The sequence below is a fragment of the Pagrus major genome, chromosome 13 (genome assembly GCF_040436345.1).
Source record: "Pagrus major chromosome 13, Pma_NU_1.0".
Classification (NCBI taxonomy): Eukaryota; Metazoa; Chordata; class Actinopteri; order Spariformes; family Sparidae; genus Pagrus; species Pagrus major.
Window position 1 is genome coordinate 1451812 of NC_133227.1, and position 288358 is coordinate 1740169.

At 40.2% G+C, this 288358-nt stretch overlaps 15 protein-coding genes across 22 annotated transcripts; 7 read left to right on the forward strand and 8 right to left on the reverse strand.

Annotated features, from left to right (window-relative positions):
* The first annotated feature begins 560 nt into the window (after window positions 1–560).
* rom1a (retinal outer segment membrane protein 1a) lies at window positions 561–4855 on the forward strand. The gene is made up of 4 exons (XM_073479590.1): window positions 561–710; window positions 2932–3362; window positions 3451–3697; window positions 4649–4855. Exons 1-4 carry the CDS (start codon window positions 561–563, stop codon window positions 4853–4855), a joined length of 1035 nt encoding a protein of 344 aa, XP_073335691.1.
* A 3000-nt stretch (window positions 4856–7855) lies between these two features.
* On the forward strand, window positions 7856–20233 carry frmd8 (FERM domain containing 8). Its single transcript, XM_073479621.1, has 11 exons — window positions 7856–8034; window positions 9304–9401; window positions 9608–9775; window positions 10135–10236; window positions 12576–12634; window positions 12857–13023; window positions 14940–15155; window positions 15288–15411; window positions 15581–15730; window positions 16654–16882; window positions 16967–20233. Exons 2-11 carry the CDS (start codon window positions 9311–9313, stop codon window positions 17077–17079), a joined length of 1419 nt encoding a protein of 472 aa, XP_073335722.1. The 5' UTR covers window positions 7856–8034; window positions 9304–9310; the 3' UTR covers window positions 17080–20233.
* An 898-nt stretch (window positions 20234–21131) lies between these two features.
* Window positions 21132–27299, forward strand: vps51 (VPS51 subunit of GARP complex). The gene is made up of 11 exons (XM_073479934.1): window positions 21132–21549; window positions 22402–22531; window positions 22614–22760; window positions 22847–23066; window positions 23183–24098; window positions 24293–24508; window positions 24622–24705; window positions 24805–24939; window positions 25044–25165; window positions 26078–26165; window positions 26254–27299. Exons 1-11 carry the CDS (start codon window positions 21373–21375, stop codon window positions 26512–26514), a joined length of 2496 nt encoding a protein of 831 aa, XP_073336035.1. The 5' UTR covers window positions 21132–21372; the 3' UTR covers window positions 26515–27299.
* A 285-nt stretch (window positions 27300–27584) lies between these two features.
* tm7sf2 (transmembrane 7 superfamily member 2) lies at window positions 27585–39575 on the forward strand. The gene is made up of 11 exons (XM_073479366.1): window positions 27585–27638; window positions 29550–29632; window positions 30742–30938; window positions 31919–31973; window positions 32474–32668; window positions 33804–33907; window positions 35114–35233; window positions 35399–35567; window positions 35659–35739; window positions 35956–36078; window positions 38564–39575. Exons 2-11 carry the CDS (start codon window positions 29560–29562, stop codon window positions 38722–38724), a joined length of 1278 nt encoding a protein of 425 aa, XP_073335467.1. The 5' UTR covers window positions 27585–27638; window positions 29550–29559; the 3' UTR covers window positions 38725–39575.
* An 8563-nt stretch (window positions 39576–48138) lies between these two features.
* On the reverse strand, window positions 48139–57364 carry cnih2 (cornichon family AMPA receptor auxiliary protein 2). The gene is made up of 6 exons (XM_073479980.1): window positions 57284–57364; window positions 54244–54312; window positions 50280–50327; window positions 48562–48674; window positions 48336–48479; window positions 48139–48166 (listed from the first exon to the last, which is right to left on the reverse strand). Exons 1-6 carry the CDS (start codon window positions 57362–57364, stop codon window positions 48139–48141), a joined length of 483 nt encoding a protein of 160 aa, XP_073336081.1.
* A 19035-nt stretch (window positions 57365–76399) lies between these two features.
* Window positions 76400–94201, forward strand: LOC141007221 (sodium/calcium exchanger 1-like). 6 transcript variants are annotated; one of them, XM_073479572.1, is made up of 8 exons: window positions 76520–77300; window positions 77334–77695; window positions 77858–78375; window positions 86723–86829; window positions 87658–87776; window positions 89519–89618; window positions 90641–90913; window positions 93822–94201. In XM_073479572.1, the coding sequence occupies exons 1-8, from the start codon at window positions 76541–76543 to the stop codon at window positions 94199–94201; spliced, it is 2619 nt and encodes an 872-aa protein (XP_073335673.1). In that variant the 5' UTR covers window positions 76520–76540. The 6 variants fall into 6 exon arrangements, with proteins under 6 accessions (XP_073335669.1, XP_073335673.1, XP_073335674.1 ...); XM_073479573.1 differs by having other exon boundaries at window positions 87661–87776; XM_073479571.1 differs by adding an exon at window positions 87094–87124 and having other exon boundaries at window positions 76523–77695; window positions 86723–86813; window positions 87661–87776.
* Window positions 94202–118326: 24125 nt separating this feature from the next.
* LOC141007243 (uncharacterized) lies at window positions 118327–139960 on the forward strand. The gene is made up of 5 exons (XM_073479593.1): window positions 118327–120421; window positions 121005–121307; window positions 122544–122805; window positions 137364–137463; window positions 139832–139960. Exons 1-5 carry the CDS (start codon window positions 118327–118329, stop codon window positions 139958–139960), a joined length of 2889 nt encoding a protein of 962 aa, XP_073335694.1.
* A 1511-nt stretch (window positions 139961–141471) lies between these two features.
* Window positions 141472–146538, reverse strand: banf1 (barrier to autointegration nuclear assembly factor 1). The gene is made up of 3 exons (XM_073480068.1): window positions 146449–146538; window positions 145049–145213; window positions 141472–143764 (listed from the first exon to the last, which is right to left on the reverse strand). Exons 2-3 carry the CDS (start codon window positions 145172–145174, stop codon window positions 143618–143620), a joined length of 273 nt encoding a protein of 90 aa, XP_073336169.1. The 5' UTR covers window positions 145175–145213; window positions 146449–146538; the 3' UTR covers window positions 141472–143617.
* Window positions 146539–147533: 995 nt separating this feature from the next.
* Window positions 147534–150665, reverse strand: prdx5 (peroxiredoxin 5). Its single transcript, XM_073479304.1, has 6 exons — window positions 150474–150665; window positions 149150–149284; window positions 148925–149056; window positions 148590–148628; window positions 148445–148509; window positions 147534–147883 (listed from the first exon to the last, which is right to left on the reverse strand). The coding sequence occupies exons 1-6, from the start codon at window positions 150567–150569 to the stop codon at window positions 147778–147780; spliced, it is 573 nt and encodes a 190-aa protein (XP_073335405.1). The 5' UTR covers window positions 150570–150665; the 3' UTR covers window positions 147534–147777.
* Window positions 150666–152041: 1376 nt separating this feature from the next.
* esrra (estrogen-related receptor alpha) lies at window positions 152042–167384 on the reverse strand. 2 transcript variants are annotated; one of them, XM_073479311.1, is made up of 8 exons: window positions 167119–167384; window positions 165317–165412; window positions 159567–159950; window positions 158960–159076; window positions 158712–158825; window positions 157697–157864; window positions 156996–157265; window positions 152042–155305 (listed from the first exon to the last, which is right to left on the reverse strand). In XM_073479311.1, the coding sequence occupies exons 3-8, from the start codon at window positions 159943–159945 to the stop codon at window positions 155052–155054; spliced, it is 1302 nt and encodes a 433-aa protein (XP_073335412.1). In that variant the 5' UTR covers window positions 159946–159950; window positions 165317–165412; window positions 167119–167384; the 3' UTR covers window positions 152042–155051. The 2 variants fall into 2 exon arrangements, with proteins under 2 accessions (XP_073335412.1, XP_073335413.1); XM_073479312.1 differs by lacking the exons at window positions 165317–165412; window positions 167119–167384 and adding an exon at window positions 163903–163992.
* Window positions 167385–172929: 5545 nt separating this feature from the next.
* kcnk4b (potassium channel, subfamily K, member 4b) lies at window positions 172930–181505 on the reverse strand. The gene is made up of 6 exons (XM_073479955.1): window positions 181317–181505; window positions 176001–176115; window positions 175711–175871; window positions 175430–175616; window positions 173616–173758; window positions 172930–173526 (listed from the first exon to the last, which is right to left on the reverse strand). Exons 1-6 carry the CDS (start codon window positions 181503–181505, stop codon window positions 172930–172932), a joined length of 1392 nt encoding a protein of 463 aa, XP_073336056.1.
* A 10632-nt stretch (window positions 181506–192137) lies between these two features.
* Window positions 192138–200868, reverse strand: adssl (adenylosuccinate synthase, like). The gene is made up of 13 exons (XM_073479648.1): window positions 200585–200868; window positions 199920–200022; window positions 198941–199009; window positions 197177–197227; window positions 197034–197100; window positions 196790–196897; window positions 196284–196365; window positions 195707–195833; window positions 195467–195621; window positions 194491–194615; window positions 194254–194351; window positions 193147–193296; window positions 192138–193041 (listed from the first exon to the last, which is right to left on the reverse strand). The coding sequence occupies exons 1-13, from the start codon at window positions 200816–200818 to the stop codon at window positions 192989–192991; spliced, it is 1422 nt and encodes a 473-aa protein (XP_073335749.1). The 5' UTR covers window positions 200819–200868; the 3' UTR covers window positions 192138–192988.
* Window positions 200869–211972: 11104 nt separating this feature from the next.
* On the reverse strand, window positions 211973–231413 carry kif4 (kinesin family member 4). 2 transcript variants are annotated; one of them, XM_073479900.1, is made up of 31 exons: window positions 231185–231365; window positions 229356–229496; window positions 229084–229198; window positions 228754–228944; window positions 228536–228625; window positions 228194–228360; window positions 227512–227606; window positions 227217–227336; window positions 226622–226797; window positions 226363–226424; window positions 226112–226244; window positions 225797–225855; window positions 225495–225600; window positions 225150–225254; window positions 223861–224043; window positions 223666–223769; window positions 223384–223528; window positions 222791–222901; window positions 222558–222641; window positions 222304–222417; window positions 221828–221983; window positions 221607–221704; window positions 221028–221157; window positions 220734–220904; window positions 220510–220629; window positions 220309–220377; window positions 215216–215317; window positions 214760–214927; window positions 214555–214680; window positions 213809–213925; window positions 211973–212582 (listed from the first exon to the last, which is right to left on the reverse strand). In XM_073479900.1, the coding sequence occupies exons 2-31, from the start codon at window positions 229476–229478 to the stop codon at window positions 212379–212381; spliced, it is 3744 nt and encodes a 1247-aa protein (XP_073336001.1). In that variant the 5' UTR covers window positions 229479–229496; window positions 231185–231365; the 3' UTR covers window positions 211973–212378. The 2 variants fall into 2 exon arrangements, with proteins under 2 accessions (XP_073336001.1, XP_073336002.1); XM_073479901.1 differs by having other exon boundaries at window positions 212285–212582; window positions 231343–231413.
* A 6809-nt stretch (window positions 231414–238222) lies between these two features.
* ammecr1 (AMMECR nuclear protein 1) lies at window positions 238223–253747 on the forward strand. Its single transcript, XM_073479288.1, has 6 exons — window positions 238223–239791; window positions 244806–244916; window positions 246226–246340; window positions 246530–246620; window positions 246749–246845; window positions 248568–253747. Exons 1-6 carry the CDS (start codon window positions 239316–239318, stop codon window positions 248680–248682), a joined length of 1005 nt encoding a protein of 334 aa, XP_073335389.1. The 5' UTR covers window positions 238223–239315; the 3' UTR covers window positions 248683–253747.
* A 4464-nt stretch (window positions 253748–258211) lies between these two features.
* LOC141007765 (transmembrane protein 164) lies at window positions 258212–279143 on the reverse strand. The gene is made up of 6 exons (XM_073480169.1): window positions 278275–279143; window positions 267658–267707; window positions 264431–264497; window positions 263352–263430; window positions 262020–262120; window positions 258212–259738 (listed from the first exon to the last, which is right to left on the reverse strand). The coding sequence occupies exons 1-6, from the start codon at window positions 278710–278712 to the stop codon at window positions 259532–259534; spliced, it is 942 nt and encodes a 313-aa protein (XP_073336270.1). The 5' UTR covers window positions 278713–279143; the 3' UTR covers window positions 258212–259531.
* Between the last annotated feature and the right edge of the window lie 9215 nt (window positions 279144–288358).

Consider the following 288358-nt stretch of genomic DNA (forward strand, 5'->3'; position numbering starts at 1 on the left):
TTGTTTTGTCATCCGTGTCCCTCTGCATGAGTGATGGGTGCTGAGCAGACAATGGCCTGGATTCACAGACCAGTTTAATAGGATAGGTAGGCATTAGAGGTAAATCGCTCCCAGCATCCAGGTTTGCCAAATCCAGTGTGCCAAATCCACTGTGGCACAGTGGATGGTACATAGTGGTCGGTGGAGATATCTGGACTTTTTTTCACCACTTTTTGGGGCAACACATAAGGTGAATTTTGACACACTACTTGAGTGAGACGCTCTAAAACTTTATTCTCAAGGGATTTTGCACCAACCTCTCTGACTACGGCCATTGCTGGATTAACATTTGTTCTCACAAAGCTATTATCAGTGTGTTTTTAATGGTGCTTGCTTTGTTGCTACTGATTTTCAGATTCTGTGTTGAATTTAATTTTTTTCCTCTTCTTCTCTGAGTCTTCAGAGTCATGCCTCTCACCTCTCCTTCTTCCTCGCAGACAGAGCCCAGCATCACCCCTCGTTGCCTCGTGGTTCTCCTTCCCCTATTCCCCCGGTAAGGCTCCGATTCCCTTGCTGCAACCATGGTGGTGATGAAGATGAAGTTCCCCTTCGAGAAAAGGGTGAAGCTAGCCCAGGGACTGTGGCTCCTCTCCTGGAGTGCCACAGTGGCTGGAGCTATGACCTTCAGCCTGGGGTGCATCCTAAAGACAGAGCTCCGCAGGAGGGCAGAGGTACCTCTCCAGTTTTATATGTTAGGACTTTGAAGCTTCATAATTCCCTGACTTTGCTGGTTTTGACTATTTTTTACATGCAAGTTACCAACAAATTACAACAACTCAAGGCATATTTGCTTACAGTTTGATTGCAAAAGCGAGTAACGTGTAATGATTTTGTTTCAAGGTGCAACTACACATTGTTTAACTATACTTACATACAGTTGGAAGAAAATCGATACGCCTAGTTGCATTGATTATACTTACATACATAGACACAGTAAATATCTACTCTCAGGGACAGCCTCTGTGGTAGTTGTAAGGTGATACAGTTGATTACACCCTAATGCACTGATTTACACCTGACAGGTGCCATCTGTACCTGACTTACTATTTAAATACTGGCGCAATCTTTTTGGATAAAACGTGAAAATGGAACAAAGTGTCTTGAAATGTGTCTTGATACCATCAAAGAAATGTCCTCATTAACTGGAGACCAATAAGTCGTTGATACACCTGTGACCCGCTTTGGACCCTGACTCATCATTTAATAACCAGGCTCTGTCAATCGTAATTAGCCTAATCCCTTTGAATCCTCAAAGCTTAAAAAATGTTAGTATATGAGTATATTACCTTATAGTTTACACCACTGTATTTCATCCCATCATTTTGCATTGAAGGAAAATCAATGAAATCATTGTAGGACATCTATTAATGTCCACCAGATTCTGTACAATGTTTTGGTTGTTATCCTGACACTAAAAAGAGTTTTTCCACAAATACCTAACATTTCAAGCCTACTGTCATATAAAAACTGGTCTTTTACATTTCCATTTTGCTAAAAATCAACCGCAAATCTCTGTATAGCTAGAAATTCTCCTGGCAAAATCTGGACTGAGTAAGTGAATGATGTGTTCTACCAACCCAACTGACGGAATAGATGTTGGCATTGAATGTTTTGGCAAACCATGGATATGTTGAATCTCTTGGTTTAGATTTTATGTTGTAGCAATGCTGTGATTAAGGTCTGGTTAGGTTTAGGCACAAAAAGCACTTGGTTAGGGCAAAGTTCCCAATGTCTCGTTAAAAATACCCGCTTTTGTCGCCAGAAAAACATCTGCAGTGTCCCAACATCTTGCCAAACAACCCAGTCTCTTCATTCAGCATACAAGCAACATGACCAAGTCCAGTTTTGCTTGCAGACGACTTGTCAGTCCTTGACATTACCTGCTGGGAGCAGATCCATAGTCAGGTGACGTTTGTCGTCATGGTAACAAAAATACATACTACGTAACATTGCAGTATGGTTAGGTTTATGCAACTAAACCACTTTGTTAGGTTAAGGAGAAAAATGGTACATGAAGTAAGTTAAATACATCATTACGTTTCGGAAGTCAGTTAAAACAAGTCAGTGTTGACTTTTGGTTACACACCAGACATGAACACCGGTCTGAAAGCCCTGTGACTTTCTCTCTCTTTATACTTTGTCACCTGACATCTTCTGCGCATGGTTTTGGACAAATCTATTTTCCTCAGAGCTTATTAGAAAGATTGGCTTTGGCGTACGTACTGTTCATAGTTTTGAAAGTCTAACGTCATGTTGTTTGTACAGAGGTTGAAGGCGACTGGGGTGCACTAAAAACATACCTGCTTTTATTGGTAGTGTGCAGTTGTCTCTTTGCAGTCATCTGGGCATCCTATAGCCACCTCTAACCCCTTCATGCTCCATTAGAAAAGCAGCTCATATAGACTGCATCTGAAGTACATCACCCAACCTGTATTGTAGAAATATTGATCTAATACTAATGAAACATTAAATGTATCCATGATTTGCAGAAACATACAACGCCAACATTTAATTATGGCTACTGGGCTGGTTGCAACCCTCCTTAGCAACTGCAATCACTGTACAGAAGGTGTCCTTGAGCAAGACAGCTGAGCCTCAACGGCTTGAAATGAGCCGCTCATTATGCTCTGATTAAACTGAGTTGCTCTTAATTCTGAATTATTATGTAAGTAACTGTAATGCTGCTGATGAAAATCATTACATGTGCATTTTGGAGACCTCAAGTTTATAAATAAATGTTTTATCTAAATCTTTTAAACCTTTGAGGGTTCATCAACACGTCATGAGAATAACTTTAGATTCAGGTATATTCTGATGTATGTTTGCCTTGTGTCCTTGCAGCGAACAAACAGAATTTATATTGACTTCCGATATTGTGTGACTTATTTGCAGGTGATGGATAACTCAGACATACACATTGTGCCCAACACCCTCATGATTGTTGGTCTGGCCTCCTTGGGTATCAACTACTTTGCTTCAAAGATCTGTCAGGATGCTCTGGATGCCGGGCGATTTCCTCGCTGGAAGAACTTCTTGAAGCCCTATTTTGCCGTCTCTTGTTTCTTCACTGTCCTCATGCTGCTAGCTGTCATCATGAGCTATGCAATGAAGGGCACTCTGGAGTCTTCTCTGAAGGCTGGCCTGAGGAACGGCATCCGCTTCTACAAGGACACAGACACCCCGGGGCGCTGCTTCCAGAAACAGAACATCGATCGGATGCAGATGGAGTTCCAGTGCTGTGGAAACACCGACTTCAGGGACTGGTTTGAGGTCCAGTGGATCAGCAACCGCTACCTTGATTTCAGCTCGAAGGAAGTGAAAGAGTAAGTTGTCATCTGACTACAACACAGATAAACAGTCATAAAGTAACATGTTGGAAATCTAAAACTTATATTCCACTTGTTTCCTTAGCCGCATCAAGAGCAACGTGGATGGCCGTTACTTGGTAGATGGAGTCCCATTCAGTTGCTGCAACCCCAGCTCTCCACGCCCATGCATCCAGTATCAGCTCACCAACAACTCTGCACACTATAACTACGACTACCAGACCGAGGAGCTCAACATCTATCTCCGAGGCTGCCGAGAGGCCCTGGTCCACTACTACATGGGCCTGATGAACACCATTGGGGCTGGAGTCCTGTCAGTCTTCCTCTTACAGGTAAACTATTAGAAGGATTGTAGTGATTTCAGGCAGTTGGTGGTGCTGGGGGAGTTTTAAATATAGAGGACGGTCCAGGGGTAACATGCTGGCAAGATGTTATGAAAAGACACTAAATTTACAATAGACCATATTCACACGGCAGCCACTTTCTTCTGGAACCACGCTCAGGGTGGGAAGCCCGAATGTTGTACTGCTTTCTTCCAGGCTGCAAGTCAAATTATCATCAGGAATCTGGCAAATTGTTATCATTTCACCTCTACCTGATTGATCAGCAGCTGAAAGGACAATAGAAAGTGAAAATCCAAAGGGACATTGGGCCATATTTCAAGGTAAAAAGACATATTTGATAACCCATTAGCTTCCGTTAGCAGCTAACGTTAGGACTCAACCACTTCCTACCTGTTACTGTTTGATAGTGTTACCAGATTAGGAAGTGGTTAAATGGGTTAGCAATTATGTTGTTTTACCTTGAAATACGGCCCGATGCCCCTCCAGGTTTTTACTATCCATCATGTTTCCAGTTGCTGATCAATCAGTTAAGTGGTGAAATGATAACAATTAGTCAGATTCCCAACATTTATAGGACCTGCAACCTGGAACACAGAAGAATATCACAATCCCAGAATTTGAGCTTCCCACCCTGAGCGTGATGACAGAGGAAAATGGCCACTGTAAGAATCTCATCTATTTTGCCAAACATGAAATGAGATTCCTCAATGCAATGGTAAAAAATGCAATTCTTGCAGTTTTGTAGCTCAAAGATTTCATCAGTGAGAATTCTGGCTAGATTGGGAGTGAACATCAATCAATTCCTCATTCATTTATTGCGTCTCATGGGCACAATTTTTACGAAATCCATCGATCGCCACTTCTGTTTGCTCGTCTGTGTTGATCCTCGATGATGGAATCTTCTGTACATCTAAACTTCTCCACCTTCCTCCTCCCCAGGGCTCTGTGCTGGTGAGCCTGCGCTTCCTGCAGACCTCCATGGAAGCAGTGGAAGGGAAGGAAAACGCAGAGGTTGAGACCGAAGGGTACCTGCTGGAGAAAGGGGTGAAAGAGACCATCATGGAGTACCTGGACCCTGTGCTCAAGTTCTTCCTGCTTAATAACCAGGTGGAAGAGGGAGCAGCTCCAGCTCCTGCAACCACCTAAACCACCAATGATGTACACACATGTAAATAATTTTTACACCGCGAGGGCAACTAATAAATGATTTGATTTTTAAAACAGAATATTAATCAGAAATTTCTATGAATTTCACAGATTTAGGGTTCATATTTTTTATTGTCAGATGCAAAAGTAACGTACATGTATACTGCATTACTGTTCTTTCCCTTTCAAATTCACTATGCTGAACTGATTTCACCATGTATTGTATAACATGAGAAAATGTGTTAGTCTAAGTCACGTTGTGTGATCCTCAGGTCACATGCAATACACCCTAAAAGGAGACAGCCTGTCTGTAAGAGTCTGAAGCCAAGTACGTCATATCTGTTGGCCTTGGTTGCCCTGGTGACAGCGGTAACATTATCAGGACAGCTGTCCCCGTCATCTCGTGACTGTGACATTTTACCTTAAGCGTAAAGAAGGAAAATTCCTTCACAGGTGCCCCCAGAAGTTATAAATCCATCGATACTCCTTAAAATAAAAATGCTCAAAATCACTGAGCAGACTGAGCTTTATTTTTTATTGCTACTCAGTCTTATTTTCCCTGTTATTTACACGTAGTATAACCCTTTTGCTATATTTGTTTCTACAAAAAATACGCAACCACTACTTACATTCTCACAAGCCTTTGTCAAAAGCAATACAACAATCACCAATTGATCGGTGGGTAAAAGTAATTCATGAGGCAGTGTATACAATTTTTTTTTTTTTTTTTGGTCTTACAAAAACATGAATGTAAAGCTGACTATAGAGAGACATGAGACACAATGCTCTGCTGCACAACAGCACTATGACATAATATAACATTTGACTTATTAAAGTTTGAATTTACTAATTGGAGTGGAGTGACTTATTGCTTCTTCTTACATGCAGACATTAAATACTGTACTTAGCATGTCAGGTGTCACCCTCCATAACAGGCACCCCAAGTGGCTAACTTCCCCCAACCTCTCTTCTGCCTGTCAGTGAAAGGAATAGGATTATGAAGATTGATTAATCTATGTCAGTAATGCCGTGAAAGCCATCAAGTGTGTCCTTTGTTCTGACACCTTTGTGAAAGCTTTTAATCCAATTTGTTAATACTCAACTTGCTGCCCTTGCAGTTAGACACCTGCGTCAGGTGGATATAAGATGCAGAGATACTATGCTGAGGCTTTGTCTGCTTATAAAACTGTAAATACTGAAATACTAAACACAAAGTGATGAATTTATATTCTTCACCCCTGTCCCCAAATAAAAAAGACATTTATTTTACACCAGAAACAAAAGATTGGTTCATCTTTGAAATCCATTTGTAATGTCAACCCATGTGAATAGTTTTATTAAAGGTCCTTTTAAAAACACAACTGTGTCTTGACTTTTTCTGACTAAAAAAACAGAAGCACTCCATTGTAGACCTAGAACTGAACATAAAGAGAACCAAAGTTACGACAGTTTGCTCCATGGGACCTTATTTCAGAAAATCTTTGTTTGGTAGTGAATGGAGAAAGACAAATAATGTTTTGATTCAATCGTATTGTGACATGAATTACACATATGATGTTTGTCAATTTAAAAGATAATTTTTGATCTTGGGAAACTTGCAGTTTGTCGTAAAACTAAAGAAATATAAGACTGTGAAAATACGTTATTATAAATTAATTAGTGATGTCGTCTCATTGAACGGTCACCAAAACCTGTAACAAACATTGTAGAGCTGCTCTTGTATATAATCTTGCTCGCAGAACTAACAAACTCTCCTTTCACATAACTGCAGTTGTCAATATAGCCGGATTTATTGTGATTTTCACCTTTTCTAGTACCTTTTCTGTGCAAAATGTCTGAAATAAGGTCCCATGGGGTCCACTTCTCCGCTCTCTATATGGTTCTAGATTCAGTAAAAATCTCAGGGGCTTCCAATGTATTATTACATAAGCTCCAATTTGTACATGTCAATAATGAAATTGTAACAATCAGTATTTGTTATTATTTGATTCCCTAGTTTATAACAGCTGTTATTCATGCTGTATCCTTTTATTTTGAAGGTGTACTGTTTAATCTCACCACTAGATGTCCAATATTTCCATCTTTTCAGTTGGGTATACTGTGTGGGTCATTCAGACTGTAGGTTTAAACTATGACTATATACATATATGAAACTATATAACACACTTGACCATTATATATTTCGATATGGTGGCAGGGTACAAACCCTTAAATTGTTATATAGAATAATTGAATAATACAAATTGAGCAATGTCAGCCCCACTGTAGGTCACAACCATGCAATGACTTTTACTTTTTTGAAGGTTGGTGTATAGTTTTTGTTGAGTGTGAGGTCACTTATGAGGCTGTAGCTGACAACAACCTTTGCATGTTGCTTTAATTGAGTGTATTAGACTTAATGGGTATTTCCGTTCACCCGGAGAGCGTTATAATAATAACAAGGACATAATTATGGCACAACAACACCTAATCCACTGGCTTTGAGCACTGCCACATTCTCAACTGACTAAATTGTAGTGTATTAACTTTTGTTATTCAACTGTGAGGCAGACAGGGAGTCCCTTTATCTACAATTTGACATTGAAATTCTAATAATAAAAAAAAGTGGTTTAAATTTAGCTGCAAACTATCAACAACAGCCTCCAGAGAAGATAAATAAAATGAATCTGCTGTCTGAGCACTTACAGATGCGATGACGTATTGGTCACGTGGCGCGAAGGCGACGCGCTCTCACATATTCGAATCATTCTTGGACTCGTTCTCCGGATCCGACCATTTTGAACCCGTCCCGTAAAGGGGCGTTCAAAACGTACAAAGCCTGTCAGTCATCGTAATTTCAAACGATCTCGCGACGAACACTTTGGATGATTTGCTCATAGCTGTTAAAATTGCCACCTTATTCATAAATGCCTCGTTTAAAAGTGGTGTTTCAAATCTTCCCGAGTGGCTGTCACGCCCAGTAAAGAGTCGTTCAAAGTGAGCGCATCATCCTCGGGTCACACACTCTAACTGTTGCAGCTGCCCGGAAAGCTAGTTTTAGACAACTGGCTAGCCGTAGCCAGGGAAATAACAACGAAACATTGACTAGCTGATGTATTTAGCGACAGTATTTACAGAATTAACAGGATCACATCCAGAGAATTGGCTGCAAGTGGAGGGAAATCTACCACATCTGGCAGGTAGGTGGACACCAGACACATTTTGTTCCCTCACTTGTTATGAACAGTTAGGCTGTTGGGCAAACACCAAAAGGTTAATTAAGTTAGCTAACAAACCACTTGAGCGACAAACTCGTTGTCAGTCGATGTCTGGAAATGTATTATTGTGTCTTAAAGTTTCGTAATGACGTTTAGTGACACTCTGTAGCTACGCGACCGTAGCTAGCATGGTCGCTTGTCTTGCCCTTTAGCTAAACATATGCAATTAAGTGGCGTTGAATAGTTCCCTGGCATGTTAGCTACACCCGTTGTTTGCGTTTGTTTGGGCATGTATAGGACAACTTGGGTAGCTAGCTAGTTAGCCCTTGTCCCACGGGCCTCGCCTTATTTCCCTTATGTCTCTGTATTTACCTCCTCTAAAATGTTAGTCTATCATTATTTAAACCCTTTTTAATATATAAACTTGGCTGAATAACAGTGACATGATGGGGCCAAGCGACAGCTCTAGTTCAGCAGGGTGAGGTCAACAGGAGTCGACTGGGATGTTCTGGTTGCACAGGGTCTTTTCCAGTCTGATGCCACATAGTGGCGCTGGTGCATATGGAGACAGGGGCTAAATTAGCCTGATTACCTGTTTATAGAAGCATGACTAAAGGATGTGGATGAGGTTGCATATGCCAGTGAGGATACTAATATTGGTAGTAACTGTCTAGTCATCTCTGAAGCAGTTATTGACTCTTTATTTCAAGGTATATTAGGCTAATGTTATCATGAGCACCACACATACACATGCACCCTGTCATAGGCCACTCTGGTTAGCCAGTTGTACATACTGTAGATGATTGGATTATAGGATATCATGAGGTTCTTAGTTGAAGAAATAGCACAATACTGTAGGTGTCCCATCCCATCACACATGTTGATCCAAGGAGTCTCTTCAGCATATAGGATACATTCTGCATGGCTCAATAAGAAGGGAGCTGTTTATAGTTAAAAGGATGAGTTCACCCCCATACTGAGCTGGAGCTTTAAAGCAAAACGGCGTTGCAGCGTTCTCCTAAACAGTAGATGGGGACTTACACCTTACATATTCGGAGTTCCCATGTGAAATATCTGTTAACTTCTTGATGTTTTTCACCCATCGTACATATTAATACTGCTCTGGTCTACTTTTCCAGTCCAGATGCACAGACTTTTTCTGGCTGTTAAAATATGTTGTAATATACAGTACAGTATGTGTTATGTTATTGTGTATTGCAGCTGATTTTGTGTTTGTTCACTGTGTTTCAGATTAGAGATGGAAGGAGATGACTGCAGTTTCCAGCCAGATTCATCAGATGACCACTCACAAAGAGGAAGTGTTGCTTCCTCTGCGACACTTTCCCGTGGTACGGTGCAGCAAATGATAACAAGTGCACAACATGGAGGACAAAATAACTCCTCAGTGTTTCCTAATGTGCATTACTTGTTTTTGTAGCAAACTAACTTTAAAGGAAGTGTTCGATTTTGAAGTGGTGTTGTTTCTCTTGGCTTACTCGTCTTTGTAATATTTTTGATAATTTTTTTCATTTTGTTTATTTGTGTGTTCTCATAGCTCAAGATGTGCTTATATACCTGTTTGGTGAGAGCGCAGTACACCTAACAGTTGAAGGACTTGGCAGTGTCAATGTGCAGGAGTTGAGCCGCAGTGTTCGTGAGGCTCTTAATATTCCTGAGTCTGCACAGGATGCCTTCACCCTCTGGCTTTGTTCTCCACTGCTCGGTAAGAACTTTTCCCCAGTGTTTTTACACAAGTACTGTAAATGCTGCAACCCTTTATCTCGGCAGGCTATCTGTCCAGTTGTCTGAACAAGCTTAAGTGATATAGCCTTTATACATAACTGTACTATCTAAATTAGGAATAAAAAGATACAAACAGATTCTGTACACTATGTTTCATGTATGTATTCAACTGTTACAGCAGGAATAATTTAGTTTAAAAATCAGGTCAGTTACAGAAAATAAATTGCTTTAACTTTGTGGTTTTCCCTTGGAGTGGCAGTATTACCTCGACTGTACTTCGATGTAAGCAGAATAAAACAAACACATCTCACTCACATTCGCCTTCTTGTTATACCTCAGATTTGCAGTTAAAGGCAAGGCATCAACCATACAAACTGTGCCGGCAGTGGCAAGATCTGCTGTATCGCTTCACTGAGGCCTCAGAGGAAGACATATCACAAGGTGAGAGTTTAGTATGCGTGTCCATGTTTTTACAAGAAATCTACAATTTTGTTGTTTTTGCAATGAGCACATTTATTTAGAAGTCTGCTGAACAAGAAATGTGGTGGCAACACTTAATAATAACCATCTTTAATATGTGGTACATTTACAGTTAATAGTTGTAAACAAAGAACAAAATGTTTTATAAACCATTTATTTAACAATTGTTTCTTTTGAAGTTGCAACGGATGTTTATCAGCCTTTTACAACTGCTTAATAAATGGTTTATACAGCATTTAATTAGTTGTCAACAGTAAAATAACTATTAATAAAAGATTAATTAACTATAAATTTATCATTTATTAATGATGGTTAACAATCTGGTTTATTTTCATCGAGGTGAGGATTAGAGGCCTTGTTTTATACAACAAGATTTCTACTGGAGGAACAAATTCTTGACCATGTATCCACTTACAGATTTCTTACAAGAGACACGTGGGCGGCAATAGCAGTGCAAAACAATGAAAAGAGAGATTGTTTGTTGTGTGTCAACTGAAAAAAACAAATCTGTATACTGTAGCTCAAATCACAGCTGAACAGTAGATTATTTGTAAAAATTATTATACAGTTAAATCAAGTAAGGCTCTATGACTGTCCCTTCTCGTCGCCCTCAAATGAAAAACTCCAACAAAAAACAATAAAACAAAGTCTTCATCCTCTTCAGTCTGTGCCATGATAAACTTTATCCACTTAAATTTGTAAACTACTAAATGCCAGCTTTGGTTAAAATATACAGTGTTGTGTAAGAGAGAAACATGATTACTTCCAAGCTGTGTGTAAATGTCAGTTTATCATAGTGTGAACACATTAAATGCATTCTCTGATTCCCTCCCCCTCTCAGTAACCTGGTTTCTCAACAGCATGTGTGTCTATAGCCAAGCACAAGCAGTTCTCTGCAGCTGTTCCCTGTGGATTTACAGCTTTCATATAAATTGCTGGTGCTTAGTAGCTTACTCGGGGTAAATAAAGGTTAAAGTGCTGTCAGGTTTGTGAGGAATAAATAAAAGTTAAAGAGGGAGTTTGCATTGTAAGCAATAAACTCCCATGACAGAACAAGTAAAGTAAAGGCTGAAACACCTCGAAAATCAAATAACACGAAGAGAAACCACTTACAGAGAGTAAGTTTCAAGTCTGTCTTAAAACAAAACTCACATGCCTTTGTGTGCAATCAAACTATTTTTACTATTATGTTGTAATTGTTCCTCCTGTTCACACTGACTGTGAAAAGCCTCCCTCCTAATGTGAACTGAAAGGTGACAAAATCCACAGTCCTCATTCTGTATTAAAATGTATCATCAAGTTCATCTGAAGCTAATACAGGCCTTTCAAAGATAATATTTGTCTCTTTGTGATACTATCCCTCCACCACAGCTCACAAAAAACAGAATTTGTATGAAGAAGACTATGGAAAATTATGAACCTATCCTCATTGTGCTGCAATTTACATGGATCTCCTATCTGTTAAGTGTTACAGATATGTAATCTATTCAAATGCATGCATAATGCATTAATAGGGATGCTATAAACACTCATAATGTTACAGTGTCATATGACAGCAGTTGTAAAGCTCTCCCAGTATGATCATAAACATCAATGCTCACATTTTATGATTATGAGGAATAACGATTCATATTTTCAACTCCTTAGGGTGTTGTTATCGAGGATTACAGCAACTCTCATGATGCAATGATTTACAGTGGGTTATACAGTACACTATATAGTACAGTACTGATGAAGGAATACTGGATGTGTCTGATGAATGTGGGGAAATATTCAACTTTCTGTTAATTGGGAGAAGACAAAACTGAGATAACACAAAAGTATGTGAAAGCCAAAGCCGTAAAGGACTTCTGGTGAAATGTAACACAATTTTGATAAGTTGTAAATGAGGTGTCAGGCACTGACTCAAAGTCTGGTGTTATTTGTCATCACTTACAGTGAAAGTAAAACAGCCCACACTTGATTGTTTGTGGTGCGTCAGGTCCTGGCATTACTGCTGCCAAGTGCATTGCCAAAAAAAAAAAAAACAGAACAGTGACAGCTTAACATAAAAAAAAAAAAAAGGTATCACCGTTTGTCATCAGTATTGCATAATCCCTTGAATGTCGTTATGTTTTGTGAGTAGGTGGAGCTTCCACTTGCAGTACAGGATGATGAGTTGCAACAGAGTGGGTTGGAGGGGGCTACCACAGCTTTCTCATCCAGTGATGACTGGACAAACTGAAAATACAGTACAGTATATAATACAATATAGTGCCTGACCCTAACGCGTCATTTTCCTCTCTCTGCTTTTCCCTCAGATGAACCATATCTACAGTTCCGTCGGAACGTGTTTTATCCTAAATCTAAAGAGCTGCAGGTACAATTAACCCTAATTCTCTGCAAGAATATTCATCAGTGTTAGATATAAGTGAATTATTGGGTACTTAGAGTTTAGTCAACCTGGTGGTGCACACTAAACTCAGATTGGGCTTTATTATTAGGTTAATTATTGAAACTTCTGTTCCTTTAAAGCTTTTTTTGAGTACATTTTCCCCAATGACTGTTGGATAATTGTTGTCATTGTCTCTCTCCTGAGCAGATAGAGGATGAGGCTGTGCTGAGGCTTCTGTACGAGGAGGCCAGAAGCAACATTCTCACAGGCCGGTACCCCTGCGACCCCGAACACTGGACGGGTCTCGGAGCCTTGTCTCTAGCTCTTGATGAGGGAACTAATCTTGACAGCCAACAATTTACTACTACTATAAGGTGAGTTAGAAAGGTTTGTTTAAAAAAAAAATCAAGTCTGCATGTTGGTTTTATTTGCATTTCTAATTTCTGATTTCTAATTTTGAAGGATACAGGTGAATCTGAAGTTCTCTTTAATGAATCGTTCAGTATTTTAGGTACACTTATTCACGTTCTCACCGTGAGAGGATTGATTCCACTTAATGTACTCTGGACCTTTGGAAAAATAAGTAAATTACAGTTGATGTCTGAAGTTGGCATTCAAACCTATCATTGAAATACAAACTGAAGGAAAAAAAATGTTCTTTTAATATATAATTATGTTATATCTATATCCACATTCACTTGTTCTTGTTCTTGTTCATTCACACAGTTGTGTGCCATTATTCTGGTTGATCGTGAACACTTCATCTCACTTTTTTTGTCAACACATGATCCTACTTGACTTTCTGTTTTTTGGCACCAGTACCTGCTCAGAAAGTTTTTTGTGAAGTTCACAGTTGTCTTGGTTTTAGTTCGCCTCTTTAGAAAATAAAGAAGTATGTAATGACCCCTGCTATTATTTTGTCAAATGGTGAGAGGACGCCTCGCTTCAACTTAATGTCCAAAAAAAACAAACTGCATGACCAAACTCACAACCCTCAACCCACATATTCTAAAGGGCAGCTGGTAGATTGAGGAGCTTCGAGTACTGCGGCACAATCAGCGACAACAGGTTGTAATTTGATGAAAATCTAGAGGCATTGTGAAAAAGGTCAACAGTGCTCCTTTTGTTCGATGGGGCTTTGATTTTATTTTAAATGTAATGAGAACACTTATTGTGCCACAGCAATGTTTTACAATTGCTTGTTAGTTTGTGAGTGGTATGTGGAAGAATGCAGAAAATACCATTTTTGATTGGAGTGAGATGATGTTGTCAGCGTGTCTCTTTTTTCAAAGAGACTTGAAAAAGACTTGATTGTAATTAAAGGGCTGAGAATTATGGATACTTCACAGGACCTACATATGACTGCACAAAGGAGGGTAGTCACTCTTCTTATTTAGGTTACTCTTGACACACATTGCAGGTTGCTACAGTTAATAGAAACATACTTCTAAATAGATATTTATATATTTAGGAGGAAGTCTTTGTTTGCTGACAGTGTTGTAATAATGTCTTAGTTTGTGTCCTTTGTGTCCACTTCCCTTTAACTGCTGTACATCATTCTGAAAATAAAAGGTCTTCCTTGACTTGGTGTTAAATAATTGTTAAACCAAAATAGACTATTCAAGGTCTGCGCTTCATCAAAACAAACAGAATTAGGACTTCATCCCTAAGTACACAAGTAGTCACAGTTTGTCCTCCACACATAAATGACATGATGATTGACATGTCCTGAATACAGTCGAATCACATCCTCAGGATATGACATGGTTGGACCATTGAGGAGGAGAAAAACACAGTTAAACACTTGATAATCTTGGTATCTACTGATGGAATCCTGCTTTTTATTATCATTACTGGCTGCAAATTATCAGATCTCTAGGTAATCATCAGTTGACGTCATTTATGACAGAAGCTGTCCCACTTAAGGAGATCTTTTTATAGTGTGACGTGAGGGGTTGTAATTGAGGAGAGGATTATGAAAAGAAAAAAATCTTTCAATTAAGTGATTGCAGAAAGAAAATAATCTGTATTATTGAGTTTTTGCAAAACCTGCAAGATTGAAGAAAACAGATGACTTAAGGAGAAATGTATAGAATACAGCAGCACACACAAGCAGATTGCACTTATGCGGTAGATTGTGCCTCTTAATCATACAGCCAGAGCAAACAAAGCAAAGGATTAAACAGTAAATGTTAACAAAAAAATATGTATTGAATATAACCGAGCTAGATTTGCAGATATAAGATGCTCTAAAGCCATAACATAAACTGATTTCATCTACTCTCCACAGAGAAAAGAAGTTGTCCTCTTTTCTGCCTGCTCATGTTGTAATGGGGAGCGGAGGTTTTTTCTCCACTCTGAGAGGGAAGTCGAGCCGTCAGGCAGGGCTGGAGCAGAGCCTCTTGGAGGCGTACAAAAAGATCAGCACATCTGCTGGAGACTCTCCTGAGCCCACACAGCTCCTACACCAGTACCTCAACACATGTCACACTCTGCCTTATTATGGGTAAGGACTTGAATAATGAGTCATTTATACTTTATATGTTTCCATCAAAGTTAGGTTTGCCTCAATTAATTTACATACCTTACATCACTTTATGTTTTATGAGGTTTTATTTTACCTGAACTACACATTCAGGTGCGCTTTCTTCCTTGGGGAGATTGACAAACCAGCACAAGGGATTCTTCAAAGGGGAAAACGCAAAGCTGTGAATGTTGGCATCTGCCTGGAAGGAGTTTATGTGATGGATGCCAAAGAGAAGGTGAGCAGCTGTGTTAGCAGCTCTCTAAATCAACAACACTAAGTTTCTCACTTTGTGCGTGTGTATACTTGTATAATCATCGTGCACTCTGCAGAAATGTTAGACGCAGTTGTCATTTCTCTTCATGAAATCTATCCTGATTTCTCTTGTCGAACACGTTTCCTTGCAGCACGTATTGCTCGGCCTGCGTTTCAGTGAGCTTTCCTGGGACCACAGCTACCCGGAGGAGGAGGGGGACTCACACATTCTGTGGCTGGAGTTTGACGGAGAGGAAGATGGCACTCCTGTGAACAAGTTGCTAAAGATCTACTCAAAACAAGTAAGTAAATGTCTGTGCTTCGGATAAAAATCACAGATGGGCTGCCTTGCCTGGAGAAGTGGGAGTGGGATCAATTTTCGATCGATTTTTAGCGGGTTGACCCGTGTCAACCTGTGTAGACCCCCTAATTTTGGTGGAAAGCGGTTTTAAAGTGTGTTTACAGGTCTTGGGGAGTACTACTACATAAGTGAAAAAGTAGTATAAAGCCTTTGTGGCTCCAGAAGAAGCTGCATGTAATCTGATAAATTGCCTTCAGTGATGTCGATCTGAGTTGCATTGTGGGTAATTTACACGCCAGGGTTTGAAAAGGAAGATAGGTACCCTTTAACACCATACATTTACATCTGTATGGTGGAGTGTCATCAACCAGCATACCATGGCCTTAAATCGCCTCAGACCTTTTGAGTAGATTGTGTTGATTGGCTGTTTATGAGTATACCTGTCACTGTAGTTTGAACATCAATTTAAGAACGTCTTGCTGCTGGAGAGTTTGGTGCCAGATGTGGTCCTGTTATGTGTGTCTTGCTTCAAATAAGGATACGCAGCTATTTCTAGAGAGCACACTGCACCTGGCGTTTGTGAGAGCTTCAGGATCAGGTGCAGCTGCTGCGCCCATTTGTCCTCAGAGGAGCATAAAACTTGATATTTAGGGTTGAAATTGAATATTTTTTTGAGCTCACATGTTTATCATCCTGGCTCAGTGATTGTTGGGTTGAAAAGGACGGTATGAGCCAACAGATGGTGAAGAGATGTTATTATGTAACATAGAGACAGTCATAGATAATCGCACCAGGCCCTAATCCAAGCCTGATGGACCATCAAAAAGTAAAGTCCAGTGAACTGAACTGAACTGAACAGTTTTTCATTATGTATACCTCTAAGGATCAGACTTAATAATTGTTTTTTTTTCTCCTCTCGACCAGGCCGAGCTAATGAGTGGGTTCATCGAGTTCTGTGTGGAGCTGAAGTCTGCGTCAGAGGGTGGAGCTGCAGCTGAAATGGACGGTGAGGTGAGTCAGTCTCAGCAGCCTGCGGGACAAGATGGCAGCAAAAAGAACGGGCGTGGAGGACGCCGCGGGATGCTGAGCAGGCAGAACAGTGTCGTGTGCAATCGGTTCCATTCACTCAACACTATCAGCTATGTGGACAATGGTGAGTTTAATGGTCACATTAACACTTACATTATAATATCTCTAGAGTACGATTGTGGAGTAATTTTAAAATATTTGTCTCCAGGAAAAGAAATCAAACGCTTGAAGCCGAAAAGAGCTGCGTCCTTCTTCACCCGACAGGCGTCTGCACCCTCGTACTCTGCTGTGCAAGTGACAGAGAGTCTGGAGCAGGGTTAAACTCTCCACTCAGCTCGGCCCCACGCCTCTCAAAGACCAAACCTGAACATTTTACACTGAGATTTAAAGACTCCAGACATTTAACTGATAATATATGAACAAGAAAAGGACCAAGCGAGGGATCTAAGTGTGAGTGACAATATTTATCTTTTGAAGTTGTGTATATTAAGAAGAGTACAGTAATGTGAAAAACAAACTATTAACAGCGATGCTTCCAAGGTTGAACTGAAGTGGCTATTCGTTAGGTGATTTGTAAGTCTTAGTCAAGCCTTAGAGAAATCCTCAGACGGTGACTCCATTATTGACTGTATAATATATCATGACCTTATTGACCCTCCTTCAGCTCTCTGGAGCTGTGTACCCTGCAATTACTCAAAAATGTTAAACCTCATTTGACTATAACCACTGCATTACCTCTTTTTTACTTTACTTTTCTGGGAGGTTTAACATCAAGAACACCTCGATATATCCCCATATAACATTAGACGTTCTGTAACTTCTCCTCAACACAGTAAGAGTTACCACAAACTCTTTACAGTTAGCATGACAAACAGTTTTAGGGGACGATCTAAGGGCGTGTTCCCACTATTCTGCTTTCTCAACTACCAGTGCCTTGTTCTCATGAAAGGGTAAAGACACTTTAGAAAAGTAGAGGTAGAATAGTTTAGCATTTGGTGTTACAGATCATCAAGGAGTTCATATGGGAGCACACTGTCTGGGATGTGGAAGTTTCTTGTAAGTACATGCTTTTAAGATGTTGACATGACTAATATATGCAGCTGGTTGTCGTGGAAAGAAAGTGCAGATGGCACGGCTCGCTTTCTTATTTGCAAAAGCGAAATGGTGTTAATATAGTCTAAACGTGTACAACAATAGGACATTTTGGTTACACATTCTCAGTATGAAGTCGTCATTGGGGAGCATGAATTGATTTGCACCGATACAATTCTCAAATTTGAGGCAAAAAAACAGCCAAACCATACACAAAGTTATAGAAGAATTAATCTAATAAAAGCTCTCTTCCAAAGCAATTAATGTACCATATCATACCAGGTAGCATGTCAAATTCAATGTTTAACTTTTTCAAATCGGATATCCGTGTACAGGTCTTGACATGACTTATCATTTGCTCGGTCAGACCGGAATTTCAAAATTTAACTGATGCAATACTGCACTTGTGCAACTTTTGACATAAACAAGACAAAAATGATCCTGTTATTGGTACTACTTTAACCTCCTGAATCAACAACTCTAATAAATTTAAACTGCAGCCTACATGTCTGCATTTTCATGTGAAATGATTGTTTTGATCGCAAATACAATCACTCATTATTATTATCATTTTAAAGAAGATGTGTAACACTATATTGCCAGCTGTTTTCAGCTTTGTGACAACTCATTTTTAAATACTCCTGTGGGAGTTTTAAAGGGGCACTATGTAGTTTTTGGTGAAGAAATTCAAACACTTTTAATATTTATGTTTTCTTTAACTGAATAAACCAGCTGTTCTCAGAGGAAAATAAGGTCCCCAGAACACTGTTGAAACTAGAAAGGTGGCAGGGTCTGCCAAATATAAACAAAGTAAAAGTTTGTTTTATTGAGTTTATTCAGTCATGAAAACAAAGAGAGTTTGTTTATTTCCAAGTTTAGTTTTTTTAGGCATTAAAAAAAATCAGTCAATGAAGATAAAAAAAATTAAATTAGTTTCCACAAAACTACAAAGTGCACCTTTTTAATGGGTTATTAATTTCAAAAGGAGGACGATTTTCTCAACAAATAAAGGAACATTAAAGGTCCAGTGTGAAGGATTTGTTGGCAAAAATGGAAGTAATATACACAATTATGTTTTCACTTGTGTGTAATCACCTGAAGTCAAGAATTGTTGTGTTTTTGTTACATTAGAATGAGACTTTTATATCTTTTAGAGGGATGTTGCACCGCTTTGTTTCTACAGTAGCCCAGAACGGACAAATCAAAAGCTGGCTCTAGAAAGGGTCTGCCAGGCTTAGTGTGTTTTTAGTGGGGGAGGGTGAGGAGAGGGGTGTTTAGCTAGTTACGTCTGCAACCTTACCACTAAATGCCACTAAAACCTACACACTGGATTTTTCAATGCTTCAGTTCATCTGCATAATCAAAAATCACCAAATTCTGAGATAAATGGTTTTCACTGGTTAGCGACAATGTGCTCTGTGTATATGCTAAAGCCGAACTAATCGAGAACTGCTGTTTGAATCTCAGTCTGTACACCAAAGCAATCCTGTCTATCATGCTGCAGCACAGTATGCTACCTTAACAACCGAGACAGACGTCAGTGTCCACAACATGACGTCTCTCTGAACTTCACCTTAATGCTGATACAGGCAGTCTTCTGTCTTTGCTGTACATTTAACAAACAAGCTCACCTCACTAATAGCCATGAAAGAAGGTATACATCTTTCTAAAACTGCCTTCCACTTGAACGTACGTCCTGACCTGAGATGTGGTGGCATTATGTATATTCTTCCTGACTCTCCTGAGCATGCAGAATGTTTTTACCTTTCTATGCTTCGACTTGTTATACGTCAGCTACAGTCTGTAACCTAACCACAGCAGCAGTCCAATATATTGTTGCTAACTTACACTATGCATGTCACATTGTAGAATAGCCATTCCGACAGACTACACATCATGTGATACTGCACTATTAATATTAAGACACTGTTTATAAATCTTGTACATCTGCAGATGTTTTTGTATTGTTTGTTAGCTTTTACGAGAGAATATTTTTACTTTCATTTTCATATACTCGTCAGTGTTTGTACACAATGAAGTGAAGAAATAGGTCATTTTAAGCATTATCTGATCAAGCAATCACTTTATAGAAGCATTAAGTGCCTTTTTGTTTGTACTGAGTTGGCATCTGAATGACTGTTTTATGAACCAGGAATGGACATTTTCTGTTATCGCTATGGTTTAAAAATACTGAATTGTGTTTTGTAATATATTTCCCACATTTTTAAGTAGACCATGCATTTCACCTTTCCTAGCTGATGTGAGTGTATTGATATACTGGATAACTGGATACACTGGGCTGCTGTTGAACAGTGTATTGTGGTTCCTTCTGCCTTCATTAAGATATGTCTGATGCTTTTTTTTAATAAACAGATGCAAAGTGTGCCCATTTCTCTGGACATATGTTACAAAGTGTGTTTACTACTTCACAACCTACATTACATTTTTACCTGTAACACTCATACTTTAGCCAGGCTTTTTCCTGCAAACCTTTCTTTGCTATGTGTGCTACTCATAAACTGTAGATTTATATTACAACCCTGATTTTAATAAAGTCAATTGAATATACAGTACATCAAAAAGGATCAAACATTATCAGATTGTGTTTAATTTATGTTTTACACAATATCCCTACTTTTCTTTGGATGTTGGCCTCACTTCTTCATCCTCCTGTAACATTTTACCTAGATGCATGTACTAAAAGTTGAAAAAGCAAAAGCTAGTATCAATGTAATGAGTGACCTTACACTGTAAATGTATACTTAAACAGTGGCTTTGTGATTACATCTATGGAAATTGTTTTAAATGCACTTATAAACTATTTTGTATACTATGAACACACATAAATTACACTCAAAATGAGTGTAGGGAGGTGGAAAGAGAGTCTGTAACCATAACTGTACAAAAGGGAACAATAACACTTAATGAATTGTGAAAAGGCTACCAGATGGAAGTGAAAAAGAAAAGATCCACAAGGCCTAACACCTGCACTGGATTATCTCTACGATATTATCGTGTGTATTGTCAACATGATATCAATATCTCATTTCAGTTTGTTTATTTAGTTTGTTTAGCCATAAAATAAATGCCAATGAAGATCTTTCTCGTGCACCTTTGATAAGTGCTCAGTTAATCGCTGTATAGCACAATGACATGCGCAGTGGCACACTTCCGGGCTATCTGTAAGACCTACAGCATTCCTCACATGTGTGAGTAGTCATTTATCTTGACTACACACACTCTTTGGCGAGGTAGCACCAATAGGCTGCAAACCCGGAAATAGTAACGTTGTCAAGCTAGCTGCCTGTGTTATTGGGAAGAAAAGAGCATTTTCCCCTTAACTATCTTGAAAAGCCTTCTTATTAAAAGTACACGGCTAAGCCATTTGAATACCAGTGACTTTGGAGCAAGAAGTTAACATTTCCAGGCAGCAGTTGTCGGTTTTCTCCTGCTAGTTGGACGCTCGTCATCCTTGTTTATCGTCATTGTATCAGTTCATTTCTCAGCTGGCCGGTGTGCAGTATGGACGATGAGGCTGGCGGCTCGGTGTCGGCGGACGGCAGGAGGCGGAGGGTGCACGGCATGCTGAAGCTCTACTACGGCCTGAACGAGGAAGGAAAGGCCGAGGAGCAGCCGGAGTCCCTGGATCCCTGCGACATCAACGGGCCGCATTTCGACCCCGAGCTGTTCCTCAACAAGGTGAGAGACCACTGCTGACATGTTGTCTGTATTACCTGTGTCCACAGTGACACAGCTCACATGACGGCCTCTGTACTGTGAGATATGCTATTAACGCTGCTGTCAATATCAGTGATACCTGAGCTGCTAAACCACAGGCCCAGTATGTTGTTAGGATAGAAATTACACCTACATTAGTGCCTTTGGCTGTAATGTGGTAGAGGAAAAATAAGATAATATTTGAATTGAAGTACATTTCAGTTTCTGGGATGCATGTGAAGATCACTTTGGAATAAAGACTTAAAAAAACACAAAACTTAGTGGGAATATAATTCAGTTTTATTACTACACAGGGCATACATTAACCACTACTGCTTCAACTAGGGAAAGGGAATTTTATCCACAATAAATCACCGGTAAACACTCAATAACTTGGTATTGACTGAATGTACACATTTTTACTGGCAGTAGATAATAATTTAACACTGCTTGAATCAAATTAAATCAATTTTATGTATATGATCACAATCACGTTGCCTCAGTAGGCTTTGCAGTAGGTACAGTGAATGACAACCTCTGTCCACAAACCCTCAATTCGACCAAATTCGGGAAATACTTCCCAAATAAAAAAAACAAAAACTTTTAACAGGGGAAAAAAAGATGGAGGAAACCTCGTGAAGAGCCACAGATTAGGGATCCCTCCCCCAGGATGGACAGACATGCAATAGATGTTGTGAACAGAGCGACAACATTTTAGTTTAAAGATTTCATTGACAGAATATCTAATTAGAAGAAAGCTGCTTTATGAAAAGTTATACTCAACAGTGTGTCATTTGACCTGGTGACAGTTGTGTTTTTTGTGTCCAATTGCAGCTCAGAAGGGAGTGCTCTCTTGCGGAGCTGATGGACCAGGAGACCTGCATGGTCAAGCAGATCCGCTCTTTGGACAGTGACATGCAGACCCTGGTGTATGAGAACTACAACAAGTTCATATCTGCTACAGGTGAGGGAGCGTCTCACTCAATGCTGTTTGGTGGAATTATGCTGATTTGGATAGTTCACCCATCTTTCCATGTTTTTTCCAGACACAATAAGAAAGATGAAGAACGACTTCAAAAAGATGGAGGATGAGATGGACTGCCTGTCTGCCAACATGGCAGCAATCACTGAGTTCAGCGCTAGCATCAGTGGTACTCTTCAAGACCAGCACGCACAGATTACAAAACTCTCAGGTGAGACTTAAACAGGCAGTTTGTTGTGTGGGACTTCATGGCGGTTATTGTTTTTGACATTTTTGTCTCTGCATGTTTAATTTCAGGCGTTCACACTCTGTTAAGGAAGCTGCAGTTTCTGTTTGAACTGCCTGCTAGATTAAACAAGTGTTTGGAGCTGCAGGCCTACGCTCAGGCAGTGAGATCGCACCGCCGTGCCCGCTGTGTGCTGCAGCAGTACAGCCACCTGCCCTCCTTCAAGGGGATTCAGGATGACTGTCATGCCATCATGGACAAGCTGGCACAGGAGCTTCGACAGAAGTTCAGGTGGGAATCGCTCAACCTAAAATCAGATTGGAGACACTGTGAGAGATTTATTTGTGTCTGATTTTTACATTTCCTCTAGCTCATCTATTCCTACCTGTTTTCTTGTTGTCTGACAGGGATGGTGGCTCAAGTGCCAAAGATTTATCCGAGTGTGTGGAGCTGCTGCTACAGCTGGATGAGCCGGCGGAAGAGCTCTGTGATAAATTCCTGAGCCATGCGCGGTCTCGACTGGAGTCGGACCTCCAGGGTCTGGAAGCAGAGATAAGACCGTACCCGTCTACCTTGGCCGCAAAAGATGCTTTGGTACGCAGCTCGTCATCTGCTGCAGCCCCTGGATCTCCAACTGCTGCCTCCCCTAAAACGAGCGCTGTACCGTCTCCCTCCTCAAACACTGACATCCTGGAATTCATTGATAGAGGCTGCAACGAATTTGTCAGCAGCTTATGTTTAGTCATCACATCCTATCAGGAACTTTTTATCAATCATGCTCAGAAAGGCGAGCTAGCATCCAAAAATATTCCTCAGATGGCAAATGGGAAGTTGCACGCCTTTGTGGACGATCTTGCTGCTCGGTATTTCTCGCTCGTGGAGCGGAGGATACAAGAGGAGAAAGGGGTCGCAGATAACTCCCTCCTGGTCCGCGCACTCGACCGCTTCCACCGCAGACTTCAGGCTGTGGCCAAGCTGCTGCCAGGCTCCGCTGTGCCGAACCAGGGGACGGGGATTGTGATCCGGGCGGCAACAGAGCGAGTCAAGCAGTACCTCTCCGCCCTGCAGAGCTTCTACATGGACAGCTTGACAGATGTGAGGCAAGCCCTGGCCACACCTCGGCTCTCTGTGGCCAGCGCCTCAGTGGCTGGAGGTGGAGGTCTTCTAGGGGGGACAGCCTCTGGTAGAGATGCTCCAACCAGCCTGCCTGAGCTGCTCTCCTCCCTGTCCGCCTCTATTCTCAATCAGATTAAGTCGGTGCTCGCATCTGTGCATCTTTTCACAGCTAAGGACATTACTTTCTCCAACAAGCCGTACTTCAAGGTGAATAGATTTTGTTTATTTGGCAGTAAATTAACAGTTTTCCCCCCAAAGTCAGGAAGTGATTAAATCATGTATAGCGTTCATAATGGTATGAACGATTCCTTTAATTTGTGACATCCTGTGCATTTGTCATCTTCTAGTTTGTTTCTGCACAGTGAGAGTGATAGCTGTTTCTGTCTGTCTTCTCCTTGTAGGGTGAATTCTGCAGTCAGGGTGTGCGTGAGAGTCTGGTGGTGAGCTTCATAAAGTTTGTGTGCCAGTCCTCTCGCCAGTTCTGTGAGAGCGCTGGAGACAAGGGAGGCTCGACTCCTCCGGCCCTTCTGCTGCTGCTCTCTCGCCTCTGTTTGGACTATGAAACTTCAACTATCTCCTACATACTCACTCTCACAGATGAGCAGTTCCTTGCGCAGGTAAATGGCACGTCACCTTGTGAATGCAGCAGAAAGCACGGAAGATCATTGTAAAAATACAGTATTTAATACATTTCACTGCTGAACATATCCAACTTTTTGTATTTTCTCAGCATCACAGTCCAGTAACACCCGTCACAACTTTATGTGCTGAAGCCAGAGAGGCAGCACAGAAACTACTGAACCATTATGTAAAGGTACGTTTTCACCTTCAACAGACACTGAGTTACTTTTCTTACTGAGGGAAAACAGAGACATCAATGCAGGAAAAATCTTCTACTTGTGTGTTTTTGCAGGTTCAGGGTCTGATTATCTCCCAAATGTTGAGAAAGAGCGTGGAAACACGAGACTGGGTGAACACCATCGAGCCACGAAACGTCCGTGCTGTGATGAAGAGAGTGGTAGAGGACACCACCTCCATCGATGTGCAGGTGACAGTTTGCATTATCTGCATTTTGTCCTCATGTTCACTCATTATGCTTTCATCAGCATGTATGAGTAGGCTGCCTTATGAACTCTCTTTGCTCCCCCGCAGGTTGGTCTTCTGTATGAAGAAGGTGTGAGGAAAGCACACAGCAGTGACTCCAGCAAAAGGACTTTTTCTGTTTACAGCAGCTCGAGGCAGCAAGCCCGCTATGCTGCCAGCTACACTCCAAGGTACAGATACAAATAGACCAGAGAGGTGATAAAACAAAGTGCCGCTCTATCGGTATTGGGTTTGTTTGGTTTAATGACGGCATTCTATTATATAATTACATCACATCAGACTGTGTCAAGGATAGAAGGAACAAGTCTTGGACTGAATTTGAGAGATTTTAGTTGTATGAGTTTGGTTTCAAATCGTTATTTGTTTAACAGAATACATGTTGTCTGGCTGATGGTGAAATATAGTAAATAAGAGACGAAATACATTCTTATAAACTGCATACGATATAAAATAGTTGTCTATTGTATACAAACATTGGACTGATTTATTATTGAAGTATTAAGCATCACAAAAACTTCTGACTGATCAATCATTAAAGCTTTTGTCTTGTATTTCTTTTCTCCATGTTTGACTATTAATGTTTTTAATTTATTTATCAGCAGATTTATATACAGCAGCAAACTACTATGAAGCTGATTTACATAAGAATTTATGTAAAATGGATGTTGATCCATGAATAGAAACAGATTGCCTGTATATCATTTTCTACAGTGTCATAATTAAAACAGTTGGAGACTGCGTACGAACTAAAATATGGTCTGATAACATTTGAATACATTGAAAACAGATCTACCAGGACCTGAGTGTGTCTGTGACTTCCTCTACAGACAGAAGTCTGCTGGAAAACAGTCTTTTCGTCTCACTAACCCCACTGCTGCTTGTCTGCTTTCCAGTCGAGGCGCAGTTCATCTCGAACAAGCCTGCTGTGTGTGACAGGCATACAACCAGACACATGCAGCTAATCTGTATTACCTCATTCGCTTCCACTGCAGGAGAGGCAGTTGTTGACTTTAATTATAAGAATAAGGTCATTGTTTTAATTGCGGATTCACTTGAGTGATTTCTCTTCTGTGTGCCTGCAGTGCTCCCATGGATACTAATCTACTGAGCAACATACACAAGCTGTTTTCTGAGAGGATTGACATCTTCAGTTCAGTGGAGTTCAACAAGGTGAGTGCAGGTTTTTGTCTGTCTTCAGTGAAAGTCATCTGTTACATACAGTACACTCACTCACTCACGCACGTCTCTGCTGTCCCAGGTCTCTGTGATGACAGGAATCATCAAAATCAGTTTAAAGACATTCCTGGAGTGCGTCCGCCTGCGCACCTTCGGCCGTTACGGGCTGCAGCAGATCCAGGTGGACTGCCACTACCTGCAGATGTACCTGTGGCGCTTTGTCTCCGATGAGAACCTTGTGCACTTCCTGCTGGATGAGATAGTGGGGAGCTCCGCCCACCGCTGCCTGGATCCTTCCCCAATGGAGCAGAGTGTGATCGAGGTCATCTGTGAGCGAGGCTAAAGCTCAAAGTGCAGCACCGTCAGCTAGTGTGCTCCAAACACCATATCACAAATACAAATACACTGGAGTCATGCATCCAAATTAAAACACTCTTTCTATCACATAATTACTGTTAAATGTTAAATTTATTGGTCTAGATTCAAATCATACTGTAAAATGCTTATAAATATTTGTGGCTGTCTCAATACAATGATTTCAGTCCCCAATGACAAAATGATGAAACTCTCTGCATTAAGTAATTTTTCTTGTGTTGGGGCATAGGAAGAGCACTTATGTTACTGTAAAAACATGAATAAATCGTACAACTTGAACGTGAGACCTCTTTACATTCCAGGCACTTGCAAAACAAAGTACACATGAGCCTCCGGTACTTGGGTTTAATATTAAAATATGAGAAGAGAAACACCCTCTCATCTCCTTTATCTTATTAAAGATAGATACAAATTGAATTATCCACGATTCAAGCTAAACTTTTTTAGCACATGTCCCCCTTGAAGGAAACGTTTTTAATGTGAATACAGAATCTGAGTGAGAAAAGTCGTGTCCTGTGGAAATCTCATGTATTAATAAATCCTTTGATGGGTCTTTTGCTGAATAATTTGCAATCTGAATGTAACCTGATTATGTAATCCATAACACTAAAGTAACTACAGCAGATTTATGCTCTCTTTTGCCTTCTAGTTTGCTGATTGTCTGTTTCCTGTGCATGTCTGCCACAGATAAACAGTACGTTTAGGAATGGTTTAAACGTCTACAATAAAAGTGTATGAATGTGAGATTCAAAATGTGTGTTCTTCTTTCACAAAACCAGTCTAATTTAAAAGCATATAGCACGAATACAGTTGTAATTACATTTAACTAAACAATTCAGGTGTATTTCACAACATCTGCCAGCCAGTCCTCCTTGTAGCATGCATGCGACTGTCGCCACCTGATGAGCTCGTCTGATTGGCTAAGCCCTCTTCTCTCCACCCTCTTCTGATGACCGCGGTGGAATCTGATTGGCTGAGAGACCGTTACGTGCCGGGAAACGTCCTTTCGGGGGGCGTGTCCACGAGCAGGCTGCTGGATGGATGCACCGCAGTCTCTGAGCAGTCCCGTCAACACCTGCATGCTTTACACCGGTAAGACACTGTATTTACTGTGTTACAAGACAAACCGTGTATTGTTCTTGACATACGTTGTATTTATCTACAAAGCGTTTTATTTCTGTTTTATTTCAGCCTGTGTTCAGGTTTTTTCGGTAACGAGACTACCTTTTGTCTCACGTTTCATAACAGAGATGTCACAGCCACGGTAGCTAACAGCAGCTTTACCTGAACTTTGCCTCGGTTATCTGTGACAGCAGTGTTAATAATACAAAATAACAGCCAATTTGAATGATTACACGAAAGGTTTAAACATATTTTTCATCATTTCTGTTGACAGTGAAACATCACATCGCCAATTCTTTGAAAAATGTTTACATTCACAGTTATATTTGTCATTTTTTGGCCTGTGACAGAATAATTGTCTCTTCTGATCACTGGTGAAAGACTTAATACAAAGTAGAAATACTATTATGTACTGTAAAAATTCTCTGTTCCGACTAATATCCCTACATTCAAAGTTCTACTGAAGTAAAAGTAAGTAAGTAGGCTACCTAAAGTATCAAAAGTGGCAGATTGGTGCCTCTCAAAACGTTACATATACTAAGTGAATGGATTATTACTACTGATTTGTAAAAAGCCAGGCAGCATTATACTGTAACTGCTCCTCCTGAACTATTTACTAACCTGTTCAGTTGGACCAATCAGCCATAATCATTAAAAGACACCTGTGTGGAGGTGCAGGGCCTCTAATCTATAATATTGCATCATATTACACTCTAAAAGCTGATCATATGACATGTTTGTACAAACAGAGTCACTGGTGGAAACTACAGCTGTTCAATAAATGTAGTGGAGTAAAAAGCACATTATAACTTATATATATTACAACTATTTTTGTTGGACGACATATTGTCCGAAAAATTAGTGCAATAAAAGAAACTATTATCATTTTAATACCCTTTGATGCAAGCGTTATAATGACGATAGAACAATAATGTAAGATATAAGAGCAATTAAATTTTAATTCTTAATATTCAGACGTGGAAAATATTCTAAATGAATAAAAAAATCAATTAAATAAAACCACACTATCAAAACAATAAATAAAACGTGAAAGCAAAAATGCTTAGGTGTGATGTAATTATCAAGACAGGCCTAGTTGTACTTAAATTCTTATATTCTTTGTTTTGTATGTTCCACTTTGTTAAGCATCCTTGGGTACCCTGAAAGGCGCTATATAAATTAAATGTAATATTATTATTATTATTATTATTAAAGCGACATTATGTAGAAACTGGCGCTCGCCACAGTTTCTGAGTGCGACACATACAACACGTATAAATCCCAGGTCTATAACAATTTGTCAGACGTAATGTAGGTGCTAACTACAAACATGTATGTAACGCTGTGATCCTACCCTCTCACTGAAGTTACATGTGATGGGGGGGCGGAGTGGCTGAGACAGAGACACCATTCACCCTGTTACAAGACACTGTACCATCAAAATGATTTAGACACTGTTATTTTAAGGTGAAAAAATTATATAATGTTGCTTTAAGTACATAACTCGAGTAAATGTAAATGTAGTTACTTTGCACCACTTCTGTTAACAATGATTTATGTTAATTTGTAATGAGGCTTACACTGTGCTGAGGTAAAAGGTTACAATTAAACCTGGCCTGTTTAAAAGGGGACTCCTGGTGTTAATATATAAGATTCAGGGGTTAATTGCGGTAAGTTTTACTGCAGATTATCACAAGGATTATTGTAATTGTTGGATAAGATTAATTCTAGGAAAATGTTCATAGCTTTTGTTACAAATAAAAGTTTGTCATCATCGTAAGACTCATTGGCATCACCCCATGCCATGTACTTACTGCTAAATGTTTGTTCCTCAAATGTGTGTATTTTGACTGAAATTTATCTACATGTATACTTTAACAGGAGAGCAACAATGAGGCCCAACAGTCAAGGACTCAAACACAAATCCTCACATGACACAGAGAGGGAGTTTGGAGGAACCCTAGGTGAGTTGCAGCAGAGCCAGACCAGCCTTACTTTACATCACTATGCATCCACTGTCGTTTTATTTAAGACGTTTTGCCCTTTATGCAACCATGAACTACACATTGAATAGCAGAAGGTGCTACTACATTTCCAAGCAGAAAATAAACAAGACCTTTTCCTAATTTCTTCATGTACTCCTCTCAGTTGATACTTGTTCACACCTCTTCTGTTGAATAAATTGTGAATACTGAATTACATTTTCATCACACTAGCCATCAACCTGCTTGTCTGCACAAACAACTGAACATTGAAGGTGAACCTCAAGTGAAACATGTTAAAGAGCTGCATTTATTTCTTCTTGAAGATAAGCAGATGTTATAAAGGAAAGAAATAAATAGAAGGCAGTGACATTAACATGAAAAAGAGCAGTAATACTTATTTACTGACTGATAGACACTGTCATGTTATTGTTGTTACATTAATTTGGTATAATCAGGTATTTCTTTTAATGGCCGCTTTGGTATCATTAAACGTCTGCCACAATAGAAGAGTAATACGATGGCAAAACCTGCCGCAGTAAAGATCACTCATTTCCCAGCACAGGACTGCTCATTACAGCTCTAATTGAGAATCATCCCAACTTCCCAACTAACATTTGTCATTGTAGACATGACGTAAAATGAGAGGACAAATACTTCACAGCTTCTTCTGACAGTGTGTGCGTGCATGTGTGTGTGTGTGTGTGTGTGTGTGTGTGTGTGTGTGTGTGTGTGTGTGTGTGTGTGTGTGTGTGTGTGTGTGTGTGAGCATCTCCTGCGTTGTTCCTTAAATTGAGCATCACATCCAATTTGTTCCCCACTTGTTTTTAAAGTAAAACCATGTTTTGAACATGACAGCTGAACTCTCAGCGGCTACAGATGTGACAATCCTGAAGTGAACCACCAGTTTTGTTGCTTCCATACTGACAGTTAACATAATCGATCCGCTGCTACACAGTTTATTATTTCACGTGCTTAATTTTCCCAGTTAACGTACATTTGCTATGCTCTGGCTGCTTCTGAGTGATGTCAGCCATGTTGTCTAAACACACCCAGTCTTTTGTTCACTGCTATCTGTAATCGTCTCTCAGGTGCCATATGCATCCCCGTCTTTCTTCCGTTGACGGTGCTGTTCCTGATATCTGTGAGTCGATCCCCTGAGGCCGGTGTGCTCCAGTGGCCCCCTTCCCTCCCTTCCACTGACCATCTGTGGGACCCTCTGGCCCTCGTGGTTCTGCTGGGCTGGGTCTCTCTGCATGCCCTCCTCTATTTGATGCCATTAGGAAAGGTAAGACACGTTCATCAGGCTGGTAAACGTTAAACTTACATTAAATCCAGCTGTGGTGACGACCACACCAAAGAGATGCTGCTGTTTTAGAGCACATTTTGAACACACTGAAATGACCAACCATACAATCATCTGTTTTGCATAAAAGTAAATGATAATAAATGATAATTACACTGAAAAATGAAAAAATAATAATTATCGTCTATCAGCTTTCTGTGGAATCGTGATGTGATGATCAGACTGTGTAAACACTCATTGTTTAAACGAATGACTGCGAGCATATTCTAATTAAAAACCAACAAAATAAGTTGTTAAAGCACATTTTTTGCTGAACAGCATCCACTGTGTCCAATAAGATAATGACACTTCAAATTTGCCTTAATTTCCTGATGCTGTCTTGAGTCAGCTGCTTTAAAGGAATAGTTCGACGTTTTGGAAATGTGCCTGTTAGCTTTTTTCGCTGAGTGTTGGATGAGAAGATTGATAGCGCTCTTACAGGTGCCTGACTACAGCCAGTTAGCTTAGCTTGTCATCGTGACTGGAAAGGGAAACAGTTAGCCTAGCTGCACAAATGTTGCACAGTCCCCCAAGCAACATCTCTAAAGCTATATGAATTATTTAACATTACATCTCGTTTCTTTAATTAGTACAAAACCTTAAGTGTTTTGCCGTTTTGCCAGGTGTGCTGTGCCAAACTTAAAACAGATCCCAGGTAACCAGCAACCGGAGACTACAGCAAGTTACTGCTTCTGTTCAAGTAATAGTCATCAGTCTTTTGTAGCATTACACCAAAAGATGTAATGTGATAATTAGTGAACATTAGATGGATTTATTACCTTAGGACAAAGCCAGACTAGCTGTTTCTCCCTGTTGTGAGAGTTGTGTCGATCATCTCAATGCTCTGCAAGAAAGCAAATAAGTGTATTTCCCAAAATGCTATGTTCTGTGTTCAGATTCAGAATGTGTTTATGCACCTGCAGGTGTCTGAAGGATTAGTGCTGAGGGATGGAACACGTCTCAAGTATCCCATAAATGGTATCGTTGGCTTCTGTTTTTATCATTATTCATTTTTAGGATTTAATATGAATATGTTGAAGGCCGTTTTAATTTATTTTGTCAGATGTGTTGTGATTTTGAAACATGTTGCTGAACAACTTGCTTAGTTTGTACTGTGAGTAATGGAGGATAATTGTGCTTATTGACATTACTGTTTATAATACTGTAGTACTATAGAGTAATATTATGGCAGCTGTAATATTAACACAGCTATTCTCGAGTACTACACTCTGCTCTCTACTACGTTTTGAGTGCAAACGCTTTTTTCACATTTGCTCACTATTGTAAAATTCAGCGCTGTGACTTTTTATTTTTAGTTTAACCTCTACACCTTCTGCCTGATCTAAAGTTTACTTAAGTTACACAATCAAAGTTCCACCTCTTCTAACTTTTACCTCTTTTTATACCAGCCTGTGTCTGCCTGCTTATCTCTGTACCCCAGGCAACAGCATTTACCTTTGTTTGTTTGTCTCCCTCAGGTTTTCACAGCCTGTGCATCAGTGGTGTGTTGCTGATGTTGTTAGTGGGGCTCGGGGCTCCTCTGGGGTATCTGTTTGAGCTGCTGGTGCCTCTGGCAGTGTGTGCAATAGCGGTGTCATTCCTGTTCTCCGTCTACCTCTACATCCGCTCCTTCTTGGCTCCGTCTCATGCACTCGCTTTGGGGGGCAACACAGGTGAGAACGGAGGTTCATCATTAAAGGAAGATTCCACCCTGAAACATAGTTAAACAGTTTTCAGCACAGTTAGTGGTGGTGTACTGTCCATTTGTAGGCCTGTTTTACTGTTCAGTTTAGGATTTTGGTATTCCTGTGGGTAATTATCTAACAGCAGAGCTCTTCAGGAGCCTGCAGGCATCAGGAACACTCTTTCAAGTAAGCTGACCCTGCTCAGATGCTTCACTGCGCTCGGCTGCATCGAAAGACAGAAACCTGAGAGCACCCAGTATTATGATTCAGCTCCTGCTCGCTGATGAATATGTTCGTTCTAGTTTGTGAAAAGAAAAAAGAAGCACGCTACAACAGCATGTTGTTTGCAGTGCCTCGCTCTTAAATCAAACAGCAAAAAAGTTAAATTCATTACATGTAAGACAGGCACACACATGTATAATTTATAACTGAGGCCTATCGTATGTGATTATGTGAGTACCAGACAGTGTATTTAATTAAGCTAACAGACATAAACAGCTTTGGACTACGAATAGATTTCATCTAATTGCTGATTAATTGATAGATACTAAAGGATTAACACAATAACTGATAAAGTCAATGATATGACAGACTAATATCAACTGTAAACATAATCTTAATTCACTTTCACTTTTAGTTATGGTATACTGAATACCTGTAGACACTGAAAGCAGAGTTACAGTTATGGAGATCGACCAATATGTCTTTTTTCCAGCAGATATGCCACTTATTAGTAACCAAGGAGACGGATATTAGGAGATGATATACATTTGCAGTAAAAATGAAAATCTCTGTGTCAAAATTTTTTTTTGATCGAATGTAACTAAGTACAGTTCACCCAAACACTGTACTTAAGAACAATTTTAAGGTACTTGACTTGAGTATTTCCATTTTCCAGATTCAGATTTTCAATGTTGATAGGCTATTGCTTGTGACGTGGAACCAATCAGATGGTGTTGTGGGTGGGACATTAAATGAGACCACAGAGTGTTGAATACAGACAGAATATCGGCCCGATAATCGGCCAGGTTGATAATCAGTCTTTCTCTGTAATGTATTTGTGTATATGCCAGATCTTCCTGTGGAGTGTTTTTTAATGCATTCATCTCTCTGTCCTGTCCAGGAAATCCACTCTATGACTTCTTCATTGGACGGGAGCTAAACCCACGGATTGGAAACTTTGACCTTAAATATTTCTGTGAGCTCAGACCGGGTCTGATTGGCTGGGTGAGTTAACCTGCAGGCGCGACCCACCAGTTCACTCTCCAAGCCACACACTTTTTAAAGTTTAAAATCAATACACTGGTGAAATATTTATTTTAGAATGTGCATACATGCATTTTAGCCTTGTCATTTTCTCATATAAAGAAGAAATAATGCAGTTAAAGAAAATAGTTTAATTTGAAAGCAAAAGGAATAAAGATGTAACATCATTAATGTGTATTAAAACTTAAAGCTGATATATCGAAATCTGTTGTTACATGTGGAGTACTGCTTAAAAAAATACCCTTTTAATCTTTATTTTGTAACACTGAATAATTCAGTATACTTGTAAACATTAATCAACACTGATGGTGATCTTTGTCGGAGATCGCAACAAGACCAACAGGTGGCGATGTTGCTCTCCCCTGATCTTCCATAATAATATGCTGTCTTACTTTGACACACTGAGAGTCAGAAACTTTTCTCCCTCCTGATCTGACCCAGTGAGACATCTGTTGGAGGACAGGGGTGTTTTCATTATCTGTGTCTGAGGCAGCAGAGCCAGTAAGACAAAATATAGATTTTCCAGTAATAATTACAAGTGAGGTTCCCAAAATTACACGAGGTTGTTTATGTCTTCACAGAGACAGAAAAAGGATAGAGTCATAGTGGAAAATGTTGATGTAATGAGCTCTTTATTTATTTTTTGCAGGTGTATGTATGTTTTTTTTCTTTTTATTTACAGTAAAACCTTTGCACATCTGAATGCTTTAAAGAGAGGTGCGTGGGAGAGGCCAGAAAAAGCTCCCACCAACTGGCTACAGACAGTGTGTGGGAGATTTTTGCTTCCTGTTGAATGTTCAAACTATTTTCTTTTACTGTCAACATCTTACAGTTGCTGCTAATGTCCCAGATAATGAACATTTTAAGGGTTAATACAGTGAGGTAAACAGGATGTTTCTTTTATTTACTCATTGAACAATCCATCTTTACTGATCGTGACCTCTAAACTGACCCTCAAGTAATTAATATATTAGGTTATTTACATAAAGACACCAAATACAATGTATATAGAATTTTTTTTAATTTTTTTTTATGGTTCGGTGTTTGTTGGCTTTTTGTCCAGTAAATCATAAACTGAATTTATCTACCAATAGCTTGGAAGTGCAGGTAAAACATGCTGCCTAACTCGTGATGTGAGTCACTTCACTCCACCTGTTTTCCTCTCAGGTGGTCATAAACCTCGGCATGCTGATGAAGGAGGTGGAGCTTCGTGGTTCCCCCTCACTCGCCATGATACTGGTCAACTGTTTCCAGCTGCTGTATGTGGCAGATGCTCTGTGGAATGAGGTGAGGGGGCAACAGAGTCACAGTTAAATTTAAATTATGCTGTAATTATTATGCTGTAAAATCTAGTACTGTAGATTCAAATGTCAGTCCCCTAGAATTAATTATATTAACTCTTATTATTTGTTTGTTTTTGACTTAATCTCATGCACTGCTGTGTTATAACAGGAGGCTGTACTGACAACTATGGACATTGTGCATGATGGTTTTGGCTTCATGCTGGTCTTTGGGGATCTGGCCTGGGTCCCCTTCACATACAGCCTGCAGGCTGCCTTCCTGGTTGTGCACCCACAGGCACTTAGTTCCCTCGGAGCAGCAGTTATAATTGCACTCAATGGTAATTATGAGGCAGCTCTTTCCCATTAGGCTATAATATGTGTCTTATGGTTAAAAATGGTGATGTTAATATTTTTCCCTTTTGCCGTCAGGTATTGGATATTATATTTTCAGAAAATCCAACTCACAGAAGAACCAGTTCAGACGAGACCCTTCACATCCAAGTGTTGCAAGTCAGTCATGTTTTAACTTTATACTCTAAATCAAGACAACTATTCTGTCTCATACTCTTTCACATCTGACTTCTAGAGATGTATCTCAACTCATGCTGTATATATGAAGAGGAGGAAAATGCATTTCCTCTTTCTGTCAGAATGAAGTGGGAGACGGGGAGTTGATCTGAAGTGACTTGCAAATTTTTACTCAGAAATATCAATGACTACTTGCAGGACTTGAGACCATTGCCACAGCAACGGGGAAGAGGCTGCTGGTGTCTGGCTGGTGGGGTCTCGTTCGTCATCCCAATTACCTTGGTGACCTCCTCATGGCCCTGGCGTGGTCCCTGCCATGTGGTAAGACAGCTTGAAAGCCACGGGAAGGCCTGTTGTGCATGAAGGTCACAGATAGTCTTCATTTAAAATGTGGATGAAGTCATAGATATGAAGTATTAATCACACTCAGGCATATTTATCATTAGAATTAATGGATGCGTTGGTGATTTTAATGATACGAGTCACAAATCAAAAGCAGTGCTGTACATGAATATTTCATGTTATATTGACATGTACCTACAGTCCAACTGAAGTATAACACAATTTAAAACATGTACTTTCACCTCTGTGAGAATCTTACTCTCACCAACTCCATCAGTACAGTGGGTAGACAAAATAATAGAAACATCTTACAGTACAATCCTAGCCTGAGCCCTGCAGTAAATACCAGCAAAATTTGGTAAAACTGATCATGTTAACGAGATAGTCAGATGTGTTGATTAATCCAAAGGCAGGTTCAAGGTTAAAATGTAGTAACACTTTAATCAAAGGGGCGTGCATAAAACTGACATGACACTGTAATAACTATGACGTGACTCCCATCATGAGCATGAAGAAGTCTATATGGATGTTTTTAATTGTTGTCATTAAGTGTCACTCAGTAAGCTACACTTACTGTAGCAGCAGTTAGCAGTTAGCTTACTTTAACAACAAGTAAAAATCCCCAAATCACCTTTGTACTCATCACAACCAATGTAGAAACCAACCACGTATGACAGTTTAAGGTAATGTTAACACAGAAAGCTAAATCATCTTCAAGTTTGATAATTGGGCCTGCTTTAACATGTTTCTCACAGGTTATGTTATCTTGGTTAATGTGAAGTTGTCAGAATAAAGACATCTCAACCAATGTTAACTTTGTATTAAAGGTGACATAGTTGTTCTAATGACATGAACATTCATGAAGAAGTTAAAAAGTTTTCAGTTTGTAGCGTTGTGAAATACATTTCCTGTCAAAGGTCTTTTAATACGTTATGGTATCTTTTAACTAATACAGCAGAGTTTTTGGATCAGTACCAAAACTATACTTAAACAAAAGGAGCTCAAGTTCTCAAATGTTACATGTCGTCTAAACAAGCTCAGCAGTTCAATCATTTAATGATAATAATAATAATAATACTACATCAAATATTCTTAAACTCGTTTTGAAATCTGTTGTTTTTTACCTTGATATAGCAAGGTTGTAACAATTGCTAATTTTCACTTTCAGTAGATAAGAAACAACAGTGTTTGTGGCCACCTGATGAATTTAAGTGAAATGTTCACTCTCCTTGTAGCTCTGATTTTGGTCTCCACCAACTCCTGTGGTGAATATCTGTCTCAGTAGCTGCTAAATGCTTCACTACTTTCATCAACTAACTCTGTCTGCCTGCTGTTTGGTTCTGAGAAGGTAGTGAAGGGTTTTTAGAGCTTTTCGAGGAAAACAGCTGCCTGACGCAAAAACTGCATCACCGGAGCAGTGAGACGAAATCAAAACATAAAGCCGCAGGCTGGAAAGCCAAAACAATGAGTTAAACTAAACAGCTCTGGAGAGCTGAGGGGAACTGCAGAGTCATGTCATAATTATCTGTGAGTTCACTAAGAACGGCAATTTTCATGTACATGTAATCATATGATCCATTGTTGCCACAAAAAAATATTGATTTTATATTCATATAAATCATAACTGACCAAATTATAAATGTGACTGGGCATTCATTTAATCTGAATTTACAATAACTGACATTTACCCAAACTCTGTGCTAACGAAACATTTTTGTTGCTACCAAAAGTATTGAGATTTGATGTATTGTGATTCTTCGTGGTTTTCATTCCTGTCCGCATTAGATAATTATACAGTGTTTGTGACTGATGCCGAAGCAATAAAGGCAGCAACAGTCTGTCGTCTTTGTTCCTCTGTAAGCTGCCTTATGTTCCTCTGAAAACTCACTTCCTAAAATGGTGACTGTCAGACTTTTGTTACAGATGACACATTCTGCTCATTGCTATTCAAACTTTATGTGACTCAGCTTGTGTCGCTGCCTTTGTAATTGAGATGTACTGTAGTTTCTGCTATAATTGCTGCTGCAAAAGTCACAAACCGCTAAATTATGCATTCAGAAAAAGTCATGATGGCATACTGGAGACGGATGAGACATGCACTGAAAAAGAGGAACAGTGGGCACATCCAGACCTTTACTGAAGTCACGCTGACTGAAAGACAAAAAGCTGTTTGTTCAAAACCACTACAGAGTGCGGTCTCAAAAAATTACCACTGAGATGAATCAACAGCGGGAACATTAGCAGCTCAATCTAACTGGTATTCACTGCAGGGCTTTTGTTTAATATATAAGAAAAGAAAATGTACGGCTATTAGCAGAGGAGGATGGATAATGATTATAGCTCGTTTCATGTCATCCACATTGTGGATATTTACGTCAATAGGAAAAGAAGGTATTATATTTATCGTTTATACTTATAATGTCTACTACAACTTACAGTCTATGTCTGCGTCCCTTCTCTTTAGGATTCTCACATCTTCTGCCTTACTTCTATGTCATATATTTCACCATCTTGTTGATTCACCGAGAGGACCGTGATGAGAGACAGTGTCGGGCCAAATACGGATTAGCGTGGGACACCTACTGCCGACGTGTCCCCTACAGGATCTTCCCTTACATATACTGAAGGCGTAAACAGACGGTTTTATACGGGACCAAGACTGTCACACAATATCCTCCTGACTCTCCTGAGTCCACACATACGCAGCAATAACTTTAAAATGTAAATCCTTTTTCAGTCACACAGAGCACAAGTAATAACTGGTGCTGATTTGCAGGAAGCTCACGATTAAATCAGTCTTCACTATTTCCAGATATGTAAGGAATCTGATACAGGTGAAGTCAACCTGCATTACATGTGTCTTTTGTTTCCTTGTTTCCAAAGCTGAAGCATTCCAGTACAAGAGGCTAAATCTGTAGTAAAAACAGTGTTTGTTTTTGGATTCTCATCAAAAAAAACATCTCATTTTAATGGGAAGATACTTGATTAGTTCTATGATTAGTGGTTTAATTGATTCGCTGCTTGAAAGGAAATTAGTTGCCAACTATTTTGATAGTAACTTAATTGTTTCAGTCATTTAAAAAATAAAGTCAAACATTTGCTGGTTCCAGTTTCTTAAATGTAAGAATGATCTGCTTTTATTTGTCATTGATGACAGTAAATGATGAGTCTTTGGGTTTTGGACAACAAAAGCAATTTGAACCTCTCACTCTTGGTTCTAGGAAATTGTGATTAGCATCGTCACAATTTTTTCACAACTTTTTATAGGCTATACAATTAATCTTGAAGATAATTGTCGGATTGATCAATAATGAAAGTAAACTTCAATTGCAGCTCTATTACACACCAGTGCCTTTTTTCATTAAATGACTGACTCAGAGCATTTTTACCATGTTTGTTTTTTTTACAATGTCTCCTGTTTTTTAAATGTATCGTTATCTGTGAATTACATTTGAAATAAACAAATACAAAACAGACACTCGGTCGTGAATCTTGATTGCATTTATCGGACAAACAGTTATTTGAATCTTTGCGGGCACCGTGAGAGAAAACAAATAACATTCCATTAAAATGTGAGCTACAGAAAAATGAATTATTCCTTTGTATGAAGATTTGAATCTACACTTTGCAAGTATGATGGAGACAGCCAATAGCTATTAGCTGCCATCTTCTCAAGCCTGTGACGATGGCAGCTAATAGCTGTGTCAGTTTTTAATAACCTTTTCCAGCCTGTTATCATCGTGTTGAGATTGATTTGTCTCCACCGTTCAGACCTTAACAGCAGACCAATCCCGTGGGCTTCTTTAAAGTCTGTCAGGCTTCAAGCTTTGAATACACTCTGCTCCAAATTACTCTGAAGGAACAAACGGTATACGGGTGAACGCAGTCAGAGGCTCCTGAAAAATGGCCTCAATCAGCATGAAAGCAGTGTTCCTTCTTAGAGCATTATTCAGAGGAAGTTGATTCACTGTGGAGGTCACAGGTGGTTGTTTTGTTACCAAATTGTTTTTTGCCACTTTTTGAAGAAGATTAATCTCCTCTGTTAACAGCTAATGTGGTTTGTCTAGAAATCCTGTGCATCAAAGTTGTCCTTTTCAATTATAAATCACCCTGCCACAAACACCATTTCTCTCATGTTCAGTGAGGTGTGCAGATGACAGCACTCTGCCGATGCACACCTTCATTTTTCACCTTTTGAGCCCATTTACAGTACAGTTTGCATCAGGTCTCGCCTACACAGCACTCAAGCTACTTTGTGTTGTTTTTCATATGCAAATTAGGAAAGTGCTTGTATAATGGCATGTCGTGTATATAGTGGCTGCATTTATGCTGAATTAATAAAAGCTTCTTGGGTTTATGTATTTGTACTGTACGCACGTATGATTTATTCTGTGGATTGTATTGCTCTCGTACAACTTCCATACTTTTTTAAGAAAAGGGCAGGATAAAGTGTAATACTGTTATTCTCATGTGAGATTAGTCATTTGAATATTGACGTGCTTTCTACTAAACTTTACTTCCAGTGTTATCCCATATATTATTTGACAGCATGGCAGCTGGCAAATAATGACAAGTCACTCCAATATTTCATTTTTATACCATCCAACCTGTGGTGGAAAAAAACTAAATACATTTAATATTCAAAACTATGCTTATTTACTTATAATGCTACAAGTACTATAATAATGATACCAGTACATTAGGTAACACTTTGTAATAACCATAATTAATATATGGTATATTTTTGGTTAATTAATGGCTATTTCACTGCTAGTGAACCATTAATTTACTAACACTTTGTAAAGGGTTAATAAATACTGTGTAGTTCATCTATAAACATTATATGGATGGACATTATAAAGTTGTAACTGATGTTTGTAAAACTTTATGACTGCTTAATGGTTTATAAAGCATTTCATAGTTTGTTAACAGTAAAATAACTATTAACTAAAGTTTAATGAACTCTAAATGTAAAGTGTTACCCATTTGTAAAGATTAAATCAGTCATTTTTAACCTTTTTCACTTATGATAAATGACAGAACAAGTGAGCTGGGGCCTCTCGCAGCAGAGCTCTGTGAATTAGCAGTTGGACTAAATTTCATAACAACATCAAATATGAGGATTGGGAACCACTGGACTACACTACCCAACAAAGAGGTTAAAATGAGCTCCACCTCAACCAGCTACAACAATAAAAATGGTGATAACATATTAATGCATTAGTATTATTTATCTAAGAATGTTATATTTAATAAAACTTCAGGGGACAATTTTTGCTGCTCCATATACTTTGGCATTGAAACCTTTTCTTTAATGCTTTTACTTAATATCTTGAATACACTGTACTTTCACTTGGCTATTTTGCTATTTTTAATTAAGTAAAGATCTAAGAAATTTGGACAAAAGTAACTGAAATGATCCGAATCAGTTGAATGTGTCTCAGTTTGATAGTGACGTGGCATTCAGACAGTTTGTGTTTTTACTGAGAAAAGCTGCTGCTACCTTTCCTCCTCATTGAAAGTTATAAAGATATTTTAAGTATTTAACCTCCGTTGTAATCAATATTTCAGTGGTCTGTCATCAGGGGTAAAATTAAACACCTCCATGATCATTACAAAGAGCAAAAGGAGCACTGCAGAAACTTCAGATATAAAAGCCTCAGGGCCTCATTCATAAAACATAGACTGTGATCTGATCTGAAAGTTTAATCTGAAAGTTAGTGGTGAGCTGACCTGTCCCATTCAAAAGAGCTTTACAATTGTGCTTAAGTTAGCCTGAAAAGTGTCTCAGGAAATATGACCATATATCAATAACCTCGACCAAAAACAGCAGCATGGCTACAGACACACGGGACTTTTTATTCCACCACACATTCATGGTTTATTAATAACAGCACTCATTTGGTTTTCATTTTTAGCAAAAGCACATTTTGAAGGTCACTCCTAATTTGTTTTTCAGAGCACTTCGCACACAACTGACAAACAAAATGTCACGATTTGTTTTAAGTAGAGGCGATTAATTGAAAATGAACTCAGTACTTAGTTTACAGATGAAAGCGGCGGATATTTTTGTAAGAGAGACAGCAGCTGACAGAGTGAGTCACGCTCAAGTCTCTGTCTGGACAGACGATCCGCGGCCCAAATAAAAACACAAGTGTGAACAGGTTTGACACATTCCTGGACACGGACAGCCACCGGTAAGACGGCACATCTGCTCCTGCTTCAGGAGGAAAGAAAGCAAACACGACGTCTTCATTTTGTAATGAGAAAACGGAGATGATGCAATTATATATATATAAAAAAAAGAATTTAATGAGCAGAGTTAAGTTGTGAGAGAGGCGGTTTTTCATTGCTAAAAGAAAGTCTGTTTACAGGATGATTAAAGAAATCTCCTACAGGCCACACAACAACTACCTACTTCTCCTTTTTAATTAAATCTTTTAATTAAACTATTAACGCCTGAGTTAAGCTCTCACTCCTCGGTCTCTTCAGCCTTCTTGTACTGTCACTGTCAAGGCTTTTCAGCCAATCACGCGAGGCCTCGGTTACATGTTCAGTGCATGATCCCAACACACTGTGCGTCCTTATGGTTTCCATGCATTCACGTCTTCACAGCCATAATAATATGCAACATCCCAGACTGCCTTGCATAATAATGAATGAGCGAAGTGTGTGCGCGCGCGTGCACCTCCGCCTGTGTGCGTGCGCGCGCGCTCTTGCCAATTGTGTATGCCACTCGTGACGTTTGGGGCCCATCAGTTGTAGCCAGTTTCCATGGTAACCCCTCTGTGAGAGAGAGCACGGAGCGAGGGGAGAGGAGCTGAGACAATTATGGTGGTGGAGGGTGCTGGAAAAGGAAGAGCCCGGGATGATGAGTGTGAACAGTGTGAGCCGTGGGATGAGACAGAGCGAGAAGCAGATGCATGTGTTGTGTGTGTGTGTGTGTGTGTGTGTGTGTGTTGCTGTGTGCCTGAGATAAGCAGGTGTCGCACTCAGAAACACTGGGGTCGAGGCTGCCATGACTACATGAGTAACTGTTAGAAAATATGCTGGATGTAATGCAGATTTTTAAAGGATGCGTCGGCGCCTCAGGCATGTGAAGCAACTCAAATCGGATCTTTGTGTGTTTTGAGTGAGAGCCTCAGAGTGAGTCAACAGGAATCACTAATACAATTTAGTTTCCATGGTGACAGCGGGGAACGATATGTCCTTTTCAAACAGAGGGAAGACGCCAGCTTGAAAGCCTCATTGTTGCTCTGCTTTCCGTCTGAATCATTATTTAGACAAGTGATAACCTGGCAAACCTTACAGAACCTACCAATGAGTCCCCGAGCCTCCTCAGAGACACACTCAGCAATTTCTGCTCTGCTTCTTTGTTTTTTTTACCTCTTGAATACACAAGAACGACTGTATCCGAACATCAAAACGTCAGAAAACGTTGAATGTGTTACAGCTGCGGCGACATTTTCATCTTCAACTTTTGTTTTTTCCATCCCTCGCTCTATAATTTGATATGCTGGTGTTGGGGAGGTGCAGACATTAATGAAAGGTTACCACCCTCACTTTGCTGCCTCTCCAGTAGAAGCTCTTTTCACATTTGTGAGGCATTTTCAGGGAATTAGGTTATTTCTGTGCTTTTAAAGAGCCTGTGTGAATGTCTCTGAAGCCACTTCTAAATGCAGCTGTTTATTCCACAGCTTTCCGTGTGGCACTTCGTCTCCTAATGCACCACTCAGTAGCCCCGCTTATAAATTCCTCTCATCGCCCTCAGAGTTGTATTTTTCTCCTCTGGGCACGTCTGCACGACACCTCACAGATGGGCAAAGAAGTGACAGGAAACAAGAAACTGAGAGCTGATCTTTTTGGCATTACTGTTTTATTAGAATATGGCATGAGAATCGCTGTTTATTAACTGTACATCATAGTGTAACCTAATAAATATAAAGTAATCCACCAAATTTACTGTAGCGTACATTGATGATAAATGTATAAAAGACAGATACAAATAGATATACTTAAATACAGTTTTCTAAAATGCTTTGTTTAGAGCGACTACATAATGACATTCAACCGAGCTGTGTTTCTCCTCATCCCCTCGTGTTCCTGTGCTTTAATAGTGATTGTCCCGACTCAACACGCTCACATTGTTGGCAGCTTTTTGAGGTCTCAGTGTCCTGTGATTATTGTACTGGGAACATAATTTGGCACAACATGTACTGTCTACTGCGTGTCTTCAGGAACACCGACAGACTATTAAAGTTGCCTCAGTCAAAGTAAATGTGGCAGTTTGGTTGAGATTCAGATCACGCAAGCGGTTCGAGCTGCTCCCTCTGAACCTCTCATTAGTATCAAAGTGACATGAAAAAGGACTGTGATTGACGTAAGTGTGTATGTCTGTGTGTGTGTGTGTGTGTGTGTGTGTGTGTGTGTGTGTGTGTGTGTGTGTAGAATGACAAGTGCAGCAGTGAGGACAAAATGTTTTTTAAACTTCTGCAGTGAAGCTGTTATTTGACATTTTAGATGAATAACCTTTTGACCTTGCGTGTGCCTGCCTGATATCTTTGACTAACTCTTTGACTTTTTTTCAACATTAGTGTGTATGCAACTTAGTTAAATATGTTGTATTTTGTTTGTTTTAACTGTGTCGATATTTCCGATGTTGTTGAGTTTTACATCCCGAGTGTTTTCATTTTGAAAATTTACAGGATGCTCTATGTCTGGTTGTCAGACTTCCTGCCTGGTTCTGTGCAAATTGACGCGTTCGCTTTCGTCAAAAATAGACTTGGCGCGTATTTGTGACGGTGCAGAGTGGGTTTCTTCTGAAACATGCCATTGCACACCTGGTGGAAGAAGGCCCCCTGGAAGAGCGCCAGGCTGTGAGGCCAACTTTCATAACTGCGTAGTTACATCGTCACGTGATGCATTGGGGCCAAAAAAGACTTTTTCCATGAGCTTACTTTGTGAAAGAAGCTGCCGTAAAACGGTGGAGACATTTTTTGTGCGTCACAACCCAGAGCAGCAGGATTTAATGATTTTTATCTCTATTCAAGTTAGCCGGGCGCTAAACCAGAAGTTAGCCGGCATAAGTCTCTAGTGCGCACGCTTTATGGGCCACACAACATGCAAGATCCGGATAATTTTATAGCTGGGAGGTCAGACTTTTTTGGCTTCATGTGCCACTGAGCAGCTTTAATAGGATGAAAAAGGCTCCGCCTCCAACACTGTATCCAGGTTTTAATGTAACGTGCTTGGGTGGAACCACAAGCATTTTCTAGAACGTCCGCCATCAATCAGTCACTGCAGATTAATTTTTGAAAGCGATGTATGAATCATTTAAACAGTTTTGGAGTTGGAATTAAACCGTTATTCAAAGGATGAGACGGATGATATTCTATATTTTTCTTACTGTCAACAAACCTATGAAAAAACCAGAACCAACAAAGCCTGTGTGACAAAAGCTCAGCCTCCTCTGTGCCATAGAGCTATTTCACCAAATCAAACATAAATGAACCCCGCTGTTACACTGGGTGACATTTTCCTTCACTGTGATCGACATGATCACTGTAGTTTATGTTGAATCCCCCCCATGCTGTCCTGCTGATGTAAATACTAGTGTAGCAAACGTGTATTTGTCCGCTGCTGAAAATAGTCCATAAGAAATGCACCATTTTCTCCTGTTTGTATGGAATTAGCTAAAAACTACAGTGCCCAGCTGTTTAAGGAAATCATTTCGCCTTTTGCGAAACTCCATCAATATATTTGTGATTAGTTTTTAAATACTTATATCTCTGATAGAAACAGGTGCCAGTATGGGTCATTGTTAGTTATAGTCTCTTTATGGAATCAGTTGACAATAACTAAAGTACAGAATTAGGCCAGTCTTATCCTATGGAAATCATATTTAATTCACATTGGTAATAGTTATATTTATGTATGTATATATATTGTGTGTTCTTTATTTAAATGTCCAAGTGTTATTTTCCTGTTTAATGGTGCAATATGTAAGAATTTCATTTATCTTAATCATATTTTATTTAACATTCAAAAATGATTTAAAAGTATTAACAGAATGTAAAGAAATAACAGTTTGGATGTTATGATGTATATGTATTGTGTTGCAGAGAAATCTAATGAAGTTAGCATGCTAACAGCTAGGCTGTAACCATCCTGGTCCAACCTTTCCGTGAAAAATCTACAAACAGCACTCCTGTGGTGCTCCCAGCTCCCATCTGGACCACTAGACACACAGCTAACCGAGCTAACTAGCTAATGGCAGCTACAGTTAGTGGTTAGTGATATACTGCCCCGTTTGTTTTGAGTATGAGTTTGCCAGGTGGCCAATTCTTACTTATTGCACCTTTAAAAGTAAAAGTAAATCGATCCTGATCATCAGTTTATTTGTAGTTGTAGTGTGAATTTAGTTGTATTTATTTTTGACACATTAGAAACTACTTCAATAGGCTGCAGTATTCGAGACATTTTTCCCTAATCGAGTCCCACAGTTGATATACCAAACATGTCATCACCACCACTTACTACACTTGGAGCCGACGTACGTAGCTCCAGAGTTTGTTTTTCTACCGATGTTAAAATCACACATTTGAACCATCACTTATCTACAAATAGATCAAACTAATGAACACACGATAGCAAAGGCAGCACCATCTCAGGAAAGGCTTTGCTGTTCACACATCTTGGTCATCGGCAACACGAATCTGTCCCCTGTGAAACTGTATGATTGTACTGAGATGACTTCACACTCGGGAATAACTTAAACATTGTCATAAATCATTATCGCCTCGTCTGCCACTCGTGTCCCACTCACTGTTATTACATACACTGAATAACACTGCGTCGTTATGACTCATGAATCATATTACATTGCTAGTTTGCTGTTTTTAATTGCTTTTTGTACATGATATTTCTATATTCTACCTCGGATCAGAGAAAAGTTGCTGTGCTAAAACGACTATAGTATAGATGCAGATGAGTAAGAGTAAACTTCACTGGAAATAAGGCGCTCCCTGCACACTAAAAATACAACAGAACTAACTATCTTCTCAAGGAAAAAACATTGTGCCAAAATCGAATGTGTGTAAAGAAAGGCCTTAAAAACTTTGAGATGAAGAAACTGGCAAGCACTTTTCTTTTCTACTTCTTAATTTGGCACAATGTTTTTCAGATATAAACTTTTGGCTTTATATGTATGTTTGAGCATGAAGCTCTTTGGAAAGCATGAACCTAGCATGTAGCACAAAATACGTCCTTACAGCTATGGACATACTTATTCTGAATGCACACTACAAGCACTGACCCTCGAAGTCAAACTTCTATGATTAATTCCTTGTTGTTTTTGTTATGGTGTGAAATTTGACTTTCTGCAGAGGCTGGCGTGAAGTCCTTCGTCCTATTTTGTTATTTCCCTGCCCGGCCCTCTGCATTTCTTACAGTACGGTAAAGTTCTCCTCTACATTTTAGCCTGTGTCTAACAGTTTCATGTACCTGTAACACAATCAAAGCAGTGGTTTGCTATTAGAGGTGACTATCATCTTAAATACATGGAATGATATCAGAACAATCCTGCTTTTCAGAGTCAAAGAATACAGACGTATTGTTTTGTTTTCCAGCCCCTAAGTGTTTGGAGATTCACAGTGAGTTGAGCGACTGGATCGGTTAAGAGCAGCATGGGAAAACTCCAGCCCTTCAGAAATATATTGTTATTTCGTACAATGGGTCAAAGGCAACACAAACACCTGCTGCGTCCTCCTCCTTTTTCACTTTCATTTCAATCCTTCCGAAAAATGTGTCCAGCCGTCCGACAGCGGTATCTGGGATAAAGCGATATAATGGAGCGGAGGCTTTACATTCACATTATCACTCAGATTGGTCTTCTGGTATTTGTCCAAAGTTAGATTGTTGAAGACCCAAGCCAGTGATAGGAAGGATACATGGAGAAAGGAAGAGTTGATGTCTCCATTTATTCCTCTGAGTCTTTCTTATAGTTTCTTCCTTTTATTCCTCCAGGTCTCCTGTCTCCTGTTAGAAGCTCACCAAGGCGTAGACCATACTTCAGCAGGAAATAGGCCATGGCAACAGATGGGAAAATAGGGAGAAAACACTGATTTTGCTGCTTTTCTGTATCTTTTACAAGTTCTTTCAACATCACAAGTCTAAATGGCATCGCTGAAACCTAACCAAGCAACAGTACAATGATAAGATTGTGAATTTACACTTACCTGTAGAGATAATAGAAGAAAGAGAGCAGATAAAAGCCCAGTTTACACCAGGACTCCTTCTGGCAATAATTGAGAATGTCCGCGTTCATCACACTGACAGGATCGTACATGACCTCTGACCCATCAGCCGGCCGATGAAAAAACCTGAAAAAAGAAGAGATCTTTGGCTCACGCTCACACTGGCCCAACGGAAGCTGCTTACCAGACATCTGTTATGGGACTGTACCTCCACAGATGGTAGAAGAGCAGCGGGATATTTAGGCCAAGTGTGACCCACTCTCCGGCACACATGAACATCAGGCAGAAGAGCCCGTGGATGGAGTACTCCGGTACCACCAGCTAAACAGGGGAGACAGAGAGTCGGCTTATAAGTCTGCATGTTCCTTAGACACTGAGCAGATTTTATTCGCACTGCAACAACTCCTGGGAAACACTTGTGAGTTGCATGTTGTGCTATAACTACTTTCACAGAGAAGGTGTTAATGGTACTCATGACTCTCTACTGCTACAAATATAGTTTCAAACACATGCAGACAGGATTTTAGACGAAAAAGGCCAGCCTGCTGTGATTGGTCAGCTCTCACAGGCCTGAGCATGCACCGCCCACTGGGTTTCCACATCAGCTCTGACTCTGGCTGTCCTGAGTGCAGACAGTCACTGCATAGTTGTGACATTACAACCTTAAGGAAGTCCTGACTGCTTGTTTGAGGGCAAAGTCTCTGAGTATAGCCTGTGTGCATTTCTGTGTGGATTGAGCTTTTTGAAACTTCCACATAATCTTCATAGCATCTAGACCTGCTTTATAATAAAAAAGACAGGATAAATCACTTTCTACAATATGGGACAGTCATGGGGTGATTCTCTGTATGTTCATAGTTATCAATTCCTAATGTGAAAATGTGCATTATAGCAACTTTAAAGAAAGTACCACATCCAAAAAAATGTCTTTTTTTACCTGGACACGGCAACATTTATCTGCTCCAAGCAACCTTTACAACTATTCTGTCGACTGACAATACTGTTGACAGAGCAGATGCATCACCACTTATTGGTTGGGGACATATAACCCTCTGGGCAGAGTTGCAGTAAACAAAATGTCAAACTGAATAATGAACTGAAACAAAATGGCAATTTAGTCTGGTTACAGGGCTAGATTGATCACCTTTCTATTTAAAACATTGATCAGGAGACAGTTTGTTTTTCTCTCTCTACTGCATCCTGCTCTGCATTTGTGGGCGTTCTTGTTTGAGCTAAATAAATCCACGTTGAAGATGAAATGTGTACTTCTCTGCATGTTATCTCCCTCTGCAACAATTAAAAGTAATTGAAACTATATTTGCACTATGGCAATGATATTAAACAAATATGTGTCATCTAATCAGATGTTCAGCATTTTTCAGATAACTGGAATCAGTGTTTTTTTTTCCATACCCAATTACCAATTAAAAAAAGGGTATTAAAAAAATGCACTACTTTGGCTCTGATACATCATTCTCATTGTAATCTGAAGTAACTAGTAACCACAGTTATCAAACGTAGTGGAGTAGAAGTATGAAGTAGCAAAAAATGGGAATACTCAAGTTAAGTACAAGCACCTCAAAGTGGTACGTAAGTACAGTACTTGAGTAAATGTACTGTAGTTACATTCACTCACTGTTTCCAACACGCACATGTTAAAAATGGCCTCCATAAATGTCACATTTCAAGGACAGTCTGTTTCTTTCTTTCTGAAATCCTTAAAATACACGACACACACATAAACCCGCTTCAGTGATCTCCATCGCTACATGACTGCAGAGCTGTGATGGTGGGCTACATGTGAAATGAATCAGTGTGCGTCATGGTCCTCACAATGCTTAGAAAGACGAATGGTCATTTTTGTCTGAAGCACCTCTGTTTTAGTCATCCACCAGCAGCAGCAGGTACAGAACAACTATTACTCACCCTGCGAAGCAGGTTGCAGATTCTCTCAATGTTGAGGATCCTTTCCCTCTGTGGAGTGCAAATAAAGAAAACGTCTGAATAACAGTCTGCATATTTCTTCATTCTTTCCACTAATTGTGTCAAGCAACTGTGTGGCAATATATGATTATTAAATACATACATCACTAAATATATGGAGATATAGGTTTATAATATTTATGAAATACCCATAGAAAAATGTATATACAGTATGTACATTTATGAAGAATGTCTACATGTTGACTTTTTATATGGTATTATATGCTGTGGCCATACAAGTTAAGAATATAAATGTAATTCAGATATTTTAACATATATGAAATACCTATAGTAAAATTTGTATATTACACATTTATACAAGTATATATTTATATGTATACATAATTACATATGTGATATACAGTATATGCCAACATATGTAATTTACATACATAAACATACATATTTGTATGGGCTGGACATATATGTCCATTTATGAAATTCCATATATCTTTATTTGTGTATGGGTATGCAACATATCACACACCTCTACCTCAACAACTGAAAAAGTAACAGTATAATTAATGAATAATAAATGTCTGTTTAACCAATTTCATTTCCTATCTCAAACTCTTAAGTCGTCTTTCATGTTATAGTTAAATATATTTCAGTCACGCATCCAAACATGTAAAAAATAATTGTGAGTTGTAGAGAAAGCCACAGCTGCCACATTTAAAGCAATGAGGACATCGATGTTTGCACTTTGCCTCGTAAACTGGGCTGTTTTGAGTCTTCAGTGCGCTATGAGCCTCAATGAACAGTTTTAGAAATAAAAGACATCCATCTTCCTCTGTATCTCCTTGCTAGCAGCTAGTGGCCTCTATGGTGATGTTTTATTTAAGTGCCCATTGATTAGCCCGCAAGACAAATGAGATGTTTTGCTTTAGTTCACTCACACATTCACATATTAATCAGTTTAGAGAGCTGATAAATAAAAGTACCAGTAGCCAGGTAATTAACTGACAGATTTTGAATTTGTTTTGCTTCATTTATTTTGTAAACATACAATATATTAAGTGGATAAGCAGTATATGCTATATCTTGCCTATATTCACATGTACTGTTAAAGCCATACTGGTGTTTGTTTCCTCTCTATATAATGAAGCCTCAACACTACTTGTGTGACACATCGAGGCATCTGTCTTAGTTACAGTATGGAGGAGCTTGTGATGTCCGCTCCCTTTAGCTGGGAGCCACAGGCTGCACCTTTTATGAATCTGCGCACATAAATTCAAACTCCCCCGGTGACCTGAAAGTGGATTTTGCCCTGAATCTACAACATCCAGCCTCAAAACCCAGACACAGGTGCTCCAGCCTCACTGGTTTTGGTCATTCTCTTTGTTTTGCTTGCTTTGTGCACCCTAAATGTAAAGAAACAGTGCTGGACCCTTCAGCTAAACTAATATACGCCGTATGGTTTGTAATTGCACTCGTAAATTCTTGTCCTGCAGTAGGTCTGCTTGGATTTTATAGTCTGGAGCCTCTCTAAAGTGCCCTAATTAGTGTAAGGTCGTCCCGTTTCACGCTGAATATTTAATTGTCACAACTAAGGAAACGCGACTGCAGACATGAATTAAAGGCAGTGGAGACATTTCACAAAATTTAGAGCAAATGAAAGAAGCAGGGCAGTTAGAAATCTTACTATTGTCAAATGAAGTGGGAGGTAAGAATGGAAAAAAAGGCCATATATTTTTCAGTAGCCCCTAATCAGCCACAATGTTTCATTCAAAAGTAACATTTTAACCCTTTTAGACTGTAACTGTGATTAATGCTTGCTTTGTTCAGTCTCTTCCACTATGTTCTTTTCTGATTTCTCTCTCACTGACAAATATTTACTGCTTGTGTCTTTTTGTAGCCAGCAGCAGGTGAGCATACACGCGTTGCTCTCTGAAATAATTGCTGTTTATTTTCAAAAGGCTGTCACCATGTTGTTTGTTCTCCTGTGTTTGTGCAGTTTATTGATTTTGGGAGAGACTGGCAGCATCACACCCTGGCTGATCATGTTCTCTCTGAACGTATCTGACAAGCTGACATCATTTAAGATGATGCTCGTTATCGATTGAAAAAACACCTGTACAACGTAATCCACCAGAGTAGCCTTAATACAAATCCTGCTGTCACAAAGCTCGTCGTGTTAGGCACAGTATGTGTTGTCGGAGAAACAAGCCCCCCATCTTCATCTGAAGAGGGAAAATAACACGTCCACTTTGAACTGAACGCTCACGACAATATTTATTTGCAGAGCAACTGGATTGCATTATATTTTACAGGTGTTGCCGTTATTGTGTCCACCCCCTGTAGCTGGCGTGCCTCCACACTCCCACAGTTGGCTTTCACAGTTTCCTCTCCCACTCCTCATCACTTTGCAGTTCAGATCCAGGGTCACATGATTGCTAGAACATTAGCTAACTTGTGAAAAAGACATTCACAGCTGCTGTTAACTTGCTAACTGAATAATGCCATTTATGCATTATTGACACATGATTTTGAAAGAAATATGCACATAGTACATAAGTGTTGGACAAAATCTTATTAAAGGTGCAATATGTAAGAATTTTAGTTTAAAGGGACACTATATAGTTTTGGAGAAGAGATTCAAACTCAGAATTTTAAAATGTACAATATTAATGAGGTAATAATACAAACTCAGACATATTTATTTTTTTCCATAACTGAACAGACAAGCTGTTCTCAGGGTCCACCACATATAAACAAAGTAAAACAGTAGGTTTGTTTATCAGTCATGAAAACAAAGAGTTTGTTCATTAAGTTTATTTAGGCACAAAAAATGAGTCAATAAAGATCTTTCGCTTCTAATTTAAATTAAAAAATGTTTTACTTATTTACAGAATGCGAAGAAACAAGAGTTTTTACGTTATCTCTAAGATGTCTATAGTGTGTTGCAGAGATATCTACTGACACTAGCATGCTAATCAGTCAGCCATGGCCTATCCATGCTCAAATTACCACTACAAGCTCAAAGTCTGGACCACTAACTGCACAACTAACTGAGCTAACTAGCTAATGGCAGCTACACTTAACAGCACTTGGCACTTACTCTGGTGATATGCCAATCCCTTGTGTTTGTTTGGAGTATGAATTCAAGAGGTGGCCAACTCTTACATATTGCACCTTTAAAGTACATGTAAACTGCTACTTCATGTTTTTAGAGCTCTCTCTTTTTGTTTATTTACAGGCCTGTAAATAAAGTTGCATAGCACACCTTCAAATAATTAATTACTTTGGGTCTTTTTTGCCAGAATATTTTTCCACTTTAGAGAACTTGTTGAACTCAAATCTGACTCAAGTGAATAAGTTTGCACTCGTCACACTGAGGTGAAACCTTGTGTCTGCACTTTTACTGTGGCGACAGCTCAGTATCTCTTTGTATAAACAGCGGCTTCATTTGCATCAATCTCTTTAATTGATTAAGCCAACGAGCCGCCGTCTTTGTGGAAGGTTGATTGCTTCAATCTGCATACAAATGAGCGTTCAAGGCAAATGCTGCCCTGGATGCTGCTGTTGGATTAGCAGGTATTGTTTTTCAAAGTAGTACAAATATTTGATGTTGATTAATTAATGGAGGGGCTAAATGTGGCTGAATAAAACATTTGTGAGATTTCATTCCAAAATCACACAAACCTCCATTTACATGAAATCATGCCTGCCATTACAGCCATTAAATGACACTGTGCCGTTTATTTATGAGCTCTTTATGAGGCGCTTATAAACTCAGCTTTGGGAATTTGTGCCAATGACTGATATGTAGGGTCATGTGCAACATTTTTGGAGGGGAACCCTCAGTTTGTTGTGAGTCTTTATGTGTAGATCACTGAAAAGAGGAGATTTCTGTGGACACACGAGGGTTTGATCACTGTTGAAAGAAGGGAAACAGCAGGGTTCTTACCGCTCTGGTGGGATTGCTCTGATCAATGGGGTTTTTGAAGTCTGTGCGAAGCTCATCAAACGCAATGATCTGAAAAATAACAGACACGTGAGTTTGTTTTCAATTAGTTACCTTCAGAACACCAGTGAATGCACAGAACTGTAATGTAAATACAGTATATCAAATAAACATGAGATGTTGTTGGTATCTTTTCAACACAAAGCCTGTTGTATAATACTGTTGTACTGGGATGGTAACTTGGAACAGTTTACTGCACACTGGCTACATCTTGTACAGCTGCAGCTCGAGCACACATGGTGATTAAATGTTGAATGAGAACATGTATAATTACTGACAGCCTTGCTCTTTCTCCTCACACTGTATATGAGCTCTGATTGTGCTTATACCATGAGTCATTATGAAGCTTTTTTATCGAAGGAGCTAAAATCCTGGATGTTGTCGTACAGTGTTAGTTTTCACCTTTCTTACCTCCGCCAAGGAGGAGAATAGACATCATTAAATTTTGGTATGGTTCGGATAAAGGTACAGGAATTGTTTTTCTTTTAACATTACGAGAGGGTGTTTTTTAGATATTTCATTTGTCATTTCAATAATTTTTATTCATGGGCTAATGCTCTGCAGGGGAGCACTTGCAAAGGTGGCAGGGCACTCCCAAGGGGGTGCCAGTGGGGTGGCCAACAGAGCCGTGGCCCCCTTGGCTGCCACTGATGCATGGGTCGTGATTAAATAAATCAGGCATATTTAGGTGGCTGGTATCTATGAGTGAGTACAATTTGATGCCGAACCAAATAAAAACCTGGATCTAGGAGATTTAAATAAATAAAACAATTAAATATCTTTTATTTCATATTGCATGAGGCTTGATTGAATTAAAGGGGACTGTTGGGCCTTGGTAGAGGTACGCGCCATTTCTAGTTTTCTGTTTTCCATCTCCTTTAAAATTTATACCAGTCTCTTAATGAAGTTCACATCTGAAGCGACAGAAGGACCTTGCAGGCATAGACAGCTGTCAAGGTAACTCGATTTGAATAATATCTATAATTTGAAGGCTTAATTTTGGAAAACAGATATCTCTGTTTTGATTAATTTTACTAAATCATGTCTTTTCTCCTTTTTTTTCTTTTTTTGGTGGGCTCTGAGGAATATCAATCAGACTGATGTCGGTTTGTTTTGGTAAGATATCTCATTTCTTTTCATGTTTTAAATTAAAAAACTCAATCAAGCTGGTGTTGGTTTATTCATTTCAAGAATGTTGTTTATCTGTTGCTGCAAATGAACTCTTTATTTACTTAATCATAATCAGGCAGGATTAAAACAAGCAGTGCACACTGAAAATGTACGTTTGCCTTAAGTTTGTCATAACTTACAAAATGTATGACTTATATGCATTGTTAAGTTTATACTGTACGTAAAAACAATACTGTATCCTGTACATTCTTGCACATTTTTATTTCTAGGGCTGTTTCAGTGAAACATCAGAAGATACTGAATTGAGCACACTACAGAGAAAACAATGCCATTGTCACTTCGCTGATAGCTCTCTAACTGCTCCCTGTGAGGCGAAGATGAGTGATTGTTTTTCTCACCAGCTCCCTGATTAATAGCTCCATAAAAACACTAATAATTGTCAGTGTAAATGCCACCTGCTGTGCTTATCATCACTTCGGCTTCTAAACAGCTCCGCTTCACTTTGACGGCTCATTGAAAAGCAATAAAAAAAAAAACAGACGTTATTTGCAGATAAGTGAGCATCTGACTGATAATATGAAAACAGAACACTTCAATCCGTTTGAGATATTTCCGAGTCTATACGGCTCTCCCTGGTCCTCCTTCACACGTTGTAAACAGATGCAGTTTCCATGGCGACATGGTGAGCCCCTCAGCGGGCTCCATGGTTACTATAGCAGTGAACAAACGTCCTGATTGGTTGAGAGCCACATAGAATTGGGGTGCTGTGCCCGTGGGTGGAGGCAGACTGGGGGAAGGGGTGAGCAGAATCGGTTTGATATGCGTTTCAATCACACGGGTGAGTGCTGAGCCAGACGCACGCTTCTCCCCGTCTCTCTCACACACAGACACACTGACTGACTCATATGTAGTCTCACCCACTTAGTCAATTGGTACGTTAGTCATTTCAAGTCTTATATTCATAATGATACGTTATGTATTTCACATTATTCCTGCCTCCGGGGATCGAATGTTAAAGGGGAGAGATCAAGGCAAAGTGTTTGTTGACTCGCCACTTGTGTAACCAGCGAACCGAGTGCAACGGTGTCCAGTGATATCTGTGCAAATTCCACCCAGAAAGCCTCAGGCGGACGGCTTCTGAAACAGTCTGGCAGTGAAATTTATGATCACTGTGTTTTGCTGCCTCCCTGTACTCATTTAGCGCTGTTTGCGGAAACATGAACCTGAAACAAGGTGTTTGAGGAAGTGTTTGTTGTCAGCTCTCTAAGGATCTCAGGTCGCTTTAATGTGGAGGAGCCGAGCCGGCTGGAAATCTGTCGTTAAAGGGTGTTTAAGGGTCAGAACAGCTCCAGTCAGTGAGAAACCAGCGTGTTAAGCAGGTCGCTTAAAGTCTCTGTATGGAAACAGATGAAAAACAACACTGTGCTTTCTAGGCTCAAGCATCTCCTGCTCCTCTGCGGTGTAATGTGGTCAAAAATTCCTCTATATCCAGCCAATTATGGCTTCACTGGCTGTTTTAAATGAAAAGGAACAAAGTGTCACTCGGTGGCTTTTAAGAGCCAATTCAACATGTCAGTCACACAGAAGTACAATAACACTGAGGGTTTCTTTGAGATCCCACAGACATATTTATGCATGTCATTACCTCTAGAGGACCTGAGCGAGATGTGTGTGTGTGTGTGTGTGTGTGTGTGTGTGTGCTGCGCTCCTGTCAGTGTTGTACAACTGTGAGTAGGTGGATGTATTTGTCTGCCTGTGTGGGATGAAGTGTGGACGTTCACAGGCCCTACATTTTAGTTTCTGAGTGTGTGTATGTGCGCAGTGGTTTTTCAGCGTGCACATTGCTACTCACCTGCCATATGACAAAGAAGATGAGGGCAGCGCACAGCACCAAGGTGAGCATGTAGCAGAAGGCCGCAAAGGTGAACGCCATGGCCGTGCCAGCCAGCCTGACGACGGGATGGGTCGAGAGAGAGGAAGGGAACTTTCGCCCCTGCTCTCTGCCTCTCTATTGGCTAAATGCCCCTTCTCCCTCCTCTTTTAGTGGAGGTTATCGTCTGTTTTCGCCCCCCGACGCGAGCTGAGTCTGTGTCGTCCAGGTAGGTAAAGCACAGTTTTAGTAACAATCAATAATCAGCGTGAGCAGTGGCTCCACTGCTTCCTCTCATTGTCTCTCGTTGTTTAGCTCACAGCAGGACGACCCCTCTCTGGATTTGATTTAGGAAGCACTTATATTGTCTGTTCACAGCCACATTTGTCTGTTGTTGGCCTGATGCTCCTCTCTTCAGTCTCTGACAGGCAAAATGTCTGTCTCCTCCTCCTCCTCCTCCATGTAGTTTCTCTTTAGACAAAGCCTACACATTTTTTTTTTCTTCTTTCTCCTCACAGTAATGCAAACCACAAAGTGTCTGACAGAGACACGCCGACAACAGAAGCACAGGATTCTTGTCGATGCTAAGAGCACGGCACTGCGTTTTAGAAACAGTGAGGATTATTGTCTAAGATGGTTATGGCTTGTGACAGTTGAGTAGTTTGTCGTATGGCTTTCAGTTCATCTGTTGCTCTGGATCAAGAACACCATTAATGACGCATATTTCTACATCACATTTAACACGTGTAAACAACCATAGTTTGCAGATTAGATGTTATTATTTACACAGACAGTCTCTTGGTATATGACTTATTTTATCACTCAGTTTTTGAGAGATGATTTATCTGCACATCAGTCTGATCATGTGCTGAAGATACAAGGTATTGCTTTGCATTTTAGACATTATTTATATTCTGGCAAAGCAAATGACTCGATGCTGTTTTCAGAATAAAATAACACAAATACAGCAAATCAGATTTGAAATAAAACAACTATTTACACATCTAAGAGGACTTCCAAATACCAGAGTACAATACTGATGACAGTTTGAGTTAGCACGGATCAATATCTCGACTGATCTTAATATCGAGTAGAGAATACCTGTGTCTGGCTGGAGACGTGTCTGCCACTGAACAGTCCACTCTGTCCTCGTCTCTGTCAATTTGGGTCGGCACCATGTCAGAATTCTCTGCTCTGCATCTTTCCCTCAGACGCATCCCTCAGATGTCTCCGAAAAACATCTTGATTTGACATGCGGGGTAAATTATTTCATTCTGGGAGAGGAAAAAAAAAAAAAAAAAAGGGGGGGGGGGGGATTTTAACCAGAAACCTGCAGGACATCTACATGTTGAGTCGCACTTATTCTGATTTTGAAATCACTCCAGTTAAGCAAAAATCTCCACAGCCCTCAGAAGTCATAAGTTAATTAGTCCGCCTTCTCTATTGTCTCCTCTTTCGTTCTTTCCCTTTTCTTTTTATCTCTTCCAGAGATTTTTCCAAACAGACCTGAATGTGTTTCCTGAGTCTACCTATTCTGTCTGTCTCTTCCTCTATTTCTTAGACTGCGAGAGAAATATTTCTATCACGCTTGATGTTATAACGGTCGACCAATAGCATCGCTCTGCCTCCCTCCCTCTCTTATTTGCTCTCTCCCTCCTCCCTTCCCTCTCTCCTCCTCCTTGTCTGTCAGTCTCCCTCTCTCTTGCATTTATACATTTCCATAATCCCTCGTTCCCCAGAGAGTGATGAGGGGGCAGGGCAGGCTGTAAATGTTTTTTCCTTTTGTCTGCATCTCTCTCTTTCTCTCTTTCCACCTCTCTCTCCCTCGCTCCCTCAGTCCCTTTCACCAAAGCCTTCAGTCACCCGTCATCTCATGAAATGTAAGTCTGATTCTTCGAGGGTGTTGCTCTCAATCAACTGTCATTTCTTTCAGTTTTCGTCTCTATGAGCTCTTCACTCAGCATCTATGAAATAGCTCAATTTCACTCTTTGTTCCGTCTCGTTTTTTCATTTTCTGCTTTTATAAACCACTGCTCTGATGCACCTTGCTGCCACATCATCTGTGAAAAGCATCCAATATCAAAATCACTTATGCCCCGTGGTGATCTGTACAGTATATCTTCGACAAAAGTCTGTTGAGGATCAACTGCATCAGAAAAACACCAAATAGCCTACGTGAATACTTCAGCACTGTCTCACACTTCTCTGCTGTAAAATGGAAATGTCAGGACAGGAGGGATGATGTAATGCAGTGGTTCTCAACCTTTCTGTCTGACACAACCACAGTCCTGTAAGATGAGCTCGCCCCTTCAACGCCACCTGTTATTTCTTTCAACCATGTTCTTTTTAATGGATAATGAACCGGTTATTTAACGTTATACAAGAGTGATAGTTTTGACTGAATTGTCGTGAATAGTTTTGTCAAGCTTAGGCTACACTGGGCTATATACAGATACAATAACTGTTCATCCATTATGTTTAGCTAACAAACTGTCCATGCATTAGCCTACTGTTAGCTAACTCAAACATTTCTATGACTTTGTCCATTAGCCCACTTTTTCATTTGTTAATGAGCTTCAGCTAACTATTTCTGTTTGTCCATTATTTAAGCTATCTCCACCATTTATTCATGACTTTCAGATAACTTTTTTAACTGTTTATCAATAAGCCTACTACCTTTAGCTAACTATTTTAACTTCTTATCGATTTAGCTTTCCCAGCTGTTAATTAGGCTACATTTATCTAGCCTAGTTGATACAGCTGTTTATTAGTCTACGTGTAACGACAGCCTTACTAACTTTTTCAACAGTTGAATTCATTAGGCTAACTATTTCCATGTTTTATTCATTACTTTAATGATTTATCCAGTACTTTTAGTTAGCTAACTCCTTAGACGATCTCTAAGTCCTGTCAGCTCCTGCACACCTTCCCTGGTATAATACCAACTTGTTACAATTGTTGGAGAACCTTTGGAGTTTTTATTCATTAATAAACAAACTGACCTTAAAGGACAACACAATTTCATACTGTTTTACTTTGTTTATATGTGGCGGACCCTGCCACCTTTCTAGATTCAAACAGTGTTCTGGGGACCTTTTCCTCTGAGAACAAAACAGTGCTGCTTTAACAAATGAAAAAACAAACACGCTTAGCTAAGTATTTTAACTGTTTATTCATTACATTTAGCTGGTTGTTAACAAAAATGTTACTTTTAGCTCACTATTTCCTTTTTTCTGTTTCTTTGCTAAATAGCTTAACACACAGTCAACGTCATCTGGTGTTAATGTGTGACGATTCAGGATGATTGGCAGCACATATAAAATCATATTCACCCCAATTTGCTAATCCTAATTTCCTTCTTAATGCAAGCATGAGGATGTCTTTAAAAAAAAAAAAATCACCTTTTCTATTTACTTTTCTATTTATCTATAATTGATTTTTCCTTTTACCCCCCAGCAAACACAGGAGAGCCCCCTGGGGTAAAAGTAACCTGGTTGGGAAGAAGCATTTAATCAATGCTTTGTTGGAGACAGCTTGTCAGCTCCTGCACACCTTCCCTGGTATATAATAGCAGATTGTTATCCAACCAGCTGTGGACTCTTTGAGACCCTGTTGAATAAATTTATAAATTATAACAATACATCAGGTTTTTTATTCGGGTGTTCATTTGAGTAGAAACAAAGAAATGAGATTACATCAACTTCCTCAGATTTGCCAATTTTAAATGTTTAGGAAAATAATGTATCTAACCCAAACCCAACTTTAATACTAATCCTAACCCTCTATAGTAAAAACTATACCTGTAGTCATGCCTTCCCTGTCATATTTTGTTGCAGAGGTGGTCTGGACGAGTATTTTCCGCAGCACAGACGCTACCGAGTGATCATTTAAATATTATAGAAATACTACAGGCAGCAGTGTGTCTTATTCTACCATGACAACACGTTGCTACTTCTCACTTTGGCCATGAAGGTGACACTACTCTATAGAGTATATAGTCTACTGTATAGTATAGAACTGAGTATTTGTAGTTTATAGTTGAGAGAATATTAGACTCAAGATGAAGCTGGCAGAAGGGCTGACTGAGAGAAAATGATGTATTTACAAGTCAGTTTGCTACTTCAGCACCACGGACAGCGACATGGATTTATCAGAACGCAGCAGAGTTATACTGCTGATATTTCAGAGCCGCGGTCGGAGCCATAGATTCCCTAATTTGCACAAACCTCAGTCGGATAAAGGATCGATGACTCAGGCTGATAGACCAACATATTCAGATAAACTTAACTCCTCTGCCCCTGCAGTCCTCTAGGGGATGGGGAAGGGAGATGGCATCCCACTCACCCCTCCATCAAATCGCTGACTGGCCTAAGGAGTCAGATTTATCAGATTTATTAGTTTCAGGACTGAAAAGAAAATCTCTACAAACTGACAGAAATGGATGAAAGAAAGATTGTTATGCTACACATTTCTCTCTGGATACATCGCTGATCTGACAACCGCTCTCAGTCTGGTCTGCTGTTACATGACTGTACATACATAGCCTGGATCCAGACCTCTGAATCACCGCCCACGTCTCAAAGTGAAAAGAAAAGCCATTTCCCAAGTGATTATCAGGCTAGTGTATACAGCACAGAGCAGTACATGCGGCTGATGGCTTGTCGTGAAAAACATGGTGCAAAGAATTCAATCTGGGTTACAGCACAAAGCATTGACGGGGGGTTTTCAGCAATCTGGGTTAGTTTGATATAGCCATCAAATAGTTAAGCAGAGGTCCCTGGTCTATTTTAGTTCACTGTGTTGTCAGGGATTCCCTGCAGTCTGGTCAAACTGTGTCAAGATATTATTATTAATGTAAATTTCTTCCTCACTTGTGTTATTCCTGAAGCAGTTTGGGTTGATACACCACAGTTAATGTTCACAGTGACACCTTACGTAGTGTGCTTATCAGTTTTTTAGTTGAGTCATGTAGTTAAATGAACTGCAGTTAGATGCCACAGGAGCTGAAGGCTGCCAGACAGCCCTGAGCTGAGAGCTGAGAGTTTTGGCTCAGATCATCATAAACACCACATGAGTGTGTCTGGACCAAAACCACCAGAAAAAATCCAAGAGGTTAGTCCCATGGCTGTCAGGGTGAACACTTAAATTCCTCAGTTTGCTCTCATTAAAACTTGCTCTTAATTGATGTTCAGCCACACGAGATTAATAACTTCTGCAAACTGAGTTATAAGTGCAGCAGCGTAAGTGTATCCTGCATGTGTTTGCTGCTTTCTTTGGGAAGTTATAATCAAATTTGACCCTGGCTTTGACATGTTTGAAAGGTTTTAGTTCAGTTAAAGTGGCAATATGTAAGAATTGTAGTTGAAGTCACTCAGTTTTGTCACTATGTATTATGCTGCAGAGATATCCACTAAAGTTAGCATGCTAACCAGCTAGCCCTGTCCCATCCCAGTCCAAAGCTCCTGTGCTAGCTGTGTAAACACTAACACTGCCCTGGTCCCTGAGCTCCCAGTCTAAACCGCTGGTTGCACAGCTAACTGAGCTAACTAGCTAAGCGCAGCTACAGTTAGCAGCAGTTAGCGCTTACCCTGGTGATATGCAGCCCCAGGCTATTTGCTTTGGGAATGAATTTGACAGATGGCTAATTCTTACAAATTGCACCTTTAAGGGACGACTGTGTTCAGGTCAAACTTAAAAATTGGTTGAGGTTATACGTAGATATGTAGAGACACTGCATTTTAAAATGAAGATTTAACCTTTTTAACCCATCAGAGATGAAAGATTGAACATGAACATTCTGAAAAGTTGGTTGTAGCATCGTGTGTATATTTTGTGTTTATGGTCGTTTAGAGTTTTACTGTAAGTTTCTGTATCTACTGGGAATGAATGTAGTATTTTGTTAATTAAAAAAAAAGTGTAAAGATGATTGTAATGTTTTTTCAAATACTGTGGTGATCTATTGGTCACATGACAGGATTGATCAATGGACTGTTTATATACCTGAAGTGGAAATAACCACAAACATCACCCTGAAAACACAGATTGATCAACAGAAGGATATTATTTGATTTTAAGGATGAAACACCCACAGTGCACAGCATCATTTACTACATGCACTAACTGCTGGATGTGTTACTCTGAAACGAAGCGTAATCAAACCTCTTGTTGAATCCTGGGAGGATGCTTTATCCCTTGTAACCCACAGTCTGTAGAGATGCTGCTGGTGTCTCATTGCTGGCACAAGGCTTCCCACTAGTGGTAACACTAAGCGACTGCAGCTCCTGATGGACTTGAGCATTCCTGTCCGTCACACTGCAAATTGCATGACATGAAAGACCAAATACTTTAGCCAGATGTCAGAATAATTAACAATACGGCTGAATACACATGTTGCAGTGTGGGTTGATGTTAAAGTATTTCTAGCATGTTTTTTTTTATAGTTCAGTCCAAAAAATATTAAAGCAGAAATAACCATCGTACGGAAGCCCTAAAGGGCCATGCATTCATACATTTTATTTCCTCCGTTTTCCCGTGATAACGAGTTAATTTCATTTGTTTTCTCGAGATCTCGAGTTATTATCTGGAAATAACAACTGCCGTTTTCTCGAGATAACGAGATAACGAAACTTTGTTTTCCCGAGATAACGATATAATTAATTCGAGATCTCCTCATTAACTACATAGCTGGTCAGCTGGTCAGCTATGTAGTTAATGACGACATCAGGCTCACTTAGATTGCGCCGCCGATATAGCTGAAGCCTTGCTAACTGTCTTTTTAGATTATGCACACTAATGTGTATATTATCTGTAATAGCAAGGCATAATGCTATTTCAGCCTGTGTCAGGCCTTAATTGAAAAGATATGTGACGTGGTGATCGATATGCTCCTACTCCTCTGACATTGCTACACTGAATGATATTTCCTGCAGTGATTTAATATACTACACTATCGTTTTGTTTTCTCAAGATCTCGAGAAAATGATCCCGTTATCTCGGGAAAACGGCAGTTGTTATTTCGAGATAATAACTCGAGATCTCGAGAAAACAAATGAAATTAACTCGTTATCACGGGAAAACGGAGGAAATAAAATGTATGAATGCATGGCCCTTTAGGGCTTCCGTACCATCGAAATGTTTCATCCCATTTCATTTTTTTTTTTATTTCAGTGATAGAAAACCCTCTCAAAATGTAAGCAGCTGCTAACTGTAGTTGACAAATACATAAAGAAGAATGAAAACATTTTGAATAATGAATGAGTGAATGCATTAAGTAAAATGCTACTCTCCCTCTTTATGGTAATGTAAATGCAGTGGCTAATCACAGCTTTTCAGCCAGTTAAGCAGATCTCAGAATAATGATAACGGTCTTACATTAGTCTGGCGAGTTGAGTACCGTACCCAGGCAACAGCTGGTTTGACACATGTTAATGTAAAAAAGCTTAACAATAATATTCTATTTAAATAGGTTATGGTGGATTTTTGTGTGTCTTCAAGGACAACAGTCAGATCAGTTGTGTTGACTCCTACAGCTGCTACAACGATGAAAAGACTGATGCTGTAACTCACTCGTCTGGTTCAAATCTGCATCTCAAATTTCCAAGAACATTTTTAATTGGTGCATCAGTGCTAAACGGGGACTGACAGATTTTAAATTGTCCACAAGATGGCAACATATGAGAGGCAGAGGCAGCAACAGATGGTCTGATTAGGTGTCTAACGGCAGCAATGATTTATAAATGATTCACACTGTAAATCCCTCCAATGATTTTACTGTGTTTTGCACGTGTCGGCTTTAAAACACCTGTGTTAACTGATTTGATGCAGAGAAAGCATCCTCATAAGTGAGATGAGGAACTAATGTTAGGCATAAAAAAGAGTAGTTCACTCTGCATGTAGAGGTGGAGATCTACTGTTACGATTGCAAGCTGGACTGATGACTCATTAACCTCAGTCAGAGTGCCTCAGTGGGATTTAAGAGCACGGCACAGCTCGGTGAAGTGAACAGCTGAGGGCAGTGTTTAACGGGATATCACATCTATTACCAGATAACAACATCATCCCAAGGGTACGGAGGGGTGTTTAAGCCATCAGATATGCCACCAATGCACTAAGAAACAAGATGGGGTCGATTGAATGTGTCCTGACCTGCTACCCAGTTGGTGTAAATGAAAGGTTTTTTTTCTGACAGCTTTATCGATCACCTCATCAATGAAAAAACAAAGCAAACTAACAGAGCACCCATAGGGCAGAGTGTGGCATGGAGGCATTAAAACCTAATGCATAAATTTCAGACTACAGCGCCACCACTGACAAGTTTACAATACCAGCTTCTTTTTTTTTATTATTGTGGTGCAGAAGTTGTTGGAAAGTGGGGTTAACTGATCCTGAAAATCAAAAAACCTCCTGGAGTTTCTTGTCTAACAGGAGGCAGTATGTCCTGGTCAGTGCATTTTATCACAGTGATACAGCAGGACTCTGCAGCATCTGCCCCTCATGCTGGACAAACACCTGTTCAATAAACAGCTCACTCATCAGGTATGCAGATGATGCCCTTTTGGTTTGTTGTGTCACGCGAACAAATGCGTTTATCGTGGCCTTATGGCAAGAAGGAGGCTCTACTAATACTACATTTTGTTGACCTTGACGTTTGCGTCTGAATTTCCCCTCTGTGGGATCAATAAGGAATTATCTGAGTAGACTCTCCGGTGGCTGTCATATAATGATGTAAAGCAACGCAGAACATTATCACATTTTTTGATTAATTCATTACAAGCTAAAAATACATTTACAAGTGTCTGCCAAAAGAAAGCTCAGCAGGACCACCACCATAAAGACGTCCTTAACATCCACGGGTACACCAACAGTTACCATAGCAACCAAAACAAATCCAGAAAGGTTGCTTTTCAGCCTCGAACAAGAAATTCAGTGTTGTGCGCCCTTTAAATGCAGGTCAAATAATCCTCGAAGACAGGTTTTTATGGAAGTAACTGGTTGTTTTGCATTAACTCCTCGTTGGCACGAGGTATCACTAGATATTGATTTGAAAAGACGTTAACAAAGACGACTCTAGGGCTGATATTGTTTTATGTGGAACAGCTGTCTCCTATTTAAGAAATGCGTTCATTGGCCGACTTTAATAGAAGCTGAGTGATAGCACAAAACTGCCCCCCCCCCAAAAAAACATATAAAGCATGAGCACACACCTAAGTGTACTATGACCCTAGGAATTGAGATACTGTGTATATTAAAGCAATGTGTATTAATACATTCAAGTACTTGTCTGACTTTGAAAATATGAAATGAATTTGAATTTCTGTTCTGTTTTTTAAGGGCTGTGCTGTTCTGCAGCCACCTGTTGCCATCTTCACATGTAGAGTTATATTTTTGGCTTCTTTCTGAAGATTCTGTAATTCAGGCTTTGAATTAAATCGTTGTTTTGTTGTCTAGGTGGACAAAATCTCACTGAGAGAAGGGTTTGAATCCAGGGAGAGATATTTAAAGTCATTAAAACGTGTATGCAAACACACAAAACACTTAAAAAACAGTGAGTGTTTAATCATCGAACAGGACTTGAGAGGAGATATTCATTCAAAATGAATGATAAAGTAACTTCATAAAACTGAAAGTCACAAACAAAAGCAAACACTTACCAGAAAAATAATAAGTACTGTGAGAAGATGTTGTAGGGATATACTTTTAGAGATATTTTTTGCATGTTTAAGTTTTGCAAAAGACCAATATGGAAATCTCAGTGAGCGACTCAACTATCCTTCGCATTATCATTTCATTATCTTTGATCCGATGTGCCCAACAAATTGCATCAAAGTCCTTGATTCCATGGCCAGAGGGCACAGCTGGAGAGGAAATCTCAGAAGACCAAGTGGCTGTTTTTGAGGACATAACTTACAGAAGGTCTGGCTTCTTGCTGCAAAATGGATTTCTCTAAAATCACATCAGAAAACTGGTACGTACTGTACTTACACAACAGTTTCTGGACACTCACGCTGCCCACAAAACATGGAAAGTCTCGCAGTAGACCAAGGACACTTGTTCTCACTAATAATGGCATGGGAGTTAATTATGAGTGACAAGCTAATTAGTCACATGATGACACCTGAGCTAGTTCAGTTTGCCGATGGAGACCGTGAGATGCAGTTCAAGACTTGGAAAAAGGTAAAAAGTACACCTTGAGTAGGTTTACTTGTTACATAATCTCCGTACAGTTTCACACAGGTCAGGGTTTAGTACAATGGCCTCCAACTTTTTATTGCAGTCACAGACACACACACACACAAACACAAACACACACACATACACACACACATTAGCATTTTAGCATCGAGGTCATGGCTAGTGATAGTGTCGTACTGGACTGCATTACATACAAAGGTGTAGTAACGCTTTATAATGAGATTAAGCATTAGTTAATAGGTAATAAGGGCCTTATAAGGTGCTTATTAATATTATTATATGTCTGTTAGATTATATAAGTGTTGATAACAACATCATAAATATGTTTGTTGTTAGATTTTAAGGGTTTTAGGGTTAGACGGCTCAGAAACATTTGGCGTTAGTAGTACAAATATGGAGGTAAGTACATCAAGGTAAATTGTATATTGCAAAAAATATATTCTGGAAAACTGGTAGAGCGAATGTCCCATGTAACCAATGCTGACAGTGTACTGACAGTGAATGCCTAACTGTTGACAAGTTTCTTATAAGTGCTTACAAATTTCTTTATCTAACGTATTTAACGTATTTACGATACTGTTATAGTCTAATTAACACGTACGACTCGAAACATCAAAAACAGAAGGGCTCTACAGCGGCTGCGGTACCCATCTACAGAGCATCAGTGACATCGGTGAAGTGAGACGTCCGCCCAGAGCATACAAAAAGACGACACCCAGCCGAGCCAAAGCCTGTTCACCCTGCTGCCATCTGGCAAAAGATACAGAAGTATCTGCTGCTGTACCACCAGACTACGGAGCAGCTTCATTCGCCAGGCTGTGAGACTCCTGAACTCATCCTCAATACTCCATTGTCTAAATTAGATGTAGCAGGACTCAGGGACTCAATCATTATTTCCTGATATGATAATGTGAATTAGCATCTTTTAAGGCCTTAAAGGGGCCTTATTACCCATTAACTAATGCTTATTGCAAGGACCTTAACACAAAGCGTTACCTATATAATTGAATTTACACATTTCACCAAACAAACTCTGTAAACATAAATCTTATAGCAGGGCTGTTGTATTGAATAACATTATACTGTGAAGGTATATCTGATAAAGTGACCATTGAGTGTATTTTACATGTGGTTTCAAACAATCTAACTAATGTTACTCATTTTGTCATCTATTATTCAGTGTTGAAGAAGGTCTGAGGTGCTGTCCATGGTGCTGTCTGATGCATAGTGACATTATTCAAGCTGACTGGCCTGTGACTGACATATCTGCTAATTTGAAGACAATGTGACGGTGTACGTGGGGAGGGTCCATCAGTATCATGGCTTACAGTGAGCAGCACCTCCTCTCATGAGCTATAGGAACATACTGTACTGTACATCACCATCTGCACCCATTTACAATTAGTGAATAAGCGAGCTACAGTGGTGGTTTTTAGTATTATATAAGATAGATTTTGCTAAGATTAAAAGGAAGGATAAGCGGTGCTAATAGTCGGTAAGTGTTTTTCACTTGAAAGATCACATTTATGTATTTATTTTCATACTCATATTTAATCTGATGTTTGAGTGCACCTCTTTATGTTTATTCAAAATAATTTAAGCGTTTGGCTGCAACTCACACAACTGAAACTCAAATAAGAGGGTCAGTCACTTGACGTTAGCGAGGGTGAGTTATGTTCAGGGGTTCTTTGAACAGTGTGTGTCAGCGTTGCAGGAAAGATGCGCAGAAAGTGAAGTGGGAAGGCTACTTATGAGTGACTGTATTGTGTGTTGTATAATGATGGTATGAACACAGAGCTGTAAATGACTATTTCATGTGAAGTATCTTCACAGGTAATAGCGCTACAACTCTTCCTCTCATTAAACTGAGTTTCCAATGTGCTGCACCTCCGCATGATGTTGGGGGTGTGTCCCCTCCCCCAGTGCTTTCTCTGCTCCAGATCGCAGTCTAATCTCTTTTATTTCTCTCTAAGGTTTGCGATAATCATCCCTTCAGGTGGGTAATCTACAGCTTCCACTCCTTATTACAGGCAATCATCCACCAATAAAAACTAAATGAATTTTATCCAAATGAAAGCTATATTTTTAGCTTTGCTACCGGTGTGGCTCTAGGGACGGCGATGTTGTACTGTCAGTCAGTTGTTCAACACTTCAGGAGTCAATGATTAGTGCATGCTGATGTACAACAGAGAATGTGACGATACTAATTGTAATACGCTAAATGTCATACGATAAAGGTCAACATGTTTGTAAACATGCCTGTTGACACACTACCTGTAGGCATGTCAGCATTGTAACATCAGGATTCAGCTTAAAGCTTTTTTAGCCTACGGACGGCCTGGATTAATGAAGGTTTAGCCACGTCCACGTATGATAGATACTTCTATTTTTATAGATTAAAATGGTAATCCGGCCTGTCGCTGCTGCACTTGCATAAGCTTGGGGACACACGTGAGACAGATGTTTCTGTTAGAAAGTCAACACATATATCTAAACACTGAATAGTTCGATTGCCAGTGACTCCAAAGACAACATATATCACCGTTCCCAGAACAACATGACCGTTACATTGTACCAGCGACAGGAGAACCGGACCTTACTCGTGCGCTCGGACTTCAGCTGGGCTCAGCTAGTAAAACTACTTGGTTAGGCTTAGGAAAACATGGTGGTTTGGCTTTAAATAACCGCGTTACTTATGTAGCTTCAGTTAAGAATGTGCCCACATCACATATATAATTTCAGTCACGTCATGTGGACGAGGTAACTTCACTGTGTTAGTAAGTTAAAATAATGGACCGCTGGCTTTCGTTCTCACACTGGACAAGAACATCAGTGTCCTGGGTGAAAGTCCTCCTTCCTATGCAGACTTTGTTGCTATTCATGCTACTTCGCCTGACTTCCGTTACAGCTGTAATAACGACGGCCACTAAATGCTGTTGCCTCGAGAAAAGAAGAAGAAGACGAAGAAACTTCGATATGGGTCGTAATAACCTGCCTTCTCCGTTGTTTTTTCCAATGAAGATGGGCTGTAAAAATATGACGACCCACAAGACACTCAAGACAACCGAAACCACTATGACATCATTAGGATTATTTTCTCAGACTTCACCAAGCCCTTTCAGAGCTACAGAAGATATTTTACAGTCATTTTCACTGGCTGAGAAGTATTTCTTAGAAGTAGACTGACCTTTATGTTTAAAATTGGTGGCTTTTACTGTGACTACACCCTAAGGCCAAACTCCTTATCTTGTTTGACCACACCAGTGGTTTAGACTGGGACGGCAAAGATGTCCCTCCATTTTTCACCTGTCCTGGAATCTGCTGGCGAGTGATGAGAATAGAGGACTGCAGGGAGGATGTAATTCTTGTAGGTTCACCGGGAAGTTAGCATTGCCATGGTTCCCTTGACAAAAAGCCAATGGGATTTTTTAAATCGGATTTTGGATTATTGCCATAAATAAGCTCTGTGGCAAACACGATTTCATAATACTTACAAACATTGTTCAGCAGGATAATCTTCACAAATTAATGACACTTTTAGGATTTTTTATGCATCTCCACGTGATTTCAGGCATGAAATGTGGACGATTTGTTTAAAGTTGTTGAATGCTGTTGGACCGTGGACTTCTTTGTGAAGGACTCGGGTTGAATTTACCGCGACAGTCCAAATGGGTGTGACTTTATACACGTTCTCGAGTGCCTCGTCTCAGTGCCTCTAATAGAAAGTGACAGTAGCTGATGTTAGCTTAGAAATCCACTGACATAAACTAACGACCGGCCTCCAACACAACATAAGTTCAACAGAGCACCTTAAACTGAAAACCCATTAGAAAAACCCATTGACTTTGAGACAGGGGAATCAGAAGTGCAAAAATGTGAACTTTTAGGACTCGTTCCTGTCGCATTCTCTCATGAATAGAGTGCCGAAGTCACGCTCCTTCTGGTGGAGCTCATGGGACCTTATGTTGTATGTATGTATGGTAGTGACTATAGAGAGACAAATATTTTTTGTAATCCTGCTTGAATTGTGTCATGAATCGCATATATGATTTCTGTCACTTTAAAAAGATATTCTTTAAAGTCAAGAAAGTCGCAGTTTGTCTTAATTAAAGTAAAATATCATCTAGTTTTGTGTTAAACCGCTCAGTGACCTACATCTTCTCGCTCAACACACATCACCAACACCAATATGGCCGCCAACTCGGCACAGAAAAGCTACCAGAAAAGATGAAAACCCGATAAATCTGGCTATATTGACGACTGCAGTTATGTGAAAGGTTAGTGTGTTGTTTCTGTGAGCTGCTAATATACACGAGCAGCTCTGCAAGGTTTAAGTTACGGTTTTGGTGACCGCCCAATGAGACGACGTCACTGATGCCGACTGTTGGGTGTGTAGTCTTTATAATTACGTATTTTCATTAGTTTTATGACAAACTGCGACTTTCTCGAGTCAAAAAATGATCTTTCTAAATTGGCAAACATCTTGTGGGTAGTTCATGGAGCAATTCAAGCGGGAACAAAAAAATATTTGTCCATTCACTACCACACAAAGTTTTTCCTGAAATAAGGTCCCATGAGGGAAAGGGAAGGGGCGTGACTTCAGCTCTCTATAGACTTTTAGCCTAGTTTGGATTGTTTCGGTTTTCCCCAATGAAAATAATCATTAACCTAAGTTCTCCCAGTTCATGAGTATCATGAATTCACGTATAAAGACGATTTTTTTCCCCAGTGTGTGTGTGTTTTTTCTCCTCCACATCTCTTGTCTATAAGCATCTAGACTACAGCAGAATAAAGGAAAAAAAAAATCCAACCCACAACAGACCTACAGGCATCTCGGATTTCCGAGTCTTAACACCTTTCTTCCTCCAGCTTTCAGCAGGTTATGTGTGCAGGTGGCTGATGACGATAATGAGCAAATTATGATCATTTAGGAGTGAAGCGGTCATTCATCCTGGACTCCTGATGCGCAGTCAGGAGGACCAGCCGTGCGTGTAGCGCTGTTTGTGAACGTCTCCTCCCCTGTTTCTGCAGTGTTACTGCTTTTCGCTCATCGTTTCTTGTGCCAATGCTGCCCACCGCCAGAGTAAGACAAGACTTACATTTGCATAACACCACACTCCTCTTTTTCTTGTGTGCCACCATCCCTCTGCTTGATATCCATCTTGTCCTGATCCGTGTACTGTGTGCTTTGCGTCCTCTTCAATCCTTCACCATTCATTCACGCCTACTCTCATGTGCGGTCCTGTTTTGGTTCTTTGCGTTTTTCCAGCGCAGACAGAAAAAGACAGGGGAATGTTTTTCTCACTCAGTTTATTTTTCAGACAAGAGCAACACTCTTGAAATTGACAGTTTTGAAGAATTTCTGACTGATACGAGCGGGACGAGAGAGGAACAGAGTCAGTAATTTAATTTATTATTTTTACGCATCAACAATCGCACGTAGCCTGGAGAGGATAAAGCTGAAAACGCATTGTGGTTTTGTGGGGAGGGAGAAAGAAAAAAAAAACCCACTTAGCCTTGCGGAAGGTGTCGCCGCGGCGGGAGAAGAGGGATCTAATAAGAGCAACTAATCCCACAGTGTTAAGTTTGCTGAGGTAGGGTACCTGTCAGGGAAAATAGCGGAGGAGCACCGTGGAAAGCTACGCGTCATTTCCAAGACAGCAGCGCAACAAGCCATCACCATTACACCAGCCCGCCGTGTGAATGGCACACACACGGGGTGTCTTCTTCTGTTGAACTGGTGCAGGGAAGCCACGCTGTGACCAGCTGAGATCCAGGGCTTTCTGTGAGTATCTGTAGGACTGCTGTGCGCACCAAATGGACCAGTCTATCCGTCCCTCATGCACAGCCTACTGATGGGATAATCGGCTTTTTTTTTTTTTTCTCCCTGCATCTGTACTGTCCAAAAAATCCAGCTGTCTCAGTTGACATTTTCAATTGTCTCCTGTGTGCAACAGTGGTGTTGTATCTGTGTTTCTACTCTTTTTTGCCGCTGCCCCACATATCTGGATTTTAATGAGCTCCTTAAAACTCTCCACTGCTGAATCTGTTCTGCTAGTTTTCATGGTGATTATGAAACTCTCTTTGCAATTCGATTATTAAAAGATAACCTGTCTTTTCACAGAGCGATATGAAGGATAAGTTCATCTCCTGAGGCCACAACTTCCACACTGAGCTGACTCACTGACAACTGAACCCAGGTGAGTAATGCACTTTGGTGGAATATCAAAAATAGGAAACATGTACCAAAAGATAAAGTATGTTCCTGCTTGAATGTCTTGGTTTTCTTCCATTGTGGTGGGCTCTGGAGCTCATAGCTGCATGCACACTAAAAGCATTTTTTCTTTGATTTCTTCTTTTCAATTGTGTCTTTTGTCAAACACAAGGTCTCAAAGAAGTCATGTCATCAGTCAGCGTCTGTTTACACGTTGTCTCTGCCTCACTTTCCTTCTGTTTGTTATTTTTATGACTTTTCATTCCCAAGACAGCAGAAATGACATTTATGAGGAGCCTCATTACAAATTGAGCCTGCCATCATTTAAAAAAAAAAAAAAAAAAACCCTCCATCTCTCATAAAACGGGTGCTGGCATCAAAGTGTGACTCATTATGTACAAGTGTTTATTTGCCAACCTGAGACCTCTGCTTACCAAACAGGGACGCGTTTGAGGATTAAATCATCATAATTCTATTTGGGTCGGGTTTCTTCAAAGATTTTTGGATGAAGTTTGGAATTGTGAAAGGTTAAATGAAAAACTGAAATGGTAGAGGCATCCTGTTGGGCTCATCAACAAGGTTTTTAATTAAGAAATTCATGTTGAAGATCAGCAGAGAATCGTAATTTTGCACTGGTAGAGTCCCAGCTGGAGGTTTGCGTCCTAAGAATCTATTAAATGTCTTTGATAAGACTCAAGATTTGCATATTATCACAGGAAGGTGAACGGTTCTTGCCTTTGTTTGTTGTGTTGGCTACAAAAAAAAAAAAAAATCCTGTATTCCTCAGGGAAACAGGTACCCTTAAGTTCGGTAGCTTGTTGCCACCTGCTGATTTCAGTGAGGAATGTATGTAACAGCGTATGTGTGGCACCACTAGAACAGAAAATATGCAGTCAGCTCTCGTCTCTATAGTATTGACAAAAAACGTGTTTTATTCCTGTATTCCCACCAGTTGGAGAGCTTGCTTTTACCATAGAAACGTCACCCACTCAAAATTTGTGCAGGGTTGTGTGCCAGATGAAGGCAATATTACATTATATTACATTATATTATATTATATTATGTTATATTATATTGTTACAGTGTGGTGGAATATTTAATCCTCTCTAAATTACATCAAGTACACACTCTTGTACTTGCTTTTAAAAGCTTCAAACAGTGGCGGACCCAGGATATTTGAGGGGCAGGGATGAGAAAAGAAAAAAAGGGCACCAGCTGTGTGCGGTGGAGCACCACTACGCAGCAAAGGGCACCCAAGAGGGCACTTTTGCAGCATTTTCTCGAACACAGGGGCACATTAATTAGCTTGAGTAGTTGTTTTAAGAGAAAAAAAAGGCTAAATTATCTGATTGCAGCTCCTTGAATGTGTTCTGTTGTGTGCAAACAAGACATTTAAGGACATCATCTTGAGTTTTCAACATTTTTCACCATTTTCGCGGCAGGTGTCATGGGGCTGACCTCGCTGATGTTTTTCTCAATCTGATCAGCAGACAGGTTGCATAAAGCTGGTGGTGTAGCACAAATTCAACCTGTCATTTATTTCTAACCAAAAAGGCAACCAAAACATGACAACTTAATTTCTTTATCTGCGCTGCACTGCTTCACCATCAAATGTAGCCTTGATGGGAAAACGTGCACTCCTGTTAAGCAGGTCAGAGGGAAGATTGCGGCTTTTCTCTGCTGCATGTCAATGAGAGCATGTGCTGTACATAAAGCATTGTCAAATCTCTTCTGCTGCAGGTAGGCAACCCAGTTTTGAGATGGAGATGGGTCTTAAAATTTTAATTAGGAAGCACCAGATTACACTCCTTGGCATTTTTTCCCCCCCTCTCTTTCTCCCTCTGTTCACACCAATGCAGATGTTAATCCTCTGGACAGCCTTGATGCTGTACTCTCGAAATTGTTCGCTCAAGCTGTTGATGGCCATGCTGCTGCCAAGAAAACCACTGTGAAATTATTTTAAGTTGTCCCCTGACGTAGTTTAAATAGCTTACGTAAGAGGAAAAAGTGTTTACTACATTTTTTAGCATTAAACAATATCTTAAAGAGTTGCGAGGCATGCTGCACTTCCACGAGAGAGCAGGATTGTTTCTCCTTTGAATAATCTTATAGTATTTATATCAGTAGGTCTGGGCTATCTAAGAACAACTGTTCTCCTTTTGTTATGCTCATTGTCAGGGAAGATTATTTCTGGAATCCCATCTAACCTGACAGTACATGGTGGTGGACTGAGTCACTTTTTCCCTCAATACTACAGGTGCAGAGGGTAACATTTCTACTGCCGCTTCACACAGAATGACCACATTATATGTGTGGGAGTGTGACAGGATAGTTCAATACCAATGACTCAACTATTAGTAGGTGCCAATATTTCTGGCTTTCCAAACTCGGACCAAGCAAACTGTTGGATCCCACATCATTTGCATACAAAAGAGTATGACTGTGAGGACTTTTGTGATGTAAACCTTCACTTGTGGAGGTCATTTCAAGATTCTGAATAATGAACATCTGACGTAGTGAATGTGACGATCTCATCCTCCACACAAATGTATTTTTCTTCTGTCTTTCAGAGGCTTGTATAGACCTCCACATGTGATGTGGATTGAACTCCGGCATCAGAAGACTCCGAGCATCATCCCGCTGCCATGTTTCTGCCCAAGCGCATCTTGAATCTCACGCCATCTTTCACACCATATATGTTCATCTCCATCCTGCTGGTTCTGCTCCCAGGAGTCACCCATTTCTCCCAGGGCAGCGCCAGTCATGACGATATTGACGGCACACCAGGCAACTGCTCCAGCGATGATAACTGCTCTGATGGCGTGGTGCTGCCCATGTGGAACCCCCAGAACCCTGCGGTGGGTGACAAGGTGGCACGCGCCATTGTTTACTTCGCAGCCCTCATCTACATGTTCCTGGGAATGTCCATCATCGCAGACCGCTTCATGTCTTCTATCGAGGTCATCACCTCTCAGGAAAAGGAGATCACCATCAAGAAGCCCAATGGTGAGACGACGACGACGACTGTGCGCATCTGGAATGAGACGGTATCTAACCTGACCCTGATGGCCCTGGGCTCGTCTGCACCAGAGATCCTGCTGTCTGTCATTGAAGTGGTTGGCCATAATTTTGAGGCTGGATCTTTGGGTCCCAGCACCATTGTAGGCAGCGCTGCGTTCAACATGTTTATTATCATCGCGATCTGCGTCTACGTGGTGCCAGAGAATGAAGTCCGCAAGATAAAGCACCTGCGGGTGTTTTTTGTCACTGCTGCCTGGAGCATATTCGCCTACATCTGGCTGTATCTCATCCTGTCTGTGTTCTCCCCGGGAGAGGTGCATGTTTGGGAGGCCGTCCTCACTTTCTTCTTCTTCCCTCTCTGTGTGCTGCAAGCCTGGATTGCGGACCGCCGCCTGCTCTTCTACAAGTACGTCCATAAGCGTTACCGTGCTGACAAGACCCGAGGCATTATCATTGAGTCAGAGGGAGACGCCATGTTCACCAAAATGGACTTGGAGATGGACGGCCAGGGTGTGAACTCCCACACTCATCCCAAAGAGGCTTTGGATGGGATGCTGGAAGGAGTGGAGGAAGGTGGAGGGATGAGTGCAGAGCAAGATCAAGAAGAAGAAGCCAGACGGGAGATGGCTCGCACTCTGAAAGATTTAAAACAGAGGCACCCGGAGAAGGACATGGAGCAGCTGATTGAGATGGCCAACTACCAAGTGCTGGTCCAACAACAGAAGAGTCGAGCTTTCTATCGCATTCAAGCCACACGCATGATGATCGGAGCTGGGAACATCTTGAAGAAGCATGCAGCCGACCAGGCCAGAAAGGTTGTGAGCTGTCATGAAGCCAGTGGTCAAGAGGAGGATCCCAACACCATCTACCTGCAGTTTGAGCACTCTCACTACCAGTGCTTTGAGAACTGTGGGTCGCTGAAGCTGTCAGTGACCAGACATGGAGGAGAAAATGGCTGCACTGTGAAGGTAAGAAGAAGTAATAATAGAAATATGGCAAATGCTCAGGGTCAATTCAAAATCATCTTTTAACAGCTTGAGGTGTTGAGAATATTAATAATTCAGACTTTTATTTTTCACTCCATTCACTAAATATTTTATAAAGCCTCGTTCTTTGCTTGTGGCCCACAGGTAGATTACCGCACAGAGGATGCGACTGCCAATGCCGGATCAGACTACGAGTTTGCTGAGGGTACTTTGGTCTTCAAGCCTGGCGAGACAACAAAAGAGTTCACCGTTGGTGTCATTGATGATGACATTTTTGAGGAGGATGAGCACTTCTACGTTCGCCTAAGTAATCCACGCATTGTGCACCGAGCTGAGGTCTCAGTCTTGGAGCCAAGCTCCATCACCTCCAGCAACAGCACGGTAGGCCTCTCTCCCCATGTTCCTCCAAAGGCAGCCCTGGGGAACGCTCACACCGCCACGGTTACCATCTACGATGACGACCACGCTGGCATTTTTACATTTGAGAGCAACTCCATGAGGGTGAGCGAGAGCATCGGCAACATGCAGGTGAAGGTTCACCGGACGTCCGGGGCGAGGGGGAAGGTGGCGGTGCCCTACCACACTGTTGAGAGCACCGCCAAGGCAGGGGAGGACTACGAGGAGGTGTCCGGCAAGCTAGAGTTCCAGAACGATGAGACCATGTGAGTGACACTTCTTCTTCTTCGATGTTGTGTCTTGTTGTTGCTTCTCATCACTTGATCAAACATCAAAGCCCACACGCTGTTATGTTAAATAGTCCTTCTAGATTACAGTAAGTTATCTATTCTGGTAAAGATAAAAGGACTATTTTCATGAGTCATAGATACGTTCACAGTGAGAAGTTTAGATCTGACGTGGGAGGATTAGAGGATATAATTGTGAGGCAGATAATGAAACATTGTGGCTGATGTAAAAGGAGAAGGAGAAGAAGAAGAAGCAGCTTTCTGTGAATGAATTAACATGAAGCCATTTGGGGATTCTTCGGAGGTTATATGGGAGTTCATTGTCATGCAGAGCAATGAGAACTCCAATACAGAAAACAAAGGAAGTGTATGTTAGCGGGAGAGTGGAGGAAATAAAATAAGACAGGTGACTTGCACAGCAGCGAGGAGGGGATGAGGGCTGAGCAGCGACTGAAACAGGTGCATGTGATGAAGCCTGTGTGATAATTTTCAACAAAAGGATTCATGGATGCACCAGCAGAGAGGCAGATAATAAAGAGCAGGGAAGAAGGGTACAGAGAGAGCGGTGAAAGTGTGATGTGTTTCCAGCCCTTCTCTCGAACGCTGTGTGGAAGGTTTGGTCGGATGACGAGTGCACTTGTAGTGGTTGTTTTATGATCGGATGAGCAAAGGACCCGGCAATTATCAACAGCAGTGTTTTTTTTCTCCTCAGCTTAAAAAAGAAAATGCCCTCAACCGTATCAAGCGCATCACAAAATGATTTACAGCAAGCAAAGGACGAAACAAAAGGAATAAAATGTGTCAGATGAATCCGTCTGTGCGAGGAGGATTTCAGGGCTTGTGTGTAGGCGTATTGTGTAGGTCGGCCGAGTGGGAGGAAAGGCAGGTGAATACATGGTGTCAAAGAGAATGCAGATCTCCCTATTTGTCTTTTTGTGCAATGCAGGTGCGATTTGAATATATTTGTCCATGTTTGTCAGTTCGGTTGAGCACATTTATCTGCACGTTTGCTTGCTTTTAGCACCTTCGTCTGTGTGTATCTTTAAGAGTGTTTCTGTGTATGTCTGTGTGTGCCTAACCCACTTTAAACCCACATCAAACAAAATGTTGCTCCAAAGGGAAACTGAAAAGAGCTTCTTGAGCATCCAAAGTAATTAAAGGGAGTGAAGAGGGGTTAAAGGAGTCCCAAAAGTTCTCAGCATAGCGCCGGCAGCTACAGAAGCTGCAGTTAATGAGACGGTGGTGTACAGTATAACAATGTGAAATGAGAGGCTGGCAGCTTGTATCTGCATTCATACGGAGACTGGGCATTCGATAAAATCCTCACCTACTGAGCCAAGACTCTGCTCATCTGACCGTAACAATCTGAGAGGGACACAAGCATCTGCACACTTTATATTATCTGGAGTCATGCTTCCCTAGACAGTCGCCATGCCGGAGGAAAGGAAAGGACTGTGGAGATACAGCAGAGTGACACAGTTTGCCAGCAGAAAGCCGGAGAAAACCCAAACATAGCGGAAAATGCCAAAGCTGTCTTCAGCTGCTCCTGTGCTCCTTTGAATAACAAGGACTTAACAGTGCAATATGTAGTAGTAGTAGTATGTAGTAGTTTTGGTTTAAAACATTAAAAAATTTACTAAAATTAACAGAATGTGAAAAAATTCTTTCCAGTGACTAAAAGCCTGTTAGAGATTTAGGCCCAATCCTAATACACCCCTTGCCCGTACCATTAAGCCCTACCCATCTCTTTTGCACGTTCATTCCCAGGGTTAGGGTGTCCTGATTCTTGTGAGGGCTACATGGCCCTAAAACAGACAACTCTCTGTTGTTTTAAAACATCATGGTCTTTTTCTTTATGTCAAGCATACTAGCTGGCTAGCTAACGTTACATTGTTATTGCTGATTTGTGCTTGACAACTCCATATTTTTGGGTATTTAATGTTACGTGACGCCCGAAATGTAACTGAAGTCAAGCAGCTGAGTTGCGGCACTTGGCACCGCATGGCTTACTGTGCTAACTAGCTAACAGCAGTAATGACAGTTTGCAGCAGTTAGCGATTAGTTTAGCAACAATTAAACCTATGTGTCCATCAGGAATATCTGTAAATCAGCAGAGCAGCCGCAGCACTTATACTGGTTACACAGTTACACAGGGTAACAGGCGTTTTGGGTACAGAGTGGGAATAAGGCACCATTTTCCCTTACTCACCAGTCTACCATCAATATGAATTTGAAGCTGCAAAATAGTTACATAAGGTTGCTTTAAAGTCAAATGCAGGAGCACTCTGATCTTAAGCAAAGAGATTTGACGTGGATCTTGAGTCGCCAGGTCCAGTTGGGTCAAGTCACAGCAGCTTACTTATCTTTTTAGCCAGCTGAATTTTTAATCTAAGACACCTGCTGCCAGAAGGTCAGAGAAAAAGACATTTTACTGTGGAAAATGGCAGCGTTCATCTCTGTTTGCCTCTCAAAGCTATTTATCAAAGTTTGTGTCGAGCCACCGAGCCAAAGTTCTCCAACTGAAGAAGTCTTTCTAAAAGATGACATTTTGTTCGTGCTTTATGCTACTCAGATGCTCGAGTCAGACTGAATTTTTTATGAGCTTGTTTAATTTGGAGGGCTCAGTCGGTCCCGTTAAAGATGGAGTTGAAACCCCATCAGTGTGTCTTTGAGTTGTCATCTGACAGCATTTCAGCTTTTGTAGGTACGTATCTATGCATGTATTCGTGTTTCTGAGCAGCTGAGCTTGCAAATGCTCTGTGTTAAATGTGTATCTCTGCTCCGTGGTGCTCAGCAGGCTGCCAAAGTTCATCCTTCAAACAGAGCTGGCTTTTCTTACCCGAGTGTTTCCCTGGGCGCTCAGGACAAAGAGCTGACACTCGGCAGAAGGCCTCCGGGCAGCCCTATGTGTGTGTGTTTTGTCATAGTGTCTCTTGCTTTGTGTGTCTTTGTGTCTGTGTGCATCTGCCTATCCCGGTCGATGTTTGAGAATGCAGAGGAGCCAAAGAGGAGGAAGGCAAGTTTGTAAGCTTTTGACATGGAGCCAGGAAGAACGGTTTAAATTCCAGGCGTGCAGTTAAATAATAATTTGCCATCTCAGTTCTGCACTGCAGTAAATAGATTATGATGTACAGACACAAACCTCAGAGCCAAAATAAACTGGCTGACATAGAGAACCATTTTACATTTCAGTGTGCATGGATTAGAGGAAGATCTGCACAGACCCTTTGATGCTTCCTCTTGTATCTGTTTTTGTTTAGCGCCTCAAAATGTGTGGCACTACACACTAGTTGAGGATGAGGTGGATAACGGGGGCAGTTACATAAGCTCAGATAAAAGCGATGTGAGGAGATCACTTCGGAAAAGCGAAATCAATACCTTGATATTCTTTATTTCTCACACTTAATGTAGTCAGGATCAATAACACCCTGAACTTCCTGACAAACATGGATGAAAGCGGAGCAGCAGAGCGAGGCTTGGGTTACGTTAACAGTTAAAAAAATTTCAGGGTAGAAGAAAAGGTCTGCTCCATTTGAGCGGCACAGATATGCTCCCTGTTGTGAAACAACCAATCTCATATTTAACGCTCACAGCAATTCATCACGTCTCATTGTAATTCTTGATATTATTAGGCTGTGCTTTTTAGCCAGTGGTGTGTCTCTAGGGATGGCATCGTCTGTCACTTGGTTGGTCCACCACTTTGGTCCAGACTGAAATAACTCAGCAACTATTGGATAGATTGCCATTTTGTACAGATAAGGACAGATGATGTTCCGACTTTCCCTCGAGCGCCACCAGCAGGTCAAAGGTTTGTATATGTCCAGTGAAATAACTTCAAGTCTCCGAGATTGGATTGGCACATACATTTTACAACTGTCGCTCTGACGTGTGCCGGGTTTAAAAGGGTCTTCGTCTCCACACCACGTGTCCGTCACCTAGCTGTGTGCAGCCTCAGAAGCTTGAAACAGAGTTAGCGAGCTAGCTACACTGAGGAGCTTAAGCTAAGAAAACGTGAATAACAATGGCATGGTTGAGAGAAACACATTAACAGTGGCCTGTAGAGAAGAAACACAGCTGCCAGAAATGTAACCAATCTCTTGGGTTCGCCTAACTGGGCAGGTTTGATAATCAGAACCAGAATCAGATTATTTAAGAAAATAACAAACAGGTAATATAGTATAAAGAAGGACAAAGGCTAAGTATTAGCATGTCATACTGGATTAATGGATCTTTCTCTTATTGACTTTTGTTTTTAGACTTAGTGAAGTTATTGTTTTCACGTATTTAAAGAAATATTTTCAGTCTTCAGCTGCAGTTTGGTTGAGTTTAGGCAACAAAACGACTTGGTTAGGTTTAGGAGAAGATTATAGTTTAGGTGGGGCACTTGCAACGGGATTGCAACGATCACAAAAAACAAAAAAATCCTTTGAAGTTACAAGTGATGAGACACAACACTGATTGACGCAGGACATAATGTGCTGTGAAATACCAAGTACCAGTAAGTAGTCCCTTACTGGCTCGCTAGCCTGGCTGGAGATGTGAGAGCTTCAGAGATAGGTTCAAACCCTGGCTCCTGTCTCGTCATTGCACATTTGGCCAATCACAGCGTGAAATGGAATCGAATGTGATTATCGCTTTCAGAAAATTACTGAAATGGACATTTTCATGTCAGGAAGGTATGGGGTGACGCACAGTCTGAAGTAGCTGGTGGCTTCAGTCTCGTTGTGCTATTTATTGCATTTCTTCTCATCTCACTCGTCTCCCCCAGTGCTCATTAGTTCAAATATCATTAAGCAGCCCTTCGCTGCTAGTTGCCACACAATATCTGCAAGTGCTCAAAGTAGTTATCGAAGATAAGATCATATATCATTATTAGTGTCAAAAACCTTTTGTCCTATATAAATAATAATAACTGAAGTAAACATTACAATCCAGACGATATAATATTCATATTTCATCTGCTGTTGTTATGAGAAACATATTTCTGGGTGGCACGGTGCTGCTGCTTTCTCTTCGATTCAGCTACCATGCAGTCAGTCTGGTAGATTCAATATATATTGCTCAAGGACACTTCAGCAAGGCAAATACATGCTGACACACAGGTTTGAGCTATAGGTCTTTATCTGAAAGGCAGTTCCCCGTTCGGTTGAGGACATCTGACATACTGTCAAGCACGTATGCATTCACTCATTCTCCCAGCTGGCTTCGTTTTTGTCAGGTTCTCAGGAGGGCTGGAGTCTATCCCAGCATGCGGAGTGTAGAAAGCAGAGATACTCTCCCAGGGTGAACATTGAGGCATAAAATCACTCACACTCGTACCTGTAGGCAGTGTGGAGTCTCCATTTCTCATGACTTACTGGACTGTCTTCTGACCGTGGGAGGAAACTGGAGCATCCTTAACAAACCAACGCAGAATGTGGAGGAGAGGGAAACTCCAAATAAAAAGGGTCACAGCTGCCTGGTCCTTTTTTCTTGAGGTGACAGTCTCACCAACACCCCCTGATTTCCCCTGTACTTAGCTTTTATTTAACAGGTTAATCCGAGTTAATGAAACATAGACTTTCTCTGCAGTCATCATGCAGTGAGAAACTGTGAGAAAGGAGAAATCCAAGAGAAAAAAAGCACTAATGCCTTCTCCATTTTTATTTTAACTTAAAAGAGCCAGCCAGACTTTTCTTCAGTGTATTCCACACATGCAGCAGAGATTAGGATTGTTTCAGGTGGAGCAGTGATCACTCTTCACAGCTCAGATAATATAGTCCACACCTTCACATTCGTGTGTGACAGATACAATATCATGGTGTGTCACCTGCTGTGGCTTCTCAGAAACTATCCCAGGAACAGAGCCGGCGGGCAGGCAGCCATGGCTGTACACAGTGAGATGTGATATGCAGTAAGCGAGGACTTTGCTGTCTTGATAGAATCTTGTAATGAGAGTTTACATTGACCTCCAGAGATATGGGGCTTAGGGAGCAGAACCGGGTGGTGCTACTTTACCAGATAACCTGATCCTTACAAAAAGGCCATTTTAAACTCACATGCAGGGGAGCCTCTTGGACAACAAATACAAGCAACCCATGAAATTATCACCATTTGTAGAGGATAGCAAGACAGATAGGCTACCGAGTTGTGGTTTTTACACAGCGTTTAAGAAATAGTTCGAACAGGAACTCCCCATAACACCACAACTCTTCGTTTTCACATTTCTGTTTGTGTAATAAAAACACAAAAGATGTAGGATGCCTTCTTAAATCCTGTCTGACGCTCTAATGAACGGGTCAACTTTCAAAAAATAGATGAACGATAAAAGGATAACATACTTATGGGAGCAGGTCTAAGGTACAAGAGCTTATCAACATAGAAGCTCTGGCTACTAGTTAGCACTTAGCTAACGTTACTCACGCAAACAGCTCGCTCTTGTCTGCTCATGTGTGTCGAAATATTTCCATTAATTTGGCCACAGTCCTCAGTTGTTAAATTTTTTTTTGTAGCAGGTTGTGTTAAAGCCTCAGACGTTATATTAAAATCTGGACACAGCGTTGGAGGCGGAGCCGCATTCATTCCTATGAGAGCTGCTCAAACGGCTCGACTTCCCGGTTAAATAAAATTACCCGGCTCTTCCGTGTTGTGGCGCCCACAGAGCGTACCCTCCCTCCTCCCTCTACATCACCACACTTTCACTCCTTTCTTCTTCCTTTTTCTCTCTTTGCCTCCGTCACTGGGAGCGCCGGATTTGGTAGCTTTCCCTGTTCCGCCTTTGCCGGCGAACAGGAGGATCCTGCGTTCACAAGTAAATGAGTAGGAGGAGGAGGGACAAGGGTTACTGACCAAATATTCTAAATTAAAATAAATGCTCGATGGAGTTTGTTGTTGACTCACACAGCATTTTATTTTGTACTTATCAAATTTCTCAATTTCCAAGGCAGTTGCTCATTAGTAGTGATTCAACCAGGTTACTTGTTATTCATAAAACTAATCTCACTTCAGTCATTTTCCGATCCTCTTTGGAATCTGTAGTCAGTTTTGATTTATTCACTTTTTGTGTTATTATCATTCACCTTTTGTCTGGAATGAGTGCAAATGAGCATCAGACTCAGAGGTTGAGGTTTAAATTGCCACCTAATCAGCCTGATTCAGTATCTGAATCGACTCCCCTGCTGCCCCTTTGACAGCATTTCATTTCTGGCTTGTATTTCAAGTGAGAGGTCTCTGAAATGTAAATGTTTGTATGCAGCTACATCCATCTTGATACACTAAAGCAGGACATTCAGTATCTGCCCAAAGTGTGATGTAATATCAAAGTGGCTGCTGCGTGAATACGGTCCATAGCAACTGAACCATCACACTTTATTTTAAGGCTTTAAAGGAAACTTGCCGTGTTCCCGCACATATCACACTTGAAATACCATCTAGTTTAAAAGATAAACTATTTTGTTTCCATTGTAAAGGACTCTAGGCTATACTGCGATTCCCTTTGCTCCCACTGGCATGACTCTCCCTGACATTAGACAGCCGATGACGTGCCATTCATGTTTAAAATAAACTTCTTCTCTTCTGCAAGCAAAAGCTCTGCCTGCATGTTGTTGAATCCTGAGTGTATAAGTGTAGACAGAAATAGACAGCCACCCACATATCATTAGGGAGATGGAGAGAGAGGCAGAGAAAGACTCACTGTGACAGTGTAGGAGAATGAAGCGGGCTGAGGCAAATATGTCGGTCACAGTTTGACACCGCATCCTCACGTGTTTAGTGACGGCACAGACTTTATGTCTAAATAAGCCTCGAGAGTCTCCCTTTAACCTGCATGCATTCACATATAGGAGATGCTTTAATTTCCATGGAGGACAAGATATTATTCAATTTCCCATGAGTTATAACTTGAAGTGTGTGGGAGGGGTGTGGGCTACTTCACTACATCTCTTGTGCTCTAATGGAATTAATGGTGTAGAAGGAGTCCGCCCTCTTGTGGGGTACTGGGAAATATATATATAATTATTATTTTTTTATTATTATTCTGTACTACATTTGTAAATTTGTTAAAAAATCTCGAGCTTCCATCTCCTTATCTAACAGCCCTGATTCATTGTGTAGGCAGTCTACCTCTTGGCTGTGCTGTTTTTATTCGAAAGCACACAAAAGCACAGAAACTGCTCTCACTGGTCGCCTGGGATCTATTTTGTGATTTAATTTAGGTAACAAACGCATACAGCAGGTTTACTCACATTGAAAGGCTACTGATGGTTCCTACATAGTGCTGACATGAGTTGATTCATCCATCTCTGTTTGGCCCCATCCTCTCCGTGTTCCTTCACCCTTCTGCTTTCAGGAAGCTGCTGAATGTGAAGATCATCGATGACGAGGAGTACGAGAAGAACAAGTGTTTCTTGATCGTGTTGGAGGAGCCCATCCTGCTGGAGGTGGGACAGAGACACGGTGAGCTGAGGACACAGCAGAGCGATTTTTCCTCATTATTTTCTGGCTCAAAATACATATTGCATTGCTTACACTCTCCTTAATATTTTATTTAAATTCTTGGGCAAAAGCAGTTTGCATCCATTGAAACAAATTACTCCGGGGCAACACTACGGTATTAGATCTGATGCTTTTAGTCCCTTCGGTGTATCTCATGGCCGGGTTTTAAGATGCCCTTTAAAATAGCTTGGGATAAAATAATTAAATCAAGATCGGAGCTAAAAGGGAAAGGGCCTAATTGAGCTAATTTATAATTGTTGCATTTATCTACTTTCTTCACACAGTTGCATATTAATCATATTTTCTAAAAGTACTTTGACAACATTACAAAGGAAAATAAAACATAATAGATTTCAGAATTGGTATTTCAATGTTATTTATCATTACCACTATTATTTTTTGTCTCCCTCCCTACGTGTAAAGCATCCTTGGCCTATATAAATGCAATTATTATTATTTATATCAGTATTTATATGAAGGGCGCCTTGAGCATTTTGTAATCAGATTCTGATCACTGATTTTATAACAAGCATGGCTATATCTGCCTGAAGATCTCCAAATAATTAAGTCACAGCGACACGATAATCAAACTCGATTAGGTCATAAGGCACTTTTTGGATGCATACATACAAAAAGCCTGTTAGAAATGATCAAAAATTAAAGTACAATTTATAAAAATGGGTTGCCAGTTTTTGTAAAAATACCTGAAATGAATCTGACAATCTTGGAAAATGAATCCTACTGTCACTCGTGACCTTTAATAGGTTTGATTTTTTTTTTTTGTTGCAGGAGACACCAATGACAACAAGACAAAGATGGAACCGGAGGACGTGTCAAAGATGGGCTGCCCCTGTCTGGGCGAGCACACCAAGCTGGAGGTGGTCATTGAGGAGTCTTATGAATTCAAGGTAAACTATATTACACGCAGTACGGGAGCAAACATCATGACATCGTGAATTATTTTCAATTAATTATCTCCAGTGAGGACATGCGTTGGGCCACCAGTTCCAAATCTTGACTAAAAGTGAAATTATTATATAATCTGACTCAGATTTAAAAGTGTAACTACTACACTTTGTAATAAAACACACAGGGAACTATTAACTATTTAATCATTTAGAGGCATGTAAAGCTCTTTATTATATTTTATCTCCCATAGGGGCATCCACTGTCGAACTTTGCTATTTTAGACCAATATAAGTTATATCACAATATTTTGGGTATGACTGTTAGAGATGAATATTTAAGTAAACAAGGAATGGGTAATAAATTATTAGTGCTGTGCTTGTCAGGAATGGCTCTGCCAGTGGAGTCATTCACTCATAGCAGCATCAAGCTTGAATAGTCTAATAAGTTGACAAAATCGTCTCATTTAACCACACTGCAGCCTTTGAAGGAATACTAGATTTTGCATTTCACGTCCGTAAAATCAAAGGTTTTGGTTTTGGAGGCCTTGTGAGGGACAGATCAAAACAGAAATGCTCAAAATCGATGCAGCAGAGGCCGAGATATCCTGACTTGAAACCCCGCCCCGCCCAAAAGAAATGCTGGATCCATGCTACCCATAACGCAACTCAAGGATGTCTATCAGTACGCTCCCTGCCTCTTAAATATCCATGTATTTTAAAGGCTACAGCCCCTTTAACCCCCATTTTTGCTGGTCTCCGAATGCAGGCTGAGATAACCCTGATAACATCACTGCAACAAGACTCCTGTCAGAGCCACATTAGACATTTTCCAATTTTGTGTGGTAATCTTCTTTCAAACTGAAATGTTGGTCGTGTGCCCCTTTAAGACCAATTCTAAGCTGTAATATGATATTGCACTGATACTCAGGGATCCAGTTTCATGTGCTGATACTTGCAGCTCTACTTTCTGCACTGGTGTAAGGCAGCTTTATGCTGGCTCTGTGTCTTTTTATCCTGAGGGATATTGGGGTTTTGTGCTCCCCTGCATCTGTTTTGGTGACTCATTGTGCACCATGGTGGGAGGAGGAACACATTTAATTGTACCTTAAAGTATCATTATGTAAGAATATATTCTTTGTGCGGTTTGGTGGCCCTACCTGTCTGGATTGCGTACTTGTACAACAGCATGAAGGCCAGTTTGGCATCTCTCTTGCAGCCTTTTATTTTACGAAGATCTTGCCAACAACTAAAAGCCAGACTGAGATTTACCCTTGTCTCTTCCCTTTTGCTCGGCCACTTTTTCGCTTCTTAGCTTCCACCATCAACATCTGGTCCGGGCAGTCAGATAGCTGCATGGCTAACTGAGCTAACAAGCTAACAGCACCCACAGTTGTCATCAGTTAGTGGTTGGAGCAGCAAGTAGAGCATCTGTCCATTGGGAAAGCCTGTAAATTGCAGAGAGTTGAGGTAGAGCAGCTGAAGGACATCCAAGAGAAAACCAGAAAACATTTTCTCCATAAAATATGATCTGATTTCAAAGACTAAGTTGGGCGATGTGTGACTTAGTGCCATAACATCTTGCAGGAAATTGCGCCCAAGTTACATGGCACAAGTGAGTGTAGCATTAAAATGATTTTGTAGCTGTTATTTAAAGGTAAAATAGGTAAAATCATTGCCCCTATGCTCATATGAAAGTGTGACACCAGCTCGTTAGTTTGCTTTTGCTATCTGTGTCCCTGCAGAGCACGGTGGACAAGCTGATCAAGAAGACGAACCTGGCTCTGGTGGTGGGGAGCAGCAGCTGGAGAGAGCAGTTTGTTAGCGCCGTCACTGTCAGTGCAGGTGAGTCGTGGCATCCTGAAATGTCTCATCAGTTCATCCCTCTGTGACCGGACCTGTGGAAGATTGAGCCTGCAGCCAGATCTGGCCCACCAGCTGTGTCTCACCAGCTCAGCTGTCGAGCTGTTTTCTTTGTTTTTTTTAGATACTTTTTAATAAAATCCCAAATGCCTTCGTTTGACATTGACTGAATTTTTAAAAAGCCTAATTTAACCAATAATGAATGAAAGAGCTTGCACAAACACAGCCTGTTATGAAATATTTTGGCAATTCTGCACTCGTTTTGCTGCAGCCTTTTAATCCAGTTTCATAAAAAGTGCATGATGTGGTGAATTCCTCATGTGGCTCACCAGAAAAACGAAACAAGCCAGCTCTGCCTGGTCAATTAATGGGCTCTGAAGAATTTAGGTAGATGTACGAGGTATGGTGAACCCTTTTTATTTTGCCCTTTCAAAAGCCATTCACTTAGCTTTGTGAACCTTTTAGATGTGCACTAGAGCACAAAGCATGTTGGCTAAAAGCTGCCTTAGACACCAGAGATGTGTCGTTTTGCTAATACGCTCATTTCTCTCATTTTCTCTCTCTGTGGTTGACTTCACTCAGATTTTCATGCAGAGAGCGTCCTATATATAAATAGAAAGTATGCTTCCGGCCTGTATGTATGTCTCATATAGTGAGTCATAGCTATATTTACAGATTTAATGTAATGATTTGAAAAGGTTAGCTCCCACACACTCGTCAAGTGGCGTAAATGCGGTCGTCTTGGCTGGATTCTGCTGTCTGAGATGTTATCTAAGTTGGTTAAAAAGTATGTTTTGTTTGTGCACCTTTTTCATGATTATGTGTCATTCAAACAAGCATTTCTGAACTGAGATGATACTAAGCATCTAATTCTCCGAAACAAGGGTCTCATCCGGCTTTCTTTCTTTCTTCAGGATATGGTCTAAGAGAGTCAGTAGAGGAGGCAGGAGCAGCAAAGATGTGCATGTTTGCAGGCCTTCATTCATCTATTCTGTCTGTTCCAGGTGACGACGACGAGGAAGAGAGCGGAGAAGAACGCCTGCCATCCTGCTTTGATTACATCATGCACTTCCTGACAGTTTTCTGGAAAGTCCTCTTCGCTTTTGTCCCACCCACTGAATACTGGAACGGCTGGGCCTGCTTCTTCGTGTCCATCTCCCTCATTGGCGTGCTGACAGCTGTGACCGGAGACCTGGCCTCTCACTTCGGCTGCACCATCGGTCTCAAAGACTCCGTCACCGCTGTGGTGTTCGTGGCCCTCGGCACCTCTGTTCCAGGTGGGCGTCCGTGGTGTCTGTCGGCTCTTAACAGCGGACAAGCCCTAAGTTTCCTCTGGGGTTTGCTTGTGCGGTAGAAGCAGCTGCTTGGGGAGACTTGTGTAACCTCTGCCTCAACCTGTGCTGTCAGTGAATCTCCCCAGAGCTTCTGCCCTGAGCATTAACACGCTGTAAACTAAAGAGAGCACTGTCTCAATTGTTTGTTTCTCTGTGTTGCCTAATTGTATTCCCACTTGACTATGGGCTGAACAATGCCACAGAGATACACAAATGAGAATATGAAAATTAGTTCTTCACAGTTTATAGCCCAGTAAGCCCCATTCACACTCTCCTTTAAGTGTGCGGATTTGTTGTGCTGGAAATTGCCTCACATGAATAAGTTAGAGGTTAATCATCAGTAGTATCCACAGGTAGGGGCCGTATCAGAGGACATACGTTCATTTTGGTGGGCAGAGAGCAAAATGAAGCTTTTTCTACATTTGTTGTGATGTAGTTTCATCTACTAATGTGTGCTTTAGAAAGTGTTAGGACTTGCTTTGCAGAATATGTTGATAGAAAAATGTTGTTCCTTCGTTTAATGCGTTGCTCAAAGACATGGACGTCAGCCATGTTGAACATGCGTCGGCATATTCACTCGGCGCTCTTTCCAAAGTGCTGTGTCTGTGCTTCACTATCAGATCCATTCAACTGTCTTGTCGGGAAAATTCCCAAATCAATTAAATTTCATACCAGGTTTTCACTGCTACTTTGTACCCAAACAGACTGACACATATCCCGTACACACATACACGCGGGCGAACTGCTAACTTCAAGTAATCATTAAAGTGCCGATGCGAGGCAGCTGAGTTAAGGTTGATCACGCACTGTCACCACAAAAAGCCTCGAGCACAGAGAGTATACGAGGTTGGAAGAAGGGAAACATGACAGGAAAGAAGAAAGTGAGATGACAAATGAGACAAAAGAAAAGGGAGAGGAAGAAAGGGATGGAATAAAGAGGTAAAGAAGGAACAAAGGAACTAAACAAAAAACAATGAAGGGTATCAGGGGAGGAGCTCTAGCTGTAAGCTTTTATGCTTTTATTATTATCTCTAAATCTTTTAACTGTGACTGCAGCGCTACCATTACATTGGTTGATACAACTGGGCTTCTGATAACTACGTGAAGTTATTACATTTATTCAATAAAGCACAGCAAAAGCACCCTCTTAAAAAGTTAGTTTGTAATAATTAATTGTTTGTCCAAAAACCTTTGGACTGAAATATGTCTATTCACTTACACAAGAAGATTGATTACACTCATGTCTGTGCAGTAAATATGAAGCCAACAATCAGCCAGTATGACCTGAAAGTGCAAAAATTACAATTTAGCCGTTTTACAGAAGGTTACATCTCAGACTATTTCTTGATTGGGGACACAGTCTCGGCTCCTTACCTGGCACTGGTCAGAGTCAAGCTCTATCAGCTAACGGCACACAAGCTAACAGCAGCCAGCTAACGTGTTACCATGATTGACAGCATGCTGCTCGACCCACCGAACAACAAACCAAACAACCCTCTTCAGCTGCCTTAGCTTAGCAAGCAACAAAGCACATATTTTAGTCTAAAACATCACCAGAGTTTCATTAAAATGTTTGTCTAACTCTACACCAGAAAGCAAATAAGCGTATTTCTCTTTATGTCAGACACATTGACTGTTAAAAAATAGCAGAGGGAGCCAGGGTGATGTCACCCATATGTTTCTGGAGAGCCGTATGTAAATCTCAATGTGGGTGGCTCCAGCCGGTGCCATCTTGGCGGCGCCTGACTCCAGCTAATCCAAAAGTGGGCCAAGAGATGAAGCGTGGGTGGAGCTGAGGTGAGCCGAATGAAGCCTGGTTACTGAAACACGTCCACCTAGCTGGAAGCCAACAAGCTAGCGTGCTAGCTTTGTTCACATGGAAAGAAATGCTAATTTCACCTAGCGTCATTTGTTAGTCTCTGGTAAGTGCTCACTTTAGTCAGAGGCTGACGTGAACACAGAACAGAACAGCAGGCACCAGCTGCTGTTGCTTTCTTACAGCTAACATGAATAGGATTTGACAGCTAAGTTGCAGACTGCAACCAACTGAATACCCCCACGCCTCACCATGGTGGTCGCTAATAACATGAAAAGGCCCTCTCTAAAGCCAGTGTTTCGTTTGTCCATTCTGGGCTACTGTAGAAACATGGCCGTGCAACCCTCTGTAGATATAAAGGGCTCATTCTAAGGTAACAAAAGCAACGATTGTTAGTTTCAGTTCAATATGAACTCATGAAAACATAATCTTGATTCGTTATTAACCATTATTCTGATTGTTATGTTCCCAACAGATCCCACTTTTCAATTCTGTACTCTGGACCTAACCAAGTTGCCAACATTAAAGGAATTACTACCAAATAGAAAAGACACCAGCCAAAGGAAAATTTCACAACCTGGAAATCTAAAACATGTTCTTATAGATGGTCTCTAACTGATATATAAAGTGAATAATTTACTTTGGATCAGGCCAGGAACCTTTGTTGCACATGATTTTATACTACAGCATAGCTATTTAATGAAGGCATAAACACAAAGAATCATAAAACTAAGTAACATTTTTAAAATAAAGTCATTTTTAATACTTACAAACCTGGACCTAAAGGGTGCCTTGTTGTAAATTTATACCAGGATATTTTACAACCAAAAACTTTTTATTACGCTCCATTTCTCTTTGGTTATTGTAACTTGTCTGATTCTCTTTGTGCTCCAGAGTGACATTTGAAAGATGTTTGATTTCATGTTGTATGTAATTAAATACCTTCATATTCATATTTGTTCTATAGACCCTGGTAGCTGTGTTGTTTACTATTTCTTACTTTACGCTTCATTCATTTCTCTCTTTCTTTCACAGACACATTTGCGAGTAAAGTGGCTGCCATCCAGGATCAATATGCCGACGCCTCCATCGGCAACGTGACGGGCAGCAATGCAGTGAATGTCTTCCTGGGCATCGGCGTGGCGTGGACCATCGCGTCCGTTTACTGGCACACCAAAGGCCAGGTGTTCAAGGTGGACCCAGGCTCCCTGGCCTTCTCCGTCACCGTCTTCACCATCATGGCGCTGGTGTGCGTGTTGGTGCTGCTCTACCGCCGGCGTCCCAGCGTGTCAGGCGGAGAGCTCGGGGGCCCACGGACACCCAAGCTCATCACCTTCTTTATGTTCCTCTGCCTCTGGTTCGTCTACATCCTGTTGTCCTCGCTGGAGGCGTACTGCCAGATGCCTAGCTTCTGAGACTGAGGGAAACACACAGACACGGCTCCTCTCCTTGTTTTTACAGTCTACCGAATGTGTTTTCTCTCTGTTTTTGTCTATTTTCACAAAGGTTTATAACTATTTGTATCATTAGTTATTATTGATACCGCACAATATCTGATTGACTTTAAATCTTCAGACTTTGGAACTTTGCTACCACCCCACTATGCTGTGAAGTATAGCTTTAGCCACTGAAATTGAACCTCTTCTCAACTTTTCTTCCTTTTTTTTTTGACATTATGTTCCACGGGACATTTATCTAATCATTGCTATCAGCATCCATACTTCTGTCACTTGACACGTAAAACTTCTGGCATCATGTCCTCTCTCTGTGTGGACAATTATTTGAGTTATTCAGTGTTAAGGAAGCACAAGATTAAAGATGGTGCATGGGACGACATTATACTTGGCATTTACATTGAATGGAAAGGCTGAAGTGACGTACAAAACATATACGTGTGTTGATATTTATTACTCAATCTATACATTAATTATTCATTGTGTATCATGTAAAAGATGAACATCGTGCGTGGGAGTTTTGTGAAAGAGTAGGTGTGTTTAATTTTTGCACGTAATCAGATTAAGAGTTTCTTGGTAATCTTTTTTAAAGTACTGTATGTAATATTTTGACATGGCTGTTGATGTGTTGACGTGTTCCTGTACATGTGAATCACAGCTGTAACATAATCTTTTCACTGCCTGGTCCCCTTTCCCACGACGCTTTCTCAGTCAGTATCATGTTCGACATAGCCAGGGTTAAAAATGCCTTCTTTTTTTTTTTTTTTACATAATGGAGCAGAGTGCCCATTTTAAATTGTACTATGATGTATTAACTCTTTGAGCACATTTATGATTTGTGTGTGTGTGTGTGTGTGTGTGTGTGTGTGTGTGTGTGTGTGTGTGTGGTGAGTGTGTGTGCGCGTGTGATACTCTGCCCTTCAGCACAAATTGGCGAAAGGCACGGCACTTTCTTGTCATCGACTCCACAAGTGTCACAGGTGTTCATGACAAAAAAAAAGTGCAGTCTGAGCGCGGATACAATAACACCAGTTTTCTAATCTGTCATGCTGACACTCTGACATTTTTTCAACAACATCACTTTTAGAAAAAGCACAGCAGAGAGCCAAGGGCCACTTTACGGACGACTGACTGTAGGAAGGGTTATTAGGTCCCAATCATAGCACAATCACCGGCGAACAGGTCCATCATTTTGGATGTGCTAAAAGAGAAGACATGTACAGTATTTCCTGAGTGTCTCCTTGTGTCGCACAGCAGTTGATATGAAGTTTGTTTTTATTTAATCTAGAATCTGTAGAGCCATATTTATTGTAACAGTATTACAGTAGAGGTATTTATATGATCAATTTTAGTTTTATTGATATGCACGTTTAATGTATAAAAAGTGGAAATAAATGTTGCTGATTTATGATGCCGAAAGACGCCTTGTTGTGTTAATTCTGTTCATGTTACCTTATACTGATTTATCATTCAAATAAGGTATTACAAAACTGCTGTACGGTTGCCTGGAAAAGTGAACAAACACCTGAACAAGAATATAAAACAGACAAAACAGGATTTTTAAAAAAAATATATAATGTAAACCAAACTACAGCATTTGAACTCTCAGTGGTGGGAGAAGCACTCAGTTCTCGGTCCTCAGGCTAGTACCAGTGCACCGATGTAAACAATACTCCACTACAAGTTAAAGGATAAGTTCACCCAAAAAATGAAAATTCAGTCGTTATCTACTCACCCTCATGCTGATGGAAAGTCAGGCGAAATTTCATCGTCCACAAAACATTTCTGGAGCTTCACAGTAAATCCGTGTTGCAGTATTTTCCTGAACAACTGAAGTAGATGAGGACTTGAGGACCAGTTTTTTCGGAAACCCAGAGATCCCAAATTGATTCGAAAAGATGTTTGTAGCAGTCCCCTTTTTTTGTTTTGGGCTGAATTTCAAAATCCCTCTGGACTTACTGCAGTGAATTCAGATCACCTGTGTGCAGGATGGGGAGGCTGACTCCTAATAAATGAGTGGAAGCAGCTTGGGGCATTCCCCTTCCAGCCAATCAGGGTGTGACGACCCTTTTGTGAAGGCTTAAGAGAGGTGGGGAATGGCACCCAGGCTGTACTCACTCTCATTCTGAATCTGCAGACCTCATCCTGATTGCTTGCCAGCCCGAAACTCTGGTCTGTTTAAGCCCCTATTTGCTGCCCCATTTCATTCTAGATGAGGGAAATTCTGTTTATTCTTCAGCCCAGTTGAGTGACTGCAAAACTCACCAGTGATCTAGGCTACCTGCATCAGGGCTGTCCTTATCTGTGCAAGTGTTACTTGCCTGACAAATAGCTGGACCGCTGCAGGTTTTCTTTTGTTTGTTTATCTTTATTTTATCTTACTGAACAACTCGAAACCCAAGCCCCTATACAGCTTCAGTTATTTTAACATTTATTTTTATTTCCAACACCCTTTTTAAAGATTCAATCTTCACTGTAGCTTCTAAGCTGACTGCACATAAGGGGTGTAAATAATGTCTTTTCATATTAAAATGGGATCTTGGGGCTTCCAGAGACTTGGATTACATCAGAGGAGGGGTTTTTTTTTTACGCTTCATAATAAGTCCCCATCTACTTCAGTTGTTTAGGAGAACGCTGCAATCCTGTTTTGCTGTGAAGCTCCAGAAATGATTTGTGGACTTCACCTTACCTTCAATCAGCATATAAATTGAACTAGTTGAAAGAAAGCTGGTTTCCAACCGTCTCATGTCCCGGATGTGAGCGAAACACCCCAACCGGGGGAACACAGTTGGACACAATACCGGTGCTCTCCATCAAGTGAATGCCCATCGGTTCACTCTTGTTTTACCATGGTTTCCATCAACCTTCCCACTTCACCGTCTTTGCCTCCTCCATCAGTACAGTAGAGTTTCCACATTTATTCCAGTTGTTCCACTGTTACCTGAGGATAGTGACCGGTGAAAACAACTTAAATGTGCGATGGCAGATGCGCTTCCATTGTGCCATAATGATGCCTTCATTTTCCAGCCCGGTGGCAGACCGTATGGCAAAGTAAAAGCTAGGTTTTCAGGGAATGAATCCACACACAGATGGTGTCGTTTGCCTTCAGCCTTCACACTGTGCAACCAGTATTTTCTTCAGAATGAAAAGTTAAAGTAAAAAAGTTGACTGCTGCAAAAGTAAACGTGCTCATCTAATGTCTGACAGGTGTGGGCTGAGGGGATATCTGAAGCTATTTGATCACCTGACAAGCCGTTCTGACAGAGTGCAGCTTAATTCTGCGGAAAAATGGTAACCGTCAGTGATGTATTATGTATTAGTGTATATTAATATTTTATACAGTTCAGTGGTTTATTCCAGTGCCCTCTCCGAAGGGTCAAACGATAAGTCAGTAAGTTGCGAGATAATTAATGAGGGTTGGAAAGTAAAAAACACAAGGCTTTACTGCACAAATTTATTATTCACTTTATGGACTTTTATCATTTTTTTCGCATTATATTAAATAATGAGGTTACTATCATCAAAGAGCACAGTTAAGGGAAGATGGAGCACCACTAATGAGGTGTGTCTGTGATGAAAAGGACCTCTGAGCTGTAGTGAGGTGCTTTAGGTCTCATCATACTGATGTTTGTTTAGCCTGATGCTCTACAGCAGCAACAGATTACACAAAATCATCTGAGAGAGCGGAAAAAAGAAAGTTTTGACATATGAAAATAATTGTTTCACTTTCCCCACTTTACACAGTGTCTTGGTAATTTCTCCGTCTTTATTGCAGGCGTTAAGATGTACTAATTCCAAACACATTAGCTGAGAAATTAACCTCCACTGTGACAGAATTATCTTTATTTCTTGTACTACTGTCATTTGTGTGAATTCTTTGGACTGTGAGAGTACTTTGTGCTCGGTAACTCAAAACAATTTCTTTTTCTTTTTAACGGATGCTTTAATTGCACACAACTCTCTTGCAGGGTCACTCCTGCTGTATGTGATGACAGTCTGAGGACTAAACGCTGTTCAGAAACAGAACATCTTGTCTTGATTTCCTGTCGTTAGCATCATCAAAAAACGAAGACAAGAACACAAGTCATGACAGCACAGTGCAGTGATGTACAGACATTGTGCCAAACCAGATAATTTCTAACATCCATTTTCATTATAATCATGATTCTTCTGAAACTTAATAAATATGCCAATAGTCTACGGTGAATGAAGTGTTTGTACCAGCCTGGTCATATCTAATAGTGTTTAATAAAGGCTGGCTAGTCTAAATTATTGTTCTGTTTACAAAAATCTCTTTGTACGACTCATTCATTTCATCAAGGCTCACAAATACTGGATTATTATTTGTCATCCATATTTCCCAGCTCTCCCATTTTGCTGTATTGAGCGGGAAATGAGCCATGGACTTAATATGCATGCACATGCTGAGGCTGGATGTGTTTTTTGCTGCCAAGCATGCTGGGAAATGCTCCAGCCCCTCAGAAGGAATAAGCAGGTAAAGACATTGGCTGATGAAGAACTTGTTAAAAAATATATATATAATATATGTGTGTGATGCTTAATTGATCCTGTGTTTTCGTCTCTTTCGGGGTCATTTATGCAGCAGCAGCCTGTGTTTTGGGTTATTTTTGTTAACCCTTTAATTTACAGATGAGAGAAATCAGAACAATGACAAGTTGTAGGAGTAGAATTGTTGGGAATAACTGCAAAGTATTGGGCAAAATTAATGCAGAATAAGAGGTTTAGTGGGTAATTATATGGGCATTAAGCTAACAAGTATTTAGCATTTATACCCCTTATTGCATCATTAAGTCAGGCTAACCCATAATTACCTTTCCTCTTGCTGTAAATTGTAGTGTGCATTGTTTCTTAGAATCCGATGGGTAGTTTCAGCATAAATAAGAGCGTGGTAATAAGAACCTTAGTTTTAATTTATTTCCCTTGGCCAGTGTGGCCTGCCTGGTAACCCAGTCATCCATTTGGATGAAATATGCAAATATTTTACACATACTAAATGAAACCATGAAATGTCAGTGTCGTGTCAAGTGAAACGCTACTCTGCCGCCCTATCACTTGTTCCTGCACTATGTAACTTCAGTGAGAGGGTAGGATCGCAGCGTCACATACTTCAACATACAAGTTTTCAACACATAAAGTTGTTATGGCGTAATGAGTTTTGTTTGTAGTTACGACTACATGTCATTTGTAATTATGATGGTGGTGTTGCACTCAGAATCTGTGGGGGGCGCCAAATCATACAAAATACCAATTCCTACATAATGTTGCTTTTAAGGGTTACCTTATTTTTACAAGACAAGACATATCAAGTCGATTTATGACATTTAGAGGTACCCATAGATAGATTTAGTTACTTTTGGAAAGAGGCAGCTGTTCAAGCTAACTGGCTGCTAGCAGTATTATCAGTATCATCCCGTATACCGGGACCAACAGTGTAATTTTAACCGCCCCTTACTCATTGACTCTACTGCACACATCCTCTTACTTGCACAGATCATGCTTAGAAATCCTCAACAGAGTCTACAGGCTTTGCTTTGCTGCTTCAACAGGCTTAGAGGAGGTGTCACTTACACCTCCTGGGACCGGAGGAATCAACACAACTTTGGCCGCAGATCGTGAGGTAACCTCCTAATCAGACATAAAGAGGAGAGTAGCACATTGAAATTCAACACTGTCCCTCCACGCCTGCCGCTCTGAAATGAAGGAGAACTGTGCACCAGTGTGAACCGCTCATAATGAAACCTCTGCTGTACAAGACACGTTAGGACAAGATAAAATTCTTGGGCGGATGTCAAATCATTTCAGCAACAGAGAATGGGTCATTAAGACGGATTACATAAAGGATACAAGCTCTTTGTGCGATCACAGGTCATTTCTGCTAGATTACAGTCATCACTGCAGTGTTTAATGGTGACACATTAAGAGGTTTACAGATGTTTTTAAAAACTCACTCACATTATCTAATTTACACTGCAGGTGTCGAATGTGATAACTCACATCATCAGATATACACATCATTACATTACCAAGTGTTAGCAGGTGCTAGTAAATCCTCCTTTTATCCGCCGGGATGTGAGCTGTTGTCTGGCCCATGCTGTGTAATTGCAAATCTGAGAGACTTTTCTTTACACATTAGAGTCCCAGCTGTGAGGGGGCCTGAATTGAGCCTGGTGGGTGAAGTGTCTCCAGTGTTGGCAGGACGAGGCAAGTGGACAAATGTGTCAGGAAGTAGTAGCAGCAGCAGGATAAAGAGGATGAGCCGTGATTCTTCTCAGTGCGGAGGTTGTGAGACACTAATGTCAGAGGTTACAGTACAGCTCACATGGAGCTGTAAAAGGGGAGACCGGGTACAATTCCTCTAATCATGCGCAAGCTTTTGTGATCAGAGGGGTCGATGTAGAGGTTTGCATGGGGTGGGCCAGTATGAGAGACCCTCAGCCAGGGCTTTTATCCAAGGCTGCAAGTGGGCACAGGCCATCAAAGTGCCGGCTGGTTAGCATACGGTTTGTGCCAAGTGGCTGTTTGGCAACGGCTGGTGATGTCTCTGTTGATGTAAAGCAGCATCTATGGGAATCTTTTATAAGGCTTTAAAATAGGGGCTCAAAAATGACTCTGTGAAATGTGCTGTTAATAACACAGAGTACAGACTGCAGGTAGAAAGACTGTGGTTGTGGTTCGAAAAGCAGCAGGGGAAAAAAAGGCACAAGAGGTCTTTGCGAAGGCCATTTCAGATAAAAGCATGCTGGAAAACATGGGGAAACAAACACAGGCTAAATGCCTCTGCCTGCTGCCTTTCTCAGCAGCCACATTTCTCTAGCTGCTAAAAAATAGTCTGGAACTGGAGGCTCCGTTCCACCCAATGATTTCACACAATAAACTGATCATTTCTGGTCAGCATGACGTCCGTGTCAGTCATCTCCTCTCCTTGTGAAGAGAGAAAAGCAGATTTTTTTTTCTATGCTAAGACAGCTTTGCCGGAAATAACATACTCATACAGTCAATAATGTAGTGTAGTGTATGTGCATATTTTAGAATACTTTTAATGGAAATCGAATTAAACAGAGCGTGAGTGTGACAAAACTGGTTAAACATGTATGATTTTAAAACTAATGTAATACATGTTTGTGTTTATACAAATGTAATAGGCATATTATAGGTATGTCATCTTTAAGTTGACATGTTTAACAAACATGCATCCGTTAATAAAGAGCAGAGCAAATAAAAATGATATGCACCAATTCAAAAAAACACTATTTACCACAAATGTACACATACCTACAAATATTATCCAATAAAATGTATCATTGTTGCCAATCAATTAAATAGCTGATAGAAGGTTACTGTGCAATTTTTTGGTAAGAGATTGATGTATTTATCTATTTATTCATTATTTACCCTTACATTACTTTGGTCTATAATAAATTGTCACTGACATTTATCACCAGCTATAACAAATTATAAAATTCTGTTTATATCATAATGCATCAGTAATAATATCCCAATAATATCATATGTGTATATATATATATATATATATATATATATATATATATATATATAGAGAGAGAGAGAGAGAGAGAGAGAGAGAGAGAGAGAGAGAGAGAGAGAGAGAGAGAGAGAGAGAATGGCTCATTCTGATACACAATAAGTACTTTCACTATTACATTTTGATGATAGAATTTCTGTACCTATACTTAAATACATTTTTGAAAGCAGAACCTTAACTGGAAAATTATTATTATTATTATTTGAAAATCTGTCACATATTTAATCACGTTTTATTAATTTACACAATACCAGGTACATATCATGATAAACTACAGTGTCAAAAATGTAATGTTTTTATGAGTGGCACATATTTCCGTTATGTTTCTGAGTACTCAGATCCTTTAATCAAGTAATAATAGCAATAATCAAATATAGAAAAACTAGAAATACTGTATTCTTTGGGGGCCCCATACACATACACAACAACATTACTTAACTGCCACATGATTGTTATTATGCTCATTAATTTAGTTAGGTATTTATTTTAGCTTATCTATTTAGATTTCGGTATTCAGACGCAAATGGTTTGTCATAGATTTATAGTAAAAGTATAACACAATATTCCACATTTCATGTTTATGAATTCTACATTTAATGTTACTATGTGTCTTTACTCATTCACATTTAGATATTTAAATAGAAAACGTACATTTACAGATGCTTCCTCCAGACATTCGACGAGGTGACACCACTGAAATCCTTTTGCCTGCAAACTGAAGCTAATAATGTAATGAATCAATTAAATATACAGAATTGAAAGTTTTGGATTGAAGACATTTTTTTTTCAACATATCTTTAAAGATATGTTAAATATTATTTAATGTAGGCAGTTGATGTTCTTTTCCCTTTGTCTGGCCCCCTACTGGCATGGAGGCCTTAAGCATGTATCCAGAATTCCTGTATCTACATCCGGGCCTGGGGATGGGCCTGGTTTAATTCACCTGAGACGACTGAAATCTTGGCTCTTTTGGTCTCAGCGCCATGGCCGATAACTTGCACAAGCCTCAGTCAGATAAAGGATCAACCAGTTTGACAGACTTGACTAACATATTCGTCTAAACAACCCCTCTGCTCCTGCTACTATTGGGTGGAGAGGAGGTTCTGTATGACATGTTAACAAGGGGGATGCATTTTGTTTATTTTGGGGATGGCATTTTCCCTCATCCCCCCTCACATCACCTATCTCTATTAGCCTATTTATTATATAAACATTATTATAAAGTGCATTATTGTGTACGTAGCAAGGGATTACTTTAATGGCTTACGCGTACATGTTTCAGTACTAAACAGTAATCAGGAAAGACAGCCTTTGCCCCATTTTTCTGGATAATTAACAGAGTAGACTGAAACTTGCACTGGCATCAGTGGACCAATTAGAAAACTTTGGCTACAGATTTCAGTGATTTTAGGTGTTTTTATATAACATGGTTGTATTTTCTTTCTTTTTTTTATACCTGCACCAAGGACATTTTAGCATGCACTTATTTATTCAAATACATCTGTATACATTATCAAGTGGTTGTCTTTTTTTCCTTTTACAGATTTTAACATAATTTGACAGGATATTCATGTATTTTTATTCAATGTTTCATACCTACACCAAGGACATTTTAGAATACATTTTGTCATGCATATTTAAATCTTCTTCTTTTTGATTACTTTATTTCTTCTGTCGAGAAGAAAGCTGTTTGATTTGATTTTATTCTGTACTCGGGTCCCACTTGTTAATGAGATCATGATCTCAATGTGATTAAATAAAGTATTGTGTTTAATAACTTTAGCTGTTAAATGTATGTAATGGAATAAAAAGTGCAACCTCAATGTGATTTAAAATAACCTGCTGTACTTTCTTTCTACTTTTTTTTTTTTTTTGCAGTGTTGTTGGTTCAACACCCCCCTCCTCCTCCCCCTTCCTCTTCCTCCTCTTCCTCCTCCTTCCCCACCAGCCCGCACGTGCTGCGTGCTCGCCCCTGAGCCCTTCATCTCGTGTGTTTCGCCATTGGTCTGGGATGATGTCATCCACAGTGAAGACAATAGAGCCCACCTCCCCGTCAGTGTCTCCTCACACACGCATCGCAGCTCAGAGTGACACACGCTCCGACGTGACGCCAGCTGAGTGAGCCAAGCACTCCCGATGACATGTATTTATTTATCTGCCATCCATCTGAAACTCCGGCAGAGCTGTGCTTCTTCTAATCAAACCAGCTCTCTCTTTTTTTGTAATATTTTTTTTGTTTAAAAAAAAAAAAAAAAAAATACATGGCAGAGAGGAGCAGGCAGGGAAGGTGTTACACATCTGGATCGTACCAACGCATCGGGTCGTGCTACTCGGGCCACTCCAGACATGAGGCTCTCTCTCCGCTGCGCATGAATAATGAATTCACTACAGGACTGCCGCTGTTGATGTAAGTCATCTTTCTTTTCAGTATCGTTACTTATTGTTGTGGTCGCTCCGCTCGGCCTGTCGCCTGTGACTCCCCCTCCATCAGCAGCCCTGTGCTCAGTGCAGCGGCTGTCACAGCTCTGCGTGTCGGTCAGGTTCACCAAAAAAATCCTCCTCCATCCCACTGATGCCTCTGAATCTGTAATATTTTTACGCATTAAATCCATCCAATGCAATCCTCGTGTCATCCACCGCTGCACGAAGGAGGTCAGCTTTTATGACTGCTGCCATAATAAGCGTGCAGGCTTTTATTCATGGGGGTAAATAAGTGCTGCAGCCAAGTGTGGACTAAACAAATGAGCCCCGATAACACAGGCTGCACATCCACACTGGATCACAGTGAGAGAGTGAGTGAGTGAGTGGACAGACAGGCCTGCTGCTGGCTCGGGCCCTGTCGCACACATCAGCTTCACTTCTCATCATGGTAAAGGTTCAAAGACTGTGCAACGAAGACGCGATTAAAAAATACAGAGAAATTAGGCGGTGCGCCATCTAGCGACGGTGGGACTCATAGATTTTCCACGACTGGCCCTGCAGAGCAACAATGCAGAGGAGGAGTGTAAATATTAATACTGTACATCTGGTTTAGTTCTGCAGAGGAGGTGCACAAATCAAAAAGATGCCGTGCAGCATGCGAGCACAGTGCACTGCATGTTTTTGAGTCTTTGTCAGTCAGCTGTGCACAACTGCCTGTCAACTAAAAGGTAGGAGCGTGCAAGGATGTGCCTGTCATGGACGGCACACTGCTACAGGGATGAAAGGAGCTAAATCAAACACACAGGGTATTGAAGGTTGAAGCGCACTAATTTTGTTTTTCTCAAAAAAAAAAAAAAGTAGACACTCGGCTGCACAAATGAACCGTGATTAGACTACAGCAGGTGTTCATGTAGAGGCAGGACACATACAGAAGAATCACTGCAGTGCATTTGCAATGCAGAGGCATGTAGAAATGTTTTAAAGGAGAAGAAATTCAAACTCAGAATTTTAATATTTACAATATCAATGAAGTAATAACACAAACTCAGAAATATTTCTCTTTTTTCATAACTGAATAAACAAGCTGTTCTCAGAGGAAAAAGGTGTTTGAAGCTAGAAAGGTGGCAGGGTCCGCCAAACGGTGTGAAATTCTGTTAAGGTCAGTTTGTTTGTTTAGTTTGTTCAGTCATGAGAACAAAGAGAGTTTGTTTATTTAGTTTGTTTAGGCATAAACAAATCAGTCAGTCGATCTTTCTCTTCTAATTAAAATTCCCTCCCCTAAACCTCCATCCAGCAGCGTTTTGGATGTTATTCTGGCTCTGTAACCTGACAGGGTCGCTCGTAGTGACCACCCCACTGAGACTAATCATCCATCCCTGCAGCTCACAGTTTGAAGCTGCTTTTAGGTCAGATGTTTGGTTTGAATTATACTGTAGACTATAGAGTTGACTCAATGTTCTCATCTCTAGCCATTATCGGCGGCGGTGTCATGTTTCAATGTACAAACGATTAAATTGAGTTTGATCCTCCCCTGAAAGACAGCGTGTATCATAAGATCTCACAGTCTACATGACTGCAAAGATACAATTTTAAAAAAACACTAAACTGATTAACTCTGGAACAATCCATTTAGAGTGAAACAGAGGGATGACTCATGAAGATGAAATGATAAAGCCTGAAAATAATGCGAAATTTAAGTATGAACTGTACCGCTGTTGAGTGATGAATAACATTATCTTCTAACAATAAGAAGTTTAAGTCCTCGTTTTTGTGAGGAGTTTGCATAAGGGCTGGAGCTAATGATTTCTTTTTCATTATTCATGGATATACAGATTATTTTTTGTGTTTTCTGGTTTAGTTTGGTCTACAAAACTTTAGAAAATCGTGAAAAATATCCATCATAATGCCCCAAAGCCACATTAACTTAAGGCAGAGGTGACATCTTCAAATGTCAGGAAGAGTAAAACTCTGTGCTGCATAGAGATGTGACTGTTTGTTTATGTGTCAGCCATACAGTGATGTTTCTTTTTTTTCCCTGCCTTTTACCCAGTGCATGCTGAGATAGTCTCTGATGACTGATGAATAGGAAGGAGCAGGTAGACGGTGGATGCATTAAGTTCTGTGGTGCTCAGGAGCTGAAAGTAAAATGATGTATCTCCCATTACTCAGGGATAGAAAGCTATTTGTCATTAATTATACAGTGAACTACACGTAACTAATGCAGTGTAAATATGTGTGTCATCTGCATAAGTGAACTAATACCGGGGGAAATGATTATCGATGATAATACCGGTGCTCACAGAACTTGCCTATCATAATAGCTGACGCACCAGTGGCCCTTTTAAGGCATTAGATGTGCTAGCTAAGTGGGCTAAGCAATAATAATAGTTAATCTTTGAGACGATGTTTTATATAGGGGTGCTAAACCAGAGTCATATGTTACAACTGCTAAATATCCAAATGGGGCGAAGGTGGCATGCTAATGTTTCAGAATGTTAGCATGTTGTTGGAAATGGCCAGAATAAATCGGTGAAATTTAAGATCTGTCAACTCTGAAGAAGAATGTGTGTGCTACCTTCATCCCTTTGGATATCCAGCAGTTGGGATAATAATAGTGTCGGTAGTATTCACTCGATAAAGTAGCCAACCTAGATATTCATGAATGAATGATACGCAGTGCCAATCGCTCTGGGAAGGAGGATTAGCATCCTGTTACCATGGAAAAATGACAGTCCCGGAGAAGTGACAAGTCGCAGCAGTAATTCAGGAAAGGTATTGTGGTTATCATTGATAGTCAAATCCAATTCTTGAACAAAAAGAAATGTTTGCCAACCAAATCAATTTAACAACTTAGATTGACACAGTTACTTTGAAATTGATTTAAAAAACTGAATTCAATTGGAGTAAGTTTTTTAAGTTAGTCCAACAAATTCTCTTTTTCATCGTGGAACTAAACTGCATGTTAAAGAGACAAACAGGCTTCATGCAGGCCAAGACAAGACGCTGCTTTTGGTGATTATTTTAGTGTGCCGGCCTCCTGAGATCATAACAGGCTCTTCAATGTTAAAATATGAAATAAAATAACAAAACATGTTGTGAGGGCTTTTGTTAGCTTCAGACAAAAACCTCAATTACTCCGACCATTAATAATGATCATTTCATTAAGCGTCCTTTCTTCTTAATGTTGATGCTGCAGGCCGACTGCGGCGCTGAGGGAGACGCTGTGACGGCCTCGGGGTGTCTTCTTGTGTTGTTGTTTTCATGCACAGTCATACTTTCTTAGAGTTTTTTTTTTCAAGGATATGAAGATGGTCTGGCATCAGATCCAGAGGGGGAATAGAAACAGACTGTTGTTACCACGCTGCAACTAACAGATGTTGCTGTTGATTTCTTTTGTTCGAGTTGAGCAAACCCCTGTCGAATAGAATAGTGTCAGATCGTTCTCAGTTATTTTTTTTGATTTTTTTCTGTTAAGCGTGCAGGAGACAAAACGGTTTTGGGCCCAGATACACATTTGAGAAACCTGGACCTGTGCTTGCTTGATTTCCTTGCCTGCGTGTCTGAGGAGGCAGTAGCTGGAGATCAAAATACACTCGAGCAAATCCTGCCAAAGAACACACAAACAGTGTGGTTTTCATTGTGTAATATTAGACCACGTTTGTACGATTCATCTGAATGATTATATTTTCCCTCCACGTCTGTATTTTCCACTGTTTGTTTGTAAGATGCAGTGTGTCACAGTTGAGAGTCACAGTTGGGGTGACATTTGGTGGACAGAAGTGCTTTGGCGCAAGCATCCGACTGCATTCAGATTTGGGATTTCCAGTGTGAGCTGATTGGCAGTTTCATAGCCATCGCTAACCATGACAGTGCGCTTTTTAAAGAGATAAGTCTTCAAAGAGTTTAAAATATATTCAAGGCATAATACTGTTCCCTCTTATCTGTTTTTGACAGAGGGCTCAAATCCCAACCGAGCACAAAACCTTTCTCTAAGCTGCTTTTGTCAGTTTCTATTCTCGGCTCTCTATTTTAGGAGAGTCATTTTTTGGATTTCTTATTAAATTGGAGGTCACACTCCTGTCTTACTTTTTAACCTTACGTTACTGTGGCGTTACATTGTGCCAATAGAGCTCATTTTATGAGCATTAATAGAAATGGTTGAGCTGATAGAGGTGATTTCTGTAACTGATTAGCTTCATTAAAAGATTTGATTTTTCATGGTCAGGAATTCTGGGCCAGCCAGAAAAATGTCGCCCTGCAGCCAAAGTGCCACCGATCCCTTTTTTTCACCTATGAAATTATAAAATGGCAGCTGTGTAGGGATTTGAGATGCTGTATATCCTAAAAAAATCAAGCAGTTGTCTTGAGCTGAATAGTAAAGGGAAAGAAGAAATGGCTGAATGTCTCCGAACACGCTGCCCTCTGATTGGCCAGTTTGCGCAGTTGCTTCCATCACTTTCTGTCCGCTGACTGTGGAGATTAGGTGATGTGATTATTCTGACTTCCCCTCAGTAGCCTGTAGTGGTGTGAGCTCTGATGAGACAGTGAAACAAAGCAGATTACAGTTAAAAGCAAATTCAGCAAAATATGCTAACATACATTAGCAGTCAGCATAAAGATGCGTTTGTCTTTTGAGGTAATTTAAGATTAAAACAATCTACAGTTATTTTACACAGTTTAATAATGACATAAATCAACACATAGCTCATCCTTGTGTGTCATTATTGTACTATTATCATAGCATTGTTGACAAAACACACTGAGTCACAACCAAGTCATCACACACAGCAGGAATCATTTTCCTTTGTCCCGAGTTAATCTGACATCATTAGATGTGTAAAGTAAGCCTGATTATACTGTGAGTCATAATGACTTCATTCCACTTTCTGTCACTGTTACAACACAGAATTATCCTTTTGTTTTCTTCAACTCCATTTGGTCCTTTATTTTCTGCTGTCTCACTCCACTCGATGGCAATTTAAAGGTGCACTATGTCACCTTTTTGTAACAAGTAGTTATAGACGTACCCTACCATAACTTAAAGGAGCACTATGTAGTTTTGGGGAAATCAGAAGCGAAAGATCTTCATTGAGTGTGTTTTTTAATGCCTAAATAAACAAACTCTCTTTGTTTACATGACTGAATCAACAAACTCAAACAACACAAGTTCATACTGTTTTACTGTGTTTATATTTGGCGGACCCTGCCACCTTTCTAGCTTCAAACAGTGTTATGGGGACCTTATTTCCCTCTGAGAACAGCTTGTTACATATAAAACTGTTGCATGGTGCAGCTTTAACATTAAAAACAAACTTCATTTATAGGTGACACCATCTTCAAATCATTACACATCTGTTTTAAGATTTAAGTTATTATAGAAACAGTTGACATGTAAACATAAAATACGCGCTTCAGATCTTGTGAAACAGCAACGTTTGTAGAAAATTTCTTATCATATATATAAATTATTGTACATTTTAATGAGCCTGAAGGTTTAAATGTTCTTTCAAAGCTTTGTGACCAGATTATAAATATAGACAGATATACTGTTGATATCTTGAACTGCAATTCAATTAAACAATTAGTCAATCCAAAGAAAATTAGTTGCCAACTATTTTGACAGCTGATTAATCGTTTCAGTCATTTTTAAAATAAGAAAAACATCTGCTACTTCTTTGTCATGTACGATAGTAAATGAAGAGTCTTTGGGTTAAAGTCAAGTCTGTTGGTTGGACAAAGATAACTATTTGAAGACGTCAGTTTGGGCTCTGGGAAGTTAATCGATCATGAAAATGATTGTCAGTTTCAGCCCTACTCTGTGTATAGATAAATATGATCTCACAATGAATCATGTGCGAGCTGCTTACCACATTCTTGCTGCTGGTAACTGAGTGACTCATGTTATAGAAGTTAGGGGTTGAATATCTCATTAAAATGTGATTTTCTCCCAGTTTGGCAAGCAGCCATCTGTACAGGGTGCTTTTGTATTCATTATCATTCATATCATATTTGCGATAGGCAGGAAGCGCTTCACTCGCTGCTGCTTTTTCCATCTACAACCCATTCTGCTGCACTTACAATTAATATTTCCACCCTGGTGGATGTTAAAGGGGAAAACCTACATGTCTCTTTGACACCGGTGTCAAGACGCTCTGCAGTGATGTGCAGAGTATTTGTATTTCTTTGAAATAGACTTTAACCTCAATTTGGTGTTGAATTGAATTCTACCCACAGAGCGAATATGTATTTTTAGTGTTTAGCAATACATCAGAGTCTGTTCTGATGCCTGGCTTGTTAAAATTGGATGACAGATCTCGCTTGAATGTTTAATAATGTTCAATGTTTAATTATTTTCTGCTTCTCTGATGGTTTGTGAATAAGCCTGTTCTCTGATATCAACATCTGTGCAGATCAAGGAAACTCTTTTATTCCCATCGTAGCATGTACAGTAATTTCCCTAATTCTGCCTTCTGTCTTAATGTCCCCGACGACCTCTGCAGTCTCATTTTGCCACTTGTTAGCGACCACCCTTTTTAAAGACATGTAAACGCTTCATAATTCAAACGTGGAGTATTTACTAAAATATTTCATGTCTATTTCAAGACAAGGGAACTGAAAGTGCAAAGATGCTAACTTATTTCTGGGTTGTAGGACTCATTCCAGACAGTCACTGCTCCTTCCTAGGAAATTGTCCGTCTCATAAGTGGAATCAATCTTCTCAAGAAAGGCAAGAAGTGTATTTCCTATATTGTCAAACTATTCCTTTAATATCACTAGTTCGCTTCTTGTGTCATTTTATGTGTTAGCATCAGAAGAACTGGCATTGTGCTGACAGTGTGTACTCAGCCCATCTGAGTGTAAAAACCTGTTCATTGATTTTCAGTCACATCAGCAGCTCCTGTAAACCTCCTGAGTCTGTGTGGATGTGTGTCCTTTAGAATCTGTACCGCCGACTGTGTAGCCCGTAAAGCTGTTAGTTATATTATTATTATGAACATTAGAGAGGCTTTCTCTTTTGTGCTTAGCGCCCATAGCTCTCGTCTCCATCTGTCAGTTCGGTTATGTGTGAGGACCACCATATAAAGAGAGAAGCGGACTGGCCTTCTGTCATTTTGTGCCAACTCAGAGCGAAACACAAGCAAAAAATGCGGATTGTCCTCTGACAGAAACGGCCTGCACATCAGCCTCTGGAAACAAGTGACTCAGATGACTAATTTTTTCCTGCCGTCCACTGTCTAGAAAAACCTGTTTTACTGTGATGGGGAAAAAAAAAACTTTTTTATGCAGCAGACGATGGGATTCTCATGCAAATTTTACAAGCCGGTAATTTAGCAGCACATCCTCACATTATTGCCTGGTTTTTGCTCCGGTGTCGTCCACTCTGCTGCGTGGGTGTTTGGCTGTCAGGTGCCTTTTGATGAAGGAGCCGCATACAGCCGGGGCGGAGAGAGGGAATGGAATAGACTGCCATCAATCTTGCACAGCCAGACAGCCATCTGCTCCCAAAAACACCAGCCCCCTCAACAGCTTGTTCCCCCAAAAACACTCACTGCATCAACTCTGCAGCTGGAGACTCACTGTACTGAACACCATGCGGCCTAAACCTACGCTGTGATAATCTTTATAGTCTACTTTCGGCTTTAATTCCTGTGTGTGTCTGTGAGGCCCCATCATTCTGATCGGTTCCTGTTCTCCTTTTAAGGACAAAATTAATGAATTTTCATTGTACTCATTATTATGACACAGTTCACAGGTGTGAAACAAACAGTTTGCTCTACTGCAGGTTTTGCTCAGGTGTTTGGGAAAGTGTTAAATCATCTGGAAAAACATTAGTATGTGCGCCGCTCTCTTCTCTCTGCCTCATGCCTGTGAGTGGTAAAGCTGTTATCTTTATTCTGCTGGTGGGGAAGCAGCGGGCCGAGGGAGGGCGTCATGATCTCCCCCGTAGGCTCATGCAGCTCTCACTAACAGGAACGGAGCGGCACTACTCTTCTTCTTTCCTTTCAATGTCTTTTTTATCTGCGCAAGTTCTTAGTTCGACTCATTACACTTTCATGTCCTCGAAATTCTGAAGCGGCTAACGTGATTGTAAAGCTGAGCGTATATTCCTTAAATGTTAATACGTACCTAATCATGCACATATATTAACATGTGCCTCTCCGCTCCTTCATCCATTCTGCAACGTTTGTTTACTCAGCCTGATATGAGTAGCTAATGCTGTCAAAAATTTCTCATAGGATTCTCGGTGAGACTGTTCTGCCTCAGTTCTTCTCAAAGGGGTTCATAACTTATTCACACTTTACTGTCGTCCTCTGGAGTCATATATGCTGAGCAGATATATTATGCAATCTCACATACTGATATGAGTGGTGCACCTGGGACTTGGCTGTGATTCTTACAAAGGGATGAGCTACGTATCAATGCAAAGGTGTAGGAGTTTATTATTGTGCCAGTCTCGCCTGGTTGTCTACAATATCACACCTTTACTCAATTAAACATTACAGATTGTCTGATGGTCCATAAGACATCAGTTTGGGCCATCAGATTGAGCTACTAAATTAAGTTACTTTCTTAATTTTTCCTTAGTCACCATGAGCTAGTTTCCTTTGTCTGCTCTGCGCTCTGTTGTTCACAGCTGTCAGATCGGCTGCAACCTCAGATCTGGGATCTGGAAATTGAAGCTATTAACAAGGGGGGCATTATTGAAAAAACTGTCAAATCACAAAAAAGAACAAGTCTGTTTCTTTGATCATGCGAGCAACAGCTTCCTCATTTGACAAGCTTCAAAGAATTATATACACTTCGTACATTTTGTACCATTTGGCTGTTCCAAGTGAGGCAGACTGAGGCGGCTCATTTTTGAAAGACAGTCGCTGCAAACACACACAACAGCACTCAGCGCGCACTGTATGTTGGCAGAGCGAGACGCTCACAGCCTTTCATCCGACTCCATTAGCGTGTTAGAAAGACAAATTAATTGGGACTAGCCAAGTGGAGTGATTTCACATAAACACAGTTAATTAACCACAATTTCAATTAACCTCCTAATCAACAGACACACAGTTTAACAGGTTTTTAGGTGAATCCTGTCACTAACTGCCCTTTGACAGCTGTCTGCCTCCAGGGGCAGAGAAGAAATGTACACAGATGTCAGGATACTTGAAGTCTCTACAGTATTTTTGTTTTGTTTTTTTCTTCAGTTTTTTGGTTTCTGTAATGGGGGGGTGGGGTGGGGGGCTGTCCTTAGTATAAGCCCGATGGCTTCTTGACCTCTCCTGACACATCTGTTATTTAATCATCTGATTTTGACTGATCTAATGTGTGTGCAAATAAAGTAAATAAATAGTAGATGTTTGCTTTGCTCTGTCAAAGGGTTTATGGCATTAAATTAAGTTGTGCAAAACCAGATCAGCACAGCTGACAAGACCAGTGGTGAAAGAAGTACTCAAACCCTTTACTTAAGCAAAAGTACCAATACATCTTATCATAGTACAATTGCAAGAAAAGTTTCTGCATTCAAAATCCTACTTATTATATAATCTGGGATTTGGTGACATAAATAATGCGAAAAACAAAATTCTGATGCACAAACTGTCTGACTGCATGATTTGAACAGATATTTAAAGCAGCTACATCAACTTTCATTATGTGTTGATTCTGGCGGCCCCTGTGGACAAAAGCACTATTAGCACCATTGCCTTGTGTCGTAAACATCTTGATCCGGCTAGCCAACTAACTGTACGACTATGGTGAAACAAGTACCCTTTGTTTTAGTGCCGTTCATACACCTAGGTTATTCTACATGTAGCCTACAGCTAACAGATTTGGTTGCTTGATGATAGTGATTTTGTTGAGAAGAAAAAGTTATCAACATTCGTTAGTAATGATATTATTTCATTGTAATCTGACCCGCTGGAGGTTTAAGAATAAGTATATAGAAATCGTCAATCATCTTGCTGATAGTCTTGACTGCTTATGTGGGACATATAAAGGGCTTCAGTATTAGATTGAGAATGTTTCACTCGTTAAAAGTTCCTTGGAGTACATTTAAATGAAATCACCTCGCAAGATCAGAAAGGCAACGTGTTTTTAGTGGACAACTCAAAGACATCTGAAATGAGATAATGGGCCCCGACCAGACACCTTTTTTTGTAAGGAGCCTCAACCTAAAAAGGTTGGGAACCACTAGTTAAATCTTTAACATCGCTATATATTTTATGAGTGCATTATAAATGTTTTTATGTAAAATCATAGCATGAAAACTAATGAGTAACGACAGCTGCCATATTAATGTAGCAGAGTAAAAATTATTACGTTTAATGTTAAAATTGTATTTTAAATGTAAGATTTTGTAAGTTTCCAACACAGACATTTTTACTGTCACTGTAACAAGCCAATCGGATGGTGTAATGTCTCCTAATGCTTCTCTGTAGTAAGTAGAGTGATATTTTATTCCTGCTAGTATCACGTCGTCGTGTAACGGTGATATTTCAAAAGGCATCACTGCTGCACTGTGCTTTAGTATTCTCCATCTCTCTCTGTGGCCCGTACTGTCTGCTGAAGCCATGACTGTGAGTGAGTGAAAAGGCCACTTGCCGGCCTGTAGTTTACAGTGTGTGAGAGAAAAAGTGATCAGAGTGATAGTGACTTCCACCATGATAAAACTGGGTCAATGTAACCCCCACCCCCTCCACCACAGGCAAGGCTGAAAAAGGAAAAAAACAGAGATGAGGATACCATCACCAGACTCTGTGCGTGGATATAAGCATGGGGACACTGGAGCGTGGTTTGCTTTCTCCATGGGTCGGTATCTGTGTTGTGTTGGGACCGAAGGCATCCCCAGATTATTTCTGACGTGCTCCTTCCTCCCCTGAAGTCTGTGCTTTTACAGTGTCACGTTATAATCTGTCCCCCTGTATTTTCTCTCTTCCCACTTTGTTTCTGTCAGACAGTGTCATCCTCACTATCTGTTCCTTCCTGTGAATTTATGGTCTTCCTCTCCCTGAGAGATTCTGGATAAATATGACTTGAAGGGCTTAAGGTTAAAATGAAAATCCACCTTAACAAATCCTTTTTTAAAAAAGCTATATGTGATGTATGTGTCAATTAAAGGCTAGGTTGTTATGTGAACGATGTTATTTGAGGCTGGTACATTTAATCTATTGTGGAGTTTGAAAAGTTGCTTTATCTAAATATAGAAAACCTACTTTCTCACTTACCTTTGTGGTATGTAGCCATGTAGATCAATTGTATTTTACTTGTTCAGATTCTAAGATATCTATCTCTGTTATTTCTGCCTTAATACCTTTGCAATGGATTCGGAAACAATGAAGAATATGATGTCGATCGTTTCCATTTGGAATATTTCTTAGAAAATAGGAAACATTATTCACCGAGAGGTCTTTGGGGCTTTAGAGCTTCGTACTGCCGAGAGCACCACAAAAGAATTGTATTCATTTCTATTTTGGGTGACGGCAGAAATTGTGGATCTCTCATATCCTGGAGAAATAAATTATCTGCATGGCTAGATATAACTAGAGCATGAAAAATATGTTGTTATATAGTAATATTAACTGATTAATTTTAGGACAATTAGAGGATAAGTTCACATCGTTTGATAACCACCATCATGCTGATGGAAAGTCAGAACATTTCTGGAGCTTCACAGCCAAAAAGCAGCATGCTCACAAACAACTGAAGTAGATGGGGACCTGTTTTAAAATGTAAAAAAACTACTGAAAAATGGCTCCATACAGGTCATCCAATGTAACCCAAGTCTCGTGAAGCCCTGAGATTCCACAATTGTTATGAAAAAATTTTATTTACATTCTTTTTAAAGCCAAAATCTTCACTGTAGCCGCTAAGCTAAAAGCATTAGCTCAAACCCTGTCTGAAGTGGGTGCACAAGCTTGCCGGTGCATCAAGGGTGTAAATAATGTCTTTTCTAATCAATTTGGGATCTCTAAGGCGTCGCCAAAGTATAACAATTCATCCCTCAAAATTAAAAAATGTCAATCTCATGTTCGCACTAGAGGAGAATTCATCCTCAGGGCATCTTGAACGTCTGTACAAAATGTCACGGCAAACCACCAATTAGTTCCTGAAATACGTCAGTCCGGTGGTGGACGGAGCTACTGACAGGCAACACTGCCATGCCGAGAGCCATGCTGCTCACATGGCTAAAAATATACCTTGTGATCTAACACATAAAAGGTAAACCCTTAAGTTCTGGTGTAAGCTAATTGCAGGTGGGTCTTTTGCGGATCATCAATTTACACCAACTTTTTACAATCACATGAGGAACAAAGACATCAAACACAAGGCTGAGATACAAATAGACTCAACAGGGAAGAATGCAGATTTGTCACGTCTGCACTAAAATATATCACAAGTCTCTCCTTCAAACAGACGTCTGCACCTTGCCGTCTCAGCTTTACTTGGAGCTCAATGCCAACATTAGCATGCTAACACCCTCCCAGCTGACCCACCCCTACAGCAATGCCACCAGCGGGGCAAAAAGTAAATTAAAGTGCTTCATCAACCAAACAACTCCTGTGTGCACTGAACACCTCAGGTTGTTTGTAATTAACAGTGTGTGTATCAGAGGGAGGATTTTTACTTTAACAACAATAATTTTTCATCTTAATGTTTGAGAGCAGCTGTATAATGAATGTACCGAATTCATATAAAACTTTTAAGTCTTTAAGTCCTGAAGTTTTCTGTACCAGCCTGTTATTTATAACATCAATCAGAAAGGCAATTTAATGATACAAATAAAAAGCTCTTCTATATGTGTTTTATTACAAAGTGCATATTTATAAACTACAGTCAGTTAATCTCTTTTTGCTGTGTCATGGTGAGAAACATTCTCTCCAACTGAGTTGTATTGTTGTGTATGTGGTGACCTTCTGTTTATACTGTGGCCTGGAAAAAATGCTCATTTCTAATTGGCCCCAAGGATTCGGTTAATTTAGTTTATCCCGGAGGCTGAATGAACAGGCTAGATGGCTCGGAGCAGGAAGTGTTTCATTTCAGACAATCACACAGCTCTCCAGCATTAAACAGGCTTTAAAGTGAAGAGGCCCGCATAAAAATATACATCAGAGAGGCATTTGCATTTGCATTTGTAGCTTAACTGCAAGCTGTGGCATCATTATATAGCAGCGAACATGCAACTGACAGCCATGTTTCACAGTATATTTAGCCATGACTTGAGTCGGCTTATTAGTTCATGTGACTCAATGTGTCTTGCTAAGAATGAGGACACATCAGAGGGGTGAAAGTCATTGCCGCTCATTTGATGCCGCTTTTTTGACTGAGCTTTTAAGATGCCTCACTGCCATTAGGATTAGTTGGGATTATTTGCTGCTAACAGCAAACAGGTACACTGTCTTGTACCTTTGTTTTTTTTATTTTATGCCCTAATAGTAATGATATTACTTGTAAACAGTTTACATTTAAATGTCAAACTCCTATAAATAAAGATGAGCATTAAATGCCTGGGAAGTGGCCCTGGTATAAGCAGGTCACAGACTGTGATGTGCATGTTTAAATGGATTTGGAAAATGTGATCACTACAGTGTTATCGTTAACAATGAAACATGCACCTCAGTGGGTATTCTCTTTGTATAATTTCTCCTTTCATTTTCAGCATATGTGAAAGGAAATAAAATGCGACATGTTCATGGTCAAAATTGAGATGCAACATTGTTGGTTTTGTATTTGTTCTTTGTATGTTTTGTAAAAGACACCCTGGAGATGACTTGCAAAATGTGCAAAACATAAAAATTGATTGTTTTCTTGTTGTCAACATGTGCTGTCATTCTTGTTGTGGATTTGGGGTTTTACTTTACATTTAGCAAATAACTGACCATCAGTCTTTTTTATATGTATTGAAAATAAAAACAGAATAAAGCAATTATGTGTAAGCGCGACATTGCATAAATATTTAATAGCTGCAGTGTTCTGCGAGTGCTGTTTTAGTCTAAACTACTGGAATGTAAAGTACAACCCACATTTCCTGTGTTTGATTAAAGTCATTTCCTGACTTCTCTCTTTCTGTCTCTCTCCCTCTTTATCGGACAGCTTTGTATAAACCCAGATGCCTCCCCTGCCTCTTGATGAGCGCATAGTGGTCATTCAGCGCCCTAAAAACTTAGTCCTTTGTGAGGCTTCTCCACAAACCATCCCCCAGCACTCCTCTCAAATATCAACCTCTTCCAATGGACACGTCGCCCACCCTCACCATCTCCACCCTTCTCAGTCCCATTTCTACTCACCCTCCTGTAAATCTCTGACTCTGGAATGCAAGCGCAGATCCTCCCGCACACAGAAATTCAAGGCCGACCAGCCTGTCATCCCAGCGGGTGTCAGACACATCCCTAGCCACTGTCATAGCAATGGTACAGTAACTCTCGGCCCACGGCTCCCCTCCCACACACATACTATTGATATCAGGGTGACAGTGGACAAAGGAGGACGTGGAGGAGGATTCAGCAACTCATTAGGACGCAACGGAAGTGTTAAAGGTGGCAAAGGGAAATGTGCCTCTTCACAGTTGGATCAAGGACAATGTGAGAGAAAAACTGGAACTGCAGGGAGGCCAGGTGGAGCCGAACACAAGTCACAGCGAAGTCGCTACAGTCAGCTGTCATCTTCCCCCGGAGGCGTCCTACAGTTCGTCCCCGCTCAGGCGCAGCAGCATAAGTTCAGGAGTGAAAGGGAAAAGGAAAACACTAGTTTTCTTAACAGAACCGACCAGGAATTTCCCTCTCTAGGTCACAGAAAGAATTCCAAACTGGGAACTGTCCATCAAAGCCATAATAGTCATAGTCTTCCCTACCACCAAAACTCCGTCCCCGTGCCTCATGCTGCCATCCTAAACTCCAACTACTCCTCTTCCCCTCCCTCCCAACCCTCCCATGTCCCAATCTCGTTTCAACAACTCAGCCAGCCGCACCCATCCCGCAACAGGGATCACCGCCCTCACATTCTTCATGGTCTACCCCTCTCCCCCTGCTCCTCCCACGCCGGAGGGTTCCCCAGCCCTGACCATACCTGCACCATCGACTGCACCCACCCTTTCAGTTGCGGCTGCTGGAGGTTGGTAAGATGCAGAGGGTGTAAGGCCCATTCAGCTAACTGCCAAGCAGGTGGAGGAAGCTCTTCCACCTCGTTTTCCTGTGTTCACAATGTCGGAGCAGTGAAGAAAGGAGGCAAAGAAATGGGCCTGAAAAATCTGGGTGGGTGTCTTTCCACCGCCTCCACCTCCAACACCTCCTCTTCCAACAGCACTGTGTCTGACTGCCGAGCAACCCTGTTCAAACCTCTCCGCTGTGCCTCCTGCTCTGGTGAGGCCGGAAACTTTGAGAGTCCTGCTATCCTTCGCAAAAAACTGGTAGGGGGATGCCTGCCCTGTGCCCCGCTGTCCTCCTCGGCACCTCTCCGGGCAATACAGAGCTGCGTCACAGGCTGCAACCCCAAAGCCTCTCAGACAGGCAGCTCCACCTGCAGCTACTGCAGCAGCGACCCCATAGTGGTGACATTCAACCCTCGCCGAGGCAAACCCCCGGGAAGAGGCGTAGGAGCAGCCCATCAGATGGGTATGTACCAAGCTGATGATGATGACTACAGCGTGCGTACCATCTGGCCCGAAGAACTGGCCAAGAAGATGACCCATTCCAAAGCCCAAAAGAATCACTGTGCCGGGATGGGAGTAGGAGTCGGGAAGACCTGTGCAAGCCAGGCCCAAAATGGCAGTAACGGAACAGGCCTTGTCCTTCTGGACTGTCAAAACCTCCAGGAATACGCACAATCTCAGCTAACAGACCATGCTGGCAGAAGGCGGCTTCAGCAGGGGAAAATGGCCGCCCTCGATTTTATGGGCCGCAGGTCATCTGGGTACGACGATGGTCGGAACTCGTTGAAGAGGCTCTTGAATAAAGGCGATGATGTAGGAATGAGCGATTGTCCTGAGCAAGACGGAGATGCAGCATATCCACGTTCCCCTTCTCCCCGCTCTGCCTCCCCACCATCACCTGTGTCCTTTTCGCCTCCACCGTCCGCCCCGAGCACACTCATCAAACCCAAACCCTGGCAGAGAGACAGGGAGGGAGGACATTCTCTGCCGTCGGCTCAGTCACTTCACCTGGCCCTCAACTCTCTGAACAGAGAGCAAGATGAGGAGAACAGCAGAAGTAAGAAATGCTTACAGTTCACCTGTGCAAGTGGTAAAATATCTATAATATCTACAGTAGAAGTAGGTAATTTTCCACTGCAATCACTGACATAATGCTGGGTCATCTTGTGTTGAATGTCATTTAGCAGTATTTTTCAACCCCTTATATAACACAGTTGTCCATCAAAAGAGCCCTGTTGGTTTCAATGTACGACTGGTGTTCCTTTTTGGGAGTGCAGTCTGTCTGTGTTTGGCATATGCTGTCATAATTCTGAGCCTGTTCCTCTTGACGTGTTAAATAATTTTGCCGTGTGGTTTAAACAGATGCACCCACATTTGGGAACATCTAGCTTCTTTGGATCTCAGCAAGATGTTTCATTTAAGATATAAAATTATCAAAGTGCTAATGGCTGACCTCTTTTAAAGCCAATAAACATAGCTAATTAGCTTCCAGACTAATATGACACACTTTTTAATCAGTGATTTCATTGGCGATTTAGTAGCATGCATGTCATTTTTTGCTCTGAGGCAGCAGATAACTGTCCTCACACACTACAGATGATGTTTCTACACACACGTTTCTCTCTCCCGTCTTCTTCCAGTGCACCTTTCCCTGCCACTCTCTTCTTCATTGCCGGCTTCTCTGTCCGATGAGAGTGTGATGACTCCCGATGCGGAGAACGCCGTAATCAGCCCCATCCTGCCCTTCCTGTTTCTGGGGAACGAGAGAGACGCCCAAGACCTGGACCTGCTGCTGCGCCTCAACATCGGCTACGTGGTCAACGTGACAACACACCTGCCCCTCTACCACGTCAACTCTGGACTGCGCTACAAAAGGCTGCCAGCCACTGATAACAGCAAGCAAAACCTCCGGCAGTACTTTGAGGAGGTTTTTGAGTTCATTGGTGAGATTCTGACATATTGTTGTATTTGTGAGCGTTTGTATGGTATGCTGTAGAGTCAGTCAGTTTTCTGTGAGTTCAGTGAAGAGAGTAGTCCACAACGTATTAGCTTGGTGAAGTGAGGAGAGAGTTAGCCTATACCAACAGAGGACTAATGCACCTCACGGTAACCCAAAGTTTGTTGTGTTTCATTAGCTGCTAGCTAGCCACCAATAGATGTGTCTACATTAGGATGTAAACACCTGGGTTTTGTTCGGAGTTGGGACTAGTGTGCTGCGTACAGTGACCTGGGCTAAGCTAGCTGTTAAAGTCCCCCCACCCCAAGATTTTCAGTGGCCCCTTCTGGCCCCCCAATAAAACATTTCTTGGTGCACCCCTGGTTAGTGATCAGTGAATATGTACCTCCAAACCGTAGACTGGCAGCTTGTTTAACTACAATGTTTTATTTTCTAATTAACACAATTGCAAATACAGAATACATGACGTTTGGAGGCTTTGGAGTTGTTGAAAGGTACCTTAGACAGAGCTGGGCTGAGTAATGTAACTTACTTTATTACTACTATCACTAGAGTTCTTAGTAAAGCAATGTTATTTTTTTCCAATGAGTAATGTGTAATGAGTGATTTGCCGAACACTGATAATTAGTGGAAAGATAATAAATGATTATATGATAATGCTGGCTAAAAGGACATCAACATATGGAAGTTAGTGGTCTAAACTTAGTTAAAGTGTTGATTTCTACTCAAAAAAGAGAAAGATGCCATGTTCAGCTCTTAATATCAACAGTTAGTTTATTTCTTTGTATGCTCTGAAGAAGGCCAATAGGCTGAAACGTTAGCATGTTGGTTTACAGGGCCAGAATAAGTACGTGAAATTGAAGTCCTGAAGATTTAGTTGTGTGTGCTACCTTTATACCTTTGGGTATTCAGCAGTGAGTTTCTTTCCTTTCAATGCCACTGCTTGTTGTGTTACTGTCTCTGAAGTTAATTACAGACCCTGTTCATGTCGCCCACACTGAGGTAGAAGAGATTCACCTTTAGACAAGTTTATAGAGAGACTGGCTGAACATCTTGTGCTTCAACTTGTTTTGTGTTTATTTAAAAAAAGGTGATGTTTCATGGAGCCTTAAATGACGTAGGAATATGTTGTAAACTGGCTAAATTATAGCATATTGAGACAGTTTTTACTCCTCGAATTCAGCAAAATTGAGCTCATCTGTGTTGTTGTTCTCATCCCCAGAGGAGGCATATCAGAGTGGACAGGGAGTGTTGGTACACTGCCAGGCAGGCGTGTCCCGTTCTGCAACCATTGTCATCGCCTATCTTATGAAGCACACCCTCATGACAATGACAGATGCCTACAAATACGTGCGGAGCCGTCGTCCCGTGGTGTCCCCGAATCTAAACTTCATGGGCCAGCTTTTGGAGTTCGAGAGGGACCTCAACTCCGGGGTGACTCCTCGCATCCTGATGCCTAAACTTAACGGTGTGGAGACGCAGGTGTGAGAAAGGTCAGGGCTAAGAGAGGTAACGAGGAGAGAAACGAGAGAGATTAAAGTGGCATTAATGTGAGAGTGCAGCACATTTTAGAAGACAGCCGTGATGAGGAATATTACAATTGGAAAATGAAGGGCATTTAGTGCACTTTTAATACTGTGAAACATGAGACAAAAGACTGGATGCTTCATTTGTTTAGGTAGTAACTCTTAGACAACATGATCATCATCCAGTACACTGTTTATAAGATAATGTGCCAATATTTTGTATAGACCTAACATCACTCTCAGATATCTCTTTTGTTTTATTCTGATGGTTCTTCCTCTTTGTTCCCGTCGTTTACATTCAGCCAAACACACAAATACAGTGACTTTGCTGCCATTAATCATAAATGCATGCAGAACGGTAACGCAAAAATGAAAAAGGTTCTTTGGTAATGTCCTACTTCATCTCCAACACCACCACATGTAGCAACACACAGGTTATTACAATACAATGCACTTTACCTCCCATGCATTTGTTTTCATTATCGCCAACTGAATTGTCACGAGGATGAGAAGAATCTGTCACACAGACCTCAGTCACTGTTTTTGGTTAATATGATCATGTTTTTTTCACCTAAGTGAGAACTGTGCAATAGAGAAGCATGGACCTAGTCAGTAGCATTGAGTAGCATTTACCTGGAAACTTATCACAAAAGGGACAAACGGCTTATGGAAATGTGTTAGAATGGTTTTATTTCAGTGCAGCAGCCTGTGTGTTATAATCCAAGAGTGAAATAATGCTTTGCAGTGAAAACCTCTCATGTGTGAGGTGTTGGAGTAACAATAATGCAAGTACAGCTGTTATCAGTACAGTGTAAATGTGTCTGAATAAGAACTACATGTTAATATGCAGGTGAACACACTGACATAAGCTCATTTTAAACACATTTACAGCAGGACTGAAACCACAACTCAACAGTTATTCCAGAGATTTTTTTATGCTTTATTTTTATGATTTCCAGTATGTTTGACTCAAGGTGTGGGTTGGCAGGTTTTTTCCTGCTGTTACAATGTGCTTTAAAACAACAGACCTTCCCCAACTGTGCACTTTTTATTTTGTGGTTAATTCATAAGAGAAATGCATTATTTTTTATTAATTTTTACGATTGTAAAAAAAAAAAACGTTTTTGTTTAGTGTTTAGCAAGAAACAGTCCTGTCGTGGTGCACAGACAGATATTTCTGAAATTTAAAGAGCACATGGTGGCTTGATTTATCGGAGACGACACAGTCACAGTAAAGAGGCCACATTTAACATCCTGCTTACTTGTGGGAAACTTTTGTTTTGTAATTCTTGATTTCTTGACTTGCTTACGTTGTTTAACTTCCTGTGGCAGATTACAAGTTTTGTTTTTACCAGAAAGGGACTGACACCCAAGTACCAATTTGAAAAGTGTATGCAGCGTACAGTATCTTCCCTATGTCATGAAGGCTCTTAAAGCCAAATCTACGTTATATTTATTTGAATACTTTTGTGAAGGAGAGAATAGATGGTGATTTCTTAGCTGATTAGTTGTTACTCCATTAATGTTCCTTTGCCTTATTGATCTTCTTAACTGTGCCCCTGGTGACTATGCATGTTTATTATGAAGGCTTTGGTTTGATCAGAGAAGGTGACTTGATTCACTGTGAATTCCTCCTTTTGTACGATTATGGTCGAGGCCTTGAGTCCCAGTTGTAGGTCCCATTCAGCCAATCTGCACAGTTAATCTTCTGGGTCGGCAAAAAACATCACAGGGCATAGGAAAATATAAAATATGGGGCTGTTTAAAAGTATCTTTTTATGACAGAGCAGTTACAAAACTCTACCCACAAGAGGCCCATAAATCAATTATAATGCACAAGGTCAGAGCAGATTGCCTTCTGTGTTATGCAGCTGATAAAATTGGGGCTATAAACTCCATGAAAACACTATTTGACTCACAGGCTTTTCAGAGCTTCATAACTTCCTGTTTAAACTGCACATTATTGTTATTAGTAAATTCTCTTTATGGGAAAAATCAGTGATCAGTGGAGAACTGATGTTTTCTAATCTGTTAGCTAAAGATGAGAATTATTTTGCACATTTTCTAAGCTGACGCCATACACATTTTTGATAACATGCAGTCATTTATGACTTAAGCATTTGCAACAGAAGAAAATGTTTTGCTACGGTAGAATCAGTTGTTAAACTGGGTCAAATATGACGAACGTGTAAAGAATAATTCAGTTCCTTTATGCAAAGGGTGAAAGAAGAGGGGACATCTGTTACTTATCTGTGTATTTCTCTTTTAAACAATTGGTTGTGCAGTCTGACAGGGACACTGATTGTCCAGGGACAGGCACACATCTGTTATTGATTAAAGATCATGTGACACACTTTGGGTTAAAGGGTTACTCCACCAGTTTTACACATTAAAGTGTATTTACAGTTTTTGGGGAGAAGTACTGCATATGTGAAGAATGTAGTATGAAGCCTTTTGTGGCTCCAGAGGAAGCTGCATGCTATTTGATAAACTGTCTCCAGTGATGTCACTCAGTGGCTGAGTTGAATTGTGGGTAATGTAGGCACCAGGTTTTGAAGTATTCCACTGGTCGACCTAGTCATTGCACACTAACATGACACAGCTGAACTCTTTCTATACAGTTTTAAAACAAGATTTTCAAAATGGATATCGCCTTTTTATGCCTCCACACCAGAGATAGCCATAGCCGGATGAACTGATTAGACTTTGGTGGCCAAAAGTCGGTGATTCTAGTTATTCCAAGCATTGTTCTTATTTTTCAAAACCTGGTGCCTACATTACCCGCAATGCAACTTAGCCACTGAGTGACATCACTGGAGGCAATTTATCAAATTAAATGCAGCTTCCTCTGCAGACACAAAAGACTTTATACTAAAGAGGGAAAAGTACAGCACTTGCTTGTGTCCAGAAAAACCCCAAACAAATTTAAATAACAGATGTATATGAGACTGAATATAACGTTCAAGCTTTGTTAGTGTTTCTTTTAAATTCTTGTAATATTTGAACCCAAGTCGCCCCTTTCCCAGATTTAAACTTAAGAAAATGCCCTGTGACAAGTTTCTACAACCAAAATGCCTTCAGTTAAGCCTTGTGTAGTTTGGTCCTCCAGTGTTGTCCTTGACTTTGTAAAATGATCCTGAATTCTGCTGGTTGGATTTATTTTCTGGCTAAGTGACTTTGATATAGGCTATATATTTTTCTACAGTCAAACTTCTTCATCATGTTGGTTATGCACATACTCTGCAACTGTGTATTTACAGTTTTTTACATGAATCTTTGTTTTGTACGAAAGGCCGTTCAGGCAGAATGACATCTTCCAACTCCGCAGTGACAATAAGGATCTTCAGCCGTGCTTTGCGTTGCAGTATTTCAGTTTCACTGTTATCAGACCTCAGTAAACGTGGGTCCACATCCTGTTTGTACCTCTCGCCTTTATTTCAAGCTGGAGAGACTTCAACCAAACATGCTGTTCACTTCTCCGGTCTCTCCAGCTCAGCTCACAGTAGGCGTAGGATTAACCTTTGAAGAGGGCCTGTTGCTAATGCTCCTTGATTTTTATACAGACTTTATATGCAAAATGGCTGTCGAAGCAATTTCTTTTAAGTCCACGCTGTATGGACTTGCTGTGTCAATGCTGACCTCAGTCGTTTGTACTCACGTCGGAGACACGTCGAAGGAACATTTTCTCTTTAACTCATACAAACTGAAGGGCCAGTGTCTCTGTGAGTGTCAGTGTGTGTACAAATCTTCTGTTGAAAAGAGGAACGTTGTTTCTGTATGTATGATAACTTTTTGAGGACATTGTATATCCGTGCTTATTTGTGGCAACTTACTTATTCCTGTTTGTATTTTCTTGCTCATTTTAAAACATTTCCTGTACCAAATATTCAATTGAAGGACACGGATTCAAAGATGATGATGCAATGAGTCAAGAAAAAAGCAGATCACCTCCTTCCTTCCTAACAGGGGGTAAGAACTCTTCAGGTATGACTATCATAGTAATGCTGTGCTGTTTCACCCCCACTGTCCTGCCTCCTCCAGAGACCCAAGAACTCATGTTATCTAACCTGTGATGCCCTTCTGTCGCCCTCCTCCTTTTCATAACTGATTGTTTCTCTTGAGCAAATGTAATATTTTCATATTGTAGTAACCGGTCCTTGTATTTAGACAACGTTTTTACCTTCATGCACTGTGACTAATACAATGCTGCTATATCACAAAGACTTTTCTTTTTGTACGTCACGTTTAGCCGATGCAAAGTGGAGAACATCGCTAAAGGTGGCTGATACAAAGTGGGCTCGAATACAGAGGCCCGGCTTACATTGCTCCAATTCAATCCAAGCTTCATCGTGCTGCCTCGGCGCAGTGTATTAATCTCAGATTGATTGTGTGCACAACCGTAGGATCTGTAGCTCTTCTTGATGGTCTTCCTCTACAAGCATGATAGAAAGAAAACAGACAGTCAAATGTAGCAGTGAACTGTTTTTAAAGGCCCATCTTATCGCTCAGTGTGGTTCATTAAAACTGTGACGTTGCTTTTTCTGCAACAGTATTCATTTTGGTGGAGGTTTTGCCCTAACTCCAGTTACAGTGTAAAAACGTCCAATTAGGAATATGTGACACCAACCTGGACTCTGTTATCACATGACTTCAAAACTGTCAAGTAAAATCATTTATTCTGTAACTGAAATATTTGAAGATGCATATTTGTATCACATGTTGCTGTGTATAATTAAAGTGCATGGGTGTACGCAGCAGTGTTGACATGCAGCATATTAAGATTTGCTTCAAATTTGAATTCATAATTGGGGTGAAATCAAACACATTCATGACAGGATTAAACACAGATTTCAGGATATTTCTAATTATTTTTTAGCCACACTAGCTAAATGGCTCTTGGGATGGCATCGTTGGCCTGTACACTGTAAAAAAAAAAAAAAAAAAGTGACTTTACTTAAAAAATCGAGAAAACTGGAAAAAAAAAAAAAGGGAAAGTAGACTAATATTTTTAAGTTGTTAAAACTTTTTAACTCGTACAACTTTATTGAGAACTTTAAATGTAATAGTCTGCTTCACTTAAATCTGAAGTAATCAGTTTCCTGACTCTATAAAGTAAAGTCACCTTTTTAAAATTTACAGTGTAGGTTGGTCCACTACTTTGCTCCTAATTAAAATATGTCAACAACTGTTGGGTTCCTTGACATTCATGGTTCCCAGATGCTGTATCCTACCAAATTTTATCATCCCCTGATTTTTTCTGCAGCATCACCATGAGGTTGGCTTTTCTTTAATAGAAAAAATGTAAAAAAAACTATTGTGTGGACTGCCAAATAAATTTGGTTCGGACATTCATGGTCCCCAGAAGATGATTTGTAAAAACTTTAATCGTTTTGACTTTTTAAAATGTCTGTTTATCCAGTACTTTGTTTGTTTTTTACCAAATGTCTGCAAAAGTAATACAATTCCTTTGAGCCTCAGCTGTACTTCGTGTTTAGTGCTAATTAGCACATGTGAGCATGCTAACACGCTAAAAGTGAGATGTTAAACATGTACATGCTAGCATAATCATTGTGAGCGTGTTAGCATTCTGATTATAGTCTTTGGCTTAGCACAGCTGTTCTTAAGATGCTGTTTCTGTCAAGTGAATTTACACTGCACATGTTAATATAACTGTGATACAAATCTGAACATTTTAACACACATTCACAACCTGCATTTGTCATGATTGTTTTTTGACAGGTTGAGTAAGCAACAATCTGTAATTCTCTACTGTGCAAAAAAAAATAAAAATAATCTGTTTAAAAATAAAGCAGCACATACAGTATATAGAATATATGTAATTGATCTCATGTTACAATGTGACGACGTCAAGTACTTGGTACAAAATTAACACTGAACAATAGTAATGCCTATTACAAATTCAGTAATACATGCAAAATTATAAACAGACAGCTGTAGGCTAGAGAAAGATGAATTAGGGGCTTTTTGTGTTGTATATGTTTGTTTTTGAGGTAAACTGTCTGACGTCAAAGCTTACAAGAAAACTGCATTTAAAAAGATGTTTGGACCTGATTTAATTTGCCTCCTTATAAAAAATATATTCTTAGCTTCCATGAGCTTGGGGGCATACAAACTTTGAGAATCTTGAGTAGAACTCTGACTTAAAAGTCCTTGAAAAAAATGCAATGTAGCACAAAATAATATGCAAAAAGTCAAGTGGGGTTATACTGAAATACACTTCAGAGAAACTGTAGCTAGCAAAGTCAGCCAGTGTCAAGATTATTATCTCAAATACACACAGGCCTTCCATGCATCCATGACTTCCCAGAGAGGACTGAAGTGTAGAAGTTCGAGGATTTGAACTAGTTCAAAGGTTTTTGACAGCAGCATCCAGCCTGTGGTGTTACAAGGATGAAGATGACAAGAAAAGAGATGTGTGGGAACTGATCATTGGTTTAGATGTGACTATACTTTTATTGGCATGACGTCAAACTCCCATCCTGGCAGAACAGTTGTGCAATACATAGGCGCACACGCTGCATAAAGAGATTCGAAAAACAAGGTCTTTCAGAGGAGTTTGGCTGCTCGACTTCAGTTCACACATGTGCTCCCTCTTCCATTTCTTTCATGTTCGATTAGCAGCAGCTCTGAATAATTTGGTTCCTGTGTTGGTGACATGACTGAAGATTTCCCATCAAGTGATTTAATTGCTGTCTTGTCTTCTCTTTTGTTGGTTATAGATGAATATGATAATGTTACCTTAATAGCATCCTCAAGTGTGCAGTACAAAAACCTGATGGCTGGATTGTGAAGTTGTTCTCCATGTTAATTTCTAGTAAACACACTGGAACTGGCTCTTTTAATAAAAAAAAATAAAAAAAAAGAAGAGAAATAATCATTTTGGGGAGTTTTCGTTTTTTTTTCTAAGTGAACACAAACGTCCAATAAACAATACAGTTTGATAGGCCGGAGCTCACTCTGCCCACTGATCACCAGCACTCTCTGAATGTAGTCGGGAGTGTCTATTTTTAAAGTATTGAGCCGTTGCATTACCGTCAATACGAACGGCCAATTGCGATTGATGATTCAGATGATCACCCCACCCAGATCTGCTTTGCTCATCATTGCATAAGAGCTGGTTTGGGATTCACAGCTGTGTTAGCACCCGGGGGGCGGATCGATCAGTGAGAGGTTAAAACAAACTCACTGTCTGCCTCGCAATAACTACTGCGAATAAAAAGCATGTGCAGTGTGGAGCAGTACTAGACTGACTGTAGGGGACCCGGTTTGTTTTTCATAATGTCTCTTTAAAATCCAGCTGCAACTGGTGATCTAGAGTTCTCTGTTTACACCCATTTTCAGTTTTAGCCCAAAGTTACGCCAGAGGTGTTGTTCTAAGGATCGCACTGTCGCTCTGGTACTACTGTGATCCATACTGAATATAATTGGGTTCGGACATTCAGGTGTAAACTTTTCATCTAGCTCCATCATCAGGTCAAAATATGTATTTGTCCAATTGAACGAGCCTAAAATCTACCAAGAATGGTTTATGACCAAATGGTTGCAAGAAACATTCCCATCAGCCTCAGCTGTACTTTGTGTTTGATGCTAATTAGCTAATGTTAGCATGCTAACACGCCAAGATGATGAAAATGGTGAATATTTTCTGCTGAAACAAACAATACCTGCTGATGTTATAACTGACATTGTGAGCATGTTAACACATGAACTCGTCAGCACTAGCAGATAAGAAAATGGAGGGTTGAAACTCGTCCGTTTCCACACTCCGACACCACACTTTTCGGTCAGTTAGCCTAACAAATGTAGGTCATAGGTAGCTGTAGCATGTTTGAGTATGTGAGTTAAAGATATTAGCATGGTTTGTGCACGGCCTAGGAGGGGAAGGCTCTGCAGCATGTGATGAAAACCATCCAGAACATCACTGATAACCATCTGCCAAGTATCAGTGATACGTTAGATGTCTGCACAGAGCCCGAGGGATACTAAAACCAACAACGGCCACCATACGGCCGCCGATAAGCAATACAGGAGTATCCGCTGCAGCACCACCAGGAAACAGAGAAGCTTCTTTTCTTAAATTGTGGGATTTGCTAATCCATCTATGTTATTTCTGTTTCTGTGAGTAGCATATATGGACTACCAACGTCATCATGTAATACAATGCTTTGTAAAATCATAAATTAAATCAATCTTGAATATATATACAGCCACTTCACAGCAGCAAGTACAATATAAGAAAAGTATCACCACCTGGATAACATTTCTTTCAACATGATGAGGAAATCTTTTTGATAAATGTATCTACAAAGGCACAAAATGTCCTCTGAACTCTGGAAACTGCAGCGATGACATTTCCTCCAAAACATATTAGACAAAACCATTTAGTAGTATATGGGAAACAGGTTGCACATTAAATCTTTTGGCAACAATCTACATAATAACATAATATTTTGGCAAGAACGGGAATATAAAAAGAGCTTTTTGATTCACCGAATCAAATATAAAATCATAATTACTGATATGTTCCTCAGTGGGAATCATCCTGAATGCATCTCAATCAGCAAATCTGCTGTCACCTCCAATGTAGTAAATGATTTCATTCATAAAAAATCTATTACAAACTGTCATCAGCAGTCCACTGGACAATCAAAGTTCAGGTATTTCACACAATAGCTCATCAGCCACTGCTCTATAATTACCTGGAGGATATCGCCGAATAGTTATTATAGTGGACGTGTAACTGCTGTTATGGCTGCAAAGGCCATGTTCGATTCTGGAGAACATTTAGATGCAACAGCTGTGTTAAAAAGCCCCCAGTCATCAGACATTAATGCTTAGAGTCAGACAGATAATGCATCGTGCATTTTGCTCTTCAATATCAACACCACAGTTACTGCTGAGCCTGAAACATTTCCAGCATTTCAGTGTCCGTCAGCCATCGGGTCCAATCATGGAATCAATGGTCCAAATGGGCTGAAATGAAAATCATTTACCAGCATTGTTTCAATATTTATTGACATCAAGCCCGAGGCACAGAAGTGCACTATCTGCTGCATGGCTTCAAATCAAAATGTCAACAATGCATTGACAGGGTCACACAAAGGTTTTATTTGAAAGAGCAGTTTGGTTTTTCGAGAGGCGACGATAATCTGACAGCGTTGCACAGGTAGATTACAAGACAGCTTTAAGGTGTGTAAGGTCTGGATTCGAACTTCTCTTTTATTTTATGAGACAAATCAAACTTTATAATCACTCAAATCTGTCAAATTTACCTAATTTAATAAATTACTATTTGCATCAGAGACGGAAACTTAGATTTTGAATCAAATGAGAGAGAAATCAAGTGAGAAAACTCAGACTGTCTCAGCTCTGAGGTCCCCAGACTTGAAGGCTCCAGTGCGCCATGACAGTAATTAAGTTCATCTTAATCAAGGATTTTTAATTAAGTCTAAAGAAATGTCATATTTATGGCATAAGAGATCATTAAACATACGAGGGAGTTAATGGTGTAACTCAAATTATGTTTTTGACCAAAACATTGCTGGATTTTTTATATTTCAGAAAGACATTTAAAGTTTACTTTTCTTGTATCCACAGAAGAAGAAGTTCACAGCTCACTTGTGTGTTGCATTATCATGTACACCGCTAACTGTGATGTTATTATAATGAAGGCGGCGCATTATGAAATAAGTTATTTGCTGGATGGGGTGCACCCACACTAATTACAACAGAGCACAACCTGCAGAGATGAAACAGGGGCTCTCAAGGACCATCTGGTGAGCGTTTTAGACACGGCCCTCACAGCCATGTACTGGTTTGTACCTGCTGTCACTGTTTTTCAGAGTTTGTGCCAGAGCAAGGGGAAAAAAACGGTTCGCAAGGATTAAAACTCCACAAATTACAAGCCATGTTGCCAAGTCCCTGCTGAATTAAAATGAGGATTTAAATAAATATAAATATTTTAATATTTTAATTATGAGTTACCTGAAACCAGTGTAGAATTTGTGACAGAACCAGTGACAGTAGATAGCTGCTATTCAAGATAACATCCACTCTGAGATGCTTCCTGGGAGAAATCGTTATTATTCTACACTGTTTGTGTATGTATTGTATATTACACAATCACATCAATAACAAATATAAACCATTGACATGTGGTTTATAACACACTGTAACATAGTTGTAAGCAGAAATAAAGCTATTCTTAATCGGCTTTTAACCTATTTGTCGACATATAACCTCTCCTGTGACATATACACAACTGATGTATTAACAGGAAATAAATGCTCATTAAAACAGTATAATATATCCATCCATTAATTAATAATGAGTTTGTCTTTAGTATTTTTATTTTAATCATCAATAACCAATCACCAATTTTAAGACACTGACATTTTTTGCGTCCAGTTACTTGATTTTTCCAGAGCGTTCAACTGTTTCATCTGTGACAGCAGAGTGGACTTGAGTGGTCATGAGGACCGTGAGATCAGCTTAAAGCTCCAGAAGATGACTGTTAAGTGGTATTGTACTTATACGTGTTTACAACTCCTGTCGACATGTCAATATAAATGCCTATATATATATATATATATATATATATATATATATATATATATATATATATATATATATATATATACATATATATATATAGATATATATATATATAGATATATATCTATATATATATATATATACATGTACTGTGTTATTAAGCATTCATCAGATATTTGTAGTCTTGATTTTGCATTATGGGGATAATTGCTGTTGGCAAATACAACTGCTTACAGGTACAGTATAGTGTGATAAAGACGATTGTTATATGTTTATAAACTGACTTGCAAAGCTATATAAGGGGGTAAAAGTAAAGAGTTAATTGTAGATTGCATAGCTTGAAAAGCAGTGTAATGGATGACATGATTAGTGGCTACACACCTAAATGTATTGCAGCCATTAATCGTGTCATTAATCACACCTGTGCAGTTCAGTGTATTCCTTCTTACTGGGACACATTATTCAGGAGACAGAGTCATCTTTAATGTTATTAGTTACACCTGTGTTTTTCCTCCTATGGAAGACAAGAAGCTTTTATAAACAGGGCTTCTGAGTTTTAAACATCATCTGACATTAATCACGTTTCCCATACCAGTATATTTCTTTTAAATATACATGTTTTACTCTAAGAAGTAAGTTAGAGTTCATTAGTAAGCCTTTTTTGTAGTGACATATTCCCGGTCATCGGTTGATCTGGTCAAACCACCAAGTTATAGTCATAAGATAAAAGCTGCCAAACTTTATGTGGCACTTGTTTATTTTCCCTGAAATGCTTATTTACTGCGCAAACCTTATCCCGACATTTCACCATAATTTAAATGTCATGGTTTGAGTTTGTTGTTCACTTATTACCTGTTTCATTCTGAAGTTCTCTCCTCATGTGTCATGTTTTTCATGCTTTTCATTTCCACCGTTTGTCCTTTTCCTGCCTTTTTTCCTGTTAATCTGTCCTTCATTTGTTAGTTAAGTGTTTTTCTCTTTGTCAGTTTGTTTCTCCTAAATTCCTGTTCTGTTTCCCCACATCAGCTATGTTTCTCGTGTACCTGCCTGTTTTCCCACTGCGACTTGGTTTGTACTTTATTTCATTTTTGTATTTTTGTAGTTCTTGTGTTTTCTGTCTCCTGACTTCCATCTCCTGCATTTTGACTGTTGGATTTTGTATTGTTTGGATCGTCTTTATGGTAATAAAGCTCGCTTTCTGTTCAATTAACTGCCTGTCTGTGTGGGTTCCCTTTTTGTCTAAAATATAACATAAAATGATGAAGAGAATTCATCTCTGAGAATGAATTTACTCCAGAGAGATGGTGAGATTTCACCACCATGTTTCTGTAAACAACTCTTTACTCTTTACCTCAGAAGCAGCTGGGGGTTCACATATCTCCCAGCTGGTTCATTAGGAGCCGCCTTGTGGTCTTTGCAGATCAGTGATGCAGTCAAACCTGCCAGCATCATCCAGCAGATGGAGTCCTTCAACTGAAGCTGCAGCTTATAAATCCAAATAAACTGCTGCTCACTCTATCCTCCTGAAGTTCATCTGCAATACCTGACAGACATCAGCATGAATTCATTACAATTTTATGGAGGTAAGTAATTTCATATGCACTACATGTGTAAATAGATTGCAAGTTTTTGTTGGTTTCTTTTTGTTTTACATCTTTTAGTGAAATTTGTGGGAGTTACAATCAACCTTAAATAAACAACATTAATGAAGAGCAGACTTACATATAATAACTAGTAAGCTGTGGTGAGATCAGCTACATCCAGCAATACAGAATTATACACACACACAAAAGAAAATAATGAATGCATGGAAGAAAGAAATATATTCAAAACATATGTTTAAGGGACTTACCAACTACCTCATTAAACGTTTTGTTATGTGACTATAAGATAAAAGATAAAAATAAATAAATCCTGCTTTGAGTGTGTAAAGACTTCTCAACCACCAAACACAAAGCCACAACAACGCAATTTAACATTTTCTTTCATTTTATGTACGACGGCAAGCAAGAAGGACAAACTAGCAAGAACGCCAAACTGCCTCCTCGCTACCAGAGATAGTAAAATAACAAGATAGGCCACTGCCGGAAAAGTGACGTGAGGGAGATCATCATAGCGCCATTAGCTTAGCAAAGATGGCGTCGGGCGGTTTTCGAGACGTTATCTGCCGGTTACCAGCTCGTCTGCTCCAGTTTCTTTGAATTACCACGACGTAGAAGATGTATCAGATTCACTGCAATGTACTTTTGTAAAATAACATCTAAAGTGACAAATTAGAAATACGACGCTCTGCTTTTCACTCAAACAGCATTACGACCTAGAAATAACGGTTGTGTCCGTTGTGCTAATGGAGCTCTTTCCTCCACAGGGTCTCTGATCTGAGAGACTACATGAATACATGCACTCTGCTTTTCCTACACAGACATTTCCTCTTTCTTTTATTATTCTTATATGTAAATCAGGCAGTCCTTTCATCTATAGCACACACACAGTCCCTTTTAAATAGAAGCATTCATGTAACAATTTGAACTGTGATGTAAACCACTACACTAGACTGCAGCAGTCCCCATAGCAACAGAGGAGAGGGTGGGCATCATCACAAAAGGCACAGAGATGACACGTAATGATCCAGGCCTGTTGAGTTCACATGACAAGCTGTATATCATCTTGTAGCACTAAAAAAACCAAAACCACACACCACATAAGACCATCCTGCTCCATGTCAGAGATTGAAACCAAAGACATTCCAGTTGGCCCCAATTTCCCAGGAACAGATATGGTACGATCCACCCTCATAAGAAGACCTTCACAAATGGCCTCCCCCTCCCTCCGTCTGGCAGATACCACTCACCACCGAGGGGGTGATCCTATCCATCCACCACAAATCTAGTGCTCATTGTGGCAGAATTGCAGTGCACTGGACTGTACAGAGCAGGGTACCATCCAGGCTGTTGTCTGTGAGGGGTGGGGTCCGGCTACACTGATACCACCAAACACAGGCTGACAGAGGGACACAGAGAGGCAGACAAATTGAGAAAAAGAGAGAGAGAAGAGAGGGGGGAAGATTGCACCTGAAGAGGAATATTATACGGGTAAGGAGAAAAGGGGGTTGATGGAGGGAGAAGGGAAAAGACAATGGGGAAAGGTCCAGAATGGTTCAAGTAGATTCGCTCCTTTGCTGTTTTTTTTCCTTCCTGTTGACAATCCATCCTGTTTGATTCCCTTTCCATCTGTGACACATTTATTCTCAGTCATGTGCATATTTATTCATTATTTCAACAGTGTGTGTGTGGCTGCAGTGCTTATTTCATTCTCCATTTGATATTTCTGTGGTTATTCGTGCTCGTGGTGGGAGAGTCTGTGGGCCATGGTGGATAAATCTGACCATTTGGCCCAGTTTACACGTCTCCTTTGCATTTGATGAAATATACATGCTTTTGTTGCCATATAAGATGACATAATATAGCAGCTGTGCCAGTTCTATGACACAATATTGACAGATATATATACTTCATAGCTGGAGACTGACTGGTTTCATGCTTGCTTTCTTTGCAGCCAAAATGTATAAATAGGCAATGAAATACTATGTTTTTCAGCACAGGTATTATCATATTTTAAATAATAGAGCTATATGATGTATTTGTCTTAAAACCCTTAGTTGACACATGTAGTTTGTTTGATCAGCCGCATATAATGGTGTATTAAAAGGCTAATTTTGCTATTAAGAAACCTTGGTGTGTGTTTCAATCATAACTGCAACCTACAAGTATTATTTCTGCATTCTTAATTTAGAAATACATCTGATCATGCTTTTCTGGATCAATTATTGCTTGTACATTTTCACTTTCTGCATTCATTTAAATTTTTGCATTTTTTAAAGGAAACTCATTTTTTTGAGTTTCAAATCCATGAAGCTTAAATGCTGCTCTGTTTGTGGCTAGCATGAAAGGAGACACCCCAGTGAACAGCACCATGAGCGTCGGCCAAGCCAGGAAGTTGGTGGAACAACTGAAGATAGAGGCTAGTTTCTGCAGGATAAAGGTAAGACAATCTGTCACCTCACAGTCAGATATGAAGCTTAATAGTGTGATAAGCTAAAACACACCGGGATGCAAAGGGGGAAATAGACTCTGATGAATTTGACTTGCTGAAAAGGTAAAAAAAATTAAATAAAATGCAGATTTTTAGATAAAAGTCCAGATATTATGCTGTCCAACACTGAAATTGTACTGTATGTTATGCTCCTGTGTTACAGTAGGTCATAATATTGTGACCACATTAGATTCAAATGATAAATACACAAACTAAACTTGCCCTCAGATTAAAAAAGACAGTCTGACTTGTATTTGATCCTCTTTTGTACATGTAAAGCCTCACATCAAAGTTAAAAGGACAGAACTGAAGCGTTTTGACAAACTTTCATTAAAGACATCGGTTTGAAGAGGAAGAAAAGCACCGGTGACCTTCTCAAATACACTTCAAGTCAATGCTGCTCCTTGGAGAGTTTCCAAATGGTGTTGGTGTCTGTCATGTTCCTTATGGCAACAAAAACGCCTTTGCGAGGCACCCTCCTCTTTCAGAAGAACTGTCAGTGTAACATTAAGTAAGGGACAAACATGTATAATGCTAATAACCATGTTTTAGGGACCATTTTTCAGATGCTGTCACCTCTGATTAAGTAAATTTAAGTTACAGTATTTTCTTCTATTTACTCCAAGACTCTGCTCTGATTGTCAGCCTTTTAAAACTGATCACCCATCAGTGAAATCCAAACAGAAGTGACAATACATATTAGGGTATTTAATGTGAACCTTGTAATCATTTTAGATAGAAACCCACACTGCAAAATTTAGAGGCATCCTGGGACCAAATGAGGATTTAATCTACCATTGAATTTAGCAATAAAAACTGTATGAATTGTAGTAAATCCCAGTATTTCTGTACTGATACCTATAAATGACACTCTTTTTTTATACTGATATTGATTCTGTATTGTTACATTGTCTATTTTTGTGCTTACTGCTGTATCGTGATACCTTTGTCACTGCATTCTTCAAGTGAATCAATACATTTCAACCGCTCACCTTGCTGGTATTATACCCATTTACATTTTCTATGTCCAGACACATTTAACACACACAATTTTTCCTAGATTTCATAGAGAAACATTTGAAACATTCAATATTTAGTTTTTGACTGATATTGCTAAGTCTTCATTTGCTAAATTTGAGCTCAAGTGTTCAGACTATCGCTTAAAACCCAAGACTGAATACAATGATCTGGTGAAAGATTGTAAATGAGGACTGTCATTCTTATGAAATAGTATTTATATAGACTACACACTGTAAACAATGACATGTGACAATGACTTTTGTGGCTTCAGAGGAAGCGGCATGTAATCTGATAAATCTGCCACATTGCATTGTGGGTAATGTAGATTCTAGGTTTTTAAAAAACATACCACTGAACTCATTAGAGTTTAAAAACTAATTATCAAAATCAATGCAGCACAACCAGATATCAACTTTTTTTTATTGCACTTATTCTTCTTCCTTTTCCAAACCTGGCGCCTACATTACCCACAATGCAACCTAGCTACTGAGTGACATCACTGTAGGAACTCTGCAGCTTTCTCTGGAGCCACAAGACTTTATACTACTTTTTTCACATATGCAGTTGTACTCACCAAGACACCTTAACGTTTTCAATTTGTAAGAATTGGCCGGCTGTTCAAAGAGTAACAGCTAACTGCTGCTAGCTGTAGCTGCCATTAGCTAGTTAGTCGTGCATCTATTGATCCGGACTGGGAGCTCAGAGTGTTGGTGTTTATAATGTAAGCACAGGAGTTTTGGACTGGGAGGCACCAGGGCTAGCTGGCTAGCATGCTAACTTCATTAGACGTCTCTGCAGCACAATACACACAATGTAAAAAACTTATTTCTTCACATTCTGTTGATAATTTTAGTTGTTTTTTTTTAACTAAATTCTTACATATTGCCCTTTTAATGTGTTAATTGGTGGTGTTACCCTTTAAGAGGCTGGAACCGTCAAATGCTTGACTTTTTTGCTTGAAAATGACTCAAATGATTGATCGATAATACAAGTTGGCATTTAATCGATTAATCGACTAAGCAGCTCGACATTAGACCACAAATACAAGTGAGATGAGGGTTTCTAATATGTGAAAATATGTAGGATTATCCAGACTGAGAGGGAAACAGTTGGCAGCTAAATATTGCATACGTTTCCTCTCTTACTTCTTGTGGCCTCTAAATGCACCACAACCTCTGACCAGAGACCAATAGATAAAGAAAAATCAAAGCACGAATAATCATTTTGACTGTTATTACTATTATTGTTTGTTCAAATGTTCCTGAGCCACCCGAAATCTGACCACCCTCTTCCCCAGGTTTCAAAGGCAGCAGCCGACCTGATGGCGTACTGCGACGCACACTCCTGTGACGACCCCCTGATCACCCCCGTGCCCACCTCAGAGAACCCTTTCAGGGAGAAGAAATTCTTCTGCGCTCTGCTTTGAGACCAATCAGGGATTGTTGTGATTAAAAAGTACAACTGTACAGTATGTACATGTATGTACAGTGTGTACATGTACTTCCAATCTAAATAAGACATCAATGTACTATAGTAACCTTGCATAAAAGCTGCCGATGTACAGTACATAAAATCAAGTACAAAACGTAATTCTTTAACTGCTAACGTCTGTCTCGGTGTTAGAGGGGAAGAACAAAAACAAGAATTTGAAACAAAACCTACACAGTCAATCAATAAAGAGTTATCGCTATTGAAAAGATAAGACATTTTAAAAATAGCTATCATCTGGTTGAAAACACAGACATTTCATGCTCGTATATATTTACAGGTAACTGCCGAAAAAGGAAACAGTCTGAGCAGTAAGTGTCTTAACAGTCACAGGAACAGATTCTCTAGCATTTGTTAACGTTGAACTAATCCCCACGAGGTCTTTGGATCATGGTGGTGCTACAGGTCGAAGATGAGGCTCTGATCAGGTCAGTTCTCATATATATTGACCACACGTATGAAATCTGAAGAAAAGACAAGCCTATGTTAGGTAATAACTGAGTTTCCATTTAGTGGCTACTTGTATTCGGAGGTAATAACACTCTTCTTCAGATTAATACTTGACTTGTGTTTCCTGTTTTGGCAGTTACTTGCATCTAAGGACAACAGCTGTTTGAGTGGATTATTATCATATTTATTTTATTTTAAGGTTTTATGAAGAGTTTAGCATTTTTGCTCATTTCTATACTGTTGCTGTAGTGTGGATGTGGACGTGTGTGTGTTTGCATAGGTGCTACTGTGAAACTTAAGCAACAATTCTGAGCATTTGGTCACCGTCAGATCTAGATTTTATAGTTCAATATAGCACACAGACCCAAAAAAGAACATTCCAGGGGTTATGGACATTCAATATATGATGTAAGCCATTAAAGCAAAATCAGCTAATCAGTTACTATGAGTCTGTCACGTGAACAATTTTCTATTTCTTTAAGGCAAAAAATAAATACAGCAGTTATAATGTACTTTTAAAGACAGGTGTGCATCGTCATTTTAACCTATCAGGTCCGAGAGGTTCTCCAGAGCAGAGAGGTCCGGAAAATGTAAGGAAACACCTGACGTTTCTACTTATTCATGTGACGTGAGGACAGATTATGACGGACTAAAGATTTCACTTCCTTCGTGGTTATTTCAACATTAACAGTACAGACAGTGGTTTACTTCTGTTAAATCATATCCTCGCACACAAAAAAAAAGAAAACTGATCTCATTTTGGAGTTCCCTCAGACATGATCACCGTGGCAACTTCTCAAATAAACTTTTGGGAACCCCCTGCTCTGGATCATTTCAAAAATTAACACATGTATTTTCAATATCTTGCAAATGTCAAATTTGGAGCGTTGGCAAGAAAGTAACCATGGAATATCAGGCATTGAAATAAAATCTCCTGTTATCAAACGGTTTCTGTCGTTGTGATTTTATTCATCAACATGTAAAAAAAAAACACTCATGTCCAAATCTGACACGTTGCCCTTTATTTGATTGTTTTGATAATAACAGCAATATAAAAACTGAAGCGATTTCACAGTCAAATGAAAACACATCAGCCAGTGTTTTTTAAAAAAAAGCAGCTAGACAAAGGTTTCCTCTTCAAAGAGCCGGTGATGTGTCGAAGATGATACGCAACACAGCGTGGACATGCACTACTGCAGATCATATAGTTCATCTGACTGGATCAAATGTTTAAAACTAACATGCATTAAGGCATCTCATGTTTAGAAAGACAGTCAAACATAACATGAAGCTCCGTTATAAAGATGTGGGCTTAAAATCTGATGAGTTAACATTTCTCGTTTAGAGGTAATTAAAAGACCAAGTCCAGCATGTGACTGGATGGGTTTTGAATCTGGACAATATATTGATATTATACCATTGTCGTGATGTTTCTTTTTCTGGTTTTAAAGGCTGCATTACAGTTAAGTGATGTAATGTTTTCTAACTTACCAGCCTGTTCTACTTGTTGGTCATAAATATATTATTTGATTTTGACGCTCAGTCCTAGCATTTATTAAATGCTTTTGAGGAGATTTCAAAATATTGATATTTATCATGTATCGCCATATAGCCTAAAAATTACAGCCCTACATTTTAGATTTTGTGCAGAATAAGAAACAACATCAACTTCTATTGAAGCTTCAAATACATACAATCATACGAGTACAGCAGATCATCTACGTTAGCCTCTTTACTTTTAATGAGTGAACAAACAGGGTGCTGATTGATTTACTGTATCATGATTATTGGTTTTGATGATCCTGACACTGTTGGATCAAAACAGCACTCCCAGCACTTCAACATGCTTGTTTGCTGCCAACAAAATTAACAGTATTGTCTGGCTTGTAAATTACTTCTTAAATGTAAAGGCTGCAGCCCACTCATCAGCAATAGACGGACACGATTTCTGACAGTGTTCGAGTTTGTTGCATGGGCATCTTTATTTATACATAGTACATCTCCATCTTCAGATTCCATCAAGGTTTTAGCAGACCAGATGTTGGTGTCTGGCCATGCTGCTTCAACATTTTCAGGATCACAGGGTAAACGTTTTTGTAATAAAAACACATCCCCGCCAAGACCATCACATCACCACCGGTTTAAGGTTTAGCATTTGTAAATCCCACCCTCTGCAAGACACTTCAGACAATCCACCTCTCCAAGAATTCATTTAAACATCGTTTGTGGATAGAACATGATACTAAGCTCTGATATGATGTGCGAGTTAAAAAAAAACACATCTTACATCAACTTTCAAATGGGTTTAAAAACAGGAAAATGGGGAAAAAGGCCTAAGAATTGAAGGCGAGTACAAATATTAGTATGGACTGTGCTGCTAAGTCATCACACTATGTAGGAAGAAAAATGTGTGCCAAACTGAAATCAAAATGTTTCTGAATGTTTAAACGTAGAACAAACAAGCCATGTGTAGCTTAGAAAGATAAAATCTTACATGACCAACAACGGGTGAACCATACATTTAAAATCCAACATGCAGCATTCCAATCGTCTTGGGTAAACATTAGTACTAACTTGAGCAGCTCTTTCCCAGAATTGGAACCTAACATTCAGTCTATGAACTGTTCTCACTGCAGACATGTTGACTTGTCAAAACACAGATGTATTAATGTTAATAAAGGCGGTTACATTAAGGTGTACCAGTGTGGCTCAGTGATGAGACTTACTGGTAAACCGTAACGGAAAGAAGCCATTAATCTTATTAGATACACTTGTGATTTTACTGCTATGACAAGTCAAAATGCCTTTTGACAATTCAAAGACAAACAGATCTGTCACATTTTCTAATTATCCATCCAAACTACCATTTTAATGGCAATATAAAGAATGACAAGTAGTTCTAGACTAACAGTCTCCAACTGTCTCTAAGGCCATGAGATGGGCGTGTGTGAGTCCTTTTAGGGGGTCAAAGGATTTCAGAAATACACTTACAGCTTTTAGTATAATTTAAAAACAAGCCGACTTCAATAAAACTCAGTGTGTACAGTGTCAGTTCACATATATGGTGTAGCTGAATTGTATCAATATGACTGAAGAGGTAATGTACAGTTTGGACTTCACACGTAGAAAACAATGGCTGATTGCTTTATAGGAAGGCGTCACACCATTCTCTAAGACAGCCGTAGCAGTCACCTTGTTGCTTGGAATTTGCCTGGCAAGTGTCCTTCAGCCAGTCCCGGAAAAGCTCTTCATCTTTCTTTAGCACCAGGAACTGCCCGAGGACGACATACGCCTGTGGAGGGAGAGATGAACACACAACAGAAAGTCAAATTAAGCAAGTGCGATAGGATTTTCCACATCTACGGCCCTGTTGTCAAGTAGCAGATGTCTAATTTTATTGCCAATGTTTGTTTCAGTCATTCATCTATGTTACATGCTACAATACATTAGCACGAAGCCTAGTTTTGATTAAGTCCCATTTGTCTCGTTAAAGCTCCTGCATTATAATGTAATACAAACTCAACACTTCCACTATCAAATTAAAGCCCTCTAGCGTTTCAGCAGCCAGAGAGACATCATTTGAAGGCTCTGAAACATTTGCAGGAATGTGTTGTGTTAAACTAACTGACATGCAGGGTTCCCATCCATACTTCAAATGTGGCTGCTGCCATCTTTTCTCATATTGCACTAGACCAAAGTTTAATATTTTTAGGTTAAATATTAGAAGAAGAAAAGTTAAGTTGAGTGGTTGTTGTGAGAAATAAAAACATGATGCGTCACATTCATCCTGATGTATTGGAGTGCCGCTACACTGTCATTAATGGGGTCTTATGTTCCACTTTAGAGTTACACGAAACATACAGTGGTAAGAACCACCAGTAACACTGGTCAGGTCCAGTATTTGTCTTCATATTTTAACGGTTTGAAAATGTTTACATCAGCCCAACCCTATAAATCAGCTGAGGCGAGTATTGCTTTACAGCTCGATAGTGATAACCACATAAACAGACAATTGGTGCCAAACAGCACAATGAGAATAAATCTTAAGCAGGACATTTCACATTTACAAATTACAGAAAGGCTCAAATGACGACAGATTTGATGTAGCTAACTGGATCACAGGAAAAACTACATAATTAAAAAAGTAGGGAGCTGTCCACCACATCATAGAATGTAATGCAGTTTTTCTTGTTGCATTAGCTGTAAGAAGATGCCAGTTTTTCTTGTGGGTGCCATGCTATGAGTAATTTAAAAGAACGACGAATAACCTGTCAATCAGGTTATGCTTGCTTTGAATTCAACCAGACTGCAAGTCTAATAATAACCTGGTTATTATCATTACTATTATGTTAACATGAGTTGAAAACCAACTCAACAAAGACTTCATACTGGTTCTTACTCATAGCCACATTAACAGCTGCTTTTATATAATGCTTTTTCTGCTACTTTGTGTTATAAATTTGTTTTACCACAGCAGCAAAGATAAGCACCCTCTATTGACAGAGCATTTTACATGTTTGTCGATGCATACCAAATGTATTTATACTGGATTAAAAAGGTTAAAGAATCAAATCACCTTGTCAAAACCTTTCTCCTCCAGTCTTCGGCCAAGGGCCTCTCCAATGCCAGCAAGAGCCATCACGGGCTTCTCGCCCATGGGCTCGGCCACGAAATCTTTATGTTTTTGGGATGTTGACGACATGGCTGCTTTGTAGGCACTCACAGATCACCAGCTGTGGAACTGTAACAGAGACAACAATGGACATTTTTAAAAAACAGTCAATCTCATACTACAGGGCAAATGTGACACAATCACTGAAACTTTCCCCATCACTTTATTTTCCCCATCATTATTTTTAGCACATTTTTTCAGGAATACATTTCTGACTCCATTTCAGCTGAATGTTTTCATCCACATTTCCCTGTAAGCAGTCATTTGGAAAGTTAACATAAATGAAAATGAAACTGAGATGCCTTGAGCCCACACACACTTCATATGTTTTACCTGGTGATGGTCTGCAAAGTATGCTCGCAAACAATCTTCACTTTACTACAGATGCCAAGTATGTTTGGTTTATTGTAATAAAAGTGGAGGACAACAAAGGAGTAGGACTGCTGCCAATAAGTCTCCTGGATTGAATGCATTTGTTAGTATGTAAAGGAGGCACGCCCAGGCTTTGCTTCGTTTGAATGACTTTAACCTCATGGTGAGTTTCGTTTCAAACCCAATGTGCAAATAACGAACAATGAAAACCGTGATAAGAAAGGCAGTAATGAAACTGCCCTGTTATTCTACAGTACATAATACGCCTGTGCATATTTCAGTTTTAAACTCAAAATATGGAAAAGTTAGGCTCACTGGTCACAATCAAGTGGTTGTAAAAATGTGAAGATACCAGACATGACAACAGTAACGCTAGCCAACACTGCAACAACAGCGTGTTTTTATTGGTATCAAAGTTCCCTCGACTTTGAGATCCTGGTGATGCAAACAGGTTGGCACTGCAAAAGGCTTGCTGCAACTAGTGTTGCTTGCTCTTGTCCAGTATCTAAACACTTTCACATCAAAACTACTCGTGATAATTTCCGATGTTAAATTGCGCGCGCAATGCATCCCAGCGCTGCTAGCTTTAGCACAACGAGCTAACGTCCACGAGCTTTTAACTGCGTAACCGTTTGTTTCCCTGCTAGTCGCCACTGCTCGTAAGCACGGCTGCGTGCTTTTTTTAAATTATGACATGGTCCTGAAATTATCCTCCTCGTAGCGCAGTCGACTAAGTTAGCGCTGTGAAGCTACAGTGAAACATTAGCTAGTAGCTTTGAATTCAGGCGCGTTCAAATTAACGCTCACATAACGGGACATCGCTAATAACTCTCAAACTGCTTCTTACTGTATCGTGCTACTTTTTTGCTTGTGGCATATTTTAGCTACTGGCCCCCACAAGATAACGTTATTGTGTCTGAGTATTAACTTACCTTTTAATGTCCTGTATAAGCCGTGTATCACCGTAGTTCGCTCAACAGTCGCGTACTTTCTGTTTCTGTCCAGGCACCGGCGACCACAATGCAATGCGCCGGCGTCTTGCGTCTTTACGTCACGGAGTTCCTTCTAAGGCGTTTTGGCCCTGATTATTGACTCACAGGATAAACAACTCTTGCAACATCACAATCAGCGTTGTTGCCCAAGTATGTGTACACATACAAGGAATTTGAATTTTTAAGTTGCTCTCAATATTACACACAGTTCAAAGAACAATTTCCATGAAGGTAGATAGACATACAGCTTTAAACAAGGACACCAAAGCTGAACAAAGATGGGTAAAATAAACATTTAAGTGTAATGTACATACAGGTTGTGACAAGAATCCAATAATGCAAGGGTGCAAAGTGCAAAGAGTGCTGGGGCACTGGCAGCAATTCATGGTTTCTTCTGATAATCCAAGGAGCATTGATCCAGTCTTATGTCTTGAATTTGTTTCTTGCAATACAAGCGACTAATAAATAAGTTGCATTGAGTCATCTAAAAGAACTAAGGATTAATATATACAGTAGCTACCCAACACACAGGAACAGCTCCCAACTCACATTTTTCCATTTTAGATAGCTTAATATCACTATCATGGCCTCATTACATGACCTTATTCTGCACTGATGTGTGAAAATGAGTATGATTGACATTATATATGCCTCTCGGAACCACAGACCTACCAAATGTCCTTGTAGATCAGTGCCATTAAGATGAATCCAATTATCTAAATTTGGTTTCAACGCATGTGTGGTGCCAAATCTTAAAAAATCCAGGGTGGTGACAGATACATAGTTTGTATTAATGATTATAGCAATGTGTTTTTAAAAATAGGATTTTACTGGTGAGGAATGTATTAAACCCTTATTTAAAAAATGTTCAGATTGCAAATATAGTCTTCTTTCTTACATATTTATATCCTATTCATGCTCACCTTCAGAAAAAAGAAAAAAAGTCTTGTTTATGCGGTTATGTGGGATATTTTATTAACACACACCAAATAACTTACACTATGAGAAATACAGGAAAAAAGTGATTAGTGCTTTCAGGGTGAACTTTATTTACTCACATGTAACAGTATACAGAGGATGGTGCGTGTTGATTTGGAGTGCAATTTATGTCAAAGTTGTGCGCATTAATTACTTTCCAGCTCTGTATTTGACATTTGCATCCGTCTTTGGGTAAAGGATGAAGCGCTTGTAAAGGTTGGGACAGGGCTTTGTTAGTGCAACAGTTGTTGTAATACAGTGCTTGGAGTTTTTACTAAACTCTAAATAACACTACAGGTCAGACAGAATACTGGAAGCCAGGCTGCAGGTCAGCCCAGTGCCGTCAGGCTCCACATTGATCTTCTTCACAACTCCATCTTCCACCAACATGGAATATCTGAAACACAAGATGAAGTACACACCGTTTCATTGCTATAAACATCAAATGTACAAATAAGAGCCAGACTACAATGCTACTGCTTTCAAGATTGATTGAATAAAAGATTTATTTTGGAGCATGATCCAGATCATTTAGTTAGCCCCTTGAATAAAAATTAAAACTGAATTTAAAATTTTAAAAAATTCAATAATACAGTGAATCAATTTGGGACTTGAAATGAAAGGAAAGGAGTGAAAAGATGTCATGAATACTAAATAAAGCCTTTGTGGTTTTCTCAGTATATTCTAGAAACACTGGCGTTATCATTGATGTCTGGCATCATGAAAAGAGTCCAATGGCAGAGGTTCAAGAACTCCTACATGCTTAAATCAATCTGTATGCCACTTAAATAAAATGGTGATAAAGTTAATATCAAGCACTACTGTAGCGAATAGTGAGTGATTTCCAATACAGTGACGAGTTGACACTGGCTTTAACTGATCATTCAAAAAAGATTTTAAAAAACACATTCATTTGATTTGTTAATTGCAAGGCTGAAAAAGGCTCAACAATCATTACCTCTTGGATCGCTTGTTCCCAAGTACCTGCACAATCTGATCACTGTCAAGTAACAGGTCAACTGCCTAAGAGGGGGAAAGAAAGACAGATGAGTACACATAGTAACATTAGTTATAACTTAAATATCCCAGACATTTAGTTTTACCTTTGTGAAAGCTCCAGTGGGATCAGCCAGCATCCGAACCTGCAGGAGAAAGCAGCAAGTGTATAGTGTATTTCATGTCTCTTTTTAGTATGCTAAATCTGCTATATCATCAACCTCTTTATTCTTAAACAACGCCACTTAGAAACCATAAGGAATCTGACAACTTAAACTGACTTTCCAAGATATGACTTAATTGTATTACTTATTTATTATCGTCAGAAAAAACAAAAGCTTGTGTGTACTTAGATGGTTCTCAAATGCCTCTCTTGTGCAAACAGGCCAGTACACTAAAATCATGTCTATCAAATTGCGAGTATTAACTACACAGTCCATACCTTGCCATCTGTTCCATGCTCTTTTCCCCAGGCAGCCATGACAAACGCGTCATTGACAGAAATGCAAGCGACCTCCTGTATTCCTTTACCCTTCAAGTCCCCAGCCTGTTCCACAAAACCTGGGAGGTGAGTCTGAAAGTAACACGAGAATTACAACGTCAGCTGATGCAAAGATGATTGTGCAAACTGCAAAAAAAAAAAAAGAGATGACAGCGTGGAGTCAACCTTGGAACAACCAGGTGTGAAGGCTCCAGGTACAGCAAAGAGGACTCCCTTCTTCCCCTTGAAGAGCTGATCCATAGACACCTTATTTCCTGGCTCCCCCTCCTGGACCTCCACTGCAGGGAGTTGTTCACCAACCTGGTGGGGATTGAGAAGACAGTGAACAAGAAAGTAGACAAACAGTCACAGCATACAAAGTATTTATGTACAGGATAGACTAGTGATGTACACGTTTCCTGAAGACATCCTTTGTCTGGTTTGAACTACTAACTCTGCATGCGCACAAGAGTACTTTTATTACAGACATCGACAACGAGATTATTTTTTGCATTTGCATTGTCGCTTTATGGCTGAAGCTTCGTGTGGAAAGCAGACCGATGTTTACAGTCGTTTTATTATGTATAGACACACATCTGCTTTGATGGATAGGAAGGAAAAGTGTGCACAAACAGAAAGAAAGTTAAAACAAGCACCAATTATTTCCACATTCACTCAACCTAATCACCACGGGGATTATTTCAACAAACCAGTCTCTAATTAAGCCTCTCAGGAGAGTAGAGCCTGGTGGTTCAGTGAAACATGTAGAGCAGATAATTGAAATGTGAATTGTTGTTTGAGCCGGTGGCCACTGGGGGGCGACAAATCACCGCGTACAGATGCAGGTCACTCGTTAAAATGGCCGAATGCCTAAAATTAAGCCTGACATTGACGGACTATAAAGTGACATACTTCTAATCACACTCACTGCGTGAACTGCTTTAAAGCGAGCGATGACAAATACACAATACACGATACAATAAGCGTGAACTCTGATAGATATCTGCATTGGCAGCTGGGTGGCACACTTTAAAGTTAGCTGCAAGTTAATCCCAAATTACAAGTCATTGTTTTACTTGCACATGTATGCACTGACGCAATATTGAACAAAGTCTCAACGCATGTCTTAATTACAATAGGTGCTTAATACGGTGTGATATTTTTCGAAGTGACTGTGTAGCTTTATAATAAATAAATGAATAAATAAATAAATAATATGGCGCTGATCGAGTCAGACGACAGACAGGTAGCTTCTTGCATTGACAGTTTGCATATGATGCGTTCAAATCAAGTCCAGCACAAACAAACTCAGTCCTTGATTACCGGCTGTCGTGGCGACCAGGGTGAAAGAGGGATAGCTAGCGCGGTGGGCTACACGGATCGATGCTTACGATGAGGTCGATGTAGCAAATTTAGCCATTTCTGTGTAAAATATAAGTACAACCTCACGTCTTTGCACGCGCTGTGTAGCACACGCAGCTAACGCAAGCTAAACGCGTGCGAGTCTCACCTGAATCGGCATCCTGGCGATGGGAGAAGTGTGGAGCAGCCGGACGTACTGGACAACACGGGTGTTCCTGACGAGAGAGCCTGTAATGGTCAGCATCGTGGCTCGCTATTTAAGTTGCTAGCTAGCTAGCTAGCTGCGTGTTAAGTAATATCTTACAGTAATGTTAGCTCTGCGGGATATGGTGCGCCGCGTCCTGCGTCTCCGCTCTCAAACACGCCTCGACCCGTAACTTACTGTAACTCTACCTGACACTGCTGTCCCGCAACGAGTTTGAGCTGCTGGGACTCACTGAACCCTAGCTACCAGATTTGGGCCTGCTAAATCTTTATTTACTGCGCCATCTGCTAGCAAGAAGCCATATGTCTAAAGTGGTGTTTGTCAACTGAAGTTACAACGTTGTTTTTACTGATTTATTTGAAAGCAGCAGATGGAGACACGACAGTCGTGGTAAAGAAAATGGACTCATCACAGCACCTGTCTAACTGTCTGTCCACTTTATTAAACATTAAAGGTGCACTATGTAGATTTGGGGAAGACATTTGAATCACAAGAGAAACCCCCCTTTTTTATGCCTAAACAAACTACATAAACAAACACAATTTTATACTGTTTTACTTTGATTATAATTGGCGGACCAAGCTTCAACTCAAAGCAGTGTTAAAGTTGCATCATTCAGTTTTGGGTGAGACATTTTGATTGAAAGATTATTTTATTATGCCTAAACAAACTAAATAAGCAAACTGTCTTTGTTTTAATGACTGAATAAACAAACTGACCTTAAAGGACAACACAATTTAATACTGTTTTACTTTGTTTATATGTGGCGGACCCTGCCACCTTTCTAGCTTCAAACAGTGTTCTGTGGACCTTATTTTTTCTCTGAGAACAGCTTGTTTATTCAGTTACGGAAAAAATATACATTTCTGCGTTTGTATTATTACCTCTTTAATAGTGTAAATATTAAAATTCTGAATTTGAATGTTTTCTCCCAAACTACATAGTGCCTCTTCAGGCCAGGGAAACCTACATTTTGGTGGAAATCAAAAAAATAAATACTTTAACGTCCTAAGCTATAGTAAACGTAGTGCTAATTACAAACCCTGAGCCTATTTAATACCTCAAGCACACATTGGCAGTCCTTCACAGACATGTCAGGGTAATATAGCAGCAGAGGGTAAAGCTTTCATTGCTGATTCACAAAACTGACACCTGCAGTCAAAGTGATGCAGTGCTGCAAACATTACTACACAAACACATGAATGTGTTAATGGTAGTATGGTCAAGTATGCAATCAACTTCTACCAATTACTTTCAGCCCATTTGTTTCTCAGGCTCAGTAGCTGCATGTGAAGTCTGCCCCGCATTTAGTGTCTTGCGCAATCGTAGAAGGACTGTCCCTCATCCTTGTCAGTTATCAGTGCGTCCAGATATGATAAGTGCATTACGGTCAAAAATATTAATCATGAAGTTGAAAGTTTCAGCCGTAGTCTTTATCACACTGCCCCGATCTAATAAACACACACATACACACACATAAATATACACAGGGAGAGATGACACCGATGATATGTGGTGGTGGTGTGTCCATTTATTACACAACACAAAGCACCTACAGTAATCCACTCCCTGTTGCGTCAGACAGTGGAAGATCTCACTTTTTCACAGTGATTTTTATGTGGACATGTTTAGACAAGGACATCAAACTGCTTTTCTCTAAAAGAAAGAAACAAAAGAAAAAAAAAATAGCCTACACACAGAAATTCACAGCCAATATCACACACAAAAATAAAGCAGTGTCAACAAACAACGGTAAATTGAGTAAAAAATAGAATTTAATCATTTAAATAGTCTTTCAAAATACAAACATTGATTTGAACTTCTAAATAATATAACGTTTAGTTGCTATTCTTCATTATAACTGGCAATGTTAAATGTACACTGTGGCTATACAAGGAAATGTGTGAGGTTTGGTAATTTATTGTATTGCTCATTTATATTAATGCGCACATATTTAATAAAACTACAAATGACTGTATAATTTTAACAGTGACACTGCAGATGACCTTGGCTCCGACCTAACCCGGCGTACCTAAACCATATTGAATGCTAATGAAAAATCGACCTTTGTGTAAGTTACGATGAAGAAACGTTAACAGCTCTAAATAGACTCAGGCATCTATATTTATTTGTTCACTTCAGATTTGGGATTACTATTTGAGAAATTAGGTTAGTAAACGAATCAGAGACCAAAAAACGTTTTAAGATGACAGGAATATGTAAGCTGTAACCTATGAGTTGAACCGTTTTCATTTTGAACATTAAGGACCTCAAGTTTTCAAACTGCACCGTTATTCCCGTGAAACCACGCCAACTGTAGGCCAGCCCTTCCAGTGTGAGACACTTTGTACCATGGGGCGTCTTATGAAGCATGATTAAGTGAGCCGTTTACACCATAAAAAGTTGTGAAAACAAAAGAAGAAATTATCTGTGGTGTTTGCGCAACTGCAAGACATTCAATAAACCCAATATTGACAAATCAAAAGATCAACAATTACATTTGTCTCCACAGTTATTTGGCCATCTGGCTTACTCTGCCTCCTGAGGTAGCCCTCTGTAGCCTCACCATACTGCTAAATCTATAGAGCCATGTAAATTGATCCCTAAAATGACAATCAGCTTCAGAAAACACACCACTGCTCACATAAAAAAAACAAAAAAACAATTAGTATTCATAATATCCTGAATGGAAAGCCTCAATTCAATACCAAACCCACAACAGTGTCACAATGTAAATAAAATACCCTTAAATCCTAGAAAGGAAAATGTATGAAAAAGCAAGTTTCAAGTCTTTACAAATTTCAGAACACTGTAAGCTGCACAAATATAATTGTAATGGGGAAAATGTATCACATTTGCTGGCTTTATTATCTTCCACTATAAATTGCATGTTTCTGTTTATTTAAATGGAACTGTACATGGCTAAAAGATCAATGGCCCTTTGGCCACTAAATATTATATTTACTCATCTGATGTCAGCATCAGATGCTGTAGCCTTGCATTGCATGTGAAGCTTCCTACAATGATCACTTCTATTGTAAGTATACAAACCTGCTGAACAATGAGGCGGACTTTCAGGACACAAGTGTTCAACATCCCAAAGGAAGATGTTGCATATGTTGCATTTCTTGCAGCCCCAAGCCCATTACGGCTACTTAAAGTTAGTTCAATAGATGCACGTACACAAAGGAGGGATCTCACATTGAAACAACTGAGATCTTTTTATGCTATGTTCTTCACTACTGCAGAAAATGCAGCAAAATCTCATCATACACGCATCAATCATATGAGTTAGTGTTCGGCATTATAGTCCACGAATCAAACAGGTCCATACGGTCAGACCATTATTTCTGGACAGCACAGCTGCTGAAGTGGTTAGATCTAGTGGAGGAGGAGGCGAGTATAAAAAAGCAGATGAGGCATATGCATTTCTTTTCTAACCACTCTTGTTGCCACACTGGCTTTAATGTCAAAGAGTTGTGTTCTTCCCTGATCTCAGTGTAGCTCATTGGTTTAGACTGCACACGAATGCACACACTTGCTGGTATGGAAGCCAGTTTTTTTTGTGTGTGTGCCAACAGGATTTACATACAACACTGAATATATTACCCTCCAAGTAGAGCATTTCATGAGCACACAATCTTCATATGCACTTCTCCTGGACTACAAATCGATTGCACAACCTTTTATAAAGAATCCTGCACAGACTATGTACACCAGTGGTTCCCAACTCCCGTATTTGACCCCAGAAGTGCTTGAGGTTTTCTTGTCCCCGACCCACACCAGTCTTTCTACTAGAAGTTAGAATTAAAAAGAAGTCAACACTTGGGGTCCTGAGAGCTGAGAACTACTGATGTACGCGCACAGCTAGATGTCTCACCAGTTTATCCACATTTTAAATGTGACAGACAATAATCGAGTTGTTATATTGCTTTAAACATATTGCAAGTAATTCCTATGAATTTGCCTACAACGGCACACTAAACTATAGTAAATAAAAGCACTCCATGTGCATGTCAATCTGACCCTGTCCTGGACCCTCAAGCCTTTCTCCGGATATGTTGTTATGGCTTTCATGAGAAGATGTTGCATTATTTTTAAAATGTTCAAAAGCCACATGGTTGCAGTCTGTTCATGGGTACCTAAATGATGTTCTTCAGTGGTTGTGCAACTGCAGAACGATGCTGTGATGAAACACGCCGTGAAAATAGTTGATACTGACAAGTTTCCTGGCATTTATGTTATATGTTTTCACTCTTGGATCTCGGAGCCTTTTACAGAAGTTTGGCAGTTACATCTTACTATCAATAACCAATACCCACTCTGGGACATGATTACAAGGTTTCTCTTTTCTCATATTCTTTTCCTTTCTTCATGTAGCTTAGGGAAAAGGACCATTTTCCTCATTATTAATTCTCTAATAAAATCTTTCCTTTCTCACAAAACCACTCATCCACTCTTGAAGACTAGGTCTCTGTTGGGTCTTTCTCTGCATCCTCTTTACTTCTGCTGCTATCGGCTCTAGGGAGAGTCCATCATGGCTTCCAGCATCTCCAGGAATAGTTTGTGCATGGGTACACCACCACGGGTTTTGATGCTGTAGAAGGTGGTGAGAGCACGACCGGCAGTCTGTCGGAGGAGAGGCAATGTTAAAAGGAGACGTCCTGCCCGCTGGGGGTCGTCTGGGCGCCGCTGACATTCCAGCTCCAGCAGGGCCTGGTGGAGAAGGTCCCGCAGCTTCTGCACAGCCTCCATGTCCTCGATGTAAACAGAGTCTGACAGAACAGCAGGGAGCGCATGGTTAGGCACAGAGCAGGGTGTTTTCTTAATTTTCTAAGCTTTTGTCACAGAAAGAAAGCCTGTGTTGCCCAGTAACACAAAAATACAAACTAATGGCAGCCTTTGTTTACACAACAAACAGTGGCTCTGTACTGCAACCATGACATGCTGGATGATCTGCTGTTGACAGTAATCCTAAGTGATTCTTTAAGGGAGGTCTACATAAAGGTTATGACTGGTAAACTTGTCACAACTATTTCTAGTCTTCACTGTTTGTTTTTGCAAAGATAGATTTGCCTGCCAAAGACTAGAAGACTATTAAGAAGTGTAAATATTCTTTCTTTTTTTATTTTGTAGTAGCATTCACTGCACCTAACACTGGCAAGACAAGATCTCTCTCCTGTTGCCATGGGCCTTTGGCTGCAGACGTGCACATAATCCCATCAAGCTACAAAGCTGGACAACAGACAGGACTGATTAGATTGCTTTAACAGCTACATACATGGAAGGAAATACAATCCCACAAATGTAGACAATACTAAAACAAGAAATTGTATTGCATCAATCAAATAGTGGTTTAAAAGCCTCAAAAATAATTCTCAGTGTGTGGCTGTATGATTAAGACAGGAAAACATACACTTACAGTAGTTGCTAGTTTATTCAGTACACCTAGGTAAAACTAATCCAATCTAACTCAGAAAACAGTCCTGCAATAACTTTCATTGTGGTGCTATTGAACTGCATTGTGGTATGCTGACATTATATCAATATGTGGGTATACTTTATATTAGAGCCTAACCGATACATAATTTGGCCCATATTGACCTTGGTATTGCCGTATATGTTGTCTTACATTATAGTGCAGAAAAAGATGCATGAGGTAGGTATAGTTTACTGTTTCTGTGCACTGATGTCATTTTAGAGAGTGAAATGTATTGCTAAAAATCCTGCCTCCTTTACATAACTTTGAAAAATGTTTGATAACCATATTTGAGAGATTGCAGCAAAAAATGTGCGTATATCATGTGAGTTTTTCTCCTTATTGTCAGTGTTGGCATCGGCCACAAAAATCAGGTATCGGTCAGGCTCTACTAAATTTAAGAAACACCTCTCAGTATAACAAAATAATTATGCAGCACCACAAACTGCAGCCACTACATTGACTATAAAGTTGAATCAACATCTCTCTAAAAAAAAGTTGGAACAAAAACTGAACATCGTTACCTTCCTAAAGGTTGGAGTTGCTGATGTGTTAGATTGCATTAATCTTTGTGAATGCTATACCTAATAAAGTATCTGATTCACTGGAAACTGAGTGCAGATTTAGTTATACACTATTCCAGTTAGATATGTGCAGAGTTTCCCAAGATATCTGTGAGATGAGATGGTAATAAGCTTAATATTATTTATCAGAAAAATGTCATAATATCCTCTGACATTAGCATAGGCACTCTTAATTTTCGGCGAAATGGGGGCGAATTCACTTTAAAGGCTGTCGGAAACCCTGATGTTTCAGTAGAAGTTTCAGTTTGATCTAATCATGGCAAGAGATACGGAAACCCACAACATCACTGTCAATATGTTGTGTAATATTAGTTTGGTGTCATCAAGTAAATGTAGGTCTGCCAAAATACAAAGTGCAACCTGTATGTGTGGATAAATGTTCAACTTCACCAGAATAAGTACCTGAATTAGTGAGTGCGATGGCTTTTAGCATGACAAATTCCTCCCGGTCCACGTTTAGCGCCCTGAAACGGCGAGCGAGTTGGCTAATTGCTGCATTTAGCTCTGTCAGTCCAGCAACACGTGACATTTCCTCATCAAGGACAAAATCCTCCGCGAACACCACCTCGTCCTCACAGCCGAGCGAGCGGTACGCTACACCCAGCACCAGCACCTCCAGCCACACTGACTGCAGCACGGACATCTGGTCTGCTAGGGACAGTGACAGGAAGCCTGCGGTGGAATAAACACAGAGAGAGTGAGGCTTTTAAATGAAGAGGAGGCAAACTTGCAAATGGTCTTTACAAATAATGGCCGATATACTGTAGGCAGCTGGTGACCCAACTCTAGCTTGTGATACATTTTAACACTGCATCAGTTCAAAACCTCCTCTTCTAACTCAGCACGCACACCAATAAAATTATTTATCCTGACTATACATTATGTTCCAGACATTTTGTTTTACCTATTTAGTTTGTTGTACCGATCAGGTGGTTTATAAAGGTCAGTATTCTAGTTCCTTAAAAATAAATGCAGAAGTCTGAGTCAGACATGACGCAGCAAGTTTCATCCTGGTCTGTGAGATTTGATCATTGCATCCCTTCCACCGCTGCCACGCTATCACTCGCTCTTCACTTCCATTTTATCCTCTCTGCATCTCTTACCAGGAATGTGTTTGGCCCAGCCAATGATGACGACCAGCTCACGGTCAGCAAGGTCACAAAGGGTGGTGAGCGTGCGCTGGGCTGTGTCGGGCTGCAGAGGGTCGGGCATGGCAAATAACTTTTCTGGCTCTGCCACTAGAAGGTGGGACACGATGATGTTGGAGGAACCTATGTCACAAAATAGACACCGAATGGATTAATCTAGTGCACAAATCATTGTCATTATCTAAACTAATACATTAAATTTAGTTTTAAATAACACACTGCTCTGTACTGGTTTTAACTGTACTATAAAATGCACTATATTCATGCTGCACATTTCCATAACCATATTACAAATAAAGGCTTTAGACCTGCTAAGTGACTTCATATAACACATAATCTAATTTTTAGGAGTTCTAATGAGAATTTTTGCTTTAAACTTGCTCAACTCCTCGGCTCCAAGGACATCAGAATTTGTGCAAATTGGCATTCCACTCTTGAATTGACTGAAAATGTACAATGACATTTACTGGCAGTAGAGGGCGCTGTTTTCTAATCTATTCCAATGAATTCAAGTGTGTGTTTTGGTGCCTGTAAACTCTGAGTGTCACATTTTGTGGGTGGACACTCTGAGCACCTCAAGTTTAAAATTAAAAAACACTGACTCTCTGTCTTTACCTTTGAATGAGAGGAGTGTGTTTATCATTGCCTGCTGGTAGTTACATACAGTTTGCCAGCTGATAATGTTTTACCTAGCAACAGCAAGACGCCTTTCAATGCAAAACAAAAAAGGAAGCATGACCCATTCCCAGGGATTAATGAGAGTCAAATACCAAATACAGTTTATGAGTGGGATTGGAGCTTTACAGTGTGAAACAGTACACAGTCTTGTAGCTCTGACTGATAGCTGACATTCGATAGTTAAACAAAAATAAGCCGTCATTGCGTTGCTTTTGCTTTTCTTAATAGTATTACACCATGCAGCCTGTTGTAGAGCAAAACACTAATGACAAGGCAAGAATATAAATCCCACCTTTTTCACTCTCCTTTGTCAGTGGTAGAGGGGCACTCTGGTATGTTGCATTCTCCACTTCTGGGCGCCTTTTGTACTTCTGCCTTCCACCTCTGACTCTGTCAAGACGGACTCCTACATTGTGAAAAATTAGAGCAGTTCTAAGATCAATGCCGGGAAAACAGAGAACAAACCAACACCACATTTAAAAATATTAGCACAAAGACTGTTCACATATAAATAAATAAAAAAAGACCAAGAGCACTCACCCTCTTTCAGCATGCCTACTTTGAGGCACTTGGTGAAGCGGCATGCCTGACAAGCCTTTCTGCGCCTCTTGGTGATCTCACACTCGTTCGATGCTGGACAGCTGTATTCAATGTTACCTTTACAGAGGAACAGAAAACTTTACAGTTCAGAAGATAGTAAATATGTATTGAATGAGCATATGATATGGATGAAAACCACCTTCTTCTGTTTCTTATATCTTATAATGTCTTTTCAACATGTACTCAGGCTGAAAATCATATATCTGTAGAGTGTTTGTGGTTTTTGTTGAACAGACCAGTACAAACCAGATGGGTGGTAGTGCTCTAAAGCCAGTTAAAGTATAGTACCATTAGTCTATGATGGGGTCCTACGTGGCTTGTCTATTCCTCTGTGTGCTCTTATGTTTGAAAGTTAAATAAAAGCTTTTAATGGAAAACTGGTAGTGAGCAGCTGTATGTAGAAAACTTTCTAAAATATTATTTGCCAATTTGTTTCCTAGGAGGTGGTGGTCAATAGTGGTCAGTGTCATTCAGCTTGATTTTAGTACTATCTGGTGTCAGAGGAAAACATTAACTGATCACTGTTGTTCTGCTATAAAAAACACACCTTGGATGGTTCTCTTGAAGAACGCTTTGCAGGCCTCGCATGATGCCACGCCGTAGTGGTAACCCGAAGCCACGTCCCCACATACTAAACACAGCCTCTTGGGCAGCGTGCTCAGGGCGTACTTGCATCGCCCTGCTCCGTTTCCAGTGGAGCCCTCCTCAGCCCCGTCACCAGCCTCGTCTTTGAAATGGCACCGCAGAGCTGGCGTGTAGAGCGGCGGGGAGTAACGTTTAGCGCCGTCCCCTCTGGTTCCACCACCTCCGCTTTGAGAGGAGTCTGAGGAGGCTCCGCCGGGGCTGATCCGCCCTCCCCCGCCTCCCTCTGGACTGCTCGGTTCCGCCTTTATGTAGACATCTGACCGACGCTCCCTGGAAGACATGATGTCTAGAGGGGACAAAAAAAACAACAAAGGTTAAGGCATTAACCTTTAACCTCACATCTTTGTCTTTTAAACCACTATCATACCACTAGGTAAAAGAAGACTAAAATATGACTTTTGGAGCAGCACAGGTCTGATTATGAACGTGTAAACAGGCATCAAAGCATACACTGGCATTTTCATAATCACATCTGAATCTTTTATTTCTTCATATTATCTTCCAACTAAAAGAGAAGGTGGAAAATTGTCAGTAATGCCCCATCATAAGCTACAGGAGCTTACTACTGCCTAGAACACAGTCTCCAAGCCCTCACACCAACTATTACAGAGCATTACTAATTGCACCTATGTCTTTAGATTATCCATATGGCATGGTTGAGTGTAAATACAGGAATCGGAAGGAAACAGGCAGCCAAAATCAAAATGGATCCAAATTTCCTAACTGGGACTGAAGACCTGAAGTTAATGTTGCCTTAATCCAGTAAAAACCGAATGTATGTAGCATTTAAACCAACGTCTGAGATCAGTTAAAGCCCGACTACACCAAGTGACTACTGAACAAGTTCCCTGCAGTTATTTCACATTAAGATCGTGATCAATTTTCTTAGCTGGAAGCATGAGCTGTGTAAAGCACAGAATTTTGCATTATGAGCCTACTAACATCACAAAAGACCTCCTTGTTCCCTCTCTTGTTCTCGAGCAGCACTTGGTCTCCGTGTTGTTTGTGCTATTTTTTTCCTCGGTTAGGCTTTATAAGCCATCAAAAACACCTTAGATTCACCAAACCAGAGCCGTCCACGCCTAAAATAAAACTATACAGTCCACGAATCATCCCCCGCAGTGTGAAGTCTTTGTCTGTGACATTTCTAGACATTAAAATAGCCAAGGTGACTGGATGAAGGTCGCTATGCTCATGAACAGTGACCGCTCTTCCCTATTCAGACACATAACTTCTGTTCAAGTATGGCAGTAAGAGCACTGCAGCAACCTGCCTGCCAAAGGCTGTCTGTACTTCTCTATTTCATTACAGGAACAAACATGGTAAGTACTTCATGCTTGCGATGAAAGGAAATGCGTGTCCATGAATTAAAATACAACCACACAGATGGCTCATGAGTAGAAAAATTATAGTTAATATACAGTATATTGCACCCATAACTACTTAAATGAGCAAGAAACATCTGTGGCACAGTTTCAGTACTGCGGGGGACAGAATCACTGACTATATCATTAAATCTATTAGTTAACTCTTACAATTCCCTCCTCTATCTCTGTGCAAAACAACAATGAAATATACCTCCCAATCATGAAAATGTTTCTCTCTCATACTCCAAAGATTGGTCAGTTTTCAACTGATTATCCAAGGTCAAGATTGCGGCAAATGTGAAAATCAAACTGCAACAAAGTTAAGAGAGTATAACACAGACAGACTCTGATTAAATTGTATTGATTCAAAATGCTGCCCAGATGTATACTGAGGGAGACAGAAAACTCCTTGTGACAAAAATCCTTGTGACAAGAGAAAGAAGAGGTTTAATTTCTTAAGTGAGCGTACGGTTGTGACCTTCCAGTAGCCGACTTCTGTCAGGGCTCTTAATGTCAGTCATATATTGTGTCCATTATAAAGAAGATAATTTAACTAAAAGCAGTCTGAAGTAATAACAAATGGCCATCTGTGTCAGGAGATTTCTAGCATTCAAGTAACTGAGCAAAGTGTCCACAATGTTTAACCTGACACGTTAAATTGCAGAGCCTGACTGGTGTATCAGCGATATTGACCTATCTCAGATGTATCGGATTCAGTATGGGCATATATGTTGTCCGATACACTTTTTCATTACCGAACAAAATGCAGAGAAAGAGGCTTGTGTTTGACAACCACATTTGAGGGATCGCTGCAAAAAAATGTGAGTGTATCGGCCTGTATATCGATATCAGAATCTTTAACACCCTAATATTGGTATCAGCATTGGCCCAAAAGAATCGAGTATCCGTCGGGCTCCACTTGTGACCGCTACTCTGCCCTGCCCAGATTATGGTAATAATTCATTCAGAAGAGCGTACAACTAGTGCAATTACGCCCCTATAAGGAGGCCCAGTCAGTTTATTGTAGAGCCAAACAAAGACAAATTGTTAATGTTTCATTATATTGTCTGAAATTGACTTCTTAGCAAATTATGACAAATGTAGATCCACCGTTGCTAAAGTTAAGTTAGCAGCGCTTCAGTTATCAGAAAGAAGGGTGAAAAGGGAACAGGCGGTCAATATGGCATGAATTGTAATCTGTGCCACATCTGTCTGTGGGCTTTAACTCATCAATGGATACATTAATGCAGAGCCTTACTTGAACGATTGCGCTCTTGTTCCAACTTAATAGATCACTGTGTGAAGACGATGAGATGAAATCTCTGCAGCCTAAATAGCCTTGATGCAGTTAAGATCTGAAAGTGACTTGTGATTTTCTTGTGTGCACAATGCACATACAGGCAATACACTGTCATTACCAGCAATTTGTTCCTCTATTATCAGTTGGGCTGATAATCTGTTTGCGGCCTGTATATTTACAGAGTGTTGCAATATTTAAAATGCATTGCTTATAGCTGGTTCAGCGCTCGGATCCTTTGCCCTGCCCACACTGACAACATTAAATGCAGCTGTGTGCTCTGTACACACTGGATTGGGTTACTACTGGCCTAATTAAGTGAGTAATTGTCTGTTTGATTTGCAAATTTCACTACAGGTAAGCACTGACATGCTGTCTCTAAATTCATTGCGCTGATGACAAAAATATCAGTCAACAATCTGTGTTTATGGCATATAATCAATCAGAGCTCAATCCTGACCTGTGATAAACAGTCTGTCAATCTGCATGTCTATGAATGTGTTATATATTACTCATTTATAGACATCTATAATGACAGGCCTAAATCCAAATAACTATCAGGGAAACATGATTTTCTGTACTTTATTACATGTACACCTTCTAGTTACTTATCTCCTAAATACTTCAACCTCTATCCTTCACTCAGTGCATGAACATGTAATGTGATATGAAGGTAATCAAAGCTCAGGTGTCTAAACTGCACTGATGCTTTGATGAAAGCATCGGATCGAGTTATTTCCTGGATGTCAACTTGCAAATAAAACCACATAAAGTGTTATGTGTTTTACATTTACAGATTACAGTACCTCATACAGTGAAGTATGGCTGTAGGCATCCTAGGTTCAGGACACTGAGCACAAGGGACATAATACTTGCTCAAGATACCACTCATTGCAAGTATGCCTTAATCATATTCAGTCCTGCAGCAGATAATCCACTCCTATAGTAGCTGGCAGTCCACACTTTCTGTGGAGTTTGCCCCCTCTGGACTTGATTGTAGCACTGTTTGGCAAGCAGCAGGGGGGTCACAGCAGACCTAGCCTGTTTAAAGTTTAGCTTGCTTGCACTGAGTTTACAAGCTCAGTGAATGGATCAACCAACAACATCAGGGCTAGTACATGAACCCAGATAAAAAGACAACGTGGTGCAGTTCAGCACAGACATTAAAGGACGCCAACAAGTACCCCTCTCTACCATGTGCACCTCTGGCCACTTCCACATCTGCCTCGTCAAATGAGGAACATCGGTTGTCAGTGAAGAAAATGTTATAAAGCACGCAATAACAGCTACATGGTTACTCTAAATTTGATTAAAACAGATTAAACTGTGCGAGAAAGCAGCTGAGGTGGGCTGAAGTGCTTTGTTATCCATTTAACTCGTCATAGAAACGCGTCGTGTGTACTGTAAACTAACGTATCAGCATGTTTTGCGTAGCGTTAGCATTAGCTTCAACAACAGCTACCCTTAGCTAAGTAAGCTAGCAGTGGCTAGCGTTAATCCTGACTGACCAGCTCTCTCCTCCTGTGGCCGAGGTTTATTTTTGTCACTCTAACCCGGACTAGGCTGCATCTTACCTGACAACGGTGACTAGTATAGCACTTAAGTCTCCCCACGGCGTGATATCATGGCACAGGTTTAAGAGAAAATCGCTCTGCCAGACTGCCAGCGCCTGCTAGCTCGTGTCGGCTGTGTGTTGAGATGGGCCGGGCTACACACGGCTTTCTCTAACTGCAGGTAGATGATTGTGGATGCAGCTAAAACACTGAAGTTCAAGAGGCATTCTGGCTGCAGACTGCATGAAGCTATTTGCATAGGCTTTAATGTAATGTACTAACTTCACACTACATACTCAGACATTTAGAGTTTGGGGGTGGGAAACACTATTATCATGATGGAGGAACATCACAAAAGGTCACTGTTAAGAGCTAACAGTGCAGAAATATGTTTGTAAACTTGATATAAGGCTATAATAAGATGACTGGCAGCTATTAGTGTGTTACTCATGAATCAGAAGGCTTGACTCATTTCACCTGACAGAACAGATTACTAATAAATGGCATTCAAGTGGTCAGTCTTATTAATTTTAATATAGTGAATTTGTTTTTTGCGATGCAAGTTACTACATTTCCAGGCACACATTTTGTACTGCTCAAAAAAGTGCTGCAGAAAGCTTTATTTACTTTCCCCCGAGCTGCACAGAGCATCCTAAAAACAAAGACCTTTAACCTTACGGCACCACTGAGGCCCTCACACTGATATTGATGCTTTCTCTTCAGGATTTTTTGGAAATGCTCGCAATGATTTATAACAGTGGTTCTCAAGGTGGGGTATGGGGGACACCCAGGGGTCCCGAGTAAAAAGGGGAGCAGTTTAATGCAAGATTAAATCATTTGTTTTCACTATAGTTCCACCCATTAGTAACATAATGCACGACTATTTTGGTCATGGGTTTCATGCACTTTCTGTTATAAAACATCTAAAAGCAAAATTGTTATTAGATGAGGGACTCTGGGACACTTGTCAAAGTGTCGATTCAGGGGTCCTTGATGTGAAAACAATTGAGTACCACTGATTTATACAATTTATAACAACTGAACTCAGATTCTGTCTTCCTGCCGTACAATATTTGTCTCAATCCTTTTGTTTTGTTTGCAGGTCAATCACAGCCCACCCTTTCAACATGCCTTATGAGATGCTTGACTGCAACAGAATGATACACACTATGCCGTTTTAGCCGCTTGTAAAATTTTGGATGTAAATGAGAGGCCAATACCTTAAAAATTCATTCTGTAATATTTAGTTTGCTGCACCCCTACACATTGTTTTCTTGAGAAGTCATTAACATTGCCAGCTAACGGTCCATCACAGCCTCATAAGAATGACCTCTGAGGAAGTGGAGGCTACAGAACATAAATAACAGACATAATCCTAGTGAAAGCATAACATAATATTTCATCAACATAAAAGGTGATTGCAAAAACAGATTACCTGGTTGCTGAATTTGAAGCCTATATATTAGTGACTCCCAGCGGCGGCTCAAGAAGTGCTATTGCTTTCAGTTGAAGTGTGCAGATCTCAGGACACCTGCAAAGTAAGCAAAGGTTTTTGAGTGTCATCACAGAATTTACAGCCGAGTCACTTTTTCATGTTCCCACCTGCAACTTTTCATTTTAAACGTCACAACTCTACACATTGTCCAGCCTGATAATAACCATGATTAAAATGGTCTTTACAATAGTAGCAGTGCCAATCTTGACATGTACCAGCTATATGTTGGCAATAGTTTTGTTTCCTCTGTGGCAAGTCGCTCCTATGATCGTAACTGTGACTTGTCCTTCCACAGATACATATTCCACTGTATCTATCCAGGTTTCTGCACGCTACACGAGTACCCTCCCCCTTACGCTGCGTGACAAACTCCAAAGGTCACAGTCACAGGAATGCTTGAAGGACAGACAGAGTAAAGCCAACACCTTGTCTCGCACTTATACAAAGTCATAAGCTGGAGTTTGGTGATAACTCTCTGTAAATAATTGAAGAGACCAGTTTAATAAACATTAATAAATAAAGCAGTACATCATGAACTACACTGTAGTCTCAGCTAGTGTTAATATGACTGGCTTTGGAGAAAAAGAAGACATCATTTAATGCCAAATTGCAGCAACATTAGACTTGGGCAACACGACTGTAATATGTGGAAACACTTCCACGGTCTTTGTAAGTGATCACAACTTTATGTGTTTTAAGGTGGCATTTAAAAATAGATTTCATTTGAAATGAAAATGTATGTTTTAATCATTGCAGACAATTAAACAAACTCAATTATTTGTGCTCACTGATTTTTTTCTGATGCACTTTTCCATATAGATATATAAAGTGACATGTCAGAGAGCATAAACCAGTCCTTCCTTGGTCTTTAATGGCTTTAAAGCTGTCTTATCATAGTTTTGTTTGGGGGACACTGACACTGATAAGGCATCACACTTGACTGTACATTAAACTCAGTTTGAGGCTTTTCAGATGTGGCGCACTGTGGAGACGGCGAGAACAGCACCCAGGGGTGACCTTGCCTACTGATCTCGGACCGGTGAAAGGTTAATTGCCATAGTGGATTATGCCTTAAGATCGGTGACCTCAATCCTGGTCAAGCAGGCTCGGGGGTCTTGCATAGTTCAGTGTGTTAAGATAAAAAAAAAAAAAGAAAAAAGCTAAAAGCGGGTTTAAACACACTCACATATACATGAAAGCAAAAGTGTGTACAGTTGAAGAAGTGCTGGGTGTTATTCGCTCGTGCAGGACATTTTAAGTGAGGACGACATGCTGTGAGCCATGCGAGGACATTCATCTGCTGCATCGTGGTCACTCCAGGGCCTGCATGCTTAATTTACTCAATAAGTGCACCATGCATATCATATTTTTATACATTTCTGTGTGGGTTATCGGCGATTAGCGCCGTTACATTGAGTGTCATAGCGTTTATTTACGTGCGAATCAGTCACGGGGGCAGCTTACGAGTGTCGTGTAACCTGGACAGGAAGCTCATACTGCACATTATTACACAATTTACTCAATATTTATTCAGCAGTTCGTGCCCCCTACCCCCAATAACGTGGCCACGCGAACTCAGCTCTGCCAGGCGAATCGTGCATGCACATCAGGCTACCGTCAAGACAGCTGACATCTCCACTATTTCAAAATAAGATACAAAGAAGAAAAAAAAAAAAAAAAAAGGACTAATAATAGCCCAAACCCACTCTCTCTATATGTGTAATGTAAGGAAAGCTACTTACTGGGAAATGTAAAAACATCGCAGGGTTGTGTTTTTTTTTTTAATCTGAAGTCAGTCAAGTCTTTGCGGCTGGCAAGTCCACTGTCGGTTCGACCGGGTTAACGGCGCTGTCCAAGCCTCGCAGGGTTCCTCACATCGCATCACTACGTTACCGTGTGATAAGGCGATAACAACAACCGGCGACACGGCGTCTTATCCGCCTGTTCGGTTCCGTACGCTGGTGATATAAAATTCCCGTCTTCGGCTGCCACAACCGAGGTTGTAGTTGGACATCGGCGTCAAGACTTTCGACGGCTAACACTGAATATCCGGTAAAGGACGCGTTTCACAATAAAACTCCCGACTCGCAGTGCTTTTTTTAAACGTACTCTTGCCAGACGACTACCTCGGTTCTAACACAAGAGAGCCATCCTGTATTATTATATGAATACGCATCATACTGATACACCCCAGAATCATATAATTAGCTAACATTGCTAGAAAATTAACACGCGTAACGGTTTTATTTTCAACATGCGCAAGCTAGGCGACTTCCGGTTCCCGCCTCGCCTTCTCCCGCTAGCTTGACGCAGCTCAGTGACGTAAGCCGCTTGTCTCCGCCCTCTGCTCGATTTGCGTCCGCTGTGTCTCCGTTACGTCCGCACGCGCCCTCCACCAGCGTCATCAGCATTATAATACGGGCCTGCAACTCGTGAAAAAAATAATATGACCCAGTCTGCGTTAATCCTAATGTAACTTTCTATTGACCTTATTCTGCACCTTGTCCTGGTGTAGCATGTTTTTATCGTGGTGCTTTTAATCTGAAATAGCCACGCTGTTCAATATTGGAGTGGCTGTGAGGATATTTTCTTATTTCTATTACAAGCTTTAGGGGGGAGTGCTGCAGGAAGGATCGGGAGAGCAGGCAGCGTGCATGTCCCTTACAGTAGGCTACACCTCTGTGGAAAATGTGGTCATGCTGTCGGTCTTGTGACACTGACCGGCTCACTCCACCACTACACTATTTGGACAGGAGCCAGGGAAGAGGAGATCAGGAGATCATTGGGATAAGAAAGGGAGATAATTAAGGGGTAGTAGTCTGGAAGAAAAAAAAGAGTAGCGCCAGAAAGCGTTATACATAAAAGACATCATTTTAAGGGTGTCCTGTGTGTGTTATTCATGTTTAATGTAGATAATACAGACAATAAAATTCATTTTTCCGTCTTTGTAGGCTACTGCTTCTGGAAATAGGCTGCCCATGCGCCTGCTAACAGCTGGCACACAGAGGAGACAAGTTGCCAGAGAGGAACTTGACAACCTTGTTCAGTAATTTACCAATAAAAGAAAGATTAAAAAAGCAGGACGTTGGATTGAAAGACAATACAGTAGCTCGTGGTGCGCTTTGGATAAGACTCGAGCATTACTTGGCAGCAATTACAGACCAAATAGTCGCGTCTGTTCAAACCAATAAGCGCTAAAGCCACTATTGCATTACCCTCGCTGTGTCATAAGTGCAGGACAGCAGTGTGTGTGTGTGTGTGTGTGTGTGTGTGTCTTGATGTGGTCACATGTATGCAGCGGGCTCGGGGCTCGGGACAGGGTTTGTCGTGGTGCGCGCATGAGAGGAAAAACTGACGGCAGTGTCATTGCGACCTTGAAGCAAGGTCATTGAGTCTCTGCTGCAGACACTGCAATTCTGCGGGGCTGCATCATACTGGTGCAGAGTCTGCATTATCATCCTGTTAGAGGCGAATCCGGTCATGCCACATTCATTAGATCCACTTAAAAACCGTGGGATTGGACTTGTTAGAAGCAGTTTATGTTTTGAGATTTACTGCGTTATAGTATATATATACAGCTGTCTTGCATGTGACAGTGTGTAGACGCCAGGATGTGTGTTTCAGCTGTGTTAGAGTTGAGGGGTAGAAACACACTGAGAATGCCAGCTGGGGTCCCCAGGGTGCTCCTAACAGCAGGTCCTGACCTCAGACAGGTGTCAGCTGATAGGCTACATGAATACTAAGAAGCCATTGTGGCTGTGTTACACAAATAGCATTGGGCACTGCATCAGTGAGTCATAGATAACACAACTGATGGAGAACAGTCTCCACCTCTACTATAAACACCTTGATCATTATAGCAGCCTGTAGTAGAACGAATACCGAGTGGGTTTAAGGATTTAACTTGATGGTTTTCAGTGTTAGTTTGTCCTGGTCCACTGGTCCACAGCTGAACAATCACATGACTTGACCGTGTTTCTGCTCTCGTTACTCGCTGCATTTATATTAAGGTTAAGGAGAACATTCACCCTAAAACAGGATTTACGTTGTGCTAAGTTATAATGACTATAAGTTGTAAGGTCAACATCGACGAATATGATAAGTTGTTACGCTAAATTGGAGATCAGATCATCATTTCTTATAATGTCATCACATTATTCTTTAGGAATTGTCAGCAGAGCCCAACTGATATATCGGTTAGCTGATATTATCGGCCAATATTGGCGTATCACAGATATTTCAGTATCGGCCTACGTGTTGCCCATGTTGGTTTTAAAGAACACAGTGCAGAAAAAGATGCTTTATAATTATTAAATCTTAAAATGCCTCACTCAAAGGACGTCTCATCCATCTGACCAATTTGTGAATTATAAAAACTCCAGGATTTGTATCTGAATTGAATAAAATAAAATATCTTTATTGGCATTGTACAAGTAGGCCCACAAGAAGTATGCAGCAAATTAAGTATGCTATGAAAGACTACGGTAAAATGCCAATTAAATAGTAATAAACACCTTATATAACAAGCAGTAATGTAATAAACACTATAAAGAGTAGTAAATAGTGCAACAGCTCAGATGTGTGAAATAGTAACAAGCCAGTATAGTAGGCCCTCCAGGATGATGTGATCACTGCCGTCTCTCTGTTGTTCAGCTAAAGAAAACCTGGAATGCGCAAAGTTGCAGAAATAACGTCTGGGTTCTAATTTAGGGTGGATTTTCCCTTTAACTCAAAGTCAAGCGTGTAGCCTACATCAGTACACACTACCCTATTTTTGCCCTCTAGTGGTAGCAGAGGGGAAACTGCAGCAAAGGCTACTGATGACGTTACAGCAGCTGAGTGTGTGTCCTCCACTCAAAGGTCACCCACTGCCACAGCACATCATCACTGTCGGCTGACTTCCTGATCGCAATGCCACAACGCTGCCTTTTCTTTTTTACATATCCTGCAGGAAAGAGTCACATTCACAAAGGTTAGACGCGCATTCACCTGCTTCTGGCCCCTTTAAAACATTTTGCTTACTCATCATAAAAACAATGACAGCAGGGCGACAGAAGGCAGACAGCAATTTGTCTCATTTCAGCTAATTCAGATGGTCCCCATCAAACAAATGCGAGTCAGTTTCAGTCAAAGACCTTGAATGTATCCAAGAAGTATGCTGTTTAATTTAGTTTTGGACTGAATTGGGGAGGGAAACCTGTCAGTGTGTGCCATCTGCTGGTTGTGTTCAAAGAGACAAGAATTTGCAGTAATTTACTTAGAGAGGGAGATTACTGTCAACATCAACTCTTATGTTTTAAATATTTGGTGACATTAAAGCACATCAGCGCCTCCTTACAAAAAATGACACATAAGAAAATAACTGTGACTATGATTTTCTGCTGTACCATGTTTGTCCTTGGTGCCATTTTCAAATAGGAACACTAAGGTAGAGTTTCCAGTGGTGTATCACTTACATGGACCAACGGAGGAGCCACAGAACATGCTTTAAGGCCCATATTGACAATTTGAAGGACATTTATACAGTACCTCCACAATACGGTACTGTATTTGTGCTATTCAAATCCTGCAGCACAGGACAGGCAGGGGGATAATGAGATGGAATCAAACACAGGCCGCTGCATTAAGGACTCAGTCTAAATACATGGCACTCACTGCAGGTAAGCTAATGGGATGCCCCCTGCGGCTCGTCTGACCTGTCTCTGCTCCCTAGTAAGCATTGAGGCCATGTGAATGTTTTCAGCCTTGCCATGAAATTAAAAGACACTTTCCTCCCTCTTCGTACACAAAATAAGGCCTGTGTGAGATATTAAAAACACCACTTTGGACCAGCCTGTATGTAAAAATGACTTTCATGCTCCCCACAGGATCATTTCTAGTGACCCCTCGACTTTTCCTCGTGCCTTCATCATGTCAAAATGTACATTTTTCTAGCACTTTGCTTAGAGACATTCGCATCAGCCTCAGTAGTACTTTGTTTTGTGCTACTTAGCAAATGTTAGCCTGCTAAGCAGTGATGGAAGTAACCAATTACAGCTACTCAAATTACTGAAATGAAGTCATTTTTTCAAGTCTGTAATTAAGTATGTATTACACGATGTAATCTACATGTAAATCATAATTGAGCACTGAGTACAATTTGGATTAATATCTAAACCTTTCATCTGTATTTTTGTAGCCAATAAGGCTATCTGATCACAAACGGACCAATGAAAAGCCTGACATATGGACAAAATAACAAAACTCTGCAGCAGGCGCAGATTTTGAGAGGTGACCATGACCACAGAGCAGAACAGAGCAGGAACTTGGAGTAATTTAGACTGAAGATATGGAGAAACAGAAACCCCTTTGATTGAATGTCTGGTATTGATAACGCGATAAACAACAATGGTTAAAATGTAATGAATACTTTTCCTTCAGTATTATTTTAATACCAATTATTTAACTTGTAATTGAGTAATATTTCAGTAATGTAACTGTACTCATACTTAAGTACTCATGCTGCCACTAAGAGGTGTGGGACATTTTCTCAGCAGGGATGTGACTGATTCTGGGAGCAGTACATTTTTCTCTCCAGAAAAAGCAAAGATATTTGACCTGAGTAATCGAGTCTAGTGTGATAAGCAGATATTCCAGTCCATAGATGATCCTCACGATGTGGCACTGTATACTGGGCACTGTGGAAAGTGCATGCTGCCATGGTTACAATAAGTGTGGGACACATATTGCTGCCAGATGCTGGTTTTCAGAGACTGGATGATTCGTGTTTGGTCTCTGGAGAAACATTTAAACCCTCCATTGTGATTCAGCTCTCCATGAGGCACCTAAGAAATGCTGACCTACTTTTTCATGGAAGAATAGGATGTGTCATTCTTTGTGCACCGGGTGCATTAACCCAATGTATGATGATAAAAAATTATGTTTGCTCAACAGCTTTTATCATGTTTCCCAGAGAGGCTCATACGCTTGAACAGCATCTTTGTAAAAAGCTAAAAATGCTGTGTAAGACACAGTTCTGCTTTCATTTAAAAAAAATCTTTATTACATTTATGCATTACAGTGGGATTAGTGCATTTGGCCATCAAAATGCAAATATTATGGTAGTACATAGTATTTAAAAAAAGTTTTTCTTAAATACCAAAAAATGTACAAGAGCGTGTTTAGTACCCGTTTAACTGTTGGCAGGATTCAAGAGAAACTGTCTCAGACCAAAGCAACCTCTCCTCATTGGATTAGTAAAAGGCTTGAGCCCTCATGTTGAGAGAGTGGAAGTGCATTTCTGCCTTGGCCCAACAGAGAGCAGTAACTCCTCAGAAAGTAATGGGAACATTGGCATAAAGATCACTTCATCATATGTGATTGAGGCATACACACTCGCATGCTTAGAGCATTAAATGCAAACCACAAGTGGCTAAGGCTTCTGCAGCATGATTTTTAACAAGCAGTACATATACACAAATAAAATGCTACACTGAGAACTCCTCTGAACACATCTCATATCTCTCAAGTCGATACTTGTGCTAGCATTGCAGTGTCTGTATTCAGCTTCCATCTTAAGGCTTCAGTGGTAGATTTGGAACTGGTTTGGGGTTTCCATTGGGCTCCCTCCGGGCCTGGTTGGAGCGGTTGACTCTAGGGCTTCTCGGTGGAACAGGTCTCCTGTGACGTCTCCTCTTGGCATGACGAGAACGTGCAGAGCTGGGTTGTGATGTATCCAGCAGAGGATCCAAGTGTAGTTTACCACTCTGAGTGTCCGAAGACTCATCAATAAACGCAAGGTTCTCCCCAAAGTAGTCCAGAGGCTGAGACAGGTGGGGATCTGGAGGAGTCTTCTCCTTTTCAGGCTCTGCTGTTTTTTCCTCAGGCACTCTATCCGTCTGAGTTGCTTGAGAGTCTGTTTCTGATCCAGAGCCTGATTCGTTCGAGACGGAGGAAGAGGTGTAAGATTCAGACCCTGTGTGACTCACTTGCTGCTCTTCTTTCCTCTCAGGGTCCCCGTTAGCTGACATGCTGTGACCCTGACTGCGATGGCGGCGCTTTCGCCGACGACGTTTGAAGGGGTCATCGATTTTTCCTGGAATGCGAAAATCCACCGACATATTCTGGATGTTTTGAGTCCAGTCGGTGGCGTGAGCTCGAAGTTCCTCCATCTAAAAGGAGAGGATGAAACCAGAGGTGAAGGAGAGGAAGTGGCAGAGAGAAGACATTATTTAAACAGACGTGAGGGAAGAAGAAGTACCTCAGCTCTGGTCTTCTTAGATAGAACCCGGAGCCAGTTCCCAATCATTGTCAGGATGGATGCAAAGTAGGCGAGACCCAGCAAGATCCAGAACCACACCAAAGGCTTATACCAGTGATCACTCCCCGCGAGTCCAGAGTCCCCTTTGAAAAGAGACAGAGTTTACAGAAGCAAAGGCAACACATCCATCCATCCATCCATCCATCCATCCATCCAACCTTTTTCTGTGGAGTAAATAAACATTTAGGAGGTATTACATAGCAGATTAGATGATCAATAATTCATCCGTTATAAGAAAGAAATCCTGAATAATTGATGAGGTGAATGAAAATTGTCTGTGCTAAGTGAACTTAATGCATTACAGATGACAGGTATATTTATGTATGACTAATTAAGTCATACAAGCAGAGCAATACTTTCATAGAAAAAGTAAAAATATGTAAAAAGCAAGCAAAAGTCAAAATTTAACAAATTAGACTGCAATGAAAACAATGTTTCTACTCCAGCTGCTGTCAACAAACAGGGAAATGTTCTGAGAAAGTTCTTCTTGATCTGTGTAATAAAGCACGATGACAGGCAAAATAAAAATAAACTCACTCTCATCTCTTCATGTACACCAAGACCTCCTTCATGTCGGTGTTAAAGAGATTACTTGTTTTTCCTCTGTTTCCCTGACATCTCTACAAACAGGTATCTGCATATGAATGTAGAATTTGCAGGCAAGGGTCAAGATTTTGGGATCGAAAGCATTGTTTCCATTTATAGTCCGATTAGTATTGACCAATTACATTCAAGTGGAATTTTCTGACAAGGATTTAGCCTCTGATGGCAATGGACAATGTTTCAGGGCTTCTGGTATAGCCAGCAGATATCCGGATAAAAGATAACAAATATCTGGACCTCGTCTTCCATTCTCTGGTCACTGTTTACAGTCCGATTAGCAACTTTAGATGCAATATTGGAGTTGGACTCAACTAATAAATATATATATATATAAAAGATATCTGCATATGAATGCACATAAAGGTATAAAAAAGCTAATAACAAGCTAAATCATTGCACGATGATAGTTGATGGGCTCTGAGAGTGCCCTGACATAAACCTCTCCCTGGACCATCCACTCAAACAGTACATTTACTCAAGTCTAAATATAATTTGTTCTTGTTATATATTTAGGGCATTTTTCTGCTTCTACTCCACCCCACTCAAGGGAAATATTGCACTTTCTATTGAACTCCATTTGTCAGCCTTAGTTACTTACAGATTATGATTTTGCTTCCAAAACTTGCGACCAGCTTACATGATGCAATGCTCTCAAGTAAACTAAAAAAAGCTTCACCTCTCAACCAGCTGCAACATTAGAAACTTTTGGTATCCCTGCCCACTTTATCCAATCAGGGCAGAGCACTCCATTAAGTGGCGGTCGTGTCAGGATCTCCCTGATTGCTGCTGTGTCTGGCGACTACCACGGAGCATTCACGTGGTGACGGAAGGGGATTGCTAACTGCAAAGCGGACAGGAAGTAAGCTAAAACAACGCTATATAATGCTAACAGCAGCTTTAAGTTAAAAAGGTTACTTGTGAATATGCTTTTCTATGTTTTCTGTTGAAACGCCCATAGAGATGACTCTGTCATATTGTGATGCCTCGAGGCTTGAACACCAGAGTCAGTGTCCTGAGCAATGGAGCAGTGGAAAGTATAAATATATAGCATGCTAGAATGGAAACATAGTCCAGTGTTTTGTATCTAAACATCATAATCGTTATAATAGCCATTTGAGGCCCGTCTGTCAGGGTGATATACTGTTGTATACCTGCAACATAGTCTCCAAACCCCACCGTTGTCAGGGTGATAACTACAAAGTAGGCCGACTCCAGAAGAGTCCACTTCTCCACCTCTTGGAAGACGAAGATAGGCACAGCAACAAAGAGCAGGCAGCCCAGCAGGATGGACAGGACGGCTGAGATCACCCGCACAATCGTTGGACTAACTCGCCATTTCTGTCAGCAGAGTGAAACAAGGTAGTGGGATGAGACGAATAAAGAGAAGTACATGTACAGGATAAAAGACTGAATGCTCTATTCAGGGTCTGACCAGGAAGAGAGTCTCTATTTTGGCTACAGTTTTCCGCAGCCCAGTACCCAGGTGGTCTCCGACTCCAGCGAGCAGGATACCAAACATCGGGATTCCCACCAGTGCGTAGAAAATGCAGAACAGCTGCCCTCCTTCTGTTTTGGGGGAGATGTTTCCAAAACCTGGACATGAGAGGTCAGAGGTGGAGGAGCAGGTGATTTGAAGACACAACACGTAAAGGTCTGATTCAGGTCACAAATATTCAATCAGAATTTATTTTGGTGGTCTTGATGGTTCTAGTGGACACCCACCGATTGTTGTGATGATTGTCCCTGAGAAAAAAAAGGCACTGGCCAGATCCCATTGGCTGACAAAGGTGACGTTGCTGCTGGGATCCACACCCGCACCGACGGCCTCCACCACTTTCTGGGATGGGACGGTGGAGAAGACAGGAGTTTAGTGGTTAGTTTATTAACTATTTCAATAATTGATATTTAGTTGGACGATATAGATATATCTATTAATTCAGTTGTATAAAATGATTCTATCATTTGATGAGTTTCTTTTTATTGTCCAATTAAATATCTATTTATTACTTTACAAATCAGTTGCAGGACTTTAGGTCTTTAAGTGTTCCAGTAATGTTGTAAATACTGTGCTGCAGAAAATGCATTGTCACTGCATCAGCAGGACGCAGCAGTCAGCGACAAAGAAGTGACTGTTGATCTTTAACTGTGTCGGCTCCATTCTGTCCAGAGTTTATCGAACCGCTGCCAGCACAGATAATCTAATCCCCTCATCTAATTATCCGTTTTGTGTCTGTTGCTCCTTGAAGACATTTGTTAACTCTGAATTTAAAACTGACTATGATGAAGTTGTGATTGAATAAAGACCCTGCAGACATTATGACTTGTAAAAACTCAGTAGTTTATGATCACAGAGGCTGTCTCAGCTCATTTGGGAAAACTGATTCATTGCTATGTTTGGGTGGAGCCCCTTTTGAGTTGTAAAATGAGTTGTAACTCACTGTTATTTGACTTTTTGTTGTTTTTTTTTATTACCAATTTCTTTCCACTGAATCCACTTGATCAGGATTTTCATCAGGATCCACATCAAACTGCACTCAGACTTACCAGTCACTTAAATACGCAAGATTTTTTGTTCATCCAAATCCGTGCATTATTCCCTAAGAAATTAACAACAATGATGACAACACCCTATCTCGTAATGTTAAAGAAAGTCCTGGATCAACATCAACAGTTAATGGGGTCTAATCTGAGCCAAGACCCATCTTCCATCCAGGTTTCGTGGAGATCTGTGTGGCATAACCTCCTTGGCGGAGGTAATAATCCATGACTTGTACTGGGTGGGACCAGGTGGCTACAGCGACTATAACAATAGGTAAATACTTTGGGAAACTGGGCATTTGTTTTGAGACTAAATTGATTTGTGATTGGTGTGGCTCATGTTAAATTGAAGGAATTCAGGGTCAAAGGGTAAATTATGAGGTTAGCCATGCAGTCTCATCAGCCTCATTGCAGTCTGTCCACCACAGCAGGGAATTTGTCTGAAGTATTTGGAGCCAAAAATAAATAAATACTGTCTCACATCCTATTCTGTTCGATTATTTAGCTGAATTTAAATCCTGTAATATTATCTAACAGAGGGAAATATACTGACACAGCTGATTGTGCAGCTACACTGACCACATGTGACCATATACTTAAATAATTACAATAATAATTATAAAAGTCATGACACTGAGGACTGGTTAGACCACATATGCACACCTGCATGCCTGCTGTGTCACAGTCATCACAACAGGTACTACCAGCATACACAGGATCAACCACGTCAATAGCCACGGTACAAGAGCGCTGTGTGACATCTCACATTACTGAAGTTGAAAACACATTGTAGTAGGAAGGGACTTGAATCTATTGAAGATCTGTTGACACATCAGCTGACAGGTTCAGTGAAACTTGAGCCACGATGCTGCTTGCTGAACAGAAGAACATCATGGGAAGAATGGTTTATAACAGCTGCCTGGTTCACTCATGGATGATATGACTTCAGTACTTATGTAAGCTGTCAGTAAGTGCACATGTGCTCAGGTTTTTATAAGTGTGCTATAATGACAGCTCATCTCAACTATTCTAATAATTTTCCAGCAGCACCTAACAATAGATACAATCAAATCACAGTTTGTTATAGACACCAACAGATTGTTTATGTAATCTTATTTTCTTAAAGTTGAATATTGGTAAACAATGTCCTTATAAGACTCAATTTAATTATCACCAATCATTGTTGCTTTTATCTATGGAGCCCCGAAGTGTTCAATTTTAAATTATTGTGTGCAGCATATCAATAAAACAAAACTAAATGATTTTAGAAATGATGGATATCTTAATATTATATGTTGTTTAATCGTTTTTTTTTTTTTATTTTTTTTACATTTTGTCACCTTTTAACTAATCACATGCCCCATGTGTCTTAATTTAGAAGCTCAGCAACTGTTTTCACATTTACGTTTGCTCCCGTTAGTTAGAGCGACAACAATGTCGACGCCATTCTGCATCAACTAGTTGCAGCTGCTTTACAGAAGCTAACATCTTATTTTATCTGTTTAGCTTAACAAGACAGCAAACACCATACCTGGCTCAGGCAGGTTGGGAGCTTATATTGTCTTTCTTTGTGGTCGCTCTGACCAACAAGGGCTAGCTAACACTGATAAACTGGTCCTTATACTGAATAATATCATAATAATGATCTAAGCTCACGTGCCGACCTCGCTAGTCAACTGGCTAGGTTAGCATGCGCAGCCTCGTTAAGTCTAGGCTTAAAAGTTGAGGTGTGTGTGTGTGTGTGTGTGTGTGTGTGTGTGTGTGTGTGTGTGTGTGTTGATTTACAGCTGCAGCAGCCTCTTAATTAAGAATAACTTCAGGCTTCTCTAGCTAACAGGAGGTAACTGGCTTAATTTGTTGTTTTCTAACAGGTTTCAACAATTATTTTTCAAATTTTGGATTAATCTATATATTTCAAATAATTTTCTAATATCAAAAAATTTATTTACGTCATTATTTCATAATATCTATTGTATTTTTTAAATCTTGAACACATTAGGGTTCCATATTAATCATGCGTTCACTGCTAATATTATGAACCATAATACATGTGTCCTCGTTAGCCTTTCAGTCTTTTCATTCAATCAGTACAGGATGCACGACAGGCCGCACCATTTACTTCTGTCATGTCCTTCAGTCCCTTTAACCTCTTTGCAAATGTCAACCACTGCATCTTTAGATTACTTTCCAGGCTAAAACAGTAATTTACAACTGTCATTCTGGAGCGAGGACAAACATCTTGGGATCACTGCACGGTTGCCAACTAGGCTCGTAACGCTCAACCGGTGAAAGGCTCAGCTTTCATGTATTTACACACACTCGCCCATCCTTACATAGCTGCCCTGACCACACCTGTTCTCCGGTCAAAAGTTCTGCTGAACTACTCTACAGGGTCGCAAAGAGCGTAACCGACCAATGCAATACAAATCTGAAGTGTCACCCTGACGACCCACAGAACTGACTGAATATAAGTTGTACTGTCAGAGTCGAACGGCTTCCCATCGATTATAAAATGTGATGCAGAGACTGTTATCTGTCAGACACCAGGCCAAAATATATTTTTAGCTACGAGAGGTGGTCAGTCTCTAATCTTCAGATCCTCTCGGGAGTTTGTTTATATGTAAACAACAACCTGTGGTTTGGTTACTGAGACCCTGTACGGTGTTGCACAGAAGTAGATATTCAATACGAAGTGAACACAACATTTCAACCCACTATAATATTAAAGAATATAGAAGAATATCAGTCCATTATCTATAACCGCTTATCCTTTGGAGGGTCACAGGTATGGTTGCAGCGGCAGAGCAGTTTTAAGGTATACCACTGTATGAAAATGTTGTTTGCTTGTCTATTTTTAATACTGTTGGGGTCATTGTATTATGCAATAATAACAATGATAATAATATAATAACAATATAATAATAACAATTATTATTATTACTGTTGTTGAATTCTCATTATTGTTTGTGATGCGGCCGACGATGGTGGTGTCGTCTGCATACTTGACAATAGAGTTAGATAGAGTCATGAGTGTACAGCTCGAACCAGAGTGGGCTGAGCACACAGTCCTGGGGGGGCTCTGATGTTCAACTCTAGATTAGAGGAGGGGTGACTGCTGATCCGAACTGTCTGGGGTCTGCTTGTGAGAAAGTCCAATATCCAATTGCAGAATGCAAAGTCAAGCCCAGAGTGTTTAGTTTTGCAATCAGTTTTTTAAAGGAGATTGTACTGAATGTCAAGCTGATATCAACACCATTCTGCTGTAGGTGTTGTTATTTTCAAGATGTGTGAAGACTGTGTGGATGGCAGTGGCTATGGCATCCTCTATGCATACTGGTAAGGGTCCTTGCTAGCTATCTTTAATGTGCTGTTTCTCAAAGCACTTCATCAGTCTGGGGGCGAGAGCCACAGGGCGGTAGTTGTTTGGACTAGACACAGAAGACTTGTTAGGTACGGGAAATATGGTGGCTGTCTTGAAGCAGGCAGGATGGCTCTCCTGTGACAGTGGTATGGTAAATTGTCAGCTGTCACTGCTGACTGACATGTTTTAAGTAAACAGCCAGGCTCCGTACATTAAATCATATTCACACTCATCATGATTTTTCTTACATCGCTGTGGACAGTGACATTGGCCGGTCCATTGGCGTGTACTTGACAGCTGACGCTTTGTTGAGGGGATCAAAGCATGGATAAAATATGATAAGCTCATCTGGAACATGGCCCCATACACAATGGAGCCTCTCTGCTTTTGTAGCCTGTGATGTTCTGGATCGCCTGCCACATATTTTTAGTTTTCAGGTCTCAGTCCCTCCTGATGTCTCGGCTTTGCATCCTTGAGGCCAACTTTAAGTCTCAATTGTCAGCTTGAATCTAATTTTCACATATTACTTTCATGTCATTTTGGCTTTTTGAGAAACACAAAAATAACCTTTAACCTCTAAAGTCATCTATAAATCAAACAGCTGTCAAAATTACGATTAGTCACACGTTGTGCTAAGATTCATTTTTAGTGGTTGACCTAGTGGGCAGGACCTTAAAAGGGCCCCTAAATTAGATCTATTGGGTCAAAAGGTGATTTCCGTGATAATGCTGAATACGTTTACCTAGTCAGGCCTGTAAAAATCCTTTAAAGATCTGAGAAGGAAAATCACTGTTTGGTATAATTATCCACTTACAATTCATGTCAAAGGCATGACCTGTGATGAGGCATCACAAACTGACATTGCTTAATATGAAGGAGTCACGAGCCAGAAAAGGTGATAATCTATGCTTTAGGGTACACAAAACTGACATAAGGTGGTTATGGTGTGCCACTAGTACACTCAGGATCATTTATAGTCTTGGAACAGGATAGGAAGAAGCACCAGACACCAGACACCACCCACCTACTGGAAAGAGAGAGACTACACCTTAGATAGGTGCCTGTTTATCTGTTAAACACTTATATAATATATATAATATTCTGCACTGAAAGCTAGACAATGATTTTCTCTACTGTACCTCTATAAGATCCTGTAGGTTGTCGGGGCCGACACATGTGAAGTTAAACAAGAAGTCTCTGCGCGTGTCCTGCAGCAGCATGTGCTCGCCCTCCTCTCGTGGAGTCTCCAGGGCGCGGAACACCACAGCTCCCAGCACCAAGTAGAGAAGCACCCCGGTGAGGATGCCGAGCAGGGTGGAGCAGCGCATGGCTACACCTCCACCTATTCCAAACGAAGGCTGCTGTTTCTCTTTGCCAGCCTCCCTGCTGGCGTGGCCTGAATCCCAGCTTCTGCAGCTGAAACATCAGCAACCACACATACATAAGGGTTTCACACTGACCACAGCGCTGCACAGCAACTCCAGCTGTATACAGGCCTGCAGCAGCCTGCCTATTAGCTGCACATGAGGCATTAAATGGATTCAAGCCTCACCACACTGCTGACATACAGTAAATGCAACATCCCTGATAAAAACGGCTGTCATGGAAACGGCATTTTAACACAGTTTATTGCATGTGTAGCTATAAAACATAAATGATCCATGTCAAGAATAGAATGACAGATGCACCCATAATAGATGAGCTTACCTGCGAGTCCGGCTTAGTTTTTTCCAGTCCTTCTTCTCCCCAGGCCTGAGGATGTTGTCCCTGGATCCGTAACCACTGGGGAGCCCGTCCACCTCACACTCTGAAGGAGGGGACACTAGACAGAACCAGACACACATATTTTCACATGCTATTCAGGATCCAATGCACTTATGTCAATGATTTTCAATAAGATAAGAACAACATGTACACTTCCCCAAAAAACACCAAAGCTGTCAGTAGTGAGGATGAGCCTCGATGATAGCAACAATCAGCAACAAGGTGAAGCTATCAGGTGTGGCTGTCACACACAGAGTTAATCATATCGAGAACGAAAACAGGTTTTTTATCACCACATAAAAATGATGCCTCGTTGTAGATGAAGATTGATTTCCTTTCAGTGATGCTGATGAGAAATATTGTAAGTGTGAGTGCAGATACCTTCGAAAAACAGCAGATGAGAACCTCAGAGAGCTTAAGTTGTTTTGCAAGTGTTGAAGAAGCAGAAGCTTTAGATGAGTAATGTCCAGCTTTGGTGTGATGATGCCGATGCTGATCATCATCGGCTCAAACCAAGAAGGCATTCTCATTTTAAACTGAAACTGGAGCCAAGGCTCTGCACTCAGATGCATCTTTACCTTGTTAAAGCAATGGAGTTGAGAAACTGATAGATGTGTCAGACACTCCCTTTGTCCCGGAAGTTTCAGAAATGATTTAAGAGGGAAGGATTTTATCATTTGGACCAGTGGGCCTGCCACTTGCAGTTCACTCTGCATCACTGGACTGCAAACCAGATTAAAAATTTAAAAAAACAACAAAAAAAACAAGCTCCTGTCTTCTAAAGTACGGTGACTGCAGCTCTTTCGTCAGCAGGTCCGTTGGTCTTCGTCCAAAATTAGAGCAATAAACTGTCACACAGTGACAGCAAAATATACACTTGCTCCCCGAACAGTTTTACAGCTGCTGAGAATACACAAAGAAACTGCCCACTTACTAAATTGGACACAATGCAGCAAAATATAAAACCCATACCTGGCACAAGATTACTTTAAATGCCTGGATCTTACATATATTTCATGCATTTGTAAATCATCCATGAAAAATGAGACAAATACAACAATACATGTATGACAATGATGACAACAATGTACTTGGATAGTTCATGAATTATGAAAACATTTTTGTTAAACTCCAAACACATTATTGTAGCATATTCTGGCCCAAGTTAAAATGACCATTTAAATGTGTAAAATGCTCATTCAACATTTATCAACACATACCAAGCAAGATGCATTACACTAAAACATCTACTGTGCAGTTTGTCTGCTGTACACCTTCCTCAGATTGCAACACAGAATGCCAGACAGATCACACACCACTAGACAAAAGGACATTGTAATATGGCTTGCATTAAGTGCCAACTGCTGCCGCTGCAACCCACTCATAGCCGTAGTGATCCCATTTTATTACCACTTAGAGTCCCTCAGGGTCCGTAAGATGCATAGTTCTGACCGACGCGCCAGACAGTCCAGCCCGCGTGTTCTTACCTCAAAATGAAAGATCATAAGAATCCAGTGTACCAGTCGCCTCATGCAGAGTGTTTCATGGGTTCAGGCAGCCGCATACAGGGAGGTGTGTGTGAGCATGAGTGTGTGTGCCTGACTGTGTGTGAGGAGGGAGGCTGTTGCTGAGCCCACAAACGAAAAAAGATACTCAATCAAACTGACTTTATATAGAGACTGAGAGAGTGAATTAAAGAGACAGAGGGAGAGAGAGCAGTACAGATCAAGTCGGAGATGATGATGATGATAAAGATTTTAGGATTCTTTCTTCGGCTTCCAGTTTGAGATCAGTTTGTTCTTCGTATCCCATACTTTTCTCCAGTGAATTTGTGTTGAAAACTGTAGGAGCGATATGCAGCAGTGGTGGCTGCAGTCATATCTCTGCATGTTGCCAATGTCTTTATGAGATCAATGTCTGAGATTCATCGAGGTCCGATTGGTGTATCACTGCCGAGTCCGCAGGGGGAAGCCAGCTCAGCCCTCCTTCACCCTCCTCTCACCATCCCATCTTCCTCTCAAACTGCTTGACAGAACTGCTGCTGCTCTCTTTCCCTGTGTGTGTGTGTGTGTGTGTGTGTGTGTGTGTGTGTGTGTGTGTGTGTGTGTGTGTGTGTGTGTTTACAAGGGTTGGGATAAGGTTTCTCAGGCAAATCCAGGACACTGAAGTGAACTCTCAGATGTTCCCCTCACACATCAAAGGTCCTGGTCAGGTCAGGACATTTCAGCTACAGATTTTCTGATTTCAAATTTTAAAGGTTCTATGAATGAGATGTTGGCATGCAAGCAATCAACAACTTGCTATATAAAGATATAGTGGAGTGATGGCGTCCTGAGCAGGGAATGACATTACACTCCCTCCGTGCGTGTTTAAATCCAAGCTTCTCTGCTCTTTGCTTTGGTAGTCGGGCCGGCCTAAAGGGCACCAACTTGTGTGTCGGAGCCGGCTTTTCTTTCCTTGATGTGTAAGTACGTTGATGGGTATGTAATGTTACATGTCTGCTTTCATTAGTGACCAGCTAGAGTAGGCACGATAGCAACTTTCTTTGTTTGTTCTGCAAATGTTGCAATTGCCAATGTTGCTAAATGTTGTATATAGCACCTTTAACAGTGTCATTACCAGCAGAGTAATTATGATTACCCTCTGGTTACTATGTAATGTTATAGTTAGCCTAATCATACAGTAGTATAGTTTTTAAATCTGCAGGGGTTTTTGAGGCAAAGAGCCTTCAGTCATGCTAATGGTTGCTTGAGACTGCACTGTGCTTTGAGCTAGCATCAGCATGCTAACATACTCAGATGCTCATAATAGCAATGCTAACATGCTAATGCAACATAGGAAGGCCTGTACTGTTTATTCTGTACAGCTTCTTAGGTTAGCATGGTAGCATGCTTACATTTCTAAGTGTTAGGTATCTGTTTATAGCCTAACATTAGCTTTTTACTTCGAGCGATTTACTTTACGTTTCGAAAATCACAAAGGTGGTGTTCATCTGTGAAGATTATCTTGCTGAACAAAACATATAAGTATCATAAACTTGTGTTTGCCACAGAGATTATTGTTGGCGATAATTCAAAATCCACTTAAAAAATCCCATAGGCTTTGTGTTGAGGGTATCAGGCCGATGCCGTATCCCCACACCACATTTCACCATAAAGTGAAAATCTGGAGGGACGTTGGGCCATATTTGGTATGGTGGTACATACCAAATGGTACAACAACATATTTGATAACCCACATTTGATAAACACAGCAGTGACGTCCCAGAACATGACGTCAAAGGAAAATGGCCACCGTGTGGCTATGATCCAGCTAATAATAAATGTTAATTGTTGTTGCTAATTTCCTTTGTATCTTAGGAAATGCAATACAGTACTGACCAGCAAACCACAAAAATGGGAATAGCTGTAAAAGCTTGCCTGAAGTGGCATACAGAGAATACTTAAGTGAGGCTAAATCATATTTTAAGAGAGACAAACAGGCGGCACAGTCACATAAGTAAGAGTATAAAGCCAAGTTGGCGCGTATCCAAGATGTTGCTCAGTCAGAGACAACCATCACTGTGTGTAGAGATCAAATATATTAGTCTGTTACTAGGCCTAACAGTTTAAAGTAAAGCACAAACAGACTTTTAATGACTTTAAATCACTGCTTCTGTGTGTACCCATGCAAGCCCATGTTGCCTCTTGAAAGAATCAATGTTGTTCACCACAAAGAAGTTGAAAGTTATATTCCACAGCTGCTGGGTGGGGAGTTTGGATGACGGTATTCAATCAATAATCATTCCAACAATCCTCAGCATCCTAATCAGGAGTGGAAAGTAGCAAATTATTAGTCACAGCTTCAGGGGCTGGCTGTTTGTTTGGGCATGTACATAAATGGTTACGGTCTGGATGCCACGTTTAATCCTTATACAGTGACCTTGTACTGTTACTCGTACCAGCTCCAATTCCAAGTCCATGTTCCTCTCGTAACAATAACTCAGCTCATCTCGCATAGCCTGATATATGGCCCTGGCACACTACCCCGGCAGCCACCACTGAGAGTAACAGAACAGAAATACAGTGCTTAGCTGTGAGGAGAAACCTGGATTTATACATATTGTACATTTTGCATCATTGCATCTGAAGTGTGTTCTGTTCGTCTGTTTGTACATTTTCAACCCGTGAACTGATTCGAACTGGTTTGGTCGGACGTTACTGAGTGATGAGTGTGTGCAGCTGTTCTTCTGCGTTACAGCAACTCTTTATGATGCTGTCAACAAAACATCTGAGGTGGCCAGAGGCTAGTTAAATATAGGAAAAGACTCATCACACTTTAAAACTTATGTGAAAATAAGTCTGTAAATGTCACATTTGATTCGCTGTTCCAGCTGACATCATCACAAATAATGTCAACGTGTTACTGATTAGTTGTGTTTCTGCGTGTGACTAGTATAACGTGGGGACCTTTAGTAATTTGTAATAATTGTGGAGGTCATCTGCGATCTTAACCCCAAACAAATCTGCCATGTCCTTAATTTTTAAAGGAAAAATTATACGCCAAACACAAAGGTCATGTAAATAATATTAGTCACATGCAATTCTACATCTACATCTCTGTGATTTTGGGTCGTATTTATGCCTCAGTGCCGCCGACATCCGTAGCCGGAGGCATTAAGTTTTTTTGGGTTATCCCTCCGTCCATCTCATTCTTGTGAATGTGCCATCTCAGGAACGACTTCAGAGAAGTTCACTTAGACTCAGAGAACGAACTGATTAGATTTTAGTGTTCAAAGGTCACTGTGACCATAACTCAAGAATTCATACACTAATTAAAATTTCACAAAAATGTCTAATTTGATAAAATGATGAAGTGATGACATTTTATACCCAAAAGGTCAAAGGTCAACTTTAAGGTTACATCATAATGTTCTGCAAAAAGATTTTTCTGGCCCTTATAACTCTTTTACAACGGCAGAACTCGACGTAATCTTGGGTGTTTGCCTGAAAACTGTAGTGGTTTTGTAGATCTTCAGTGCTGCAGGGTTGATCAGACTTTATGCTGTTCAGCGTACTGTATTGAACAGCAGTCAACAGCTGTGCTGTGAGATCGGCCATATTTACATTTAAAAGTGATGAAAGAGAAGCTTAGGAGCAACAGAAGGTTGCCATGTTCAAGTACAGCCACAAAGCATGTTTTACTTGATCTAAATGAGCTGTAGCACATGCAGAAAGTGGACTACTCTACACTACATTATAAATGCAGCTAAGCATGAGGTCCACTGATAACACTAGCCCTGTGTGAATGGGCCTTATAAGGAAGGGGAAAAAAGATCCTTTGGTAAATATCAGAAGTCCACCTTTTCCTCTCTGGAGGGGCGTGTCTTAGTTTGATGGACAGCAGCTGGCAGGCCGAGCCCCAGCAGGAGACTGTGAGGTAAACAAAGTTGCACTGTAGCTTACAGGTCATGGCCACCAAGGCCGTGGTACTGAACAGTAAGGACTACACCAAAATTCAAATTGACTGAAGTCATATTTGCATTTGTATGTTTACATGCTGTTTAACGCTCCAGCTGAGCAGCCAACTAGCTAATGGATGTTAGCAGTGCACTTTTCCCCGGTAAATGTTTGTTTGCTCGCTCGTGCAACAAGGTGTTTTTCTATTTATTTAATTGCAGTTTGACTTTCAAGATTGATGGAATAAATTATGTCTACTGTACCTGATTAGATTAAAACATATCAATAGCCAGTGTTAGCCAATGTTAGGGTGACATATCTGTATTTAGATATTGTTATTCATTTCAAGCATGATTCAGTGAGCAAATTCAACCAAAACGGATTCTCTATGTATTTATTTAAAAGATTTTATTTCAATTGTATTATGTTGATTGGACATAGAATTTTTCACATATGTTTTACCCACAACAGCCTTTAGGAAAGTGAAGAAAACATTTTTTGCACCCCGCCAGCCCATCACTCTACGTTTCTCTATTGATCAGCACATCTGCAGATCTATCTATCACATCCGACTGGAGGAAATGTTTGACACACACCTCTGAGCAACATGAGTTGGCAACGTTTTTGTACTCTTACAGGAGCCAAATGGGGTGGATTTCTTTTAAAAGAAAAATATGTATGAATGCACATAGGACACAATAATGTAATCATTTCCTGTAAATGTAATAATGTAAAATAAAATAAAGAATAACAAATGTTTCGACTGATGTTATAATAATATTTTTACACTTTATTACATCTAAAAGTGTAAAATCCATGACTGTAATCCCCTCATCATAATCTGTGTGAGTGTATTTGAGAAAAATCCAAAAAGTGCCTAATTTTACATGTACTCAAGTATTAAGATCAACCTTCATCACTCCCTTGTGTAATGTTAGCTTTAGCTTAGCGTAAGCATTAGCTTTAGCCAACATTAACATTAGTCTGTCCGATATAAGATCCCTTCTTGTCTAATGGATGATCCTTGCATGACCAATTAGCATTGGGTATGGGCGGGTTCATTTCCTGATAGGGATTTTAGTTTAATGCATCTTTGGGTGATGACAGCGTACCACTTCCCCTCCGTTTTAAATTTAGATTCTGAATAAAGCCTATTGTTTACATTTCCAAACATTAAGTCAGTGTCACATGATAGTGTTTTCAGAGGGCTAACATGATACTAACAGTATAACATTAATGCATACTTGTACACTTTACATTTCCAAGAAAAAAGCGTTGTTTTTTTACATTATTATATTATGCATTTAAAACAAATGGCCCACCTGAGAATTATTACATCATCTATAGATATGTTACAACAGTAACAGTCAGGACACTTTATCACATTCAAGTCAAGATATTACATAATTAGATGTTATTACATTTACATTGCGTATATTGCATTTCCAGTCTGGTAAAGTGCAAATTTCATTACAATGTCAGGTACAATTACATTTTGATGAAATTATTACATTATTATGTGCTACACCACAGTTTAAATAAACTGTATGTGGCTGTAGGTTGTGGAACTGAACACACGGATACAAAAAAGGACTTTTTAATGTCAGGTACCTTTAAGCAAGGAAAATACATATATACCTCATAATGTACACATGACATATGCCAGTATTATAGCAATACATTAAAGAAGTGCATTGCATTGTAATGTATTTAGAAGCATTTGTCAAATGATCATATATATATTTCATAATGAAATCGAACATGACACATCTGTCTCCATCTTTTCCAGCAGATACCTGGTACTCGATCTCTACTTGCTGAGCAGCAGAATTAGATTTATTTTATGCACTCACCAAATAAACCGTTAAATACATTTAGCTCCTTCAATTCAATCTGTGTGAGAGCTGCTGTCTTCCTGTTCTTACGAAAACTGAACACAGTCCAACCGCAGTGAAACAGGTGTCTTATTGCTCTGGCTGCATAAATCACGACACAGTGCAGTATGTGTGGAATTCTTACGGAAACGGATAAAGAGATGATTATTTATTCGGAGGAAAAATAAACGCAGTGATCAATGTTGATCAGAAAGCTCTGTGGAATACGCAGGGGGAGAATACTGCAGGAGAAGCAACATTTTGTAGTTTCTGCATCGCTCACACAAAACTTTGCCTCCTACTGAATAAATCATAGTCGGAAAAACTCCTCTGATGCTTCATCAGTGTAAATAGTTCAAGCATGGAGAAAACACACCAAAATATGAACATTACTGCAGTTTCCACTGAAAGGTCATGCTGTCACAGACTTACTTATTCTGATCATATCACAGCAAAGCTCCTGGTCAAACATGCAAAGATATCTAAGAAATAAACCTTAGATTCCTTACTTCTTGTAGGTTGATGGCTTCAATTCCAGGTGTCCCTTTAATTTGAGTTGTAATTCAGTTGGAAAAATGAAGATTAATTAATAAGGGTCCAGCCAGTGCAGAAAAACAGAACATAGATTTTGGAAAGAGATCTGAGGAGGGACAAACATCTGACAAGAGGCTTGACGCTCACTTTGATTGACCTGACAATAAATGTTCTCCCAATTACAAGTACGGGAAGGTGGTAGTAAACAAAAGACAGGGAGGTAGGGGGACAGCAGAAACGTGAGGGGGAGGAGGACCACACTGCTATTACGAGCACTTTATTTTCAATTAAGCCTTCTTGCATCTACTGTAAGCTCACTTTCTGCCATTTTTGATGATGCAGGGACTTCTTGGACTGGAAATTGATTGGTTAGCAAACGTCTGCAACTTTGTTCAATTAATGGCAGATGCACTTTCAACCTACAGTAAAGGAAAAAACTTCAGAAAAATACATTTTTTACTCAATGGGGCGCCAGCACAAGTATTTTGATTTACACAATGTAAAGTGGTGGATCATATTTTGAACTTATGTCGTTGTATTTGTATTGTACTTGTATATTATATTTACATGTATATTAATAATTCAAAAAGCACAATCAATCAGGTTTTAAGAAGAACGCTGAATGTGGTGAAGTATGGAGCCCCGAAGTGATCAACACTAAATAAGAAAAAAAAGGAAATAACATTGAACTAATATGTTGTGAAATAATTCCAGAAATGATTACACTCAACTCATTACTGTGACTCTTATTTGTCATTTTTGTTATTTTCACTAGTTAAAGCAGCTACGAGGAACTTTCACTATATTGATTCTGGCGACCCCTGTGGACAGAAGCGGTATGAGCACCACCGCCTTGCGTCACAAAGATTTTGACCTGGTTCGCACGTTTATTTGTTTTGGAAGTGAGTGAAAAGACACAACATATTATTCACACTATTTTTTAAACTCCACTGTTTGTATCTATTTTGGCTATATAACATCAAAAACTAATATGACGATGTCAAAACAACATAAACGTTATAGGAACATTACTGTGGCTAAGCTAGTTAGCTGGCTATTAACGAGATTGTAAAAGGAAAGGTTAATTAGCGTGAGTATGAGCTGTGTTTATCTGCAGAAGAAGCTGAATGATGGAGTCAGAATTACTTCGGCTTTGCTGTTGCTCTAGCTAACAGAAGCTAACTGGCTAAAGTTTGGTAGCAAAACTCCACTGTCATCAGAAAATAAAGGTGTCGCTTGGGAAAATAGCATCTGAAAATAAAGTCTGAATTTAAAATTAAAAAAATCATATCATACATGGAATATGGTGGAACAGTTTGAAGCAAACTTTTGACTTTAAGATTTACTTCAACTTAACTTAAACATAAATGTACATTAACAATAATAAGACAATCAATCATAAACAAACATTTTGATCAAATAGCTGAAATATTTCTTGTGACCCAAAAAGCTTGCAGGCCAAACAATCTCTCAGCATATTTTCAGTCATTATTGTAATTTTACCTCTTCTCAGGACTGTGTAGATGTATATCTTTCCTTGACTTTACTTTTAGTTTTGGTAAACACGCCATAACCTTTTCAAAATGTTCTTTTTTATATATGTATAAAAGCTTTAATGACATTGCATCAACATCAACCCGGGTGGAAGTGTAATCAGCCAGAATAGCTGGAAAACACCTGTGTGGGTGTGTAGGGCCTTTAACACATTAGAAAGACTGGAATATCTGAGAAGCTCCAGTACACTGTTACTCCTCTAATCGATTGGGCAGGGGAATCCACTTTACACTTTAATCTAATCCATCTCAGTACTGAAAAGCTTTTAAATTGAGAGAGGAAGTCAGCATAACTAAAGAGGGCGTAAAGTAAAAAAGAGTGAGAGAAAGAAATATTACAGGATGAGAGGTGTGTGACAGTGCTGGAGTGAAGAGTGCGAAAATATCTTCACATTTCAAAAGTAACAATGAATGACGCTGCAGAGGGATCTATAGCAGTTAGTCAGGTGATAATCCTATCTGGGTTTATCACTACGGACAATATTTATGCATATTTATTTCATCTTCCATTAAAAGTAAAACATCGATTACAGCAGCTTAAAACTTGCTAACATTTTGCTGTGGAGACATTCAGAGTCATAACAGCATCGCACATCTTTCAAGGTGCAGATATCACATGTGCCAGAGATGTTTCTGTTAACGGAAACCAATAATTACAAGACAGCAATGACCAGAAATGTGATCATCTTGGTTGCCTTATTTGACATCTAAACCCAAACAGGGACTCTAGATTATTAACATGAAGAGAGCAAACTGTACACCAGGAGCAGAACAATGTAAGACAAATTAAGTAACAATTCATGTTACAGTTTCCTTTTATTGATAACAGCAAGCTGATAAGTCTTTTACATTGACAAAATGAATGAAAGTGTAGGAAACACACTGAGATGTACTCTGGTACATTATTGCCTATAGGCTATTTTCTTTACATTTACACAAACTTCTCAAATATCAGTGAACGCCTCAGTTATTATGAAGAAAACACCTATTCAAACTGAAGTTGCTTAGTGTTGACTTATCTGTCTTGAGGATGATTTAAAAACCACTGTGTTCATTCCAACAATCAGGATGAAAAATAGTTACAAACTTGACAACTGAGATGCATTCATGTTTTTGAAGTGTTTTTAAAATTATTCAATAGAAAAGTTCACAATCCTACTGATTGCACGATGGCTTTCAACTATTTTTCCATCTCATTACAAAGCCTGAAAATAATCTCGCGTTCACTGTGATGCCCTTTAATATGAAAGATTCTACGTCTGTTCATCAATTGCTCTTAGAATGTATGTTAAAAAACTAACACGATGAACAGATGTCAATAATGTTAATTAGCCTCAAATGCTTACAAAAAGAAAAACAAAGCTTTAATGTGGAATGGAATAAAGAATGAGTGATCCATCTGCACCATGTTTAAAAATTAACACCCTAATAAATATAGAAACATCACGTGGAATGCATAAATTATATCTAAGAGGAATTATTGTGAATGTGAAGCACAAGCAGCAACTAAAAGTTTCACAAATAGCCTTGCTGGTGAAGTATTTCCTTTAGGATAGAGTTTGCATTTTAAATCCCTCCGGTAATCCTATCAAAACCTGAAATTATCATCTGAGCTGCTGTTGAGGAGGACTGCAGGTCTGCAGATGGATCAAAACAGTTTGATCATGCTCTCTCTGGACTTGCCGACTCCAACCCACTTCACTGAAATGAGAAAAAACAAAGACAAGACGTGACTTGCAGGTTTGGCAAAGGGGAAAACAGTTTGGCTGCAGTTGCTCCATTAATTTGAAGTGCCTCGTTACGGACCTGGCACTTGCAGGAAGTCCTCGATGAACCGAATGTAATTTTGGGCCTGTGACGGCAGCTCCTCGAAGCTCCGAGCTGCCTCGGTGCTGCAGCACCAGCCCGGCAGCGTCTTGTACTCCACTGACACCCGCATCAAAACGTCCATGTTTGCTACAACACAAGCACATAAATAACACAGAGTGAGGGATGAAATGTTTTTGTTCTGGCTCCTGCGTGTAATTAATTGTTGAAATGAGAGAGCTCTAGAAAAGAGCCACTTCATCAAACATCCAGAATAAACCACAGCCATGGTGAATGTACTGTATATAGGGAAATCAGTGTTAACATGCAGGCCAAGAGTAGCTGCAGTGTCATATGAGGCAAAAACAGAGAAGTTGTTTTATCATCCTCTGCTTCATTAGCTTAACAATTCAATTTGCTCCATTAGGCAGTACCGGCAGAGAGCTACAGGAGATAAATGCCCCTTCAAATCTGCTGCAAAAGAGATTTTTTAAATCCCCAGCTGTTACATTTACTGCTAGTAAAAGCTGACCCATGTAAAATATAGCGCATAAAAGCTATGTTTATCCACCTGAAACCAACATGCGAGTAGTAGCTCTGAAAATAATAACCTATTAGAGTGAATACAGGTCCTCTCCTGTGTTAAAGGGAACTAAGGTTCTGTCATTCAAACCTTAATGGATAGAGGGACTGTCTTAAATCTTCTATATTTCCAGTCACACATTAGGACATCAAGCAAATATTACAGTCATCTAGTCTTTATTGAAGCACGAGTGTCAAACATTCTTATGATTTGCATCACTAAGGATTGTTTATCTTTGGGTTTGTGGGGACAAGACTGACACGAAAAGCTATTTAAAGATGTTTTCTGTAACTTCATTATTTTCCTGGTGTTTTAATCAATGTATATAAAAAATAATTGACAGATAATGAAAATAATCATTAGTTGCAGCCCTGCAGTCATCGGACTCTGCCCTGTACTTGAAAGCAACACTATGCCCTTCTTTGAAGTAATTATACTAATGTCTTGTTGTTGACTGTTAAATTCATTATTTATTTGCAAACAAACAAGCACACCTATAAACCAATTTAGTGGGAATGACCTACCGGGGAAACTTGGTAGAGGTTTTCCATCAACTTTATAGACCACGCCTACTTTAATCTCTGGCAGCGTGTCCAAAATGTCCAGCTTCGTCAGCGCAATTCTGCGTAAAAGAAAAAAAGAAGAGAAAAAAGTGAACTCTGATGACAATGGACAGACAGAATGTATGACGTCAAAACTAACTCCAGTAATCACATCAGCATGTAAGGATAATACTCTGAAGTGATGTGATGGTTTCTTACGCAGAAAAGCCGTTGACCATGTGGGCGTATCTGACCAAAATCAAGTCCAGCCAACCACAACGCCTCCTCCTGCCCGTCGTCACACCGACCTCTCTGCCTCTGGACTGTAACAGGTCTCCAGTCTCCTAAACGACAACAAAAAAGCACACACTGTCAACTTTCAAAATCAACACAGATAATTCAGACATTTTAAGGGGCATTGTGTTCATTTGACCTGTTTGGACACCTTTATTTGTTAAGGGACAATCATCTGAACGCTTGCCCTTTTCCAGTAACATCCTGTTTCACACACACACTCACATGTGGAAGCTGTCCAGCACAGCCGCACTTCTCCTCTGTCAACCAGTGAGCAGCTGGGGGTAAAGTGTCTTGTTAAAGTGCAAATCTAAGTGCAGAATCAGCCGACATGCATCCGACCACAAGTCTCTGAAGCCTCAAGGCTGAGGCTGCCCACAATACCTAAAAATCTGATGATATGACTGACAAGGTCTGACAAGAATCTGCATTACTGGGACATCAGGTCACTTCAACTTAGGGCTGGGCGATTCACCAAATTATATATTCACAATTTTGTTTTTTCAAAACAACACAATCAAGGTAAAATGAGTATTTTGCTGCATTCTGTTTCATCATCAAAACGTTGAATGATATAATTTAATAGTAGATTTATTGTCATTTAGATCTGATTATTATTTTGACTTTTTCCTGATTGTTGGTTCAGTATCTAAAACATTTCCATTACCGCCATCATAAAACTAAACGTTGTTGACTGTTGTGGGTGCAGTTATCAGACAGTAACAACACATTTTCCTTCCACCCAGTGAAGCTGCTGAGCGCCTGAGAAGCCACTGTGATGAATTCGATCCTTTAATCACAACATCGACGACTTTACAGCTTAATAATATATCTCTAATTAGCAGGATCTTTCTCATTACAACATTGAACAACAGCCTTTGCCAAATGTGTCTTTACTCACATTATCCTGCTCTGTCGGGAAAGCACCGACGCCCACCCGGGTGGTGTACGCTTTGACGACACCGTACACTCGGCCGACGTATGATGGAGGCACGCCGAGGCCAGTGCACACTCCTCCCACGGTGCAGTTGGAAGACGTCACGAAGGGATACGTCCCTGAACAGAGACATATCTGTCAACCTGAGGAGGCACAACATCCATCCATCCCCATAATTAATTCCTCAAACCAAGCGGTGCTCACCAAAGTCGATATCCAGGAGCGCAGCGTTGGCCCCCTCCACCAGGATTTTCTTGCTGGGTCCAGTGAGAGCTTTGTGCATGAAGTACACCCCATCAGTCACCAGAGGACGCAGCCTCTCTGCATAGCCCTGAAAAACAGGGACACCAAAACATTTTGAGACCATCTCTACATGTACTGATTGATATCTACAACTCACAAAGTGTGTGAAAAAGACAAAGCTGCACTACTGTGGTACAAAAAAAAACTAAAAAAAACTCTGTATTAAAATGACAGACTGTATTGACTATTAAACAGCCCACATGTAGATTAAATACTTGTTTACATACACAAGATATAAGCCTTTCTAACTGCAGACATTTTAAATTATCATAGTGGGGAAGTCGCAGGTGTTACTGACGACTTTAACGATGCCTTTGATATCCATCTATTCTGTGGAATTCAGCCATCATTACTTTTATTAGTTACACCTGTGCTTTTCCTGCTGTCACAATATCAAAGCCAAGCAACTGAACTCAGAAATACTGTCATATGTGAATCTGTCAGTATTTCTTGGCTCTACATGATGACCCGTCCTCACCTTCAGCTGCTCCAGTTCACCATCAATGTCGATGTTGAGGTTTGGATACATCGTCAGGAAATGTTCTGCCAACATACGAAACCTGTGAGGAGGAGAGAGTTTGTTCGTTTATTTCACAACATAACCTACAGGACCATGCTAGCTGTGTGTACCACAGCAAGGTGTTGCCACCTGGTGGCAGGACAAGATATTGAAGGAATGTGTTAAAGCGTCTGACAAATAAATCTGCTGATAGTGTTAAACTGTGAACACCCAAATGTCTAAAATTTCCTCCCACAAATGAAGAGAATTGCTTTGTCAAAATGTGGTTCTAATGCTGACAAAATGTATTCCTGACCTCAATGAGAAGTTCAGGAATCAAAATCTGACATAGTGCCTTCAAACACTGATCTGAGGTCGCAATCGGCAGTGTTTGACACCCACCATGTCTTATTTTAGATCACTGATGATATGGCAACATATACAGAAGAGAAAATGAAAGAAGTTAGATGGGGGGAAAGACTCACTTGTCCTCAAAAACCTTAAAATCTGAGACCAGGTCACACACTCGAATACCGTTCCGAGCAGCTTTGGAGGAGTAGGCAGGACCGATACCCTTCTTAGTGGTTCCCAAACTGGAGCACAAATAAAACCACCACATTAATAAAAATAATTAAGTATTTATTTAATAGATAATAATCCCACTGAACTTAATTTAACAGTATACATTGTAATATGAATCTTAATTGAAACTAATGAGAGTAGATTTACTTTTTCCCTTCTTGCTGCTGCCGCTGCTGCTCCTGGATGCCATCGACAGCTTGATGGAAGTTGAACACTAGAGGAGGAGGGAAGGGACCGTCAATAATACAACAATCTCAATCAAAAACTTGATTGACAAAATGTTTACTCACCAATGTGGGCACGATCAGAAATCTTTAACCTCTCCTCCCATCCTTGTAATCCTGCATGCAATACAACAATCCGAACATTATACGTTAGCACACCAGGAAGGCCTTTTGTCACAGCAAACATTTAAATGTTTTCGCAGTAGGAAAAGCAGAGGTGTAACTAATAACATTAACTGTGGCTCTCCTCTGGTATGTAAAGTATCACAACAGGGACTTTCAGCTGTGAGTGTAGAGGGACATCTGTGGCATCTGGCAAACAGTCCAATGGGTTGCCGCAGTGGTAGAAATTGTTTACTAAGCAACAGGGGTGTCTCGTGCCACGAGATCTTGCGATTTTAAAACATATTTCTAATGATGTTTCTCATTGAGGTGAAAAGCTGTCTCGCAATATCAGAGCATAACGGATACAGAGCAGCAGCCAGCATGACAGAGTCTGACATTGAACACAAAAATTAGCATAGAATATGCCCCCGCCACTTGTAAATCGTTTGTGTGGCAGCATTTTGGGTACCCGGTGGAAACAATAAACGGCGACAGAGTGACAGACAAGACACAAACAATATGTAAGCTCTGTTAGAAAACAGTGCTGTGAAAAAAAAAGAAAAACAGCACTTTAAGTATTCACAGAGTACTACTTTGATTATGGATTGCACCTAAAAAAATAAGACTGATTTTTTACTTTTAATTTGCGGAAAGGAGATTAGTTCAAAGGTCACACACAAGGTCTGAAGAGACTCATGAGACATCACGTAGGAGAGAAGCCAGTCCGTAGAGTTTGTGGCAGAATCTTTTACAGAGCTTATGTATTGTTTGTGTCTTTTACTGCACGTGATAATTCATACTAAGTCAAAAAGAAGAACTGAAATGACATTCATTACAAGATAATCACTAGTTAAAACGTTTCAAAATGAACCTGCAATGTTTTGCATTTTGTGACTTTCAATCAAATAACATTTTTAAGAAGTTTTCCTAAAAATACTGTTAAAATCTCGTCTCGTTCTCGTGAAACCAATATCGTGCATCGTCTCGTCTCGTCTCATGAGTTGAGTGTATCGTCACACCCCTGCTAAGCAATGTTTTACTCTTATAACGGCTACTTTTATAACTACCTTCTAAGACTCTTTTGACGTATTGCTGGGTACGGCAAACCGGGCGTTCTCCTGTATTAGACAGTTGGGCTACAACGCCAGGAAGCGGGATGGAATCGCGCATTCGCAGTGAAACTTTCCTTAAGTCTCTAATAAAAACCGTGACAGAGAGCCAACATGCACATTACCGGACCCTGAAAGTAAAACAGCTATAAAGAAATCAGCCATAATTAAATTCACAAGTTACATCTGTGCTTTTCCTACTTCCTCCATGCCCCCATTCCCTATGTTGAAAAAATCTATTTTACTGAGGCCCTTTCCACACAAAAAGGCTTTAGATAGTTGAAAAATCTGCTTTCAGTGTTTATGTCTGGATAGGCAGAAAGTGAGGTTTTTAGAAATGATGATGCAAACACCCACGTTTGCTTCCTATTTGGGTCGTTCACATTTGCCAATGATGCTACATACATTCATTATTCACAATCAAGAAGCAAACACAGGTATCTGCCTTTCCAAAAAATCTCTGTTTCTGCCTGTCTGGACATAAACACTGAAAACCAAGTTTTAAATATCTTCCCGCTGAAAGAAGTTTTCCAAAGGTCCGTTTTCATTGACCTAAAGTGTTTACGTGTAGACAAAAGCCCAAAACTGCATCTCCCCCATTTAAAAGAAACATTACCTTTGCCTTTCTGCAGGTTCTTTGCAGCCTCTTCAAACAGACCTGGCATGTGTATCACCACTCCATTGCCTGTAATGTAAAATCAAACATTACCAATCCTCATGAGAAATAACTTCATGAGCTACCACATAATACATTTTTACTGGGGTACCAGACTGCTAATGTTTTCCCTGATGTTTAATTTCTATAACACAACCTGTTCTGTTACTGAAGTGTTCCTTTAATGTTTCCTCTTTTCATGTTTTTAAAATAGTACTGAAAGAAAAAAGGCTACGTAAAAGAGGAAATGCAAAATACTTCACATTTAAATGGTGATTGTGATTTCAGAGCAGCAAAGCAAAACTGGTTTAATTTGCATTCAGTTTATTTTTTCTTCCATCCTTTAGTTTCACCTTTAGTTACCCTTTGTGTAACTATGCACACTCTTGTGTTGATCTTTCTATATATACTCATGCGTACTTTGTTTCCTAGCGACTCCTAGATAAAACTAATACAGTCGAATTCAACAGCACTGCAATAAACCCTGCCTTCATTAAGGCTGCACTGTTTAATGTGATTTGTGAGAGGTCATCTTTATGGTTATTCTGGAGATTGTAGTTTGCACTGTTTTGCGTGTTTCTGTTATTTTAGTCTACCCTCACTGATACATGTGGGCGGACAGTAAGTATTAAAAACAAAATGACTAGAAAGGCTTGAGTAAACACCACTCTAGCTCAGCTTCAATGCAAACAAATAAGACTAGAAGCTTCAGGAAAGTAGGACTTAATGCAGGGGTTGCATTAGTTTTAGCTAGATGTATCTAATGAACTGGAAACCGTGTACACCAGCCACAACAAGAACAAGATCCCCCCCTGACACATCACTGATAAGGCCCTCTGTCTGCTGATAATGGTCATAAACAGGTGTTTTTATCAGGACCATTATCTTCCCGCCACCTTGAAGTGTCTTTCAAAATAAAAACACAAGGATTGTCTCATACCAATGAAGGAGACAGCCTTCTTGTTGAGCACTCCGCTGGGCAGCAGGTGGAAGTCATACTCCACCGAGTCCACAACCACCGTGTGACCTGCGTTGTTGCCCCCCTGCAGACAAGTACAAACATTACACGTGCTGGCGGGTTAGTTTTCTGATGAGAGACAAACACTGGAGGGCGAGTAAACAAGAGAATCCATCAATACTGAGGACAGGAGCAATGTCACGGTCCTGCACAACACCACAGCCCGGGTTGTCACAGTCGGTTCTGGCTGAAAGATAACACAACTGGCTTTTTTTTTTTACGATAAATGCTGCTGACGTGACTGGAGAGACGAGGGAGCGGAACAGCTGGGTGACCACGGGCGGTCGGTGCCTTACGTAAGGGGAAACGTTCACCGGATATGAGTGTGTGGAGGTCATTAGCTGAATTCAGTCACATTTTGATCCAGCGGGAGCGGATAAAAACAAGACAAAACAGCTCGACAGTCCTCATTAGCATCAACTTAGCACCTCCACATCCGGGAGGTCACACAAGGTGGTTGACGTCGTTAGCGGGTCATGAATATTTAACGGGAGCTTAGCGGCAACGACGTTCACCAAACGTGTCAGTAACAACACTGTTGTATAAAGTAGTGACTGTGAGGTTAAATGGACGGTGTAGTTGAGTACCTGGCACCTGCATACGATATCCGCATCCATTGCGAGCAAGTCCACAACTTTTCCTTTGCCCTCGTCGCCCCACTGCGCCCCGAGCACGACGGTCACTTTGTTCTGAGGCTCCTTCGGCACGCGGAGGGCAGAAACCTGCGCGGGGCACTCCCGGGGCCGCTTCACGACCGGCTCCCCGTTCAGGGACACGGTCTCCCGTCCGTTAACGTTAGCCATGGTGCTGTCGGATGCCATGCTGCTTGTCCTCCTTGTGCAAACCGGAATATCGTTTTACCGCGTTTCTCTGCGTCACGGGAAGTGCTGGTGCGTCGCGTCACCGCAAGATGGCAGTGTTTCTTTTCACAGCCCAAGTTCCTCTGAATGTCAAAATACATCTATTTAGGCACATTTATCGATTTGTTCTTCCTATAACTCTGTCAGACTGACTGTAAGCCATTAACTGACACACACACATCGGTTTCTATGTTTTGACGGAGTGTTTATTAAATTAAAGACCATATCCGCTGAAGACATCACGATTTACGAAGAATATGCAAGTACAAGCATGATTCACTCCCCTGCACTTCCGCCTTCGTTTAAACCCTCGGTCCCATCCATGCTCGGTCCCCGCTGCTTGTTTTTTGTTAAGACCCGCCTTACTCTGCTTCTTATTGGCTAGTACTCGTTGTCCTAGCTTTTCTTTGCCTCTGTTTGTCTCTTATCCTGATTAAAGCAATCAGAGGCAGAGTAGGGTCGATTTTACCAAGAAAAACAGTGGGATCCATGATAACTGTGATGATAATACCCTCTGGACATACTGCACATCTTTGTTCCTTGACTTTTCCCTTTAACCAGCTGAATCCAATGTTTTCTACCTATCAGGCAAGAAAGGGGGTAGCTGCCTGTCATGTCTGGTGCCTTTGTGACTACACCCTACACTGATTTGGCACTGCAATGTGTGCATTATGGTCGCTTTATTTACTGCTAGGTGGCAGCAAAGGCAGCATTTTCAACTTGTGTGTATACTTGTCAGGCCCCTACATGTACAGGCCCCACCGTTCCAGATCATACTGTTATTTTCCTGTTGCATATTTTAATGCACATTTGCATTTTATGAAAACACAACAAACAAAGTGACCGAGTGTACCCGCAGAAAATATTATACGACGACAAGTCTGCTGGTTGGTTTTCCGGACCACGGCCTCTTACCTCTGCCCTGTCTTACAGTTGTTGTATTTTTGTAATTATTTGTTGCGGTTTAATTAGTAAACTATGTCATTTGTAGTTGAAGTAATTTGTAATTTTGTTATCGTTTCGTAGTAATATAGACTCAAAGTGAAAACATAAGGGATTTAAAAAATATATATTATTAGATATCACAGGGGAACCAGGCTCTAGGATTGCCTGAATATCTTTAACTTTAACTAATCCTTAGCCTTGTGTTGTATTTACATGCAGTTTTAAACATGTCAAACAGCAATATTAGGCTATTTGAACCCAACTGATAGCTGTCTGTGGGATCATGTAGCTGCTAAATGATCCCATAGACACGCAGGAATTGAACTAAGCTAAAAGCAGGCAACTTTTTCCTGAGCTTTGTCCGAGGGGAGGCCCACAGTCTCACACTTTGAAAACCCCTGACCTGACTTATATGTGGTCTGTGCACATGCTCTGTATGGAATCACTGTGGCTGATCGTCTCCGCCTGAGTCTCTCTGAACATGTGCCATTTTCCCCCTCGCTCATATTATGGAATATTGTAACATCTCCAACCACACTTAATGCGGATGACACACAAGTATAGGACAGTGACACCACATGACTACAGTCCCTTATATTTGCTGAATAAGTCCATCAAACAAATCAGTAAGTGGATGAACCAGAATTTTTCTCCAACTGAACAGTAATTGTTTTTGGCCCCAAACAAGATTAAAAGCCTCACCTTGAATCTGTGACCCTAATATCTACAAATCATGCCAGAAATCTTGGTGTAGTTACTGAATTTTGACAGCCACAGAAGGACAATTACAAATCCACCTAAAAAACATAGCAAAAAATAAATAAACTTGAGAATGCTTTTACTTCACAGGTCATGGCAAAAAAAAAAAAAAAATCATTCAGCTCATCCAGAGTGCTGCTGCCAGAGTCCTCCCTAACACCAAGAAAGTGGAGCACATTGCACCAGTCCTTAAATCTCTGCACGGGCTTTCTGTGTGTCAGAGGATATGTTTTTAAAATCTCACCACTACTCTTTAAAGCATTACATGGTGCTCTCTGAATGGTGCCATACAAATAAACTTGCCCTGCCTTCAAAATGATGAATTGTTGATTGAACAGAATGCAAAAGTGAAGTTTGACGGCCGTTATCGGTCATTGTTGATCTTGTAAACACACTAGTTTTGTTTACAGGCTGGGTTTCGATTAATGACACATTTTACAACATCAATTACAAGTCATTTTTTGTATTGACATATTGTAATTTAACAGTTTAATTTATTTTAAAGATATACATGATCAGTTTAATGTGAAAATTAAGCGTATTTTGTGACTTTGGGCCCTCTAAAATGTCAGAAACTCAACTGACTTGTCTCCATGAGGCTGAAATGGCAGTCGAGAATGCCGTTGACACTTCCTCATCCCAGTTCTATTTAAACAGGCTTAACAGCTTAACATGAGGTCAGTAAATGTTTTTTTACCGTGGTATCTTCATCCTCGCTATCCCTTTAATGGCCCTGTAATTACATTCGTCTATCATAATTATGTTTGCATAACATTCTGTCTTTCTCTTATCTTTCTTGTTTATGTATATTCAAGGTAAGCTATTTATCAAATGCATATCTGAATGCACCTGACGGTCTCTAGCAAGATTTAAACAGACCAAAGGAGACAAATGACAGACTCATCCACACACAGAGCAACCCATTAAGATTTATTCATTGTAAAAGATGCTTCAGAAACAACTGCGATTAATGTAAAAGTCACAAAAGTCACCAGTTGTAGACACATCCACGAAACCAGAAGCTTCTTCTTGTTGAGGTCTGTTCATGTTCAGAGGGACAAACATAGCAGTGGCCTACAGAACTGACAGGCAGATGTTACACTCACTGGCTGTCAATTCATAGGTCATCACCTTGTGCCCCAATGGAAACTCAATCGAAGTGAAACATCCCAGAAACGAAAAAAATCTTTGTTCACATCAGAGTTGAGGGTGTTGTGTTCGGTGTCTCTCTGCAGGTAACAGCACCTCCACTGGAACACAAACAGCTTCCACATGGAGTTGCTGTTACATCCAGCGAGCACCTCAGGCTCAGCTTCTCCAGTCGTTCTCCAAATGGACAAACCTATGGTGAGATCACACTTCCAGTTCCTTCACGGGGGGCTGGGCGCCGCTGTGGAAATACCTGAGATAAAGGAGAGAGAGAAAGAGGAGCAAATGAGCGAGAGAAGCACCAAGGTTAACTCAGGATTCAAACTCGGAGGCAGCAGCTTTAGTACGTGAGGAGTGTCCACTTTGCGAGTGACTTTGACCCCGCAATTTCCTCCACCCAGTTTTATTGCCTGAAGTAAACGGCATCATTGCTCTCACTCTTCCAACAGCACGGCCAAAGGGCCAAGGCCTATATAGATAACACAGATTTTATGGTAGCTGTCAACATGAGGGCGCTTTTCAATATGTGAATATAAGGGTGTGTCTGACCTATGTATCTGCGGGCCCTGCATTTCCTGCTCACACTGACATTCGTCCTCATAATTACTAAAAGATTGGCATCATAGTTTGCCAATATTTTATCAGATTGGAGGTTTTTTTTTTTTTTCATCCTGACTTGTTCAGTTCATGAAGTAATATCTCTGTAGACTTTGACTTGCAGTAAAACTGTAGAGAAAAACAGAACAATAAAGCAATTAAAGGATCAGCAGCTCTGTCAGGACATCTATGCTTGTACTTGACTGTTTCTTTGTCCTGTTGAATAGAACCATCAGATGGCATCCATCACTTTGTGCCTCTTCGCAGACCGAAACATTTGTTAGAAAATCAGTCGAATTAGACCTAGTTTGTTTTATTTTATAACTGTGCCCAAACTCTTACAACACTACTGGCCCTGACAAATACAGGAACACGTTTTGGACCATTGTAAAACAGCAAAAAAGAAAGAAAGATTTTGTCGGAAAATACATGTGTCCTTTGACATAGAGCCTTTTTAATGTAATAAAAAAAATAAGGTGGAAATATACATTTTTCTGATTTACCACCTGATTTTGTCAGGTATTCTTTCAACTAAATAGTTGCCGTTTTCCTTCGTTTTAACCCTGTAAATTTCACATAAACACAGTCTTAGTTTTCACTTGAACTCACCTTTAGATGCACCACGGCCTGGTGGCTTTCATAGGACGAGGCCAAAGGTTTAAAGAGCAGTCAGGTGTCGTGACGCGGGGGAGCCGAGGACAGAGCAGGGGAGCAGAGGGGGGAAAATAGAGAAAAGTAGGAACAGAGCAGGCAAGACCAAGGCAGAAGAAGACACTGACAGCAAGGAGCTACTGAAAGAGCAAATGTAAATGCCAGCAATGACGGCGAAGCAATGGCAGCGAGGCCGAGCAGCCAGCTTAAGAGATCAGGAGTTGGTGGATGGTTAATTATTACACTTGCAGTCAATATTTAACAGGCCCAGCGCCCTGCCCCTCAGTCCAACATCCTGATTCCACACCGACTGACACAGAGGGTAGGGCCGGCGTCAAGCACATCTCTTTTGTCCCCTGTGCTAAATATGTATTCAATGCCTCACATGGCCTGGAGAAAAAAAACTCCCAATGCAAAGATGTGCTTTTTTTTTTTTAGTCTTACTTGTGATTTGGAAAACCTCGAACTCATAATTCTAGGAATTTTTCATATCATTTGAGATTTTTATTGTGAAAGAGCCACATGTGTGTCAAGACCAGATGAGATGCAGACACGAGCATGATGCACTGAGGTATCGACACGTGAGCCCAATATACATTTACTGCTCCAGTCAACTGGCTCACATGCACACACCTACGCACCATGACTGGAATAAGGAGATATGAAACTCAGGGCTGTGAAGCAATAGCACAGGAGGAAGCAAAAGACTGGACTGTAGTCACGGAGCGAGAGTGAAGGAAAGCACAATAAAAGGCTGATTGAATGGTGTGTTTAAGAGGGTGCAGAGTGCACTTTGATGCTTACAAATTATTAATCATGTAATGAGTAACAATCACAGCAAGTAAACTGAGAGTAAATAAGCCTTTTTTTAAATCACTGAAGACAGAAGGTTAGGGTGAATGACCCTGAATGATAAAGTCTTCCACATATGTAATTCTTTAACTTAAGGGCAACAGTAAAATGACTCATGCCATGTGACACAAAGTACAGGTTGTAAAGTGTTAACACTTAAAGCAGGGGGGCCCAAATCTTTTCCTAAAACTGAAACTTAATGGTGGACCAAAAGCAAATACCTATTGTATTGTTAAGATGCAAACTGGTACTGGGATCCCAGGTTCCCTTAACTGACTCACTTCCTGCTCTCAGATTATGAAAAATAATGAATAATTAGTGATCCAACATATTTGATGAGCTTTTTTGCCTCAGGACAGAAAAACAGCACAAAAGTCAATTTACATCATATCTTTTGCTTATCGAGTTTAAAAGAAAAGTTCACACAAAAATGGAAACGCAGCCGTTATTCACTCACCCCCACGCTGATGGAAAGTTCTGTCGTCCACGAAACATTTCTGGAGCTTCATGGGAAAAAACAGTGTTGCAGCATTCTCCTGAACAACTGGAGCAGACTGGGAGTTGTTTTAAAATGTAAAAAAACAAACGTTAAATGGCTCCACACAGCCTGTCCAGCATAATCCAAGTCTCCAGAAGTCTGAATGAGCTCTGTGGGGCCATTTTATTTATTATTTTTCAGTTGTTTATTACTTATCAAAACAAGTCCCCATCGACTTCAGTTGTTTAGGAGAATGATGTAACCCTGTTTTGCAGTGAAGCTCCAGAAATGTGTTTTCATGTGTGTCATGTATTTGTATGAGGGTGACTAGATAATGACTGAATTTTTATTTTTGGGTGAACACATCCTTTAATTTCTTTGTAATAAAAATCTGGCAGGCCAAACTAAACTTCACTGCCAGCCAAATCTGGCCTGCGGGCCCCACGTTGGGCAGCCCTGACTTAAAGTTTACTGATTTTACTGGTTTAAATTAGCTCCTATCTCTTCCCATCAGTCCATTATATTTCCCCAGCCCTGCGGGCAGTGCTGGATTTGTGGATCTGACTCTTCTTTGTCATGGATATTATTTTAATATCTTTCCTCTACGATCTGTCAGAGGAGTGCCTGGAAAATAAAAGCAGTGCTATCTGGTGATTGAACGGGGCGAATATTCACAGCGTCATATTGAAACAGAATGTATATCAGCAGGAAACGCTGTTGTTCCTCTGGTTTTCTGTCCTCATGTAGACAGAATCACTACCTTATCTATATGCCTACAGCATGAACTCCTTTAACGTATTCAGAAAAGTATGATATGTAGTGAAATACAGACAGTAAAAGCATATTTTACTTTACTTCTGCCTCCTCTTTTATTCATAAACTTGGGCTATCTTATCAGAAGTTGAAGGGATTGGTATGCCTGAGTGCAGAGTCCAGTGTCTCTAAGAGAGAGCATACGTGCACAGCATTAATCTGCCACACAGATAAAGGCGTTTCTCGCTCCTTTGAATTGACGACGCCTGAGGTCATAATAATTTCTGCTGCAATTTAGATCAGATAACAACATCAATCTGCTGAGCCTGAAATTATCTGCACAAGGTCACAGCACAGCCCTCGAATCTTAGCTGACGATGATCTATTTTAGAAACGACTGACTTTATTAGGACGGTTGATGTTCCTTTAATGGACAAACGGTTCCGTTTTTCTGAGCTCGATTTAATTATTTGATGTTAAAACAATCTCTAGCTTCAGTCTGCTGCTTCCCGTTTCTTTCATTTTGTGTCTGCAAATTATCTTTATTTGTGTTTAAATGCGGACTGACTTCTGATGAGAGCTTCAGTGGCATGCTGTCACATTGCCAGCTTTTTGCTCTTTTGTGTATCTTCCTTTTGGTCCGTTTTGAAAAGAAAAAAACTTAACTGAGAAGCCGAGATCAAAAGAAAAAGCCGTAATATGTGAGAGAATTTTTAAAGATATTTTATGACTCAGTCCAACATGTGACAATACCAAGGTGTCCACCATGCTACTTCAAAACTTCGACCGGCCAGGCATCAGATTTATGATGACTAATGTTTCTTGCATAAAAGCAAACTGTTTTCTTTTTGGTTGACTGGTTTGAATTTTTAACATTGAATCAAGAGATACCCAGCTGCAGTGCAGCAGCTCATATTTGTGTAATCCACCTGCAGTTTCTTCATATTTTCATGTGCAGACCTGTTGAAATCAGGTTGTTTGAAAACACAGCCTTCAATAAAAATAAGAGGATGCTGTCCTCTTATTTTTTATCCTCACTGCTGAATTTGGAGATGATCTTTGTTCATATTCTTTTGCTTGAGTTGATATCTTGATCCAGACACATAGAAGCAATAAAGCATAAAATGTGGGGAGGCGTGAGCCTTGATAAAGCCTTTGGGCTCTTGGATGAGGAGACTTTACACCTGTCAAACTGGAGTGAGTGGTGTTTGATAGAGAGAGGCTCAGTAATGATCTACAAGCTCGTCTACAGGAGGAGTAATAAACTTTTCTCCTGAGAAATAACATGGAGCAGAACAAAGCGCTCTTCACCTGTTGCAACCTTCTTTCTTGACCCTCCCCTGACCCCTAAGATGTTTGTTAAGACGTTGGTACCCCCCAGCCTCCCCCGATTCCCCTCGGCCCTCACCCCATCTTGTGCAAAGGTCAGACCTCCATGCAGCATTTATGTTGAATTTGGAAGAAATGGGATTAAGATGCAGGGCACATATCCAAAAAAGCACACATACACACACACAACTCAAATATTCTAGGTGAATAATATATATATATATGATATATATATATATAAAACTTTAGGGCTTGGGTCAACGTCCATTGAACTCTATCTTTCCTGAGACAGTCTTAGAAGCTGTTGACACCGATCCATTATATTGCCTGGTGTTCTCTAAGAGCTGCCTGGATTGCTGTTTTTGTTGAAAAAGAGACCATAGTGTGGGAGGAGCTGGTTCCAACAGGCACTGAAGGTCATGTGATCAACATGAGGTTTTGACGCTGAAAGTATGAAAGCATGAAATGCAGCTTAGATCCAAATGCATTTGTGAATCGTTGTGGAGCTGTCCAGGCTCCTCCGAAGTTTCTATCCTTGCTTCTGCTCCTGTCTGATCTTTTCCACGACTGACTTGCTGTACAGTGTTGACCTTAAAAAAGTCAGAATGTTGACTGAAATTTGATATACATCACCAGCCGGCACATGGCCACTGAACTTATATATGCAAAAATTCATTGTGATCTTTTTTACCCCTTTTGCTTCATGTTTTTATCAGACATGTGACTCAAGTCATTTAGTCTCAAGAGAGTTGCGAGGCATTTTGTCTTGGGTTAAGTCAAATCAAGACCCAAGTTAATTCCCTTTTTACTTCATTCGTATTCATTCAGCATTTAGTCTTTATAAAATTAATGTTTTAGTATCCGTCTAATAATGATATCAGCCATTTATCTAATCCTTTCAATTAATGTGTATCATACTTGTTGATATTCAGTGAAATACATGTAATCAAAGAAACACAAATAACTTATGAAAACATATTTATTTCTTCTCAATCAAAAACAATCAAGTCAAACCAAGTCAAAAGTCTTTCTAATGTCCAAGTCCAAGTCGAGTCTCCAGTCAATCATTGTCTGTCAAGTCAGGTTGCAAGTCATCAAATAAACCAAGTAGAAGAGAATTATTTTACAAAAAACATTTGAAGGATGCAGTATTTTAAAAAGTACTAAAAGGCGTACTTGAGTAGAAGTAAAACATTTGGCATTTAAGATATTAAATGTACTGAAGTATTGGTAAAAGTTTTTATTATAATTTTCTGATTATTGGTTATTCAGTGTTTTTGTTTTAAATCCATCGGCCAATAAAACGTATTAATCTTAAAATGTTGCTGCTTTGGCTCTGACGCAGTCTGCAGAGTAACTAAAGCTATCAAAAGAAATGTACTGGAGTAAAAACTACAAGATTTGCCTCCATAATGCAAAGGGCTGGAAGTATAAAGTAGCCAAAAATGATTATACTAGGGTAAAGTACAAAAGAACAAGCACCTGAGTCAATACACTTAAAACAGGACTTAAAGTACATCAGTATGGTTTTCATGGAGCTGTAAAGATGTACTCTGACCTCTGTTGGTAACAGACTGAATTGCAACAACAGCAGCAGCAGGCCTCCGACTCTGAGCAGAGGCCCCTTGTTACTGACACCATTTCTAAAAGCCTGAACAAAGCCTTTGCCTCCTCAGCTCTCCTGGCTGAATGAGTGACTCTCATTAAATGGAAGCGCCCTCTCATTTCCCTTTTATCCCACTGTCAGAGATCTGATGCTGTTATTTAGACAAAATGAATATTTTCAGTATTCATGGAGGGAGCCTTCATAACCTATTTCCCTAAGGCCTGATGAAATCTCTTTCCCCTCCGCTCTCTCTGCTGCTTCACTTTCATGCAGGATTACCAACACTCATACATTTGAATCTGTAATGTCTCTCATGTATTCCTCCACCTCCATCTGTGTCCTTTTTTGGCAAAATATCTTTACTGTTTTTCTTCTCAGTGCTTTTTATCTAAAAAAAAATATCAATAAACATATTGTTCAGTCAAACAATACTGCTTTGTCTTTGGTCTGGGAGGCAGCCATTACAAAAACATCCCCACCTCAGAGCACCAACATCTGCTGCTGATCGGGTGAAAATGTTTAGGGAGTTCTGGAAAAGATGATTTGAAATGCCACCGGGTGGAGAAGTGGACGTGGAAAAGTACAGGCTGGAAACTGAAAGCCAGAAATGTCAACAACAACTTGTGAGAGCTTTAAAATCATGATTCACCAAAAAAATAAAAAAAACAACTGCCCACAGATGTATGACGATCCATCTGCGTTATGAGGCAGTATAATCATATTTGGTGTCACCTTAACGGCCTGTTGAATAACTGGTTGACCTATATTCCAGCTTCCTACAGAGCTTTAATAAAGTTTAAGCTCGTTTTAAGTCAGAAAATTACTAAAAAATGAACAAATAACTCGCAGCTTCTCCCAGTATTCAGTGTGCTCGTGTACAGCTCGCACTCATAGACATCACTTCAGTTGCTCACTAGCTGCTGTGTGCTTGAGTTTTCTTACCCTACAATAAATGTTGGGGTTGGACTGGATAAAATTAACTCGGTTTTGTAGTCAAAACATTCCTGAAGCTTCACAGCATTCTCCTAATCGACTGAAGTAGCGGAGGACTTGTTGTAAAACTTAAATGACCAAAAGAAATATAAAATGGCTCCATACGGTGTAACAAAGCCCTGAGACCCCAAATTGCGTGGCAACACTTTTAGCTTCAGTGAGGATTAAGGCATGGTGCTTACATTACCCACAATGCAATTTAGATGCCACTCACCCAAGACCTGTAATCACACTTTAATGTGTAAAATAGTTTAAATGACCCTTTCAGGAAGTCACCAATAAAGCACAGACACAGTTTAGTTGTATATAAATTGCACTATTTTATTCATCTGATACTAAAAACAATGTGAAACATATAAAGGCTGCGTGATGATTACGGATCATGTGTCGAGAGATGCTTGTGTTGACATTTGTGTCTTGAATGAATGAAATCTCCCAGACAGCGTTTGAAACAGACTGGGAGAGGTTGAGGCTTTTGTTAAACCAAATAGTCACAAAACAAATGAGGCAGTAAAACCTCATAACAAAGAAATCAATAAGATCAAGTGCAGTGAAATTGGACTCACAATTTACATTTTTTAAAATAACTTCAGGCTTTGCTGCCCTTTTGTTCAACTAAAAGTCAAAAACCCCAGAGCTCCTCTGGCACTGTCATACATGACTCATTTAAGAAGCTGGAACCAGTATGTGTTTGACATTTTGGTTTGAATAGTGACCTAAACGATTAATCAATAACGAGCCACTAAATTTCTTTCGAATGACTATTTGATTAACAAAAAAAATCACTGCAGCTCTACTTTTAAGAATTACTCATTTAATTCAATGTCAGAAAGCCCTTTCCTCTTGAGATTAAGTGCCGCTAAGAATCAGCAATGAAAGCGAGACAAAAGTTAAAACATTAATCATGTTCAACAGACTAATGAATGAAATAAATTATCTTACATCAACTCATGATGTGGAGACATTAAATACATTCAGACAAAAAAAAACAAAACCCAGTTAGTTCTCCTTTTAAAAGCAAGATTTGACTGTCAGACTTTATTCAGCTCTGATAGTAAAAGCACAGTGAAAAACCTGAGGGTTGCTCAAAGATGATAAAAGATAGTACTTGTGTAAAATTGCTTGACTGTCGATGGCTGGACAACTGATTTGAAATATCAGCAAAGTAAATGTAGTCTTAGTAAACATCATGTACTACATTAAACTAAAATATTATGTCTTGGCTTCAGGAAATCAATCAAAAATTCATTACTATTCACAGTCCTTCTGTTACCCTCTACAGAAAACAAAGAATCAGCAGCTACTCTCCATTTACAGTACACAACAGTTAGGTCACATATAAAAAAGACACAACGTTGACAAAACATTTAAGCACATGTGTACACCTAATTTAAAACTCCCTACCCTGGTTAAGATTCCTCTCTGATTGGAGTGCAGCCAGAGAAAAAACTGTTCTGAAAACTTGTCAGGAGTCTTTTCTTCTTCTTGAGGAAGCTCGCTGTTGTTCTCTCCTCCTCCTCGTCATCCTCATCCTCTTCCTCTGGCAAGATGGGCTTCCTGACCAACTTTAGGTCTGCAGTGGCATGTCCCATGTCTCCGATTTCCTTTAGCACCTACGATAATGTATATCAGTACGCCAGTGTTACATCATTTTAAGTCCAGGTTGCAACAACCATTGTAGGCAAAATATACGTTGAATACACATGTACAGTTTTTACATTTCACTGTCAGGCCTCTGCCTGAGACGTTTACCTAAATCAACAGGAATAACAATGTAGTGACACATTGATAACTAAAAGAACAAACTGGCCCAAGACTTACAAAGTCTTGAGCAAAACATCCACATGCATGCCAATCAATCACAGAGCCACCACATGGATGATTATTCCTTATTCCTTGTATCTAAGGTTTCTTTCACACCTAACCTGTTTGATTAGGTTAAACGGACCCTGGTGTGTTCTCCTGGTTAGTGCGAATAATTTGGGCTGGTGTTAAAGCTGTCTTATGAACCCTGCTGTAGATCAAACAACCAAACCGAGACCACTTGAAAATGTGGGTCTCGGATCGCTTCTAAGCGGACTGCGGTGACATGACATGACAATAGATTAATGATTTTAGCACGATTTCAAGCACTGCATTACTAATTAATCCATCTGCTGATCGTGAACTGTTCAGGAAGTGATCTTGTAATTGATCTGAAGCCTAGTCGTGTATTTATGTAGTCATTTTTATTAGTCACATCTAGGCTATGCACATCAATGCAATATTTTACCTGAGTAAAATGTCAAAAGTTGTTAAAACTGCCATTTTGAAGCCCACTCCATGTACTGTGACAGTTTATTAAAGTCCATTAAAAACTGTGACAGCAATCCCACAGTAAAAAGCCCTGAATCATTACTGAACAGGAAGACACATCCCTATCATCCTCTCTATACGTGTAAGTCATTATTCAACATGTGGTTGATTTGCAGTAATAATTGATGTAATTAATAAGAAATGCTCGTAATTAGTTATTCTTTGTGAGCTCTTTGTGACACCAAAGAAGATAAATACACATCAGAAGCATTAAAGGGCTGCATAAACTGCAGTGGCATTTGATTTCCCCCCCGTGGGTTTTGATGATGCGCTAATGATGACAACCGCTAAAAATGTTCAATCAATGAGTTACCTGTCAGTCTGTATGACTTCACGTTTACTCTTCTTGGCTCGTTTGAAAAATGTCAACGTGAACAGGAACTAAAATGCAACCGTTAATCCCCCCCCTCCTCCCCAGTTGGTCCAGACCACATTAACTGAACTACAGATGGGAAAACACCCTTTACAGAAGGAGCCAGCTTACCCTCTTAGTGGGTGTACAGGACGGCGGCTTGAAGAATGTGGTGTTGTCGGGGCTGACGGATGTGGGATCTTGAAGAGACACGGAGTCTCTGGAGACACTTTCGGTCTGACTTACATCCTGAAATGAGGGGGAAAAAAGGAAAAAAACTCAGAACAGGGCTTATTGCTCTGCACTAGATTTTCATAAAAGAATTTAATATCTTCAACACAGCAATGAAAGCAGAATCTGACTGGACGGAAGAACACATCTGTAATAGTCTGTAAATAATTAAGGAGCAGATTATTACAGTTTATTTTTTATTAGGATGCTGGACAAAACAGTGGGACGAGGTGATGGAGAGGCTCGGCTCTGGTGCGACTATATAATAGTCTAATACTAACTTTAGTTCCGAGTCTTATTCTCAGGTAATTACAATAGTAAATATTACATTAGTTAACAGTATGTTTCAACTTCTACGATAATACACTAGTATTGCTGTGGTGTTAAAAGGACAATTTATTAAAGCAACATTTCATTTTGATGAGTGACAACCTACAGATGTTTCAGCACAGACCGATCATCAAAAGTTTGATATGAAACAGAAAACTGAAAATTGATTAATTTAAAATTTTAGTCACAAGACCAGTCAGCAGGAGATGTCTGACAATATATGAATAAGGTTTCCTTTTACAAAACATTAAGACATTTAACTGTGTCACACAAATATAAGTTATATGTAAACAACTCAAAATGATTAGATAACTCACCTCAACGGGCACCTGGATGTCCATATTTCGACATTTCTCATGATCACACTGACAGTTCTCCCCACATGCCAGCTTCCCTTTGCGGCACTTGCACTGCTTGTTGACGCAGCGTCCTTTACATGCACACTAAACAAATAGAAAATACTTAGCATCATTGCATTTCTTTGCATCACAAGTTTAACCACAGTCTTGATCCCACTCTTACCCCAACTGCTTTTGATTTCTTTGAGACTCTGCGGCCCTTCTCAGGTTTCTCAGGACGCCACTCATCCTCTTCCTGGTCATTCTCATCCTCACTGGGAGACATCAGTTCTTCAATGTCGATGGCCACACTCAGCGGTGCTTTAGCTGTGGTGAAGCGCTTCCCTTTAGGCTTTCAAAAAAGGAAAAAAATCAACAAACACAAAGAAATGAAAGGACGTCTCAATTCACAATCCCAGGAGTCCAGCTGCAAGGCCGGTTTTAAATTAAATTTATAAAGGATTCTGTTCACAGAATCATTCATTCTTCCTGCAATGCTTCCTTTCGGTTTCAACACTGGCCTTGAATAAAACATTACTGGGAAATAACCTTAACTTGGCCAGCTTGGACATTAAAAACGGAAATAACCTTGGATAAAAACACACAACGGAAAGGAAGAAGAATATCTGCATAAACTGACCTTTGGAGGAACGTACTCGAACGAGTCGTCTGGGCTGTTTTCATTGTTGGTTGCAGGTGCAAGGATTTTCTTTGAACTTGCCAGGTGGAGCAACGAGAATTTCTGTTGAGGGAAAAAAACAGACATGGTTTGATTTGAGCCAATCACACAGCTGAAGTCCAGATAAATGCAGTTTCATGCCATGTCAATATCATACATGAGCTGAAAGTTATTTGTTTTTGGTTCAACTTGACTTTTTGTGTAATAATGCTTGTATAACCTCAGCCCTGCAATGCATAATCAAGCTATATCCTTTTATTCCCTCAGGATAACCTGTGCTATCAGAATATTTATGCTGCAGTGATATCACTTGAATGTAAAATAATAAGACCATAAAGACTAAAGACAAAACAAAAATTCAATCTCACAGAACTTTATTGACAACACACAAAAAGTGTCTTCAGGGACTGATAAAGTCAACATTTGAGGTAATGCAGTTTTTCACGCCTCTGCAAGCGTCACGGATCCACCTGATGGTGCCTCTAGGATCCGTTTTCTTCATGGTGTTTATGTCTGAGCGCGGGCAGTCTCTTCTGTTGTCACTGTATGTGCCACAGGCACCAACATTCAGGCTTTACCAAGAGCTTGGGTCTGGTACAGTTGTCTACATACAGATAGCCAAAGCCCCTGTATGCTGGCTTTATCATGGACATTACAGAGACATATCAAGTTCTGCCCCTGAGGCAAACTATGAATTGCCTGTGTACATGTTGAGGTCCAGGGTGTAGCCATTGCTGCTGTCGGCCAAAAGTTTGAAGCCCCAACTGGTCGGCTTCACTTTCATATACTGAGGTAGTAATAAAGTCAACAAACTAGGTAATAATGTTCAAAAAGTTTCCCACTTTTGCACGAAAAGTTGTTTCATTTTTTCCACAAATTTTTGTCTACAGCATCACTGATGCCATTTCTCAAAGCAGTTTCTGTCAGCTATGAGACAGAGGGCAACACCACAATCCTTACATTTCCAGGGAGTGGACTGATTGACCTTCCTGGTCTGCCTGCAGAGCACACAGGGCTTACGTCCGTATGAGGCCCTCTTGCTTGTTTCAGTTTGTTTAGAGGTCGGCACGGGTACATGCTCACTCTGTTTTTTGGCAGGGGGGACAGCAATTGTGACACCACACAGCTGGGCTGTCAGCTCCTCCAGAAAGGCCCTGTGGGTCATGGGCTGTTCCTGCTTCTCTCTGCGGAGCTCCTTATGAAGCAGGAAACTGTTAGTGGCGGCAATGTCCAAAAAGTGGATAAACAGTGTCCTGTACCAGCGCATGGTTTTGTGGTGGACTGTGTAGTACTGAATGAGTTGATCTGACAAATTAACACCTCCCATGTTCTTGTTATATTCCATGATAGGGGTCGGGCATGAAGTGGATGTGGTGGTCCAGCTGCCATCCTCAGTTTTTACTCTCCTCTGCACTGTGCTTCCAGAGAAAGCTGGGTGGATTGTCGAGCAGACGGCGACCGCACGGGTGTCCATCCACTTTACGAAAACCAGTGGGCCATCACGGATCCACCTGATGGTGCCTCTAGGATCCGTTTTCTTCATGGGGTTGATGTCTGAGCGCAGGCAGTCTTTTCTGTTGTCCCTGTACGTGCCACATGCACCAACATTCAGGCTGTGCAGATCCTTGAAGAGTTTAGGACTGGTATAGAAGTTGTCTACATACAGATGATAGCCACAGCCGCTGTATGATGGCTTTATCAGGGACATTACAGAGTCGTATCCCGCTGCTGCGCCTGAGGCAAACTGTGACTTGCCTGTGTACACGGCAAAGTCCACGGTGTAGTCATTGCTGCTGTCGGCCAAAACAAAGAGTCTGAAGCCCCACTTGGTTGGCTTCAATTTTATATACTTTGTCATGCCGTGTTGGGCCTTTGTTGCCACCATCCTCTCGTCCATTGACAGGTTCTGCCGGGGGTGGTAAAAGGCTTTGCATGCTTGTCTGATGGTGTCCATGAGGGGCTTCAGTCGAAACAGGCAGTCATAATCTGGTGTCCCCTTCTTTCTGTCGTTCTCATCATTTTCATCAGGGTCACTCATGTGGATGTTCCATGATATGACCTGATACCTGTCCCGTGGCATCACAATGGATGGAAACTGCATGCTGAAAACTGAATTTTTTCTCCAGTAATCCCGGATGTTACTCAGTCTCACCAACGCAAAAAAGAAAGTCAGTCCCACATATTTGAAAAAGTCTGGAAGGTCGATTTTGGTCCATGAATATTTTTTTCCATTTGCAATGCTTTTCTTGGCCTGTTTATTTGTGTTATGGCAAATTGTTAGAGCGGCCTCATTGCTGACAAACAGCTTGAAAAGGTCCAGTGGTGTATATGTACAAGTTGAGTTCAGCTGATGTCCTGGTGGTCTTGCTGGGACAAACATCTTTGGCACTGGACATATGTCTGGATCAGTCTTCATTTTCCAGGGTTTGTTTGAGGCTTCTGACTTTGGCCCATGTGGAGATCTAGATCTGGGAGATCCGAATAGGCCTCTTGAAGCACTCCGTGTGTGGCCTGACCTGGTTCGTTTTCTTCCTTTGGCACGTCGTAGAGATTGTGTTCTTGCCTGCATGTTTCCATGACTCCTCCCTTGTGGGGGTGTCTGCTGTCCTACTGCAGCAGAAGTTCTAGGCACCTCATCCTGCTCAGGCGAAGAAGGGAGGCTGGCCTGTTGTTCTTCAGCTGAGGTGCTAGGCTCTTTATCTTGTTCATTATCGTCACTGTCAGAGGAGGAAGTCTTTTCATCTTGTTCAGTATCATCACTGTAAAACAAATAAAATGAATAAAAACATATCAGATCATATATATCAGACCAATAAGTGTATTTGTACTGTAAATCTCACACAGAATGTGAGAACAATGAATGAGATTACTTGATACTGTCCGCCCACACATTGTGAAGAAACAACAGAGCCCCCAACCCAGTTACATACAGTCTACTTGGAGACAGAGGCAAAAGCCCCGCTCCGCACCCTGTGTGAAAACAGGTGACCACCAAGCATCAAATGAACGAATTACTACCAATTTCACAGATAAGTAAAACACTACACATATTTCAATTTAATTTCACATATACTGTAAATAAATATATGCCACTTACTCTTCAGCTGGATCAAGACCGTACTCGTATGCCAGCTCATCATCTGTGAGGAAACTTTCTGCTCCTGATTCCTCATCATCCCCACTATCAAGGAACATGTCAAGGGCTTGTTCCTTTGCGTAACTTCGTTGCGATGCCATCTCGAAAAGAACAAATAATCCGCAATGTAAAAAAACAAAACCTCTCCTATACCCCCGTCACACTTGCTAACATCTGGCTTCTGTCGTTAATGTGAATGTGTATTATCATCATTCACTCTCGGGTCAATTGACGCTGCAGTAGTCAGGGGTATTTATCGCTTGCCATTGGATTGCCTGTAATTTAAACACAACACCCAGGTCAACATGCTAATATTCGCCACTCTCCAGGCGCGATGCTATTACATGTGTTGACGTTAAGGCCCTTGGCTTGTTAATACTTTCCCATCCGTCTCTTCTCAAGCAGTGCTTGAAAATTGTTCAGTCGACACCGAGTTTGAAAGAGATACTGAAGTAAGACATTAAAAAAAAAGTAACTACTGTTAGTGGCTTCTGTGTCTGTCGGCCGCCTGATCGGTACTGCCCACGTGTAACTCTCAACAGAGATGAGATAAGAAGCGAGAGTTGTGTCTTCTGTGTGTAGTCTGATGAGGCATGATCTTCTGCATTTCCGGTGCGTTTGTGATAACGAACATGACACGCAAAGAGAGAAACAAAAGCAAAACAAAAAATAAAGCTCCTCCGTTTTATTTACCAGCCACTTCCAGCGCTGTTCTGTGACTGTGCCTGACAAACATGAGACTGAAATGCAACTCACGTTATTGCTTATGTTTGATAAATGCTAACGGGAAACATTGTTTAAGAACTACAGCTTGGAAAAGATGACCACGCCGCACGTGAAAATGCGTTGATACGCGCGTGCACAAAAATGAAAATCGCATTTTCCGGGAAGGTCATATTGATAACATTTCTATGTTGACAAATCATAAAAAAAAAAAAAAATACAGCTACAGAGCTTGTAGAAAGGTGCAGAATAAAAGTACCTCTTTTCCTTAAAAACATTATGATTATGAATCAACAATTTTAAAATGTTGGCAAGTCCAAAATGATTGTTTTGTTTATATCTGTGTAATAATTTTGAAGTTTGCTTCCAGTGTCTGCCAAGGTTTGTGAGCCAACAGTATAACGTTGTTGGTGTCTCGTGGTATCTGTTTTTCATCAGTTATCAACTTTTTTGGTATTTTGCCAGTTTGTGGGGGGGGGGGGGGGGGAGAGAAGAATGGCCGAGTTCTACAGTATGCATCTAGCATTTAACTAGCTAGTTTTCGCAACGTTAACTTTAGCTAGCGTTAGCAACGTTAATGTTTTCTAGTTAGCTTTAGCAACATTAGCTAATGTTTGCTTGCTTATGTCATGCACAAACTAGCAACCACATGAAGGGGCAGGTAATTTGAATGCAATGGAAGGGGGGAGATGGAATGCCACATTTAGTAGCTGATTGTTATTAATAACACCTTAAGATGGTACTCCTCACAGGGGCACATTGTTTTAAAACAAGAAACTGATTTTCTAACTCAGTCAAGGTTTAATTACAACTCTGGACTAATGCAGGCTGGAAAATAATGGATTGGTATTGACAAGAGCCTTTAGGCTTGTGTTAACATTGTATAGCCCAAGCTGCATATAATAGTGTATTGTGGGGACTGGATTTATTACCAGACAGCAAAGCCAAAGCTCAGTATAATATTTCTATTATTTTCTAAACTATAATTTCTTATTTATGATATAGCCTTTTCATTTTTCTCTCAAAGTGCACCAGATTTAACTTTGAGATGCGCAAAATTTTCTTCTGGAGGAGCATGCACCCGGACCCCCCTAGAGGTCCCCCCACCATAGCTTCATGAAATCCTGAGGGAAAAATGATTTGATTATTAAAGAAATAAAACAGCCTGTAATAATGAACTAAATCACAAAGTTACCTGTCTGTATTGCTCATTCTCCTCCACAAGTTTCTGGTTCTGTTCACTCAGTTCTCGCAATTCTTCTTCCTAAAACAATGTTACATATAATGGCATGATTAACTTTTGATGATAATTCTGTACGATTTCTCCTTTAAAAAAAACAAAGTGAAATACAGACACAAAGGTTGATTAAACCCTCTTCAGCTGCTGGAGACAAACCTTGACTTTGAGGCGCTCGAGAAGTTCATTCTCCTTTGAACTCTCCTCATCGGTCTGCTTTCTTTCGTCTGACTCTGCACTGATGGGTTTGCTCTGTAGCTCGTGAAGGAGGTAAAGGACCTACGCAAAGGGAAAAAATATATATATGTTGAAGGGAAGACTTCATAAATATTCATGTATCTACAAAGAGTGTAAACTGGTACATGAGTAAAAGCTATAAACACCTTCTCTTGATGCCTCTGCTCTAGTTCCACCAGCTGCTGCTGATGCTCCATGTCCATGGTTGACATGACATTTCTCTCATCTGCCAGCATCTTCCTCAAATCTTGTGCATTTCCCTTTTCCTGTTTGACCTCACTCTCTAGCTTGGCACTGGCTGTTTTGGCAGACACCAGCTGAATAGAAGGGAGAAGTTGATGGGTTTATTTTTCTTAAATACAAAAAGCAACCAATGAAGTTTTGTTACTAATTTAACACACAGGTGTGAATTTTAAGCAATGAATTAGCATTTTGCTCACCTCAGACATCAGGACCTTGAGGGCATACTTGGCATCCACAATGCTTGTAATGCCGTCTATGCGCTGTTTCAGACGCCCCTCGCCATCGGCAGCAAGAACTTTCTGCTGAAGGTCAGCAATCTGGGCATTCCTGTGAACATACAAATCAAGCAATGCTACACCATTTCATGATAATAAAAAATTCCAACACTTTCAAAAGAAATTTTAGACTTTCAGCCTCTTTATCATTCCATATAAATTGAGTTTTCTCAGGTTAATACATACCTGCGGTGGCATGCATAGCAGTATCGTTTCTATTCAAATGTAAACATATTCCTAACCTTTAAATAAAGCTCAACTTTCCAAGACTTTGTATGAACCCTGAAAATCACTGAACATCTGAAAAATTCCTGGAATAAAGATACTAAACTAATGTTATCTGTAGATATTTTTGATAAACTGATATTGTAATAGCTCACATTGACCTGAAATAAGAGCACATATAGTTGTTAAACAGTAAATGCATGTCATCAGATGTTGTGTAGCATAATGGCTCACATTTTAAGAACTGTTGGGACTGAGCTGCTTTGTCAGACTCACCTGAGGCCCATCTCTGTCTCCAGGTTCTCCACCTGTTTGGCCAGAGGCGCCTCCAGTGCCCCCTGGCTCTCCAGCTCAGAGATGATCAGTGTGCGACGCTGCAAGAAGGGACACCAAAAAGCAAAGGATTGATTCGTTGTAACATATCTATTTGCTTGTGCACTGGATGTCCGCTTGCTCTAAATGTGAGCATGCTGAACAGTAGAGAATTTACATCTCACCCTGATTTTTGCAGCGGGTCGCTCCCCTGCTTCCATCTGCTGTTTGAGGTGGCTGACCTCTTGAGCCAAGACCTTTCTGTCCTCCAGCAGGTCGTTGAGGTGGCGTCTTGCCTCGTCTGTGCTGACCATCACCTCCACTTCATTGAGAAACCATGTCTGATCACATGAATACGATCGTTGAGTTAAGGCAGGTGAATTTTCTTTGTCTAACCTTGCTGGGTATATTCATATGGACAACAACACTGTTAGGACTTCTGTTCAGGAAAATCCGCCACCATATTCTCTCGGGGTGTCACGATTTCTACAAAAATACTTTGAGACTTTATGAGCCGCTGAAACAAAACACTTCAATTATTTTACTTATCAGCAACCAATATATTATGCATCCCTGCAACCCCCATAATAAATCATGTTTTGTTGCACAAAGTTAAGTATAGTTTTGAGCACAGAGAATCCCTTGAATCAAGCCTTACTACCTTAACTCGTGCAGCGGCTCCCTCCATTCCTCTGTTGTGGACATCTTTGCGTTTGTCTGCCACCTCACTTCTCTTCTGAAGGGCATCTTTCAGTCGCTTGTTTGCAGCTGCAGCCTGCAAGGGAAAAAGTAAATAAAAATGAAAACAGTAATACATGTTTTTTATACACATGTTGAAAATAAAATCCGGCATATTTACTCATATTTAGATCACGTAAATTAAAATTATACAGACAATAGACCAAGATGCCTCACCTCCTCAGTTTTACGACGCAGAACATTGGCCTGTTTCTCGAAATCCCGCTCAAGTTTAAGCAACTCGTACTGCCGTTTACGATCCTGTCAAACAGATAAAAAAATACACTGTTGTGTTCGTGAAGCCAAAGAACCTCAAATAATAAGTGTCAGGAAAAAAGGATTTAGAAGATTTGATTGGTTGAATTTATAAATCCAATGTCCTGCATTGTCTCAAGAAGATCTTCACAAACCTTCTCCTTCAGCTGCAGCACCTCTCGGTCCTTCTTGCTCTTCCACTGTCTGAATTTGTCAGAATCATCCCTCATCTGCCTCATCAGCTGTGTGCGCTGGGACTTCATGGCCTATGAGAACACAGTGTTACTGTGCTTAGATTTGACAGCTGTTTGAATACATTAACATCTCAAAACCTCAACTGGTCATTTCAAGAGATACCACTACAAATGAAGCATTGTGGTGCCTGAGAGATGGCCTGGCCTTCAAAAACATGTTCTCTAGCCATAAGGGAACATGCCCGTTGGATACAAAAATCACATCATCATTTTTATATATCTATTTTTTCCAATGAAAATAAAATGCACAAAGTAATATTTCCACAAAAAACGTGACACATCACATTAGCAATATCTGTCAAAAATAATCACAATATGATTATTTTTTGCAAGTTGCTCAGCCAAACTAAAAACTCAAAATAAAACCTGCATCATCATCTTTGGAATGAAAACAGCAATACAGATATTAGAAAAATTAACTGCAATTGTGTATTTACACTGAACATGCATAAACGTCCCGTCACCATCAAAAAAACTCAATAAAAGTAAATTACCTGTATTTCCTGCATGAGCTTGCTAACTTTCTGAACAGAGGACTCTTTGAGTTTCAGCATCTTGGACTGATCAAGAAGCTTCTTCTTCATGTCTGTGAGCTGGCCCTCCAGCTCCTGCAGTCTCTTTCTCCGCTGCTCACTAAGCCTGGAAGCAGGTGAAGTGTGTGAGATGAAGGAAGAAGTGTAGAGTGAAGGTTTATGAGCGTGCTTTACTTTTATGTCAAAACAAATTAACTTGGAAAAAATATTACTACAGGCACAACCAAAAAAAAGTGTCCATACTTTGCCTGGTTGGTGTCTTTCTTCACAGACTGAAGAGCCACGACCAGTTCCTCTTTCTCCTTCTGCAGTGAATCCACTGCTGACTGTAGACTGTGGACATTTTTCTGATGGACAAAAAAAATAAATATATAACCAACTTTTTCAGTAAATACACTTTTGGCAAAATCTCTGTCGGTACCAACAAAAACCACTCACCTGGTGTTCTGACGTCATCGGCTCCAGCTGCGTGTCATTCTGGCACATTTTCCTCACAAAAGCTTCCTTCAAGCACAACACTTTGTTCAGCTCGATCAGTTCCTTGGAGAGCTGGGCCTGCCGCAGTGCATGATGGGTTGTGAAGGCCTCTGGGGACTCCTTACCAGCCATGGCAGTAACATCCTGTTAAATGTGTTAGAGGTGGAACATATGATAATTTACATTTGGTTCAGAAAAACCAAAAGCTAAGAGAGAAAAATGGTCTTTATTCTCTGATCAATTAATGCGTGCAAGAGAAGAGATTTTTCTACGGAAGAATTGATTTAAAAACATTTATAGAATATAGGACGTCAAGGTCATATTGATAACAATTCCATGTAGACAGATCTTTTTATTTTGCTTTTTAGATAATACCTCTATAGAGCTTTTAGAAAGATGCAGAATAAAAGCATCTCTTTTCCTTAAAAATGGCTTTCTACATTATGCGCCCAGCATACTGTACTGCCCTTACATTAGCTAGCTAGCGTTAGCGACATTGGCTACAACAAACTGGCAACAAAAAGGGGGGGATGAATGCATGGTAAGGGGGAGAAGGAAATGCCATACTTAGTGGCTGAATTAAAAGTAATATTGCAACATTTTTTAGCTATAGCGATAAAGCACTTTATAAATGCTAGGATTGGGCAAGAAAATCAAATATCACAATTATTTTTGACCAAATACTTCAATATCAATATTGCGATAGGGGAAGACTGTTTGTACTTTCACAAAATATTAACACAAAGAGATATTTGATAAATAATCATCAGTAATGTGGATATAATGACTAAGTGTGTAAAGACAAGTATTAGACAGTCCCTCCAGGATTTTTCAATGTTGCGATCGCACTAAGTCACACAAATTCAACCAATCACTGTGATTTCTTTGCGACCTTGTCCAATCACCGCTACTTTCCCGCAAATTTTACCAAATGCCATAGTCCTGCTGTTTTCACCAATCATAGCAGTTCTCTTTGCTCACGTCATGCTTGTTTCCAGATTTGAAGATGCATAACATTAAATGTGCATGTTTAGCAAAAACGCTTGTGAAATATACTGCGTAACAATATAATATCGATATTATATTATATTATACTACCCTGCCCTAGTAGAACAAATATGGAACTGTAGAAAATGTGCACATTCACTGTTGTGGAAAGAACACTGCAGAATTTGCAATTTAGTAAAGTAACTATTATATAAACAATCTAATAATGACATAATACAAAGACAATAAAATTGTCAACGTACTGGAGACTCATCTGCTGCATTTTTACTGCCACTCCCAGACACTTCAGCTTCAACCTCTCCTGCAGCCATAGCATCGATGGAGGCGGCGATGCCTGAGCTCTCATTCTTAAAAGAAAAAGGGAAAAGAAAAGAAAAGAGAACCATGAAATTATGTAAATGCATTTGTTCTAGACAAGTAATAAAAATAAAATAAAAAAATACATTATCAATGAATCACATTTATTATATTTGAAAGAATCAGTTCAGTTTAATAAAAAGTCAAATATAATATCCGACGCAAATCTGACCATTACTAATTCACAATGTTGTGTTTTAGTGGATTATAATAGAAGCAGACTTGTGTACCTTGAGCTCCAAGATGATGTCTTGCAGGTTCCTCATCACCTCAACGTTCTCCTTTAACTCCTGGTCCTCCAGTGTCTCCAACAGTTTCTCAAGATCCACTGTACATCTGAAATTAAGGTAAATAAAGAGTGTGGCTCAATATGGTCTGTGTGGCAGTGGTCACGTGAAATACCTGAACTCTTAAACTGTAGTACAAACCAAACAAAGCTTTTAACAAGAATAGCTTAAGAATTCTGTGTTCTCTTGAAGCTTTGTTAGATCCATCCTGAAGCCCTGCTGACTTCATGCCTTTGTAAACTTACGCTGCGTGGTGCCGCAGTTGTTCCAGTTTGCTTTGTAGTTTCTCATTTGCTTGTTCTGTCTGTAAAGTAAAACACAGTATGATAAACATGATGGATTCACAACAGTAAAATATGAGCGAAAGAAGTAATATAAGACTATGTCTAAGACTATTTTTTTTTAACCTGTTCATGTTTTATTTCAATGCTGCTTCGATTGTCTTTGCTTTCCTCTACCCCACAGGTACAAATTAACACATACTAACTCATAGCAACAGTTTAGCTAACAACAATGACTGTGGAGGAAGGATAAGTAAATGTTGTTAGGGTCTGGCTCACCGTAATGATCTTCTCAAACATGAAGGCAGTCTGTCCGGCTGCCTCACTCAGCTCCCTGCTCAGCTTATTGTTCTCGTCCTGCAGAGCACGGTTCCTTTCCAGCAGCTTAGACACATTTTCTGCTGGCTCGGGCCTGTAACACAGGGACCGAGTAACCGTTAAGGCCCTTTGTTATGGGTAATAGCTTCCCTGGGATGCATCTATTTGACATCCTGGCGGGACATCGATTTATTGTGAAATTTATTTCTTACCCAGAGAGCACTGGGGCTACTCCTCCACGGGCATGAAGAAGCATCACCTGCAGCTCCTGAACCTGAACAAGTGTGTAAATCAAGACATTTATTACACTCTAAATGGGACCAGAAGGAACATGTGTATTATATACATTCTGTCTCATCAATCTTTGATCCCTTTCCTAAACAGCAGTCTGTACAAAACAAAGGTTTCCAAATTGAAAACAAGTAACTGAACTGGATTAATTTACAGCATTATAACACGAGGTAATTGTACCTGTTGTTTCAAGCGGTTCATTTCTGCAGCTCTGGGGTCGACATTGACTATAGGTTTGTTTTTAATCTTGCGAGCTCTGTCAGCATATCGCAGTGTGTTGATGGTCTCCTCCATGTTTGAGTCTGCAGGACTGATGCAGGCAATCATCAAAGTATGGCTGTTGCCTCCTAAAGAATCTGATGAAACAATCATAAAAAAGTTCATAAAATTGGTTTGTAGATTATTCTGCAGTCATTCTCTGTGTTGAATCATTGAATACTGGCTTGTTCTCATGTACTTTAGCCAGTACTGTTGCCATTTTTGTGTTAAACAATTAACAGTTTAGATATACGCAGATCCTGTTAAGCGTGTACCAACATTACACATCATGAAATTAACAATTCTATCAATAGAGCAGCACAACAAAGCTTATTCTTTTTGTGATAGAACAGATGCATGCATGAAAAACTTTCCATTCAACCATCAAAGCAGGATGCCTTCCATATGCTTTCCAACTATGATTTGCTGGTGTTTGAAGGTCCTCAAAGTGGGGAATGTATCCGAGCCAGAAATAATGACCACCAAGTAACTTTTGAACATCTAAATCAAAGCTTACCTTGAAGCAGGCGGGTGAGCTTGGAGTCTCTGTAGGGAACAAAGGTATTTTTCTTGCTTTCATCCCCCAAGGCACTGATCACATTACCCAAAGACAAAAGGCCACGATTGATGCTGATGCCTGAAGATGAAAATGAATGGCATCAAAACAGAAATGCCGTTAGCAAGCACGCATTCACAATACAAAGAGACAACACGGAAATGTTACAGTACGTTGTATTTCATTGGGAGAATCACAAATTCTCGGTTGAAAACTTTTAACCGAGTAAATCTGTCGAAAAACATGTTCAGTTTACCTTCTTTTAAACGATCTCCCTCTGCTTTGGTTTTCTTTTGCCTTTCTGAACCAGCCAGATCCACGAGGTGCAATTTGGAAACGACTGAATCAGCTCTGTAACAAAAGATTACACAAATATTCAGCATGGAGAAGGTAGTGAACTCAAAATGTTGCTTTATATGCAAAAGAATGACGACCTGCAAACACAATGCCATGTGGCATTTTTATGAAAAATAGCAGCATAAACACAAGAATACATTATTTTAATGATGCATATTACATATTTAAGCCTAGTTCAAATTCATTTATTGTAGTTTACCCTTTAGTAAACTTCCTAGAGGGCTTCACAATCTAATAAAGGGATGAGGATAGATAACTTGATTTCACACTGGTTCCAGTAAATCCAAATTTAATCTAGATATATCTATCTAACTATAGCCCAAGGCAAAACAGTTTCTACAGAATTAATGTTACACTAAAATTAATTTCTCCATAACAGGACAACAGAGATTGAATTAACTTATACAATGCAATATAAAATGTTTAAATAAAAAAGGTGCTCTTTGTGATTGTTGACCCAAATACACTACAGTAAGCGCATGTGTCAGTTAAAGTTTTTCTGTGTGCAAACAAAATGTATGCTAAGGTTAAACAAAACGAATGTTAGCTGAAATTATTATGAAAGAAGACACCAAACTCACTTGTCTTTCCCTCTGCGCTGCTCCAGAGTGATGGTGAAGATGGCGTGTGAACGTGAAGAAGCTGCGTTCATCGCCGTGGAACCCACAGTGCGAGCAGAATTTCCCAGCTCCAGACAGCCCACCATCTCCTGGGCTGAGAACACCTGCTTCTCAGTTAAACCCACAATCTGGAAAACAAAAACACAAGATTATATTTAAACATGTACCGACATGGAAAGTGTCAGCAAGGTTTAGAATTAGACGTGAATGCAGCTTAGTTAGGTTTATCTTTCTATATACTATGAGCTTCAAAGAAATGTGACACTATTTGTGTTTACTTTTGTAAACATGTCCGTCACTCACCTTAATCCCCTCTTTAGGGTCTTCCCGGATGCTGAGGGCAGGTTTATCTTTAGACGCACACAGCAAGTCCAATATATCTTCGTTATAGATCTATAATCAAAAGCAGGAAACCTTAACTAAATTACTTGAAAAGGCCATTGAGCAATGGAATAACATTTAGTGAATGCCAGGAAAAACAATAAATTCCTAAATGACATTAAATATAAATGTCCACCAACCTCCAGATAGGATACTGCCAGAAGGAAGTCACAGTCTGCCCTCTTCTCCTTTTCCTCAAAGATCCTTCTGATAACTCGTGGAATAACTCCGACTGAAGAATCGTCTTCTTGTGCTGATGTGTACGTTCCTCCCATGGAGAAGGTTTTCCCTGATCCCGTCTGTCCATATGCAAGAACTGTGGCATGGTAGCCTACAAACAAGGACAATGTAGTGAGGACATAAAATAATTCAAAAGATAACACGTGCTTTTCTGTCAACACAAAACTGATAAAAAATTCTTCCCAAAACAGATAATATAGATAACATAAAATGTTAAAAGCTATAAATACCTTTGAAAAGCCCATTCAATAAGGAGGACACGGCCGTATTGAAGACTTCTTCTTGTTCAGCAGTGGGATCGAAAACATAATCATAGGTGAACGCTTTCTCTGTGCCAACAATCACCTGAAAACAAACAGAAAATAACAAAAATCGAACCATTTTTATTTTAATTGAACCAGATTTTTTTTTAAAAACACACACACACAATAAACTTTGCATAAAACATTACTTGAAAACAGACAACAAAAAGTATTTTCCAGGACTGTTGTTGAGCACACACCTGTGGCTCCCCAGGCACAAAAGTGAGACAGCACTGACATCCCTCATTGATTTCTTTAGGTACCAACGGCCGACATCGCAAGGCAACCCGCACTGGGATCACCTTTGCATCCTCATTCGCCATGGTGCAACACTCCTTTACCTAGAAACAGAAGAGGTTCACATAATTACGCCAGGGAAGATCAGTCCAATGGACAGAAGACTTTTATAAACCTTCATTATCTGTAAGAAACAGGAGTTTAAACGACGTTGACACTGACACCGAATGCTTGGAGGCTTTTACTCATCGCTGACATGAATAATAAAAGATTATGTGAACACACATGTATGAATATAGATGAGTGGCGGAAAAGATCTCAATAACAATAGTAAATGCTGACTGATAAAAGGAAATTAGAAATGTGCATTAAAAATGTATTCAACCATGACATCCCTAAACTGAGGCTGAATTTTGTGAACTTGATACATCAAGGCTGAATAGTTGAGTCGTATGTACACTGGTGTGGTACATGTGCATTGCTTGGACATTGAAAAAGTGTAAAAATAAATAAATAAATAACTCATCAACAGAAAAAAACATGTTCACAGCACAGCAGGAATGAAAACAATTATCTATTTTGTTAGTCTGTGGTTCTATATAGTAATTAGCGGTGTCACGATTTTGACTCTAAATCAAAACAAGCTTTCAATTTCTTTCTAACATTGCTAGAGATCCTTTATTGATTTGCTTGGAAAGATGGACTCGGGACAGATTTAAGAAACCAAACTTTGTAACAAACTGAATTTCTAACTTTTGTTGTAAACTGTTGAATCCCTGAAGGATGATATTTTTTTGTTGGAGTCATCTTTTTTGGCTAATATTATAGCTTATAGCTGTCTCAACCTTACTTGCCAAAAGTCACAAGGATAAAGTTAAACTGTTGTTGCAAAATACCCCTATCTTTTTGAAGAATTTGAAAATGTAAATGACAGTTGTCAGAGAATAAAACCAATGATCTGCTGATCTTTATAAATCCAGATGTAAGTCTAACAATGGCCATCAGTGTTGAAAAAACAAAACAAATGTATCTAAGAATCAACTGTGAAATCCTTAATAGCAACATATATAGTAGCATTTAGTATGGACACATTTAATTCATACCTTGAAGGCAACGTTAACTGATTGAGGTCAAGGTCAAATCTCACCCTAAAACAGAAATTAAACTTGTTTCCCCTAGTTTCAGTTTCTGTTCATGTGGATGACTGTCTCCACGTAGTATGGCTTCCAGTGATGAATTAGAAAATGTCCACATGACTCTGTAAAAGCACAATGGGTGTCGTCATTGTGTCCAAACAGCTGGTTCATTATTTTCCATCTATGCAGCAGCTCCATGACTTGTCTGATGATGACATCATAACATACAGTCCATCTTACACTTGAATTTTCTCATAAAAGGATTATTTTATCTCGTCTTCCGCCCAGACAGTTCAAACCCGAGCTGTGCGATGAACTGTGGTTACAAGTTTACTTTGAGGCTGGATTACTTCTTTAACTGTGACGTTACTCACTCGACCCGTCTCCATCGTACATGAGCAAGTTAGCCAGCGAGCTAAAACGTTACCTTCTTTTAAAATGAAGACACTCTGAAAGACAAGCGACCAATTTATCGTTTAGCAGCCGTGCAACGTGCAATTTATATTGAATTAAAAGCAAAAGCGTTCCCACTGGACAAACAAATATCCTTCAGTCCTGCTGATGGATGACAGTTAAGTTAAAGTTGGTGTCGGGTCACCGTTAACTGACTAGCTTGATAGCTGCACTTATTAGCAAGGTGTTGACCATAGCATTACCTTGTCACGTTCCCTCCCGTGCCAGCGTTTTAATATCACAAAAGCAGCATTCAGCGGCTATGGTTGATAACTGCAAGCTGTAATCCTGGACGCTATAAATAAAACACTACTTGTTGCGGCTAACTCAATTAACTGTGGCCCTTTTCCCGTATACTTACACCGATGTCTATGAGATGATTGTTGTTACTGCAGTGCCCGCCACTTTCAAACACTGAGCTCCGCCTCCTCCTTCTTCTTCTACTGCTGCTTTACGGCAGCGTCAACGCGGGTCGCCAGCGACACTGACATCTACAGGACAAAAATAAAACTACAGTATTTGTACAATACCTCAATGGTAAAAAAAAAAAAAAAAAAAACCATATAAGACAATTTCTACTCTGCACACATGAAACACACATGTTTAGTTAGTTTTCTCTCCCTTTTTGGTGTTAGTTAACCTGTGTCTTCTTCACAGGGATAACAAATTCTGATTGTCTTCCATACTTAGCCTTTTTTTTGGTGCATTCAGAAAACTGGGTAGCTACGTTTTGAAGGAGCTGGCAGTAAACAAATTAATCAGGACTTTAAGGTTCAAAAACTCAAAGGGCTTCTATTAATTCTGACTGTTGAAATGAATCCAGTCTGTAAATGAGTCATCAGTATTCAAATGGGTGTCCCAATGAGCTGAGCACATAACCGATAATGTAGCCCCTGAATAATTCTTTCATGAGCAGAATGGCAATAATGTGTTAGACTGTGAGCATGATAAAAATGTCCTCGTATCATTTGTGTTAGTCAAACGAACCAAATTAATAACTAACTGGAATTCTGTGTTGATTTCTTGTATGCATAAGACCCAAGCTTGCAGGGTTAAAGGATGGGTTCACCCAAAAATAAAAATTCAATCATTGTCTATAGTACTCTCACTCAGGCAAATGGAAAGTCAGTCAAAGTTTCTAAAAAAAAAAAAAAAATTCTGGAGCTTCACAGCAAAACAGCATTACAGCATACTCCTGAACAACTGAAGGAGATGGGGATGTGTTTTTAACACATTAAAAAACAGCAGAATATAAAAGATCAAAATGGCTCCATACATCTTATCTGATGTTATCCAAGTCTCCAGAGGCATTCAAGATCCCCAAGTGATTTTTTTTACACCCTAATCAAAGCCAGGATCCTCACTGTGGCTGCCAAGCTAAAAACGTTAGCAGACTCAGTTTGAAGTTGACCATGCATCAAGGGTGTAAATAATGTCTTTTTAAATCAATTTTGCATCTCCAGGCTTCTGGAGACTTGGATTAGGCCAGATGAGTTGTACAGGCCATTTTCCACTGACGTCATGTTCAGGGTGGGAAGCTCGAATGCTGGGATGATGTTACACTGCTGCATTCCAGGCTGCGAGTCTTATAAATGTAGAGAATCTGACAAATCGTTATGATTTCACCTCCTCCTGATTTATCAGCAACTTATGAGATGATGGATAATGAAAATCTGGAGGGACATTGGGCCATGAATTAAAGGTGCAATATGAAAACATTCAAATTCTCACTATAATTATCTAACAGTTCTGACATTATGACATTTATTTATTATGTTGCAAAGATAGTTAGCATGCTAACCAGGGAGCCCCAAACCATCCTGCTCTAAAGCCTGTGTGCAAGCAGTGGAAACACGAACACTCCCCCAGTTCTCTGAACTCCCAGTCCGGCCTGCTAGCTGCACGGGTAACTGAGCTAACTAGCTAACGGCAGCTACATTTCAACAGGTAGTCAATCCTTACATATTCCACCTTTAAGGTAAGACCCATTAGTTAAAATGAGCATTCAACCACTCTACCATCAGATGACATCCAGTGCGTTTCACTTCCAGGTTTAAATAATTGTGTCCAAGATGTGCGTTGATATTTTGAATTATTTTACACTTTTCCTTTTGTGTTGTGTAACACTGCAATAAACAACAAGGTTAGCTAGAAAGTGGTTGAATGCTAATGTTGGCTGTTGTGTGATGAAAAGCTAATGGGTTATCAAATATGTTGGTTTAGCTTGAAATATGGCCCACTGTCCTTCCGGATTTTCACTATCCACTGACTTTTCAGTTGCTGATCAGTCAGGAAGCTGTGAAATGAACTGAACTCGAACACAGCAGCTTCCCACCCTGAGCCTGATGTGTGAGGAAAATGGCCGCCTTCTGAAAATAGTCTATATTGTCTTTTTTACATTATAAAGCAAGTCCATCTGCCCCCATCTGTTGTTCTTAGTTGCGTAGGAGAATGCTGCAACGCTGTTTGCTATAAAGCCCCAGAAATGCTTTGTGAACTATGAAACTCCACCTAACTTTCCATCAACATGGGGTTGAGTAGATAATGACCGAATATTCATTTTTGGGTGAACTTATCCTTAAACCTATCTCTCTGAATTCTCTATGGTGACAGTTTTAAGTCAGAGTAAAAGCTGGAGATCAATTAGGGGAATTAGTAAAGACACCTCATGTCCTAGAGATGACCAATTTTACAAAGCAGCCATTATAAGGGTGTGAGGAGTGAAGGGAGTAAGCATTAAAGCCATGCTGCCCAGGCAACAGCGTGTGACTCAGTAATGGTCTTGACAGTCATGCCAAGTTAAGAAATAAAAAGCTTGGTGGAGATTTCTTTTTTCACTTCAAGATAAGTGCAAATGGAGGAGGACAGAGCAGAAAGGAAGCTGAGTGGGTGACATGACATCCCTCTTGATGAGATGAGTTTTCAGCCTACAATGGAAAATGAGGGAGTGACTCTTGTGTTCTGGCTGGAGGAGAAAGGTCATTACACTGGGAGCCAGAGGGTGAAAACAGCTGAGTCCAGATAAAGTGATGACAAGGGAAGAGAGAGCTAAGCAGGCAACATAGTGCCAGAAGTAAGACTGCATTTACGTGTGCATTAATACTCCTCCAAATGATGATTGCACACGAGTGTCACCGAAAGAGTTCTCCTGCATCCAAATTGTGTTCCACCAGGAGGATTTATTACATGTACAGGAGTAACAATCACTGACAGCAATGTTGTAATTGGGCCCTCAATCCATGACCTTTATCAACGTTGTGACCACTGGAAATGTAACTACATTGACAGTTCTTATCCTCTCCAATACAGATGTTTGGCTCAGACTCCAATCCTCCTGTGATGGACCCCATACAAGAAATGAAGTCACATTTTCACAGCATGAGGGAATTCGTTATGAGAGCACATGTCTATTAGAGGTATTTAACGGACATTAAAGGAGCACTATCTAGTTTTGAAGAAGAAATTCAAACTCAGATTTTTAATATTTAAAATAATAATGAGGTAATAATCCAGATGCAGAAATATTTATGTTGCCATAACTGAAAAAATAAGCTGTTCTCAGAGGAATATAAGGTTCCCAGAACACTGTTTGAGGCTAGAAAGGTGGCAGGGTCCACCAAATATCAACAAAGTAAAACAGTGTTTATTTTTGTCATTAAATCGATGGGAGTTTGATTGTGTTGATTATTTATCATCCATTACTGAGCAGCTGAAACCACACAAAGTATAGGGGGGATTCAGAATGCCTTGAAACTCCAGTGGGTGGAGATATTTTTTGCCAAAACATGAGATTATCCAACAGTAAGTGATTGTTTTGTTATCCAGAAATCTCAGCAGGAGAATGGAGGAGTAATCACTTGGCTCGTTGGTATTGATCAAACCCCTGCTGGTATATTACAGCCATTATATTTTAGTTAAGTTAATATAAAAAGTTATATTCCCTTCATGTATGATTCAATCAACTGGGGGTGGAGTACTGTACATACTGTATTATTTGGTATTTTCAGAATTTTTTAAGTACCTGTGAAGTTTTACTGAACTCTCAGTTTATTTGAATTATCATAAGTATGGCTCACTCTCAGTCTTCAGCAGGCTACTGTACACTGTGAGGGGAACGAGTCCTCCTGCTGCTGTGGGAATTTCCACCACAAGGTCTAATAACAACACGCCAGATTGTCTCTGCTCCCCAGAATAGAACAGACAGCGAATGAATGGAACAAACCAGCCTATTCTCTCCATACATAATCACTAAATGATGACTGTGCATGTGAGAAGTTTTCCTTAAATCGGAAGATTACAGCGCCAACAATAATGCTGTCAGCTCAGCCAAGTGGACTTACTCAAAGCCGCAGTGACCTTGAACAGCAGTCCCCACTCTTATACTGTATCTGGAATGGGAGGAAATTCAGCCCGCTTCCCCCTTTCCTGTTGTACTTTCAAAAGATAATCTGCATGGGGTGGATTGCATTGCAATGACATCACCCGTGCCTAAAATCCAACGGTTGCATGAATGGGGTTTTGAAGAGGATACGCGCTGCTCAGCTTCTCTGAGCCATACGTAGGCTACATACCAGCTTCATGCTTCACTAAGCTAAATGCTCTATAATGGGGTTTCCCTTTTACTGTGGAACATTTAAAATGTGATCAAAAGAATTTAGATTAAACAAATTTGCTAAACCAATAATGAAGTCTGCTGAGTATCAGTAAATTTGATTATTTATCATGACTTTATATCATATCACATCATATCATACTACAGCGACTGAGGGCATTTTCAACATGCTGTTGATGTATATTCCTTTGTAGAATGACAGTTTTTGCTATCATAAAAAGAGTAAGTGAGCTATTTTACAGTTTCAATAATATCAAACAACCTGCACAAAATTTAGATGACATTAAAGTCTAAACTACCCAAAGCAATTCAAATAAGCACAACCTTTAAAAGTGCACTGTGTAGTTTTGATAAAGAAATTTTAATCAGAAGTTTTTTTTATGCCTAAACAAACTCAATAAACAAACTCTCTTCATTTCCATGACTGAATAATCAAAATAAACAAAATGATCTTAAAGAACAACACAATTTCATACTGTTTTTGTGTTTATATTTGGCGGACCCCGCCACCTGTCAAGCAACTTCAACTGCTATTGGATGATAAATAATCAAAACAATTATACAAGGCAGCAGCGGGCATCAAAAGACATTCAGTCACATTAAAGGGGCACTATGTTGTTTTGGGGAAGTTTAATCAGAAGAGAAAAAAATTTACAGTTCATTTACAATACATAATGAAAACATATACAACATGACAACATATATATATATATATATATATATATATATATATATATATATATATATATATATATATATATATATATATATATATATATAAAGCCAAAAGGCAGCCAGTTATCAGTTTCTTCAGGACTACATGTTTTCTAGATTGATTTTACAAGTAAGTTAAATAAATGTATTTGGTAGAGGAGCGTCATTCATGCAGAGGAATGAGGGTTAAACTCAAACCCTCGCTTAAACTAAAGTTATTAAGCCTAAAGTGCACTTCAGTCTGCCCAGGGAGGCCTGTTACCAGGAAAATGCTCAGTCAATATCAGTCAGCCAAGAGCCAACAATAATTAGCAGTACATTTTAGGTTTGGAGCCTTATGCTGAGTCAGTCATGAGGCACTTTATGGGAGGGGTGTCTGTGGGCTACTGCTTGCTGCTGCTCTGGCTCAGATGATAAACTCATATGTGTCTGGGCTTGACAGCAAATGGGGGAAAGGATGAAGCAAATGGACACTGAAAGCACATTAACCTGAAGACGGCTTTAATATAAAGCCCAAGCACTGCAATACTGCAGACATTTACGTCAGTTTCATTAGCACTGGTGCTGTTCATGGTTCATTTATTCTATTATCAGTCTACAACACTAATGTATGCTAGTTGTAGTCCCTTTGCTACACACACACAAAGAAATTATATAAATAGTCAGAGTCATAGAGTCATAAAAATAAACAGGTTTTTAGGGTGGAGTGCAGAGGATGAATTTAGAATGAGAATCAACACCTCACATGAAGCAAATAGCACTGAGGATATTACAGGATACTCTAAACTTCATCACCCTGTTCTCTATTGTCAGCCAGGCTTTAAATGCTGAGCGACAGGGATCACCTTCCTCTCAGATGATTTACAAGTCTGATGTTGCGTATCGTTTTATTCCCCCCAAAGTATACAGCTTAGGCTAAGTTTTAAAATCTATTTTGGACCACAAACCTTGAAGAGAGATGACTAATAACCAAATATATCTCTCCTGACACATTTCCCATGAATTAATTTGAAAAATAAAGTACGGAAAAACAACTGTCGTTTGTGGCTTGAGTTTTTTTTTATTACAGGAGCAGACTGTTTCCAGACAGTCGTCAGCCGTACACATGTTGCCTTAAACTCAGTTAAAGTGGAGGTGTATGAGGCTGATTTCACATTAGTTTTAATGCATGGGGAGGGGCGGAAAACACGCCTCGAATGAAGTCCATAATGTCAATGTCTACATGTTTTATTTAGCACCCAGAGATCAAGCTCTCCTGCCCCCGTGCCCCCCACCCAGGCCATATTTCACTCCGTCAGGCATACAGTGTTTTCATTTTGCAGCACTGTGAGTCAGGGCACGATCATCGTCGTCAGCTGATCCCACGATGTATATTAATCGCTGACATTTAGACAAGAGACGGCTCCTGATTCTGAAAGCGGCGCTCAATGAAGACTGACATGGACCGGAGACATTTCACTATTTACGTTTACCGATTCGAGGGTCCCGGATAAGATGTGGTGGTCACGAGCCCCAGAGAATATCTACTGACGGCCCTGAACACAGACTGACATGAGCCAGGTATCACGTTAGTCACTCTGAATCCAAAACAAATCGACACATTGCTTGAACAGGGACTGTTTACAAGAAAACATTGTTACATGGAGGCAGAGAGAGGACTGTTGCAAGAATAAACACAAAGACGCTGGCAAATCAACTCCCTGTACATGATTCACTGAAGTCCAGAACCTAAAGACCAACTATCTATGGCTGTATGCCTTTTATAGCTTAGGGATACCGATACTTTTTTTTCACGCACGCATGCACGCACGCACGCATACACGCGTACGGACGTCGAGAGCGCGCATGCTTCCACAGCACCGTAGGTTTCTTCTGAATTGCACATTTGATACCCCCAGAAGCTACGCATTATGTGTAGAACTGGGCGCAACACATTTTTCTGAATCCGCTTCCGGAGTGCCGACGACACCGATGCACACAGACTGATCACAGGGCTTTTACCCGAACAGCACTGAATGGTAGCAGCTGAGAGACGGGTGCGGAGCGAGGGTTTGCCAAACCCGGAGGATTTCTCACGGTTCCCCGGACTAGAATGATCTTCTCTGTGTATCCCCATAAACGGATGACAACCTCCAAACAAACCTATACTGAAAAACTTTCAGCTCTACATCTGACGCTGGGGTGTTATTGAGATTTTTTTCCCTTTTTTTTTTTTTTTTTTTTGGTTTTGTAAAACCAGGTCCAGAGAGCAGACATCATGCAGGTGCAAACTGTGGGCTAACGTTACTGAAATGACTTGCTCGGTGCTGACGCGGTTCATTGTGCCATGCCAACCCCGCATTGTCAGATGCCATTTTACTCTGCGTTATCCCAGCGTCTGGAATTCCAACATACTGGGCCTGTTGTGTAATTAGAAGTTCGTGAGGCTGTAGCAAACAAGCTGGTGCAATGAGAAGCTACGCTGCCCAAGACACTGTGCGCAATTTGTGCTGAAGCTTATGGGTCCTGCGTACTCAAGCTCCCGGCTTCCACTTGGAGAGGTGTGCTGCGGGGCTACAGCACACTGGCTGTCGGCTTCACATCTGGACCGCCTGGCTACTGTCATCTGCGGCCTGTTCGGACTGTGCACTCCCTGAACTTGTATGTTGACGGGGAACCGACCGGGATCGCCTCGGATGGTGGCGTATTAGGGAGAAAAGGGGGTGAATATTTTGGCTGGGACTTGACGTTATCGGTGATCCACTGGAACACCGTGGTCCAAAGCTGGACTGGCTGACTACTCATGGAAAAAACGCTCATCCAGCTATGGATTTTGCGTAGCGAAGTCACGCATTTTTAAAGGCAACGCTAGGGTGACATTGCAGTCTTCTCACCACATCGGTTATTTCGTCGTCCGACATAAAAAAAATAAAAGAGTGAAAGTGGAGTATTGTCCGTCGTACGTATCAACGCAGTGGGATTTCTACGTCTGGTCGGCGTTCCCCCCCACCCTTCCCGCGGTGACGGTTATGGGTCGGAAGCGGTGTGTCGGTGCAGATTGTTCCAAGATGGCGGCCGGGTGCTGCGGGGTGAAGAAGCAGAAACTGTCGGGATCGCCCGGGTCGGGGGGTCCCGGCGGGGTGGGGGCGGGAAGCGGGGTGGCAGGAACCGGACATTGTGGCTCGGAGTTGGGGATTGGCTCCTCCGCGACCGTGGCAGCAGGGGCGAACGTGAGCAGAGCCAACGGCCTGGGGGGACCCGGGGGTAACGTTAGCGGCAGCAGTAGTAGTGGTGGTAGCAGCGGCACGAACGCTCTGTCCCCAGCCCCGGCCGGTTACACTTCATCCGGCCTCTCCCCGAATCTCAGCTCGGGACCCGGTTCGGGAAGTGGAGGCAGAAAAATGGTCGTCTCAGCGGAGATGTGCTGCTTCTGTTTTGACGTGCTTTATTGCCATCTGTACGGATACCAACCTCCGAGAACACCCAGGTTTACAAATGATCCCTAGTGAGTATTTTTTGTCTTTTGTTGTTTTGCTGCATGTCAAAGCTCATTGATGTGCTCTTTCAGCAAATGTCTTTTGCGGCACTCTTGGCTGATTCACCTCTGGATTCCGCTTCACTGTTGAGGGCACAAACTGTCACATCGAAACAACATTTCACTTTTGCTGAATTTAACGTTAAAAACCTCCCGATCCTAGCTTAATTTGTCCAAGTTGGAATTTTGGGCCTCGTCGAAGAGACTGACTGCACTGGCCTGTAGCTGCACTCACCTCACACTGTCGTTACAATGAATGGTTTTATATGAGGTTATCAAGCTATGGTGCACATGACTGAATGATGTACCGTGTCGCTTTTACATTTCCCGTGCTACTTAGCAGAAAAAAACATTTTTGCCACACTGTTTATCCAACTCGAATAACACTGGCTAACGTTAGCTAAGCCTGTGTGCTACTGGCTAGCATTAGCAAGCCACTAACACTTAAGCTAAAAGAAAAAAGGGTGGAACGAGCAAGATAACATCGCTTATTTTTTCGGTTTCACGGCTGCAGTTTTGACAGTTACGATAGACCATTAAAACTACAATAATATAAAACTTGAAAAGTAAATGTTAGTAGTCTTATTCTTTTAAGTTGCCCTCAATGAACTCTGGATTGCCACTAGGCTTAGCTTTGTTAGCTATCCGCTGCATTAGCTTAGCAACCAGCCACTAATGAGCTTGCGGTAATTAATTTAATGGTAAATGTATTAAAACGTCTCTCTGCCGTCAGCGACAGATAACTGGTCGTGTAGCTCGGTCGTTTTACAGCATGTCTGCTTTCTGCCGACTGTCGAGGCGAGGGAAACTCACGATGACAGCCGATTTAGCATCAACCAACAAAGAAAATGTGGTTGGTGCTGAGGACTAAGCAGTTCCTTATGGCCAAATGTCACTGTAAACATCATGACAGTCTTTAATATGTGTGACAAACTAAGAAGCACAACGTTCAGACACTCGAAGCATTCATTAAACACGAGGTTGGTCGTGTTATGACCAGTTTAACTACAAGAAGATTAAATGTACATGTCCTGCCTACAACCGCATTCCGCTGAAATGTATCGACCCCACCTTATACAAGTGTTGTAATGTGATAGTACATGACTTTATGGGCGTTTAACTTGCACTTTGAGGCTACGAAGGGATGGTTCACAATTGCAGTCACAGTTCATAGAAACTTTGGAGTAACTTATTGACAAGGGCCACATTAAAAGGTGTCAAAATATGTATATATATATAATAATAGTATGTTTGTAAATGTGTCCTTTTTCGCTGTCATGTGACACATTCAAGTGTAAAATTAGAGTTGAGGGCAGTCTTGCGCTCAACTCTAATTTTACACTTGAATTGTGAATGGCGTGTATTTATGTAAAAAGCACAAACAGCGTGAAGCTGTTTGTTGGTAATCATTGTATATTACAGGAAGCGATCTCTCATACACACTGTATGTACACAATCAACCAATTCCCATTTCTACTTACTTTGCACATTCACATCAAATGGGTATTTTTTCATTTATGGTTGAGGCTGCATTAATTTATGAATCTGTGGGAATGCTGCCATTGGCATGTTGACCTTTTTTGAAAGAAAATCCCAAGTGTTAGAGCCTCTTAACTATCAAGCCCTATCTTCAAAGTCTGTCACACTAACATTTTCATCTAGAGGCCATCTCCAAACCAACTCCAGGCAAAAGGCTTTACGCATTCGAATGTGAGAACCTATTCAAAACTCAACGTGGTGTGGCAAACACTGGAAAAATGATTTGACGTGTGCCATACATGGTGGATACAGCTCACTGCTCTGTGCCTTTAGTGTTAACTAGATTAACCAAATTCATGTCAAATAAACGCAGATCAAACACTCTCTTGTTTTTTTTGTTTTTTTAAATTGTGAATTCATTTCAGACATTACAGATTTCATGCGTGGCTTCTACTGTTGATTCATCCACACTCCTTTTAAAGACTGTTCTCCTCAGTGTTGCCCGAGCCGAGCTTGGCAAACCAGCTTAGTGTTGCCGTTGTTAACGCACACAAAAAAATCTGGCGTTAGTATGTTAATGTAATAATGCCCTCCAAAATGCTCTCTCCAAGGTCCAGTCACAATGTCCGCGCTAAGCATTAAACCTTCATAAACATCAACTGACATCACCTGTGCAATCAGACTAAGTGCCTCGTTGTTGGAGTGTGTGAGGCCTTTTTTTTTGTTGGCAGTATCGTGTAAAGCTCAAATTTTGAATGTGGTTTGATACAACTGAGAGTTGGCTGCTGACTCAGAATAATACAATAATAACTTTCGTTGGTTATTAGTAATGTTATCTGATCATAACAGATGAAGACATCAACATAATCTTTCCTTTTTTTGAATGAAGAACTAGACAGTACTGCCATGTACATCCTTACATTTACATTTGTATTTTTCTGTCAGTGTGAATTGAGTAATTTTCCCCAGCAAAGACAGTGGAAGTGTTCATAAAGGCTCAGTCAGTGAGTTTTACACACTGAGAGCCCACAGTTTAGAAAAAAAAGAAAGTTTTCACTTAAAATAGATGCCGAGCTATGGGCATGGACCATCTGACATGACTGATTTGAACATATTTAAACCTTCAGTAGAAAATGAACCCCATTCTCATTGAACTCGGGTCTGTCAGCCTTTAAGGGTCAACACAGAACACACTTGAAACCGAGGTCTAACCCCAGCCTGCCAACCATAACTAGGAATGTAGCTAGCAAATGCCCTCCAAAGTGGAAACTCCCACAGGTCTGAGAAACTCATACTTCTGGTCTGTGGTGTCCTCGGCATGTCCTTCACTTGAGGGCATTGTCAGATTGAATTATTGAAATGCTCGGAACAAACACAACATTTGACAAAGACGCAGTGCTGTGCTCAGCCAGTAAACAATGTCGGGCCTCAGATTGTTGATGTGATAATTTTTCAAAGACAGCGGCACAAAAACATTGAAAGTAAGAACCATGCTTTTTGTAAATATCCCAATTCATTTCAAAGTGATAATGGTGTAACCCAAAACAACTGTGAAGCCCGTTGAGACGGTGCGTGTTGCTGTCTAGTGAGGTGACCGACTGTTTGGCTTACATGTTGTTGACATTTAATAAAAACGGCAAGTCTTCTTCTGTAAATGGAGGGACGCATGCTGAGAGCTGTGACACAAAGGTAGCTGCCGCAGCCAAAACAGCATAACTTTAAAAACACATTTCTTCATTTTGACTGCGTGAAGACCACTGGACCACATCAGCCAGCGAGTGCTCTTGCAGGTACGTTAGCATAACCAACCAGCTATTTAAGCTAGTTAACTTTAGTTGACTTGATGGTTTTATAACTTAAAATGGTTAATTAAAAAGTTAATTATTGGGGAAATATGTGTAATGTAAGCTAACATGTTTATTGAAAGCTTCTTTATTTTGCAGCTATAGTGTGCTAAAGAAACAGCTAAAATAAGATTACAATTTGAAAGTTATAGCCAGCTAACAAACATGTTATCTTATCCAAATTGTGAACACAAGCAATATTTTCTTTTCTTCATCAACCTTTGCCCCTGTTGCTCCCTTGTTTTAGGACAACACCAGAAGACAGCAGCCTTTCCTCAACTGAAGCCATCGGACAGTTACCGTGCAAAGGTTTTCTGAGGAGGAACTGCTGGGTGAAATGTCTGTTACACGTCAAAATGTACTCGACATCACTTTGTTTTTCATTAGACTCTTGGCACCTTTCTGTTGTAGCTGTAATATTTTCATCCTTTGTCATTTTTTAAAAAAAATACTTCACTGAATCAGAACTTCAAATTTTGATCTTGATTTTGTAAAACAATTGTTTAATGTGTGAAAAAGCTAAAAATAAAATTTAAAGGTTGGTTCAAAGAGAGTTGTCTCATGTATGTTTCTTTTAAGAAAATTGGGATTTTAAAGCATTTAACTTCAAAGACTAAGGGACTTCTGGCTCATGACTTAATGCATGAAAAAAATACTATGACAGTTGATTGTTGTATTGAAAATTATTCATAAGGGAAACTCTCAGTTTATTTTTTCCCCCTCTCTTTTCCCTTTTATACAGTTTACACATTATTTTTCATGAGTAAAGCAAGAGAGACAGAGAGAGAGAGAAAAAAAAGCTTTGCTGTATCCGTCCTCCCAACTATAGAAAACAAAGGACCTCCCTTGAAGTGGTCGCCCAAACACCTAGAAGATGGGAATCCTCACAGTAAGGGTGCCAGAACCAGGGAGGTAGGAAAGTAGCAATTGGTCCCCCACTTAAGGCCACTTGCCCACATTTGTGTTAAGTTGCGGATCACTTTAACCCAGTTCCAATTGTTAACACCCGCTATAGTGCAGATGGTTTGCACCTTGTCTGTCTGTGGACAGATTTTGTCACCATGATAGTGTTGCAACCGCAGATGCAGTCAGGAAAATTAGTTGTGTGCACCTGATATCAAAAGAAAAAGGCTTAGTTCAAAGATGGGCATGGTCCTACCCATTAGTACTGAGTACTCGTGCAATAATGTAGTAATGGGCCGGAGCGTGAACATGTTGACGGGCATTGCAGCTGGTGTGATACCATCACAAGATGGTCTGTTACATCTGGTCTTGTTAGAAGTTCTGCTTGTAATCAATTTGGCTTTCTCTTGGCTATTGCACATGCTCATGTTCTTTACCAGAAGATGTTTCGCCATATTTCATGACACGTAAAATGTATTGCTTCGGGGAAAAAGATAGTTATCCAGTCATGGGTGGACAGATGGCTATGAACAAAAGCCTGCAGACTTGGATGAAAACTGATCCATTGTGGTGTAAAAGACAATGGTGCCAGTTTTGCCTGATGTGAATAACAACTGTGGCACACTGAAACAGAGTTAACTGGTGATGTGTACAGTGAGCTGTATCCACCAACTTTCTACACAACAGAAATGTACATGTGGTGTACATGTTAGTAAAGTTAAACTTCTTTAACACGATCTCTTCTTGTTGTTTTTCAGCCCGCTGTTTGTCACATGGAAAATAGGCAGAGACAAGCGGTTGAGGGGTTGTATAGGTACATTTTCTGCCATGAATCTGCACTCAGGACTCAGGGAGTACACCCTTACCAGGTAAGATATTTTTATTGCTAGAATGACATTGTAATAAATTGCTGTGAACGAGTGTATTGGAAACAAGATCCTTAAAATGGGCGATTTTCTGCAATCACTAGTGCTAAATTACCCTCGGAACTAATAAAACTGTTGTTGTTTTTTTCACAGTATTTACTTTTTACTTTAGTTTGCTGTAACGCTGTGTGGAGCATGTATCTCATTGATCCCAGGTCCTGGGGGTTCACAAACTAAAAAGTTGAATGTCCTAAAGTCATTTTTTTCCCCATGAAGGCTGAATTAGATTTTATTATAAAAAAAGAGAAGAAAGTATATACTGTATGTATATATCTGTATGTGTAAGCATTTTTCATTAACAGTTAGAAAAACAGCAGTTGGAGTGTGCTAGCAACATGATTTATATTAACACTGAGGATGATGTAGAAAGTTGATAAAATAGTTTCATTCATGATGAGCTGGCACTGACAAAGAGGATAGGCAGTGCCACAAATGAAATGTATTGGTAACTTTACTATTACTGTAATGTAAGGACTATTGTAACTATGTTTTAATTCAAAACTGTGACATTGTGATAATAAAGAGTCCTTGTGTAGTTGTATTCGACAGTGTTATACCCTTTCCAGGCAAACATAAGCACACGGGTTAAACACACATTGGTGGTTGATCTGAATCGATCACTGGATTGTCCAGCTGGTGGGTTAATCGCTGGTCAGGCACTGCCTCACTTTGGTGGACAAGTGTTCAATAAGAAATCTGAATTCAATATTAATGATACTGATATTTTAATGTCATGTGACCCATTACATGACTTGTCTCGAAATGAGAGGCAGCACACGGCCAGGTGCTAAGAACTAAAGCCGTATGTCTGTGTAAAGCCAGAGCGTAAACAGAGCCCGCAGTAAAAACCTGGTGTAGAATTTCTTCATTAGCATTTCTTGACCCGAGGGCAGACACAGCTGACCTGTCAAATGCATGCAAAAACACGCAGCTCCTTACTGGTATTGTGTGCCGACACATGCATTAGAAACATCACTTAGCTGCTGACAGCAGCCATGATGCTGCGACCATGCTGGCCTCTGTATGTCCATAGGCCATCTACATTGGATAAAAAGGCCTTGATCTTTCTTCTCACACTAGAAGTGTGAATGGAAATTTAAAAAAAAAGAAAAAGGAAATATTACTGGAGTGCATTGCATTCAAATCCTAAACATAGCAATCAACCTATTGGCCCTCTCGATACTCGACTGTGATAGCTATTTTCTGAATCACCTCTTACAGTGGTATGTTCTTTGTGCTTGTATGTCTCCAGTGCCCTTAAAGACAGCCGCTTCCCCCCTATGACAAGGGATGAGCTGCCTCGCCTCTTCTGCTCAGTGTCTCTTCTCACCAACTTTGAAGACGTCGGTGATTACCTTGACTGGGAGGTAAGAGACATGTTTTGCATTGAGACTGCTGACACTCATTCATAGGTGTCTCACTCTTTCTGCTATAAATGCACAGCAGCTCCTTGATGCAAACAAAAATGTAAAAATGTTGAATTTGACTTTGTTGGATCCAGTAATTTATGAAGTTAAATTACATGGTTTCTTTGTTATTCCTGTCTTGAATTCTAGGTGGGTGTTCACGGTATTAGGATAGAGTTTTTCAATGAAAAAGGATCAAAGCGCACCGCCACCTACCTACCAGAGGTTGCAAAGGAGCAAGGTGAGATCTTTTGTGCCCCTAAACAATGCGGTCTCATCTGCTTTTTATAAAGACAATGTGATGTAGTGTTTTTCTAGATGTGGATTTTCAGGAATGTGTAAAGAGATTGAACGCTTTATTTTATCAAGGTTGGGACCACATTCAAACCATAGATTCCTTACTACGAAAGGGAGGTTACAAAGCTCCCATCACAAATGACTTCAGGAAGACCATTAAGTTAACCAGGTGAGAATACACTTTTACTGAATTACCTTCAAACATGGTCGTATATTAATGTCACAGATGTACTTTGTTTGCCACATACTTTCACAGTGATATTGCTAGGCTTGCATCCTGGTGTCAAAAAAAAACCCATCACAAATTACTAACATCTGTGTATCCATCTTGCACAGACGAGATCCCGTGTTCATGGTCTCAGGGATCACAACATGAGAGCAAGTTGGTTAAGTTAACCTACTGCTAAATGCTGGCGAATTCTGTTCAATAAAAGCCATAAAACATACTCCCAGTAGTAATTAATAGAACCCAACACGGCATGGTGTCATTAGAAGAGCCACTGTGAGCAAAGGGAGCCGTATTTTATGAGACGTTTTGTCAGTATTGTCAACTGGCTAACCGTAGCATCAATGTATGGGCATTACCACATTAGAGAACTGTGTTCGCTGTAAGCACTTGTAATTAAAATCTGTGTGTTACATATTCAATCAGACACACAAAAAATCCACCATGTGTTTAAGGGCATGTGAAGCTTTTGAAAATAGGATAGAAGAGAATCAATGGTGAGAACTAATAAATGATTATTGTGGTAATTACGTTTCATGTGATACACTTTATGCAGCCCTGTAACTTTGAAAAATTAAACAAAAATATAAATTAGGGTGATGACTGTAATGAGCTCATGGTCATGCCATGTAGGCATCACATGACCACAGTGTTGCGGCTTTCATCGCAGCCCTTATCGGAGCCCGAACAAGGGCCAGAACAGTTCTGATATTGATATATCAGCTGATATCCACACATTTTTTGCAAGGAACCTTGGAATGTGGTTCACTTGTGACATGATATTTAATGGAGGCAGGATATTTTATGGTTTAACAATAAACTGTATTGTCTAAATTAACACCGCCACTTAAGTAAACTTAATGTGGAGTTTAGTGATTATAACCTACCCAAGCATCTTTTTCCACATTATTACCTATTTATTTTATATCGGCCAGGCTCTAGCCTTAATTACATCCAACACAAGTTCAACACTGCAGTTAGTCAAAAACACACATTTCATTGTAGACTCATTCAAATGAAAATTTGGTCCCAGAAAAACCATCAACATCACTGCTTTTTTTGGACCATGTAACCAAACACCAAACATAAAATACTAAAACCTAATCTGACCAAAGTCACTGAATAATGCACAGTAGCACGTTAGTGTTTTGTTTTGTCACATATGGGATCTAAGCCAGTGTTGTCCTGCTTTTGAGATGCACCATATCTTCTGCCACAAAGTCTGTTTCTAGATTTTGAGGAGCACTACTTGCAAACTATGCCTATAACTATATGCCAAAAAGTTGTATAAAGCCTTTGTGACTCCAGAGGGAGCTGCATTTAATCTGATAAAGTGCCTCAAGTGATGCTGCCACTAGCATCTCACCTGAACATCCTAATGAACTGTTGGCATCTGAGGTGTATTGTGGCTAAGGTAGGTGTCAGCTTTCGATGGGGAACAATAATGCATGGAATAAAAAAGACCATATCTCTTGTTCTGCACCATCGATTTTTATACTTTTTTAAAACTGTCTGCTGAGAGTTCAGCAATGTGCAAACAAGTCTGTTGTATGTTGAATAGACTGTACAGGGTCACAGTAGGTACAGACTGTGGCTTATCACAGCTTTCCTAACGTGACACAAGGGTCACCGAGCCTTTACCGACACTTCTCTTCTCATTCCTAGGTACCGTAGCGAGAAGATGACAATGGGTTATGCAGAGTACATCGCCCACCGCCAGCATCACCACTACCAGAATGGCATTGGGCACCCTCTACCACCCTACAACCATTATTCCTGACAGCGAGCCGCATGACCAATCATTGGACCTCTCCGCGGACCTTTTCCCAGGAGAGCCCGCCCCCTCCTGGTCTAGCTATTTCTACTACTGTACCATTTTATGATGATTGTTTCCGTTGCCATGCTGGCCGTCTCCCAGACGTTGACATGGCAACGGGTGGCAACGAAGCATCATTTGATTATGGCAAGAAATCCACGTTTCTTTTTTTTCTTTGCCTATGGTTAAGTTTTTGCAGCATATGTATACCTATATCTATAACCCCCTTCATTCATATTTTTTGAAGAATCAAACAAATACTAGATTTTATTAATCTCAAGTATGTTAAGCGAAACCTAATCAGGTGATGGAGTCTGTGGATGGAAGAAGGTCTCTTCCGGTGGATTAGCCTTGCGCTTATATCGTTTAGGCTTTGCTACGATTTTACATTTACTAAGAAAATTCCTTGTTTTTTTCCTTCTATTCTTTATCTTACTATCCAGACATGTATTCCATGTAGCAAGGCAACTGCAGTTCTCAAAGGCTGTGTCGTCTCTATTCTGATTCCTCTCAAAAAAAGAAAAAAAACGATTGATTGTTGAGGTTGTTTTAGCCTTGTAAACTCTTGTAGTGTTGTAGTTGGAACTATATATTGGGATCCGTGTACTCCAAAGTATAGATTGTAGGATTGTGACGCCCTTTAACCAGCCCTTGCTGGTAGTGTTTATTGTTTAAGGTCACAATCGTGTGTATTTCTGTGTGTGGATATAGATGCTGGTCTGCCACAAGATAAAAACCAGTAGAGTCAATTAGAAATTGGATTTTACCTAAAGATTCCCTACAGAGATTTTTTGGAAACCTCCTCCTGAGTATTTGTAGTGTTTTGTGGTGGAACCTGTAAACCTTGAACTGCGTTTGTTTGGCTAGAGCTTACAGCTACGTTCCCTCTTTTTTTTTTGTTGAACTTTTTTGCTTAGATTTAAGGTAATTGTGGAGGAAGCCATTTTGTCTGCGCAGGTGATTTGTTAATTATATTTGTAAAATGGGCCACAAGTGGGTCTGATCTCCCCGCATTGGAGAGGGGGAGCAGGCGTATCTGCAGGTCCCTAGAAGAAAAAAAAAGTAAGTGCATGAACAATGCTTTGATTTAAATTTACTGTGTCTGTTGGTTTCTGAGTTAACTGGCAGGGAGTCACTTGACAGGGACATGCTATAACTACTTAAAGCCATATTCTCTTTTTATTCCACACTTTGTAAGAGTCGTCTGTTGTTTGGCTTGAAGTGTTTGCATTGGGTTACCTCTGATATATTGGATGTTAAACCTCTGAATGCAACCTTACACCAGCCAGCCTCAGGCAGGGCTGCATCACTGAATACCAGTCAAACCTGGCCGTTTCAGTCATTTGTCACATGTCTTGTATATTGTCACAGTGGAAACATTGTCTTGCCTTTTCAGATTATAGCTAACCATTGTCACTCATCCACATAGTATGATGTATTAAAATTGTCATTTTGAATGAAGACACACCACTTGACGCACAAAGTAAGTGATCTAATAAACATGTTCGTGTCATTTAGAAGTGCATGTCATAGAGTCTCAAGCAGCTGCAGTGAGTCGATTTTAGTTGTCGAAACCGCACTACCGCCGTTCTCTCCTCTGATACTCTGCTGTTCAGTGAGATCCCGTTGATCTGTGTGTCCACGGCACAGGAAATGTTCCGATCCGTGGTCTGTTTTGTCAGCTGTTTGGCAGTAGGTTCGAGCAAACACAGTCGCATTAGATAGAGCAGAATCTCTGCATGGGGCCGAGCGGCTTGCAGTTAAGGTCTACAAATAAAAAAAGCCAGGGCTTTGTAAGGACTTAAGAAGCCATTTCCCATCCAAATATTACTTGTTGTGAGTCACATCCACACACACTAGGCTAGTTGGATTTTGCTTTTCCAGAATGTTCTGAACCGTTGTGGATCAACGTGTCGATCCGCTCGCTTTGGGTTTTAGTTTTGCGAACTGGAATTTTTTGAGAGGTTCTTGTTACTTGACCAACATCTGTCTTCGTAACAGCCTTTACTAACTGACAGGTTATTTTTCTTTATGCAAAACGTCAAGGGCTTTTGGCACTCCATCCACAGTAACCCGAAATGACCCAGATTTAAGTTGTGTTGCCTTAAATGAATGATTTAATAAACGATGGACCAGTAGATGATGCTCTGAGTGTTCCCTGCGTCCCATGGTTGGCTCTTTCCCAGCTCCATCCTCACACCACAGTGTAGGAAATGGCCTCAGATGATGTTTTTCTCACTCGAATGCTATTGCTGATACTATCTCTGACATATGGGGGCTCCTGTATGCCTGCAGTCTCCTGTTTGCTCAAGTCTTACCCTGCTGCTGGTCCTCAATTCTTTCATTTTTGAAAGCCCCCCCCCCCCAAACACACACACACACACACACTCTCTCTCTCTCACTCTCTCACTCTCTCTCTCTCTTAAAAACAGTCAGGCACTGTGGTGGTGTTACCCTAAACGTTGAAACCATGGGAAGACACTTTCATGCCTCTTGTAAAATGTATGCATTTATGATAAATACACTACATCGATCGTTTCAAAGGGGAACAGTCAGGCACTCATTTCCTGGTCCATTTAATACAGCACAACCTGAATTTTTCTGCTGCAAAACCAAATTGACCATGCTCTTTTACATATATGTCTTTGTATACACATGCAATGTATTTTGTTGCATGTATGTATGAGTATGAGACCTATGGTTTTATCCATGATATGCTTGATCTATGGCTTAGACACTCTTATTAACCATTAAGAGATTTAAAAGACAAATATGGTGCTATCGGACCTCATATTGGGGTGGTCACAGCTCGTGACTGGTCATGCGGACTCATTGATCATATCATACTTAAAGATGCTACATGTAAGATTTGCTCTTGAGTATATTGCTGTGAATTGAGTTATGACGGCACATTTTTAATACCGAAGGATGTGACACTCACCGAAAACAAACAGTAGCCCCATGAATCTGTGCTTTTTAAGTTCAATGTGGGTGATTTGGGATCAATTCCCTATGGGAAAAACAGACCGTTATTCTTACACATATAATGAAGAGGTAGAAGTCCCTGCAGTCATAATGGGGCTATAGAATGTACTGTCAGTGGTCGTTATTACAATTTGAACAGCGATATATGAAGAGAAAATCCTACATGTGTTACCTTTACTATCCTTGATATATGCAGATCTGTTCAACAGGTGTTTTTTTTTTCCTACCAGTGCAAGTCAACACCCCTGCAGGTTTGAAAGGACAAGAAGTCACGCGTAGCCTCCTCCCCTCCCCCCCTCAATTGCTCCCCACCCACACTGTGGCCCGACCTCATGGCCTAGTTTGTCAAGGTGTGATGTGTGTCGTTCGGTAGATGTCGGCAGTATTAGTGGTCGTTGCCTCTCCTGGAAGATGGGACGCTGCTCTTTTTCCGAGCACATCCTCCCGTTTTCCTTTAGCTGCTGAATCGTTTGACCTCTGTAAAGGCAAAGTTGCGGACTAGTGAAAAAGGTCCTGTTGTCGAGGCTCTCTCGGCCTCTCAAACTATGTCGAAGGTAAGCATCGCCTATAGTGGGACGCAGAGTTAATGTTTTACAAAGAGCACGCAGAAACTAGTCCCGCTTCTGTACTGACTAACTGTTTAAAGCATCGATACCTCATGGGATTTTATGGAACGACAGTAGTAGTTTGTTGTAGCAGATTGTGTTTTGGTTCCATACCAGGGTTAGAGTTCAGCCTCAGCATTCCTTGCGTGGTCATTCTCATATTTCGTGGAATGCTCAAGCTCATGTTACCTTCGTATGTTTGACTGAACCAAAGATGCCAGCGGCCATGCCCAGATGCTGCTCTACAGGCCTGGCTTCCTGTCCTTCCAAAAGACACCCCTGCATTGACAAAATGTTGTTTATGTCTTTTTTTTTTTTTTTTTTTGTGCGATTTCTCAACTGTCTTGACTTATGACGCAACCCGATTTTTCAATGAATTTTCATTGTCTATCTCTGAAGCCGTACATGGCATCAAGGATGGTAAAAAAAAAATGGTTGCAAATTGTTGTTACTTGTTTTGTTTATTATTATTATTATTATTATTATTATTATTATTGTTATTATTTACAAAAATGAAAATCCCATGGTGTGCCTCCTAGCTTTATGGGTTTATAAATGTTTTTTTCCCTAAAGACCAGCAGTTATACTTTGTATAAAAGATGGATTTTTCCTTATTTTTTATGCCATTAAAGATGAAAAAAGCCTGTTTTCTTTACTCCGGACCCAGTAGCTGCACTGGTATACAATCGCACTGATAGATGAATTAAAAAAAAAAAAAGAATAAATGAAACAATAATAATAATGATAATGACAAATGAAATAAGAACTACAATAAACTTGTGTTTGAAATTTTTATTAAGAAAAGATTTTAAAAAAGAAAATAAAAAAAGAAAATGACTGTTTTTGTACATCAAAATAAATTCTTTTCAAAAGAATATTTTGGATCTAGTTTCAAAATTATTTTAGTGGTTTTCTATGTTCTGAATTTTTGAGACACTGACTTCTAAGACGTGTCACTGTACAAAATGACTTTTTTCTGTTGCAGTGGCCTGATGGGCTGGGAGGGTTGCCTGGTGTAACTCCTCATACCAACTTTTATTTCTTTTCCTTTCGATTTTTGGATCTTTTTTTTTCTGCTTTAGTAACTTGAAAAATGTTGATGGATAATATGAACTGGGAACTTCAAATCCACCCCCTGTAGAGCTAGACCCTTCCTCCTTTCCTATTGAATTGCTGTTAGTGTGACGCGACTTGAAATGGGCATTTATTATGATAGTATGACTCGAAAAGAAAAAACAAAAATAAAAACAAGAAAAAAAAACAAACAAAAGAAAAAAGAAATTAGAAAAAAATTGCAAAAGAAAAGTGTGGGGAGGGTTGAGAGAATATATATAGATGGGTTATCTGAGTATGTACGCGATGGCTGTGAAGATAATGTAGTTTTAAACATTGTTATTACCTTTTAAAATCATTTATTCAATAAAAAAATATAAAATCAACTGAAAAGAGAACATGTGTCATTCTACTTTCTTTCAGCACATACATCCACACATACGTTTTACATTCAAGAAGGTAGTTTTTCATTCGGACACTTGAGACAACAATGTGAGTGGATCACATTTAGACCCACAGACGTTTTGGATCGGAGCATTAACTGATTAGTGATAGAGCCAGCTGAACAAAAGGTCTCTGCGTCATGTTATTTCACTTACTTCCTGTATTCTTTGTCAACATTTTTGCTTCCTTGTTGATCTTGATCCATGCTGATCAGTTTGCTCTTAGTGCTTAGTGCTGAATTAGTGCTTAGGTGCTGAATTGTAGGCAACTGGACTTGTTTCAGTTTCTTGAAGATGTGTGACCTCTCTTCAGTTCTAACTAACTGGAGGGGAGTTGGCAGGCTTTTAACCTCTGTGTGGGAGTGTCCTTACACAGTCGTTAAGGACACGTGTAAGCTCTGAGTTTCAGAGTTGTTAGGGCCACTTGTGGGTCGTTGATCCAACCGGCCTTTATGTGGGAAGGCGACTCTATAAGGACACACCCACACAGAGTTATAAACCTGCCAACTCCCCTCTAGTTAGTTAGAACTGAAGAAGCCTCTTAGATGAGAGGTGAAACGTCTTCAAGAAACTGGAACAAGTCCAGTTGCCTACGATACAGCACTTAGATTGGTTTATACAGTAACAAGCAGTTTATCAATACAATAATAAGCATGTCTTATTAACATTTATTAAGGATGTATATGCAAATTAAGGTACTAACTAATGTCAGCATATGGTTGATAAAGATGTGGATTAATGTGTATGTTGTAAAGTTCACACCTAAGCCATTTCATTGATGAAATTTCATTTTAGAAATATTTATTTAAGAATAATGATTGTCCATTTACTTATGACTTCTTCTGATAAAAGTGGGGACTAGTGGACACACTCCATGGTCCTTATGTAGAGGTTTACTTGTTCCTTTATCTTTATGTAGACATTCCTTAACTTATAGCTTAACCTTTAAGTTGTTCTGAATAAGCTTACTTATAAAGCAATTCTTATCATCGTGTTTCTGAAGTAACGTTTCATAAATGCATAAGGGTGAATAAGCATGTAGCTCTTTGTGGCCTCTGTCAATTTTCAACCATCTCACAGCTATTTAATATTTGTGAAACATTTCCAACTTGAGTGTTGCTTCGTTCAGGCATTTGTTTTGTGGTGTCCATGTTCACTCCTACAGTAACGTACAAGTGACAAATTTCTCAAAACCTGGGTTATGAATAAACGACAAACCATCTCGTTGCCTAAATACCAACAGGGATGATTGAGAACATATGTAAAGTGACCCTTTAAAATGAATCAAGTTGTCCCAGTCCAGCTGGCACCATCTGATAGTGTGCGTTGATCTTTTAAAGTTATGTAGTCACTTCAGCCATCACATGCTTATTTGATACTTGGACTAGCAGTAGAACATGCAGGACACATGCTACAGCTGCGGGCTAAATGAGGATGTTGTGTCTCCAGTAACTGAAAAAAAAAATGGCATCGAGTGGTCAGTTCAAAATCAAGATATAAAACACCCTTTCACAAAGCCATGGCATAAACTAAACAAGGGAGCTCTTAGTTCCTGAGAGAAAGGAGTTCTTCATGTGACAGCAGCAACGTAACATCATTTTGCCCTTTTCAGGACAATTGGGTAAATGAAGATCACGTGATATGACTGAAAGCTGTAGCTGCTAAAAGGAGCCTGAGGTGCAACAGACCACACTTCTGATCCTGCCGGCCACCCAGTTTAGGGCTTGCAATGTTTTAAAGGTATAAATCACATTGTGTTAATATTTTATGAAAGAACAACAGCGTCAATATTATGATGTCTGATTTTGTCGCCCATTCCCAGCATTTATTAAGTGCTTTTGAAGATATTTCAATTTGTGGAGATGTATATTGTGTACGCTGTAAAGGCTACAAATATCACAATATTGTTTTAATGCCATATCTCCCAGCCCAAAGTCCAAACATTATGAAAGTGTGTGATGTCAGAAGTCAATTCACATCGGCCTGTTTGTCAGACATCAGACGGTGTCAGCAGGACTGAAACAACTTTTAAAATGCAATGGGTGGACATATTTCCTCACTTATCCTTTGTGGTATGGGCAAGGTGATAGTTTGCTTTTTATTTGCCCAAGAATTTCTGCCAACGATCAGCACAGTTGGTGTAAAAAAAAAAAAAAAAAAGTTTGTTTGTGCTGCTCCAAGCATTGAAAAACTTATACCTACAAATGTGACTTACAAATAGCAATAACCAATTCAAATGTTAAGTTTGTCCAGTACTTTTGATAATGCCCGAATACATTTAAAACTGCTGACGTTCCCATAAGCCTCAGCAGTGTTTAGTGCTAATTGGCAAATTGCTAACAAGCTAAACTTAGCTGGTAGGCTAAATACTGCATCTACTAAAAATAAAAATGTTATCATGGGCATTGTGAGCATGACCTCCCAATTTGGACTCCTAGCTGCACGGCTAACTGAGCTAACAGCAGCTACAGTTAGCAGCAGTTAGCGGTTACTCTAACGACATGCTGCCCGCTATTTGTCTTGAGTATGAATTTGACAGGCAGTCATGCATATTGCTCTATTAATTGTGTTCTTTGGATGTTCCCCTCGTTTGCCTTCCAAAGCTTTCTGTTCCAACACATGGCTTGCTCAGCACAGAGTCAGGAGAAGTCTGGGCAGGTGTATCTGAAAATACATTACTGGCTGTTACATGATCTCCAGGGCTAAGTGCTCGGAGATAGTTGGGTGGTTCATTCTGCCGTCTTGCGTGTAACCACACATGAACCCAGCGCCGGCCTGAGATCCAATCCAACTAGCTCTTTACTGTCTCTCCTGAGTCTGCCTCCGGGTTCCCATCTGTCCGACTCTGAATAAATGATACTGATGAGTGAATGAATTTGGTGTCGTAAAAAGCATTTCCATTCAATTCAATTTATTTCACAGGGGATTTACACTGCCCTTGGTGCCATTTGTGTGACAAAAATGTGTCAACCTTATCAATCCCATTACACGCTGTCACTAAGTACTTTTCACTTCCTCTGGCAGTGATTATGTCTGCGTTGACCAAGAGAGAGAGAGAGAGAGAATAAGTCAAAAGACACTTTTCTCTGTCGTTCCTCTACACTGAAATCACAAAGGAACCTCAAGTTTATTTTATGAAAGGGACACCATCGTGGGCTTGTGCTTTGTGTGGTATGTTTCAAGCAGAGACAACAAGCGCTCGAAGAGAAGAGTTGCATATTTTAACATATTTCTCCTCTTAATCCACAGCCACCTTGAGGCCTCTTTGCAGCCACTGTGGTGGTATTAGATTGACCTCCTCTCCCGACCGTCTGCGATGATGAAGTGCTACAGGCCCGTGAAAACTCTCTGCAGCTCACTTCAGTCGAAGCGCTGCACTTAAAGCTCTTTACCCTGTCTGGCCTTTGAGAGAACAGTGAACCCAAACACACAGGGCAAAAACTTGAGTTTTTATGAGTCAGGCAGCAACTTGGCATCAGTGTTTTCTGCTCTCTGGGCGCTTTTATTTATAGTTTGAGAATGAAAACGGAAAAATAAGTTTATTTGCTTCCTCGCTGAGAGCTAGATGAAGGGATTAATAGTGCATTCATGTGAAGTCGTTTTTCACATTAACATTTCTAACTAATCTAAATCACTGCAAGGTCCCTGCAACCATCAGCGGTTACAACCCAATACAAAGGCGACATGCAATATGTGAATAAATAAAAGGTTTATCATCAACCGTTTACTTTCGTGTGCCATGTTTCTGCAAATATGACATCCAAGTCGTTTACCAAAAAACTTCTGTTCCAACTTGAGGGGGCATTCATGTGATTTTCCCTGTTGGGAACTCAATTTTCCGATTATTCCGTTATAGCTCTGAAACTGGAGCCAGCAGCTAAGCTAATTGCTTACTCCTGTTTCATATTGAACAGACAGACGTGAAAGTGGTATCATTTTTCTTATCTAACTCTTTGCAATAGAGTGAAGAAGTTAATTTCCCCACATTTTTTAAACTATTCAGTGTCTTCCAACTCATTTTTAAGAGTCACTTCTAATGCTAAAGATTACTGCCATCTCAGGACAAAAAAGAAAGAGAGAAGAGCAAAAAGGAGTATAATATTTTTTTAGTTAAATAAAAATGTCTTTCCAGCCTTCAGCTTCAATAAACTTCACTTATTCATCAAGAAAAAAAAAAATATAAACATGAAATAGCATCAAGCATTTCATTTATACACTATTTTTACATTTTTTTTCCTTTAATGTTATTTGTTACGTATTTAGGTTGTTGGGCCTGTTGATAAGTGTTGTGATAATATGTGTGTTTGTATTGTATTGTAAAATTCAAGTAAAAAGTAACAGATCTAATTATTTAATATGAACATGGTTAGAGAAGAAAAAAAATAGCTTGGTAAACACAATGAGAACTTTGGTCAACTGAAATCACTTTTATTGTCGATACAGCACATACACTCAATCCCATAGAAATACAAAAGCTTGTCTTATCCCTTCTTTACAGTGAAGTACAGTTTATGCTACAGTAATACACACTTCCCTCATACTTGCAATGATATATACCATGACTGACATATTCCAATTATCAATGCTAGTTAATACTTTCTTTCGATTGGGTCGTCGACCAATGACCCAAAGTGACTTCATGCAGATCATCTGATGCATTTTTTTCTATACAAAACCCAGACTGTGACTCGTTACAGTTATAGTGGTGAATTCAGGATGTAAGGTAACTTGAGGATCAAGCAACAAATTCTATTCAAGTGTTAGGATGCATTATTCCAGCCCAGATGCACATTTCATCAGGATCCGCTCTATCTTGGCAAAAAACAAAAACACATTCATTCCAATGACACACTGTTCATATCTCACCATAAATGGTCCAATATCACAATAAAATAAAACAGACAGAAACATAACCTGCTTGGCAGAGGTAATAATAACATCCAAGTGTAGATCCATAAATCCTCATTCATCACTTTGAATCTCAGCACGTAATACATCCTCATGTCCCCTGATTATCACAACTGGAATGATCTGAAAGGGCTGGAGACAGAAATGCAAAAGAGGCCACATACAACAATGTTTTTTATAACCTGTAAGTGTGTGTAGTAAGTGGGAACAGAGGGACACCATAAATAAGTTTCCTTTTTCAGTCATGACAACACCAAGAGGCGATCATACATGTCGAACGAAAATCCTCCAACTACAAACGAGCAAAAACTTTTACAACAGCTCACATTCACAATCTTTTTTCAAAACGCACTTGAGACAAATAAAATGGCAGCTTTACCTACTAACATATGATCTAGCATAACTAACACATAAAGAACTGAATGTGTAACAACTGCAGTTTAGAAGTGACATTTGTGTGACTCCTATCCTCTGTCCTCAGAACTTTTACAAAAAGGCAGCTTGAGAAATCTCCCACAAATTCACCGACATATTTCTGGAGATTGCATTCCCAAAAAATTCCGTCCGAGTCAACAATGCTAACTACCAGCCTTTAAACGACCTATTATATGTTTGTGCATGCAAGCCGACTACAGCACTAAAAGAATGACACGTTGATTCACTGGCCCTGAAATGCTCATGTGTTTCAGTAAAACAGATTGTAAGTCTCAAACGATGCATTAAAATGATGATTTAAAATAAAATAAAATAAAAAAATCTCCATGAAAAGAGCAGGCATTTAGAATGAAAGGCTAGGTCTGTGTGCATCTTTGTGGACAATCAGTCGACTTTCTTGCTGCGCAGTCGGAGTGTGTCCAGTAGGTATCGGCACACAGAGCCTGTGTGCTGTGAGAGGAGTGTGAGGACCTTCCCGTGAAGGAGCGTCAGCAGCGTCTGGTGGCCCGTCGCCCACACCCGGTACCAAGGCCCATAGAAGGGATCAGACACGGCCGGGCACAGCATGTTGTTCAGGTTGACCTCGGTTACCTGGAGTGGGGGAAGCAGACGGACAGGTTGAGTAGGCACACGTGCTAATATGATGCCAATACCAATCAGAATAATAAGTACTGCCCTGTTGGATAATGAGGTTTTGGCCACGGTTCACTTCATATCTTTACAATCATTCATTTCTGCTCCAGAGCACTATCACCAAATTGCCCGGTGGATGGGTTCATAGCCTGTAAATCCTCCACAACTATTATTTGACCGCATACAATGCTGAATGACTCACCTCATTTCAGCACTTTGTGACTGTCTAAACCCAAGTTAGGCTTATAAAGATTTCCAGTGTTTTTATGATTCTTTATTATCGGCAGAGGGAGGAAAAATGACAAACACTTTCCGTCATTATGCAACCCAACGCAGCGGCACACTGTGTTCACTGTGTCTTTCAGTGAGTGACGGGGAGAATGACCCCTGTTTTCTCTTTGCTAATGCTGAGTTGTTGTCGTTATAGTTCAGATTTGTCTGTGTTCTACCATGCATAATTTTGTAATTAGGAAACCACTATTTGGCCACTTATTAAAGTTATATATATGTATTTTTAGATTTATTAACCTCAGACTCACTTTTAGACTTCTAATTGGTATTTAACATATGACTCACTCGAGCATCTAATTTTAATGCAAAGCGAGGGGACAAAATAATGTCACAAAACAGGATATTAATTTTTAAGTAACCAGCTCCAGGCTATGAGTCATGAGGATATATAAGCAAAAACACATGAAAATTAATGTAGCGGTGGTCACAAGTAGACCCCTACCAACAGTCACTAAAAGGCCTCAAAATTTATTCATCAAACTTTAATTATAATGTAAAGTTCAAACATTAAAAAGGTACAATATGTAAGAATTTTTACATTAAAAAATTAGTTCAAATCATTAACAGAATGTGAAGGAATAAAAGATTTGATGTTTTGTCAAAGATGTCTATGTGCTGTGCTGCAGAGATATCTGCTGAAGTTATCATGCTAACCAGCAAGCCACGGCCCGTCATGTCTCATATTGCCACTTTGTGCCTCAAGAGACGAAAGTAAAGCTCCCGCCTGACTGTTGCACATCTGCACCTCTGGTATCCATTCAACTGTACCTCCCCGCCAGCATGCCTTCCTGCCCAGGGCCTAAAAATCTCCTCCTGAAAGTCCAAAGCTCCTGAGCTTGCAGTATTAACAACACCAACAGTGCTGTGGTGCTCCTAGCTCCCAGTTCAGAATGCTAGCTGTACAGCTAACTAAGCTAACTAGGGAATGGCAGCTACAGTTAGCAGGTACTTTGGGTGTATGCAGCTGCCCTAAAGTATGAAAGTGACAGATGGCCAATTCTTACGTACTGCACCTTTAACACATTACAAAAAATAAAGAGAAATAAATGCATGATAAATCTGTGAATAATTTTGCAGATTTTTAAAAATTGTGTAACACAAAATTGAGAATTGAGAAAAAAAAACAAAAATGAAACAAAAATACTACGGTTTGATATCCCATCATGCTTTGTGTACACAAAAGTCAGTTCAATACTCTTAATAGTAAATGGCTGCAATTTTATAGGGCTTTTATCCGAAGCGTTTTACAATCTGTATTATGTGTTTGTGATTATATTGATATTGTGAATATGCATGCTCTCCCTCCTTACAGCCTCTCACCTCACAGTGCACTCAACTTTATCACAGGTAATAAAATCCCCAGTCCCCATCGTGTCTTCAATGAAACAGTGAGATGGTCATCGTTAACCGACAACTGGGAGTTGTATTGTATGTTACTTCTCTGTAAGTCTCTCCTGCATAAACAGCCTCATTATCTCTGCTCTCCTATAAAATCAGTATTTACAGCATATACACCGTCAATATAGCTGCACCACTTGTTCAAACTGAGCTTGAAAGAACTGTGAATGTTGTGTGTCTGTCGGCGCTTCGGCTTAGAATGTGTTTACTTTTCTACAAAGGTCTTGCATAAAAAAACAGATCTTGATCAAAAGCTTCTTCAAATCAGGGCTGAAAACATTCTCCTTTACTTTGACTTTCCAATGAATCAGACATATAACAACTCATTGATCTTAGGCTATTTATTTGCTTGCTTTTAGTTGTATTTTTTTTGTCTTAATGTCTTATTTTAATATTTTTTTATTTTTTCTGAACTACCTTGTGTCTGAATAATCTTGCCTCGCCTTTTTATTCTCCCTAGAAATAAAACCAGTGATATGAGTAATGGTGATGATTATTACATCCATGTTGAGAAATATCACATAATGGCCAGCAGGGGGCTCCATCTTACCAGGCCAAGAACCTGCAAGAAGACGAAGTGATAGAGGAACAGGATGCCGGTGGAGAGCAGCGCCCACCACATGTCCCCCAGAGGTTCCGGCTTGTACACACCTGCAGAGAGAAGCACTTGTAAAACATCTGGGGGTTAAAGCGAGAGAAAGCACACAGAGTTTGTCTTCTGTGACAACTCTGGCCACCTGTTGATCTTGGACAAGTTAAACTATTAAGGAACCAAATGCTTTTTCTCTTCACTTCCCCACTCTGTAACACATCAGTCGTGCCAACATCCTGCAACCATAGTAAAAGCAGTAACAGGATGTGGTGTCAAACTGGCTTTTCCTGTTTCCTCACTGCTGGCATTTACCAAAGGAAGGCATTAAATGTGCAGCAATTATATTGGTTTAACAAGAGCAATGAAGTTGTCCTTTTGTGTCACCAGCATTATGTTACTAATGAACAATGAGGCACTGTAGGCAGAGGTTTCATTACTGTGCTACACCCTATAAATCTGACATTTACCTTACTTCTGCCAATTAACTATACTTAATTTTTTAGAAAGCCCCAAACCTTGTGGATGTAACCAGTAATTCAAATCTTACCCATCATTGTAGTTTATCTTGTTTCTAGCTTAGGCTTTCTTAACTTCTTTAATCATTCAGGAAAACTCAATGAAGCAAGTGGTTTCATCTGCGCCAATTTCCTGCTGACACTTTTCCACACAGTTACACCTGAGACCTTCTAACATTTGCCACTGAACAACTCTAAGGGCAACTTGACAGCTGTTTCTTGAGGAAATACTGCCAGTTAATATCTAAGCTTCAGTATTTGGTTCATGCAGATACGCCTTCACATTGTTACATGGCCCAGAGGTTTGAATTTCAGACTGAAAGGTGAAATGCTCCAGAGTCTGATGTGTTGTTGGTTACCTAAAAGGTTAAGTAAGCTCTACTTATACCCATAGGAGCAATGGGATCCCTCCCTGACTTACAAAGGTAATCTTTTGCCCTTTGGAAGACCTTTGGAATATACACTGAACATATTGCTGTCTTCCCACTTAAAGCATGTTCACATTTGCTGTATGTATCATGTAAATCTTTATAGCAGATGGTGGATAAGAATGAAGGCATTATATAACAAGCAGCAACAGGTTTGTTAGAATAAACACACGAGTGTGCAGCTGAGAAGCGGGCATAGACAATGAAACAGCACCTCAGACATCACCAACAAAAAGGGTAACCATCCAAGGACAGATAGCGCCATGGTATTATAACCTGGCATGGGAAAGGTATTTCATCGTAGCTGTTAATGTCAATGTAGACATAATGATTAGATCAACACCTACCTCCTTTCCTGAAAAGATAAAGAGGCACCAGGTACAGCATGGAGTGTTGGATGTAGTAGATCTCCTTCTCAAACGGCAGCTGTGGACAAAACAAACTATTTCAATTCTTCCAACACGCAATAATGATGTGCTCAGAGCCTGATCTTACAAATATACAAATATATTTATTAATCTAAAAGTAAATAGATTAGATCACAAAGTAATTTATTATTCAATATTTTAATGGGCAATAAAAATAATTTACAAATAAAATATTTATTCATCAATAAATAGGTCAAGCTAAAATGGGATTTCCAAAAACAACATTAAAGGTCAATAAACGCATAATTCAAAAAGTTTATCTGCTATGAAAACTTTTTAGAAGGGCAGCCGACCAATGACACAGTGTACATGAACGTTAAAAGAAAGTTCCCAGTATTACAAACCTAAACTGTTCTGCGAAGCCGTATCTCTCTTGTGTGAGAAAACAAGTTCTTTATCAGATAGGGATAGCGTTATGGCAGATACTTTAGTTTGGTAAGACTTGTTCTGCAGTAGGAGGGTTTGACTTTCATAGAGGTCATGTTAGGGTTCTCAAAGTTCTGTCAAAGCTTGATGTCATTTAAGCAAATTGAATTTAAAGTAAGTACATTATCGGCTGCATTTGGTCCTCGTCTGCAGCTGTTAGTTTAAGCTTTTGAGAAGGCAGTGTTGCTGGATCTGAACTCAGATTTCCTTCACTAAAACAAGCAGTTTTCCACCATCAATCACGCTTGTACTCTCTGCCACTTGGATCTGACACTTTGGCTCCTGAATGCTGAAATGTAATTCTTCAGATTCATGCTCTAGTAGAGGAACTACATTTATTCAAACATCACATTTTTGACAAGGAAGAGATAAAAAGTCCTAAACTTATTGAAGCTTAGGGATAAAACTTGCTCTCCTGTTAAGCTGTCAAAAAATGAAATATATGGACTCCGAACAAGACACATACCCGTGTTAACCTCAGAGGCAGAACAAGAACTTGCAAAGATGAGAGCAGAAGTCTTTCAGAATAAGATCAAGGCTTTGATAAAGATTTCGCAGTACTGGTTACTTACCAGTCTTGTGTTGACTACAGGGAACATTAAAGCCAGTAATGCACCGTTCAACATGTGGACCTGCAGCCTGAAAACACACAGGAGGAAAAAAATAAGCCGATGAGAAGAACAACATGGAAATGTCAATAGATCTGATAAACCTCATATCTTCCATCACACCTGCCTGACACTCCCGGGAACATTTTAACAATCGTTTTGCCACTGAAGGCATCTTTGCACTGATATTAGTTTGAATCGATTAGTTCTGATGTAAGAACAGAGGAACAGGTGGAGGACAGCGTAGATTATGGTCTATGTCGCTAAAAAACCAATCAGAGTCCTCTCTGACGCTGTTAGCAGCAGCTGTCTCTCATTTGTTGGCAGGGTCAGCTCCTACTGAGAGCGCAGATTGCGAGAAGTCGGGTCACTGATGGTTTCACTCAGAGACTTGACATTTTTACGATCCATTAAGAAATCACACACAGTTGATGTCATGATTCTGACAAATCAGTAACTCTAGCTATTCATTCAGAATTAGTGTACAGTTAGATATAACCCAGTCTCCCTCAGCTGCTCCCATCTCACTCACCATTCAGTCCACACACAGCTCGTCTGCTCCTGCAGACAGAGGGAGTGTGATGCTTGTTCAGTCACCTTCTGCACATCCAACAGTAGGAGAAATGTTTCTTTTAACCAACAATTATTCTAAGAGCCACCGTACAGAAAAGCCCAGGAGCTTATGTGTCAGAGTGCGGATCTACATCTATATCCTCTGACTGCTCACTTTGTCAAATGAGCCAAAATAACTGTTGTGACAGCCAAGGTCACTGGGAAAACAGCAGTGCTGTAGGAATGTCAGCTCAAATGAGCCCGGCTGTCACTCCGGGGGCCGCCGGACCTTTTTGAAACAACAGTCGGCTTCATTCAATTTTGAATTCACCACATTTATTGATCATTAGTAACCTTTGCCCAGTATTATCCCACTTTTACTGTATTTATTATGTGTATGTACTATTGTACTATCATACTCTGATATACTCATACCACACATAACGGTATTATATGTGTGCAAATTACCGCTACAAATTACACCACTATTTTGCCTGAGACGGTACTGCACTATTCCTCAAATGTGGGTGTGGTTACTGCATTTGAATGTGCTTTTGTAGTTTCTGTTGAATCTATTCGTTTAAATGTTACATACTTATTTATTTTCTATATGTCTTTACTTATCTGTATTTACTTCTGTCCTCGTGCTGCTGTCACACCCGAACTTCCCTTCAGTGTGATCAGTAAAGGAGTTTCTTATCTCATCTTACATCTCACACTGCATGAAGTCTCTGATGTTATTCTGCTGTCACAAGATAATGGTACACGCTTGTTTCTCACGCAATGGTTTGTCTGTCTAGTGAACAAAATGAGCTGAAACCAAGCAGAACGGTGGCTACTAGTGTCTGAAGGCAGAGGTGGTCACCCACTCTTGAATGCTTGAATAGATGTTGGTACTGTGTGTTTATTGATTAAGTCAATGCGGTCACACTGGTATAAAAGCTGGAGCTGCATTTATGCATGAAGTATGAAGGAGGCAGGGATTATAAATTCAAATGACAAAATAAAAAGAAGGCTTTTAAAGTTTTCATGATCGCAAAGGTTAATTAAACTGTCATTTTACAGCATAGGATTGCACAACAAAATGCAAGTTGTACTATTTTTTATGGTGGAGGGTTGAGGATGAGTTCAGGACTCTCACAGCCTTAAGAAACAAGCTACTCTGTAGTCTGGTGGTACAACATTGGATACTTCTGTACCTTTTGCCAGATGGCAGCAGGGTGAACAGACTGTGGCTAGGGCTGGTGTTGTCTTTTAGTATCTTTTGGGCTCCATGCAGACATCTCACTACTGATATCATTGGTGCTTGGTAAATGGGTACCAATGATGTTCTGGCCGGTTTTGTTGTGGAGCATTCACAGGAAAAGTAATGTATATTGACACCGAGTTGAGTGCTGACAGGGGTTGTTCTTTAAAAACGCGTCTACAAGATAAAAGTTACATTTGACAGCAGATCAGATTTAAATATGGAGCAAGGGAACAAGGACGAGCAACTCTTAGATGGAGGGACTGTGGGTGTACGGCTGCACACCTCTCAGTGAGGTTACCAACTCATTTTACTGTGCCCTGCTGTTCTGTCATAGCCTGATAAAGTAAGGCAGATTATTGACTTCTTTATTCAAACATGATTTTTGGGGTTGCACTGTAAACAGGAATACCGGTTGCTCTTCTGCCATATTTCTGATGAAGTACTGTAGCTGCTCAAGGAGTGTTTGCTAACCACAGGTGTGGCCAAATCAAACAGGTCTGAAATTGTTATTTAAAATCATCTTAGGTACTGCTGGCTTTTATGGTACAAATACTGTGCAGTTCACTTGTTTGCATTGTTTCTTATCCAAGCACATAGAGAACGCCATGTTTAAGCAAACTACAATTGTCAATAGCCTGAAGCAGGACAGAAACAAGTCCAAATATTTCTCATGGGAAATACCCATGCAATGTCTGGTAAGCTGATACAATATTATATAAACTAGTTCCCTATGTAAAAGAACATCTTGGACTGATGGATGCGTTACATTTTTCTGAGGTGATGTACGTATGTATTTTGTTTTCCAAAGATATTTAGTTGGCTACCTTTCAGTCATTTCAGGTAAGACACAGCTACCTTGATAGAACTGCTACCACTCACTGCAGCTGTTCACTGTGGGAGTCCCATGGGCTATGGCAACAGAAAGTGACCTTGCTCATATTTATTTCTGAGTAAATCCAACTTTGTGTTCCCCACTGGCTGGAACACAGTCATTTCTCCTGAATAATTAACTGCCCAGGCTAGAGCAGCTGTTGAGGAGGGGAGACTACAAAGCCCAACAAAGTCATTACAAAAAAAACATGGGGAAACGCCAGTTTACTGTGAGGAAGCCTAAGCAATTATAATAAACGCAGCAATTGCTTTTATATGAAAATAAAATCCATGTTCCATTTGGGTCTATTTGCCCAATCATTTTATATTACATTCAACCTCCTTCGGCAGGTTGAAATGGAGGGTGGAGGACTAAATAATGCAGGAAACTGAGTTGTAGCACTAAACACTTTAGCTCACCTATCAGATCTATATTGCCTGAATACATTCTTTAATTTCACTGAATGTAACAAGAGTAGAACACCGAAGACAGACACGAGCCAGGGGTAAATATACTCACCTAAACACAACCATCGCCGTTTTACCTGGCGGGCAGGCCAGCAGGAAGATCTGTAGAAGAAAGCACAGAGAGATGAGAAATTGCATTATTGCATAAAACTCAAGTCATTATGGAATAGCTTCAAGAGCTTCCAGTGCTCAGTGCTGTAAGTAAGGAAAAAGAACAAGTTGCTCTAACAAGTTTTTATTAATGTAATAAGAGCAGGAGAACTTTAACAGAGCATCCCACAGGCAACTGTCAGGTGCTTCTTGTTTCAAGTAAGAAAAGCAACTGCACAGTTGTGATGGACCCAGGAGGATGGTCAAACAATCAGGGTAGGATTTGAAACCTTTAAATGGCTGCCAAGTACTGGCATTAATGTATTTTATTGCCTGATTTTAAACAGGACTGTCAATTTCAATCTACAAGTCATTGCTCATGGAACAGGGAGAAGGAAAATAATCAATTTCACAGCCATGGACATGTATCAGTTCTGGACTGTTAGTGTCCAGGTTTAATTCACAGCAGAATCACAAATGATTTGTCAAATAAATTAACAGCTTCGAGTGAAGGCGGCTGATATTCATACATGTGAAAACAAAGGAGAGGCCAGTTAAAAGTTTCTAGTTCCTTCATTTACTTTGTCAAAAGAATGAAAATCAATGTTCACTTCATAATTGAAGACAATATAGGTTACAATGTGGCTCCCAGTTATACATCTCATCCATGCTCAGTCACTGTGCTATTGGGCCTGGAGGATACAGCAAACATGGATTGGTTCAAAACTACATCTGACAGAAAACAGAGTTGGTTTTCCTGGAAGCCAAAGGCTGCAAACACCATTACAAGAAAGCAATTTACCTGAGATCTGTTCAAATGCCCACCGGCCAGGGGATATGTCTCAGGGATTGATCTGCTGTACACCTATCATATCATATTAACCTGCACCTGCTGTCATGAGAAATTAAGTTGTTTTCAACAAGCATGTTTTGCACCATGATGTGTAACAAAAGCTTTTAGCACAAAAATAATTAATTACATTTGTAATCCTGAATTTCAAAAGAATTGTAGGATTTTTTAATTATACTGTCTGTGGTAAAATGTTGTCACTTGGATGCATTGTTTCATGTCAGAAGCATCAAACCAATTACACACAGCTCTCTTGTATGGAACCTTAAAGTGTTAAATAAATATTAAGTAGATAAATAAAGAAGACATTGTGAAATAAATGAACACATAAATGATAATGTATAAGTAAACCAATAGTTTGTGAATAGTTTTTTTCAATATGAATATAACCTGATATGCTGTTCAAAGGGATTTATGCAACATGGAAAGCTATTCCTCAAATGTAAACAGTTGCATATGAACACAGTTCTTAGAGGTGGGTATATGTTCATGACAGTAATGCACGTCTGGGCTGCAGCAGTGACACCATCTCTACATTTTCACTGTGAACAGGAAAACAGACAGAAATAGATTTCATGCAAATGACTAATCGAGTAGTATCTGTTGATAAGGACTCGTCGGACGGTTGTGGATGTTGGTCTAAAACTGAAACTGACCAAATAATCCATGTGCCACTGTTGACACACTGCTGTCCTGCACTATATAATATTACTTGGAGACTATGCTGATCTAGGCCTATTCCAAAAAATGCTTGGGAAAGCCAATTTGAGTTAATCTGATTTAAAAGGCCACTTCAGTCTACAACTAGGATTAATCCCTGTCTGAGATGCTGGCCCATGAAGTCATGATCTTATTCGTAGGTGAGAAGCACTACTTAACTATAATCCAGTGCAGTTGGAAGACGAGATACAGGGCTATCACTACATAGATAACACACACTTATCGGATCTACTCTTATTAAACAGTCTTTGCATATTAAATATACAGAACAGCAATGTTTTGAGATTTAAACAGTATCTTGTCGAAATAAATGCATCTTGTGCATGTTGGTATAGTTAGGTTCTTCCTTAAATACCAAATTGGGCAATGTTGTTATTTCATCAAGACTTGACAGTATGTGTTGGTATTATGTGGCTGTCACAGTCCTTCAGAAAGGGCAGACACTTCCCGGCTGTGTGCTTTTACTGTCAACATTGTTAATCTTCCAAAAGTCTAGAGTCTTCAGTTTACTCAGCAACAAAAACTGGATTTAGAAGGTACAGAAAACTCTAAAGTGTGCATTTGGAGGTAAAAATGTGTTAATTATGTCCTTGGTCTTGCCAGTGACTGAAATACCCTCACCACATGTTAATGCTCCAAACAGGGACCTTATTCAAAGTGATAAATAAAAAGAATATTTGTCTGCAACATAAGTTTTGGCTGAAGTGGAGAGAAAAAATGAGCTTGTAAACTATTCAGTGTCCCTGACCTTCAGACGCACCGTCTGAACTTAACTATAATCCAGTGCAATTGGAAGACAAAATACATCACTACATAGATAACACACACTTATCTGATCTACTCTTATTGTTAAATCATCAGATGCACCATCTGAAGGTCAGGGACAAGTGAGTTTGTCATAATTAACATAAAGCCTGTTTTTTTCCTTGGTGAATCATTTTAATGTGTGTGAGGCATAAGCCAGTATATTCCTCAGGTTTACTGATACTGTCAATGATTGAAAAAAGAGCAACTTGAGGAGTCACTCTTTCAGTGGCCAACCAACTTCGTCATCACTGTACACAAGCTTCTGCGTCTCTAATAAACAGCCCGGCCCAGACTATACCCACATGCATGATCACAGTCATCAGAGCCAAACCAGCCTTGACGCTGTTGTTGCAGCATAAAACACACAATTACCTCTGACACTCGTTTCTCCCAATTTAATTTTACCACTGAAATATAAATCCATCTTGAGGTACAGCAGACAGCAGCCATGCCATCATCTTTCCTGTTTCCTACTTGCAGTTGAATGGGGAAAGACGTGAAATAGGAAGACCTCCATTTCCTAATCTTACAGGTGATGGCAGATGGTTCCAAAATGAGCAGTCATTCAGAGAGACATTTATCTAAGTAAGTAAGTAAGTAAGATAACAGATGGTGAAATCTCATAGTACTTCAAAATTTCAGCCTCGAGGAAAATACTGGAAGACAACCAATGAATGACTGGAAATAAAAATACACACTTGAAGGTAACTTCTTTTGATACAGTGGGTAATGTAATTTAATGTTGTTGGCTATTGTTTGGTCAATTTGAGCTTCCTTTATAATATGTACTTGTACGGTGCAAATAAACTGATGAGCCACAACAATAAAACCACTAAAAAAACACTAAAATCATCTTTGTACAATGCACCGTCTTGCTGGGAAACCTTGGGTCCTGGCCTTCAAGTGTGTGCCGCTTAACATGCACCACCCACCCAAACATTGTTCCAGATCAAGAACGATCCCTCGTGGCAACAGCACTCCCCAATGGCAGTTGCCAATCCGGGATCCAGGGGGCGTGCTGGAAGAGGTCGGCTCTATATAGGCCTCACATTGCAACCCACAGGACTACCAACAACGTCCTGGTGCCAAACACTACAGAACACCCCCCAAGGTCCTGTTTCCATGCTTCAACGACTCAAAGCCAAGTCATATCCACAGTGTGGCCTCCATGAATTGGACTCGTCCTTGGACGTCCAAACAGATGCTTCGAATGTATTGGGATCACAGAATTTGGAGTGTAGGACGATGCCTTAAACTCTCTGTCACGTTCCTTGGGTTGACGAGGTGTATTGTCCTGTTGGGGGGCCACTGCCATTGAGGACTGCCGTTGCCATAATTGGATTTACTTTGTCTGCAGGGGTGTCTGCAAACATTTCCCAGCAGACATTCGATTGTAATGAGATGATCAGTGTTATTCACGTCACCTCTCAGTGGTTTTAACGTTGGGCTTATCGATGTATAACCCAGTTATAATCTAACAAAAATATTTTCTGCATTGCTGCAGACAGGGTCCAAAATTAGCTCCAACCACTTGCCAAATGAGTGGTGAATAGTTGAGTTCAGCAGCCATTGGTGGGTTGTTGAAATAGGCCAACTTCACTGCAAACTCTCGTCAACAAGTTGATTGACCACATTTTGTTTTACGTCCACTCTGCACACTGGTGGCAGCATGCAACTTATGACCATCAACAATTGTGCAGCAATTATTTGATTGACCCTTGCTGTCTACTGTCACTAAGGTTGTCTAGCTAGCTCAAATGTATCCATGCCTAGTAGCGTTTCACACAACTCTGCTGTGGAGATTGCAGGAAGACGCCATTGCAACACTGCATGAACAGGGACTTTGTGTGTACACACAGCCTTTCCGTAACTATTACGCTCATCATGGCACACGTTGCTGCTGACAGGGCTCTTCACACCGCATAGTCCCACCCTAGGGCTAAGAGTTGACCCACAGATAACTTTTCACTTTTTACTGTGTTTCCACTAGCCCTGGGTTAAATGTCTGTTGGAACACATGAATAATGTTTACATTTTGGAATGACGCGTGACTACTCTCATTACTTCAGCTGCATATTTATTCGATTTTCAGGGGATAACCCTGCTCCTGAGCATGGCCAAGCAAGCCCTAGGCTAAAGTTGGAGTTAGCCGTCCTTGGAATGTGCAAAGAATGCACCTATTTGTAAAAGTTCTTAGCCTGAGGCTACGAGGCCCTAAGAATGTTTTATGCCTGGAGGTAAGTGCAGTGTGAAAAGACCTTAAAGAAACATAACTATTCCTTATAGCATGAAACAATTTTCTGTGACTGCAGCAACTTGCTGGTACCTGTCTCGCACATCGGGAGAGACTGCACACAAGGCAACTAAGCTGTAGGTGTGCCAACCTAACTTCTTAAAAAAAAAACAACAGAAGTTTGTTTCTTGACAGAGACGGGCAGTGGTGGAAGAAGTACTCAGATCCTTTACTTTGTACTCATACCATACTGTAGACATATTGTTACAAGTACTTTGTACGTTTATTGAGGAAAATGTACTTAAAGTATTAAAAATAAAAGTTCTGAATGCAGAAACAGTATTACATCATTAGATTCTGATTAGATGTGCATAAACAAAACAGGATTTTACGCTTTACTGCAACTAATGATTTTTTCAGTATGGATCTATCTACTAATAATTTTCTCTATGAATCGATTGATTGTTTGGTTTCTAAAAATAGCAAGAAATGCCATCACAAAGTTTACCAGCCATTGGCAGATAACCCAAACAGTTGTGTCTGTATAATGACCTTTCAAGCTGGAAAACTGCTGATAAAAAAAGATCAATGGCCTACTTATAGATTGACAGAACTCATTACTGATAAGCTATACTTCCTTTTCAAAAGTGTAGTCATTAGGTTATACAGTACAGTGCCTTTAGCGTAAACTGTATGACAGAGTGAACAATCTGTTGCGCTGAGTGTTATGGCTACAGCTGATAAATGTGGCTATATGTAAAGATAATGCTGATACTGTAGTCTGGTATATTGATGGTGATTGCTTGTTACACACTTGTTAACAGCATGGCACTTCACTTTATAGGCAAGCTCTCAACCTATGGTGCAAAGACAATGCACAATGTCGTAATGTTCATTGCTGCAGTGTGCAATCAAGCAGCATTTTAAACTCTTGTTAAACCCAGTCAAAGCTGCTGCAGAATGAAAGAGGCCTGTTATGAAGAAGGGTGAGTTGGGATTCTTTCATGGAGCCTGTCGCAATATTAATCATCAGCCTACCTCATATTTATCACTGTTTTGAAATGACCCGAATGTTCAGTGTCACACCGGACCCGTGGCAATATCTACAAGGGAAGAAAGTTCGCTTGATAAGGGGGTTGTGTGTCTGACAGGAGCGTACCTATCATCATGCGTTAAAAAGGAAACTCCCAGCTCACTGGAGAATCCTGGAGGAGGTAATGAGTCATTCGAACACCACATGGACACTACTGAGAAATACAATTTCCTTAACCTATTCTATCATCCTGGAACATCCGCAAGGCTGGACAGGATTTTTACAGTAATGACACATTCAACGATTCAAGGCAGCGGAGTGAATCACAGTTATGGTCATTATATTTGCAGCAGACTTCAATAACAGCCTTTCATAGCATCTGAAATCTGAATCCTGGCATATGAAGATCAGATTTCTCCCCCTAACATCTTAACTGTTTTCATGTTACACCTTTTACACCAGCTTTTAGTTTTATTATACATTAAAAAAGGGGTCTAAGAATCACTTGGTACCACCCCATAGGCCAAATCTAATTTGTCTACCCATTAATGATGTCTGAATTTTTCACTTACTCGACTGCATCAGAAATCTTAATTAACTGCAGAGCACATCCAGAATATTTCATATGATACAGTCAATCTAAAGTTAAAGGGTAACTCCATCAATTTATTTTTATTATCATGTGTTTACAGGTCTTGGAACGTACTACTACACATGTGAAAAATTAGTAGAAAGTCTTTTTTTGGCTCCAGAAGAAGCTGCATGTAATAAGATTAATTGCCTGCAGTGATGTAACTCAGTGGCTAAATTGCATTGTGGGTAATGTAGGTCGTACGTTTTGAAAAGGAAGAAGAATGTGTGGAATAACAAAGGCGATATCTCCGATTCTGCTGTATCAGTTTTGATCATTTGTTTTAAAACCGTACCATTTATAGTACACTAATGCTGAACCTGTGGACTGCATTTCAAAAGCTGGCGTCTACATTACCCACGATGCAACTTGCGGGCAATTTATCAGATTACATGCAGCTTCCTCCACACAAAAGCCACAAAAGGCTTTAGAACCGTTTTTGTTTTTTCCATATGCAGTAGTACTCCCCAATACCTGACAACACACTTTAATGTGTAAAAATGGTGGAGTTACCCTTTAAGACATAACGTAATTAACTGTTAATATAATCTGTTATTTGATTTGTTTATGGAGCCTCAGCCATATCCACTGGACTCAGATGGAAATGCATGACAGTAAATTGATCGGTCAGCGATCAGACGTCCGTCAGCGTGGCAATCTGACTGCTCATGTTCCATGTGGAGGAAAACATAAAAGACATCTGTGTTGTCAGATGTGGTGCATCAACTCATCAGTCATCAGACACTGAACTCTTCACCCCCAGTGGGACTCTCTCACCTTGTACAGAGTGATGCTTGCTCGCCTGGTGTTTTTGATATGTGTGTGAGCTCGGCAACTGACACAGCCACTTTACACAAGATTGAGCTAGAACAGCATTTTTGCTTGAAAGGTGTGAAATTTCGGTTCATTCAATATTTATGTTTTTGTAGTAAAGAGCAAGGTTATGGAAAATGTTGTCTCGTAAGCACCAGTATGCTGTGCAAGTATGTGGCAATAACATCGAAACTGTTCTTCAATCCACTATAAAATATGTAGTAAACAGGCTGCAGGGCAGGTAACCTGCAGCGGGACAACAACACTGTCAAGTGTTTACATTCTGCTCAATAACACTCAGGTGGAGTGCATGCTTGTGTCGATCACTGAACAACTGTGTTAACGTCTAATCTCAATAGGAAACCTTACAGGAGCCTACATTTTTCAGTCTATAAAATGTACTCAGAATTCTGGACTTCCAGATATGCAGTTTTTATGCACAGCTGCTCGGTAAAACAAGCTAAAAAGGATACAGGGCCAGCTGAGGATAATTGCATCCTTATGGAATGCTTTGATCTCAGAAAGGATTAAAAAAAGGTGCCACACCCACAGACTGCAAACACACCAACCCTTATGACTAGAGCAAAACAATAAAAACATTCTGATGCCAATACATCGGCCGATATACACACCTTACTTGCAATGATCCCTTAAATGTGGTTGCCAAACATTTGATATGTAATGGTTTCACAATAAACTTAATTTTTCACCAACAAACTGGCTAAACTGTACACACACTGCAGTATTAGTTCACTGCTACAACATTGCTGTAAACTTCATACTTAGCGTCAAACACACGCTCTTTCCCCCTGACGGCACACTTGGCAACTTTATGTGCACAACCTACGCACTGACTTAATCTTGGAAGCAGTTTGTTATTTGTATCACCCATTTTAGTTTAAAAGAACATCTTTAAATGGTTCTTCGTTGCTTAGGCCTGGCAGGCCACAGATCTTGGAATACACTGGCAGAAACCCTGATGTGTGTTGTCAACTTGCTATCGGAGAAAAGAGAGAGTTAGAAAGCGCAGTCGGTACTGGTTTATCAATACTGTCGAAAATGAGTATTAAAACTGTTTCCCTTACTCAGAATGTATTGAAAAATCAATATTTCTGACAACATGAGTCTGTGATAGCCCAAGATTGGCTGATAATATTGGCCAATCGATATATATCCATCAGCTCTAATAAGGAACAGGTGGGTGTGCTCAATTAATGTGAACTTATGCAGTCAGACAATGAAACTTCCTCACCACCACCAAGATGCCAAATATTCTACAAATATTAAATCTTCTTCCAGCCCTCTTGTTGAGAAATCCTCTGCAGGACCACTGCTCTAACAGTGCACCATCCCGCACACACACATCGCCTTCAACAACATAAGAATGCAAAACACACCTCCTCCTGTTCCACATATTTTTCTCATATCATACAGTCAGGCCCCTGGCTGTATTCACTGCAACAAATAAACTCCTGGAGGCAATCCCTGCAGAGTCATCCCATTGATGGAAAAAACTTGTTCCTATAAACCTGTTTCAACGGTAAAATAGAGACGTTACAACAAACCGGCAACTTCCACTTCCTACCAGTGCTCCTCCTCCTTATTTAAATTGTAATTTCCTCTTCTGATCACACTCGCGTGTCAACAGGCGTGATGAATACCTACTACGGATCATCTTTACCTTGGCCTCAACACATCAAGGACATCTTCCTACCATCAGTCAATTCTTAGTCACAGCAAGTCATTCATCAACGTCCGCTTGCTGTCACACTACTGCCATGTTATCTGAAATAATCACATCAAAATTGCTGTTTCTCCATAGTTGATGTGTATAACAAACACATTAAAATTGGCAGGGACCTGTTTCCATGACCCATGTTGTGCAATCATGTACCATGAAGGTCAGCCAACTAGACGGCGTGAAAGACAGACATGCAGGTAGGTACTGTATGTTCTCATGGCAGCACTGAGAACCTTTGTGCTATTTTGAACCATAAGCTCCTGGGTAACATTGCCCCTTCCAGTAAAAAACAATGATATAGGTTTAAATCAGGTGACGCCCAGGCTCCTGTTGCATACCTCAAGGGCTGAACTTCAGACAACAGGTCTTATTTCATGGCAGCACTTTCTGTCCAGACCACCACCACCTCCCCAACATAGACGAGACAAGTGTCTCATTACATCTCCAAAACAAGACCCCAAACTTCTATGTGTATCTTGCGTTTTGTTGTTGTTGAGAACCTCTAAAAAGGAGCTATATAAAAAGGAAATGCATGAATCTTTTCCTTCCTCTTTTTACCAGTAGCAGTGATAAGATAGCCAGGTTTACATTGGACCTAGAGATTGTCTGAGCAGGCCAAGAAATAAGACAAAAATCTAACTAAAGAATGCGTAATACACCATGCAAATGCTGTACAAAGTGGGGATCGACTGATTATCAGCTTGGCTGTTGTATTATCCAGTATTCATCCTTTTTCTGATTAGCAGAACTGGTGTTTTTGGTCAATCAATTCATTTAAAAATGCGCTACTTTGACTCTGATGCCAAATAACAATAAAGTATTAATAATCTGAGTCTGCAAAGTAGCTAGTAACCAAAAGTTATAAAATAAGTATGGTTCAATAAAAGTATAATATTTGCCTCCAAACTTGGTGTAATGGAAGTATTAGATAACAGGAAGTGGAATAAATACTCAAATTAAGTACTTGAAGAAACTGTTCTTCTTAAAGTGGCACTATGTAATTTTGGAGAAATTTAATATTTACAATGTCAGTGAGTTAATAACACATTTTCAGATAAAAAAAAAAAAGTTTCCTAACTGAATAAACAAGCTGTTGTCAGAGGAAAATAAGGTCCCCAGAACACTGTTTGAAGCTAGAAAGGTGGCAGGGTCCACCACATATAAACAAAAGTAAAACAGTTTGAAATTGTGTTGTCCTTTAAGGTCAGTTTGTTTATTCAGTTTATTCAGTCATGAACACAAAGAGTTTGTTTATTTAGTTTGTTTAGGCATAAAAAAATAAAAATCAGCCCAGGAGTATCTTTAAAATTTCTTCCCCCAAACTACATAGTTCACCTTTAACATTTCCATCACTGGTCATTTTAAACTTTGACACTAAGATTTCCACTTTTAATGCAAATGTATTGGCTCTATATAATCGGTTATTGGCCTTGATGAAATGAGAGCATGTTGTCTCTTAAGGAAGTAAAACATACCTGGGTAACACTGTGTTTCACCATACTGTGAGTTAGATGGGTGAGGCCCAAAATGCAGTTGATGAAAACAGTGCAATTAAAGTCAATTAACATGTTAAAACACAAATCATAACCCGTCTACTGTCACTCAGTCTGTTATGAAGAAAAGAAACTAAGTATGTCTAGACTTGGCGGGTGTTGCTCTCACATTAGCAGCCCATCCGGGAGTGCACACACATGCACGTAGCCTTATCAAACACACACACATCAGCCTCAGGCCCGAGGTGTCATCCTTACCTGAACCATGGTCACGACATGGCAGGGATTCAGCAGATAGATCACAGTCTTGGTCGCGAATTTGAACCCAACCTCCACTCCAAAAGTCATGCAAAGGGCGACCAGCAACAGGTTCTTGCCCAGACTATCCTCCTTTGCCCTTGTGCAGTCTTTTCCAACCACTCTGAGCTCCTTGGAGAGGTTAATTTTGCTCAGCGCCACGCAGATCTCCACCAGGGAGATGAGGACGATGACCAGACTTTCACTGATGCGCTGCTGGGGCGCGAGGAAGGCGGCGCACTCGGGGCCCCCGTTGCCCTCAAACTTCGGGTCCACCCCGCCATAGACCCAGTCCAACAGGCTGTATATGTTATATCTGGACATATTCCTCTTCTCTTGTTGGAAAAGATACGAACAAGATGGAATAAAAGACGTCACACCGACTTCTTGGCGAAACATGAACTGCAAGATTTCCCTTTCGTAGTTGGTCTCGTGGTTGAGAGGTAGACATGTATCCACCGCCTTGGTGTGTTTAAGCTAGCTAACACCACCCCCCAAAACTACCTCATCCACAGGCGGATGAGGAACTTCAGCTAGCGGCGGGAGGCAGCGGTAGGCGAGACTATCCGTAGCGGCTGGTGGAGGCAGTGTGGTGGCAGGCGTCTCTCTTCCCTCGCGTCCCCTCACACTGTTGGAAACCAAGCTAGCTAACGTGGACATTCAAATTAGCACGGCATCATATGAAGCAAGCAGTCGTGCCATGCTAGAAAGCAGTTTGCAGGACGTCAGGTTAGCGTGAGTTAGCAACAGCGCAGACACCGGATAGGTAACGTTAGCTAGCCTAGCTACCAAGCTACCAAGCCTACCTTGCTGAACTGAAGCGGCGCTATGTATTTTTTTTAACACCCCGAGTTTTGCCTCTCAGGTTGAGCACGAATCTCATTGGTGGACGGCATGGGTGCTGCATTCAGGGGCTCTTTTTTTAAGTAGGAAAATTATCATGTGTGTCAAAAACTGGACTAATGATGACAAAAAGTAAATGAGGGTGGATTTACTGCTCGATTACTCAGCTAATGCAGGCTGTTACAGTCGTGTGCACACAATTAAACAGAGGTATTAATTTATTTTACAAATGTAAAATGTGCTTACAATAGCACCAATGGTATCCACAGATGGTGTTTACAACATTAATGTATAAATGCTACTCAGAGGTGGTTGAATTTGTTTAGTTTGTGGGCTCATCCGAACATAAAACATTGTGTACTATGCCTGTGAGGCAAATATGAGAGCACAATCGAACCCAACACACGTGATGTTTGTGAATGGTGCGTTCATGTAAATAGGAAAATGCATCAATTCACGTTTCATCTAAGTAATAGAGCAAATTGCCAGTGAATGCACTTATGACAATGTTTCTATTCTAAACCTCAACAAAAAAAATAGGGGCTCTTCAGTTCAATTCTCTCACTACACCACATGCTGGATTAATGAGAAACTTCATAATAATAACAATTAGTTCCTGTTCTATTATGTGTTCTTGCCTGGAACCTATTATCAGCAAGATGAATTCAGGTTATATTGATTTAAATCCTGTTTTTATCTACCCTTCTTTCATGGAGTTTATGAAGTTATGCCAGTTATACACATTCCAGACAATTATTCATCACCTGGTGTTGCCACGATGCGGTTAGGCCACAGTTACACCTCCATACATCTTCACACGTAACACGTTCTGTGCAGAAACAGTAAGATTCCAGTAGGTTTTAGTGTGGCAATTAAATCAAAATGAATACAAATCTGTGCGTCTCAGAGAATGGCTTCTGTTATCAGCACAAAGTTTCATGGATTAATGGAGGACTTTGATATCTCAAATGCTTTTTCAGCTGTCTCTTTTAATTATGGTAAATTTGCATTTTGGTGATCATCGCGAATGGTAATTATAGCTGACTCTTAGAAGGCCCCTAAATTACAGAATAAAGTTGATCTCACTTTTCTAAACACAGTTTTAATTGGCTCGGCCATTGATGCGATGTGATTTTGTTTTATTTTATGTACAGCCCTCTGAGACATACATTGTAATATGTGACTATAATTATGTTTGACTTGAATTGCTTGAATTGTCTTCATCAGTTTGTTCAACTGTGGCCAATTTATCCTGAAAACTAATGACAGGATTGGCACTGCATTATCTGTGTAGATTTTTTCTACTCTGAAGGTCAGGAAACCTTTGAATTCTGGTCACTGTTTGGCCTTCCTTCAAGCACTGCCATCTGGCCAAATTTCAAGCATTTTAAAGGACCATTGCGTAGGATGTTGTGGCAACTAGCGGTGTAGTTGCACATAGAGATTTGCCCTATGCCATCTAGAGCTAGTGTTGGATTTGTATATTCTGGGCAACAGTAGAAAGATGTAACATGGCGATCTCCATGGAAGAGGGCCTGCTCCCTCTGTAGATATAAAAGGTTCGTTCTAAGGTAGCGAAAATACAACAAATCTTAGTTTCAGGTGATTATACACTAATGAAAACATAATTATGAAAATTGTAATTCATATCTGCCAATATCATATTCCATTTCAGTCTCTCAATTCTACACACATGACCTTTAAAGCCATGTATTTAAGAGACATTTGTCACAAACTCAATATTTCCTTACAAATTCATTGTTCCAGATGAAAGAAATGAATTGATTTTGGCAAACCCTTTATAATCTTCATAGTGCTGCCATCAGCAAAAACTTTAGCCATTTTACTGTAATAATAAATGTTAAAGTGAAAGCAATGGATAACTTTTTACAGTTAATTATTAGCCATGATAATCTTGGCAAGGTGTCACTCCAAGAGAAGAGAACGTACTGAGCAACAGGTAATAAAAGAACTGGTAACTGTGGGACACTTTTATTACTGTTGGAACAAAGCCACTGTCATCATGGCTATTGGTTGACATGTTGCTCTATTGTTTAGTGTTCAACTTTCATTATAAATGCATGACTCTAAAAAGAAAAAAACAAACTGTAGGTCATCACATCACATGTATCTTCCCTACTATATGGGCAAACATGAAGAGCTGCAGTAATAGGAAGGTTGTATGATTTAGATTATGATGTGACCTAAATACTTCCTTTGAAATCACTTCATGTGTGAGGATGAGGCAGCAAAGTTTGATTGAAGTGAATTACAAAATAGACACTTGCCAATATCAAAGTCCACAGAGAACTCATTTGTAAGCTTGTTTCCTCCATGCTCATTTGGCTCATTGTGTTTCCATCGTAGTAGGGGGTAGTGACGTACTCACCCTCCACACAGATTGGGATTCACTTCAACTTGCCAAATGTTTTTCACAAACGCACATGGGGAGATGAAGTGGCCTGAACGAGCATGCAGGGAACGGACTGACATGAGCTCGTGAGTGAAGAGAAGTGAAAGAGGCAGGAAATGTTTCTCCCACAGCGCCTGCTTTGCTTGGCCAGTGCTTGGTTTTTGAAATAACCACACGCTGACATGATTCCATTAGTGTCGGGGTATGTGTAGCACTCATGTGTGGCGCGGGGCCTGTTTGAAAGCAGGTCCAGCATTCTGAGTGCAAATGACTCCGTGTTGAAATGTTGTAATTGTGGCCAAAGCTACTTTGCTATGCACAATGTGGGAATAAGTGGTGCTCTGGTTTGCTTGTGCTGGTGGTTTTGTAGAGAAACTGAGCCCTGGGTGTGTAATCAGTGTCTAGTCTTGAAAATTATCACCTAAGTAAGATGAGTTTCACACGAAAAGATAATTTATTAATGACATAATGTACTGTTAAGTGCACAAGGGGGAAAACAGTCAGTTAAAAATTAATATATACATAAATAAATAACATGCATGAGCGGGAATGTAATCACAGTCCCATGAAAGCTAGTGTACTTCAATATGAACCGAAGATCCTTTAGCTTTCTATAAACTATGAACATGATTTAGACTATGACTAATTAGTGGAAACAATTTTCAAGGCTCATGGGACTCATATTACCACAGGCTTCTATTTAAGTCACAGATGGACAAGTGTCTCCATCGAGTGCCATAACCTGAGCTGACCAATCAAAAGTAAGGTGGCCCTATAGTGCAATTCACAGCTTAAAATAGGAAAATTGTTGTGTTGTCCTGTTTGCCATTGAGTTGTTATTTGCTGTTATGTTTTGTTCTTTGTTTTATAAGTTGTTGTATAGTCCTATTTGTCATTGTGTTTTGTGAATTGCTGTTGTTTTGTGATTTGTTGTTGTGTTTTATTATTTGCCGTTATGATTTGCAGTTCAGGGCCACCGTACGAAAGTGACCTCCTTCAATCACACTTCCGAAGACTCATATTTGTATGAAAGGGATTTAATTCTGTAAGACCTTAACATATTAACCTGGATTACTCCAAACTGATTGCTGAGGTGATTGAGGCCTCCATTAAGGAGCTAAAGGGCACTCAGCGGAGACCGTCTCATCAGCAGACTCTTTACCATCACTCGCTGTCCAGAAAAATAAAATTGACCCCACATTCATAAAAGGGTAATAAAGTATGTCCTCCCAGTCTCATAAGGGAAAAAACTCAGACTCAAGTTTACAAGTCTGCTATAAAGTCCATGCCTGGTTTCAGGATGGGGAGAGAGCAGGGAGAGGGCTAAAGATCAACTGGCCTCCCAGCACTTGATCCTGCGGGATAAAGAGAGATCCGGCCTCCTGGCTCCAGAAACTGAACTCCTCAAGTAAAAGACTGTCAGTAAAACAAGCCCCTTCAGGTCTGGTGGAAAAAAAGGCCAATTAGCTGAAGATTTGGGAGAAAGAACAGCTGGGCAGGGAGGAAAGCAGCAGCACAGCTTCTTAAAGCGTTGTCTGTCTGCTCATATAGGTTCAAGGCTGGGTTGTTTGTCAGGAGATAGCAGAAGATAACTTCCTGTGGAGTATGCATACAGTATTTCTGACAGCTCTTCCCACCAGTCAGTTTCAACATTAGCTTCAGTTTTCTCCAGAGAGGAATACATAATTTTGATATTTATTCTCTAAAAAGCAAGTGTAACTGTACCCAGATGTCAGAAACACTTGATGGGACTTTTTTGATTGCACAGCAGTATGCAAATAATATTCTTGCCACACTTCAACACCCATTTGTACCGACTTATTTTGCTGGCAATAGGGCTGCAAATTATTTTTATATATATATTGCTTTATATGTATGCTGTTTATTTTCTGTATCCATATCCTGTGCTGCAATTAAAAGGTGACATGTACATTTAATTTTACTTCCTTACTTTACAGCCTTATGTTGATATTCCCCCATGGTTCCCCCATGAAGGTTCCCTCACCAAAATGTTATAGAGCTACTCTTCTATCTGAGACAACTAATGCAGTTGTTAACATGGCATTAATGTAAAGTAGTGTTAAAGAATCCTAGTCCAATGAGATGGCCTGCCTTTATCTGTAATATGGAAATACAACCTGTCAGCTGTCATGTTTTATCTTCTCATCAGACCTATTCAATTCCTGACACTGTGCAACAATAGGTCTCCAACTGAAATTCAAATACATGAAGAAAAAAAACAAAAAATAACGTTATAGGTTTTAACTGGTTAACTGGTGTTTTGTCAATACATGAGATCAGGATTCAAGACAATTTTCAGCAGTAGCTGCAAGCAGGTACAATGTCTTCCACATTCAGGGCAACTTTTCTCATTTCAGAGAAGCAACATGTTCTACTTCTGTCAGATTTTATACATCCAAAGTATCTGCTGCTGCTCTTCCTGCCTGCAGAGTTGCAGGCATATGAAACTACTGTTTAACATGTTTGGGGTTGAGACACTGACTGTAGGTAACTTAATTATTATCCATAATTAAGACAAATTGTCCTGAAGGAAAATGTCAGTTTTGGAGCTCACACAGTGCTGCACGTCAGTTTTTAAGCTCTGAGTCAACCCAAAAAAGCATTAGGATTCAAAGCTGGTTTGACTTTGCAGCTCTCTCCATACTGCAAAAATTATTATGTGTTGTCACAACTGAATCAGCCCTGCTGTTCAAATATAAAAAGGATTAAGTCTGACACAAACACACATGAAGAGAGATGCACAAAATCCTGTATCACACTTGTCAGCGCCGTCTGTAATGTCTGTACTTTGCTGCTCTGCACACTGTAAGCTTATGGCTAGACTTGGAATGAAACCTAACACCAAACATAAAATATATACTATCTTTACAAAATGAATTTTCGTGTTGAATTTGAACCATACTGCATAACAGTTCTCTTTCTAAAGGGATAAGCCGTTTCACAGTGTTGTGAGTGTCAGCAGGGGGCGATGTTTCCATTTTTCCTTTCTATGTGGGTTTCAGCGTTCATTGCACATGAGGCTTTTTGGAGGATATATTTAGAGAAAGCACCACTTCATTGCAAATCAGAACCTTTTAAAGTATCCTCTTAAATACCCTCTAAATATTAAGGACTGCAAATAGTATTTTACTGTCATAGTATCATTTTCACATTGTACATACATGAGGGAGAGAAGCCAAGCTGACTCTGCAGCTGCCAGACCACATTTGGAACATTATACATTAATTAATGCACGCCATTACTGTTCAACAAAAATGTTTGTGCTGATTTTGTCTGGTTTTATTTTGCTTCCATTTATTTCATTATGCTTCCTGCTACTGTTTTGATTGGTTTCTTTAATGCTGATCTGTAAACTTTATGAAATATTGATTTAATCTTTCTACTGCTGGACTGCAGGAAGATTAGAGCTGCAACAGAAGATGCTATTTAGGCTGCAAGTCAAACAACCATAAATAAATAAACACATGTTTGAAACTACATATGCAGATTCATATTCCTTTATAGTTGCATCATTCACATGTTGCATACATTTACATACTAATTCCTAAGTGGATGAGATTAGCAATAAATACCATGCAGCTAACAGAAGCGCGGGACAAACAGACCTATTTTTGAAAAAGCAGATGTGGACAGCTGGGCCTGAGGAGATGGCATCTAAATGGACAACAAATAAAGTATTTTGTGGGCTGAGGAGGTTTATGTTTGTCAGAATGGTGCGAAAATCAATGGACTCCTGAGGGGGCGGCTGTGCTCTGATAGGCCTACTCCTCTCCTCACCGCGGAGCAGGAATCAGTCAAGGATATTAATCTTAACATCAGTCATGCATGGGGAACACCCCACAAGGAGAATAAGCTTGCTCATCCATGCATCTCCTGGGGGAGGTAACAGAGGAGGAGGGGGACTTTGAGGAGGGGAGTTGAATGGGTAAGTATGTCAGGGTATCATCTATCAGGAGATGTGATGTGGGCTGACTCTAGGCACACAGACAATAAAAGCCAAACTCAAGTAGTTGGCACCACCGACACTGAAATTTGTGCATCGCTCACTGAAGCACATTAGAATATGTGTTACATCAGACAGGGCTGAGAACACCACAGTCCACATGGTGACAGGCAAAGACCAATACATATCTCCAGTGTAGGAAAAGGAAGAAGGTTATATGTTAATGTGCTTCATCTTATTGCTATCTAATCCTCCAGCCATTCTAATATGCCACAGAAGTAGCTGGAAAGGAAGCGGGTAGGAAATATTAAAATTCAGGACCAGTCCATTTTCTTATTACCTCCAATATGCTGCATTTCATTTTCTCTCATCACCTTTATAAAATGTCTGCTCTGCCTCTCCTTTTTCTTTTCTGCTCGTGCTGGGTTATCTTCCCAAGGATGAGTACAGCTGTCGACTTGTTTCCACCATGAGGATACCCCATACTGACTGCGGGGCATCGGAGCTTTCCACTCCACGGCTAATCTAATGCACCACGACTGTCAAGTGTGGTAACAGCTTGAGAAACATGCCAACATGGTCCATTTTAACTCACTAATCGATGGCATAACCTAAGCTGAAAATCATGGGTGGAATTTGAAATTGAACTCCTGGAGAGTCATTCAGGTAGATTTATAACCAATTACATATTCATCTATACTGCTACTACGGGATATGTTATAAGTCAATGACCAAAATCTGATACATTGGTTGAGAAAATGCTAAGTAATTGCAGAGGTTACAGTGATTCCAGTATAACTGATTGTCTTGTACTGTGAATTCAGCGTCTCCTCTTCAATAAAGTATGCAAGTAAACTTTTCTTTATGTCTTTTTCTCCCAGTCACAATGTTATTTATTTCCAGAGCCATTTGTTAGTCATCCACAGTCTGGAGCCACCGGGGCCTGTGCCTGTCCCAGTGGCAGAGTGCAGCGTCACCACTGAAAGGCAGATGAATAGCCTCATCGCAATGTTTGGACCAGCCAGTCTGCTCTTGTATGCTTGAGAAATCATCAACGTTTATGAGGCGATCTCTTCCCAGGCATGCAAAATGACAAACCATCAAACACAGTCATCTGAGAAAAAGGGGCTACTCACAATTGAAACACAAACAATTGTTTCTTTTTTATAGGCTATTTTCCACATGTGATAAAATCCCTCGCCATTAAAGGTGCAATGAGCAAAATGTGACTCTTTAGTAAGATCTAGTGGCAGCTGTAGAATACTGAAACGGAGCAAATTCCTTCATAAAGGCAGCCTGAAGAGAAATTTGTGTTTGTTTTTAGCACATTTTGTGTTATTATCTACTCACCCCCATGTCGATGGAAAGTCGGCTGAAGCTTCACAGCAAAACAGCGTTGCAGCATTCTCATAAGTAGATGGGGACTTGTTTAAAAAAAATAAACAAAAACAAAAAATAGAATGGCTTCATAAAGGTCATCCACGGCACGGGACGTTATTTAAACCTATTTTAAAGCTGAGATCTTCAATGTAGCCGCTAAGCTAAAAGTATTGGCACACACCTTGTCTGAAGTGGGTGCACAAGCTAGATATTGTCTTTTTAAATCTATTTGCAACTTGGGGCTTGTGGATACTTGGATTACACCGGACAAGCTGTATGGAGCCATTTTATGTTTTTAAAATATATATTTTTTTCACTTAAAACATGTCCCCATCTACTTCAGTTGATTAGAAGATTGCTGCAGTGTTGTTTTGCTGTGAAGCTCCAGAAACTTGAAACAACTGACTCTCCATTGGCATGAGGTTGAATACATGATGACTTTCATTTCTTTTTCATTTTTGGATGAACTTATCCTTTAAAGGTGCTATTTGTAAGAGAAGTTGATTTTTGAGCCTCATTCCAAACCCCTCAAATAATGACGCTCTGGAATCGTAGGACCGGTCGGCCGCCATCCCAAGGTGTTATTATCTGATGATTTGGGAATAAGATTCAAAAATCAACTTTTCTTACAAATAGCACCTTTAAGGTTACCAAATGTACGCCGCTTTACCTGACACAGTGCTACAGAAGCAAGACCAGAAAATGAATGCAGGATCTGAAAACAGTTCACCACCAAATCAAAATCAAATATTTTTCAAGCGTGCATCTACTCATGGATGAGTGGCTCATACTCGTGACAGTGCGGGATGTAAACACTAGTAGTGTTGCTGTAAAATTAGCTAGCTTAGTTAGCTAGACTCTTGTATACACGCTTCCTTCTGTGATACAGAAAGAAAATAGTTCCTACATGAAAATGCGCACAAGAAGTTCTTTGCATTATTTTAAATAACTGCGTCATTATGTTTTTGCTGTTGAGTTTTTCAAATGTTTTTTTTCTAAGAGGAAAAATATGTATAGACTTTGGGGTGAACTGTCCCTTTACATAAAGATATGTGCTTATTTAATTTGTACTCTGGCAACTACATTGTAGGGCTGGAAAGTCCTCTAAATAGATCAAACTCGAAATTCTTTCAGGTTTTGCACTTATTTACGCATTGTGCACCAATAAAGGCACTAGAGGGCACAGCACACTTACAGTTTGTGCTCATACAGAGTGAACCTACAAGGCAATTTGATTTGATTTGATTAACATTTATTACTTTTTCTGTATTTTCTAGAATGAAGGTATTTGAATGTATAACATGAATGCAGACATTTCAAATATTACTTCAACTTCTACACAAAAGAAGCAACCTCATTAACAACAAAGCTACAAAAGCCTGCCCCAACAAACCCTTCAGGCAAAGTGACTCTTCGGTTCCAGTACCTGAACTAATCGTTGAAAA

Coding starts and splice junctions, on each gene's coding strand:
- rom1a (XM_073479590.1), top strand. CDS start 561: ATGGTGGTGATGAAGATGAAGTTCCCCTTCGAGAAAAGGGTGAAGCTA. Junction 3,363..3,450: donor AGCTCGAAGGAAGTGAAAGA/GTAAGTTGTCAT, acceptor TTGTTTCCTTAG/CCGCATCAAGAGCAACGTGG. Junction 3,698..4,648: donor TGTCAGTCTTCCTCTTACAG/GTAAACTATTAG, acceptor CCTCCTCCCCAG/GGCTCTGTGCTGGTGAGCCT.
- frmd8 (XM_073479621.1), top strand. CDS start 9,311: ATGGAAGGAGATGACTGCAGTTTCCAGCCAGATTCATCAGATGACCAC. Junction 10,237..12,575: donor AGAGGAAGACATATCACAAG/GTGAGAGTTTAG, acceptor CTTTTCCCTCAG/ATGAACCATATCTACAGTTC. Junction 16,883..16,966: donor TATCAGCTATGTGGACAATG/GTGAGTTTAATG, acceptor ATTTGTCTCCAG/GAAAAGAAATCAAACGCTTG.
- vps51 (XM_073479934.1), top strand. CDS start 21,373: ATGGACGATGAGGCTGGCGGCTCGGTGTCGGCGGACGGCAGGAGGCGG. Junction 24,706..24,804: donor TACTGAACCATTATGTAAAG/GTACGTTTTCAC, acceptor GTGTTTTTGCAG/GTTCAGGGTCTGATTATCTC. Junction 25,166..26,077: donor GCTGCCAGCTACACTCCAAG/GTACAGATACAA, acceptor GTGTGCCTGCAG/TGCTCCCATGGATACTAATC.
- tm7sf2 (XM_073479366.1), top strand. CDS start 29,560: ATGAGGCCCAACAGTCAAGGACTCAAACACAAATCCTCACATGACACA. Junction 29,633..30,741: donor GGAGTTTGGAGGAACCCTAG/GTGAGTTGCAGC, acceptor ATCGTCTCTCAG/GTGCCATATGCATCCCCGTC. Junction 35,568..35,658: donor AGTTATAATTGCACTCAATG/GTAATTATGAGG, acceptor TTTTGCCGTCAG/GTATTGGATATTATATTTTC.
- cnih2 (XM_073479980.1), bottom strand. CDS start 57,364: ATGGCGTTCACCTTTGCGGCCTTCTGCTACATGCTCACCTTGGTGCTG. Junction 50,328..54,243: donor AGAGCAATCCCACCAGAGCG/GTAAGAACCCTG, acceptor TGCACTCCACAG/AGGGAAAGGATCCTCAACAT. Junction 48,480..48,561: donor CTCTTCTACCATCTGTGGAG/GTACAGTCCCAT, acceptor TTCTTTTTTCAG/GTTTTTTCATCGGCCGGCTG.
- LOC141007221 (XM_073479568.1), top strand. CDS start 76,403: ATGTTCATCTCCATCCTGCTGGTTCTGCTCCCAGGAGTCACCCATTTC. Junction 77,696..77,857: donor AAAATGGCTGCACTGTGAAG/GTAAGAAGAAGT, acceptor TGTGGCCCACAG/GTAGATTACCGCACAGAGGA. Junction 90,914..93,821: donor CCTCGGCACCTCTGTTCCAG/GTGGGCGTCCGT, acceptor TTTCTTTCACAG/ACACATTTGCGAGTAAAGTG.
- LOC141007243 (XM_073479593.1), top strand. CDS start 118,327: ATGCCTCCCCTGCCTCTTGATGAGCGCATAGTGGTCATTCAGCGCCCT. Junction 121,308..122,543: donor GGAGGTTTTTGAGTTCATTG/GTGAGATTCTGA, acceptor TCTCATCCCCAG/AGGAGGCATATCAGAGTGGA. Junction 122,806..137,363: donor AACGGTGTGGAGACGCAGGT/GTGAGAAAGGTC, acceptor GTTTGTGGCTAG/CATGAAAGGAGACACCCCAG.
- banf1 (XM_073480068.1), bottom strand. CDS start 145,174: ATGTCGTCAACATCCCAAAAACATAAAGATTTCGTGGCCGAGCCCATG. Junction 143,765..145,048: donor AGGAGAAAGGTTTTGACAAG/GTGATTTGATTC, acceptor CTCCCTCCACAG/GCGTATGTCGTCCTCGGGCA.
- prdx5 (XM_073479304.1), bottom strand. CDS start 150,569: ATGCTGACCATTACAGGCTCTCTCGTCAGGAACACCCGTGTTGTCCAG. Junction 149,285..150,473: donor TCGCCAGGATGCCGATTCAG/GTGAGACTCGCA, acceptor AATCCCCACCAG/GTTGGTGAACAACTCCCTGC. Junction 147,884..148,444: donor GGGAACAAGCGATCCAAGAG/GTAATGATTGTT, acceptor CTTGTGTTTCAG/ATATTCCATGTTGGTGGAAG.
- esrra (XM_073479311.1), bottom strand. CDS start 159,945: ATGTCTTCCAGGGAGCGTCGGTCAGATGTCTACATAAAGGCGGAACCG. Junction 159,077..159,566: donor CTTCAAGAGAACCATCCAAG/GTGTGTTTTTTA, acceptor TCCTCTGTAAAG/GTAACATTGAATACAGCTGT. Junction 155,306..156,995: donor CATCGCACTCACTAATTCAG/GTACTTATTCTG, acceptor CTGTTCTGTCAG/ACTCTGTTTACATCGAGGAC.
- kcnk4b (XM_073479955.1), bottom strand. CDS start 181,505: ATGCGCTGCTCCACCCTGCTCGGCATCCTCACCGGGGTGCTTCTCTAC. Junction 175,872..176,000: donor GACAATCATCACAACAATCG/GTGGGTGTCCAC, acceptor TCTCATGTCCAG/GTTTTGGAAACATCTCCCCC. Junction 173,759..175,429: donor GTTTGGAGACTATGTTGCAG/GTATACAACAGT, acceptor CTCTTTTCAAAG/GGGACTCTGGACTCGCGGGG.
- adssl (XM_073479648.1), bottom strand. CDS start 200,818: ATGGCATCCGACAGCACCATGGCTAACGTTAACGGACGGGAGACCGTG. Junction 200,023..200,584: donor ATATCGTATGCAGGTGCCAG/GTACTCAACTAC, acceptor ACTTGTCTGCAG/GGGGGCAACAACGCAGGTCA. Junction 197,228..198,940: donor GAACCTGCAGAAAGGCAAAG/GTAATGTTTCTT, acceptor TATTGCATGCAG/GATTACAAGGATGGGAGGAG.
- kif4 (XM_073479900.1), bottom strand. CDS start 229,478: ATGGCGAATGAGGATGCAAAGGTGATCCCAGTGCGGGTTGCCTTGCGA. Junction 228,945..229,083: donor ATTGAATGGGCTTTTCAAAG/GTATTTATAGCT, acceptor CCTTGTTTGTAG/GCTACCATGCCACAGTTCTT. Junction 214,681..214,759: donor AGAAATCAAAAGCAGTTGGG/GTAAGAGTGGGA, acceptor CTATTTGTTTAG/TGTGCATGTAAAGGACGCTG.
- ammecr1 (XM_073479288.1), top strand. CDS start 239,316: ATGGGTCGGAAGCGGTGTGTCGGTGCAGATTGTTCCAAGATGGCGGCC. Junction 244,917..246,225: donor AGGGAGTACACCCTTACCAG/GTAAGATATTTT, acceptor GTATGTCTCCAG/TGCCCTTAAAGACAGCCGCT. Junction 246,621..246,748: donor AGAGGTTGCAAAGGAGCAAG/GTGAGATCTTTT, acceptor TATTTTATCAAG/GTTGGGACCACATTCAAACC.
- LOC141007765 (XM_073480169.1), bottom strand. CDS start 278,712: ATGTTTCGCCAAGAAGTCGGTGTGACGTCTTTTATTCCATCTTGTTCG. Junction 267,708..278,274: donor ATGTCGTGACCATGGTTCAG/GTAAGGATGACA, acceptor TTTCTTCTACAG/ATCTTCCTGCTGGCCTGCCC. Junction 263,431..264,430: donor CTGTAGTCAACACAAGACTG/GTAAGTAACCAG, acceptor TTTTGTCCACAG/CTGCCGTTTGAGAAGGAGAT.